We start from the raw sequence: 288,358 nt of genomic DNA, 5'->3' as shown, positions 1-288,358 counted from the left end.
ATGTTTTTTTTTTAATTTTGATAATATTCTTTTTTTTTTCTTTCTGTTTTGGTTATATACGGTTATATTTTGCATTAATGATTTATCTTTTTTTTTAAGATGTTTATTTTTCCCGTAAGATTCTGTTTTTTACAAGCATGTATCTGTTTGCCTGTACTCAGATATGGGACGAATGTTTTGGATTTTTAGTTTTTTTTTATATATATGTTGTACTGTTTATTATATCCTTTTTTTAAATGTTATTTTGTCTTTTAACAGATCGCTGAACTCACTTTTGTATTTAGTAATATGGCCTTTTCAAAATGGCGTTTCTTCTTCCCATAAGTCTTTGCTCTTGAAACGTCATCTTGTATTTGAATATGGGATTTTTTTTTTAAAGGTATATTACACTTTTAAATTTTGACGTTTATACCTTTTTTTTTATTAATGATTGTTGTATTATATTAGTTTTTTTTTTATTATTCTGATTGATATATTTTTTTTTTTGCAACTCTATATTTTAACTTGGGTGATATATAGTTTTCTTCTAATCTTTTTTTTATAGAGCTGCCATCTTGAAATGGGGGTAAGATTAGTGTTAGATTATGCGCCTGCCGCTTGGCTTTTTTTCGAAGGGTGGGGGGAGGGGGTAGGGATCTTTTTTCACGCTTTTGCTTTTTATTTTTTTGCTTTTAGTTTATGGGCCGACTTTAAATTACTAATATTGTTGAGGTGTCATGTTCTCCGGCTGCTCCTGAATCAATTTTCCTCCTTCCTGATTTGTGGGTTATGTGTCTTTCTAACCTTTTATGATACACACAATTAATATTGGTATGATGGATAGATCTGTTAACTTTATCTCCTGGAATACTAATGGTTTAAATCATCCGATTAAACGCAAAAAAATATTTAAAGTATTCCATAGACTGAATGCTAATATTATCTTTGCACAGGAGACCCATATCAGGAGGGAGGATAATCAACGTTTTTTTAGGTTCTGGAAGGGTCAACAATTTCATTCGAATTGTACCGCCAAAATTAGGGGTGTGTCTATTTTTATAGATCCCTCAATATCGTTTACACATCATGAAATTATCTCTGACCCACAGGGTAGATTTTTGTTGATAACTGGTTTACTTTTCCATCGGAAAGTTGTTCTAGTTAATATTTATGCTCCAAACTTTGATTGCCCTGAATTTTTTAGACGTTTATTTACCTCTCTTCCTATTTTAAATGAATATATGTTGATAATGGGTGGAGATTTTAATTGTTGTTTGAATCCTTCGATGGATAGATCTAAACCTATTCGCACTATTCCGAATAGATCAGCCCTACTTATTAATTCATTTTTGGTTGACTCGGGAATTACAGAAATATGGCAGTTTTTGAACCCTAAAGATAAAGAATTTTCTTTTTTTTCACATGTATATCATAGCTACTCTAGAATTGACTATTTTCTTATTGATCATCGGTTATTAACGGATGTTATTGATTGTAAATATGATTCTATTACTATTTCGGATCATGCACCTTTGAAGTTATCTATTAAGATTTCGGACTATTCCAATAATACCAGATCTTGGAGACTTAACGCTACTTTGCTTCAAGACCCAGAATTTATTACTTATATAAAACAGCAAATTGACTTGTTCTTTTCTACAAACTGTACTGAAGAAATCGACAGAGGAATACTTTGGGACTCTTTTAAGGCTTTTATTCGTGGTCAAATTATCTCATATTCTGTTGGTAAAAGAAAACAAAGATATTTAGATATTGCTTTATTGGTGGATAAAATTAAGGAAATTGATAAGATTTATTCCGTGACTCCTACCAAAGAACTTTATAAGAAGAGAGTTGAGCTTCAAATGGAACATAGTTTACTATTATCTTCTTCAATTGAAAATCAATTAATTAGGACCAGGGCTCAATTTTATATTCATAGTGACCGTACTGGTAAACTGTTAGCTAATCAATTAAAGGCTATCTCGACTAAGCGACAAATTATTAAAATTCGCAAATCAGACGGTAATTTAACTACTGATCATAAAGAAATTAATAATACCTTTCAAGATTTTTATAAATCTTTATATCATTCAGAATTTGATGGTGACCAGTCTATGATAGATAATTTTTTTAACAATTTGAATATTCCTAAACTGACTGATGAAGATCATAGTCTGTTAGATGCTCCTATTTCTATAGTGGAAATAGGAGAGGCTATTTCATCAATGAATTCAGGGAAAGCTCCTGGTCCTGATGGTTATATAGTAGAATTTTTTAAAACTTTTTCTTCTTTGCTTTCTCCTTGGTTATGTGAAATTTTTAATGATGCGTTTGCTAAGAAGAGATTACCTCAATCTTTTTATGAAGCTAATATTTCTCTAATTCTTAAAAAAGATAAAGATCCTACTTTATGTACATCTTATCGCCCTATATCATTATTAAATGTAGATTCTAAGATTCTTACAAAAATTTTAGCTATTAGATTAGAAAAAGTACTGTCTCAGATTATTTCAGAAGATCAAACTGGTTTTATGAGGAATCGGTATTCCTTTTTTAATGTTAGAAAATTGATTAATATAATTCATACTTCACCACCCACAATCCCAGAATGTGTTATTTCATTAGATGCTGAAAAAGCTTTTGATAGAGTTGAATGGATATATTTATTTAATACATTGAGAAATTTTAATTTTAGTTCTAATTTTATATCATGGATTAAATTAATATATCATAAACCTGTTGCTTCTGTTTTTACGAATAACCACAGATCCTCTTTTTTTCAATTATCTCGTGGTACGAGACAAGGTTGTCCCTTAAGTCCTTTATTATTTAATATTGCATTAGAACCTTTAGCTATTGCTATTCGTGAATCTCCTAATATTTTTGGTATTACCCGTAATGAGAAGTTATATAAATTATCTCTTTATGCTGATGATTTGCTGTTATATATTTCTGACCCTGATAGGTCTATTCCTGCTATTTTATCCTTGTTGGTTCAATTTGGCACTTTTTCTGGTTATAAACTAAATTTAGATAAGAGTGAATTATTTCCTTTAAATGCACAAACTTTATTGACTGATAGGATACCATTTAAAGTTGTTACTGATAACTTCACTTATCTAGGTATAAAAATTACCAAGAAATATAAAGATTTATTTAGACTGAATTTTTTACCTATGCTTCATCAAATTCACCAACTTACTACAAGATGGTCTCCCTTGTTTTTATCATTAATTGGTCGGATTAATGCTGTCAAAATGATGATTTTACCGAAATTTTTATATTTATTTCAAGCCCTACCAGTTTTTATTCCTAAATCTTTTTTTGATAACATTGATTCAAAAATTTCTTCATTTGTGTGGCAAAATAAAAACCCTAGGTTAAGTAAAAAGCAATTACAAAAATCAAAAAAAGATGGTGGTTTAGCTTTACCTAATTTTAGATTTTATTATTGGGCAAATAATATTCGTAATTTATTGTATTGGAAATTAGATTTGGATTCACCACTGTGCCCACAGTGGGTAAATTTGGAATGTAATGAGGTAAAGGGATATTCTCTATTCTCTGTTCTTGGTTCTTGTCTTCCTGCGGATTTAGTTAAATTTAATAAAAAAATACTTAATCCTGTTATTAAACATACATTACGAATTTGGTTTCAATTTCGTAAGTTTTTTATTTTGAAAAACTTTGTTCTTGATAGCCCTATCTTATTTAATTTCTTTTTCAAACCCTCCTGGACAGATCAAGCTTTTAACATATGGAAAAGGAAAGGTATAAAATGTTTTCGTGATCTCTTTTTTGAAGATACTTTGATGTCATTTGATCAACTTTCTAATAAATTTGAATTACCTAAATCTAATTTTTTCAGATATTTACAAATTAGAAATTTTTTACATAAAGTTTTACCATCTTTTCCTAATTCAACTTTGATGGACACTACAGATTTGATCTTTACCTTAAATCCTTGTCAGAAGGGATTAGTAGCTTTTATTTATAATATGATTATGAAGATACAACCAGAAATATCAGTTAGAATTAAACAAGAATGGGAAAAAGAACTTCAATACAACATATCAACAGATAAATGGGAAAAAATTTTGCAAATGGTTAATTCTTCTTCTATATGTGCTAAACATGCTTTAATACAATTTAAAATTGTACATAGAGCTCATATGTCTAAAGATAAACTTGCTCGATTCTATTCTCATATTAACCCTCTATGTGACAGATGTCATTTAGCAGTGGCCTCATTGACCCATATGTTTTGGTCATGTCCCACTTTACATAATTATTGGAAGGATATATTTACTACTATTTCTTCAATTTGGAATATAGATTTACAACCTCATTTTATTACTGCAATTTTTGGCATACCAAATGAAGATGGTAATCAGTTTTCCCCCTCAATCAGACGAATGATTGCTTTTGTAACATTAATGGCCAGAAGGTCTATATTACAAAATTGGAAAGAAGTAAATCCTCCTACTACATTTCAATGGCTTTCTCAAACTATTTCTTATCTGAGTTTGGAAAAAATTAGAAGCACTATTTTTGACTCATCAATTAAATTTGAAGAAACTTGGAGACCGTTTATTCGACATTTTCATATGAATTAATTTGGCCTTCTCCAGACCTTTCTGCTTATTCATGTTCAGGTATGGAGTTCCGGAGTTCTTTGACACTATCTTATACTTGTAAACTGTTATTATTGCCTATGTTAGTTTAGTTTAGTGTTTTATTTTTTTTAATATATATTTTTTTTCTCACATATTTTTTAAATATTTTTTTTTCTTTTTTAATGGTTATTTTTGTTTTTTTTCATATAATCATGTGGACTTGATTAAGGTATTTTCTTTTGTTGATGTTTAGTAGGATATTATTATCTTATTATCAATGTGATTTCAAGTCTATTGTATTTATAATTTACTTATTACTATGTTATTTTTTTTGTGTATATGTGAAAATCAATAAAAAGATTGAAAAAGAAAGAAAGAAAGAAAGATTTTCTTTTGAGAATTGAGAGCTGCAAGATGGCCTCACGCTACATGAGCTATTTGAAGTGGAGAAGGCTATCAACAAATTCTCAGAAAGACTGCACCTACCATCACAGGTGAAGATTCATCCAATGTTCTATGTTTCCCAGATCAAGTCAGTGACTTCCTCCCCCTTAACTTCAGTCAACCCCCTCCCCCTCCTCCCCACTTGATAGATGGGCATTCAGTCTATTCTGAGTAGCACCTCCTGGCATCACACTGGGTGCAGGATAGTCTCCAGTATCTCATGGATTGGGACGGGTTTGGCATTCCTCTGAGGAACATTCTTTCTGGCCCATGACGTTCTGGACACGTCTTTCATCCAGGGACACGTCTTTCATCCAGGACTTCCAGCAGGCACAGGTCTCTGGTACCTTGGGAGCTGCACCTTGGGAGATGGGCTCTGTCACAAACACAGGTTCTGCTACAGGATCTGGATGCCCTTGCAGATGGGCTGCTGAACAGGATTGGCAACCACACTCGTGAGAATGCATGTTGCAGCCAATTAGTGTTTCATTGTGACTGTATTTAACTCCATACCTCTCATTTCAGTCTTCTCAAATGTTGACCGTAGGCACATCGATATCAACACTCCCTGCTTACCTTTGGACTTTCCCCGGCAAAAAAGACTACTTCTTAGAATGATGCTGTAAAGGAGTGGTATTTATTTAGTATTAAGCTACTGCTTCCGACCTACTATGTCAGTGTTAAATTTCAGCTTGAGAGTTTTAGTTAAAGACCCTGTTAGCCTAGCGTTTATTGCTTTTCCTTTAATTCTGCACAGTTCTTATTATGTCAGTGAACTGTTCATCCACTTCAGTGTCTCTCCCTCTACATTTGTGCAATAACAGCACATCCCTGTCACCCCTAGGACCAGTACTTTGGGCAAGAAAACCAGAACACTATGCAATACTCTTGTTAGGGGTTTCATTAAAGCCCTACATGAGACACTAGTGAACTCAATTTCACTTTTAGTAGGAGAAGGAGCTAGGAAAGATAACACCAGCAGTTTTTGTAAACCCAGATGATTTCCAGTTCATCCATGAAACAGCTTATTCTTCTTTTCTATGTCTTTCTTTTCTGCTCAACATAGATGAGTTTCTGGCGGAGCCTGGAAACTACAGTTCAAACTGTGGTACTTTGGAAACAGTGGGCCAGCTGTGTGGTCTAGCTCTTTGCTGTCTCTGGAAAAGAGCTGGAAGATGTCTGCACCTTCGGGGATCAAATGTCATTGGGACACTGAAACATCCAGACAGCAGGCGGTGTGTGCTGCTGTCAGAAGAAGTACTTGAGCGATTCTCATTCTCTTTCATTCTCTCTCTCTCTCTCTCTCTCTCTCTCTCCCCCCCCTCTCTCTCTCTCTCTCTCTCTCTCTCTCTCTCTCTCTCTCCCCCCCCTCTCTCCCCTCTCTCTCTCTCTCTCTCTCTCTCCTCCTCTCTCTCTCTCTCTCTCTCTCTCTCTCTCTCTCTCTCTCTCTCTCTCTCTCTCTCTCTCCCCCCCCTCTCCCCTCTCTCTCTCTCCCCCTCTCTCCCCCCCCCCCTCTCTCTCTCTCTCTTTAATATGAGTGAGAACCTGTCAGTCCTTGAGTCAGGGAGCATGTAAAAGCAAAGCAGAAGATAATAGCATCGGGTCAGCAAGCTGCTCGTCTCCCATCTCATTGATGCAGAAGCAATCACTTTATCCAGATTGATTCCTGGGATGGCAGGACTTTCATACGAAGAAAGACTGGATCGACTAGGCTTATACTCACTGGAATTTAGAAGATTGAGGGGGGATCTTATTGAAACGTATAAAATTCTAAAGGGATTGGACACGCTAGATGCAGGAAGATTGCTTCCGATGTTGAGGAAGTCCAGAACGAGGGATCACAGTTTAAGGATAAAGGGGAAGCCTTTTAGGACTGAGATGAGGAAAAACTTCTTCACACAGAGAGTGGTGAATCTGGGGAATTCTCTGCCACAGGAAACAGTTGAGGCCGGTTCATTGGCTATATTTAAGAGCAAGTTAGATATGGCCCTTGTGGCTAAAGGGATCAGGGGGTATGGAGAGAAAGCAAGTACAGGGTTCTGAGTTGGATGACCAGCCATGATCATACTGAATGGCGGTGCAGGCTCGAAGGGCCGAATGGCCTACTCCTGCACCTATTTTCTACTTTTCTATGTTTCTATCCCTCATTAGTGAGACACATCCTGTCTGAGATACCAAGGATCTGGGTTACGGACTGTAGTTTTTGATGGACCCTAGGTCAAGATCTCTTTGGAGGGGCTTTTGCTATTGTTTGCAAGGGGGGGGGGGTCTTTGCCTCTGCTGGCATGTAGGAGGGAAGGGGAGGATTGATGTTTCTATTGCTTATGCGAGGGGAGATGGAAGGGAGTTTGGGGTTCTGATGTTTCTATCATTCATTCTATGAGGTTGCTTATTTTGTTGATGCCTGTGAAGAGTAAGAATTTCAAGTTGTATTCTGCATACATTAGCTGATAGTAAATTGAACCATTTGAACCTTTTTGACACATCAAGCAAACAACTGTGAGGAACGGGGTCCGGATGGACCCAAACGCAGGACGCAGACTCTGAAGTACTGGGAGAGGTCAGGATGGGGATGTCATGGCACTTAAGGGTTGAGCTGGGGTTCAGGTAGATAGAGTGTCAGGCAGGCAGAGTGGAGCGGGCTCCCGGAGTTCAGGCAGGCAGAGTGGAGCGGGCTCCCGGAGTTTGAGTTCAGGTAGACAGGTACCCGGGGTTCAGGCAGGGAGGCAGACAGGTACCCGGGGTTCAGGCAGGTAGGCAGACAGGTCCCCGGGGTTCAGGCAGGGAGGCAGATAGGTCCCCGGGGTTCAGGCAGGCAGGCAGACAGGTCCCCGGGGTTCAGGCAGGCAGGCAGGTAGACAGGTACCCGGGGTTCAGGCAGGCAGGCAGACAGGTCCCCGGGGTTCAGGCAGGCAGGCAGACAGGTACCCGGGGTTCAGGCAGGCAGGTAGACAGGTACCCGGGGTTCAGGCAGGCAGGTAGACAGGTACCCGGGGTTCAAGCAGGCAGGCAGGCAGACAGGTACCCGGGGTTCAGGCAGGCAGGCAGACAGGTACCCGGGGTTCAGGCAGGTAGGCAGACAGGTCCCCGGGGTTCAGGCAGGTAGGCAGACAGGTCCCCGGGGTTCAGGCAGGGAGGCAGACAGGTACCCGGGGTTCAGGCAGGCAGGCAGGCAGACAGGTACCCGGGGTTCAGGCAGGGAGGCAGACAGGTCCCCAGGGTTCAGGCAGGCAGGTAGACAGGTCCCCAGGGTTCAGGCAGGCAGGTAGACAGGTACCCGGGGTTCAAGCAGGCAGGCAGGCAGACAGGTACCTGGGGTTCAGGCAGGCAGGCAGACAGGTACCCGGGGTTCAGGCAGGTAGGCAGACAGGTCCCCGGGGTTCAGGCAGGGAGGCAGGCAGACCGGTCCCCGGGGTTCAGGCAGGGAGGCAGACAGGTCCCCGGGGTTCAGGCAGGGAGGCAGGCAGACAGGTCCCCGGGGTTCAGGCAGGTAGGCAGACAGGTCCCCAGGGTTCAGGCAGGGAGGCAGGCAGACAGGTCCCCGGGGTTCAGGCAGGTAGGCAGACAGGTCCCCGGGGTTCAGGCAGGGAGGCAGACAGGTACCCGGGGTTCAGGCAGGCAGGCAGGCAGACAGGTACCCGGGGTTCAGGCAGGGAGGCATTCAGGTCCCCAGGGTTCAGGCAGGCAGGTAGACAGGTCCCCGGGGTTCAGGCAGGCAGGTAGACAGGTACCCGGGGTTCAAGCAGGCAGGCAGGCAGACAGGTACCCGGGGTTCAGGCAGGCAGGCAGACAGGTCCCCGGGGTTCAGGCAGGGAGGCAGACAGGTCCCCGGGGTTCAGGCAGGGAGGCAGGCAGACCGGTCCCCGGGGTTCAGGCAGGGAGGCAGACAGGTCCCCGGGGTTCAGGCAGGGAGGCAGGCAGACAGGTCCCCGGGGTTCAGGCAGGTAGGCAGACAGGTCCCCGGGGTTCAGGCAGGGAGGCAGGCAGACAGGTCCCCGGGGTTCAGGCAGGGAGGCAGACAGGTCCCCGGGGTTCAGGCAGGTAGGCAGACAGACAGGTCCCCGGGGTTCAGGCAGGCAGGGAGGCAGACAGGTCCCCGGGGTTCAGGCAGGGAGGCAGACAGGTCCCCGGGGTTCAGGCAGGTAGGCAGACAGACAGGTACCCGGGGTTCAGGCAGGTAGGCAGACAGGTCCCCGGGGTTCAGGCAGGGAGGCAGACAGGTCCCCGGGGTTCAGGCAGGGAGGCAGGCAGACCGGTCCCCGGGGTTCAGGCAGGGAGGCAGACAGGTCCCCGGGGTTCAGGCAGGGAGGCAGGCAGACAGGTCCCCGGGGTTCAGGCAGGTAGGCAGACAGGTCCCCGGGGTTCAGGCAGGGAGGCAGGCAGACAGGTCCCCGGGGTTCAGGCAGGGAGGCAGACAGGTCCCCGGGGTTCAGGCAGGTAGGCAGACAGACAGGTCCCCGGGGTTCAGGCAGGCAGGGAGGCAGACAGGTCCCCGGGGTTCAGGCAGGGAGGCAGACAGGTCCCCGGGGTTCAGGCAGGTAGGCAGACAGACAGGTACCCGGGGTTCAGGCAGGCAGGCAGACAGGTCCCCGGGGTTCAGGCAGGCAGGCAGACAGGTACCCGGGGTTCAGGCAGGCAGGTCTAGGTGGCTAGATAGGCTGGCAGAGAGCCCTCCCTGGGCAGGCCGCATATGTCCCGGGAAGGGCCGCCTCCCAGGCGGAAACACCAGAGGCCTGGGCATGACGCGGACCACTAGACGGGTGTGGGGCACAATCCCAGGGTTCGGGTGGAAGAGAAGGACGGGGCAGAACCCCTGCCGGGCAGCGGCAAACCGGCTGGGCCTGCCCAACGGAGGCAAGGGGTAGGAATGGGCAGAACCACCACCGGGCAGCGGCAGGTCGGCCGGACCTGCCCGACGGACGCAAGGGGTAGGAACGGGCATAGGTCCAGGGTGACTAACACAACAGCCATGATAGCGGGAAAATCGGGAAAGGCTGGCAAACAGCTCGACCGCGCAAACAAAAGAAATGAGCGGAGAAGCAGGACTAGCGCATGGGAAGAAAGGTGGGGGAGAGGACCAACCTGGCAGTACTGGTACGGGGCAGAGAACCATGATGAAGAGTAGATCTGAGCCCAGGCAGGATAACAGAATGCAGAGAAGAGGTCGGAGCCGGTGGAAAAAGAGGAAACAGAACAAAATGACCACCCGCCTGGTCCCAGTCCCAAGGCCCCTTATAAACACCTGCAGCTCAATGAGTCACAGGTGTGCCTCCTTGAGCCAGGAGGGTCCTAACTAGATCACGGGTGACAGGAGGGACAACTGCAGGACCCAGAGTCCGGAGCCCTCGGACCGGATCGAGACCCGGAATGCAGATTCCGGACCGGACCGGACCCTGACAACAACTGGTGGTGACACTTCTTACACACCATGTTTCTATACAATTAGTTCCTGAAACTGCACATTAACTGGATCAGTCCCAATAGAATAAGGAACATGACTTATTTTCTATCCCTTTTTCCCTTTCTCACCTCATGCCTTTGCCCACCCACCGCCTCCCTCTGGTGTTTCTTCCCCCTTTTTCTTCTTCCATGGCCTTCTGTTTCTTTCACCAGTCAACTTCCCAGCTCTTTACATCATTCCCCCCCTCCTCCAGGTTTCATCTATCAACTGGTGGTTCTTTCTCCCTTACCCCCACCTTTTAAATCTACCCTTCAGCTTTTTTTTCTTCAGTTCTGCCAAAGGGCTCCAGCCCGAAAAGTCGACTGTACTTTTATCCATGGATTCTGCCTGGCCTACTGAGTTCCTCCAGCATTTTGCGTGTGTTGCTTGGATTTCCAGCATCTGCAAAGTTTCTCTTATTTTCACTTCTTTCTCTCATTTACAATGGACATCCACAATCCCTGAATTCAGAATCTCTAAATTATCTATTTTCCACTTTATCTTTATCTTGAGTTTCAGTAACTTTAAGCTTCAACAGTACTGATTGTTAAAAAAAAAATCCTTCTTTTTTGTTGTTTGGGTAAATTCACATTTTTCTACATTATATTACATCTATATTGATCTTGTCTAGTTATTCAATTTCCTTATATCCCATTGAAGCCTCTAAATCCACATTCCTGCTCACAATCTATAATGGCATTTCAGTGAGGAACTAGTACCATTATCTTTTAGATATAAGATTAAATCTGTGTCACCAGGCTCAGATAAGCAAGGATGCCCTGGCCAATATTTCTAAAAATGCACACAAAATGCTGGAGGAACTCAGCAGGCCAGGCAGCATCCATGGAAAAGAGCAAACAGTTGGTGTTTCAGGCCAAGACCCTTCTTCGGGATTGGAAAGGAAAAGGTGAAGTCAGAGTAAGAAGTTGGGGTTGGGGGGTTGTGGAAGAAGAAGTAGGTTGGCAGGTGATAGGTGAAAATGGGAGGGGGGGGCTGAAGTAAAAAGCTGGGAAATTGATTGGTGAAAGAGGTGAAGGGCTGAAGGAGGGGGAAGCTGATAGGAGAAGACAGAAGACCTTGGAAGAAGGGAAGGTGGAGGAGCACCAGGTGATGGGGAGGTAAGGAGATAAGGTGAGAGAGGGAAAGAAGAATGGGGACTGGTGAAGGAGAGGGGTGGGGAGCAATTACCAGAAGTTCAAGAAATTGATGTTCATGCCATCAGGTTTGGGACTACCCAGAGGGAATGTAAGAACATAGAACATATGACATAGAAATCTACATCACATTATAAGCCCTTCGGTCCACAATGTTGTTCTGACCACGTAACTTACTCTAGAAACAGCCTAGAATTTCCCTACTGCAGAGCCCTCTAATTTTCTAAGCTCCATGGGCAGTCTCTTAAAAAGACCCAATTGTATCCGCCTGTACCACCGTTGCTGGCAGTGCATTCCACACACCCACCACTCTCTGTGTGAAAAAAGTACCTCTGACATCCCCCTTGTATTTACTTCCAAACACCTTCAAACTATGTGTGCTCGTGTTAGCCATTTCAGCCCTGGGAGAAAGCCTCTGGCCATCCACATGATCAATGCCTCTCATCATCTTATACACCTCTATCAGCTCACCTCTCATCCCCATCGCTCCAAGGAGAAAAGGCCGAGTTCACTCAACCTGTTCGCATAAGGTTCGACCTCAAATTCAGGCAACATCCTTGTAAGTCTCCTTTGCACTCTCTCTATCATATCGGCACCCTTCCTGTAGTGAGGTGACAAGACTGAACTCCAAGTAAGGTCAAACTAAGGTCTTACATAGCTGTAACATTACCTCATGGCTCTTGAACTCAATCCTATGGCTGATGAAGGCCATTACACTATGTGCCTTCTTAACAACACTGTCAACCTGCGCAGCAGCTTTGAGTATCCTATGAACATGGACCCCAAGATTTTGCTGATCCTCCACACTGCTCCTCCAACCTGACTGTGGCCGCATTATGACATTAGAGGAGGCCATGAACTGACATGTCTGAATGGGAATTGGCAGTGGAATTGGTGGACAGAGCAAACAGGTGCTAGATGAAGTCCTCTACGTCAGCTCTCACCAATATGCAGGAGGCCACACTGGGAGCACAGATACAGTAGATCACCCCAAAAATAACTATTTTCCAAAATTCTTAGCTGATCACTTCAGAGTATGCCAAAGGCATTTACATCTGGTTTAATATCAAAATCAGGCTTATTATTTCTATATGTATCACTGAGAAAACTGCTGTTTTGCAGCAGCAGTACCGTGCAAGGACATTAAAATGACTATAAAATACAGAATACATAAATAGTGCAAAAAAACCTTTTGGATGGCAGTGCTATGTCAGCAAGGATAATGTTGGGTCTATGTGCTATTCACAGTAAAGCTACAAAACTCACAGGAGTCTTACCAGTCAAAGGTGGGTTCTAAGAACTGTAAGAAAATATTAAGTAGAAATGAGCAACAAATAGTTTATACCTATTGGACTTGAGCTCTACTTTAATGGGAGGTAAAGCTGCTTTGGGAGGGAATTCTGGAAATTTAGTGCATAGCAGTTAAAGACAAAGCTTCTAGTGACATCACAGGTAGGCAGGGAGTGAAGAAGGCATTTGGCATGCTGGCCTTCTTCATTCATAGTATTAGCACATGAGTTGGGATGTTATGTTGCAGATTCAGCTGAGGTTGGTGAGGCCATACTTGGAGTAATATGTACAATTTTGGTTGCCTATATAGGCAAGATGTCATTAAGCTGGAAAAAGTGCAACAAAGGTGTATGAGAAGATTGTGAGGACTTGAAGGTCTGAGTTAGGGAGAAGTTGGGGAGGCTAGGACTTCCATGGATCGAAGGAGATGTGGGTGACCTTATAGAAGGGTGTAAATCATGAGGGGGATAGGTAATGTAAACATGCATAGTCTTTTTATCAGGAAAAGGACATCAAAAACTAGAGGGCAAAGGTTTAAACTGAGAAGGGAAAAAATAAATATGACCCGAGAGTAAAATTCTTCATGCATATAACTAATGAGATGTCAGAGTAAGAGGTGAGGCAGGTAAAATAAAAGCATTTAAAATGCTTTTGGATCAGTATACAGGTACAAACTCTTTAGAGGGGATGGACCAAATGGAGGCAAATGGGACGAGCATAAAAGAGCATCTTGGTTGGCATAGATTGATTGGGTTGAAGGGCCTTTTTCTGTACTTTATGACTCTATGGTTAGCATAGACTGGTTGGGTTGAAGGGCTTTTCTTGTCTTGTATGACTCTTTGATGCAGCCTCCAGTAATGCCCTAGGCATATAACTGCAAGTTGCTGTATTTCTTCTACCTGAAAATCATCAATATATATCAAAGAATAAATCTCCAGATCCAGAATCTACAATGGAAGAGAATCTCTGGACTCTTCCATCTTTGATTCTTGCTTTTACAGATTCCCCAAGCTTGCTTGAAAACTTGAGGAAAATTATGTGAGACCAAGCCTCCTTCTTCTCTAACTCACTGAGGATGACTACAGAAATTTCTGCTCGAGGGCAATGCAACTTGCTCTTACGTCATTTCACTCTAGAATAATGAATCACTTCACAAGAGGTTGATCAGTAAATTATTTGACAGCAGCTCACTGAATGAGATGTCTGGAGAAATGATCATATGCTTAGTCAAAGAGAAACAAATGCAGAGAGTTGAACGGAGAAGATTTGGGGCTTGACATGAAAGGCACAACAGCCGGTGGTAGAAGAGATAAAATAGACAAGCAGAAAGATCATTGTTCCCCCAGGTTTTAAGTGTTTCACAGGCTAGGTTTTGCTACATATGATGCAGTGTAGGCGAAAGTGATGTCGGGGCAATAAAGGACAAATCAGTGAGATTGCTTAGTGCTTAGTTGTGGTAAACAACTAAAGTATTGTGATGCATTAACAGAGAATCAGGTTATAAATCAAAGCTACCTCTGGTGTGTATTTGGCATTCTTTAGAGTCCAGCTATAGTTACAGTCCAGTAAGCATGAGTTATTACCCTTTGTCATATAGATGCCTGCAAATAATTCTTAGGGCAATGTTGTTCATATTTACATATTTCTTTTGAACACTAAATGGGATGTGACTTGGCCTCAAGAAATTAAAACTCTGTGGAACAGCTGTCTGGAATAAGTCAAGCACATTGGTTGAGTAGACAAAATAAATGTCTTAGTTCTTGCCAGATGGTAGAAGAAGTGGAGGTTGGGGTTTTTTGAATTAACTCTTTCTGGACTGAAATAATTCAAAGTTGACATAAAAATGACGCTAGCAATAACCTGTGAAATTATTTGTGGGACACCTTGATAAAGCAGAACTGTCAACATGGGCTTAAAAAACAGAAGTCTTTGATCATGAACTGTGGCAACTTGAGCCCAGTGTCTGATATGAATTGGCAATAATTGGTGTAAAGTGGTCTGATACAGCAAAAAAACATAGGATTGACATCAGAGGCATGTCCTTGTTTGGAGAACTAGCAGTGAGATAGAGCCACCTGTATGTAACCTTGGGCCACAGCCAATGAGGGGTGGACACAGACTGGCCCAATGATTCAGAGGTAACAGAATCGATGCATAGTTGTGCAGAACTGATAAGAAGAAAGAATAACAATGGTTTTCAAAGGTAGAGCAATGAGAACTCTGGAGGATAACTACAAAGCAGACCTCCATGCCCAGGATCAATCATCTGACCCACAGGAGATCACCTAATTAAGTGTTAGGGAAATTTTTGGAGTTAGCACATTTAACAAATAACTTCACCTGATTCAGCTACTAATCTTCAGATTTGCATATGCATTGATGATTAAATTTAAAATGCAGACCAGATCAACCAGGAAACAGGCGCTTGGCTAATTGTCTACATATGCACAAACCCAAACACCATCCCATTGCATGCATACAACAGTAATTCACACTTATTTTGGGTGTGATAGTGCAAACATCCAGGCATTTGAAACAGTTACATGTAGTTCAAAGGAAGTATTGTTGGTATGGATCTGTTTATATTGTCCTGAGATTTTCTTTGACCTTTTTGAGCTTCAGCAGTTGAAATGGTGTGTCTTGCTGGGTCAAACAGGCCTCTCTCTCATCATGTCTATCAATACTTGTCTCTGGTGACATCATTAACGCAACATATTTGTTAAGTACAAGTACGAAAGGAACTATAGCACTCAGGAAATGCATTAGCATTGACATAATTATGTAGATCTTTGCATTTCATAGCATAAAATTGATGCATTAAATTTGTGAGTGGTTTGAATTAAATTTGTGCTATCATTTACCTAACCTAAGTTATTTGACCAAGGTAAGGGTCAATACACTAAGAGGCAAATGGTGAATGCAAAAATTATTTTGGGATGAACAAAGAAGAAGTGTCATCACAAAGAAGGCACAATAGTGCCTTTAACTTCTTATAAGTTTCTGTAGACTTGGCAAATCACCATAAACATTGAGAAACTTCTGTAGATGCACAGTGGAGAGCGTCCTAACTGGCTGCATCACGACCTGTTATGGAAACACCAATGCCCAGGAAAAGAAAGGTCTACAGGAAGTGGTGGATACAGCCAATCCATCAAAGGCAAAGCCCTCCCCATTATTGAATACAATCACTTGGAGTGCTGCCACAAGAAAGTAGCATCTATCATCAAAGACCCACACCATCAAGGCCATGCCCTCTTTTCACTATTATCATCAGGCAGGAGATACAGAAGTCTTAGCTCCCACATCACTAGGTTCAGCAACAGTTATTACCCAACCACCATCAGGCTTCTGAGCTGCATGGAAAACCTCACTCGCCATTACACTGAATTGATTCTATGATCTATAGATTCACTTTAAAGTTCTCCTTACTGCTCATATTCTCAGTATTAATTTTTTTTGCACAATTTATCTTGTTTTATACATTGGTTGTTTGTCAGTCTTTGTCTGTTTATGTACAGTTTTTTCATAAAATTATTTTTTCTCTATAAATTCCTGCAAGAGAATAAATCTCAAGTTAGTACATGATAACAAAAATGTACTTTGACAATAATTTTGCTTTGAACTTTGATCAAAGGGCTGAAGATGATGGAATCTGATAACAGAGGAAGGTGGAGTATGGAACCAAGGGAGAGATGTGGAGGATCAATAGGAATTCATGGAAATGAGGGAGGAAGATTCCAGCATCTGCACAATCAATCATCTACCCCTTAGAATCAATAAGAACGCCATCCTTACAAGAAGATAGCAGGAATGTGGTTTACACAGCCTCTCAAGTTTGCCTCACTATCCAAAGCAAACGTGACTCAAATCCAGGTCTTGATTCCTCCCCTATGCCACCGCTACACAATTCCATTATTCCAATATTCCTTTCTGAGGTTGAGAATTCCAAGTATTTGGAGAAGGAAGGCCGACACACCTTGATTTGAAATGACTGCCCCTTTACCTTGCAACTACATTCTGTTGAATAGATCTCTCCCACTACTCGAAACACCTCAAGCCTGTCATGTTCCCTTATATGTGACTTATATTTCAATAAGATTCTACTAAACTTCAGAGAATACAGATCCAATCTCTAGTACATTCATGAAATGTATGTCGCTTCATCAGCCAAATTAATCTCTTCTGGACTAAATCTCCTTGATTAATGATATCAACAGTGTAGAACTTTATACCTCCTGTATTTGCTTCCTTGTGTTATTAGATTCCATCACCTGGAACACTTGTTGCCCACATCTATCAATTCCCAAGCTCTGTCACTTTTTTCCATCTGGCTCTCCCCCACCTTATTCCATCTGCCAATCAAGTCCTCCTTACCTGATCCACTTATCACTCGTCCATCCTTCCTCACATCTTTTTGTACTAGTTATACCCGTTCTACAGTGTCAGTCCAGATGAAAGGCCTTTACTCAAAATGTCAGCTATTCAATTCCCTCCACAGAAGCTACCTTACACTCCGAGTTCGTCCAGGAGCTCATTTTTTTTGTTGTTCAACGCTATATATACTTCACACGCACCATCACCAACAGACTACAAGACTGTAATATTGTTTCTACAACCACTTTGATCATCACTTTGCCTTTCTTACTGCTTACTGTATGCTAACGTACCAAAAGGCTTACTATTGAGCTGAAACAGTCACATAAACAACTGTGTCTATAGGCGCAACTCAAAATCTGCCTGTCCCACATTGAATGCTCAGTAGCATCCAAGCCAAAGTGCCCATTGTGGGCATAAGCCTCCACAGTATCAAGGACATCTTCAAAAGGCAATGCTTCAAAAAAGTGTCATTCATTAATTGGGACACCCACCACCCAGAACTGAAGTGAACTGACTTTATGTCTTACATCCTTCACATACACGCGGAGTAAAAATCTTTACGTTACATCTCCGTCTAAATGTGCAATGTGGAATTTATAGTAATTTGTAATAAATAGCCACTATGGCATTGAAATATAATTGTATCAGCATGAATTAATCAGTCTGCTGGCCAGGTAGAAGAAGCAGTCCCAGAGCCTGTTGGTCCAGGCTTTAATGTTGCAGTACCATTTCCCAGATGGTAGCAGCTGGAACAGTTATGGTTGGCGTGACCCAGGTCCCCAATAATCCTTCGGGCTATTTTTACATAACCATCACTGTAAGTGTTCTGAATAGTGAGAAGTTCACATCTACAGAAGCTCTGGGCTGTCTGCACCCCTCTCTGCAGAGTCCTGTGATTGAGGGAGGTACAGTCCCTATGCCAGGCAGCGATGCAGCTAGTCAAAATGCTCTCAATTGTGCCCATGCAGAAAGTCCTCAGGATCTGGGGTCTCATGCCAAACCTCTTCAACTGTCTGAGGTGAAAGAGGCACTGTTGTGCTTTTATCACCAGACAGGAACAATGGTGAATGTTTTGAAGCAGGAGGGCACTCTACACTGGGAGAGGGAGAGATTAAAAATGTCTGTAAACACACCTGCCAGTTGCACTGCTCACATCCTGAGTACCTGCCCTGGGACGCTGTCCAGTCCTGCAGCCTTGAGACTCTCCACTCGTTGAAAGCACCTGCGTACTTCAGCCTCAGAGATGACCAAGTCGTCAGCTCTCCTCAGGGACTCAGTGTTGGCAACATCGAACAGAGTGTAAAAAAGATTTAGCTCATCTGGGAGAGAGGCAGCGATGTTGGCAGCACCACTGCACTTAGCTTTGAGGTCTGCGATGGTGTGCAGACCTTGCTGTAAACTGTCTGTGTTGTTGGTGGAGAGTTGTGTCTGAATCTTGTCCCTGTATTGTCATTTTGCCACCTTGATGACTTACATAGATCCTAGCTGCATTTCTGAATTCCTGTTGGTTACCAGAACTTGTCCTTTTCTCAATCCTACCAATGAGGAGGAGATACAGGAGCCTGAAGATGCACACTCAGCATTTTTGGAACAGCTTCTTCAGCTCTGCATCAGTTTTCTGAACAGTCCCTGTAACGTTCTCCTTCGCGTGTACTGATAACGTCGAATTTAACGTCGAGATAAACCACAGTCAATGCAACCAGATCGCTGTAAGATTAACCATTTACTGTTCACTCTTCACATTAACATATGGTGAAAACTGTTGGTAAAACAATACAAGATTGATACAGTATTTGTTCCTTCCTTAATATCACATTTCAAGTGTAAATACTTGCAAAGGTGACTATAACTACATTACACTAAGGTGCAGTATACAGGGAGAGTTTACCTGCTCCATTGACTACTTTAAATACACTTCCATGCAAACTATCCGCAACTCTTTAACTAACGAAAGCATAAACATTATCTACCGTCGTTACTTCTAACAGGATCGGCATTAACATCTTAGTTCAATATATCGATTATCTATTAACTTACAGCGTTGCTCTCACTGTGATTTCTCATGCCTGCAAAACTGCTTCTGCTCAGGTGAGCCTCGTGGAAAGCCCCCACCCTCGCGCTAATTTCAAACCGGTGTTTTCCCACAAGACGCGGCGAAACCGGATGTGACGTCATCGCATGCCGATATATTTTACATGCAATGAATACACTTTAAACACTTCTAATTCTAACTAGAAAATACTATTGAATGAATTACTAGGCGAAAATATTATAAACTAAATAACTGTCGTAAAGACAGCACACTCCCCGCTTGACCTTCGTAAGGTCACAATGAGCAGAGTACAAAACTTAGTCTCTTAATCAGTCATTGGGTAGAAGTAGAATAACTTCTGTAACTGGCCTTTGGTAAACTTTCACATCGCCTTGGTCGGTAGTCTTCAATTCGATCTTCCTGACATGTCCATCCTCGCTAGGGAATGTAGCAGTGATTCTGGCCATTGGCCAGCTGTTGCGGGTGATCTGCTTGTCCCTGAGCAGGACTAAGTCTCCAACTTGAAGATTCCTGCGGGGTTCTGTCCACTTTCGTCTCTGTTGCAACGAGGGTAGATATTCCTGTCTCCAGCGGGACCAGAACTGATTTGCCAGAGCCTGGACTTGTCTCCATTGCTTTGTGTACAAATTCTTGTCTGAGAAGTCTCCTGGTGGAGGAGGTGCTCCTGCCTTCTGCGTAAGGAGCGTTGATGGCGAAAGTATAAAGGGGTTTTCTGGGTCAGAAGACACAGGTAGGAATGATTGTGCGTTTATAATGGCTGTGACCTCTGCCATTAGGGTGCACAGTACCTCGTGGGCCAATCGGGTGCGTTGCTGCATTTCAGGTTTCCTTTTCCGGGTTTTCCGTAAGGACGTGAACCGTTTGACTGCCTGCTCTTTGTTATCTGGTGAGCGCTGGCATGGTTCTCTGATAGGCAATGGGGCAACCCCATTATTTGCTTCATCTCTGAAGACCTTGGTGTCTTTGATTTTTAAAGAAATGGTATCTTGAGCTGATTGTGCAAGTTTGTTGTCATACTTCGTTTGAGCGAAGACTGACTGGCCCAGCGACTCGTCGCTTGCCTCGCGCTTGTTAACGCCTTGTTGTGCTTCCTTGATATACATGGAACTTGTGCAGGTTTGAAAAATCGAATGACGGCCACTCTCTTGCACATTGGTCTTGAGTGTGCCGACCGTCGGTTTGTGTACGTCACCGAGACACACCTCTCCTATCACCACCCAGCCCAGATCCAGACGTTGCGCGAAGGGGGCGTCGAGTGGTCCATTGATCTGCTGCCTAACCTTGTGTACCTGGATAACATCTCTTCCTAATAGCAGGAGTATTTCCGCTTTCGGATCCAGTTCTGGGATGTGTTTGGCGATGTGGTGGAGATGCGGCTGGTGTAGCACCGCACTTGGTGTCGGGATCTCAGCGCGGTTATTCATGATTTCATTGCACTCTAAGAGCGGAGGGAGACAGATGACGACTTTACCATCCAGGGACTCGATCTGGATGCCTTCTGCCTTCCTTCCTTGGGTTTCCATGTTGCCTGAGCAAGTTTTGAGGTAGTATGGGAACCGCTCACTCTCAATGTTGAACAATTTAAAGAACTCTGGACTGACTAGTGAACGATTGCTCTGATCGTCCAGAATCACATAGGCTTTGATGGCCTTGTCTTTGGCTCCTTTAGGGTACACCTTAGTGAGGCAGATCTTGGAACAAGAACGACTTGACTGAGCTTGACCGCAAACTTCTGTACAGTTCGTGCTGACAGCTATTGACCTAGAGTGAGCCTCTCCCTCCCCGCCGTCCTGTTGTGGGGGTGAAGGAGCGCTCTCGGTTTGTGGTGACAGGTCGGGATGCATGGCCTCGACGTGATCTGGGCTGTCACATTCCGGACACTTCACGGCGATCGTACACTCTCTGGCGAGGTGAGAGGTTGAGGAACAGCATCTAAAACATATTCTTTTCTCCTTGAGAAGAGCCGTCCTCTCTTCAAGGGGTTTTTCCCTAAACATTCTGCATGCTTTCAGGGGGTGAGGTTTGTTATGCAATGGACAATACTTGCCAGGGTCGTTGTTAGTTGTAAGGGCTTCGGTCTTGAGCACTGACACGGGTTTATCAATGTTGAAAACATTCGAAACGGATCTGCCTGGCTTGGTGTAAATCGAACTGCTTCCTGGACCTACAAGGCTAGGGTCGTTTCGCCTCTTCGCCTCCTTGCACACAAACCTAGTGAGGTGCTTAAAGGGAGGAAATCGACCATCGTGGTCTTCCTTGTACTCTGAGGCAACAGTCAGCCACTTGTCCTGCAGCCCAAATGGAAGTTTGTCCACAATTGGTCTAATCCCGGATGGAGTATCTAGGAATACTAGACCAGCTGAATAGCCATCTTCTTTGGCGCCTTGGATCTCCATGAGTAAATCTCCGAATTCTCTTAACTTAAAGTGATCTTTGGCTGACACCTTAGGAAAGTTTTCCAGACGTCGATATAGCGCCGCTTCAATAGTGTCGGGGGCCCCATATCTCTCCCAAAGTCTCTCCCACGCTTCGCTTAAGGCTAGCTCAGGTTTGTTGATGTACACTGAACGCATGCGTCTCACCTGGTCGCGTGATTCTTTCCCCAGCCATTTCGCCATAAGGTCCAACCTTTGGGTTGCACTGAGCTGGACCCCGTCAATCACGTTGGTGAATGTGGAGAGCCAAGCACGGTAATTTTCGGGTTTCTCGTCAAACTGGTACAGTCCCGAAGTGACGAGATCCCGTCGTGCTAAATACTGCAGCGTGGGATCGGCTGCAAGCGGCATGCGGGCTGGAGAAGTACGTTGGCGCCTATATGACTGAGAACGCGCGTTTCTCATGGAATTTGCCATCCTGGATTCAACCTCCGCGTCTCTTCGCATCGAACTTCGTAACTTTGGTGTCAAAGAATATCGGTTGTCAGCTCTTTCATTCTTGACTTCATCGCGGAGCCGCGAGGGTAAATTCTCTTCCTCGTAGCTGGGGAAGTTATCGAATAGGTATGGAGAGGGGAGACGAGCCTGCCTGTCTGCTTGATATTGTACATAGTCGCTCGTGCGTTCCAGTCTGGTCCTTTCTAAAGCAGAACTTGTTTCGGTCAGATCACGCGACCCTTCAGCTTCTTCTATGTACTCTGCTTCCACCATGGCAGCTTCTCCTTCTCCTTCTAGCTGCAGCACTTGCAACTCTGTCGATATTTTTGTCATTTCCAACTGGGTTTCGGCTTCTCTGGTGGCCTCTTCTCTTTGTCTGGCAGCCTTTTCGGCTTCTCTGGCGGCCCTTTCTTTCTGGATTTCGGCTTCTCTGGTGGCCAGTTTCATTTTCAAAACTGCTTCTTGTTTGGCGTAATACAGTCGCACCTTGGCGGCTTCTGCCTTGGCTCTTGCCTGGGTGGACTTACTTGATGTCGTTCTACTGCCCTTGTCACTGGGCGCCATCGACTTGATCCCAGATCGAGCTGACATTGCAGCACTTGGAACACCTGATAACGCCTGGGTGGGCTTACTTGATGTCGGTTTACTGCCCTTGTCGCTGGGCGCCATCGACTTGATCCCAGATCGAGCTGACATTGCAGCACTTGGAACACCTGATAACGCCTGGGTGGGCTTACTTGATGTCGGTTTACTGCCCTTGTCGCTGGGCGGCGTCGACTTGATGCTGGATTGAGCTGACATTGCAGCACTTGAAACACCTGATAATGCCGCTTTTTCACTGTAACGTTCTCCTTCGCGTGTACTGATAACGTCGAATTTAACGTCGAGATAAACCACAGTCAATGCAACCAGATCGCAGTAAGATTAACCATTTACTGTTCACTCTTCACATTAACATATGGTGAAAACTGTTGGTAAAACAATACAAGATTGATACAGTATTTGTTCCTTCCTTAATATCACATTTCAAGTGTAAATACTTGCAAAGGTGACTATAACTACATTACACTAAGGTGCAGTATACAGGGAGAGTTTACCTGCTCCATTGACTACTTTAAATACACTTCCATGCAAACTATCCGCGACTCTTTAACTAACGAAAGCATAAACATTATCTACCATCGTTACTTCTAACAGGATCGGCATTAACATCTTAGTTCAATATATCGATTATCTATTAACTTACAGCGTTGCTCTCACTGTGATTTCTCATGCCTGCAAAACAACTTCTGCTCAGGTGAGCCTCGTGGAAAGCCCCCACCCTCGCGCTAATTTCAAACCGGTGTTTTCCCACAAGACGCGGCGAAACCGGATGTGACGTCATCGCATGCCGATATATTTTACATGCAATGAATACACTTTAAACACTTCTAATTCTAACTAGAAAATACTATTGAATGAATTACTAGGCGAAAATATTATAAACTAAATAACTGTCGTAAAGACAGCACAGTCCCTGAACCCACAAACACTACCTCAATACTTTTGCACCCTTTTTATAAATACATAAGATAGCTTATATACATAAGATTGTATGTCCATAAAGTGACGCTAGACACAGGACTGTCTGTACATAAGTTGACTCCTACAGGAAGGGATAAAATAGTGTCAGTTGGAGTGTTGAGGGTGGGTTAATGGGAGGAGATATTGATCAGCCTTTCTGCTTGGGGAAAGTAACTGTTCTTGAGTTTGCTGGTGCTGATGTAGATGCTATGTAGCCCCTCCCTTGTGGGTTTGGGATAAACAGTCCATGAGCAGGGTGGAGTGGGATCCTTCAAGATGTTCCTGGTTGTTTTACAGCACCTTTCTGTTTACTTGTCCTCGATGGCGGGGAGGCTAATGCTGATGATGTGTTGGGCAATTTTGACTTCCTGTCCTCCACAGTGCAGTTTGTATAGCATGCAGTGATGCAGCATGTTAGGATGCTCTTAACGGCATTTCTGTAGAAGGACATGAATATAGATGTATATATAACAGCTCTCTTCCGCCTCATCTGAATCTAGAGGCTTTCCTGATTGTGTAGGACGTGTACCAAGACCATGAGAGGTTGCATGATATATGCATTCCCAGGAATTTAAAACTACTCACAGTTTTCTCTGCTGATTTGTTGTATGTGTTAAATATTGCACTGTAACTGCGACAACAAAACAACAAACTTCATGACTCTAACCGGGTGCATGACATCCTGGTACGAGAGGGAAAGCAACCAGAAGTCGTGATACACGTTGGTACCAATGACATAGGCAGGGAGAGGGGCAAGGTCCTGAAGTGTGAGTTTCAGGAACTAGGCAGAAGGCTGAAGAACTGGACCTCAAGGGTGGCGTTCTCAGGATTGCTGCCAGTACTACGTGATAGAGATGGTAAGAATTGGAGGAGATGGCAGTTGAATGTGTGGCTGAGGAGTTGGTGCAGGGGGCAGGGTTTTAGAGTTTTGGACCATTGGGATCTCTTCTGGGGAAGGTGGGACCTGTACAGATTGGATGGGTTGCACCTGAACTCGAGGGGGAGCAATATCCTTGCTGGTAGTTTTGCTAGCATGATTCGGGAGGGTTTAAACTAATTTGCAAGGGGGATGGGACCCGGAGCGATAGAGCAGAGAAAGAAGTACATGGAGTAAAGCCAGATCTAACATATAGGGAGGCTTTGAGGAAAGAGCGGAAGATTAAAGGGTATAAAGGTAGTAAGGTAGAAGGGCTAGAGTGTGTGTACTTCAGTGCAAAAAGCATCAGGAACAAAGGTGATGAACTGAGAGCTTGGATGCATACGTGGAATGATGATGTAGTGGCCATTATAGAGACTTGGCTGGCACCAGGGCAGGAATGGATTCTCAATATTCCTGGATTTCAGTGCTTTAAAAGGGATAGAGAAGGGGGGAAAGGGGAGGAGGGGTGGCATTACTGGTCAGGGATACTATTACAGCTGCAGAAAGAGTGGGTAATGTAGCAGGATCCTCTTTTGAGTCAGTATGGGTGGAAGTCAGGAACAGGAAGGGAGCAGGTACTCTATTGGGGGTATTCTATAGGCCCCCTGGTAGCAGCAGAGATACCGAGGAGCAGATTGGGAAGCAGATTTTGGAAAGGTGCAAAAATAACATGGGTGACTTTAACTTCCCTAATATCGATTGGCACTTGATTAGTTCCAAGGGTTTAGATGGGGCAGAGTTTGTTAAGTGTGTCCAGGATGGATTCCTGTCACAGTATGTTGACAGACCGACTAGGCCGCAGGGGTCAGCAACCTTTACCACTGAAAGAGCCACTTGGACCCGTTTCCCACAGAAAAGAAAACACTGGGAGCCGCAAAACCCGTTTGACATTTAAAATGAAATAACACTGCATACAACGTTTTGTTTTGCCTTTATGCTATGTATAAACAAACTATAATGTGTTGCATTTATGAAATTGATGAACTCCTGCAGAGAAAACGAAATTACATTTCTGCATGCAACAAAAACATTTTGAACTCCGAAAAAAAGACGTTGGGTTGAAGGTTACTTTTAAGTAAAATACTCAACATCTATTTGAGTCCTTCTTGTATTTATGAAAAACGCCAAACTTAAATTTGCCGCCAGCAGCAAACCAAAAATAACGTCAGCCAGCTGTCAACCTGAAAAATAAAAGGACTATTTCACTGAACAATGAAAACATATGAATATACGTAAAATAATAGGCAATTAAAATATTTATCATACTTGGTCAGGTTGACTCACACCTGACAATGAGTGACCGGGAAGGATAATGTGTTTTTTTCCTCTCTGAACTCACAGAAGCGTTTCCCAAATGATGTTTGCATTGCGATGATTGCAGAATGTAAATACTCCGAATTTATCATGTCGTGACCTTGTTTGATCTCTCTCAAATTGGGAAAGTGAGACAATGTGCCTTTCTGTAAATCTCTGGCAAGCACTGTCAACTTGCGCTCGAATGCCAAAACATCCTCCAACATGTGCAGGGCTGTACGTCCTTACCCCTGAAAAGCTGTGTTCAGCGTGTTCAGGTGCGCTGTCATGTCTACCATGAAGTGTAGCTTTTCCAGCCACTCTGGCTGTTCCAGCTCAGGAAAGGTGAGCCCTTTGCTGCCCAGGAAAGTTTTCACTTCTTCCAGACACGCGACAAAGCGTTTCAGCACCTCCCCTCTGGACAGCCAGCGATAAAAACACGTTGTAGCAGTGTGCTACACGCAGTCAGTAAACTGCAGTCAAAGATAGCTTTATTCGAACTAAACAGCCTTGCTTTTAAGCCTCCCTCAACCCGCCCCCCATGGGCGCGGGTGCTGCAAAAGACACGTACTCACAAACCCCCGTAGGCTATCTCCCTTAGCCTGAACGCTGGCTAATTGTGAGCCGGTTCGGATGTGTCAGGAAATGGGTCGCCACAACGTCTTAATTAGATTGTACAAGATCACCATAATCTTCAAATTTAGAATTACATTTCAAAAATTAACAAACTAACATAAAATACATTTTAATTAAATACTGACTAATTATTTCCCAAAGCAACAGCGAGCCGCAGCACAGACATAAAAGAGCCACATGTGGCTCCGGAGCCGCGGGTTGCCGACCCCCGGACTAGGGCAAATGCCATACTAGATCTAGTATTAGGTAACGAACCGGGTCAGGTCACAGATCTGTCAGTGGGTGAGCATCTGGGGGACAGTGATCACCACTCCCTGACCTTTAGCATTATCAAGGAAAAGGATAGAATCAGAGGATAGGAAAATTTTTAATTGGGGAAGGGCAAATTATGAGGCTATGAGGCTAGAACTTGTGGGTGTGAATTGGGATGATGTTTTTGCAGGGAAATGTACTATGGACATGTGGTCGATGTTTAAGGATCTCTTGCAGGGATAAATTTGTCACGGTGAGGAAGATAAAGAGTGGTAGGGTGAAGGAACCATGGGTGACAAGTGAAGTGGAAAATCTAGTCAGGTGGAAGAAGGCAGCATACATGAGGTTTAGGAAGCAAGGATCAGATGGGTCTATTGTGGAATATAGGATAGCGAGAAAGGAGGTTAAGAAGGGGCTGAGAAGAGCAAGAAGGGGGCATGAGAAGGCCTTGGCAAGTAGGATAGAGGAAAACCCCAAGGCATTCTTCAATTACGTGAAGAACAAAAGGATGACAGGAGTGAAGGTAGGACCGACTAGAGATAAAAGTGGGAAGATGTGCCTGGAGGCTGTGGAAGTGAGTGAGGTCCTCAATGAATACTTCTCTTCAGTATTCACCACTGAGAGGGAACTTGATGACCGTGAGGACAATATGAGTGAGGTTGATGTTCTGGAGCATGTTGATATTAAGGGAGAGGAGGTGTTGGAGTCGTTAAAATACATTAGGACGGATAAGTCCCCAGGGCCTGATGGAATATTCCCCAGGCTGCTCCACGAGGCAAGGGAAGAGATTGCTGAACCTCTGGCTAGGATCTTTATGTCCTCATTGTCCACGGGAATGGTACCAGAGGATTGGAGGGAAGCGAATGTTGTCCCCTTGTTCAAAAAAGGTAGTAGGGATAGTCCAGGTAATTAATGACCAGTGAGCCTTACATCTGTGGTGGGAAAGCTGTTGGAAAAGATTCTTAGTGATAGGATCTAATGGCATTTAGAGAATCATGGTCTGATCTGGGACAGTCAGCATGGCTTTGTGAAGGGAAGATCGTGTCTAATAAGCCTGATAGAGTTCTTTGAGGAGGTGACCAGGCATATAGATGAGGGTGGTGCAGTGGATGTGATCTATATGGATTTTAGTAAGGCATTTGACAAGGTTCCACACGGTAGGCTTATTCAGAAAGTCAGAAGGCATGGGATCCAGGGAAGTTTGGCCAGGTGGATTCAGAATTGGCTTGCCTGCAGAAGGCAGAGGGTCGTGGTGGAGGGAGTACATTCAGATTGGAGGGTTGTGACTAGTGGTGTCCCACAAGGATCAGTTCTGGGACCTCTACATTTCGTGATTTTTATTAACGACCTGGGTGTGGGAGTAGAAGGGTGGGTTGGCAAGTTGGCAGATGACACAAAGGTTGGTGGTGTTGTAGGTAGTGTAGAGGATTGTCAAAGATTGCAGAGAGACATTGAAAGGATGCAGAAGCGGGCTGAAAAGTGGCAGATGGAGTTCAACCCGGAGAAGTGTGAGGTGGTACATTTTGGAAGGACAAACTCCAAGACAGAGTACGAAGTAAATGGCAGGATACTTGGTCATGTGGAGGAGCAGAGGGATCTGGGGGTACATGTCCACAGATCCCTGAAAGTTGCCTCACAGGTAGATAGGGTAGTTAAGAAAGCTTATGGGGTGTTAGCTTTCATAAGTCGAGGGATAGGGTTTAAGAGATGCGATGTAATGATGCAGCTCTATAAAACTCTAGTTAGACCACACCTGGAGTACTGTGTCCAGTTCTGGTCGCCTCAGTATAGGAAGGATGTGGAAGCATTGGAAAGGGTACAGAGGAGATTTACCAGGATGCTGAGTATGGATTATGATCAGAGATTAAGGGAGCTAGGACTTTACTCTTTGGAGAAAAGGAGGATGAGAGGAGACATGATAGAGGTATACAAGATATTAAGAGGAATAGACAGAGTGGACAGCCAGTGCCTCTTCCCCAGGGCACCACTGCTCAGTACAAGAGGACATGGCTTTAAGGTAAAGGGAGGGAAGTTCAAGGGGGACATTAGAGGAAGGTTTTTCACTCAGAGAGTGGTTGGTGCGTGGAATGCACTGCCTGAGTCAGTGGTGGAGGCAGATACACTAGTGAAGTTTAAGAGGCTACTAGACAGGTATATGGAGGAATTTAAGGTGGGGGGGGGTGTTATATGGGAGGCAGGGTTTGAGGGTCGACACAACATTGTGGGCCGAAGTGCCTGTAATATGCTGTACTATTCTATGTTCTATGTTCATACATCAGAGGTAATAAACCTGATTCTGATTCTTCTGAATCAATCTACAATGAGGGATTTTATTTATGATCTACCGAAGTCCGTGCAGATTATGCTCACTATCTTACCTTCATCCAGCTCACTGGTCATCTCCTCAAAAAACTCCATCAAGTTTGTAAGGCATGGCCTAACCAGAAACAAAGTCCGGCTGACTGCCCTTAACCAGGTTTTGCCTTTACTAAAGCCCATTAATCTTATCTTTCAGTATCCTTTCTAAGAGTTTCCCAGCCACTGAGATGAGAATCACTGACCTATACTTACCTGACTAATCCTTATTTCCCTTTTTGAACAAAAGCATGCCATTTGTTACTTTCCAGCCCTCTGTGATCTAGCTTGTTGCAAGTGAAGACATGAAGGATTTTGATAAAGCCCCAGCAATCTCCTCACTTGCTTTTTTTTAGTGCTCTGGAAAATAGGTCATTAGACTTTGGGGACTTACCCACCTTAATACTTTTCAGAAGACCTAGCACTACATCCTCCTTAATGCAGTCACAAGAGACTGCACCTGCTGGAATCTGGAAGAACACACAAATCACTGGCAGAACTCAGCAAATCAGATGGCATCTACACAGTATAATGGACGTTCGACATTTCCAGGCAAGACCCTTCATCCAGACTGCAGGTGAAAGATTGATTGTCCATTTTCCTCCATAGTTCAGGTTGGTAAAGTAAATAGCCAAGTAAGTTACCACTAGTGTGGTATGAGTGAAAGAATTGATGGGAATGTGGGGAGAATAGGTCATCCCTAATTTCAAATGCTGCCATGTTAGAGATATATTGCAGATAATAAAACGTGAAACAAAATTTCTGTGTTTTCCAGAGTTCAATTGAATGCTAAAATTATACTACTTATTTACTGCCTATTTAGGACAATAATAAAGGTATTTCTGGGAGTATTCCCAGCTTCCTTCACCAAGTCAGTAGCTTCCTCTCAGATTTCTCTGCTCTCAGTCAGATAAATCCTGAGTGGAGACTCAGGAATATCATTGCACTTAAATGTATAAGTATTCATCATTGCTGTTCCCGTAATAATTTTGTTTTATCTCTCAGAGTTCTTAGCCCTGTGCTGAACCCCCAAATCTGGAGGACCAGTGGACCACTCTTAGTCTGGCCTCAACCCTTTGACCTGTTGGCATGGGCAACCCTAGCAAGAGTCAAAGGCATAATGTCCTTAGTCCAGCCTACATAGCTCTGCGAGTCACTGAAGCATCCAAGACTCCAAAGTCTACGACAAGTTTGGGGTCCTCTTGGAGGTAAAATCTCACTCTGCAGGTTAATTGCCAAAACAATTTCTTTAACCTACGTCACTAAAAATAGATTAGTTACTTACTTATCATTAACATTTGAGATCTTGTGCATGTGCACAGTTCATTGTGGTGTTTTCCTACTGAACAGTCATTGATTGACAAAGCAGAATTGCTTCAGATTAAAAGCCCACACACATATAGGATAGTGAGCCAGAAGAAAGGATGCCAGCATTTCTACTTCTCTGGAGTCTGCATAGATTCAGCATGACATCTAAAAGCTTCGACAAAGTCCTATAGATGTGTAGAGGAGAGAATATTGATTGACTGAATCATGGCTTGTTTTGGAAAATCCTACAAAAGGTAATCAATTCTGCTCAGTAATCACAGGTAAAGCCCTCACAACTATTGAGCACATCTACCTGAAACCCTGTCATAGAAAAGCAGGATCCTCACCACCCAAGTCATGCTCTCTTCTTGCTGCTGACTTCAGGTTAAAGTAACTAAGGCCTCAGGACTCACACCACTAGGTTCAAGAACAGATTCTACCTCAACCATCAGGCTCTTGAATAAGAGGGGATAACTAGATTCACCTGCACCATCATTGAAATATTCCTACAACCAATGATCTCACTTTAAGGACTCTTTATCTCATTATCTAATGTTCTCATTATTTATTTATATTTGTATTTGCACAGTTTGTTGTTTTCTGCACTCTGGTTATAGTTACTGTTCTATAGACTTGCTGAGTATGCCCACAAGAAAATAAGAAAATTAATCTGAAGTTTTTATATGGTGAGATGTGTGGACTTTGATAATAAAATTTACTTTGAACTTAGAACAACTTCTAAGTGATTGGGTAAAATTTTGTCACTTCATCATTGGCTTAGCAGAATGTAAGGGACTTAAAAATATTGACGAATGTCTCTACTTCAATATTATTTTCTGCTCCATTTCTACATGAGATAATATTCCATCATAGCAGTTTTACTATTTAGCAAGCAGTTTTTTTCAAGCCTCAGCTTTAATTCATTCCTCTTTGTGTTTTGCTCTACTTCTCCACATTGTGGATTCTTTATACTTCTTTACTTGCTTTTGGCTGTAGCAATCGGCACCACACAGTTGGTGGATACATTGTCTGAAATTCATACATACATCATCTTTGGTGCATTTTGCCTTTCATATTTGTCATTGCATTCCCAAGCCTCGGGAAGAGTTATCTGTGGAAAGGCAGAGCTATTTCATGCTGTATTAGTTTGATTATATTCCTTCACAAGCAATTTGAGATTGTTTGTGTGATGCCGACTGGTTTTTCCTTTATCTTTTCCAATTAATTTCATGTCCAGACATCAGAAGCATAACCAGATCGTAATGTCTTATACACAATATTGCACACAAAATTAAATGCACATTAGTTACAAGTGGATGATATTGCTTTTCTTTTGCTTTTTGGTAGAATCCACGTAAGACAGGGAGTAGTCAAACTAATACCAAATGGGAAACAGATTAAGCGACTGCTTTTCAGATTTTCCTTTTGTTTTGCAAGGGTGACCCTGAGTTTCCAGCTGCCTGTCACTTTAATTTTCCTTCCAGCTCCCACTCTGTTTCCTCCTCCTTTGACCTCCTACACTGTTTCAGTGAAGCTCAATGCAAGTTCAAGCAGCAATACCTCTCCCAGGAAAGAACCCAGAAATTTCTCACTCAGAGGTGCAAATACTTCCAATGCTTTCTGCCAACTACAGGATACGTAAAATTCAGCAGTGACAGCCATGTTCCAGAGTACAGTATATTTCAAAAGCATTACACACTGCACATATTGATTAAATGCCATTTTAATTGAAGGCATTCATACAAAATGCAGTATTTATGTAACCTCTGACAATCAAAGGGTTTGGCAAGGCTTAAATAGTTGTAATGGGTCCTTGCATCTTTCTTGAATGACAGAAACATTAAAGTCACATAAAAGAAATATTTTAAAATTGCTTTCAATATTTATAACACTTAGTCACTGCAACCCATTCATGTTTTATTGATTTCTAAATTGTGCTATCATACAACTGCAATATTTGTCAACTCTTGCACAGGATCATTGGGACATCTTTGACCAAGGAAGAAGTATTTTCTGAAATGGCCATTGATTCACTTTTAATTCACTTTTCATTTTATCCACAAGAAGTAATCATATAAAAATGTCAATTACAGTAGAATCTTTGGCAAAAAACAATCATTTTAACCTTCTTGGTATCATTTCTTTGCATAGCTGTTGAAAGTAGCAATATGTTTCTTATTACTTACTGATCCAAATGCACAAAAGCTTTGGATACTAAAGATTTCCATTTACAGTTACCAATTTATCAAATATAAATGACTGCCATTAATTTTAAATTTCCCCATGTCCTTTATGTATTTAGACTGGTTGAGAAGCATCACGGCAATGAACGGATAATAAACAAAACCTTGACATGTGCTTTAAATAAAAATGATGGACAACTGGTATTAATACTCATTTTGTTAAAACAAAATGTTGCTTTTGTATAGTGCGTACCATAGTAAAACACCATGAATTGGTTCACAAGTGTATAACTACTGTAAATAAAATTTGATTCCAAGCTGAGCTGACTGCATACTGACAGGATGTTTCCTGAAAGAGAAGAGAAATATAGCAAGATAGAGAAATTTAAGGAGGGAATTTCAGAACTCTGGTCCCTTTCAATAGATGCCACAACCTCTAATGCGTATACAATGATCTTGGGAACACAGAAGAGACTACAGGTGGTGGACTTCAAATATCTCTCACCATTATAAGAGTGGAGAAGGCTACAGCAATAAGAACAATCCAGACCATGTAAGGAGCTGAAAACAAGAACTTTCAAACTGAAGTAATGTTTGATCACTGTGTACAAGAAGCACAGTGTGGTGAGTGAAGAGTGCAACTTAGAGTGGGCAGCAGAATTTCAGGTGAGCTTAAAAATTGGGGATGGAAAAATGTAGGAATCAACACACCATACATGTTGCCACAAAAAAGTATGAACTTGGCTATTTTAACCTGACTCCAGAAACAAATGTTTAAAATATGTAGTCATTGTTGGTCAGTTGATTGGTATTAGTTTTACTTTCTTTATCGAAATGAGGGGATAGTAAGAAAACATCCCAGGGAATGTGCTAAGATGGTAGTACGGTATTAATCTGCAGCAGCCTCTCCGGACTCTGGATTTGGGGATTCCCAAACGTTATGTGGATTTTCTGGTGTAGTCTGTTATGTCGTGTGCTTTTGTGATATCATTCTGGAGGAACGTTGTTTCATTTTTTAACTGAATTGCAGTTGTGGTTTCTAAATGATGATAAACCAATATTCAATTCAATTCAATTCAAAATACAGGATTTCCTATTGTCCATTGCTGTCCTTGTGTACCTGTTGGTTGCCAGATCTGTTGGTCTAGATACATGGAGTGGAAAAAAACTTGTATAGTACCTTCCATATTCATTTCAGAAAATCCCAAAAACACTTTTATAACCAATATGGTAAAATTATTGTAATTTAGGAAATGTGCCAAGCTATTTTTACACAGCAATTTTCAAAAAGCAACAATGGAAAAGTAATACTTAATCCCTTTTGGTGACAATAACTGAAGGTTGAATACCGGCCACAAGACTAGAGGCAACTCCACTTCTCTTTTTCTGAATACTGTAGGATCCTTTTTGTCAGAGAACCTCTGCCAAATGTGTCATTCAAAAGTCAGTATCTGCAGCCATTCAGAACTCTTCTGGTACTGTCCTTGAGTGGGTCTTAGTGCTCACAACCTCCTACTCAGAAGCAAGAGTGATATTCACTGTTCAACAACTAACAAGCATCAGGTAAGCAGGACTAAAATAAAAAAAATACTGCAAATACTGGAAAACGGAAATAAAAACAGAAAATTCTACCAATACTCAGCAGGTCAGGCAGCTTCCATGGAGAGAGACTCACAGTCAACATTTTTGATCGAAGATCCGCTATGCATCTAGAGAGAGAGAACATTTTAGTTTTCAGTTGCAGAGAAGAGTATCAGTTTTCTCTCTTTCTCGGTGCTACTGAAGGGTCTCATACCAGAAACAACTCATTCTCTGTCACCACAGATGCTGCAAAGCCTGATGAGGATATCAACATTCTGTCTTCTTGTCACCCGAAAATCAACATGTATTCCACTTTCTGAGTAGAGAACACACAGCTTCCCATTTTCTACTTGGGAGTAAGCAGATCTGCAATTAAATACATTCTGACTTTGATCTGTCTTCTGAGACAAGAAGTGCACTGATTGTCAGGTGATAATTATGTACAGAGGGACAGGATGTCAACAGTGGCTTTGTTTTCTGGGTGATCTTGATTGATAATATTGCTTGAACTTTATTAATAGGAATCATTGTTTGATGTCATAATATTCAAAGTATTCAAAACTTAATAAAGAAATTTTAAGTTTAAATTCACTGGTAAAGAACCATAATTCCCACGTAAATATTGCACACGTGGATGAGAACCTTTTTAAGCTTGCGTTTGATATCACAAAGGACTCTTCATAACTTCTGGAAACATCTGTATGATATCCATTGTGATTATATTTTAGGCAAAGATCATGTTACTTGTTAAGTTAAAAATTAGGTCCCTTAGTCTGCCTGGTCCAACTAAATTATGCATATATGTATTCCCTGGCAAGCAGAGTTGATGACAGTGATATAGAGCTTGGAAAATACAGTGCTTTGTTGAGAAAGGACTTTGATGCCTGGAGCTATACCTTGTACAAAAAGAACACTGGACGTTGGAGGTCGATTATCCCAGACCTACGGGTCTGCTTGCAGAGTTCCTCAGGGTGTTCTCTGAGGCCCAGCCATATGCTGTATCTCAGTCCTGTGTCCTTCCTTTAAGCTCTCCCTCCTTTTAAACTCTCTCTTTTCTATACACACACCAACCATCCTAATGTGCTCAGCTCACATGTCCTTGATCTCACCATATGGCAGTAAATGACAGAGATATAAAATTGCCTGATAATTTACTTTGGGTACCAAACACCGTGCCACCTTGCATGCACTAACCTGTCCAACCGTACTCACAATAGGTTTGTAATTGAAGCAATTTGTCTCTCTCTCGCTCCTCCTTCATCCCAGTGCGTCATCTGTCTTTGCTTTCTCAGGGCTAAGAGAATCAAGGTTAAGATGATAAGGCAGAGAAATGCTTTACATATCTACCATTAGATACAGCAGGCTGATATAGAAGACAATATAGCCCATCTTTAATCCAAAAAAAGGATTCCAAGATCATCCTGGATTGCAAAAACAATCCCTGGTCTTCTGCAAATTTTGTCTAAAACACAATTCTTTGTCTCCTCAACCCTTTTCTCTGACAAGAGTGAGCAGATCATGGTGAACTTTGTGAAAGTGTTTGAGAGCATCCCATCATGCCCCATTGTTATTTCCTTCCCCTCTCATTGTCCACTGGACCAAACCTCTTAAAGGTTCCCCTACTCTTGTAGTGAGCTTGCACCATCCTTTCAGTTTTGTACCAGTCTCCCTCAACACCTTCAAGTTCAAGTTCAGTTTATTGTCAGTCAACTCTACACAGGTATATTGCCAAACAAAACAACACTCCTCTGGATCAATCTCAAACAAAAGAATATCTACAGATACTAGAAAACCAAACAGTAAACACAAAATGCTGGAGGACCTCAGCAAGCCAGGCAGCATCTATGGAAAAGAGTATCGTCAACGTTTCAGGCCGAGACCCTTCATCAGGACTGGAGAAAACAGATGAGATGTCAGAGAAAGAAGATGGTGGAAGAGGAGGAAGAAATACAAGGTAGTAAGTGGTAGATGAAAGCAGGGGAGGGGGAGGGGTGAGCTAAAGAGCTGAGAAGTGAATTGATGAAAGAGATAAAAGGCTCGAGAAGGGGAAATCTGAGAGGAGAGGAAGAAAGGGCCATGGAAAAAAGGATAGGGGAGCAAGGAGCACCAGAGGGAAGTGATGGGCAGGTAAGGAGATAAGGTGAGAGAGGGAATTGGAGATGGGGAATGTTGAAGGGAGACGGTGCATTTACTAGAGGTTTGAGAAATCAATGTTCATGCCATCAGGTTGGAGGCTACCCTGATGGAATACAAGGTATTGTATACATGGATCCCACCCTCTCCTCATTCCCATTCTTATTTCCCTCCCTCACCTTATCTCCTTACCTGCACATCACCTCTCGCTGGTGCTCCTCCCCTTCCCTTTCTTCTCTGGCCTTATGTCCTCTTCTCTCATTTATCTTTATCTCATTCACCAATCTCCATATATAACCATATAACACTTACAGCATGGAAACAGGCCATCTCGGCCCTTCTAGTCCGTGCCGAATGCTTACTCTCACCTAGTCCCACCTACCTGCACTCAGCCCTCCATTCCTTTCCTGTCCATATACCTATCCATTTAAAAAAAATCTCATCCCAGCTCTTTATGTCAGCCCATCCCCTCTCCCAGTTTCATCTATTACTTACTATCTTGTATTTCTTCCTTCCCTCCCCCCACCATCTTGTCTTCTTATTTTCCAGTCCTGATGAAAGGTCTCAGCCCGAAATGTTGATTGTTTACCCTTTTCTATAGATGTTGCCTAGCCTGCTGAGTTTGTGTGCTCCTCTGGATCAAGGTGCATGGTACAGTACATATAACTTACCCACACACAACACGTAATGTAATATTACCACAAATATATCAACAAATAATAAGCTGCATTTACTACGAAAGTTACAAAGTAAACAATATAATGTTACCGTTGCCCGATGAGTGATAAGACCTGGGTGGTGACCAGGAGATCAGTAGTCTTATAGCCTGGATGAAGAAGCTGTTTCTCATCCTAACAGTTCTTATCCTAATACTATGGTACCTCCTGTCTGATGGTAGGGGGTGATATAAACTGTTGGACAGATGGGAAGGATCATTGAAAATGTTAAGGACCTTGCATTCTCAGCACTACTAAAACTCTTGGATGGGGTGATAGAGAGATCCAGATGGTCCTCTCAGTAGTCCTTACATTCCTTTGTGGAAAATTGTAGTCAGATTCCCATACCTTGCAATTCCAGTAACAATCAGTGAGGCAACTGGTCGGGACACATTCAATGATGTTTCTGTACTGTAAAAATTGGTTAGAGTGTGAGAGGTGAGTCAACCAGGTGAGATCATCTATAATGTGCACTCCTGGAAACTTGGTGCTCCTACCTCCATCCACAGAGGAACTATTTATGTGCGGTGAGAAGTAATCAGCCTGCGCCTTCCTAAAGTCCACAGTCATCTCCTTGGTCTTTTTCACCTGTGCTCATGCCACTCTACCAGCGCCTCTACCTCCTCTCTCTACATCTTCTCATCGTCATTGATAAGGCCAGCCAGGGTTGTGTAATTGGCAAACCCGATGGCTGGGTTTGAACTGAATCTAGCGGTCCAGTCATGTGTCAGCAGTGGGCTGAACACACAGCCCTTGGGGGTGGGGGTGGTCATCTTGATAGAGCATGACATTCAGACCTGTACCCAGCTCTCCCAGAACTCAACATCTGAAATGTTTCCTCCGCATGTTCACCATTGTCATAATAACTAAATCACTACTGCAAATGACAAGGCAATTGACCTCCAAAAAGCTGAAAACAAACTCTTCCTTATTATTGTTAATGTAACCTCTGACATGGTCGCTGTCCTCATCACCTCTCCAGCTGAGTGGGATTACCCAGTCCGCTTCATCTCTACTCCATCGATGTTAACTCTGATCAACATGGCGCCAGCAAACAACGCTAACTCGGGTGACATCTTCCAGATGATTCACAAAAAGTTTTCTTTCACAATGTCTTCTTTTTCTCTGAAATGTGGTTCTGATACTGTTGCAGCCTGTAATCTACAGTTTTGTGGTCTGTTTTTAGGCCGATTGAGTGATCTGGTGCTTTGCTGTCTCCGAGAAGGTTCCAGGAGGTGAAAAGTCTTGAGGACAAGAAGCTTAAAGACGGTAGGAGCCCATGATTGAATCCATTTCTCACTGATTAAAGCATTGAAGAAGATTTAAAACATCAAGGGCAGTGCAGTAGGTGAGCAAGCGTTCAGTGCCATCTAACACCCTCTCACCTGCTGCTGTCAAAAGAAGGTGTTTGCATGCGATTGTCTCCCTCTCCTTGTTGCTGTCGGAGGATGGTATTGAATTTCCAGATCTGCAGTTTGTGGATTGGACTCTATCACTTTGGTGTTTCGATATTCTGTCTTTTTGTTCATTCTTTCTTGTTGCAATATGCACGATTTGTGTGTTTGTGCATGGAGCATCAACATTTTTGTTACTATTTGCACATGGGAGGCTGATGATGTACTTGTTGCCATTTGCACAATTTGTTTATTTTTGTGCATTTTTATGTTGATATTTTACTTTGAACAGATTCCATAGTTTCCTTTGTTTTGTGGCTGTCTGTGGGGAAGACAAATCTCAGGGTTGTATACTGCATAAAGACTTTGATAATAAATGGACTTTGAACTTTAATTAATGCAGGCTCTGCAAATACATTTCAGCAGGAACTCTTCATTTAAGAGTCCACTAAGAAGAGAGTCAGGAAGAATGATAATTCACAAAATTAAACTTCTGAGCCTAAAAGGACCAATAACAGCAACAGTCCAGAGCAAGCTGGAAAATGCCAGCTTTTCTATATGAATTTGATATGTTCTTCTTGTGATGACATGCACTTCCTCTGAATATGAGAGTCCCCCTTCACATCCCAGAGACGTGGGTTGAAAAGTTGGTTGGTCACTTCAAATTGCCCCTCTGTCAGTGGGTAGCAGGGGAAACAAATGCAGTTATTTGGCATGAATGAGAGAATTGTTCACGAGAAAATAAATAGGAAAATGAAACTGGAGAGTTCACCTAGAGAGCAAGCAGACATGAAAAATAGACCCACAATTCATTCAAAATGGCAGCGCAGGTTTATAGGGCTGTAAAGAAAGCTTTTGGCAAATTGGCCTTCATAAATCAAAGTATCAAGCACAGGAGGTGAGACATTATGTTGAAATTGTATAGACATTGGTGAGGGCTAATGTAGATTACTGTGTACAGTTTTGGTCATCCACCTACAGGAAAGATGTAAATATGGTTGAAAAAGTACACAGAAAGTTTACAAGAATGTTGCTGGGAATGGAGGACCTGAGATATAAGGAAAGATTAATAAAGTAGAAATTTATTTCTTGGAATGCCAAAGGTTGAGAGAAGATTTCATAGAGGTATACAAAATTATGAAGGGTAAATGCAAGCAGGTTTTTTTCACTGAGGTTGGATGGGACTACAACTAATGGTCATGGGTTAAGGGTGAACGGTGAAAAGTTTAGGGACATCGGAGGAGAAATTTCTTCACTCAGAGGGTCATGAGAGTGTGGAATGAGGTGCCAGTACAAGTGATGCATGCGACCTCAACTTCATTACTTAACAGAAGTTTGGATAGGTATGTGGATGGTAGGGATATGAAGGGCTATAATCCTGATGCAGATTGATGGGTGTAAGCAGTTTAAATGGTTTGGCATGGAGTAAATAGAAGAAAGAGCCTGCTTCTGTGCTGTACCTTACTATGACTCCATGATGCTCTGCAGAAGTCTCAAGCTTTTTAGCAAATTAGCCACTCTAAGTTGCACCTAGATTGTAGATCAATGTTAGAGTCTGGACAGTGTTGATGAGAAGGTGGGGAGAGAATAAAAATGAGGATCATGTAGGATTAAAGTAGAAGCAATCGCAGATGGTCAACATAAAGTCAGTGGGCTGAAGGACCTGGTTCCGTGCTCCTTCCTCCATGACTAATTGCGAGCTAAATTCTGCATTCCTGCTGGCCTAGTTACAAGGACGTGGTGGTGGAATGAACCCAAATGCTGAACATGGGCGTGGAGGCCTAGTCAAGAGGTGTTACAATCGTAGCATGCGTGGAATAGGTGTCAAGGGAGTCTTTACCTGGAGTCTTGGTTTTAGTAGAGAATTCAGGAACGATGCTAGACTTAGAACCGATAATCCTAAGAGTCATGGAACAAGGTTACTCATACACATTGACCAATGAACTGGCAGCTCCTTGTTGTGATCACAGAATTTTTATACGGCATTTGCTGATGGAAAGCAGGTGTTTGTACTTAGTGGAACCTGGGAATGATTGGGAACTAAGCGAGGTGATTGAGGCCCAATTCCTGAGGAAGATTGCCAGGTGCCAGAAGTGAAGGGGCCATGACAGGCCTGCAGTGACACTTCATTGATCTGTTTATCAAGTATCCATCTATGAAATGATAAAGTCTGTCCCATGCCTTATAGCCTCATCAGGCCGGTGCTTCTGCCGGTTCCCCCCCCCCCCCCAGGTTAGGACACCCAGTCTATCGCAAGGTTAATCCCCAGCATTTCGCCAGTACCCATTTTTAGTTGGGTGGACTGGAGCAACATGTGGTTAAGTGCCTTGCTCAAGGACACAACACGTTGCCTCGGCTGGGATTGGAACTCACGACCTTCAGATTGCTAGACCAATGCCTTAACCACTTGGCCACGTGCCACACTATCCATCTATTGCTTCCTTAAAAATATTCATGATATCTGCTTCCACGATCCTTTGAGGAAGAAAACTCCAAAAAAATCAGCAACTTTTGAGCAGCAGAAAATATTCCTTACCTGTATTGAATAGATAAGCCCTTCATTTTTAAACTGTGACCTTTATTTCAGAATTTCAACAAAAATCAGAGTTGTGCAGCACAGAAACAGCCCCTTCAGCCCACCGAATCCAAACCAATATCACAAATACCACTTGATTCGCACCATACTCCCTGTCAACTATCCCTCAGATTTTACCACCTAGCAGCAGACTGGAGTGGATTTAAGGGGGCAAACTAACCCAGGGATTAACCCATGGTGGCAAATTAACACACACAAATGCTACAAGATCTTAGCATGTCAGGCAGCATCTGTGACAATGAATAGATAGCCAAAGTTGTGGGCCGAGACCCTTCTTCAGGACCTTTGTGATTTGGAAGGAACAAAAGCATGCGGGAGAAGTCTGTTTAAAAACGAAAGGCTTATCTATTCTAGACAGGTAAGGAATATTTTCTCCTGCTCAACAGTTGCTGATTTTTAAAAGTTTGCTTCCTCAAAGGATTGTGGAAGCAGATATCATGAATATTTTTAAGGAAGCAATAGATGGATACTTGATAAACAGAGAGATGAAGGGTCACTGCAGGCTAGCAGGAATGCACAATTTAGGTCGCAATTATTCATGGAGAAAGAGACATGGAACCAGGCCCTTCAGCCCACTGAGTTATGTTGACCATCTGCTATTGCTTCTACTCTAGGGAGAATATGTAAACTCCATACGGGCAGCACCAGAGCTTAGGTTTGAACCCAGGTCACTGGAGCTATGAAGCAGAACTATCTGCACTATCATGGCACTTGAAAATTATCCTTTCCACATCCTTAGAATCTTAAATGTTTCAATCAAATCCCCTCTCACTTTTCTGAACTCCACTGTTTATAAGATTATAGCCTATCTAACCTTTTGTCTCAGACAATCTGCAGAACAAATCCACAATATTACCTACTTACCACATGGATCAGCTAGGAGGATGGGAGCTCATCCCAACAGCAAACTGTGGCTCATTGGTTCTATCTATACAGCATTGTTGATTTCATAAAAACATTCCAAGGCACTTTTTTGGAGGATTGCCAAAGAAAAAATAATAGCGTCACTGAGCCACAAAAGAAGATATTAAAGTAATTCATCCAAATTTCAGTCCAGGAAACATTGTGAAAGACTTTTGAGGATAGGAAAGTGGAGCTAAGGTACAGAAAAGGTCTTGCCACTAGCCAGAAATAATGGAATTAAATTCCTGATAGGCAAGAGGTCAGAGTTCGAGCAGTGGACAGATCGTCAAGTGTTACTGAGCTAAACATAGTAAGGCCATGATGAAAATAAAGAATAAGTTTGAGGTATTACTTAGTCTGATGTCAATTTGAGTTAACTAGTAAATCTACAACTCAGTGTCCATCTATCAGCTCAGCAGAGTCTTTGGAGGTCAAATAAATCACCCCATTGCTGTTAGATTTAAGCCAAGCCAGTCATTTCAATCAATCTGATATAACTCAAGAGAATCATTAACAAAAAAAATCATGCTGATGCTGGAAATCCAGAGCAACACGCAAACAAATGCTGCAGGAACTCAGCAAATCAGGCAGCATCTAAGGAGAGGAATAAACAGTCGATGTTTTGGGCCAAGACTCTTCATCAGGAGTGCAAAGGAAGTGAGAAGAAGCCAGAATAATAAGTAAGTAGAGGTAAAGATCCAAGAACTATCCAACTTCCCGACTCCCTGACTTCAACTCCCCCACCTTCTTATTCTAACTTCTTTCACCCTCTTTTCCCATCCTGATGAAGGGTTTTGGCTTGAAATGCCAACTATTTATTCCTCGCCATAGATGCTGGGTTCCTTCAGCTTGCTGTGCGCAATGAATTGAAGAAAGCTAATCTTCTTTCATGTGCATGGGGATCTGGATAGGTTTGTCTCATTCAGACATGGAAAGGATGGAAGATTGAAGGAACCATGGCTGGCAAGAGATGTGGAACACCAAGGCAAGAAGAGAGGAGCTTATTCAAGAACAAGGAAGCAAGGATCAGACAGGGGTCTAGAGAGTTACAGGGTAGCCAGGAAGCAGTTAAAGAATGGACTTCAACATTTAAAGTTCAAAGTGAGTTTATTATCAAAGTATGAATATGTTACCATTTACCACCCTGAGATTCATCTTGTTTCAGGTACTCAAAAAAATGCGATAGAATCAATGAAAAACTACACACAAGCAAAGACTGACAAACAACTAATTTGCAAAAAGACAAATAAAATATAAATAAGAAAATAAATAATACTGAGAACATGAGTTGTAAAGTCCTTGAAAGTCAGTCCATAGGTTGTGGAATCAGAAGAAGGAATCTGATAGGAGAGGAGAGTGGACCATAGGAGAAAGGGAAAGAGGAGTGGACCGAGGTGAAGTGATAAGCAGATGAAAAGAAGTAAAAGGTCAGAGTGGGGAATAAAGGAAGTTGGGGGGTTGATTTTTTTTCAACTGGAAGGAGCAATCAATATTCATGTCATCAAGTTGGAGGCTACCTGGACAGAATATAAGGTGCTACTCCTCCACATTGAGGACTGACATGTCAGAATGGGAATTAAAATATTTGGCCACCAGGAATCTCTGCTTCTGGTGGATGGAGTGGAGGTGCTCGACAAAGCAGTTCCCAAATTGCCATCAATGTAGACGAGGCTGCACTAGGATAATTTGATGATGTCATATTTACACTTTACATTCATCTGCCTCTGGGTGTACAGCCTGTAGGTTTTATTCTCTACCAATGCATCAGTATCTATACTCCCTTGCATTTTTTTGTGAGAAAATGTATTGTGAAATTTGTAAAGGGTTGCATTTTACAGACTATGAAGTCAAAATCAAAGGAAGTTCAATGTCCCTCCCATGAGAACATGTTGATTATGTTCTGGAAGAAGATGGTGGCACTGAACTACACCATCGAAGGCAACATCCTCAAGACGGTTCTTGAAGCAACGCTATACACTCCTTTCAATTCTTTTAATCTCAGGAGTGATTCTGTTACTCTTAGAGCCTGTTATCTATATTCTGGCGATGTGTTTTCAGGCCAATTGGGCAATCTTACGATGCTGTCTCAAAGTTCAAAGTTTAAAGTAAAATTTATTATCAGAGTAGATACATGTCACCACGTGCAACCCTGAGATTCTTTTTCTGTGGGCATACTTAGTAAATCTATAGAACAGTAACTGCAAACAAACTCTGCAAATGTAGATATAAATAAATAGCAATAAATGACAAACAGGAAATAACAATATAACATCTATCAATATGACAATATAACAGAGTTCTTAACTGAGTGTAGCTATCCAGTTTTGTGCATGAGCCTGATGTCTGAGGAATAGTAACTGTTCTTGAACTTGGTGGTGAGAGTCCTAAGGCATTTGTACCTTATTCCTGCTGGCAGCAGTGAGAAGAGAGCATGCACTGGATGGTGAAGGTCTTTGATGATGGATGCTGCATTTCTATGGCAACATTTCATGTTGATGTGCTCAATGGTTGGGAAGATTTTACCCAAGATATACTGGGCCAAATCCACTATTTTTTGTAGGATTTTCCACTCAAAGACATTGGTGTTCGCATACCAGACCATAATGCAGCCAGACAGCACGCTTTCCACCACACAGCTGTAGAAGTTTTCGATTACATGCTGAACCTCCACAGACACTTGAGGAAGTAGAAGAGCTGTTGTGTTTTCTTCACAAAAGTATTTACATGATGGGTCCAGTGCAGGTCCTCTGAGATAGTGACTTACAGGAATTTAAAGTTACTGACCCTCTCCACCTCTGATTCTCCGATGATTACTGGCTCAGGGACCTCTGGTTTCCCTCTCCTGAGTCTACAATCAGTTCTTTGATCATAATGACATTGAGTGAGAGGCTGTTATTATTACATCACTCAGCCAACTTCTCAATCTCTCTCCTTTATGCTGATTCATCACCCCTTTTGATACAGCCCACAACCATGGCATCACCTTCAAACTTGTATATCGTGTTGGAGCTGTACCTAGACACAGTCAAAGGAGTAAAGTAAGTAGAGCAGGGGGCTAAGTAAACATTCCTGTGATGCTCCTGTACTCTTGGAGATTTTGGAGGAGATGTAATTGCCAATTTTAACTGACTGGAGTCTACAAGTGAGGAAGTCCAAGATCCAATTATACAAGGGAGTATTGACATCCAGTCTTGGAGTTTGCTGATTGATTTTGAGAGGTTGATGGTGTTAAATGCTGAGTTATAATCAATGAAGAGCATCCAGATGATACATATTTGCTGTTCAGATGTTCCAGGGTTGTGTGAAAACCCAACAAGATAGCATCCGCTGTATTCCTGTAGCTCCAGTAGGTGGATCGGAATGGATCCAAATCACCATTCAGACAGGAGCTGATATACTTCATCACCAGCCTCTCAAAACATTCTGTCACTGTTGATGTAAGTGCCACTGGCGACAGTCAGTTAGACAGGTTACCAGTCTCTTCTTGGTCACCGGTTGAAGTATGCTTGAAGCAGGTGGGTACCATACATTGCCAGAGTGAGAGGCTGAAGATATCCGTGAATACACTAGCCAGTTGGTCAGCACAGGTCTTCAGTGCTTGGCCAGGTACTCCATCTCGAGCGGATACCTGCCTTGAATTCATTCACCTGAAGGCAGCTAACACATCATCTTCAGATACTGAGACCAAAGGATCATTGAAAGACACAGGGGTGCATGATTGGTCGTTCCTGTTCTGGTGGTCAAAGTGAGTATAGAAGGCATTGAGGTCATCAGGAAGCGAGCTCTGCTGTCTCCTATATCACAAGATTTTCTTTTGTAGGGGGTTATAGCATTTTAAACCTGCCCTGCTGTTGAGCATCTCTTATTGATTCCAGTCTCGTCCACTTTGCCTGAGAGATGGCTTTCTAGAGATCATACTTGCACCTCTTATAGCATTCTTGATCTCCAGACTTGAATGCCTCTGATTTGGCTCTCAGCAGGTTCCAGATTTTATTGTTCATCCAGGGCTTCTGATTGGGGAAAACCCTGAACTATTTTGTGTGTACACGCTCATCCACAGCTGTTTCAATAAAGTGTGTAAAAACCCTGGCCCTCAAATGAGTTCTTGAACACAGACCAGTCCACTGACTCAAGGCAATCTTGTAACCATTCCTGTCTCCTGTGGCCACATCTTAGTTATCTTGATCTCTGGAGCCTTGCTCTTTGGGCTCTGTCTGTATGCTGGTAGCAGAAGTACAGCAAAATGATCCAACTTGCCAAAATGAGTTCACAGAAAAGAACAATAGGCATTCCTTATCATAGTGCAGCAATGACCTACTGTGATGGGACTTCTGGTGTAGCAGGTTACGTGCTGGTGATAATTGGGCAGAGTTGTCTTCAGACAGGCCTGGTTAAAGTCATCAACTATAATTCGAAATGAGAAGGTTCTATGAAGCTGCGAGGAAAGCATGCAGCATGGACGCCAGGAAGCCTGGAGATGGGCCATCAACTCCATCTCTCGCCAATCTCGCCAAATAAAGCACCAAGAAAGAGGACAATCATCGAGGCGGGTGCAGGAGACCAGCGAGTGTTCCATTGCATCGACCACCCTCTCACTCACTGCTGTCGGAGGAGGGTGACTGCTTGTGATGGTCTCTCTGTCTCTCTCGCTCACACTCCCAAGGGAAGACCCTTGCATTGCGTGACCTCTCTCTCCCTCGCCAGTATCAGAGGATGGTGCCAGAGCAAGGATTAATCAGCATGGATTGTGGACTCCAATTCTCATTTATGATGTGTTCTAGTTTCTGGACACTTCTGTTGTGATTTTTTTTGGGGGATATTTGAATCTAGGTGGCCTGCAGATAATGAACACTGTGCTGAATATGCCTTTTGCTTCTGTGTTTTATATTCTGTGTTTTCACTCTTTTTGTTGTTGTTTGCATGAGTTTATTTCTCTGCATATTAGGGTCCAAGGAGATGATTTTTCACAGAACGGGTTCAATGATGTTTCTTTGTTTCACAGCTGTCTGTGGGGAAGACGAATCTTAGTGTTGTATACTGCATACACGCTTTAATAATAAATACACTTTGAATCCTTTGAATTTGAAAATTATGGAAAGAAATTGAAACTGAAACGAGGCATTGGTATGAAAAGCTGATTACTTCAAGGACAGAAATTCTGCAGAGATGCAGGAGGGTAGCTGAATCAGCACAACTTACTGTTGATTAAGAACTTAGGTTTAAATACAACAAGGAGAGAATTTTTTTCTCTTGAATTAAGAAGCTCGTGCAGTGGAGCAGAAGCAGCAATCTGGTGAGATCATGGCCAATCTGTGGCCTCACTCCTTTGCCTTACATCCTTAGATATTGTCCTTTAACAAAAATGCACCATCTCACGATTAAAATGGACATGGACCACACGGCAATGGTCATTTGTAGGACACTATCCCAAACTTCCCGTTCACTCCCAGTGCAGACGCAACCCCAGAATTCACCACCCCCTGAAAGATCTGACACTAGTTTTTGCAGAATGCCCCTTAAGCTGACATCTATAAACCAGAAATAATAACTATATATTCATAACATCACTGCCTTCTAAATTCCAATGAATGAAAATCTCTCTTTGTGAAAACTCTCCTTGCAATTTAACCCTTGGACTCTAAGGTGTAGTGCTCACACCGAACGCATTCGTTTGGCCTAACCAGGACCTTCCCAGTCCATACCTGATCCAGCTCTACACCTCCAGTCCTGTGATTGATAGACACAAAGAACTGCCAGTATTCCTCAGGAAAATTCAGTCAACTGACTACACCTGTTGCAGAAAAAGGATTTCAAAGGGCCTGTGCTAGGTATCAAATAATACCCCGGAGGAACAATTACTTATGAATATAAACCTTTCACATATAACATCAATAAACCAAAGTTAGAATGATAGAGCCATAATATTAGATCTCAAATAAGTAACAGCAAGTCTCCCATTTGCTGAAATTACTATACCAAATTATGAGAGTATGAAATCTTTCACTGGTTTATGAGTAATTTATTTTGAATGCTTATTATACATCTTCTCTGCACATAAACTTACTGGATATGATTTAGCAGTGAACTACCAACAATACCTAAAATGATCATTCGTCTCATCTTGAAAATCAATTAAGGGCCATTTTTCTTACCTTGGTTTAACTCAACATCAAGCCTAACTTTCCATCATAGCTATAAAGTTATAAAGAGATGCAGCACAGAAACAGACCCCAGGTCCACAGGGACAACACCAACCATCATCAGCCCATACACTCATTCCAACACAGGTGCTATATTATGCTCCCCACATTCCCATGAACTCTCCCAGAACCCCACCACTCAGTCAGATACCAAGGGAAACCCACAGTGACTAATCAACGAACCAAACCACTCATTCCTGCAATGCGAGAGAAACCCAGAGCTTCTAGAGGAAACCTGCATGTCCACAGTTAGAGTGTGTAAGCTCCATACGGACAGCTCCAGAGGTCAGGACCAATCTCGGGCTGTCGGAGCTATGAGGCAGCAATTCCACCAGCCACACAACAATGGTGGCAAAGGTGCAGAATGGCCTCCTGAAATGTTGTGAGAAAATACAGATGTACAAAAGATTACATTAAAAAAAAATCCCTTAAATAATGAAAATAATCCTCCTGACCCATGCACACCATACACATTGAGCTCTAGAGCATAGCTAAGATTCAGGCATTCGGGATCTCACGACCAGACTATGTACAGTTTCTTCCCCCAAGCTATCAGACTCCTCTGTACCCAGAGCCTGGACTGACACCTTACTGCCCTATTGTCCTGTATTATTTATTGCAATGCCTGCATTGTTTTGTGCACTTTATGCAGTCCTGGGTAGGTCTGTAGTCTGGTGTAGTTGTTTTTTTTTTCTCTCTGTGTTGTTTTTTACATAGTTCATCTAGTTTTTGTGCTGTGTCATGTAACACCATGGTCCTGAAAAACGTTGTCTCATTTTTTACTATGTACTGTACATAGTTATGGTCAAAATGACAATAAAAGTGACTTGACCTAACTTGACGATGTTAATCTAATGCTCGTCTGCTAAAGAAAGTCAGTAAAATTTGGGGTCACCTGGACAAGTTACCTTCGTTGTTAGTCTTCGGATAAGTGGGTGGGAACACACACCCTCCCATTCTACTCTTATCATTACAGCATCATGTAATTTCACATGAGCCTGACAGAATTTGCCAAAACCTCCCAAGTCATTATTTCTACTATTCAGAGACATGAGGCAAATGGAGCATGGTGTGAAATGAGTAAAGTAACCATCATCATCTATTGTGCACTGAAGAACTGGAAGACCAGTTCACACCAGTGTTCCAATACCCGCCACACTCCCATCTGTTAAATCCCCAACTGCCTCCCAGTAGGATTATTTTCAGTTGTATATGACATCAATCTTTCCAAATTGCTCTCCTGAGTTTTATTCACACAGGTTACTTCATGCATCAAATCAATTTAAGATGCACTGATTTTGTTCTGCGATGCTAAAGAAATAGTGATCTACTTGTATTTTCAACTTGAAGTAAAATATTTACATTTAATGATGTGGTCTCACTTACAATGTTGAGGTCACTCAGATTGACCCACACTATGCAAATCTCATCCACTCAATACCTGACATCTTTAGTGCAAGTCATGATAATCTTCCATCCCATTCACACTTACAGTGGTGCTAGAAAGTTTGTGAACCTTGTAGAATTTTCTATTCGGCGTAAGAATGACCTAAAATGTATTTAATTGGGTTCTGTTTATCTAGTTTTAGGACTTAAATGAAAATCTGATCACAAATTTATGCACACATAGAGAAAATTCTACAGGGCTCATAAACCTAGCATCACTGCATCTTCTTTCCTGCACTGTTTCAATTAACTTAACACAAGCTCAGTAGCCCCTATCTTTGACCAAGCACTTTGTAGTTTTAATATGCATTGCTAAGATATATAACCTCAGGTAATGTTTTTATTCCAGCTATTTTAACCTCCCATCTTTTGCCACTACTTCAAATCATAACATCTTCCCCATTTTACTGAGCATCTCTACTCTCTTCTCCATTCAATCACTTCCCTTTCAACCTTGATCACTTCTTCCCCATCCTTTGCACCATAACCAGGTCTTAACCTATTTTACTTCAATTAAAGGCCATTGACTTGCATTAACTCTGATGTTATCCCAACATAGACCCCATCTGACCTGTTAGGCATTTTTCTGTTTTCAATATCTATGTCTATCTCCAGCTTAAAGATCAAACTGGAACACATTAGGAACCTGTTTGCATTCTATCATTAATGCACTCAGGAGAACTGTAAAATTTGTTCTGTGTTGTATTATTTATGGAGTCTCATTTGTATTGTACAGTCTACCATATTAAATCTGAAATATAAAAACTTCATAATTGTAGATCTCACGTCACATAGGAAAGATGCAATTATTTGATAGTGAAGGGCTAATGCTTGGTTCAATGTTGGGTCTCACATGCACTGTATATTCATTAATTTCAAGTGATTTTAAATGGCAATGGGTCAGAAGCTGTGCTCCTACTTTCTGTAGGTGAAAAAAGAAATCCCAAAATTCAATCTACAAGACTCCTGTCTAACTGTCAAGCAATATCACACCTGCGGCCATCGTCTATGGATCTTTCAATAGACTCCTCATCATAAGTGTCTAGACTAAAATTGTGCTGGAATGAAAATATTTTGAAGTTCAAAGAAAACCATCTTTATAATTGTCACCTTCTCTAGAGCCATAATGTTGGCTCAGCAGCTAATTGAACAGGAGCGGCACTGGTGATGCTGGGCATGTGCATTTAAACATGACCAGATGTCCTCCTGAACACTTGATAGTCAATTAGGTATTATATGTCATTGCATGTTATATGATGAGTTGAATTTCCAATAACACAGCAATGCAGTTGGAAGCACCCTTGCTCTAGACAAGCCAAAATGGCTTTTAAAGGAATTGTCCCTATTTAACCATTCTGTCTGAATCACATTAGTTTTGTGCATATCATAAACTATTTCCTTTTGTCAACATTTTAAATATTGATAGACAGGATAATTTGAGATAACCCGTACGCATATCCCTTATAACTTGAGATTTGCCTTCTTACACAATGCTTCAAGACTTGATTTCATATGAATTCTATAGGTTTTGTTCAGCTCCTGATGATCTGCCTTAAACTTTCTGTCCAATAAGAATGTCTTTATTTACTCTTCATTCTAATTAAGCAAATAAAGCTCCAGCATCATCTCCACAAATGGACTTAAATTCTCACAGTGCAATGGAGTTGTCAATGGAGAATCCATTTCAGTATTCTTTTGGGAAATGCAAATAGCTTCATTCAGGAAAGTGCACAAATTAACAATGTTATTAAACATTCATTAGACTTTGCCTCCTAAAATGTAACAATGCTAGCTTCCCCTAAACATTTTACCTGATAAATTGTCTCAAATGTGCAAATCGATTGACAGAGAACATATTGACTTAAGAGTGTTGGGATAATAAAGTCAGATTCAATTTAAGGGATGGTGTTGTCAGGTCTTTAATATATTGGAAAGAGACAGAATTATCTAAGTTAATCGATTCTACCACCAAATGAATGCGCTAGCCGGTATTTTTAATCTACTAGTCCCACTTAGTTAAACATATGTGAGAAAGTAGAATACAGTGTTATTAATCTGAATGCCAAGTATGTGAAATTCTATTTTGAAGATGACATAAAATTATGAATATTCATAATATACAGCCCATAGTTATTGAACTTTTGCACGTATAATTAATAGAATGGAACTCTGTCAAAAGAAAATTAAAAATTATGCAGTTTAAATACATGATAATGGCTTAAGACACCCTGATTTATGCCCTTCATGATGAACAATCACAAAAACAATAGAACCAATACATGTACATTGCATCTATTAATGAATAATAACAGGCTAAAGAAGATCACAATGAAACAGGGCTTGTTCTGCAAAGTTTGGTTTTTCTCCATAAATGATGTATTTTTCTTATTAATGGGCTTACGGTTTAAGGACAAAGATGAAATCTTCTTCCTACGATTTCTTTTTTTCTGCATGATATCCTAAAACATCTGCTAATGTTATTTGTATGCTAGTTCCAGCATCTGCAGAATTTTCATATCTATGCTAATGATAAGTGGTAGTTTTGCACTTTGTTATCAATCAAATGGTAATGATATCATGCACACGCCATCACTGCAATCTCTTCCCCTCTTTATCTAAAAGACCTATATGTTTGCCCTTTGACTATCGAGGAATTTAGACACTTCACCATTGATGGCCATGCCTTCAGCCACCAAACCCTAAGCTATGGATTTTAACTTGCACCTTCCTGCCAATTTTTGATGTGCCAAAACCTTAGTGCCTGATTATTTTTCTTTTATTTGTCGTAATATCTGTTTGGAGCACTGTGTTAAATCTTGTTTGATAATTCTTTAAAAAGGTATCATAAGATGTTCTGATTGTAAGACACAATATAAATTGTACGTTGCTGCTATTGTTGATTAGATTATTGTAAGAAAAATAAACAATCAGTAACATTTTGCAATGGACAAACACTTTAATCGTTTTAACTTTATTAAGATAAATGCTGAAATGAAATGTAGCTTGAGTTTATACGCTGTTGCATCTTCATGTAGAACATAATTAAAATGCCACATTAAGGGTCATTTGTTATAATGAAATGACATTTATTTTCCATTTAATTTTGTTCCGAGGGTTCAAAGCAAAATACCAAGTTAGAGAGAAAGCTAAAGTGGAGAAACTAATTGTAAAATGTACTAAATATAGCAAATCATATAAAATCTTACCATAATTTATCTTAAAGTTATGTAAAATAAGTTTAACAAATCACAGATTGGTCATGTTCCTGTTGTACCAAACAATTTAAAGTTCCAATTTTTCTAAAGATGTCTATTTGTTCAGACTTGTAACAGAGATAATCACTAACATATACGTCACTGCTGTCAGACTAAGAACATTTTCACCATTGAAAATTAATCTGAAGCTTTGATAGAGACTTCTGAATGAAAATGCTAATTAATTAAGTTCAGTTACGATATTAAGTAGATGGTTCCAGAAATGGAGAATTTTAATTGCAAGGTAGGATTTTTTTTGGCTGGAGATTTCTTTTTGTGTCAGGTGAGGCTGACCTGGAGATTTAGTCTAGGTGTACAATCCTCTGACTGCAGGAAGAGGAGCTTATTTCTCTGACAGAGGGGTTAATAACTATGCGTTACAGGCCTAATGAAAATAGTTGAAATTCAAGGACGCTTGTTCCCTGAAATGGTGGTGAAGACATTTGGTAACCATGTGAGTGCTCAATTGGTTCAAAACACTAGAAATGGGATTAGCCTGAAAGGTTCATTTGACCATACAGACCATGGTCTTAATTGCCTCTATCTATGCCAAACATTCATGTGATTTTATGATATACTCAGTGGAGATGCCAAAGGAGAGAAAAGCATCAATGTATTGGTGAACAGGACATCAAGGTGATCTTCATGGTGATCCTGTCATCTTGTCTGCTTGATCTTATTATTTCACAACTCAGTTGAGTACTTTCATACATTGAAACTTAAAAGAATGAGAGACAACTTAATAGGAACAGGATGGAAAAGGCCTTCAGCCCACTGTGCCAATGCTGACCCTTTTTTACACTAATCTGACCTACCCCATTTTATCAGCATTATTTTACTGTTTAGTTTTTGACTCTCTCTTAAAAGGCAACATCTGGCATGAAATGTTGAGATCATTTCCTTTTTAATCAAGTCTCCATTCACTCTTCTAACTGATTCAAACATCACTTGTTCAAGCCTTCCTTGATACAACAATCCTGCACCTTCTCTGAAATGCTTCCAACACATTGACATCCTTCCTTAAATAAGGAGATCAATACTCTATGCAATGCACTAAATATGATCTCACCAATGCTCTAAATAACTTAAATTTGATTTCCCTAATCATGATCAATTCCCTTAGCAATAAACAATAACATTCCATTAGCTGTCCTAATGACTTGATTTACCTGCACATTTGTAAATCTTGAGCTAAGATCCCACTACATCTCTGAGCTCAAAAATCTCATTGAAACATCCCCACTACAGCAGGAGAATCATGGTCAGAGAAAGTCAATGGCAGAAACATCTGCTCAAAGATCAAAGTTCAAAGAAAATTTATGATCAAAGAATGCATATGTCACCATATCCTACTTTGACAGTCATTTCCCTGCAGGCATGTGAAATACAATAGAATCAAGGTTTAACTACACACAAGGTGACAAGCAACCGATGTGCAAAAGAAGGCAAACTTTGCAAATACATTGAAAAACAAATAATAAATAAATTAATAATACTGAGTTATGGAGTCCTTGAAAAAGAGTCCAAAGGTTGTGGAATCAGTTCAGTGTTTCAGGTGAGAGAAGTTATCCGTGGTGATTCAGGAACCTGATGATTGAAGGGTATCAACCATTCTTGAATACAGTGGTGTGGAACCAAACACTCATGTACCTCCTTCCGGATGGCAGCAGTGAGAAGAGAGCATGGGCTGGATGGTGGGGATGTCTGACGATAGGTGCTGCGTTTTTATGGCAGCACTCCTTGTCGATGTGCTCAGTGGTTGGGAGGCCTTTTCTTGTGATGGACTGGGCTGTATCCACCACTTTTTGCAGGCTTTTCCATTCTTGAGCATTGGTGCTTCAGTATGAGGTCATGAGGTAGCCAGTCAGGATACCCTCCGCTGGGCACTTTCAGGAGTTTCTCAAAGTTTTAGATGACATAGCAAATTTGCACAAATTTGCCTCTAAGGAAGTAGAGGCACTATCATGTCTTCTTTGCATTTACATACTGATCCCAAAACATATCCTCTGAAATGATAACACCAACATGTTTAAAGTTACTGACCCTCTCCATCTCTGATCCCCTAATGAGGATTGGCTGAATGACCTCCAGTTTCTTGCTCCTGTAGTAAGTAATTGACTATTTGGCTTTGATGACATTGAGTGAGAGGTTGTCAGTATGGGACCATTTAACCAGATTTTCAGTCTCCCTCCTATATGCCCGTTCATCACCACATTTGATTTGGCCAACAACAGGTGTCATTTGCAAACCTATATATGGCATTGGAGCTGTACATAGCCTCAAGGTCATTATTATAAAGTAAGTAGATCAGGGGGTTATTCACCTAGCCTTCAGGTGCACTGGTGCTGATGGTGATTGTGGAGTAGATGTTGCCAATTTAAACTGACTGTGGCTGCAAGTGAGGAAATCCCTTGCTCTAAAATTCCATTTTTCTCAATGCAGAGAAAATAAAACTCCTAGTAACTGTGCTGTCAAGTCTCCTTTGCTGCATGAAGATCTCCTCTTATTCTTTTAAACTTCAATGAGCTTCTCTAAGCTTCTCAACCGAGAAATATAATGGCAAATAATTTTGAATATTGTAAGGCAGATTGGATGAGGCAGATAAAGTGGAGAACAATAGGAAAGAAGTCAATGGAGAAAATATTTTGGATTCGCTAGACAATTTTCACCTGCCCAGTGAGTGGAAGAAATGTAAGTTCTGACTGAGCACATCTCAAGTTTATTTCATTCATAGCTGGCTAACATAATAAATTATAAATATTTGATGACTACATCCCAGCTCCCAGTGACTCAACAATTGTACACATGAAAGTTGCAACTCAAAGCAGCAGAGGCTGAAGACAGCCAAAGCCCAAATCTCCTCCTAAGACCTAAGGAATATTGAGACAAAGATGCAAAGTACACGTATTAACGAAGTATGTATACAGTATACAAACCTGAGATACATCTTCCCAGAAACAGCCACGAAACAAAGAAAACTATGGTACCCATTCAAAGAAAAGATTTAAAGCCTCCCTCACCTCTACATGCAAAAGAACATCAAATCACATAAACAACAAAAAAAGAGCAAAAAGTGCAGAATGTAAAAAGCCAACCCACAACATCATCGAAAGAGTCCAGGCATATTCAGTTCAGTTCAGATCAGATCAATCTAGCACTGTGTTGTTATTTATCTGTAGGCCGATCCGATCAAAATTACACAAAATAACAACAAAAAAAGGTGTGATCAGAAACCAGAAATGCATCATGATGTGAACTATAGAGTCCAATCCACCATCATGCTGATTAAACCTTTCCAAAGACCCAGGACTCCAGCAGCATCCTTCAACAATATTGAGGGAGAGAGAGAGACTGCCACAAACAGACACCTTCCTCTGGCAGCACTGTGCGAGAGGCTAGTAGTTAATGCCCAACAGCTGTTCGTCGCTCGTTCTCGCCTCAGTGAATTCAATCATCCTCGAAGCTTTAGTCACTGAGATCGGCAAGAAAAGGTGGTCAATCAAGGTCTCACACCCCGTCGCCAGGTTTCCTGGCTTCAAAGCCACACGTTTCACTCGAAACCTCACCAAACATCCTCAGAGACAGCAGAGTGACAGATGACTCAATTGCTCCGAAAACACACCACCAAAATGTAAAATTATGGGCACCAACAGTAATAGAAACATATCTGAAAGTAAAGGAAGACAGAATATAAGTGAAAGAAGTAGCTTGTGAACCATCTGAAGGATGTTGCCCCTGGTAGTGTTGTTCACTAGCGCCATTTGCTTCAGCTCTCAGATACATAAAGTGGTTCAGATAATATAGGAAGGTTTTCTCCTGAAGAGTCTGTCTACAATCTTCCTGGCTTGCAGAGTGCAGATTAGATGCATTTTCACCCTATCTGTAAAGAATTGACATGCTTTAAGCTCTCCCTCTTTCATTTGGAATCCTTAAGTGATATTAAGTGATGTGATGGTGTATAAAAAAAGACCCCACCCCACCAGTGCACTCTACAAAAGCAAGAGCAAGCCTGGAAAGAGAAAAGCAAACCTTCAGCATTTTTTGAGATATCATTATTTCCACAAATTCTTCTCAAGATGCACAAACTACTCCAAAACTGTACAAGTTAATCCAAAGCACTTTGCAACCAACTCTAGGCCACCAGAAAGTGCCTAGCTAAATAAATCTGCCATGACCATTGCACTGACCCCCACTCAATCACAGGGAATGATAATAGTGAGGTCACTAACTTATCAGACTAGAGTTCAGAGGCCAGGAACTAAAAATGCATTTAAATGCATTTAAAAATGCAGAATCCCAAATGCAAGTCACACCATACCAGCATGGAATTTAGATTCAGGTTGTAAATTAGTTTTAATCTTAAGAAACATTATAAATGGTAATAACCACAAAATCATACAATGGATTCCACTTAGTTCAGTAATACCCTGCAAAAGTCAAGAACGTATGACCTCCACTGCTCTGGAATTGACTCTTAAATGCCTTCTACAATGAACTAACAAGATGCTTAGTGTGTCTTCAGCTGAAACAAAGGAAAAATAAAACCAACAGAACATCCAGCCTCAACCTGAGTTCAGATGCCGCAAAGCTTCCTCACCTAACACAATCAACTTTGCAAATTCCCCTTATGACAATTCAGTGATTGATGTCCCACAAATCAGTCAATTAATATACTAACGCAGCTACTTTCGGACTCTTCAGGCTTCTCCATCACAATCCCTGTTGAAGATCTGCTTACCAACAGGACAGAGTCATGAAAGAGGGAGAACAATAGGACACAAAGAGGAAGTTCAAACTATTGAGTCCTAACCCCAGAAACTCTCACTACATTGGGCCAATAAACGGCTAGGACGCATCTTTCTAGATACCAGCATAATCCTCTCTCAGTTGATGAATCAAGGCTCCTCCGGTTGGACAAAGTGCTAAAAGTTGCAGAAGCACTGGATTAAGTCTGTGTCTAGAACCCTCAAATATCCTAACCCCGACACCAGCATAGTTTTCCCTGAAGCCAAGAAAGCTGAAGGGTGACTTTACTGAGGTTTAAAATATTTATACAACATACTGTAGAACATAGAACATAAAAATCTACAGCACGTTACAGGCCCTTCAGCCCACAATGTTGTGCCTTCCATGTAACCTACTCTAGAGACTGCCTAAAATTTCCCTAGTGCATAGCCCTCTATTTTTCTAAGCTACATGTACCTATCTAAGAGGCTTTTAAAACACCGTATTGTATTCACTTCCACCACTGGCAGTGCATTCCATGCACCCACCACTCTCTGTGTGAAAAGCTTACCCTGATATCTCCCTAGTACCTATTTCCAAGCATCTTAAAACTATGCCCCTCATGTTAGCCATTTCAGCCCTGTGAAATAGCCTCCGGCTATCCACATGATCAATGCCCCTCATCATCTTATACTCATCTATCAGGTTACCTCTCATCCTCCATTGCTCCAAGGAGAACAGGCCAAGTTCACTCAACCTATTCTCATAAGGTACGCCCTCCAATCCGGGCAACATCCTTGTAAATCCCCTCTGCACTCTCTCTATAGTATCCTCTGTCCTATCGGGTGAGGTGACCAGAACTGAACACAAGACCCCAAATGGTGTTTGACCAAGCTGTAACATTACCTCATGGCTTTTGAACTCTATCCCACTGTCGGTAAATGTCAACATATTATACGCCTTCTTAACCACACTGTCAAACTGTGTAGCTACTTTGAGTGTCCTATCGACATGGACCCCACGATCCCTCAGATACTCCAAACTGCCAAGAGTTTTACTTTTAATACTATATTCTGCCTTCAAATTGGACCTTTCAAAATAAACCACTTCAAACTTATCTGGGTTGAAGTCCATCTGCCACTTCTCAGCCCAGTCCTCTGCCCTATCAATGTCCTGCTGTAACCTCTGACAACCCTCCAGACTATCCATAACACCTTCAACCTTTGTGTCATCAGCAAACTTACTAACCCATCCTATTTTCTTCATCCAGGTCATTTACAAAAAATCACAAAGAGGAGAGTTTCCAGAACAGATCCTTGTGGAACTTCCATGCAGAACATGAACCACTTTAAACTGCCCTTTGCCTCTGTTGGCAATCCAATTCTGGATCCACAAAGCAAGGTCTCCTTGCATCCCATGCCTCCTTTCTTATGAATCAACCTGGCATGAGAACCTTATCAAATGCCTTACTGAAATTCATATACACTGCATCCACTGCTCTATCTTCAACAATGTATTTTGTTACATCCTCGAACAATACTATCAGGCTCATAAGGTATGACCTGCCCTTTGACAAAGCCATGCTGACTATCCCTAATCAGATTATGTCTCCCCAAATGCTCATAAATCCTGCTTTTCAGGATCTTCTCCAACAATTTACCCGCCACTGACCTCGGACTCGATGGTTTATAATTTCCTGGGTTATCTCTACTGCTCCCATCCGTATTGATGATGCAAAGATCATTGCAAGAAGCTCTTCAATCTCTTCCCTTGTTTCCCACAGTAGCCTGGGATATATCACATCCGGTCCCAGTGACTTATCTAACTTAATGATTCTCAAAAGCTCCAGCACATCCTCTTTCTTAATGTCTATATACTCAAGCGTTAAGGTAGATAAACACGGTCCTTTTCCCAGTGTAGGGAAACTTAAAACTGGACAGCATTGTTGTAAGGGGAGAGGGGAAAGATTTAGAGAGGAACTGAGGAACAATATTTTTCTCCAGGGTGTAGTGGGTGTATAGAATGAGCTGCCAGAGAAGGACAATGTCTTTACAATGTTTAAATTCATTTAGATAGGAAAGGTTTAGCGAGCTCTGGGCTAAATGCAGTGACTAGCGTAACCAACTTGGTTAAGTTAGACTGAAGGTCCTGTTTCTGTGCTGTTTAACTCTGTGAAATTCTAAACAAAGTGCAGCTGTTAGCATGATGCTATTGCAGCTAGGGACATCCTGGAGTTCAGAGTTCAATTCCATTGCCATTCTGAAAGGAGTTTCTGCATATCCACCCCATGGAATATGTGCGTTTCCTCCAGCTCCTTCGGTTTCATGTACAGGGTTGGTTAATTGGTCATTGCAAATTGTCCCACGATTAGGTGAGGGGTAATCGAGTTTGCTGCGGGTTGCTGGATGATGTGGTTCTAAGGGCTTACTCTGTGCAATATAGCTAAATAAATAAATGCATTTCAGTTTTGAAAGGGCAGTCCCTTATCTGCATTGCATCTTTGTGTTTGAAAAATGGAAAAGTGATACATTTCCATTTAATCCTCAAGAAACCGGCAAACCTTTACTATGATGGAGCACCTAAAATACTGCTAAACCTTCAGTCAGGATCTAAGATCACCTTTGACCTGAAAGAGGTCAGAAGAAATCTGAGAAGTATTATAATTAACATCATAACATTAATTATAATTAACATTCAAAGTATCCAGAAGGAATTAAGCAGAAAAGCAGGAACAATTTAAGAATGCAGAAAATAGGAATTAGCCAATAATCACCTTGAACTTGTGAAACAGGTTGTATTAAAGCCAGAGAACAAGAATTAAGATTTAATTAGAAAATATGAAAAAAGATCGATGTGATAAGTGGTAATCTGTTGAAAATTGGTATGAATGTAGAGCAAAGAATCAAAAAATCCAATCAAGTTGTCAAATGTACGTCAATGTACATCAAGGTAATTTCTCTGCATATAGGCATATTATTCTCACCACATAGAGATTGGTATTACATCAGTTCCAGAATCTAGTTGAGAGATTTAGGTAAACATACCTTTGAAGTAACGCTGAGAGTTCAGATAAAAAATAACCCTCAGATTCAAGGTTCTAAGTTACGAGAAAAGATTAACAGAACTATTTTAGTTGAAGAAAGGAAGGTCAAAAGGCAGAAGCAATACAAATGAAAGATGGCAATCTAACTTTGCCCTTGAACTAGAGGCCAAAATTTTAAATATCAACATGTCTTGCACAATGTTAAAGATCTTTTAAGGATGATTAAATTTCTATCTCTGACATAACATGTTTATATTCATTGCGATAAATGTCAGACTAGGTTTTTTTTCTCTCTCTTTCTCTCTTTGCTTTCTTTTGCTCTCTCTCCACTTTCAGTAATTATTCTTCTCTCTCTCTCATTCACTCATTCACTTTCTCTCTCGCTACTTTTAGTACTTAATTTTTCCTGGTAATTAGTCTTTCCTCTCTTTCTCTCTCTCCCTCTCCCTCTCTCTTTTGTTCTCTTTCACTCCATTTTTAGCAATTATTCTTTCTTTTATTGGCTTTGTCCTATGCACTACAAAGCTATGCAGAAATGGTTACCATATTTAGGGATTTTTGAGTATCTCCCAACTTGTGAACAAATTTGACTTATTGACCTCTAAAACATAAGACTTCACTAGTGCCTTATAAACCCTCAGCATCACATCCCTGCTCTTGTATTCTAGACCTCTTGAAATGAATGCTAACATGGCATTTGCCTTCCTCACCTCCAACTCTACCCGCAAGTTAACCTTTAGGGCATTCTGCAGAAGGACTCCCAAGTTCCTTTGCACCTCAGATTTTTGGATTTTCTCCCCATTTGGAAAATAGTCTACACATTTATTTCTTCTATATATTCATGTTATAGTTTATATTCATGTGATAGTTATTTCCTATTTTCACATGGCACAGTGGTCCAGAAGGCAGTATTGCAACTTAGCACAACTGAGATTATTCTCAACCTTGAGTGCTGTCAGTGCAGAGCTGGAGTTAGAAATAGAAATGGATTGGGAATTGGTTTACTATTGTCACACGTAGCAAGGTACAGTGAAAACCTTATCTTGCATGTCATCCATACAGAGCATTTCATCACATCTGTGCACTGAGGTGGTACAAGAGAAAACAATAACAGAATGTCCAATGAAGTGTTACAGTTACAAAGAAATTGAAGTGCAAACAGACAATAAGATGCAAGGCCACAGCAAGATAGATTGTGAGGTTGAGATCCAATCTTATTGTACAATAGTCTTATAAGAATAGGACAGAAGCTAACCTTGAACCTGATGATTTGTACATTCTGGCTTTTGTATTTCTGTCTGATTGGGGTTGACGGGAGAGAAGGGCGAATAGTCATGGTGGCTGGATTGGGTCTTTGATTATGTTGGCTGCACTACAGAACAAAGAAAATAACTTCCTGTGATTTGTATAATGGTAGAACCACATGTAGATACTCTTAAGGATAACTTGCAGCTTGAGTTGGTAGTAAGGAAGGCAAATGCAATGTTAGAATTCATTCGACTGGTTCCTTGATTTCCTCATTTACAGACACCAGTCAGTACAGACGTGGCAACACTTCACCATAATCACCATCTGCATAGGGGCACATCACCATAATCATCATCTGCATAGGGGCACATCACCATAATCATCATCTGCTTAGAGGCACCACAAGGCTGCATGCTTAGACCCCTGCACCTATGACAATGTGGCTAAGTATAACTCCAATGTCATAATTAAATTTGCTGACAATACCACTGTTGTTTGCCAAATTGAAGGTGGTGGTGAATTGCATAAAGGAGGGAGACTGAAAATTTGGCTGAATGCTAAAACAACATGCCTCAATCAATGTCAGTAAAACCAAACAGCTGATTATCAGCTACAGTTAGAAAGTGCCAGAAGCCCATGAGCCAGTCTTCATTAAGAGATCAGAGGTGAAGAGGGCCAGTAATTTTACATTCTTAGTATTATCATATCCAGAAGATCTGTCCTGGAACCTGCATGTAATTGCCATTACAAAGAAGGCATAACAGCACCTCTACTTTCTTAGAAGATTGCGTAGGTTTGCCATGTTACCTGCAACTCTGACAAACATACACAGTGGAGAGTATCCTTTCTGGTTGCTTCCTAGTCTGGTATGGAAATTCCAACGCCTAAGGACAGAAAAGGCTACAGAAGTTGACAGATACAGCCTATTCCATCACACGTGAATCACTTGAAGTTAATGCTATTGAATACCTGTGGACATGGTGACCCTCATTCCTCTTGGAAATAGTCATTACCTGACACTTAACTGTCATAAATGTTATTTGCTACTCATCAACCAAAAAGCATTAGCTGGGTCATTAGTGATTTGCAAATGAAATATGAGCATATTATTAGTGCATGCCTGTCTGATATCATAGTACAGGAAAGATCATTACTAAAGCAGATAAAGATGTTTGATCTAGGAACATCTGCAGTGATGACTTGAAGCCAAGATGATCGCCTTTCAAAATCCACAGCAGTAATTCCACATAGAAGACAGAACAATACAGAACAGGAACTGACTCTTCAATCTATAGTGTCTGTGCTAACCAAGTTGCCAAATAACTAAACCCATCTGCTTGCATATGATACCCATCCATTTTTCTTTTTATATTTGCACAACTTGTTGTCTTTTGTACATTGATTTTTGTTTTCTGTCCTGGGTACAGTTTTCCATTGATTGTGCTGTGGTTTTTGCATGTACTGTGAATGCTGCAAGAAAATGTATCTCAATGTATTGTGACATATACAATAGAAATGTACTTAGATAATATATTTACTTTGAACTTTGAACAATTCACCCAATGATGATGGGGCCTGGAACTCATTGCTTGAGACGGTGATGGAAACAAAACAAAACAAAACATTTAAACAACACACACAAAATGCTGGATGAACTCGGCAGGCCAGGCAGCATCTATAGAAAAGAGTACAGTTGGTGTTTCAATCTGGGACCCTCGAGCAGGACTGGAGATAAAAAGATAGTAGGGGAAAGTAGGGGAGGGGATGAAGAAACACAAGATGATAGGTGAAATTGGGAGGGGATTGAAGTAACGAGCTAGGAAGTTGTTTGGGTGAAAGAAATACAGGGCTGGAGAAGAGGGAATATAAAAAGAGAGGACAGAAGGCCAATGAAGAAGGAAAAAGTGGGAGGAGTACCAGCAGGAGGCCATGGGCAGACAAGATGATAATGCGAGAGAGGGAAAGGTGGATGGGGAATAGAGAAGACGAGGGGAGTATTACCAACCATGTCAGAATGGGAATCGGAAGCAGAATTAAAATGTGTGGTCACTGGGAGATCTCACTTTTTCACATTTAAAACGAGCTTGAAAGAGAATTTGAGAAGCCATGAATATGAATAAGAGATTAGCCTAAGCGGTTTTGTTTTGGATTGCACAGTGTGCTAAATAACTTCCTCCGGTACCTTAAATTTCTCACATTTTAGGATTCCAGGAAAAATAACAAAACCAGGAGTTAAAATAAGCAGTTCAAAGAACACAGAAATAAAAAAGTAATCAGGCAGTATTCGTGAGTTCAATGTCCAATTAAAAATCAGATGGCAGAGGGGAAGAGGCTGTTTCTGAGTCACTGAGTGTGTGCCTTCAGGCTCCTGTACCTCCTTCCTGATGGCAACTGTGTGAAGAGGGCACCACAGGGTGGTGGGGATCCTTAATGATGGACACTGCCTTCCTAAGGCACCACTCCTTGAAGATGCATTGGGGAAGCATCCAAACTACAATGATAATTCGCTAGTTCAAGGACTGCTTTTTCCCTTCCACCATCAGATTTCTAACAGGCTTAATGATCCATGAACATTACCGCATTTTTTTGCATTATTTGTTCTGCAGTTTACAGTAATTTCTATGTTTTTGCACTGTACCGCTTCTGCAAAACAACACATTTCACATCATATAAGTCAGTAATAATAAACATGAATATGATTCAGTTTAGTCCAATAAGCATTCTAGATCAGAAAGAAAAACATATGTGGAAGGAGAAATCTTCAACATTTCAGGTCTATGACCATTTATCAGAACTGGGAAAGAGAAAGATGTCAGTTAGTTTTCAGTAGGAGCGCAGGTGGTGAATAACTGCTGCCATGAATCTATTCCAACTCTTCCAATCACACAATTGTCCCCTTTCTTGTACACAATTGTCCCCTACCTTTGTTCCTACTGAAATGGTAAAGTGGCGGTGTCTGCCAAGTAGGATGAGAGAAACTAAGTCAACGTGATACAAAAACAAAAAGGGGTAAATGTTACAAAAAGCAAACAGGTTATCACTTGTGTAAAGGGGAACTGTTAATGTTCCAGCTGAAGGACCAATTAACAGAACTGGAGAGTGAGCTACATTAGCATGTGTAACAGCAAAATGTGGTTGAAGCAAAGGGATTTTCCTAAAGTTAAGATTTATTACCCATCTGGAAGCATCTTTATTATAAAACAATAAAAAACGGGGCATTGGTTACAACATTCTGTGAGGAGGATTCTTGGGGAATTATATAAATGCTTAATCAGCAGCAAATAGTGAGCTTTGTTCAAATTAGTTAAATTACATCTTCAATAGAGTTTGAATTCTTGGCAGGCAGAACACTTGGAATGGTAGGCACAATCTGACAGAGAGCCCAGATCCAAATCCATTAGATATGGCATCCGGCGTACATCCATACATCAGCAACTGCTGTGATGTACCATTATTTTGCTTGCTGTGCCAATTAATGGCATTTTACATTAAAAAGGGGCAGTGAGTCTTAAGATCATGCATATTCCATTGAAAACTGAGTTGAAGAGAAATATCTTTATTGACCAAGTTGAATATCTATAAAAGTCACTGCCAAAGGGGTCAATGAATGGTTATTCATTATGGACATTCAAGGACATGCAAAAAGAATCATGATGTTTGGGGATTGGATGGGAAAAGGAGAAGGAGAAGAAGGTACATTATGGCTTTGTTACTGATCTGCTAATCTGCCAAAGGGACCAACAAGCAATAATAAAAAATCATAATCCACTGGGTTACTGGGGAATTTGACGGTAGTTCATTAATTTTGTGTCAATAATAAGAACACAAAGTCCAAGAAGTCTTCAGCATGTCAGGTAGCAGCTGTGCATTGAGAAAAATAGGGTTAACATTTCAGATCCGAATCTGCTCATCAGAAGCTGAGTATCAGTAATGGTTCTCATGAAACCACAGGATTATAGCAAAAATCCAGTCAAACATCAGGGCCCTTTAGGGAAGGTAATCTGCTGTCCCTGTCTGATTCTAATCTAAATACACATCTGGATTTGTTGCAGTCTAGCTGAGATTTAACTTTGAAATGCAAAGCAAGTCATTCTTTTCAAGGATAAATTAAGGGTCAACAGTAAAAGCTGGTCTTGCCAGCATCACTTGCAGCCTGTGAGTGAATGAAAAAGATTAGTTGTATCTTGTAAAATGCTCTGAAAGAGACTGTCACTCTAAAACTGCCCCATTGAATCTCAGCTATGATAAACAAAATATATGACCAGCAGTTGACCACATTGTTGGAGCTGTGTGCAGGCTCTGCATTGAGCAAAATGAAACCAGCAGTTCAACTTGGTTTTGCTAATTAGTCAGCACTACAACATACTGCTGACAAACCAGCAATACATCAATATATAAAACAATTACAGGTGAGTTACGTTCCTGGAAAAGGAGACCCTATCAGAATATTTCATAACATGATGCCACTTCATCTGCAAAAATATCAAAAGATAAGGGTTGAAAACATGTTTACTTATTTACTTTTTTTCCCTTATAAGTTCCCCCAGAGTGAACCTTAGTCCGCAACTCATAGTTTTGGATAGTGGTTTGTGAATTCTGCAAGGGTTATTACTTGAACGGGCATAACATGGGGTGAGGGAAGAGATTACCAGCCTCATAAAAGGAAATGTTTCAAGTACATGAAAAAAAAACTTTCTTGAAGAAGTATGTTATTCCTAATGTTTCCTGAGAACCTCTGGCCTATGCCTACTCAGTGGATAAACAGCATTTGGGATTGTACTGAGAAACCCAAGGCCATGCATTACAACCACAAAAACTCAGCGTGAGCAGCAGACGGAAAGCACTATCACACAAGCTAACATCAGCCACCTCCTGTCCAATCAATGGAAAATGTACGGATCTCACATTGACCTTAGCAGCCATCAGAAGCCCACTAAACCAAAGTGAACATTCAATGCTGAGAGCTTGCCTTACAAAAAGATAGAAGCAGGGAAATGCAAAAGCCACATGAACTGTGGACTCTGCTTCATCATTCAGTATCACGGCTAAACTTTCATTCCAATCCCATACACATATAGCCCGGTTCCATTAATCTCTAAACATCTGCAACAGTTTTAAAGCAAACTCAGTATCTCAGCCACAAAGACCTTTGACAGTGCAGAATTCCAAAGATTCACAGACATCCAAGAGATGAATTTCCTCTTTTCTCCATCCTAACTGCTGAGACATTGACTGATTCCAACATGTCACACTGTTTTGTTGAACAAACCTGAACCAGAATCAGGTTAAATACATCTCTGGCATACCTCATGAAATTTGTTGTTATGCGGCAGCAGTACATTGCAATATATAATAATAAAACACTTTAAATTACACTAAGAAATATATACATATAAACAGCATGCAAAAAGAGAGAAAAGAAGTAGTGAGGTAGTATTCATGGGTTCAACGTCCGGTTAGAAATCGGATGGCAGAGAGGAAGAAGTTACTCCTGAGTCATTTAAGCTTTAAGCTCTTGTACTTCCTCCCTGATAGTAGCAATGAGAAGAGAGAGCAAGACCTGGGTGATGGAAGTCCTTAATGATGGATGCTGCCTTTTTGAGGCATTGCTCCTTAAAGATGTCCTGAATGCTGGGGAGACTAGTGCCCATAATGGAGCTGACTGAGTTCACAAATGTGATTTTCTCTGGTGCCACTAAAGGTTCTTAGAATTACCTGTTATTACTGACCTGTTCCAACAAAAATGCCTTCCTCAATCTTGGCATCAGTTATTTTGGGAAGCATCTGGCTCAAATATCAAAACACAGATTTTTTTTTCCCCCCCCAGTGATGGAAGATTCCATCCTTGCATTCTTGAACACAGTGATTCTGTTTTTGTCTTTGACAAATACAAGTCTCTGACCAGGTCATTTAACTCAGAATGAGTTATCATTAGAGGCTCACTCAACATAAAGGGTTCAAAGTCTGTATCAGTATCAATGTTGTTTTCCATTCCTGGCTTGTGCATTATGACATCTTTGTTTGCCCTCTCTAGACTGGTGGCTTTGGACAGCATCCACCCTGCCTAAGCATGCCCAGGTATGCCTGGACAAAATAGAAAACTTTTCAGCTTATAGGGAAAATTTAATTGACGAGTTGAAATAACAAATATTGGTGATTTTTTTAAAAAATAGTGCGTGATAGAGAGATTTCATGGTGATTTTCATTAACAGCAGCCCAAACTACATAAGATACACACAAGTATCTAGGAAGCATAATCTTTGTTGTCCAGTGTATTCAGTGTTATAGGAGCTGTTTTTTATTTATGATCTGCACAGAATGTGATCTTCCATTGATAAAGTTGGGGATCCAGTTGCAGAGGGAGATACAGAGGCACGAGTTTTGGACCTTTCTGATCAGAACACTGGGATAAACTGTGTAAAACGCTGAGCTGTAGTCAATAAACAGCAGTCTGATGTAAGTATTAGTATTGTCCAGTTGATCCAAGGCTGCATGAAGAGCCAATGAGATCACAACCACAGTGATCTATTGTGGTGATACGGAACCTGCCATGGTTCCCTAAAGGTGCTTCTTAGATGTTCAAATGCTGATTGATTGTTTTCCATTGAATTTTCTGCCAATTCCATTCAGCCCCTTGGGCCATTTGATTTCCTTTGACTTGCATTTTTTTCCTGATAGACGTTTACTTAAATCCAAATAAAATGCAATCTGTAGTGATGTTGCTTTTATATTCTGGCACAGGCCTCTGCAGATATTTCTTCTGCCAATCCCTCAGCTTTCCTGATGCATATCTCACTTCCCTTTCCTTCGTTTTCATTTGTCATTTATTATCACAACTTGCAGGTAATTTTGTTCCTATTATTCTCTGCCAATCAATATATAACTATATGATCTTAAATTTCACATCACAAATTCAATGTACACTTCAAACATTAATGTTTTTTTAGCCACTTGTTTTATTCATCTTGTTTTCCCTAGGTGCAGTTTGAACAACCTACAAGTCTTCACTGATTATACTAAGTATATATAGTCTGCATAGTTTGGAATCATTGATATAGACTCCAAGCCAGTAATTTGAACTCAGTTTCATGCTTTTTGCTTTGTTGTGTAGATAGACAGAATTTGAGTTATCTGGCTGTAAAGTTTAATTAATGGTTGGTTTCCTTGTACACATCTAAATTGCTGCTTTCCCTTGGGTATTGAAGAAAAGATGCCAGATAGTCCAAATTAAAATAATCTTGAAACAGCCAATCGATATTGTCTTTTAGACCTAACAGATCCTGGTTCAAGGCACATTTACATAAATGAATCAATCTGCTATTTTTCTTGAAGAAATACACTGTAATTAAATCCAAAAATTATTCTTACCATTCTCATTAATATAAATTAATCAGTTATAAACTCTATTGAGGATGTTAACCACTCATAAACTACTTTTAATTGATTACAACTGTTCTAAATAACAAGGGAATAAATAAAACCTCTGGCAAAGTTCAACAACTTTATTTTGTACATGTAAAAACAATCATGTAATATGTGCATGCATAAGCATTCACTGCTGAGCAATTTACTTAAGTTTTGATTTTTTTTCTGTTTTGGTTTCCATGTCTTCTTTTTCTGAGGATGGGGCCATACAACAGATATGGATTTCAAAGCACACGTTCCCACAATTGTAGTTCCACATGTGACAGTTGCTCTGGAAAGGCATTGTCACCAATTTCACATTAGCACTGGATCTCATTGGCATAGCTGATGTTGCATGTTAACCTTTCACAATCGAGTGCACACTCAGCAGGTGGCAATATGCGTTCCCACACTAGAATTATTTAAAAGGATTATAAACGATTTGCAGGTTAGCTATCGATTGATTACCACTGAACCATGCTTTGATTCAGCTTTTGATTGAAATTTCCAGGCACTTTTCAAGTTGCTCGGCCCACAAGGAATTGGTGTGTGATGAGATGAAGAAAGTCGCCTTGGCTTCTTCAGAAAGCAGTGGCTCTCAGACCCATGTGATTCAGTGGCCATTCCCAGAGGAGTTCAAAAAAATTGGAGAATCAGGAGAGAGCATGCACACTGCTCAAAAAGGAAGAACCGGGGGGAGAGAAAGCCATATTTACCCAGGATTGTTAGAGAACCTCAGAGAGAAATAATGCACAAGGCATCCATGCTACAGGATCAGTTACTGAGATAAGCACCATGATCAAAATAAGAGTGCAATAACAGTCCACACAAAATGCCGGTGGAACACAGCAGGCCAGGCAGCATCTATAGGGAGAAGCCCTGTTGATGTTTCGGGCCAAGACCCTTTGTCAGGACTAACTGAAAGGAGAGATACTAAGAGATATGAAAGTAGGAGGGGGAGGGGGAAATGCAAAATGATAGGAGAAGACCAGAGGGGGTGGGATGAAGCTGAGAGCTGGAAAGATGATTGGCAAAAGTGATACAGAGCTGGAGAAGGGAAAGGATCATGGGACAGGAGACCTAGGGAGAAAGAAAGGGGGAGGGGAACACCAGGGGGAGATGGAGAACAGGCAGAGTGATGGGCAGAGAGAGAGAAATAAAACAAACAACTAAATATGTCAGGGATGGGGTGAGACAGGGAGGAAGGGCATTAATGGAAGTTAGAGAAGTCAATGTTCATGCCATCAGGTTGGAGGCTACCCAGTCGGTATATAAGGTATTGTTCCTCCAACCTGAGTGTGGCTTCATCTTGACAGTAGAGGAGGCCTTGGATAGACAATCAGAATGGGAATGGGACGTGGAATTAAAATGTGTGGCCACTCGGAGTTCCTGCTTTCTCTGGCGGACAGAGAGTAGGTGTTCAGCGAAACGGTCTCCCAGTCTGCATCGAGTCTCACCAATATATAAAAGGCCACACCGGGAGCACCAGACACAGTATACCACACCAGCCGACTCAAAGGTGAAGTGTCGCCTCACCTGGAAGGACTGTCTGGGGCCCTGAATGGTGGTGAGGGAGGAAGTGTATGGGCAGGTGTAGCACTTGTTCCGCTTACAAGGATAAGTGCCAGGAGGGAGATTGGTGGGAAGGGATGGGGGGGATGAATGGACAAGGGAGTCACATAGGGAGCGATCCCTGCGGAAAGAAGAAAGTGGGGGGAGGGAAAGATGTGCTTGGTAGTGGGATCCCATTAGAGGTGGCGGAAGTTATGGAGAATTGTACGTTGGACCTGGATGCTGGTGGGGTGGTAGGTGAGGACAAGGGGAACCCTACCCCGAGTGGGGTGGCGGGCGGATGGGGTGAGGGCAAATGTGCGGGAAATGGGAGAGATGGGTTTGAGAGTAGAGTTGATAGTGGACGAAGGGAAACCCCTTTGTTTAAAAAAGGAAGACACCTCCTTCGTCCTGGAATGAAAAGCCTCATCCTGAGAGCAGATGCAGCAGAGATGGAGGAATTGTGAGAAGGGGATGGCATTTTTGCAAGAGACGGGGTGGGAAAGGAATAGTCCAGGTAGCTGTGAGAGTCTGTAGGTTTATAGTAGATATCAGTGGATAAGCCACCTCCAGAGATGGAGACAGAAAGATCAAGAAATGGGAGGGAGGTGTCGGAAATAGACCAGGTAAATTTGAGGGCAGGGTGAAAGTTGGAGGCAAAGTTAATGAAGTCAGCAAGCTCAGCATGCGTGCAAGATACTGCACCAATGCAGTCGTTGACGTAGCGAAGGAAACTCAGCATGTGTGCAGGAGGCAGCGCCAATGCAGTCGTTGACGTAGCGAAGGAAACTCAGCATGCGTGCAGGAGGCAGCGCCAATGCAGTCGTTGATGTAGCAAAGGAAAAGAGGGGGACGGATACCCGTATAGACTTGGATCATGGACTGTTCCACAAAGCCAACAAAAAGGCAGGCATAACTGGGACCCATGTGGGTGCCCATGGCTACACCTTTGGTTTGGAGGAAATGGGAGGAGCCAAAGGAGAAATTATTGAGAGTAAGAACTAATTCTGCTAGACAGAGGAGAGTGGTGGTAGACGGGAATTGGTTAGGTCTGGAATCCAAAAAGAAGCGAAGAGCTTTGAGACTTTCCTGGTAGGGGATGGAGGTATATAGGGACAGAACGTCCATGGTGAAAATAAGTCGGAGGGGGCCATGGAACTTAAAATCATTGAAAAAATTCAAAGTGTGAGAAGTGCCACGAACATAGGTGGGAAGGGATTGAACAAGGGGGGATAAAACAGTGGCAAGGTATGCAGAAATGAGTTCAGTGGGGCAGGAGCAAGCTAAGACAATGGGTCTACCTGGACAGGCAAGTTTGTGGATCTTGGGTAGGAGGTAGAAACGGGAAGTGCGGGGTGTGGGAACTATGAGATCGGTGGCAGTGGATGGGAGATCCCCAGAGCTGATAAGGTTGGTGATGGTATAGGAGATAGTGGCCTGGTGCTCCTTAGTGGGGTCATGTAACTATGAGGTGCAATAACAGTGTTGTCAAGGGCCATCAGAGTCACTCTATACATGAAAAACTGCTCACTGAAGTGGCAGCATGCACACTGCATATTCTCATCATCATGAAAGTTCGGTCTTTGGCTCCAGCAGCCATAGAGCCAGAGGACTGGAAGCTTTGCCAGCCACCTTCTGGAATGGTTGTCCATGAGCAACTTAGCAGATGGTGCTTCCAATAAGAAACAGTGTCACTTCACCCATTCACCAACTCTCTGCATTCCTCCTGCAAGCCCTATTGAACATTGGCCTGAAGCTCTGGTCATAGTGGTCCAAGCAGGCATGGCAGTAAACTTGCACTGCACATCCCAGATTTCTGTTTCTGCTTCAATGGAAGCCAATACCGCTGTCTTCAAGTGCTGCATGATGGACAGGTCTGCAAACATAAAAAAGAGTTGTCAACTGATTACATTTGTTGGCCCTGGTATACCACAGACCAATGTCCTAACGCTCTCCATGCACTTTGACTATTTATTTGAGGTCATATAAATTCCTAAGCTATTCTAGCTGCAAATTTTGCTCCTGGCAATTACCTCAACTGCTGTTTCTTTCCATTGCCTTCAATATCAGAAGGTCTTTAGGGCATCTTTCATCCAGCACAACCTCTGGTATAGAATCTGAAAATTGTGGGGTATATCCTTACCTGTCCTGGGTTAAGTCCTATTCACCCCCTCAATGACTCAGCACTTGCTGCAGTGACCTAAAAATGTAATGCTGGCTTTAAGAAATGTAATATCCCTCCAGTTAGAACCGGCCAATCACAGAACTGGAACTTCCGCTCCAGATGCAATGTCTGTTTGGAGACAAGCAGAGCCAATTCTTCATCTCAGTAGACATTCTGATGAAAGATTATCAGACTGAGACATTATCTGTCACTCCACAGATGCTACCTAACTTGCAGAATACCAACCCCACCCCACCCCAATATTTTCTGGAGATTTTTATTGTTTCACGCTCGTGACAAGATGCTGTGGCCTATTGTAGTATCTCTGCTGCCACCTAGCTGCCGATGAGCTAAATGAACATCCTGATCTGCTCAGTGTAACTTGGCTATTTCTTGCCTTGAGTGCTTTGGTCCCAGATTAATGAATTTATGCATTCTAAGACACTTTTGGAATTATTTACATCTTACCTGTTATTGCTGAAACTAATTAGTCTTCACTTCACCTGACTTTAATATAGCTGGTGTTAATTAACCCCATTACTCCTACCACCTTCCCTGAAATCTCCCCTGCCCTCTCAATCCCACCACCAGTGTATTTAATCTCCTGTCATCATGATTCGTGCCAGAAGGTATTGTATGTTCCAGGAAATAAGGATCTGCTGTTCTCCATGGCTCTGATGTATAGGGCTTCAAAGTACCTGCTCACATTTATCTTGGCAGTAAGGCAGGACAAAGAAATGCTGCTTTATCAGAAAGTCTTCCCTTCAGATATAACGTCAGAATGAGACTCATAAGCTATCAGATGAAAAGAAAAGATCATGTGACACTATTCCAATGATCAAGAACATTTTCTTCAGCGTCCTGGACAATACTTGACTGTCAATCCAGCACCATGAAAATAAGTGATCTGATCATTGCCCTGTCACTTCTCTTGGGAGCTTGCTGAATGCAAATTGATTACCTAGTTTCTTATATTGATGCGTTTCATACATGTTATTGACTAGTTCCACCAGTCAACCAGAGGTCCTGAGCTTTATGTGTTTTAAAAAATATTGTTTCCCTTCTCTCTTTTACCCAATCTCTTCCTGGTTACTGTATTGGAATAATTATAAATGGACCCTCCTATATATTAGAATTTAGCAACTCAGAAATAACATTAAAAAGCTTATCTATTCCACTATTGCTACCGCTGTTTTATGCTTTTTCTTGTTATCCCCTTCTCACATCTCATGCTTACAGCAAAGTTCAGACTTGTAAATTCCCTCTCGTCCTTGAAAACAAACATCTGCATTATCAAATGAATGATAAAACATCAGAAGTATAGTGTTGCGATATGATTACTTCAGTGGAAAGCTACACAAAAGGTGAACAAGAGCTGGAGGCAGACCAGTAACACTGCAGTATAATTTGGACTGATGGTGAATGTTACTGTGTTCAAGATCAGTAATTCAAACTTAAATTAGCTAACAGGTAACTGGTAGCAAATCTGTAACACCATCCACAATGACATCATTATTCAGCAAACCTGTCTCGGTACATATTGAAAATATCGAAACTCATTTAACATAGTGTCAAACATTATTACAGATCTTCCCAATACCATCCACAAAGTGTCAACTGTGGCTCTGCATTTGCACTTTTGTCTGTGAATCAGAAGATTAAAGTTTCTCTCAGATGTCAGCACTGATACCATAGGTTGGTATCTTAGTGCAGTACAAGGGAAAAGTGATGTATTCTGAAAGTTATTCCAAGGTGTTACATCAAGAACCTTTCGACCTGTTCTCATAGATATTTAAGAAGTATCATAGCTCTACCAGTCATCTTTAACATGCAACAAAAGCCAGCATATAGTTTAGATGATCATTTATCTCTCAGTTATTTGCAAATCTGTTCTGCGGAACTTGGCTAGTACTTTTTCCCAGAATGGTGCAACTGCCAGAAACAGAATCAGGTTTACTAACTGTTGCGAAATTTGTTGCCTTTGCGGCAGCAGTACAATGCAATACATAATAATAGAGAAAAAACAAAACATGAGTTATAAGTATATTTATAAGTAAGTATTATAAGTATATAGTTAAATTAAATAAGTAATGCAAAAGTAAAAATAAAAAGGTAGTGAGGTAGTGTTCATGGGCTCAATGTCCATTCAGAAATCTGACGGCAGTGGGGAAGAAGCTGTTCCTGAATCACTAAGTGTGTGCCTTCAGGCTTCTGTACTTTCTTCCTGATTGGAGCAATGAGAACAAGGCGCATCTTAGGTGAAGGAGTTCCTTAATGATCTATGCTGCATTGCTCCTTGAAGATGTCCCGGATACTACAGAGGCTAGTAGCCATGATGGAGCAGACTAAGTTTACAATTCTCTGTAGCTTATTTCAGTCCTGAGTAGTAATCTCCCCAGAAGGTGATGCAGCCAGTTAGGATGCTCTCCACAGTACATTTACAGAAGTTTGTGAGTGTCTTTGGCAACAAACCAAATCTTCTCAAACTCCTAATGAAATGAAGCTGCTGTTGTGCCTTCTTCATAGCTGCATTGATACGTTGGACCAAGGAGAGATCCTCAGAGATACAGACACCCAGGAACTTGAAATTGCTCACCCTTTCCAACTTTGATCCCTTTATGAGGACCAGTATTTTGAGAATTCCTTCTTTATTGGATGGTCCCTTTTTTTCCCAAGGTCCCTTATTCTAGACGTAATGAGTGGCACTGCTCCTCTCCCAGTCACTAGCATTTAAAAGGGGAAAGATTTCTAACAGACACAAGAGGCAACTTCTACACCCAGAAGGTGGTGTGTATATGGAATGAAAGTGGTTGGTGTAGGTGGAATGTGATAGTGTGATGGCTGCATAGTAGCATGGGGAGGGGTGGCACATTAATGTTAGGCTGTATAGTAGTATAGCGGCTGGTGTGTAGCTTTACAGCGTCAACGATCGGTGTTCAATTCCCTCCACTGTCTCTAAGAAGTTTGTTCATCCTCCCTGTGACAATGTGAGTTTCCTCCAACTGCTCTGGTTTCCTCCCATATTTCAAAGGTTCAGATTCAGATTCAGATGTAGAAGTTTGTAAGTTTTGGGCAAACTATGTTGGAGCTGGAAGCATAAGAACATTTGCGAGATGCCCACAGCATATCTTTGGACTGTGCCAATCCTCGGTCATTGCCACGAACACCACCTTTCACTGTGCATGTGACATATAAAACCAAAGGAATTTGGACAGGTACAAAGATAGGAAAGGTTTAGAGTCTGGGTTCCCAACCTTTATTATACAAAGGACCCCTACCATTAACCAAGGGGAACTTGGACCCCGGGTCGTGAACCCCTGCTTCAGAGGGATGTGGGCCAAATGCAGGCAACAAGACCAGCTTGGATGGAATCTTCACCAAAAAGGGTGAGCTGGGCTGAAGAGCTTGTTTCATTACTGTATTACAAATACATTTCTTATCTTCTATATTTGATAATTTAAATGAATACACAGCATAACAGCAAACTGGATCTGAAATCTGTTTTCTTCATGATTTCGCTTTAGAGTTTGAGGTAACTAACTCCTAAGAACTGCCCTTGAAACTTTCTCATGCAGGAAATATCTGCTTTAATCTGCTCTGACATTTCCCATCACTGTGAGATAGGCAGTAACAAAGAGCCTATCACATGACAGGACACTGGTGCCTATTAACATTAAATACTTCATTTGGAAATAATAGCAGATGGAAGAAAAGGAAAAGCTCTGAGCGACAGACAAGGCTAGAATCATGTTCTTTCATCCAACCAAGAATCAATTCAGTCCAAATTGATGGGGAAAACATTTCCTTTTCTCTAACAGTTAAAAGGCCCTCAAAAAAAATGCTTGAATTGAATTACTAAAGGACTGACAATTTATTTTAAACAATCTGGGCCAGCTTCAATTTATTATCAAACTGGCTCAAAAGTGTCATTTTAATGGAAGAAAATTGCTTAAGATTTTAACCATGGATTCCTTTCTGTTTGCCTTTATCAACACCTACTGCTGTCTAGCTATGGTTTGAAATAGTTTCTGACACTAACAACCATGATGTCATCAAGGTGGTAGAACAACCAATCACTTTAGAGAATTCTCACTGGCTGCAAAACTGGAAAAGGAATAAAATCATTTTAAAACATTTGAGAATGCTAAACATGGTATAGGTAAATGTGATTAAAGCAGAAGCTATAATACTATAAAATAAATGAAAAAATATATTTTATATCCCTTGCATTTGAAATAAGCACATGAAAAAACTATGCCTCCCTTTGGGTTTTTCATGTTTAATAACTTCTGCAGAAAAATCCCAGTCAAGAACTGTACTATTGAGGTAAAAATAGGAACAAAAGCAGAAATAATACAGATACTGAAAACATCCAGCAAACATGCAGCATCTGTGGAAAAGGATTTGGAGCAATAGGTTAATGTCCTTTCATGAGAACATATAAAGATGAGAGAATTTTGGAGGTGGCATTATCTTTCAGTGCTGGAAATAACCCGATGCATTATCCAGAGGCTAAAAAGCTGCAGTACCTGATATTTCACGGGGAGCCAAGATCAGTTTGGGCTCCACTCTCCTGCAACCCACTCTATCAGGTTTATTTTAGCTACTCCCTCACCTCATTTCATCTCTACTCCAATACTGCCAAATCCAAATCCCAGCACCCTGAAAATTGATTGGACTCATTTTTTTGTGAGTGATCCCAAGACCTCTCAAAGACTGAAAGAACTCTCTTCACTCTACCCCAGCACCCTCCACCTCAGCCCCACAATTAGTTATTGTGGTTGGATTCAGGAGGTCAAACTCTGCAAAAATAAACCTGGTACACATTAAGAGTGCATCTCATACTGAAACAGTTCAATTTACACAATATCCAAGGCTTTCATTCCCAATCATTTGCCCAGATTTCTAAACTTTGAGACTGCACTGAGATTCAGAAGGGGCTTCTGTTCCCTTCAGAGAGGTCCCACTATCAAAAACAGCACTAACAATACCAGCCATAATAATGTAGTCATTCGTATGAAGAATTCAGCTGCCCACAACCAATGTGGTACTGTGACAACAGTCTTAATTTACATTATGTTCTACCACAGTAAAGACATGACTCAATATGACTTAGCAATGTATAATCAGAAAATAATGTATGACAAGTCACTGAAGAAACATTAGGGCAGGTGACCAAGGGCTTGGAAAATGGGTTTTAAAGAGATAACATTGTGGAAAGAAGTAGAGAACTTCTGGAAGAAATGCTGAGTCTTCAGCCCTTTACAACTGAAGTGTGAGCCACTGAGAAGTATCAAATTAAATTTGAGCACACACTAAACTCTAGAGTTAAACAAAGTTGAATTTTGTTAGACTATAGGACTAGAAAAGATTGGAGAACTGGCAAGAAGTGAAATCGTGGAAGGATCTGGCACTACGCAAGAACCTGTGTGGCCTAAAAATACATCAGGTCAAGATGAAATACCTGGAGCAATAGAGAGCAATGCAGTGCTCAGGATTCGCTACTGGTGAGACGCAGGAGTCACCCCATGGTGCCTAGAACCTCTAAGTGCCAGAAACTCCCAGTCCAGGCAGAGTAGCAGGTGACCAGAAGGTCAAGTGGCCTCTAGCAAGCCACCAGAGGGAGTGGCTGTGGTCTGAGGAGGATGTAATTGATATCATTGAGACAATTGCCAAGAGAGATGCCAAAAGACAACTCCAGACCATGTCAACTATCATTGACAGCTTTGCTATTGAGAGATTTGGCCTAGTGTAGAAGAAAAATCCAGTATATCCCCACTACAAGATGAACCATAGGGTGGCCAAAATGCTTCAGCTGCATCAAGAGCTCCAATCCCTGACTAAACAGTATGGGGGGTGGGGGGGGGGGGGAGGCAAGAGAAGAAGAGAAACCACCACTTGCCGAACACTGTAACATCCTCAAAATAAACTTATGACACTGCGCGGGGCAGAAAGGCAAAAAGGATGGTGAAGAGAGAGGGCCAGGAAACGAGCTGCCTTTATTCACCAAGCAGCTGCTAGGATAGAAACATAGTAGGTGCCAAGCATGCTCCAAACGAGAGATGGATCTACACCTTCAGAACTCCCTCAGTGACTCAGAGAGCAAGTGAGAACTAGGACACATAGCACCTTAGTAATTCCTCCTCCTCCTGCAGTTGGGTTCAATGGCAAGGAGCCCAGCTAGACAGAGATCCAGGAAGTAGTCCGAGCAGCCAGAACTAGATCTGCCCCTGGTCCCAGCAGTCTATCTACAAAATGTACAAACACTGTCCTCAGCTCCTCTAACTCCTTGTGAAATTCCTTTGTGGTATCTAACATAGGGGAAAGCTTGTAGATCAATGGAGGTGAACAGAGGGAGTCTGGATTCCCAGAAAGAAGAACTCTAAGGACTTTGAGCAATTTACGTACATCTTCCTGCTCAGTGTGGAAGAGAAGATATGTTTCAGTGTCATTTCCCGTCACCTGAATGAGTTTCTCCTTAAAACTGGTTGCACTGATACTGATACATTTGTACAGAAATGAGGGATTCCCAGAGAGCCTGATCAGATAAGTGTGCAAAGTAAAGTGAGACCTAGTCGTACTATGGCTGGACCTTGCCAACACATATGGGGTTATTACCACATAAGCTGGTGAAGATCGCACTGAACTGACATCACGTTCCGAAGAAGGTAAAGGATCTCATCCTCAACTACTTCAAGAGCTTCAGATTGAGAATCTCCTCAGGAAGAACCACATCAGGCTGGCACTGGCTTGAGAAGGGTATTATAACTGGATGATCTTACAGTCTCAGTGATCTTCTTCTCCCTGATAATGAACATGCTTGTTCAGGCAGCCGAAGTGGAGTGTAGAGTCTCTCTGACTAAGACAGGTCTGAGCCTATCTGGATGACTTCACGGTGACACTACTGACACTACATCTGTCCCAGGCAGTAGATGGATTCTTTGGGGCTAGAGGATCATCACCTGAGCAAGGATGAGCTTTAAATCAGAGAAATCCGGGTCTGGTGTTAAAGAAAGCCAGGCTCACATAAGATCCTTTTCTTCTTGGATGGTGTTGTTATCCTATCCGTCTCAGAGAAACCAGTCAAGAGCCTGTGGAAGGCCTTTAACTGTGGCCTAAGAGATCTTGAAGGGCAGCAGGGAGTTCGTCTGGCTCACCAATGTGGACAAGTCAGGCTCACCTGGCAAGTTCAAGGCCTGGATCTACCAGCAGGCCATCCTCTCATGAATCCTCTGGCCGGCCAATGCTACTGTATCAGGCACCCATGTCAACAGTTGAGGCTCTTGAAAGAAAGATCAATGGCTACCTTCAAAGATGGCAAGCCTCCCACGTAGCCTAAGCAGCACTGCTCCGTACAGGAAGAAGAATAAACCGAAGTTTCTCTTTAGTAGCCTGAATGAGGAGTTGATGGTTTCCCATACAAGAGATTTGCTGCTGTACAGACATTCCAGTGACCATGAAGTGTAGGCAACAGGCATTGATGTCCGGACAGGAAGAAAGTAGAAGGACCAGGATGCTGTAGAGATGGTTGATTCATGCGTGAGACACAGGAATCTGGTAGGGATACTGTGTCTGGTCATGCAGAGCTGGGCAGCTTCCCTTCAACTTGACCTAAGGCAGGGACAGATGCAAACTGGTCCAGGAAGAGGAAGTGCATGCCACCAGGGTGGTAGAGATGGTGCTGCATGGAGCTTGGACTAGGTGGGATGGTGCACTAAACCAAAAGATCCAACATCTAGCAAGCAGACCCCCAAGTTCATGATCTAGGCTGAATACGACATCCTGTTTAGTCCAGTGAATCTTTTGCTCAGGGCAAAAGTGAGGCACCATCATGCTCTCTCTGCCCTTGCAGAGGGACCCTGGAACACATCCTCAGGAGCTGCCCAGAATCCTAGGAGAAGCCCACCACCCCAGGCGCCATGACCAGATGCTGAAGGCAATTGCAGAAAGTAGCTCCTCAGCCATTAACAACATTAAGCACCTGCACCATCCCAGAAAGCCCATTACATTTGTTAAAGCTGGAGACCAACAACAGCTTCAGCCCAGATCTCCAGTTGGCTTGCTCACCATGGCATCTGACTGGCAAATGAAAGCTGATCTTGGCAAGCAATTAAAGTTCCCTGACTTAATCTCAGCATCATCACTGAGGCCTGCCATGGCCATTCTATCTGAAACTTCAAAGCAGGAGGTCAGGGTAGAACTCATAGTGCCTTGAGAAGACCAGATTAAGGAGTTGTTCCAGCAGAAAAGACCAAATACCAAGAGCTAGTGAGCAGAGCAGAGGTAGGGGTGGGGGACATGATGCAAGCCTACAGAGATGGGGTGGAGAGGTTTTGCTGGCTGCTCACTGTGTAGAACCCATTCTCCCCTTGGCATTATGGGGACTGCAAAGAGAAGAGCCATCAGCACTGCCACTAAGGCTCTAAGCAAGCCTCCAGGTAGAAAGAATGGGGGAGGAGCAGCAGAGGGAGGTGATGAGCAGGTAAGGAGATGAGATGAGAGCGGGAAATCAGATTGGGGAATGATGAAGGAGAGGCTGGGGACATTGCATAAGTTTGAGAAATCGGTGTTCATGCCATCTGGTTGGAGGCTCCACTTATGGAACATGAGGTTTTCCTCCTTCAACATGAGTGTGGCCTCATCACGGCAATAGAGAAGGCTGTTGGAATGGGAATGGGAAATAGAATTAAAATTGTTGGCCACTGGGAGATCCCCAGTTTTCTGGTGGATGGAGCATAGGTATTCGATGAAACGGTCTCCAATCTACACCAGATCTCGCCAATATACATTAGATTACCCCTACAGACTCACAGGTGAAGTGTTGCCTCACCTGGAAGGATTGTTTGGGGCCCTGAATGGTGGTGAGGGAGGAGGTGCAAGGGCAGGTGTAGCACTGTTCTGCTTACAAGGATAAGTACCAGGAGGGAGATCAGTGGGGAGGGACAAATGGATAAGGGAGTTGCATAGGGAGCAATCCCTGTGGAAAGCAGAAAGTGAGGGTGTAGGGAAAGGTGTTTGGTGGTGGGATCCCACTGGAGATGGCGGAAGCTACAGAGAATTACGTGCTGGATGCAGAGGCTTGTGAGGTGGTAGGTGAGGACAACAGCTGCCCTATCCCTGGTGGGGTGGTGGGAGGATGGGGTGAGGGCAAACACGTGCGAAATGGAAGCACTGTGGTTGAGGGCAGTGATGATGGTGGAGGAAAGGAAGCCCCGATCTCTGAAGGAGGACAGCTTCTTAGTTCTGGAATGAAAATCCTCCTCCCTCACTACCATTCAGGGCTCCAAACAGTCCTTCCAGGTGAGGCAACATTTGCCCACTGAGTCTGTAAGGGTCGTCTACAGTATCCAGTGCTCCCGCTGTGGTCTCCTGTATATCAGTGAGACCCAACATGGACTGGGAGACCAGTTAACTGAGCACTGACAGAAAAAGCAAGATCTCCCAGAGGCCACACATTTTAATTCCACTTCCCACTTCAACATGTCAGTCCATGGCCTCCTCTACTGTTGTGATGAGGCCACACTCAGGTTGGAGGAGCAACACCTTATATTCTGTCTGGGTAACCTCAAACCTGATGGTATGAACATCGATTGCTTGAACTTTCGGTAATGCCACCAGCCCTCTCCTTTGCCATTCCCCCATTCCCATTTCCCTCTTCTTAACTTATCTCCTTACCTGCTCATCACTTCCTTTCTCCTCTTTTCTTTCTTCCATGGTCCTCTCCAATCAGATTCCCCCTTCTCCAACCCTATATCTCTTTCACCAATCAACTTCTCAGCTCTTTAGTTCACACCTCCCTCCCCTCCCAGTTTCACTTGTCACCTAATGTTTCTTCCTCCCCCCACCTTCTTACTCTGACTCCTCTTTTTTTTTCTCCAGTCCTACAGAAATCTGTCGGCCCAGAACATCGACTGCACTCTTTTTCCATAGATGTTGCCTGACTTGCTGAGTTCCTCCAGCATTTTGTGTGTGTTGCTTAAATACCCCCAATGACTTGGCCTCCTCATCTGTCTGTGCCAATGAATTCCACAGATTTGCAAGCCTCTGGCTAAACACAATTTCATCATCTCCATTATTTCCTCCCCACCTCACCAAAAATGCAAGTCCTCGAGTGCTTAAAGTTTCTAAAAGGTATTGCTCAGGTGGTCGCTGGGAGAAGTCAGCAAGGTAACGTGGATGAGATGAGATGAGGTAGGACAGAGAGAATAGAGTTTTTGATTACCTTAAGCTTATGAAGCTTCATGGAGAGCTGGCCAAATGTATTTTGCACCATTCAATTCTGGAGGGAAGAAATGCATGAATGAAGCTTCCCTTGTTAACAATAAACATTTGATGGAAACATTTTTCATTGTGGTCTTTAAACTACTTCTGTCTTTTGGTTTCAATATGTGACAGTTAATGTTGGTATATTCAACAATATTGATTCAACTGACCTCCGTTACTTCTCACCAAATTGATTATTTTATAACATTCCTGAAAGTGACTGAGTGATAAACAAATTTAATGTATCTAAAGCAAATCTCCTCCTAATTGATTAGATGTTTAAATATATTCAGCTACACATATTTTAATTGGTTGGAAAAACCGAGAAAAGGGACTAATAAAACAAAGTATTTTCATTCAGTTTATCAGTAATTGTTTTGTTTAGTCTCATAATCAAAATACATTAAAAATGCCAGATGCACAACAAAGTAAATGCATCAGGAATTATTTTACGTGCATTGGTATTGTCATTATTCCACCACCTGCCCTCCAACAGGTAGTATTGAAATACCTTAAAACTCAGAGTTAAATAGCAATCTAACTCTTTTTCTTTTCAGAAAGCAATGGGTTCTGGGCAAATTCAATCATCCATCAAGCAGCTACAGAGTCTTATGATTGAGAAATCTTAGGTCAGTTTTTCTCTTAGTCATTTCAAACCACTCTAGAGAAAGCATATTCATTCTCATCCCTCAGTAATGTTTACCTTTGGACACTACTTGCTACTGTAGCGCTTAGCTCAGTGAAAGTTAGACAGAGCAGCATGCAAACAATCCTACCTGCCAAATGTAGTTAGAAACTTGCAGAGAAGAGAGGAGAAATGGCATTTAACTGCAGATCTTAAAAAAGGAGAGAGAAGTAAATAGAATTAGGCCCTGCCACACTCAGCTCACTGTGTAAGCTACCTCTGCAATCCCCATGTACTTGCTCTTACTTGAGCCGATTCTGACCGTGATGGTGCTTTAGTCAGGCAGCAAATAGATCTCAGAGTGGGGTAATTTGCCCTTTGATAATGCATGTCAGAAGGTAGAGACTTTATCTTCTGCTAAAGTTGTCACATATGTTAAGTTTTTAAAAATATCTCCTGCATTTGGAGACATTACAAAACTATTAAAATTGATGTAAGCAGTTTTAAGAAGTTTAGGAAAAATTTAGATAGATACATAGATAGATACTTTATTGATCTCAAAGGAAATTGGTCACAGTAGCATTACAAGTACACACATATATATATATTTATATTAGAAGTAAGAAAGAATAAATCACCTTAAAAATAAGATACACAAGACTTACAAGTCAAAGATTATAAGATTTACAAGCTCACTCTGATAAGATGGTAGTGCAAGAATTACTGTAATATTATACAGTAATGGGTGCACATTCACACTCTCCAGGTAAGAAGTGATGGTAGTATTGCACAGGGTGTCCGTGATGGCATGGTATGGTAAACAGAACTAAACAAAGCTTAAACAGAGGTTAATAACAATCTATCAGGAGGGGTTCATTACTTCCCCCCCCCCATAGATTGTCTCATTATCAAGCCTAATGGACAAGGGTAAGAATAGCCTGCGCTATTCTAGCCTTGGAGCACTTTCTAAAATAGACTAAGACAACTGCGCTGCTCCAATTTTAGAAAGTGCTCCGCTGTTCAGCCAAGGTGGCATGTAGAGGTTGAGAAATATTGTTCAGAATTGTCAGGATTTTCTAGAGGGTCCTTTGTTCTACCTCTGCCTCCAGAATGTCCAATTTGGCTGCTATAACAGAGCTGCCTTTCTAATCAGTTTAAAGAGCCTGTTGGAATCAACTGTGTTGATACCATTGCTGCAGCACACCACTGCATTGTACTGGTGATAACAGATGGGTAGGGCATGTGAAGGAGAAGTCTGCACACTCCAAATGACCTCAGTCTCCTCAGGAAGTAGAAGCGACTCTGGCCCTTCTTGTACACAGCCTCTGAGTTGGTGCTGTACTCAAGTCTGTCATCCAGGTGCATCCCCACAGTACCTGTAGGTCCTCACCATCAATAGTAACAAGGAGAAGTGCAGGTCTGGTCCTCCTAAAGTCCATCACCTTCTCCTTTGTCTTACTGATGTTGAACTGCAGATAATTCAGCTTGCATTGTTTGACAAAGTCCTCCACCAGTGCATGTATCCATCCTCGCCCTCCTTTTATCCATCCAACTATTGCTGAGTCGTCAGAGGAATTTCTGCAGATGATGTAACTTAGTGATGTATCTAAAGTCCGAAGTATACATAGTAAACAGTAAGGGAGCAATTACAGTCCCCTATCAGGCCCCAGTGCTGCTTATAACCATGCCTCACACACAGCTCTGAAGCTGCACAAACTGTGGTCTGACAGCCAGATAGTCCATTATCCAGGATAAAATGGAAGTGCCAACCTGCATTTAATGGAGCTTTTCCCCCCAGCAATGAGGACTGTATGGTATTGAAGGCACTAGAAAAATCATAAAACACTATAAAAGACATAAAACTGGCAATAGTCAAAATCATTAGAGTAAGAAAACTAATTTTAAACAATAGCTTATCATCAATTTACCTCCTTCCCTGCCAGCCCAGAAATCTTTCTAATATCAATGAAGTTTCACATTCTAAACCATGCTTGAGAAATAATTTACCAGTGTAGAGATGTGGAACCCAGAAAAACTGTTCTCCTTCCCCATTTGACTCAATGGGGAGCTGAAATGGCAGATTCAGCCTTGCAAAGCTGTCAGTGAGCCATGGTCTCACTGGTCTCACATGCATATATCCACGACCTACTTTGATTCAAATAGTCAACTGCAGGCAGTTCCCTTTGGAAGTGTCAGCCACAGCTGTATGATGTGGTCCATTGCATAATGAGCCAGGACTGAGTAGCACAGTACACTAAGGCAGGCAAACTCAAGAACATCACCATACAAGGATAGAGCACTGGAGGAGGAATTTCAATTTATTGTCTTTGTGCTTTCCTAATGCAGGACCATACTAACACCACAGCTTCTGTTTTCACTGTGTGGCTGAATCTTGCTCTGTTTCACATGGTTTTCCAATCTTTCCTTAAAAATATCGAAGGTCCTTACTTCAGAGCTCTCAAACGTGACAAGTGAAGCAAGGACCAGGTAAGTGTGGTGATACGACTGCATTTCAGAGTAACATTTCCAAATCATGTTTGGATGCTGGTAGCATTCCCTTCACAGGAAGTTGACATGAAAACAGTACAAGAAGCTAGTCAACCTTTTACTTTATAAAGCAAACCTGCAAAATTCAATGCAAAGTTCATAAGGAATCAAAATGTCAAAATCACATTCATTACTTTTATTTATATTATCAAACATGGCCTCTGAATGATCCATAGGTGTTAAATGTGTTATATATTTCCAAAATTTTTAGAGTTTCCATTAAGATTCTAATTCAAACATATGTTTATGGTCCTCGGCTGCTGTAACCCATCCACTTCAATGTGTTGTGCATTCAGAGATGCACTTCTGAACACCACTGTTGTAACACATGGTTATTTAAGTTACTGTTGCCTTTCTGTCAGCTTGACCTAGTCTAGCCATTCTCCGCTGACTTCACTCATTAACAAGATGTTTTCCCAGATAGCTGCTGCTCACTCGATGCTTTTTTTCATATTTTGCACAATTCTCTGTAAACTCTAAAGATTGTTATGTATGAAAATCCTCGAAGATTGGCAGTTTCTGAAATACTTAAACCACCCCGTCTGGCACCAATAATCATTCTATGGTCAAAGTCACTTACATTCATTTCTTCTCCATTCTGATGTTTGTTCTTAACAATAACTGAACCTCTTGACCATGTCTGCATGCTTTTATGCATTGAGTTGGTGTCACATGATTGACTGATTAGATATTTGCATTAACGTGCAGCTGTACAAGTGTCACTAATAAAGTGGCCACTGAGCATATAAACTGAGGTTGTATTTTTGTTAAAAATTAAATATTACTCTTGCAGATCCTACTTAAAAGGATTCAGCAAACTTGGAGTCTTCACCCTTAAAGGGTGACACAAGGAGGGACCTTGTAAGAATGCAATATGTGGTGAGTTTAATCCTAACTGGCTGCATAATAGTCCCAACAGTCCCATTTTGTGTTGTATTTCTACATGATTCTGAGCATTTTTCAGATTTAGCAATGATGAGAGAACAAGGCAGGTACAATCTGCTATACAGCTGCTTCAAAAACAGTTCCTGGAGCAAGGTACTCACATCCTTGTGCCAGAAAACCTTCACAAGAGTGTGCTAAAATACTTTGCATTTGTTTGAATGCATGCCCTCCAATAAATCTCAAGAATCACAGCACTATTCTAGACAAGGAAATATGCTTCAGTGGTACCGTACCCTATCCTCGTTTGTCTTCACCACCAATTCAAAGTGCTACTGGGGCAGCAGCTCCCAAACCCAAGGCCTCTTCTACTGTGACAGGTGCAGGTCTGCCAGCATGTAGGACACCAGCTTCTGTAGTTCCTCATCCAAGGATGTTCAGGTTGCACAGCAGTCTGGTTTGGAAAAACACTCAGTGGCCAGTTCATTAAGTTAACCTGTACACCTGCTTGTTAATGCAAATATCTAATCAGCCAATCTTGTGGCAGCAACTCAATGCATAAAAACATGCAGACATGGTCAAGAAGTTCTGTTGGTATTCAGATCAAATATCAAAATGAGGGAAGAAATGTGATTTAAGTTGCTTTGACCATGGGAAGATTGTTTGTTCCAGATGAGGTGTTTTGAGTATGTCAGATACTGCTGATCTCCTGAGATTTTACAGACAGAAAATAGTTTGAAAAACAAAAAAAAAAAGAACAACACTCAATGAGCAGCAGATCTGTGGGCAAGACAGCCTTGTTAATGAGAGACTAGAAATATGCAGTAGAGTATATTGACTCATTGCCTCACTGCCTAGAATGGAAACACCAATGTTCTTGAATGGTAATGCCTACAAAACATAGTAGATACAGCCCAATCCGTCACAGGTAAAGCACTCCCCAGCAATGAGCACAATTACACAGAGTGTTGTCCCAGGAAAGCAGCATCCAACATCAAGGATCCCCACCATCTAGACTATGTTCTCTACTTATTGCTGCATCAGGAAGAAGGTACAGGAGTCTCAGGACTCACAGATTTAGGAATAGTTATTACCATGCAATCATTAGGATCTTGAACCAGAGGGGATAACTTCACTCACACTAACACTGATCAGTTCCAACAATCTACAGAATCACTTTTCAAGACTCTTCATCTCATGTTCATGATATTCATTGCTTATTTATTATTATTATTATTTTGTTTGTCATTTTTTGTATTTGCAGTGTGTTGTATTTTGGACATTAATTATTTGTCTACCTTGTGTGCAGTTCTTCATTGATTCTATTATCTTTATTTGTATTTGCTGTGAATGCCTGCAAGAAAATGAATCTCAGAGTTCTATACAGTGACATGTATGTAATCTGACAATATTTGAATTCAAATTTTGAAGTCAGAGGAGAATGGTTAGACTAGTACAAGCTGACAGGAAGGTGATGGTTACACAAATAACCACATGCTACAACAGTGGTGTGTAGAAGAGCATTTCTAAATGCACTACACACATCGAAACTTGAAGCAGATGGGCCACAGCAGCAGAAGACCATTGACATACACTCAGGGGTCACTTTATTAAGTACAGGAGGTACCTAATAAAGTGGCCACTGAGGGTATATTACCATGTTATCATTGTCGCTGGGTCTAAACACTGGAAATCCATACCTAATAGCACTTAGTGCTGCATTCAGCAGAAAGACTGCAATAAGTCAAGAAAATAGTTCACCGTCAACTCCTCAAGATATGGATAATAAATTTTGACACCAGCACTGAAGCTCACACACATAAACTGAATTTTAAAGGCAGAATGTTCAAGTCACATTAGAAGAAGCATCTGTATTGTGTACTTGTTTCTCAGTTTGCCCAGTCAGTTTTATAGGAATTATGTATCAACATGGTTGCAATGCCTAAAAATAGGCATCATATGTGCGTTAATACATAAGTTGCCAGAAACACATTCACAAAAGAATACACAGTAATGGGAATGACTGCCCTCCTCTTTAGTGTGGTGTCACCAATACTTTATGGAAGGTAGGCAGGGCATTGATTTAACACTCTTGCAGCCTTCACCTTCTCTACTGTGGGACTTGCAAATTACTGTCTACCTGCACTGCACTTCCTCTGAAACCGTAGCACTGTATTCTACATTCTGTTATTAGTTTTCCTTTAGTACTACCTCAATGTACCTGAAATGGGCTGGTTTGTCTGGATCAAGGATCAACCCTATTCACCAGATACACTTGTACGTGTCAGGAAGTTGCTGCGGTGTGTTGGTCAGAGCATGCCAAGCAACAAAATAGTAATAGCATTCAGTTCTGAGGAATAATGAATTAAAGATTTAAAATAAATTTAGAGATTAAAATATGGATATGGAATAATATGTGCATAAATACATAAGTAGTATTATATATTTGCAATGTAAACAACATTATAAAGAGTTGTTATAAGTGTTCACAGTGCAATGCAATGTCAGAAGAAACAGATAGAGGGAGTGGGGGTGGGTGCTCAATGGATGATCAGATTAATTGCCTGGGGACGAAAATTTTAGAAAGGCGGGAAGTTTTTGGTTTAATTGCCCTACAGCACTTTCCAAAAGGAAGGTTTTGGAAAAGGTAGCTTGCAGGGTTGTTGTGTCCACAATGGTTTTCCCTGCCTGCTTCATTGTCCTGGACACACACAAGACCTGCAGTGATGTTAGGCTGCAGCCAAAAACCTAACAATTTGCTGCAGATTTTGTATGTTGTGAGATGATGCTGTAACAAACCAGACAGCAATGGCTAACGTGCAAAGCTAAGTTTTTACTATATCTACATACATACATGTGGCAATAATAAACCAATTACTAGCCTGCATCTACGGCAGAGTGGCACTCTCAACACTGCAGTGAACTATCAGTCTAGATTTTTATTTTGAAGTCTCTGGTGGGGATAGAAGTCACAATATTCTGATACAGAAGTAAGGGTGATAGACGAAACTATCCAGCTGCTAATCTTTCACGTTGCCTGCCCCTCATCTGTGACAATGTCTGTGCCTGACTACCCTGGAGAGGGAACAGATGGAGTCCAGCAGGATACCTGAACACCTAGCAGTGAGGTGCGTGAGGGAAAACAACTCTTTGATTCGGAGTGATACCCTCACCCTTCCACCAGAAACTTATGAATTTAAGTCCAGCTTGAGACACTAGAATATCAAATTCTTGCCTGACACTTAACTGCAGTACCGACCGTGTTACTTTGTCATAAATGCATTCTTCATACAAGATACTAACCAGACTCCATCTGCTGAATCACACAAACACCGAAGATGTCAAGAAACTATTTTTAAAAAGAGTAACGGAGGGAACACCTGCGATGTGCTAGCCAATATTAACTACCAGTCAGCCACAGACCCAATCTCCTGGCCGCTATCCCATTGTTTTGCATGGACTCTTGCTCTGCGCGAAAACCTTCTGCAGTATGCTTCTGAGAGTTCTTCTGCAGCGCTCAGCAAAATGCACGCTCTAGTTCCTTCCCTTCTTGCAATTCAGTCTCGGGCTTATCGCCTGCACACCTGCAGAAGCGGCCCCCTCTTCGTCCCACACTGCCGCGCCGAGCAAAGCTCTCCATATAGGAAACCCATTGCAAATAAATCTGCGATTTTCTACCGGGAAGGGGGGGGGGGGGGGAGGAGAGAAGGTGGAGTCTGCCGCGCAGGCGCATCGACCTCGCAGTCCCTCCCTTTGCCACCCCCCCTCCATGCCACCAGCTCTCCAAACCCCCTTGCGCTTGGCCGATGGATGCATGGCGGAATGTGGCGCTGCCCAGCGCGAGTCGCTGCAACTGCGCTCCAAGCCGCAACAAGTTTCCTTGGAGGATGCCTTGCGCTGCGGCTTCCTGCCTGCTTCTGATGCACTCGGGGGGAAGGGGGGAAAGCTCGTTCCACACTTTTATTCAGCACTCCAAACTGATATAACAGCCGGCATCAGCATTTTGCATTCCAGTGCTCTGTCGTTGTTTTCTTTGCTGGGATGCTTCAGTTGCTTTATTTGTGAGATTGTTCGTTATTTGTCTCACTGTTTCCTCTTGCATCTCCCCTTGCTCAGAGGTGATGAGAGTGCTGGAGGGTGGCCGAGTGCTCCCGGGGGTTTTTATCCTCCCTCTCTGCGCCTTGCTGCTGCTCTTACTGCTCCTGAGCAGCGCACCTGCCTCTCGGAGCCACCCTCAGCCCTGCCGGATTCTCAAGCGCATCGGACACACGGTGCGCCTGGGAGCCGTGCTCTTGCTGCCTTCTCTGCCCAATAACAAGCTGAGGGGCGAGAAGGAGCAGGGGCTGGGGTTGTCCGCTACCCACAGCCGCCAGGACGCCCGGGAAGCGCTGCTGCGCGCCGCCCGCCAGCTGAACGCCAGGCACGGCATGCTGCCTTACAACCTGTCGGTGGAGGTGGTGATGGGGATGGAGACGGGGTTGGGCGAGCTGCCGGTCTTCAGCGTACCCCCGGATTCCCGCAGGGACCCGCAGTCCTTCCTGGAGAGTGTCTGCCATACGGTGGTGGTGCAAGGGGTCACGGCAATTCTCGCCTTCCCGCAGACGACAGGGGAACTGTTACAACTGGAGTTCCTGTCTTCCACCATCCAAATCCCCGTGGTCAGCATCGTAGCAAAGGAATATCATAGAAAATCGAAGGTAAGCCGCACATACAGTCTGCTGGAAGCAAATTCAATTCAACTTTCGGAAGGGGAACTGGTTACCTGCTGTATCAAGGGTTTGCGTGGTTGGGATAGGAGGAAGGTAGAATTGACTCCCGTTTGGGATTTGCCCTGGCATATTATCAGCGATCATGTCCCTGCTGTACATGGCCAAACTATTCTCCTAAAAGTGTTTTCAGTTTGTTCCCCGGCACGAAAATGTCAAAGTGGTTGGGTGATACGTAGTTTTTGAGTCGACATGTTTGGAGCTGGAAGACAGCAAAGTACAGAGTAGAGTTGCCGAAAAGCTACCACCGCGCTAGAGGGCCGAATGTCTGGTTGTGTGTTGTGAAAGGAACCATGTCCAAAAGATCGATCTGGTAGGTGGTGGGTGTGGAGAAGTAGAAGAGAAGGTCCCTCCTCCCTCCAAAAAAAACTGAAGTTTGCCTATAATTTCTCCTTAGTTTTACTTACCAGTCCACAAACTGATAGATACATTTGCACAATCGTGCCGTGATGCGTGATGAAAGACAATATAGGTTTGAGACGCCTATGTAAAGCTTAGGTTGAAAGCAGTTGAAATTTATTCGACCAAAAAATCCCATATCTTCCTTAATATATATCTCTCTCACCCTCTCTCTCTCTCTCTCTCTCCTTCTCTCTCTCTCTCTCTCTCTCTCTCTCTCTCTCTCTCTCTCTCTCTCTCTCTCTCTCTCTCACACACACACACACACAAACCAGAAGCAATGGTTCTCCAAAGAGACGTATGCAGAACAATGTTTATTGGACAAGGAGTTTATTTAGTTAACAGTTAAATTTAATAATGCAAGCGAATTATATTTCAACTACATGTAGAGAAATTACCATCTTCAAAATAGCATTATTAATAGGCTTAGGGAAAGGGTTTTCGGGAACTTCAGTCCTATCACTCACTACCTTGTGTGCAACTGGATCGAAGATTAGCATTCGAATGATAGCATCTACCTGAAGCGTTCATTCATTTCATTACGTGGGAACACATCCGCTTTTAGATATTTTCAAATTAAGTTTGAATAATTATGGACAGATAAGTTGCATTTGGCAGGGAATCAACCGTTTTATAAGCTAGAAGGTTTTTTTTATAATGGAAAACTTCGGAAAGATTTGTGTTGCAGAGGTAGATTTGGTGATCATTCAAATCATTTCACTCGGATTCATGTAAATTGTGTCAAAAGAAATTTAGACAGCAAAAGTTAAGCAAGACTGTTGTGAAGTATAAAAGGCTTGGAAACGACTGGCATTTTCAAGTGTGAACCTTCATGGAAGAGAACAGAATTTAATTTAAACTACAGTAAATTAACAATGTTGTTTAAGGCGTCTGCAAGCCAACAGAGACATTTTGATACCGCGTCACATATTTAACCATTTATTCGTATAAGGCATTTTAGGCATATGGAGACAAAGTGAAAGAATAGAAGGTATTCAGGCAGGAAATACAGAAGTTCGAGCTGAAGCAAATGAAGTGTCTGGCACGACAGGTGCAATGATAATATTGGGGGGTGTTGAAGAGGGCAGAACTTGCCGGCCGAGAACTCTGGAGGCGTTGGTGAGGACTGGGAGGGTGCCGTAGTCAAAATGTAAATGATTCAAAAGCAGGTTAATCCTCTTTGGAAAATATCTAATCGATTTCTGGAGGGATCAGTAAACAAGGTGAGTTTTGAAAAGAAAACATTTCGTGACCGGGATTAACCTGAAAATGATTGCACAATTCATCGGTCAACTGGCCGTCAAAACTGAATACTGCGCCCTGATGCCATTGACCAGGCAGCATGAAACAACACTCACGTTTGTAACCATCATTAGCCCTCACTCAGCTCCTGCAGTGAATGACAGATCTGAGATCAGTGCAAAAGAAAGCTATCAATCTCCCTGACAGTTTCCACTCGCCCTCCCCGAGGTATTATTTCTGCTTACCAAGATCATGAAATTGTTAGCATTCAGTGTTTTCTGTTGGGAGAGGGAGGACATTGGGGAGATCCTGATGTATCATCCGATCCTCTCGATCATTAACTATTTGGATGAAGGCTAGAAACACTAACCAGAATGCCCCGGGATGGGATTAGTATAGATTGGTGTTTAGGGCTTCCATTCATACCATGGACTGAATGATCTGATTCTGCGCTCTGACTCGAAGCTTTGAGCGAGCACAAAACTGAGTAACTTTTTTTTTATCCCGCTGTTCGCAGAGCAGTGAACGCAGCTGATTAAGAATAAGACATTTGTCCCTTCGAACTGAGCCGCGGCAGAGACACTCCGGTCGGGGGCAAATGGCAGCGTGACTATTACATGTCACGAATCGGGATCCGGAGAGCTGGAGAGCCACGCAGCCCGTGATGGCTGCTCTGCACAATGACGTGCTCGTGTATTCCGTGAGGACAACAGTTAGCGAAGCTATTAAATGGGCAACGGCAACATGAGTTTACATGGAGCTCCCTTCCCTACCTCCTTCACTATCGCCCGCAGAGGAAGGTTATGCGGCTCAATGTAAGCGAAGTTCAGTGAGCCCACCTGTGGTCGCTTCCTTTAGGAAGGGCCATTTGAAGGAGCTTGAATGGAGCAGATAGCCTCAAGTAGAATTCATCTACATCTGGATCAGTTGTATTTGTGTGGAGGATGTGAACGTCAGCTCATGTGAATTGTGTGCAGGATTCGAGTGGGGAGTAGGTTCTTTCATTTTCTGGTGTGTGTTAAAGCAAGTTTCAGGAACCTTTGCGTAAAGTAACAGAGTCGGGTGAAATGAAAACCTAGATCAAGTCTCACAACCATTTGTGTGATGTTGGGAATACAGTTGTCGGTAGCGATGCATATCACGGTACCATCCCCTTTCTGTCAGGTCCAGAGCAAGTTTCTAGAGCCCTCGGTAGAAGCTGCCCGGGGATTACTCTGCCTGGGGTCGGCAGTTTAAAGTGGGGGGCTTCTGTGCTGGTGAAGCTCAGAGATGTGTTCAGCCCAAGGTGACATCTGCGATTATTTCAGCGGACGAGGGCTTGACAGGAATACCCATCATTTGACTTTGCACCGACAGCAATGTCTCCCTGCCCTTTGCTGTCTGTCCCCGCCGACGATTAAAGGCGGTAAGTGTAGAAATCACTGAAGCTCGTTCCAACAAGGAAATGGACGGTACAGCGTCCCAACTCCTGGAGCTGCACAGTTCCCGTGAGCCGTGTTCAATCCTGACTTCGGGCGTTGTCCGGGAGGGGTCTGCACGATCTCCTTATTACCAGGTGGGTTTCTCCGCTATGCCACGGTTTCCTCCCACATCCCGGTGACATCTGGGTTCTGAAGTTAACTGCCACTGGAAAATTGCCCCTAGAATGTTGGTCAGTGGTAGGATGCTGAGGGTTGGGAACGGGGAGGCAGAGTTGAAGTGAACATGGGAGAGCTTCATCGTCAGCTGGGGCTGGATGTGTTGAAGCGTCTGGTTCCACACTGTACGACCCAAACTGCCAATAAGTACCACCCGCCTCAGTATGATGATCATCGACACTCTTCCTTAAAGCTCCAAAGTATCTGGGGTACATTATTTTTGGCGGGCTCGTTTAAACCCATCTGCCGCTTATTGCTGATGTAACCTTTTGCCATGACATTGTATCCGTTTGATTAGGGTAGAAGAAGGCGAGGCTGGGGCGGAATGATTCAACCACATTGTACAAACATTTCTCTAGCAAGGTGGACTGGTAGCGGGTAATGAATATGTATTGGGCGATTGGTAGCTGGGGTCTTGTTTCTTCCTGTCCCATAACATGCGAGTAAGTTTCAGAAATCATCTGCATATTTTATACAGAGTTGACAGTAAAACGTTTGGAGTGAGCCACGTTTCCTGCTTGCAAGTTCTATGTTGTCTTTGGAAAATGTCATTTTGTGCAGATAGCGCCATCTAAGGGAAACGAGGGGGTGTATTTCTGATAGAGGAGCCGAGGGGAAAGGGTTAATATCTATCAATTCCAAAAACCTCAGGTGCAATTTAAGTTACACAGGGATACACGCTATAGCACCACATTTGATATATTTAACATTGTACAGTTTCAATTAATAATTGTGTGTGAGATTTGCAAGACAGTAATAGAATTTGGAGATGCATAATACTAAATGACTAACAGGATCTCTGATAACGTTGTAAATCAATAAAGCTTTAATGTTATTGTTTAGCATTAACATGGCATACTTAGAACCATAGAACAGCATAGTACAGGCCCTTCAGCCCTCCATGTAGTGCCGACCCATATAATCCTAATAAAAAAGTACTAAACCCACACTACCCCGTAACCCTCCATTAATATTAGATTGTTGTCAGAAATGTGGTATCTTGTTAATACATTTTGGGTAATTTTCTAGTGATTTGAACTAGTGCTGAAATGACAGATGGAAGCAAAGTACCATGTCATATAGTCTAACAGTGAAATGCAATGGCCAGTGCTAAGGTACTTTCTCCTGTCAAGGAAAGACAATACAGAAGGGCTCAAGCTGTGCTGTACTGTAGAAGTAGGTGAATGTACTGAATGAGCTATTAAAATAGTGGCCTGAATTCAATCTTGCTCTCTATGTGGAGTTTGCATATTCTGCTTGTGATGGTGTGAGCTTCCAATGAGCACTCCTTCCATATCCTGATATCGTGCAGGTTAGTAGGTTCATTGGCCATTGTAAATTGCCCCTCCTGCAGGGGCAGGTGGCAGAATTTGGGGGAAAATTGATGAGAGTGCGGAGAGAATAAAATGCGTAAAATTAGGTGTGGACTCAGTTGGCTGAAGGAACTCTCTTACCCCCCTTTCTCTCTCTCTCTCTCTCTCTCTCTCACTCTCTCTCTCTCTCTCTTTCCTCTCTCTCTCTCTCCCTCTCCCTCTCCCTCTCCCTCTCCCTCTCCCTCTCCCTCTCCCTCTCCCTCTCTCTCCCTCTCTCTCCCTCTCTCTCCCTCTCTCTCCCTCTCTCTCCCTCTCTCTCCCTCTCTCTCCCTCTCTCTCCCTCTCTCTCCCTCTCTCTCCCTCTCTCTCCCTCTCCCTCTCCCTCTCCCTCTCCCTCTCCCTCTCCCTCTCCCTCTCCCTCTCCCTCTCCCTCTCTCACTCACTTTTGTATTTGTACAGCATAGAGTGACCCTTCTGGCCTTCAAGCCATGCCACCCCAACAACCCAACAACCCTCAATTAACGCTAACCTAAATCTGGGGCAATTTATGATGGCCAGTTAACCTATCCGGTACATCTTTGGACTGTAGGAGGAAACCGGAGCATTGGGGAAAAACCCGCTCATTCCAGATGGAGGATATATATACTGAAGGTTCTTCTGCTAAGCTTGGTGGTTAGAATCCAGGATTGTCAAGAACTGAGTCTGAGAAGATTACAGATATAAGCAGAGACCGTGTATCTAATATAACTTAACTTTTCATGGAAAGAGTTAATATTTTTCAAATGGAATTATTGCTGACGGAAAGCCAGTGTACTCAAATATTCACATGACTGATGGGCAGACAACTCTTTATGTCAGCAACGATACCGTTTGACTTCAAACTTGTGGAGAATTGAAGGTTGGAGGGTAGCCAGGACTGCATCTGAAATGGCATACATAAATGGGAAAAATCAGTGAATCATTAGGGTTTCACCAGCAGGTAAGCTGACGGCACTGAGATGGAAGGTAGTAATCTTTAAAATGCAGTTAGCAAGTGGTCTGAAGATGTGAGACCAAAGCTGGGAACTGTCTGGTTCACTTTCAGGCCACAGAGGGAAATGGCGGTGATGTGAGAACTGAGTTTATAATGGGAACAAGGAGAATTAATTTTATCATCCTAATATTAAGCTGGGAGAAACTTCTGCCAGTGTTAGGCATTCAGTAGTGCACAATGAGTGGCTGGTGCTCTGGGAGATGGTCTGGACAAGGGAATTGCTTGCAGAATGTGGTTGTAAACAAACATGGAAATTAACAATGGTTTTAGATGATGCTGAGAAGCAGCATATAGATCTGAATTAAGGAGGGGGCTGTGGAGAGATCTTTCTAGTACTCCAGAGGTACTAGTATAGGACTGTGGAGAGATTCTCTTGCTGCAGTTGTATAAGAATGGATCCTGCTGGCTTCTACGCAGTTGCAAGATGTGGAGAGGCACCAGAAGTGGTCTACCATATTAAAGCCCTGGTAGAAAGGGAGGTTGAGCAGGTATTTGTGAGGACTGTGGGGACTAAGGCTGGTTTTGCCTGGCAGAAGGGACTGGCAATGTCAGATATGAATGAAATGTGTGAGGAGATTTATTATCAATATTAGCTGACAGAGAGGGTGAAAAATGAAAGGAATACTTGTACTCAAAGGATTTCATTCCTAATATTCCTAAACAATGTTCCTATAATTATTAACAATGCTGCTCCTATAAAATAAATATATTGAGAATTAAGTGGTTTAAGGTAACAAGCTAAAATTCGACATCTTCAAAAGTGTCCATTAACTAAATCCTATCTGTTTACAAATTCCCTTTACAGAAAAGAGAAATTGTTTTCTTTATCTGGTTTGCCCTCTGTGTGACACCAGAGCCAGAGTAAAATTGTTGACACTGTCTGCCCTCTTAATAACCATGTCAATTCAAGAACAATTAAAGATGGATAATAAATGCTGGCTTTGTCAGGAAAAGGGAAGATGCATGACATGAATGAATGCATTGTCTTTATTGTTCCTTGTACAATTGCTTCTGTGAAGAGCAAGAGGGTAAGACAGGAGAGAATAGGATCAATCAAGTGTGACAGTGGAAAAGTGTGTATGGAACCGGAGGAGAAAGCAGAGAAACTTAATGAGTACTTTTCTTCAGTATTCACTACGGACAAGGGTCTTGGTGATTGTAGGGATGACTTACAGTGGATTGAAAAACTTGAGCATATAGACATTAAGAAAGAGGATGTGCTGGAGCTTTTGGAAAGCACATCAAGTTGGATAAGTCTCCGGGACCAGATGAGATATATCCCAGGCTACTGTGGGAGGAAGCATGGGAGGAGATCACTGGCCTCCGGCAATGATCTCTGCATCATCAATGGGGACGGGAGAGGTTCAGGAGGATTGGAGGGTTGCAGATGTTATTCCCTTATTCAGGAAAGGGAATAGAGATAGCCCAGGAAATTATAGACTGGTCTTTCTTACTTTAGTGGTTGGTATGTTGATGAAAAAGATTCTGAGAGGCAGGATTTATGAACATTTAGAGAGGCATAATATGATTAGGAATAGTCAGCATGGCTTTGTCAAAGGCAAGTCATGCCTTACAAGCCTGATTGGAATTTTTGGGATATGACTAAACACATTGATGATGGTAGAGCAGTAGAAGTAGTGTCTGTGGATTTCAGCAAGGCATATGATAAGGTACCCCATGCAAGGCTTATTGAAAAAGTAAGGAGACATGGTATCTAAGGGGACCTTGCTTTGTGGATCCAGAATTGGCTTGCCCACAGAAGGCAAAGAGTGGTTGTAGATGGGTCATATTCGCATGGAGATTGGTGACCAATGTGCCTCAGAGATCTGTTCTGGGACTCCCTTCTCTTCGTGATTTTTATAAATGACCTGGATGGAGAAGTGGAGGGATGGGTTAGTAAATTTGCTGATGACACAAAGGTTGGGGTTATTGTGGATAGTTGTAGAGTGCTGCAGAGGTTACAGCAGGACTTCGATAGGATGCAGAAGTGGCAGATGGAGTTCAACCCAGGTAAGTGTGAAGTGGTTCATTTTGGTAGGTCAAATATGATGGCAGAATATAGTATTAATGGTAAGACTCTTGGCAGTGTTGGGGTCGGAGTCCATAGGACAGTCAAAGCTGCTGCGTAGGTTGACTCTATGGTTACGAAGGCATATGGAGCATTGGCCTTCATCAACCATGGGATTGATTTCAAGAGCTGAGAGGTAATGTTACAGCTATATAGGACCCTGGTCAGACCACACTTGGAGTACTGTGCTCAGTTCTGGTCACCTCACTACAGGAAGGATGTGGAAACCATAGAAAGGGTGCAGAGGAGATTTACAAGGATGTTGCCTGGAATGGGGAGCATGCCTTATGAGAATAGGGTGAGTGAACTCAGCCTTTTCTCCTTGGAGCGAAGGAGGATGAGAGGTGACCTGATAGAGGTGTATGAGATGATGAGAGGCATTGATCATGTGGATAGTCAAAGGCTTTTCCCAGGGCTAAAATGGTTAACACAAGTGGGGACAGTTTTAAGGTGCTTGGAAGTAGGTGCAGAGGAGATGTCAGATATTTTTTTTTTACTCAATGAGTGGTGAATGTGTGGAATGGCTGCCAGCATAGGTGGGGGAGGCAGATATGATAGGGTCTTTTAAGAGACTGTTGGATAGGTACATGGAGCTTAGAAAAATAGAGGGCTATGTGTAACCCTAGGTAATTTCTAAAGTAAGTACATTTTTGGCACAGCATTGTGGGCCAAAAGGCCTGTATTGTGGTGTAGATTTTCTATGTTCTATATATTTAATGTGGAACTCAACAATGATAGAAGCCCAGACTTCTCAATATTAACAAGTTTAGTCAAAATACCTAAATCCTTTGGGGCACAATGGATACTTGTATTACACAATGAAACTTTAAGCTATGTTTACTACTGAAGCTCATTCCTTAACCATGGAATATAGGAAAGAATAACTGGAATCAGGAGTTTTACAGGCCGCATTTTTCAGTTCTTTAACACATAGCTTATTAGCCTCTTGTGGGCCTGATGCAGCACTGGCCCAGAATTTGTGCTGTCATGAGAGCAAAACTGTCAGCATTTGCCAAAGTGACACAGGGGAAACTGACAGGAACGGTTGGAGTGCGCAGGAGCACAACCATACACCAAAATCCAGATGAACTCCCATTGATTCCCTGCTCCTCCACAAGGTATACTGTCTTGAACTGCAATCACATGTAATCTTTAAAACCTACTGAACAGGCAGGGACAGTGCGAAGTATAAACCATCCTTGTTGTGAAAAATACTCCTGAAAACGTTACAGGTTGTAGCTACATTTTAAGCAGCATGCTAGACCACAAATACTGTTTAACCAACTCATTTAGACAAAAACTTGGATTGACATTGTTTCATGCTTTTGAATTGTGCTCCACCAAGCTCCATAAAGACCTCAATATCGGAGTGGATGATCACAGTGGAAGCTTTGGCTAATCCCTTTGAAAGGGAGCTTTATTTTTATTTATTATGGCCTGGAGGTTCACAGTACTCATATTCACTGCCTGCCCTCCCACCAAAGTATGTTCTTTTCTGTTGACATTTCCCTCTGTGAGAACTTTGTCCGTGGCACTGGCTCTAGCCAGATCAGCATGGAAGTCTTGGGCAGCACGGAACTTTCAATTATTAATCCACAGAACCATTGTGACAGCTGGTGAAAATGTGCTCTCGGGCTGAACCAGCTATCAAAGTTCATAAGCAGCATGAGTATTTGGAAGTGTCTCTCATATCCTTTTAGAATGCTTGCTAAGTCACTGGGCTACTCTCCAGGGGCTTTAGCTATTGATCTGGAAGCACGTCTTTGAATCTCAGTGTTGTATCTGGGGAATTTAAATTCAAGTAATTGAGAATAAGCAGCAACTATTGTAATAGCGACCATGAAGTTATATAAAACCACAGCCTTTAAGAGAAGGAAATCCACATCGGGAATGTACAATGAGTACTGAGCTTCCTAATGATCACCACAACGAGTGGACAAATAAATAATATACAGTGGATTCTGTTTAATTGTGCCATCAGTTAAGTGGGACAGCTGTTTATTTGTGACAACTCTCAAAGGACAAAGACTAAATCGAGAAAGTAACTGGGATTCCCTTCACTTATTTGGTCACTGTGCTGCTTAAATAGAGCAGGAGGCTGTTGCCAAACAGTTTCTAACTAGCATCAGTCACGTGCTCTTCCACGGCCATTAGACACTACACTATGCTTGTAGTTTTTTAAAATAATGTTAGTTTTGTGTGATGTGATCAAAAAGCAGTGATTTCTGTCGCTGATAGTTGGTGAGAAAAATAAGCAGTAAGACAACTTGGACTGTTTTGCTCACCTTGCTTTCAAGCGTTCAGGCTTGGAGACGCCAGAAATGACCGGGAGTAAATATGAAACTATTTCACTGCTTTAACAAGTTAGGAATTACAAAGAATTTGAAGGTATCAACAGTCTCCTTGAATGTGACAGTGAAAATGGAGATTTGGAGAATGCGGTCATCTAAAGCATTGTTCAAAGACAGTCCATTATCTGCACTAGGCATCTGTGCTGACTTTGTTCATTTACTCAATCAAAAGATCATGGCAGATGCATATTGCTGTCAGTAACTATTAGGAATGCATACAGTAGAGGTATTGGTAGTGTTCTAATTTGTTCGGTATTTCACTTAAATACATAAATGGTTACTCAGTTGTATGGTACTCTAATTAACATAACTCAGTCCAACGAAGGGTCTCCGCCTGAAATGTTGACTGTATTTGTTTCCGGAGAAGCTGCCTGACCTGCTAAGTTCCTCCAGCACTTCGTGTGTGTTCCTTGGATTTTGCACATCTGCAGATTTTCTCTCGTACTATAGTTTGTCTTTTTTTTTAATACCTTTTTAACTATTTCCATGAAACTTTGGCTAATCAGAGCAAAATGTACTGGTTCCAATGTGCCCCAATTAACCAGAGTTCACAGGACATTAAAAATTTACAATTCTGTTTTTTTAAAAGAAGTAATAAAAACACGAGAAAATAAATACACATAAATCAACACAATTTAGTCTTTTATATAAGTTACTTTGTGTTTTTTGTCTCTCAATTAGAAGCTGTTCAATGCTGTAGAAATGAGTAGAGTTGCTAAATTGTGCCAGAGCTAACTAATGTGAAATCAATCTACAGATTTCCTTTCTTAAGTGCTAGAAAACTGTAGGTGGATTGTGCTCCACCAAGCTCCACAAAGACCTCAATATTGGAGTGGATGATCACAGTGGTGCGCAGCTCAGGGCTTGTATATACAGTGTGAGCTACTGGTATGGGAGCCCCAAACCACCTCACCATTATAGCGGTTAATGATTCCAGTTCTGAGCAAAGCTGCCAGCTATTTATGGAAACCCTGAGCTGATCCTTCAGCATCTATCCAGATTCAGTATTTTCATATTTATCTTGCATTCCAAAAAATTATTAATTTTTAAAATATTGTATTGCTGAACAGCTTCTACTAGTGTCAGTCATGTGCACTGGCATAGCCGTTAGACACTAAACTCTGCTTAGAGCAAACAGTCTTCAAATAGCGTCAGTTTTGTGTGTTTAAGTTCAAAATGCAGTGATTTTTTGTCACTGACAGTTGGTGAGGGGAAAAAAGCAGTAAGGAATCTAGTTCCCTGCCTGTGAGAATTCATCACTGCGACTTGCAATGCAGTGTTATTTCTGCTGTCACTGTGTAGTTGATTGACAATATCCTTTTGAACAGTATCTTACCACAGAAACACCTTACTGTGGATCATCTTGGCCAAGTTTATTCAAGGTCAGTGACACTTGCATCATTTCACACTGAAGGCAAGACCTGGCCCATTGAGTTACCTGTGATATGACTACAGCTTTTCTTTTAATTATCCATTTTGTAGGATGTGAATGCTGCTGACAAAGCCTTAGCATTCACTGTGCATCCCTAATTGTGCTTGAGAAAGTGGCAGTGAGCTCAGGCATGAAGGTGTCCCTGCTGTGTTTCTGGTGCGGGAGATCCTTGATTTGGACCCAGAGATAATGAACGACTGATATACGCATTTCCAGATCAGGCTGGTGGGTGACCTGCATGAGACTCAGCAAGCGGTGGTGTGGCTTTGTTCTAGAAATTCCTGTCCCTCCTTGTTGTGGAGGTAGCAAGTTAAGGGGGAACTCGTGGAGTGGACTGAGTGAGGACATGTATGGTACAATTGCCATCTTCAGGCTGTTACCACATATCAAACTAACACCATTTTGTCTTACAAACTTCCATTTTGCATGACCGAGGAGGAATCAAATTTAACTATTTCGTTCACTTGGTAAAATCAGTTCTCCCCCTACGATTATCTGCTGGCACAACTGCAAGCAATCCCCAAGCAAAAGTACACCCTGGACTAATTTATGTCATTGAACTCTATTTCTCCTCCTCATTCTAACCTATAACAAAATTATCAATTTGCTTTCTATGATCTAAGCTGTATACTCTCAGACACCTTTATGTTCTGTTTGCACCCTCAGTCCACTTGGGTAGCTCTGTAACTACCTGCATAGCTTACTGTACCTTCTAGCTTGAAGTTATCTGCAAACTTAGAACTAAAAAAACTCATGATTCTGTCATCAGTGATATACACGGTAAAAGGATGCCTGAGGAATGTTACGTCACATTCACCAAAAAGAAAACAGTTTACTTATTTGGTGCTTTGTCTCTTAAGCTGCCAACCAATTACCACTCAGTATAATGTTCTTGCTATTAAAACTTGTTCAAATACTTTAATGGTTTTTATTTATAAATAGGATGTGGTTTTCACCAGTAATGCCAGGACATATTACCTTTAAGTTGCCTTAAAATTAAGTTGATACCACCTTCATAGTTAAATTACAGATGATTAATGGGTTCAGGAACTTTGCTCAGTGCAGATGGAGGAAGAGTGATTTTTTTGCCATATCTGGGTGGTGTGCAACTTGAACAGCTACCAAGTGGTCACATTCACCTGTATTTGCAACCCTTGTACTTCAAGTGGAAGAAAGGAGTAAGCAAACGGGGCATAGGAAATGTGAGATCATCCTGGATGCTTCCACAGGCCCGTGAATACTGAACAGGCAGTAGGAGGAGGAGGAGAAAATGCAGGATATAGGGAGAGCAGAAGGTAAAGCATAACTTCATAATTAGAGGCAAAGAGTTTTGAAACATAAAAGCTGTACAGAATCTATCAATTAAAAGTGGAGTATTGTGACCAGTCTAAACTTGGTAAAGAAGTGAAGGCCCTCGAGAGGATGTAGGAAGGTTTTGGGGATGAGAGATTGCAACTATATTGTTAGACTGGATAAGTTGTTGTAATTCTCTTTTGTATCATATAAATTGAGAGGAGATCTGGTATCGTTAGGCTGGATAATGGCATTGAGATGGAGCTCAGTAGATGGCGGCACAGGTTTAAAAGTTATAAGGGGACTGAGAAAAATCATTAATGCTAATATGAAATCTGCTGTCTGTAAGGGTAGTGGAAATAGAAACTTTTATAGGGAATTGAATAGTCATATGAGAGAATTGTTGTGGATTTATGGGAAAAGATGAGGGAAATGATAACTGACAACACTGCTGTTCTAAGAATCTGCTGAAACCCACTGGGCCATTTGGCTGCCTTCTGTGCCTTCCCAAATGTAACTCGTGGATTTTGCAAGTGCTTTCAACAAAGCCATACTAGCGACTTTCTCAAAAATTCTACAGTATCAATAATTGAACAGCTGGTATTAAAAGAAAAAATCAGCAAAGACCAAACCTTGTGAAAATTTCAAAAGGCAGTTGCATTTCTATGATGATTATTGGATTTGTTAAAACAGGTTACATTTTTCAAGCTCCTTTTCTGACAGATGAATTAAATTAAGATAGAGTGGGACTAATGTTGTTACAATATCAGAATTGTGGTGGGAGTGATCCATGAATTTTTAATTGAAGTTCTTGTTTCCCTCAAAGTATGGCAGGGTGTTAAATGCAGATGTCGTAATAGCGTAGTTCCTTAATTAGGTTATGGCTCACCATTTGGTCACCCCCATGCTGTAATTTTTCAGACTTGCATATCCTCTCATTAAAGTATGGGACTGGTTGAGTCTGCATTATAGCCCATAAGTTAATGCGAAGTGTACTCTAGGGGGTCAGTGATACTCCTCATCCAATATCTTTCCCAATCTCTGTAAGACGATAGATAAAAGTGTTGAGAGTTTCTCCTTCCCAGGAGATGTCATTTCTTCATTTTAAAATCATCCACACAGAAATTATTCATGTGGGCAAGATCAATTAAGGATCTGCAATTTAATTGTTGTTCCTGCCGTGGAGCTAAATCTCAACTGTCATTCTTATCAAAAGAGTGAAAGACTGGTAAAAACCTTATGGCCTTTTTTTCAACCCTTGCAAGGGATGAATTTGCATTTACATACTTATATTAATCAATGTCCCAGTGCACCTTTTCCACCCACTTTAAAAGATCCAGTCTTGCAGTAATACAAGAACTAAAGTAGTCACCGTACAGCATGTGCAGTTTTTGATCAGCCATGTCATAATTTGTTTTAGTTACTAATGAAGGGTAAATGTTGATCAAGGAAAAACATTTTGTTCTTTTAAATAGTGCCTTGCTGTCACTTGCGCGGACCGATTGGGTCTTGGTTTAATATCTCATCTGAAAGGCAGCAACCACCAACAATGGCTGGCACTCCCTCCTTCCGACAGTGGTTTTCAGGCACAAGCCTCTGGTCTAGGAGCTAAACTCGCAGTGTCCTGATCCAAACATCAGAATTGCTTTAGTACAAGGGATCAAACTTGTTAAAACGAAGCACAAAATATCAATAAGGACTAGGATCTGGGGAAAAGGAGAACAACATCGTAAAAACAATTACTAAAAGTTTAGAAAACAACTTTTAAACAAAAAAAGAATGTGTTGGATTTAAATATATTTTGTAATAGTTTCTATTGATTTATTAATAAAATATTTCAATTTAATAAAACCCTCAACCCCAGATCGTCTTCGTGCAGAAATATAAATTGTATGTTTGAAATTTCACTGAAGATGTTTTTGAAAGTAATGATCACAGTATGGTTGAATTTCTCATACAAATGGAGGGTGCAATAGGTCAATCTAAAACAAATGTATTATGCCTAATCAAGAGAGAATACAATAGAATCTGAGAAGACAAATCTCAATGTTGCAGACATGTATCTCAGCATACATGCTTTGAGAATAAATGTACTTTGAATCTTTGAGGAGCTGGTCAGCAGAGACTGAGAACACAGGCTATATCATGGGACTGTTGATGGAACAGTGGAAAACTTTCAAAGAAATTTTTCATAGTGCTCAACCAAAGTATATTCCAGTTAAAAGCAAAGACAGTAAGGTTGGGGAGAGCCAGACTTGGATAACTACAGAAGTAAAAGAAAGTGTCAAACTAAATGTTCATGCATACAATGTTACCAAGTATAGTGGGGAACTGGAAGATAGGGACAACTTTGAAAACCACAGGGAAAGAGAAAATAGATTATGAAAGTGAACTAGTAAATACAGTGAATTCGGATTAATTGGGACACATTGGGACGTTTTGGCCCAATTAAGCAAGTTTCATGGAAATAGTTAAAAAGATGTAAAAAGACAAACTGAGTAATAAATGATGTATTTAAATGAAAATCAGAACAAATTAGAACACTACCAATAGTACTACAACACCAGAAAACTGTGTATTAGTTCCTAATAGTACTCAATGGAAGAATTAATCCAGTGAATGAAATCAGCACAGACACCTAGTGCAAATAGTGGGCTGCCTTCCTACAATGCTTTCAATGATTGCATCCTCCAAATCTTCATTTTCATTGTAACATTCAAAATGATTGTCTGTACCTAAAATTCTTCAAAGTCCAAACTTGCTGAAGAAGTGAAATTGTTTCTTTTCCACTCTTGATCACTTCTGGCATCTCCAAGCCCAAATGGTTGAAACTGCGGTGAGCAAAACAATTCAGAATTGTCACTGCTTATTTCTCACCAACCATCAGTAACAAAAATCACTACTTTTTGAACATAAACACACACAACTGACACTAGTTAAAAAATGTTTACTCTAAGAATGGTGTAGCAGCTGATGGTCACACAAGTGTTCACACCTGCCCATTGTTCCAGTCTCTCCAGCAACAGTCTCCTGCCTGAATTAAGGGGAATAGTATCCCAAATAAATGAAGGGATTCCTGGTGATTTTCTCAGTACATTTTTGTTCTTTAAGAGTTATCGAAGTAAGTGGCTGCCCTGGTTAACTGATGACCCAATTAACCAAATCCATTGTAAATTAAAACAAACAGTAAAAATATTTATAATTATATAAAGTGGAAAAGGATGGCTATAGTGAAAGTATATCCCTTAGAAGATGAGAAGGATGATTAATATTGTGTAATGTGGAAATGGCTGGGGCCTTAAACAACTATTTTCTGTGGAGTTCACAATGAAGGACATGTCTAACGTATCTTAGAGAAATGTGATGGATGCAGTGGGAGGTAGGACTTCATTATAATCACTGTCACCAAAGAGGCAGTGGTGAGCACTTTTGGGCCTAATGGTAGACAAGTAGACTAATGGTAGACTCATGATGGGATGCATTCCAGGGTACTGAAAGAAATGGCAGAAGGTATAGCAGACATGTTTGTGATAATTTCCCAAAATTCTCTGGACCCTGGGCAGTTCTCAGTGGATTGGAAGATCGGAATGTCATGCCACAGTTTAAAAAAAGATGTATGTGAATTGTGGGTAAGTATAGGCCAGTCAGCTTTACATCTATAGTCAGCAAAATACTTGAAGCTATCATGAAGGAAAAATAGTGAGACATCTGGATAGAACTGGTTCTATCATGAAGTGTAGGTCTTGTTTAACAAACTTACCAGAGTTTTTTGAGGATATAATGAACTCATAGGATAGAGGGGAACAAGTCGCATACTTGGACTTCCAGAAGGCATTCAACAGATGCCAATTAAAAGACCTATACATAAGAAAAGGATGCATTATGTTGGGGGTGATGGATTAGCCTTGGTAGAGGAGTGGTTAGCTACTACAAGGCAGAGAGTTGGAATAAGTGGGTGTTTTTCTGGTTGGCAATCAATGGTGAGTGGAGTGCTGCAGGGATTGGTGCTGGCCCATCAACTGTTCATGATATACATCAAGAATTTGGAAGAAGGGAGAATGCAGTGTACCTAAATTTGCTGATGACACAAAATTGAGCAAATTGTGTGGAGGATCCAGAAAGTGCAGAGAGATAAAGATCAGTTAAGTGACTGGGTAAGGATCTAGAAAATGGAGAACAATGCTGGTAAATGTGTGGTCATCCACCTTGGAAGGGAAAATAGAAGGTCAGATTATTTAAATGGAGAAAGACTGCAGCATGTTGTTGTACAGAGGGACTTGAGAGTGCTTGTGCATGCATCTCAAAAGGTTGGTTTGCAGGTGCAACAGATTATCAAGAAGGCAAATAGAATGTTAGCCTTCATTGCTAGAGGGATTGAATTTAAGAGCAAGGGGGTTATGCTGCAACTGTACCTGGTGCTGGTGAGGTTGCACCTGGAGTACCAGATGCAGCAGTGGCCACGTCATTAAATATCTTTACTGTATATCACAGTTAGATAGAATTTTGCATGACAGGGGAACTTGGGGTTCTGGGGAAAAGGTGGAGGTAAATTCATGGATGGGTCAGCCATGATCTTATTGAATGGTGGAGCAGGTTTGAGGGGCCAGATGTTGTACTCCTTCTCCGATTGTTTTCTGTTCTTGTATTCATTGATCCCTCAAGCCTAAATAGATAGTTTTCTGCAATGAGTAGGAGGTTGTCCCTTAGGGGAGGAATTAGATGCAAGCCTAATTGGACTCGTATCTGGAGCATCTGGTCAGTAAAGACACACACAATAGACTAATGTTTATTGGTTACAGTTCTACCTTCAGTACTATAATTCTGATCAACCTCCTCATCCATCACACTCACTTCCTTTGCAGCTGCATCCTTGACTTCTTAACAAACAGTATGGATGGGCAGAAATACTCAAGGATAGCTTCCGTCCCACTGTTATAATACTATTAAAAAGGTCTCTTAGTATGATAAATTAAATTCCTGACCCCACATTATGGCCTTTTACCTTTATTGTCTGCCTGCACTGCACTTTCTCTTTAACTGTAGTACTTTATTCTACATTCTTTTATTGCTTTTCTTTGTACTACCTCAATGGTCTGATGAGATCAAATGACCGGAATGGATGACATGCAAAACAAGGTTTCTTTGCTATACCTCAGTACATGTGACAATAATAAACTGGTGTAATTCAATCATATAAAATGATTGCAGAGTATGAAATTCTGGATTCTTGTTTTTATCACAGCATCATCCTCAAGCAATAACAGGATTGGCCCTCAAGAACATGGTATTAATTATAATAGTATAATATATTCAGTATGATTTTCGAAGTATTCATAACAAATGTAAGAAAACTCTTTTTTGTAGTGTCCACTGTTTTGCATATCAATTGACGTAACCTGATATCATTACATGGCAGGGGAGAAAAGATCATTGACAATATTAAAACCCATAAAAGTTTTGTTGAAAGCACCGATTTAGAATTTGTTGCAAGTTCTGTATCACTTAAGACCAGATCACTTTGTTAGGAAAATTTTACCACAACTGACACACAAGATAGTTTCGACCTCATGTCGTATATTTGATCAAAATTAATGCTTTTAATTGCAGGTGCCTTATTATTGTCAAATTATTGGCTTCCTCATCAAATATTCATAAGTAGATGCATGTCACTATGAAATTCAGAGAGATGCATTTATTAACTGTCTTTTGTTTCTGTTCCTTCTTCCTTGGTTCAGATTGTCACATCAGTGCTTGACTTAGCTTGGGGTTATCATTTACAGTTCTTACGGGACCTATGAGGAGAAGTGAAATTGATTGACAGACATCCATTTTGACAGCCAGCGTTGTCCAGATAAATTGGGTCCACATTGTTCAAAGCTCACATTCTGACCATTGTTTTGAGTTCTGCAGCAACTAGCCTGAGGGGTTTCTTCCCCCTAAACACTGGCTGTCAGCAGAATGGCTGAATGAGGCACCAAAAAGCAGCCTGATCCATGATTTTTTCAAATAAAATTTTTTAAATTGAATTTTCAAATGGTTACAGAAGGAAAAAAAATTATCAACCCTTCCCCCTCCCCTTAACCCCAACTCCCTAACTTATCCCTATAGAAAGAGAAAAAAAAGAGAGAAAGAAAGAAAGAAAGAAAGAAAGAAAGAAAGAAAGAAAGAAAGAAAGAAAGAAAGAAAGAAAGAAAGAAAGAAAGAAAGAAAGAAAAAGAGAAAGAGAGAGAGGAAGAAAGAAAGAATGACTGAATGCCTGGATATCAGAAGATCCCCACACGGTCCATGGAATTCATAATAGCTTTAGTATATATATTTCTTTCTTTCCCCAAATAACCAATAATTTTATCTTCGGAGCACTTATATATTTAATCCTATCTTTTGTAAATAAGGGCGCCTAATTTTCAGAAATATTTCGTTTTTATCTCTTAATTTATAAGTAATTTTTTCAAATGGAATGCAGCTAAAAGCTATATTTATTTTCATTTTCTTAATGTATGCTAAAATTCTTTTTCTTTTCACCGGTCCATTATGCCCATTAACATTAAAACTTTAAAAATTCAGTAAATTAGTCTTTATTTGTAACAGGGTTACTTCAGTCTATAGTAATACCTAACTTTTCAACTTTCGTAGTACCTTAGGGAATCTTTTTAAAATTCTCCGTGTTGCTATGTGTCTCCCCCCCCCCCCCCCCACCGATTGTCCAGGCAAAGAAAGAAAGATTAAAGAAAAGTAGATTATAAAGAAAAAAATAACAAAATACCCCCTACTAATGTTGTGAATAAAAAAAAAACACAACATTACCCCCCTCCATTGTAGGGGTCATGGCAATCGCCATGATTACACACGAATCCCATAGCAATCGATCCGAAGTTCCCCCAGCTCCCCCGTAACATAAAAAGTATATATAAGAGAAGAAAAAATAATATCACTACTCCGATTAATATTTCTCAAATTTTTACCTTTCTCCCCCTGTATCATATAATTAAGAATATATTTAAATATTCTTCTGTCCTTAAACATCCATCAACTCCATTCACTGTCCCTGTTTTCATCTTTAATCCATTTCACTTTTAAATCTTTGGCTGTGGTCAGCGAATATTTGGGAGTTCTTGTGCAAATTCTTCCGCATCCCGATAATCAGTAAAAGATCTTCTTTTTTTGTCATCCAAAACAATTATCAGGGTTGCCGGGTGGCACAATATAAATTTATAACCCTTTTCCCATAAAACTTTTTTCGCTAGGTTAAATTCCTTCTTTCTCTTCAAATGGTTATAACTTATATCAGGATAGAAAAGAACTGTTTTCACTTCTATCATCAATGGCCCATTTCTCTTTCTGGCACGTTGGGCAGCCGCCTTCGGGATCTGTTCTTTATCTTGATATCTTAAGCATTTTATCAAGATTGATCATGGGTTTTGATCAACTTGAAGTCTTGGTCTTAAGGCTCTGTGAGCCCTTTCAATTTCAATTAACTGGGTTCCTTCTTCCATTTCCAAATTTCCGGAATCCATTTTTGAAAAAAAATTATTGGATCCTCTCCCTCTATACCTTCTTTAAGTCCAACAATCTTAATATTATTTCGTCTGTTAAAATTTTCAAGTACATCCACTTTTTCCAACAACCGTTTTCTTTCTGATGTCCTGGCAGAAATATTATCTTCCATTTTATTCACTCTATCAATAGTGTCTCCTGTCGTTTCTTCCAAGGTTTTAATTTTCTTGTCCATTTTGTCCTGTCTTTTCATCATTTTATCAAACATAATCTTCATATTTTAATATATTTTTATTACTTTTAATGCTTTTAATTCATGCATTATTAGCACCAAAGATTTTTTTATGTCTCCAATATCACCTCCAACCTCTTCCTGTTGCTCTTCTTTGTTTGTCACTTCATCTTCATCTGATTTATCCAGAGAATCTGATTCCACCTCATATTCACTTTCACTTTCAGTTCCGATCATAGCTGGGACTTCTAGTTTGGGTTGCTCGTGTTTGCGCATGCCCCTTCCTTCAAGCATGCGCAATTCCTGTTGCTCTTTTTTTTGGAAACGGTTGATGTTGCTGCAGTTTCCTGTTCTGTATCGCCGGAGGTAAAATGCACTTGAGCCCGAGGCTCTTTTATGGCAGCCAGCCTTGATTCTTTTCCAACTTGTGTTGTCTTCAAAGTAGTAGTTTTCTTCTGCTTCTGTTTAGGAGACATATCTTAAGATAATCCTGAGTAGTTTATAAGTAATTTTTAAAAAGAATTTACTAACTTTTCTTCACTTAAACACTATTTTACTGGTTTTTTACGGGAGAGCTGGATTTCCACGTCTTGATCCTACGTCATCACGTGACGTCCCCCTGATCTATGATATAAGAAGTGACAACAGCTTGCATTTATGTAGTGTATTGAACAGAATAAGCTTTACAGATATTTTAGTTGAAGCATACCTTGAAGACTGTTCTGGCTTACAGATGAAGATGTATTATGTTCATCATGTTGCTTCCAGTACAATATTAGGATCTAAAGATTTATTTCCGATGATGAATTCAGAGAGGAGCAATGTTGTCTCCAAACAACTGTGGGCATGTTTGGGATTTCTGCATGAGCTGGCAGTGGTTCTGCAAACTTCTGAATGAGTCCAATGCACTGTGAACATAAATTTGCCCCAATTCCCATCTGCTTGTGGTAGGGAAACCCTGCAGTCATTTTACATCCAATTGGGCCTGCACAGAGTTAGCATCCCCATTCATTTCACCAGATGGAATGACTGCCCACTTCGCATTATTTTTGACAAGGAATGCTGAACCAATACTTGTATTACGGTAAATTTTACAAAATATCTGGCCATTTTTTCCACTTCTGTGTTGGGATTCTGCTGTGCGTGAATTGGCTGCCAGATTTCTCCATTACTGTGGTGACTACACCTCAATTGCACTTTAGCTATGATACAGAATATACATGGATATTCTGCAGGTCAGTCAGCATCCATGGAAAGAAATAAGCTAACATTTCTGGTCAAAGAACTTCTGTCAGAACTATAACAGAAGGACTTTTACCTGAAACGTTAGCTCTTTTTCTCACAGGCACTGAGTGTTTCCAGTATTTTGTTTTGTGTTTCCAGCATCTGCAGTGTTTTGACTTTATCTGGGAGGTTTAGGCTATAAACGAACTTGGAGAAATGCCAGTTTTTCCTTTGTTAACAAATATTGTATTCATGGTCTATTTATCCTAGTCTGCTCAATCATTTGAAAAACTTATTTTTCTTGCTATATCCAAAATGTTAAACATCTCTGCATATGAGAAGATGTGGGATTTTTCAAGTCTATATTTCCTTGTACTACACTGCAACATGGAATTCTTATAATGCTGCCACCGAATCAGCACATTGTACTCCAGTTCTCTCTGCTTACTATTTTGATTTTCATTTCCTTGTTCCTAGTTTTAGAATCTTTGATTCTCTCTAGAGGTCTCCCCTTTATCACCTTGCCATAGGCATGTTAAAAGATTTTACAAATCAAAACAATTGCATTTAACCCTTTTATCCTGTCTGTTGATTCAACAGAATTCTTCTATCCTTGAACAAAAACAAGAAGCACTGGAAATGCTCAGCAAGTCAGACAGCATTTGTGAAGGGACAAACAGGGTTAACATTTCAGGCTATTGATGTCATACCATATCTAGTTTCTCTGGTTCTTCTTTCACAGATGTATCTGACCTGGTGAGTATTTCCAGTGATTCCTTATAATTCCTTATATCCTGCATCTGCGATGTTTAACTTTGTTATCCCCCAATCCTAACCTTCCAAAATCTCCATCAACTTCTTTTGGTTACCGTTTTCTGCATCCTAATCTTTAGTAGCTCTCTCTGTAGTTAATACCACCCACCTGGCTTCACCTATCATCTTTTAGTTAGTCTTCCCCCTCCCCCACCTTTTTGTTCTGGTGTCTTCGCCCTTCCTTCTCAATCTTAAAGAAGAATCTCGGCCTGAAACACCAACTGTTTATTCATTTCCATTGATGCTGCCTGACCGACTGAGTTCCTCCAGCATTTTGCATGTAGTTTATACTTTCTCCTACTGCTGTAAGTTACAGACCTGTAACTGAGTTAGTGAAATCACCTTTTTGAAAATATGTTACATTCCTCAGCACACATTCCTTTTAATTAGAACCTTGAAAGGCATTGGCCAGACCTTTGCTTTCTATATCCCCCATATTTCATGCATCAAAAACATCACATAGATGTTCTCCCCTCAGAAGTTAGGCAACCCACAGATGGATGAAGAATAGCTTCATTATTTATACCAGTTAAGTGGCAATTAAGTGCCTAAACAGAAGTGCCAGGAGCTCTATTGCAACTGTCTTCTCATTGACCTAATTGCAAATCACAGAGTCAACAGAAGTTAAATGCCTTACAACTGCCATTTTAAAATTGCCCTATTAAATTCCACAAGATAGGTGCTATTAACTTGTAATCCTTTGAAGAGGAGAATATCAATGTATATATTACTGGTAATAACATCACTGCATGAATAAATAATCAGTCTGATAATTATATTTATGTTGTACCTGCACAGTTCATTGATTGCCGTGCACTGGGTAGGCTCAGTCACTTATATCCATGGATGTCCTGACTGAATCAGTGATTAACTTGCATTATAGCAGGAATTAATATTTTGAGTCAGTAAATTATGGGTTCAAATCCCACACCTGGGACATTAATTTAGACCAGGGTTCCCAACTTTTTTATCATCGACCCCTACCAAGGGGTCTGTGGACAACAGGGTGGGAACCCATGATTTAGTAAGGTATAGAGTATGTTGTTAGTGATATGTCTTTCATGCAAAATCAAACCATTTTAGTGAAAGTAAAACACCATTTTGATGATCTGGGGAATTCTCTCTCTACTGGCCAATATGTATTTAGTCAACTTCAACAAAACAGATATTACTGTCATAATCATTTGCTGATTGTGAGGTTTGCTGTACATAAATTGCTTTACAGAATGTTTGCATTCCAACAGTGACTACATTTCAAGATTAACATTGGTGGAACACCATAAAAGGCATTCAATTAGTGCAAGTATTTTCTTTCCATTTTTCTTTCCTTAGCACAGCAATACTACTGCTTCTGTCTCAGTGGATTTGTGACCTTTGTCACATGCTACCATTATTACAGTCTTGCTCTTTCACTTTACTTTAGGCCAGTAGGGACAAAAATGTAAACTTTAATTGGCTCACTCATACTCTGCTGGGTAGACAATATTATCTTTATTAAATCTGTGCGACATTAATTCCCATTATTTTTCAAGATATGCTGTGTAAGAATATGCAAAAGTCTAATACTATAATTTTTCATTTGCCAATGTGTTTGGTTCCAACACTATATCAAGCGGTAACTCTTCCTAACAAATACTTCATAATCATAACACTTTTGACTGCTTGGGTCCAGCTCCTTCACCTCGGGTCTCACTAATACTTGACTTCCCTTGGCAACTGGAATAATGTACATTTGACGCTTGCTGCTAAATAGATTATTGTGCCAATGTATTTAATCAGCAATATTAAAGTGGCCTTTGGCTTCCGTTTTAAATGAGTTTGAAACAGTCCCTTTGGTTTTTTTGTTAATTATCTTAATTCTTTTCTCTTTTCTTAAAACCAGTGGAGATCATTTCTCCCTAATTATTCTATCAAAATTTTGAATAGCTCTTATTAAATCCCCACTCAAGCTTATCTGTTCAGAAGAATCACAAGCAAAGCGTTTATGTTCTCCAGCCATTAAAGCAGTTTTCATATGTTCTAATTAACAGCCAGTGCACCTTACGGAGGTGTTGTATGCTTTCTGCTTCTGCGAGTGGCCACAGTTGTGAACACCATGGAACTTAAACCAATGTAACAGGGAAGTCTAGACTTTGTAGTGGAAGTGATGACAAATCTTGTTTATTTAATATTTCAGTAATGTTTGAGTAATATTGTAAACATATTATTTGATTAAGCATTCTTTGTTTACATAATTAAATGCGAGTTGTGCAGTATGCAAAAGCATGTGAATGACGTACATCATTCCGCCACCATGTCATACGTGCATGTGGCACCAAGGTAAAACGAAGTAGATATACTTATCCCCGGCTCTTGAGTTTTTCTTTTCAATGATTCAAAACATATCATTATCAAAGAATATATACATTATGCCTTGTAAAGTTGTACAAGGCATTGGTAAGGCCAAATTTGGAATATTGTGTGCAGTTCTGGTCACCGAATTATAGGAAAGATATCAATAAATTAGAGAGAGTGCAGAGACGATTTACTAGGATGTTACCTGGGTTTCAGCAATTAAGTTACAGAGAAAGGTTGAACAAGTTAGGTCTCTATTCATTGGAGCGTAGAAGGTTGAGGGGGGATTTGATCGAGGTATTTAAAATTTTGAGAGGGATAGATAGAGTTGACGTGAACAGGCTGTTTCCATTGAGAGTAGGGGAGATTCAAACTAAAGGACATGATTTGAGAGTTAGGGGGCAGAAGTTTAAGGGAAACACGAGGGGGTATTTCTTTACTCAAAGTGTGATAGCTGTGTGGAATGAGCTTCCTGTAGAAGTAGTAGAGGCCAGTTCAGTTGTGTCATTTAAGGTAAAATTGGATAGGTATATGGACAGGAAAGGAGTGGAGGGTTATGGGCTGAGTGCGGGTAGGTGGGACTAGGTGAGATTAAGGGTTCGGCACGGACTAGGAGGGCCAAGATGGCCTGTTTCCGTGCTGTGATTGTTATATGGTTATTATACACCTTGAAATTTGTCTGCTTATAGGCAGCCATAAAGCAAGAAACATGAATAACCCAAATTTTTAAAAAGTCCAAAAACCAATGCACAGAGACTGAGAGAGAGAAAAAAAAACAATGCATCGTACAAACAATAGAACAGCATCCCGAACCGGACCCAGTCCCAGAGCAGCTGGAGTAGGCCTGAGCCAAGCCTCAGTCCCCAGTTCTCACACTAGCGAGGCAGAAACGCACAGCAGCTAAATTAGTTCACGGCCTCAGTGCCATGGAGAAAGGAATAAATACTCACAGGAGAATGAACCCTCGCTTCCGTACCTGATGCTGAGGCTTCCAGTCTATCTGTGCCAACGTTTAAATTATCCAAGCACCGCATCATGCCACGTTCTAGGACCTGGGCCACCCTCCCCGAAGCTCTCCGCAATCTCACTGTGGTGAACTACATATACCTGTCTGGACACGCCCCCCCCCCCCCCCCTGCTGACTGCTCCTGTGGCTCCTCTCACTAACCCTGGTATAAAGGCGATTGGGGACTCCGCCCCGGCCTCAGTCTCCAGGATGCAGTATGTTGGTCAATGGCTGCTTGATCTTTCTTCCGGCCAGTAAAAGCCTATATCTCGCCTCACGTCTCCAAGAGTTATTGATGGTGCAGTCACTCACCAAATCAGATCGGTGCTTGGAGCAATCCAACCTTGCAACCAGGTTAGGAGGACGGGTATCAAACCTCTTCCACATCAACTCCTCTCCAAATCGCTCACTCCATCTCTGGTAGCAATATGAACTGCATCTGCAGACCCAGAGGTTCAAACCCCTCGAGTCTCACAATGCCCCAGCAAATCTCATCTCCCTCCTCTCTGTCTGTGGCGATAGTTCACCACAACTTGCTTCATGAAAGAAGTTATCGGTAATATTTTTACTCTTCTTGCCTCACGATTGCCTTACAAAGCTGTTACACATCTTCGAAAGTGCCATCTGAAACTGGAAGTTTTTGGAGTTACAGAACATAACAACAAAGATATTAATGTTCACAAAAATTTCACCATGAAAGTGACAGCCACCAAAGAGATGTTCTGTGTAGATTAACACAGAACACCCTTAGCTGTTGTCAGTACCTCCGCAGCATCAGAGGAAATCACTTAAATTAGTGTAGATTAAGTTTTCTTATAATAATCCTCAATATAAAATATTCAGTAACTTTTACAGTTTGTAACAACTTGTACTTTTAACATCTTACAAAACTGATCTGGAGCATATTAGTTAGGCTTTTGAGTGAGGAAACAGGATGGTTCATGGTCTGATATTGGTTGTCACATGCAAAACTGGAACAGGACAACTTTTTTTCTTACTTAAACATTGTCTTGAATCCGTTTCGAGTTGAGTTTGGACAGGCTTGTGCTGATGTTCTCTGAAATATATAATCACGAGCATTGTCAAGTCAATGCTCGCCTCTGGAGTGAAGTGTGAGTAGATGCACTCAACTACATATTCTATGTAAATTAAACATGCTACTCTATGTATGCATATTCCAGACTCCCAAAGATAATACATCATAAAGTTTTCAAAGTTATTGTCAGTCCCCTTTCACTGAAGGGCCGCTTGCTCTCTTATTAAAACAATACGAGATCTTTAACTGCACAATCTCTGATTTAGCAGATAGAATCTAAATAATCTATCTTCAGTATTTGACCTTAGATTCTTTCATCGGCAAGATGACTGTGGAGCAGCTCTATTTCCACAGCCTTCCCTGTCTTTGGAAGAAATTCTATATTTATGTGCTTTTAAGGTCAAAGCCTTCCTTAAAACTGTGATGCACTGGCTTTATGCATGGAACAGGAAAATCAAATTTGAGATCTATATAGTTTCGAAGTGATAGCCATAAACAGACTTATAGAATCACTGTACTTCAGGCACTATGACGGCATCCTTCTTTATAAAACAGTGAGTGATGAAAGAAGTTTAGTGCTCATGTTTCTCTTCAGCAGTCAGCTTTAGTCCCTATTTAGTCCCCATAATCCCTATTAGCTTTTCAGAAACACTTTCCTTCAGGTGGGACTATTAGCTTTAGCTCACAAAAATTCTCCAGCATTTTCTGTGTGTTAACATTAGCTGCTGTGTTGCAAGGTAAAATTAATTCTGTTTTGAGAAATGGATAAGCATATCAATGAACTGAAGTAACTATACGTAATTACTTTAAATTTTCCTTGAGCTGGGTGGAGTCCTACAGTGTCCAGACAGTGTCTATAGAACTCTGCTTACTTGCTTAATGCTTCTCTTTAAACACAGAACTATCTTTTCCAGTTTGCTCAACATTTCTTCTGGATTCTGCAGGTGTTCATCACTCACAAATGGGACATCGTCCAAGTATGCAAAGGATGAGGCCCTGAGAATGCCTCTGAAAGACAGCAGGTGCAGAGAAATCTCTGAAGGATAGTTAGTTATGTGTGAACAAGCCCTTGTGTGTGCTGACAGTCAAAAACCTATTATGCTGAAGTACTTACACTCCGTTGATATGCATGAGCAATATCTAACCTAGTAAACTGCTGACACCCAGACAAAACTGTAAATAAGACTTCTATTTTAGGAATTGGCTGCTCTTCCAGGGATGAGGCTCAATTAATACTCAGTTTATAATTTGCACAAACCACGCTTTTACATTAGCACAATGAATGTGGCCCATTCAAAAATTGTTAACAATACTGACTTATTTTCTCTCTGAGAAGTCTGACCATTTCTGCCTCCAGTCTTCATTTCAAGGCCCTGATCTTGGCTTGAAGAATCATAGTGAAGCATTAGGAATTTTGGCTTGAGCACCTTTCAATTTGCCTGTTGTAGCTACATGTTTCCCTCGCACCTCCTGTAATGTACCAGCCTCACCTATCTTAATGTTATGTGCCTCTTTCAGCCCAGGGGAATCCCCAAGAGCCCATACCCAGGAGATCTGGGCTGGATCCATCTACAGCAGCTGGCAGAAAGGCTTTACTGATTTTGCTATATTGCTGTCATGTCAGCAACCCTAAATATGTCAATTCTTTATATTGATAAAGAATATATATTGATATTGATAAATATGTGCATTGATAGTGCTTTCTGGCAACCTGGCTGCACACGCCTTCTCTTCATCAGTGTAATGGAGCAGCAAGCTCAGACTTCATGTCCCTATCAGTAAAATTTTCATGAGCACATTTGGTAGCTTCCATTTCTGTTAAGTCAGTCTTTTTTTTAATTAACATTCAGAAAACCACCTCTGCATTAAAGTCATTTGCTTTCTTTCAGTGATGAAAAGCTGGTAATATTGAACATCTTTCAAATTCTTATTTTCCTTTTGTTTTCTCAACTTTCTGCTCATTTCTCAAAGGTTTATTTGCGTGGCCTCTTAACCTACACATGTTATTTTGCTTGCCTAAACCAGTATTCAGATGGAATATGTTATCACAATAGTGGCAACAGCTTTGGTTAATTTTTTTAATATAAAGCTACCCAAATCTTGAGGCTTTATAAAGCACAGGTGAGTCCTCACTTTGAGTATTGTGAACAGTTTTGGGCCCCTCATCTTAGAAAGGATGTGATTACACTGGAGAGGGTTCAAAAGATTTTGACAAAAATTATTCCAGGATTGAACAGCTTGTCATATGAAGAGCATTTGATGGCTCTGGACCTGTATTCACTGGAATTCAGAAGAATGAGGGGATGACCATATTGTAACCTTTGAATGATGAAAGGCCTTGACAGAGTGGATGTGGGGAGGATGTTTCCTATGGCGGGAGAGTCTATGACCAGAGGACACAGCCTCAAAATAGAGGGGCATCCTTTTAAGCAGCAGGTGAAGAATCTGTGGAATTCATTGCCACAGGCAATTGTAGAGGCAAGACTTAATGTATATTCAAGGCAGATGTTGATAGATTTTGATTGGTCAAGGCATGAAGGGATACAAGGGAGATTGGAGCTGAAAGGAAAATTGGATCAGCCAAGATGAACTGAAGGAGCAGACTCAAAGGACCAAATGGCCTAATTCTGCTATTTCTTATAGCCTTATGGTCTAAATTTTCAAAATCCTGCATGTTTTAATTGCAAGCCATATTGCTGATGCAGCTTTCAGTATGCTCTTATTAATAGAGGGACTCTAATAATAATTGCCTCTTGTTTTGGTATGTATTGAGTCTACAGGTTAACATATAGAGCAACATGTGGATGTGCAGTATTTTTTTGTTTGTAGAAAAAAAAGAATAAAAAACTTTAAAAATATTTAAAAAAACATACAGAACAGGTTGTTTGGCAAAGGTGTATTTGGTAAGTGGGAGGCCTTCAAAAGTGAACTTTTGTATGTACAAAGTTTGAAAATTTTTGTCAATAAAAAGCAAGGATAATAGGTTTAGGGAACTTTGGTTTTTGATTGATATTGAAGTCCTTGAGAGGGAAAAAAAAGGAGTTACCTAGCACGTATAGGCCAGTAGGAGCAAATAAGGTACTTGAGGAGTATACGGAATGCAAGATAACACTTAAGAAGGAAATCAGAAGGGCTAAAAGAATGGATGAGGTTGCACTAACAGGCAAGATGAAGAAGAGTCCCAAGGACTTCAATAGATATATTGAGAAAAAAATGATTACAAGGGACAAAATTGGCCCTCTGGAAGACTGGAGTGATTATCTACGCATGACGCCGAGAGAGGTGTGGGGGATTCTAAATGGATTCTTTGTATCTCTATTTACTTAGGACATGGACTCAGGGTGTATAGAAGTAAGGCGAAGCAGCAGAGGGGTCATGGACCACATACAGAATATAGAGGAGGAGGTGTTAGCTGTCCTGAGGCAAATTAGGGTGGATAAATCCCCAAAGGTGTTCCCTCAAGGAGGATAGCTAATGCTGTTCCCTTATTTAAGAAAGGCTCTGAGAATAAAGCAGGAAATGTTGGGCTGGTGAACCTGACATCAGTAATGGGTAAGTTATTGGAAGATGTTCTTAGCGACTGGATATATAATTATTTGGATGGACAGGGACTGATTAGGTTTAGTCAACAAGGCTTTGTGCATGACTGGTCAGGTCTAACCAACCTTACCCAGTTTTTCAAGGAACTTACCAGAATTGTTGATAAAGGCAATGCAGTGGATGTTGCCTACATGGATGTTAGCAAGGCTTTGTCAAGGTCCCCCAGGGATCAATGCTCGGTTCATTTTTATTTTCCTGTATATCAACGATCTGGATGATAATGTGGTTATCTGGCGCAGCAAATATATGGAGGATACCAAGACTGAGGGTGTAGTGGACAGCAAGAAAGATGATCAAAGCTTGCAATGGAATATGGACCAGCTGGAAAAATGGGCCGAGAAATGGTAAATGGAACTTCATGCAAACAGTGTGATGTGTTGCATTTTGGGAGGACAAACCAGGGTAGGACTTACAATACATGGTCAGGGGATGGTACTGAGGAGTGTGGTAGTGGGAATGCAGATCCATAATTCCTTTAAAGTCACATCATAGGGCCATAAGGAAAGTTTTTGGCACATTGGCCTTCATAAATCACAGTCCTGAGTAAGGGAGTTAGGATGTTATATTGAACTTGTATAAGACATTGGTAGGGCCTAATTTGGACTGTTGTGTGCAATTTTGGTCACTACCTGCAGGGATGGTGTCAATAAGATTGAAAAACTACAGAGAAATTTTACAAGGATGTGGCCAGGACGTTGGAACCTGAGTTACGGAAAAAGATTGAGTAGGTTGGGACTTCATTCTTGAGCACATAAAGAATGAGAGGAGATTTGATATTATCTGGAGGTCATAGAATTAGGGCAAAAGGTTAAATATTTGAGGGGATCCTGCAGGGGAACAACTTCAGTTAGAGGGTAGTGAGAGCATGGAATGAGCTGCCTGCGGAAGTGGTGGATACAGATTCAATTTCAACATTTAAGTGAAGTTTGAAAAAGTACATGGATGGAAGGGATATGGAGGGCTGTGCAGCAAACACATGTCAATGGATTAAACAGAGTAACAATTCAGCATGGACTAGATGCAGTGAAGAGCCTGTTTCTGTGCTGAAATGCTCTATGACTGCCTGGCTCTGAAGAGTTTCCCCCCATTTCTTATACTCCTCAAGTGCTTCATTTGTTCCTTGTTGCCTATAATTGCTGTGCATCTCCTTAATCAGTGCCTCAATATCCCTCAGAAATCAAGGATCACTAAAACTCTTAGCCTTACCTTTTATTTCTACAGGAACATATAAACTGTGTACTCTCAATATTTTATTTCTTGAAGACTTTCCATGTAGTGAACACCCCTTTGCCAGAAAGCCATCTGTCCCAAATTATCCTAGTCTACACTTGTTAGATCCTTTCTACCTTCATACAATTCAGAATCTCGATGGCCAAACCTTCTCCATAACAATCTTGAAGCTAATGGATTTATAATCAATGGATATGTTACCTCAGTCGAAGATCCCTCCCACCTTAGACATTCACTGTTCTCCCCTTCTCATTGAGCAGAAGGCCTTTGTGCCAGACTCAAGGACGTCTTTCCTGCTGTTGTAAAAATGTACGGTCACCTAGTATGATAAGGAAGACTCCTGTCATCATAATCTATTATACCCTTGCTCTTTATTGTTTACCTGCACTGCCCTTCTTCTGTAACTAGCATTTATTGTACTATCTGTTATTGGTTCCTCTTGTACCACTTCAATGCACTGAAGATGAAATAGTTTGTTCATATGGACAGCATGTAAAGATTTTTCACTGTGTCTCAGTACATATGGCAATAATAAACCAATTTACCAGTTAACCAAAATAAAGCATCACTGTTACAGAGAATCTAGCATGATTTGCACTTTAAGTAACTTAATTTTGTGAACAGCCTCAAGATATACATTGATCATTTACAAGTTTTTAATGCATGCAAACATTAAGTAGACTTGCCGGAGTCACAAATTCATTCATCAATCAGTTATTGGCTTTTTGCTTCATGCCAAATGCTCATCCACCTTTCTCAGCATATTCTTGCATTGCTTACTCCAATCTACTTACAGTCACTTTCAAAACATGGCTTTCAAGAAACTCAACACAGAACTTTTAGTTTAAATCAAGTTTAAAATAATTGATACACAATTGTTCTTTCTACATTTCCTTTCTAACCTTGCAAGAGTATGATGCACTTAACTTACCCACCTATGGGAATCCTCAATAACTACAGCAGATAAATCTGCATGCGTGTCCTCAGCACCAAGTGCCTCATGCCTTACTTACTCAGTTTTTGCTCCAGCCTAATTTTAGTTCCATCTCCCTGAAGGATGCACTACTTAGTGAAAATGAAAAATAAAACCTGCAGAAGCTGGAAATATATCTGTCCATTAGATAATTGAAATTGAAAATGACAATGTGGCCTAACCTGGATATTTTCAGCAAATTTGTTTTTGTTTTAGGTATATCCTTTAGCTGTGGGTGATGAAATTAATTTAATCTGCTTGTTTAAAATGGAATCAGTTCTCTGGGTTCTGATTAGTCAGATACTTTTGGTGATTTTCCTAGTACCCTTGCCGCCTAAATAATATATTTGACCTGTTTGTTGTGATCATCAGGTTTTCCTGCAAAGATTTCCATCTTGTAATGCAGGTGCTGAGCGACTTCCAGCAGAGAATTTGCATCATCAAAAGATGTTGTTCAAAATGTGTTGCTCAGGGGAACAGAAAGAAATTACATACATACCTTCTCATCCAGGCAGGTCTCCAGCTTTAAATGAGATTGTCTCCAATGGTTACTTTTTTTTAACCTGCAACAGTTATGGTCAATTTGGTGTTGAATTGTCCTTTGCCTGTGTTGTACCAAATAGAACCACTTCTCATCTGATACTTATCACAAGACACTGAGCTCCAGGACAAAAAGGCTTTTATTTCCATTCAGTGGCACTTGTACAGTTATAAGCAAAGAAGGTCTTTTGAAACATTGGCATTTGTAATCTGATCTGGGTAGCGTCCGCGTGTGACAGGTTAAGTTGCTGCCTCAGTCTCCGGTGACCGAGGTCCAGTCCTGGCACTGAGGTCATGATCTAATTATCCTTTGCCAAACTCTGGAATTTACCATTATAATATGCATATACTCTTAACGAATCACTGATGAATTCTGTATTTACTACTTATTCCCAATTGCCCTTGAGAAACAGCTGTGAGCTTGATCCCATCAACCACTATAGTCCTTCCAGTGAAAGTACTCTCACTATACCATCAGGTAAGGACTTCCAGGAGTTAGACCAGAAGGAACCTGTGGTTGTAGGTGTTTCTGTGCACCTACTGCCCTTTCCTTTGGTAGTAAAGGTTATGAATTTGGGAACTTCCTTTGGACTAACTTCGGCCTGTATCTGACCATCTTCCCAGTGGTGCTGACATGTTCTCATATCCTTGAACTTGCCTCTCTTGGTTATTCCATTATTATTGCTCTAGTTTTTTTTTCTTTTTTGCACTATTTCAGATCTGCACTGCAGTTTTCTGCATCCTTCTGCGTTTTTGCACTTCATGGTATTTACTATCACCATGCATACTGCTAACTCTGAACTTCATGCGAGCAAAGAATTTCATTGCACCTTGCTGTATACAACAATAATATAGTTTGAATCTGAACTGGATGCACATTGCAGTCGGTCTTTGCTGTTGGGGACAGAATGAGTGTTCAGGGTGGTTGAAAGTGAACAATCACTTTTTTTTTCTGGCTTAATGTTGAACTTCCTGAGTGTCAGTGTTTTATTCATCCAAAGTTGTTCCGTCACAGTCCTAATTTGTGCCTTGTTGATGGTGAAAATGCCCTGTGAATGTCAGGAAGTAAGTCACTCAACACAGGATACCCCAGCTTCTTTTACGTGGATATGCCCATCACTGGGCAGTTCCCAAGCAGGGTCGTAGTGAAGTCTTTCACTCATTGAACAACGACTGTGGGATTGCTGCACTGCCTGGTCAGGCTCTTCATGGGATCCAATAGGACAGCCCAAACATCTGTGAATTCCCAACAGTGAAACATTTACGGCCCAAGATTTCCACAAGTTGACGCAGTGCCAACACAGCAGCCCCACTGAAATCAATGAAAGAGACTGGCTGCTGAGAGCAAGGTAAAGGTTTTAATTTGATTGAATGGAGTTAGCTTAAATGCTTTAATTGCTTTCAGGATGTTTTATTCATGACTCAGGATGTGGTTATCACTGAGTCCATACTTAGTACCATCCCTAATCTGTTAATTATTCCTTTAACTTTAACATTTATTTTTATTAATTTTAATTTTTAATTTTGGACAGCTCCTGGTAAATGTGAATGATGATGGTAATCACAGACAAGTTAAACAGTGGGTTTGACAGCTGGGAAGAGGACATTTCCACTGTTAGCCCCATTGTCTCTGTAGCTGGCCACCAGTTTGGGAGAGGCCCACGTTGACCCAAGCTGCATGGATGTGTGGAGAGCAAAGCTCACAGAAGAAGTCTGCATTCAAAACCAGTAACCATTTGACTGGCGAATGCAGCATCAAGGAAGGTATTCATTTTGTAATCATTTTGTTTCTGTGGTGTGAATTGGTATTTGGAAAGATGCCAAAGAAAAGTTCCTGATATTGTCCCTTAGGATCTTCTGTGTCAACTGCAAAGACAGACAGTGTCTCAGTTTCAACGTTATCCTAGTGATTGCAGTGTCAGCTATTGTACTCTTGTCTCCTAAATACATCCTATTGACCTAGTGTCTGTAACAACAGTATTGACTGGAGATGCAAGTATCTCCAGTATTCCCTCAGTACTGCACTGGACCTGAACCCTCAAACTTCTTTCTCAGAGGTGAGGATGCTGATCTCTCATTGATGCTTGTGGTGCCAAGAATATGCAGTGGGTTGGCAAAGTGACTAGCCGATCATTAAAGAAGTTGACTATTCAAACCAGGTTTCTCCATTGATCGAAACTGTGGTGGAAGAATGCTCCGCATAGCAATGTTCATACTGTAATGGGGCTAAATCCCACAAGGCAGTGTACTCTGCCTGTACATTCTTATGGTGGATGACAACATGCATTGCAGTAGCCATGATAAGATTGGAAAAACAAAATTACTTATCTTATTAGTCTCAGTGTATTCCACAGAAATAGATAAATAAAATTCAATTTTAACATTCCTCAGGTATTGACTTCAAAGGTGAACATTTCTCAGTGCTCCTAACCATGATGATCTCTCTGAACCCAGATTTTTTTTAATGATAGATCTCTGCTTCATTCACTCAGATGGCTTGTTACTGTTTTGTACACACCACTTGCAAAGTGTATTTAAATGTGAAACCCATACACTCATTGCATTCTATTAAGTTATCCTTATTTAGCAAGGCTGCTGCAGTTATTTTCAGAGTCACTTAACATAGTAGCAGGTACATTGGTGCAAAATCTCACTGCCAAGAAACAACTATACAATTATACTAATTTTATTCGCAAGCACTTGGAGATAGTCCTCTATGCCCTTGCTTTTGAATGCTCACCTAGATACCTCTCAACGTCCACACTGGACCGGATAAATCCGTAACTGAAGCTTTTTCTCTTCACTTTGACCCTCCGTTCACACTGAAACGGTGCTTTCCTCCCCCGAAAATGGAGCTTTTCTAAAATGCTCTCCAGAGTGTATAAATCTGAAAACACCAGTTGGCCGGTATAGTGTGTACGGGGTAGGTTAACCCTTTAGGCAGGGTATTCTTGACCTCGCATGCTACCTCATTATGAGCTGGCACCTTGTTGTTTACCTGCAGCACACCTTCCCTGTGGCTGTTACACTTTATTCTGTGCTGTCTCTGTTTTACCTTGTTCTACCTCAATGCATTGTGTAATGATTTGATCTGTATGAACATTATGCAAGGCAAGCTTTTCACTGTTTCTCCGTAAGTGTGCAATAATAATAAACTAATTCTAATTTCGATTCTATTTCCAATATTCCAAACTCTACCCATCCTATGGGTGATAAAAAATATCTTCCTTAGATCAACCCATACAAAACGCTGGAGGAACTCACCAGGTCAGGCAACATTTAAGGAAAAGAGTAAATGGTCAACCTTTCAGGCTGAGGCCCTTCTTCAGGACTGAGAAGGGAGGGGGATGGCAGAATAAAAAGGTAGGGGGAGGGGGAAGAGGCTAGCTGGGAGGTGTTGGGTGAAGCCAGGAGGGTGAGAAAGGTCAAGGGTTGGAGAAGGAATCTGAAAAGAGAGGAGAGTGGACAATAGGAGAAAGAGAAGGAGGAGGGGACCCAGGAGGAAGTAATAGCCAGGTGAGAAAAAGTGAAAGGTCAAAGTGGGGAATAGAGGAAGGGGGAAGGAGGAGAAATCGATATTCATGCCATCAAGTTGGAGAGTATCCAGACAGAATATAAGGTGTTGCTCCTCCATCTTGAGAGTGGCCTCATCTTAGCACAAAAGGAGGCCATGGATTGACACATTGGAATGGCAAAGGGAATCAGAATTAAAATGTTTGGCCACCGGGACGTCTCACTTGAGGTGGATGGTAGGAGGTGATCATTAGATCACCTGTGAACCTCATACACCTTAATCAAATCGTAAATCCTCTGTATTTAGACATTTCTACTAAGGGAAAAGTTTCCTGCCATCCTCCCTACCTGGGATCTTCATCATTTTGTATGTATCCATCTGGTTTCCTTCATCCTCACGCTAGAACTTTACTTTTCTAGAGAAAGCAAATAGAGTCTCAAAGGAAGCTCATCTTCCATTTCCTCATTAGGTCTGAGATGCTTGCAGTGATTGGCAACTTACCAAAGTAAGTCATTAGGCCGCACAATGAAGGCATGGACTTTGTCAGTGCTGCTGCCTAACGGTCATGCAATCTGAGTTCAATTATGACTTGCATGGTCTTGCTGTCACTACCCTGATACTCATGTCCAACCACACGCTGCTATATTAACTGGCCAGTGTAAATTACTCACAGAGGATGTGGATGGAAGGCAAATTCCCTGAGAGTTCACGGGCACTGGTTTCAGAGAAACAAATGAGAATTGGTATTGAATGGATTAATCTGAGTTCTGGCAAATTCTCAATTGGCTGAAGAGTTCCCTTCAATGTCAAAATGAAATATTAAGTAATAGGACAGAGAAAAGTACAGCTCAGGAACAAGCCCTTCATCCCACAGTCTGTACCACACAAAATGCCAAATTAAGCTAAATCTCTTCTGCCCCACATGATCTTTATCTCTCCATTCCGCTAATGTTCGCATCTCTGTCCAAAAGCTTCTTAAAAGTCCCTATCTGCTTGCAGCTCTTTCTCTGAGAATTGATTCCAAAGGCATGCTAAGAAAAAGATGCTAACTATCTATTCCATCTTTACCTCTTGTAATATTACAAACTTCTTTCAGGTTTCCCCTCATCCTCCACTGCTGCAAAGAAAACAACCCAAGCTTGTTCAACTGTCTTTCTAACTCATGCCCGCTAATCCAGGCAGCATCCTGGGTTGCCTGAGCAGCAAGTGCAAAACTCAGTCAGTCAGGCAGCACCTGTAGAGGTGATTAAACAGTCAACATTTCATGCTGAGATGCTGAGGGGCTAGAAAAGAAAAGGGCAGAAGCAAGAATAAGAAGGTAAGGGGAGGGGAAGGAGTACAAGTTGGTAGGTGATAGATGAGACCAGGTGAGGTGGAAGGTGGGTTGGTGAGAGAGGCAGATGAAGTAAGAAGCTGGACTGTGATAGGTGGAGGGGGTAAAATGTTGAAGAGGACAGAGAACCATAGAAGAAAGGGAAGAAAGAGAGAGACCAGAGGCAGGTAATGGGCAGGTGAGATGGGAACCAGAATGGAGAATGGAAAAGAGAGAAGGAGGAAGGAGGAAAAACATTACCAGAAGTTAGAGAAATCACTGTTCTTGCCATCAGGTTGGATGCTACCCAGACAGAATAAAGGTGTTGCTCCTCCAACCTGCATATAGCCTCATGGTGGTTGTAGAGGCCATGGACAGATATGACAAAATGGTAATAAGAAATCAAATTGAAATAGATGGCCACTGGGAGATCCCTCCCTTTTGTGGCAGATGGATCAAAGATGCTCAATGAACCAATGCCCCCCACCCCCCACCTTCTACCCAATCTACTTCAGGTGTCATGGAGGAGGCTTCATTGAGAAAACGAGGTACAGTAGATGACCCTGATAAACTCTCAGGGAAATTATTGCCTCACCTGGAATGACTATTTGGGGCCCTGAATGATGGTGAGGGAGGAGGTGAATGGGCAGGTGTAGTACTTGAGCCACTTGCAGGGTTAAGACCCAAGAAGTTCATAGATGATACCTGACTTGTTAAGTTCCGCCAGCATTTTATGTATGTTGCTGAAGACTTCCGGCATCTGAAGAATCACTTGTGTTTATCCTGGTAAGCCTCTTCTGTATCCTTTCCAAAGCTTTTGCATCCTTCTGGGATGACAAGAATTTCTATGAATTCTCCAGGTGCAGCCTAACTGAAGTTTATATAGCTAAAATATGACTTCCTGACTCTTGTACTCATTGCCCCAGGTAGTGAAGGCAAGCGTGCCCTGTACCCTCTTCATCACCCTGTCTTCTTTTGAGGAAAGATGGATTTGGAAAATGCTGTCAATAGTTTTGCCATTAAGTGTATACTTTCTCCTTACATCTGACCTCCTGAAGTACATCACCTCAAATGTAAAGTTAACAATTCATCAATTCTTTAATCCATCCATAAAATATGTTTTTTGTGTAAAAAGCAAGGCATTTCCTTACCCTTTCTGCACTATTGATGTATCCAAAAGCAGCTTATTATGGGCATCAGGCTTTATTCTTTGGGAAGATCATGTGAATTGTGCTTAGTCAAAATGCATTTCTCCATCCTTCCAATTATTATCATTGCTCTTCCTTACTGTATGTTGAATCCTCAGAACAATTACATTAAATAATGAATTGGTTGTGAAACGCTGTTTGTTATTTTCCTGAGTATTCATGCACTTTAGTCTTGCAATGTAGTATCATCTCCACATCTCTGTGCTTCATGACAACTGGAGAGGTAAGCTCATGGTGACAGGAGTCATCAACAAACCTACACCAGTAACGGGATCCTGGACTTCTTCACAGAAAGGCCACAGTCTGTCTGTGTGGGCAGCAACATCTCTAGTCCCATTACATTGTGGCTCCCCAGGGCTGTGTGCTCGGCACATTGCTGATGCATGACTGTTTCACAGGATTGAGCTCAAACCGTGTCATCAGGTTTGCCAATGGCACAACAGTGGTTGGCCTCATTAACAACAAAGATGAGTCGGAGTACAGAGAGGAAGTGGAGTGGCTGCTGAACCAGTGTGAGAAGAACAACCTAAATCTGAACATGAAGAAGCCCAAGGAAATCATTGTGGACTTCAGGAAGGTGCAGATGTACTATCCCCCTCTGGAAATACAGGATTCCTCTGTAGAGAGAGTTCAGAGCACCGTGTTGCTGGAGGTTCACGTCACGGATGATTTCACCTTAATATCACTCCACTGAACAAGAAGGCACAGCAGCATTCTCCATTTCCTAAGGAGATTGATGAACGTGAGGCCTCCATCTTAACTGTGCTTTATAGGAGCACCATTGAGAGTGCCCTGACAAGTTGCATCTCCATCTGGTATAGGAGAAGCCAAGCGTCGGAAGAGAAGCCCCTAGGAAGGATGTGAGAATGGCTGCGAGGTTCATAGAGGAGCCTTTGTATTATTAGGGATCCTACCAATCCATCCAGAATCCTCTTTCACTTTCTACCATCAGGCAGGAGACGCCGATGCATAAAAACAGGAATGGTCAGGATGGGAAACAGTTTTTTCCCTTCAGGCTTCTGAACTCCCTGCCACATCACATTCAAAGTGTGAATGGTTAAACGGTTCGGCACCTTACAATATTTAATTTAAGCACTTTAGTTTGTTTACTCATGTGTAGTCCATCTGCAGATTTCATCCTCACTTTCCCAAGTTATTGTTATATATGTTACAGTCTTCACACCCTGGTTTGGAGAAACATCTTGTTTGACAATATACACGGATAGAGTTAATGACAATGAATTTGACTTGATTTGACTTAACCAGTTGAAATAAGAAATAAATGAAGCTCCCATCTAGACAAAGACAAATCATGTTGGAGTTGGATTAGTTTGCTCAGCCCTCAAGCTCATTCCGCTGTTCAATAAGATGATGAAAGGTTCTATTCCTTTAATGTAATTTGTTCTCCCTCTCCACAAATGCTGCTGAACTTTGCATTTTGTTTGAAGTTTATGATTAATTAATCTATGATCCATCTCCCATCTACCAACCCCTTCTCCATATTTGGTTAAGAAATTGTTATCAGTCTCATAATTAAGGCTACCCTTTTCATTTTGGTGGCCTATCGAAACATAGAATATTGAGAAACAGAAATAAGATTAGGAGAAAGCCATTTGGCCCTTCAACCTCCTCCACAGAAAGATGATGATGCATGGTCACACATCAGACCTCATTCATTTGTTCATGTAAAGATAATCTTCAGTCAATATCAGTTTAATCATGTACAATATAAAAACAGGCAGCTTCTGTGGAGGGAAATTCAATTAAAGTTTCAGGCTGATGGTTTTTCATCAGAGAAGAGGAAAGTTAGAATCAAAAGCTGTTTTAAGTTTCAGAGGAGGTGGTGTGGAGACAACAAAGAAAATGGTTGTGTTAGAGTGGACACGAAAGGACAAGATGATGGAGGAGTTCAACAGATCGAGCAACATGTAAGAAGGTAAATAGACAGTCAATGCTTTGGATTGAGATCCTTCATCTGGATTCCCAGTTAGTAGAGTCATTAGTGTATCAGAGAAGAAGGTGATAAAGCATCGTTCCACATATCCCTGCAGCTTGGATTTATGCAATATTTTATATTGGGAGAAGTGAGGGAATTGAAAGGTGAACTAAGCTGGTACAGATTGGTATGACATTCTGGTCAGAAGTGGCTAAACTATGTTTATGACCCAACCACACCAGCAATAAATTTACACAAGCATAGCAGTAAAATTAGAAGTTGCTTTCACCCCTTGTGGAACAAAAGAAATTGTTGGATGTATACATTCAGATGAAGGAAGGTGACCAAGGGGGAACTGACTCGGCATTGGTGCAAGGAAAAATTGAAAGGCTTTTAGATCTTCCTATTGAGATGGAGTTTTCACCCAAGCATAGCTCTCGCACACATAGGCTGGACAATTATAACACTTTAGCACACAGTTTCAAAGACCATACATAGATTATTTACAGCTTTTTTAAATGGCTTTGTAAACTCCATGTTCTGAGGTACGGTTAGGAGGAATTGGGGTGGGGTGGGTTGGAGAGGGAACAATTACTGATTTTGAAAGAAATGAGAACTGTGTTTAGAACTTTTCTGATTATAACATACCTAATGGTAAGTGACAATAACTTCATATAAACCTCTTTAAATTCTAAAAGAATCATAAATGATTTGTCCATGTGTACAATACACTTCATAAGTGTTTTACTTTTAGTTAGAGCGAGACAGCATGGAAAAAGACCCCTCAGACTATCTGCTCCATGCTGACCACAACACCTTCCAGCATTCAGCCGCATACCTCCCAAGCCCCTCTCCTCCATGTACCTATCCAAATGCCTCTTCAGTGTTGTAATTGCACCTGCCTCAACCACTTCCTCCAGCAGCTCATTCCAAGTACTCAGTACGCCTGCAAGAAGGAGTTACCTTTCAGGACTCATTTAAATTTCCTTGCTCTTGTCTCTGTGCCCAACCCTGGGGAAAACTATGACTGTCCACCTCATCCATAGCCTTCAAGACCTTATGAGGTTTCTATAATCATTTTCCATGATCCAAGGAATTAAGATATAGCATGGCCAACTTGTGCCTCTCCAGCTTGACAATGCCTTTCCTATAAAAGGGTGATAAAAATGTGCACAGTACTTCCAAGTGCAGTCTCTACAATGGCTTACATAACTGCAGCATAATGTCCTTACTTCTAAACCTGATGCCCTGGCTGATGAAAGCTAGCAGTTAAACACTTCTTTACCAACTCGTCTACTTGCACATTTACTTTCAACAAACTGTGCACTGGAACTCCCAGGTTCCTCTGTTCCAAAACACTCATCAATTCCCTGCCATTCTCTGTTCAAGTCATACCTGCTTTGATTGTGTGAGATCATCACCTTATTCTAAATTGAAATCAATTTGCCATTCCTCAGCACACTCCCCTAACTGATCAAGATTACTTTGTAGTTCATTGTGACCAATAGCAAGACCCTCTAATTTAGTATCATCAGCAAATTCAGATATCTGCAAATTCAAATACTGTACCTCTAAAATAGCTTCTGCAACCTTCCCTCATCTCCCATAAGGTTCAGGGCTGTATTTGGTCAGGCTTTGGGGATTTGCCCAATTTAGGTGCATCAAGGCTGCCAAGACCTCCTTCCTTGTAATGCCTGACCAAGGAAGGAGGTCCTCTCTGCTTATTGCCCTAATTTCTTTGGCAATCATTCTATTCTCCTTTGTAAACACTGAGGAGAAATAGACATTTAAAAATCTCCTGTGGCTCCACACGTAGGCAGACTTGATGAGACAGGACTTAGTCTCTCCCTTATTCTTTTACTGTTATAAGATCTGAAGAACTACTTGGGATTATCTTTAATCCTGCCTGCCAAATGCACCTCATACTCTCATTTTGCCATCCTGTTTTCCCTCTCAGGCCACTTTTAAACTCTTAATGGGTTGAAGCACAATTAAATCTTTTCTCTTTATGGCTATTTTAAATGAGATTCTTCTGCATTTGCTAGCCCTAGAAGCCATCAAATGCATTCTGGGAGCATTGTTGATATTAATCAACTTCAATCTCCAATAAACTTCAATTTTGTGACAATTTTTACCCAGTCTACTGTGGCCTGAGAATGAGCGAACACTGCTGCAGTAATAGAATGTTATTTTCTGTAGGTCTGTTACCAAGTGTGTACCAACAAACAAAAAGCTAATTAACTCATAATTAGACAACATAGTTGTGGGTTACTGACTTGGATTTTAATTGTCTTTTCCATTTACAAAGCTTGGGCACTTTATGCATTTTAAATGAGACATCAGAATCACTCAGGAGAGCTTACAGGCAAAATTGGTTTGTAAAACAAGCAAATGCTACCTGCTTCAAAGTTGATGTGATAACTTAGCTAATCAAGCAGCAGCTGCCATCAATGGAAGAAAACTAAAATAAGAAGGTGAGGTGAGGTGGGGGGTGGGGGGGAGTACAAGTTTGTAGTTGTTGGGTGAGACCAGGTGAAGTACAGTAGTTGGATGAGGGAGTGGAATGATGTGAGAAGTATCAGGTGGAAGGGATAAAGGATTGAAGAAGGAAGAATCTGATAGGAGAGGACAGTGGACCATGGAATAAAGGGAAGGATGTGGAGAACCAGAGGGGGGTGCTGGGTAGATCATTAGGCAAAGGAGGGGAAGGGAAGAGGTGAGAGGGCCACCAGAAGGGGGAGAAACAAAATCAATGGGGAGGAGGTGAAAACAGAGCGGAATAGTTACTGGAAGTTAAAGAAATCAATGTCTGTGCCATCAGATTGGAGACTACACAGAGAGAATATGAAGTGTTTGCCTCATTGTGTCAGCAGAGGACAGACGTGTTGGTGTGAGAATGGGAAGTCGAACTGAGGTGGTTAGCCACCTAGAGACCTTGCCTATTGTGGCAGACAGAGCAAAGGTGCCCCCAATCTGCACCTGGTCTCAATCATAGAGGAGATTGCACTGGGAGCACCGGATACAGGAAGTGACCCCAACAGACTCATGGGTGACGTGCTGCCTCACCTGGCAGGACTGTTTTGTATTCTGAATAATGGTGAGGGAGGACATGAAGGGACAGGTGTAGAACTTAGTCATAGAGTTATAGAAAAGTGCAGCACAGAAACAGGCCCTTTGGCCCATCTAGTCAGTGCCAAAACATTTAAACTGGCTACACCCATTCACCTGAACCCAGGCCATAGTCCTCCGTACACTTATCATACACGTACCCTTCCAAACTTCACTTCAGTTTTGAAATCAAGCTTGCATACACCACTGATTTTGGCAGCTCGATCCTTATTCTCTCGACCCTCTGAGCAAAGAAGTTTCCTCTCATGTTCCCCTTAAGCTTTTCACCTTTCACCCTTAACCCATGTAGTCCCACCCAACCTCAGTGGAAAAAGCCTGCTTGCATTTACCCGATCTCTACCCCTCATGTAACTTGTCATGATTGAGGTGGGAGATCTGTTGGGGAAGGGTGAGTGGACAGTGGAGTTACATAGAAATGTCCAGCCCTAAAACCCTCTGTTTCTAGTCTGTTGATCATCTACGATTTTACTTAAAGAGAAAGATTAGCTTTACTAGTCACATGTACAGTGAAAGGCGTCATTTGTGTCAATGACCAAAGCAGTCTATGGATGGGCTGCGTGATGACTGCAAGTGTTGCATACTCCTTGCGCCAATATAGCAACCCCACAACTCGCTAACCCTAAACTTAACCCTTGCTCCACCGTTGGCATCTGTGCCTCTAGTCTCCAGTGTCTTGGGCTTTGGAATCCTACATTAAACCTCTCAAAGTTATTGCTTTAAGTGCTGATAGTTCCTTTCCTCCCACAGATGTAGCAGGACCAACTGAATTTACTTACTTTCTCTCTTCATCTCTATCCCTTCCGTTGTCCTAACATCCCATTGTTAAAACCTAACCCCGTGATTCTACCTACAGCAGATTGCCTGAGATTAGACGTGTAACATTTCCATAAAATACTTTCATAAAAAAATCCAACTTGCTGTTCCTGCCACAGCATTGCAGCATGCCGAGTGCCAAAACTCTTTTCATTTTATCCTGATAGTTGATATAAACAGAAACGATTTAGTTTAATGTCAATGCTGTTGTAATTGATTTCTGTCATCGCATTGTTACTATGCCTACTTTAAATGTGATGTACAATTTCTAAAAACAATGTTATCAGTTCCTTCCCCCACTTATTTTTCACTAATGTACTTTTCCTTACATGCACAGAAACTCCTGCCCGATTCTCCAGTTAATACCTATACCAGGCAATTTATGGTGGTTAATTAGCACACCAAACCTCTCACCCTTAGATGCAGAAGAAATCCAAGACATCCAGGGGAAAGCCATGTAGTCATAGATGCTGCACCTCATTGTCTACCTGCGGTGAACTTAATTTGCAGCTGTTACTGTTTATTCTGCATTCTGTTATTGTTTTACCCTGCCCTCTTTCAATGCACTATGTAATGATCTGACCTGATGAACAGCGTGCGAGACAAGCTTTTCATTGTATATCAGTATGTGTGACAATAACAAACTGGTTCCAAGTCTATTTCCAATTCTAATTCCAAGCTCTGAACAGACAACACTCAAGGTTCAGAATAATCTCAGGTTGCTAGAGTTGTGAGATTGCAGTACTGCCTTTGGAACCACGGTGCCATGTGAAAATAGGAAAAAATTATCAAATGATTATAATATTGTATAATACAATTCAGGGACGGTAATATGTCCCAGGCAGTACAATAAAGCAATGTATATTGTTAAAGGCAAGTACCTTAATAGTGTTGATATACAAAAGGGATCTTGAGGTCCAAGCCTTGAGCTGACAGGTAGCAGAGAAGACATTCGTCATGCTTGTCTTTATTTATTGGGATTTATATTGCTGCCTTATAAAGCTCTATTTGGGCCACACCCAGAATATTGCATTCAGTTCTGGCTGCCCCATTATAGGAATGATGTGGAAGCTTTAGAGAAGGTACAACAGAGATTATGAGATTACTGCCTGGATCAGAAGGCATGTGCTTAGGGAAAGGTTAGATAAACCTGAGTTCTTTTCTCAGGAGCAGTGAGGGCTGAGGAGAGACCTGATCAAAGATTATAAGATTATGATAGGCATAGATCAAGTAGCCATCTGGTATCTTGTCTCCCAGGATTGAGATGCTTAATGCTAGAGAGCTTCCATTTCAAATGAGAGGGTGTTAAATTCAAAGGAGATGTGCTGGAAATGTTTTTACCGAGTGGTGGGTACTTAGAATACTCTGCCAGGGATGCTTGTGTGAGCAAATATGACCGAGGCATTCAAGAAACTCATAAATAGGCACATGAATTGCAGAGAATGGAGGGATATGGATATTATGTAGACATAAGGGATTAGTTTAAGTATTTAATTACAAACTTAATTAGTTTGGCACATCATGAACCATAGGGCCAGCTCCTGTGCAATACTGTTCTATGTTCTGTGTTAATTTGATTTCACAAGCAATAATCCCATTTTCAGTTGAGAATGCCTCAATCTAACTTTGTAACATCAAGCCTACACCCTTCAGAAACCTTGCTGTGAGGCTTTATATTATTTACTGAAAAAGAAAACAAAACTGCAGATGCTGGAAATCTGAAATAATAGCAATAAATACTAGAAATACTCAGTCCAGCAGCAAATATGGGGAAAGAAATAGTTGAGATTGATGCCCTTTTACCTTTAAGATTCAAGTAAAATGTGGCTTGCAGAAGGGTGTAGACAGCATAGGAAACCTTGGTGGTGGAATGGAGACTGAGAGACATCGAATGACGTGTGGTGCTGCTGCCTGGGAGTCGAGGAGAGGGTGTAGTTGGGAGCTATTTCTCATACCTCTGCTCTCACCACCACCACTCCACCACTTCCAGAGATAGAGTTCCTCTGGTGCTATGATCCTCTACATCATTTCTACTGTCTGAAATATAATCGAACCAACAGCCACATTTTCTCCTCCACACCCACTTCTGCCTTCCACAAGGACCACCGCATCCGTGACTCCCTGGTCTGCTCATCCCTCCACACTATCCATTACTTACCCAGCACTTAGTCCTTCCATGCTCTCAACACCATCATCCAGACACCTAAGCAGTCCTTATAGGTGATGCAAAGGTTCATGTGTATATCCTCCAACATTAGTTGCTGCATTCAGTACTCCTGACCTGGCCTGCTCTGTATCAGCAAGACCAAGTGCATACTCGGCAACCACTTCACAGAGCACCTATAGTACACTCAATCTCCATTGACAATCCTGAGCTCACAGTCACCAAATATTCCAACTCCTCTTCTCAATCCCATAGTGATCTGTTCATCCTTGGCCTTCTCTACTGCCAAGATAAAGCCCAATGCAAACTGAAGGAACAAAACCAATGGCATCAATATTGAATTTTTCAATTTCAGGTAATCCTTCCCATTTTCTCTTCTGTTTCTCTCTTCTCCATTTCCACCCACACATAGGTGCTTTGATACTCTTCCCACATTCCCCCTAGCCCCTTTACCCATTCTGGTTCCATCTACCCACTTCATACACAGGTTACCCCAAACCCACCTACCGGCCATCCCCTCATTTGGTTCCAATTGTCACTTACCTCTCGTCTCTCCTCTAATGTTTCCTCGCCTTACCTCCTTTACTAATCTGGATCCGGTACTGGAAATGCTTCATGTACCAACAGCTATCTCCCACCTTTGCATTCCCCTTCCTCAGCCATGTTCCAGCTGATGATTCATTTTCTTTCTCCTCTCTGTCTCTCTCTTTGTCTGCCTCTATCTGTCAGTCACCTGCTACTATCTTCTACCTCTAAACATGATCACCTCCCCTACCTGGCACTAACTGCTTGTCATCTTGCACCCTTTCTCAGTCCACCAATTGCCTCAGCATCCTTTCTAGCCACTCCCCTTCTCCTCTATATACCCGCCATCTCAAATCTCCACTCTGTCTTGGTGCAGGGTTTTGACCTGGATCATTGTCAATTCCTTTGCTCATAAAAAATGCTGGTCAGCCTGCTGAGTTCCTTCAGCATATTTGTTGTTCTCCAGATCTTCAGTCATTTGCGAGTCTCTAAATAGAAAGTTACTTAGAACATATGACAGTACAGGCCCTTCTGCCCATGATGTTAAACCAGTCCTTTAAACTAACTGTGAAAAATCTAACCTTTCTTTCCCACATAGCCCTCCATTTTTCTTTCATCATATGTGTGCCTATGATTCTTGTAACTGTCTCTAACGTATTTCTCTCTACCGCCAACCCTAACAACGTGTGGAATGCACCCACCATTCTCTGTGTAAAAAAAAACACTACCGCTGACATTTCACTTATACTTCCCTCCAAGCACATTAAAGAAATATCCCCTCATATTAGCCATTTCCACCTGGAAATAGTTTCTACCTGCTCCCTCAATCTGTGCCTCATCATCTTGTACATCTCTATCAAGTGATCACTCAGCCTCCTTCTCTCCAAAGAGAAAAATTCTTAGCTCACTCAAACCATCCTCATAAGACATGCTGTCCAATCTAGGCAGATACTGGTAAATCTCTTCTGCAACCTCTTTTAAATGTCCACATCCATCCTAAATAGGGGAACCAGAACTGAACACAATATTCCAAATGTGATCTAACCTGAGTTTTATGGAGCTGCAACACTATAGAACATAGAAATCTACAGCAAAATACAAGCCCTTCGGCCCACAATATTGTGCTAACCTTGTAACCTACTCACTCTAGACACTGCCTAGAATTATCGTACTGCAGAGTCTTCTATTTTTTTAAGCTCCATGTACCTATCTAAGAGTCTCTTAAAAGACCTTATTGTTTCCGTGTCTAACTGAATTGCAGGCAGTGCATTCCGCGTACCCACCACCCTCTGTGGGAAAAACTTACCCCTGACATCCCCTGTGTACCTGCTTCCAAGCACCTTAAAACTATGACCCCTCGTGTTTGCCATTTCTGTCTTGGGAAAAGGCTCCTGACTATCCACATGATCAGTACCTCTCATCATCTTATACAGCTGTATCAGGTCACCTCTCATCCTTCATCGCTCAAAGGAGAAAAGGCCAAGTTTACTCAACCAATTCTCATAAGGCAACAGGCAATCCAGGCAACAGCCTTGTAAAACCTACACTGCACTCTCTCTATAGTATTGCCATCCTTCCTGCAGTGAGGTGTTTAGAACAGAACACGGTACTCCAAGTGGGTCTGACCAAGGTCTTATATAGCCGTAACATTACCTCACAGCTCTTGAACTTAATCCCACAGTTGATGAAGGTCAACATACCATATGCCTTCTTAACAACACTGAGAACCTGAGCAGCAGCTTTGAGGATCCTATGGACACGGACCCCAAGATCTTTCTGATTTTCCACACTGCCAAGAGTCTTGCCTCTAGTACTATATTCTGTCTTCAAATTTGACCTACTGAAGTGAGCCACTTCACACTTATCTGGGTTGAACTCCATCTACCACTTCTCAGCCCAGTTCTGTATCCTATCAATGTCCCGCTGTAACTTTTGACAACCCTTCAGACAATCCACAACACCCCTAACCTTTGTGTTATCAGCAAAATTACTAACACATCCTTCTACTTCTTTATCCAGGTCATTTATAAAAATCAGAAAGAGGAAGTGTCCCAGAACAGATCACTATGGAACACCACTGGTCACCAACCTCTATGCAGAATACAAACTATCTACAACCATCCTTTGCCTTCTGTGGCAAGACAATTCTGGATCCACAAAGCAATGTCTCCTTGGATCCCAAGCCTCCTTATTTTCTGAATGAGCCTTGCATGGGGAACCTTACAAATGCCTTGCTGAAATCTATATACACTACATCCGCTGTTCTACTTTCATCAGTGTGTTTTGTTACATCCTCAAAGAATTCAATCAAACTTGTAAGGGATGACACGTCCTTGACAAAACCATGCTGACTATCCTTAATCAGATTATATCTCTCCAAATGGCCATAAATCCTGCTTCTCAGGATCTTCAACAATTTGCCCACCGCTGAAGTAAGACTCACTGGTCTATAATTTACTGGGTTATCTTGTGCCTCTTGAACTCAGTCCCTGATTAATGAAGGCCAACACTCCATGCAACTTCTTACCAACACTCTTGACTTGCACTGCAATGTTTTGTGACCTGTGGGCATGAACCCCAAGATCCCTCTGCTTCTCCACACTGTTAAGAAACTTGCCATTAATCCTGTATTCTACTTTGAAGTTCAACCTTCCAAATTCAATCATTCACAGTTTTCTGAATTGAGCTCCACCTGCCACTTGTCAGCCCAGCTCTTTGCCCTATCAATGCATCTTTGTAACCTATGACAATCTTCTACACTATCTATAACACCAACAAGTCTGTGTCATCTGTAAACTTACTAACCTACCCTTCCAATTCCTCACTAAGAACAGGAGTCCCAGAACAAATGCCTGTGGTCAGCAACCTCTAGGCAGAATACACTCCATCTACTACAACCCTCTGCTTTATGTGTTCAAGCCAATTCTGAATCGAAGCAGCCAGGTTTCCCTGGATCCCATGCTTCCTGATTTTCTAAATGAGCCTATCCTGGGAAACTTTGTCAAGCACCTTTCTAAAATCCATACACACCACATCTACCGTTCTACCTTCTTAAATATGTTTTGTCACTTCCTCAAAGTATGCAGTCATCCATGTAAGGCATGCCTGCCCCTTACAAAGCCATGTTGACAATCTCTAATCAGAATATGCTTTTCCAAATGCTCTGTTTCAAAGAATCCCTCCAATAGGTTGCCCACCACTTACATAAATCACCCTGGTCTATACTTCCAGGATCATCCCTTCCACCTTTCTTGAACAAAGGGATAATATTTGCCACCCACAAATTTTCTGGCACTACTCCTGTGGCCAGTGAGGACGCAAACATCATCTGCAATGTTACAGCAATCTCTTCCTTACTAACCTCATGTATATCTTTTTCAGGCCAGGGGACTTGCCTATCCAGTTGAAAGGTCCTGGCCCAAAATGTTGACTGTTTATTCATTTCCATACATGCTACCTGACCTGCTGAGTTCCTCTAGCATTTTGTGTGTGTTGCTCTGGATTTCCAGCATCTGCAGAATCTCTTGTGTTTATGACTTACCTATTCTAATGTTTTTCAAAAGTTCCAGCACATCTTTTTTTTTAACATTGATATGTTAGTTCATTAGACTGTTCTACGTTGACCTCACATTTGTCAAGATCCCTCTCACTGGTGAATACTGAGCAAAGTTTTCAGTAAAGACCTTCCCTATCTCCTCTGACTCTAAGCACATGATTCCTAATTGGTCTATTCTCACTCTATTCATCCTTATGTTCTTCATGTACCTGTAAAACGCTTTGAGGTTTTCCTTAATGCTATGCACCAAGGCCTTTTAATGAAACCTTCTATCTCTTAAGCTCCTTTCTGGCTACCTTGTAACTTTGAAGAGCTCTGTCTGATCCTTGCTTTTTAAACCCTAAGCAAGCATCTTTCTTCTTCTCAACTAGATATTCTACATCTCTTGACAACTATGGCTCCTTCGTCCTAGCATCGTTTCCTTGTCTCAGTGGGACAATTCTACCAAGAACCCCATGCATTTGCTCCCTAAAGGGCTTCCACATTCCCATTGTACATTTCACTGAGTATATCTATTTCCAATTTATACTCCCAGATTCCTGCCAAATAGCATCACAATTCACTCTCCCTCAATTAAATACTTTCCCATAAACATACTACCTGTTCCTATCCCTGTCCAAAACTATGGTAAAGGTCATGGAGCTGTGGTCACTGTCTTTGAAATGCTCAACCCTGAGGGATCTGTGAAGTTTGCAGGTTCAATGTCTATTACCAGATACAGTATGATCTCTCCAGACAGCCTCTCTACATATTGTGTCAGGAATTCTTTCTGGACAGACCTAACAAATTTCGCCCCAGGATTTTGAAATAAATGCTGAAAATGCTGGGTACACTCAGGAGGTCAAACAGCATCTGTGGAAAAAGAAACAGAATTAACTTTTCAAGTTAATGACTCTTCATCAGAACAGAGTTTCTGGTAGTTTGCATAAATTCCCTTAATCATTTTTTCTGAGGCCTCATCTTTTGTCATAACCACTTAAGCACCACATTGCTGTGAGCATGATTTTTAAAATGGAACTAACCTTCAAATCATTGAATCATTACACCACTATTCTTTGGACTTTTAAAGGTCAAGTACATTTTTTAAGTATGGGTCATTTTTGAGACTAGTTAAAAATCTCACTGGGAAATATTTAAATATGAACAATTTCTAAAATTATATCTCCAAAGGTGATCTTTTCCAATGACACTAATTCAACATTCAGTCAACCCTTAAAAAGGACACACATATACTTGTGAGAGCAAGATACAGCAGTAAGGAAAGCGAATGCTTTTATTTAAGAAAATCCATTTCAAACTTACAGAAATAATTGATGTGTTCTTTCTCTGCTTTTGCAGGCACACCAGCTTTCAAATACAATGACAACAGATGTTTTTAACACCTGAGAAACTATCTTGCACGCAATTATTTTCTTGTGTCCTGGAAGTACAGATGATCTTTATAAAGGAAGGTCAGATAAAGTCTTGAGCAATTTTGTTCTAAATGAAAAGTTCAAGTTGATAGGGTTACTGCTCTTAATTCAAGTTGCACAATTGCAAGGTACTATTGAACCTATTAACACTCTGCAATGGAAAGAGAAATTCTACTGTCAATGTGCATCTGCAGTTATGTGTAAACTGTGTGTTAGTGCAAGGAAAGTTAAAATATGGAGCTCGCTCCCAGTTGTTTTAGGAAGTGATCTATTCAAGGAAGGTAATTACCTTGAAATTAGGTCACTGTAACACTGCCTTTTCCAGCACTACATCATAGAAAATCAATAGTTTTGATCTTGGATGCTGGTTGTCAGGTCAACTCACTCAATCCTGTACATCTGTACATTCGACCAGACACATTCTGTCACTAATCATGGTGTCTGTGGATGATGTGTTTTTCAATTTGGGTGCATGCATAATTGCATCATTCTGATTGCAAAGCTGTTTTAGAACATTGCTGCTAAAAATAGGGTCACTTTATTCCAAAGTGCACTTGTGAATGGCCATCCTCCTCTCTGTCTTGCCATTCTTGTCAGCCCCACCCACTTCACTTCTAGGATTAAAAATGCTGACTTGAAGATAACCTCTCCAGCCCTGTGAAAATATTTTAATGACCTCAAAGTTCAAACACTGACAAAGACCAAAGGGAAAATCTCATTGCTATAAATACCTATTAACTTGATAAAATTGTTCAGACTCTTCGTATCATTTTCTGACTCTGTTAAATTAAATGATTATCTTCATTCTCGTTTCTCTCTCTGCATCAAGCATAATTCCTGAAAAGAGACTCAAATAAGAATTAACAAAGTTATCTGAATGTTGCACCCGTTGTAATGCATTAGTTTCCAGTGGGAGCTTTGTCTGCTGCTCTCTTCATCTCCTTTTCATGACAACCTATTCAATGCTCATACTGGTTGAGTGCCTAACACAAAGAGGAAAATACACTAATGTAAATGGTTTAATATTGGTTAAAGATCACAGTCTCCTAATTTAGCAACATATGAGACATAAAACTCATTGTGTTACTATAATAGGCTGAATTAAACAGACCCAAAAGTATCCATGAAATGTGGTAGCATATACATACAACAAAGTAAATTAAACCTAATTTATTATGATAAAATAGAAAGCACAATAAACCATGCTAAATACTACATACCAAGTTTCTGCAAGGCACAAAGATTTCAGGGCTCACAATTCTTAGTCACCACTTTATTCCAACTCCAAATTCCGATTCTCTCGTGAAGCCACCCCTGGGTCCTAGGCACTGATCATGATTTCTGGCCCATGGTGAAGTCCGATGAAACTGGGAAAGGCAGCCCACGTACTTCATAAGGCAGAGAGATCCAGAAACAGATAAATTCTTTGCTCTTATATTAATTCAGTCTGTTTTTGTTGTTCAAACTCATCCTTGTCTATTAAGACAATATTCAGCGTACCCTTATCTATCAATTAGACATTTTAATGATCACTCTTCATCCACAAAAGAATCCATCAACACAAGTAAATTTGCAGATGCTAGAAATCCAAAGCAACACACACAAGATGCTGGAGGAGCTCAGCAGGCCAGGCAGCATCTGTGGAAGGAGTCAACGTTCCTGATGAAGAGTCTCGGCCAGAAACGTCCACTGTTTATTCTTTTCTGACATCACTCACCAACAGATGTATAGACCCCACATGCTAAGAGTTCAGATGGGTCTAAACTGTCATTTTCACCTTCCAGACATTCATCTAATGTTTTATAAAACCTCATAGAACATACTTCACCCCTTGAATGTCTGGCAGGTTAAAAACACATAGAACTCTTCCTTCTGCTTAAAATGAAGAATACTTATTAATATTCCTTGAATGATTAAAACTAAGATTATGACCATTATTAAAATATGAGAAATCATTACAGATCCAAGGATTAACCTCAGCATTCACATTAAAATATTAATGCCCTCATTCCTAAGAGATATTAAGAACATTTTGTTGATAATTCAAACAGAATGAGTAAGATTTACCAACTCTACATTGTGACCAGGGATGCAAGAGTCAAATTACAATCAATTTGGTACTTTGCTTGTTTCACAGGAAAATGTCTTATGAGGCCAGTTACTCTGGGTTTACAGCATTCCCTCACACTTAAGGCGTCCCAATTAGCGTATATCACCTAATGTATACCTTGCCCCAAAACGAACATAATTTTCACAAATAACAAGATTATCCATGGCTTGTTGGGTCTCAACAGAAGTCTGGTGTCCAACAAAACACAAAACAAGCATTAAAACAAAATCATTTAGGCGGGAACTTTTAAAATCATAAACGGACAAAGAGGTAGAAATATTTTCATTTTCTGTCTGTCAGTTTACTATTATCCACATACACATGATGGGTCTGTCCTCATACCATCACCCAGTGTGTATATTTCCTTGTCCATGGGTGATAATCTCACCCTCCATTGGAGCGGAAGAGGGTATGTCAGAAACACTTTACCCTCCCCCTTGCAGAACTGAATCGACTCTCTATCAGCGCATTCAGTTGTGCCATCAGGAACACAAGGAATCGATTGTCCTGTCATCAACAAAAAGTTAGTACCTCCTTTCAAGGGACTGTTCCTCAAATTATACAAATCATGGAGAAGGACAGGTAACCATCCAGGTAAGGTATGGTTAGAATAAGTAAACAAATTTGCTGTTTTAAAAGGCCATTTATTTGTTCACTCAGACCACTTACCTGAGGATAATAACAGTCATGGAAGACCCACCAAACAACATTATAGACACCCCACTCTTGTACCACGGAACGCAAAATATTAAAGTCATTATCAGATTGAATTTCAAGGGGAATAATGTATACAGAAACAAGATGGTTTAATCTCTGTAGGTACCATCCTGATTAGTTTTAACAGTAAGGGTTGCCATCAAAAGACCAGAATAAGTGTTTACCACAGAGAGGGGTTACTGGAATTGTTTCTGTAAATGAAGGGGACCATCATAATCTACTTACCAAATCTGAGCAGGGGCATGCCCCCGGTGAATATTAGCCAACGGTCATTATAAAAACTGTTGGATCTTAATTCCTAAAGATACATCATTGGGAAGAAATAACCCCCCATGCAAAACACGCTGGAGGAACTCAGCAGGTCGGACAGCATCCGAGGAAACGAACAGTCAACATTTCGGGCCGAGACCCTTCATCAGGACTGAAGAGGGAGGGGGCAGGGGCCCTATAAAGAAGGTGAGGGGAGGGTGGGAAGGCGAAGGCTTGTAGGTGCCAGGTGAAAAACCCGTAAGGGGAAAGATCAAGGGGTGGGGGAGGGGATAGCCAGGAAAGGTGAAGAAGGAATGTAAGGGGAAAGCACTATGGGTAGTAGAAGGAGACTGAACCATGAGGGAGGTGATAGGCAGCTGGAGGAGGAGGCAGAATGAAACTAGGATGGGGAAATAGAGGGGTAGGGAGTTACTGGAAGTTGGAGAATTCAAAGTTCATGCCAAAGGGCTGGAGACTACCCAGACAGTATATGAGGTGTTGCTCCTCCATTCTGAGTTTGGCCTCATCATGGCAGTAGAGGAGGCCATGTATGGACATATCCAAATGGGAATGTGACGTGGGTGGCAACCGGGAGATCCTGTCTGTTGTGACAGATCGAGTGGAGGTGCTCGAAGAAGCAATGTAGAGCAGGCTGCACCGGGAGCACCGGATGCAACAGATGACCCCGACAGACTCACAAGTGAAGTGTTGCGTCACTTTGGGGCCCTGAATGGTGGTAAGAGAGGAGGTGTAGGGACAAGTTTAGCACTTAGCTGAGAGTGAGGTGTCACTGTGTCAACACAGGTGAGTTTTTCAGCACTGTTGCTAAACCTTGTCATTGGCAAATCATCTTTCATATGTTCATCGACATGGTAAGTGGCAATGGTACTAGATGATGATTGATTCTAAATGTCTTTCCATTACTCTGCTCCCCAAATGGGCACTCCATAACAGTAGACAACTGTTGGTTTCAATGAGGTAAGCAGACAGCACGCCCATTAGAAACAGCCCTAGAATCAGTATTAATATGGGCTCCTTCAATATCATACATAATAACTCTATGCACTGCGGCAAGCTCTGCATATTGACTTGACCCATCATTCCTCCTAAGGAACTTGTTGGGTAAGGAGTTAAAGGCAACAGCCTTCAAACAACAATGACCATTCTTCCATATCGGAGAGCTGTTGGTGAACCAAGCCGCCTGATGCTGAGCAGGGGTCATGAAGAAAAAATGGAACAGGCAAAACTTCAACCAGACTAGGATCAGCCATGGGTGACATAGCCTGAGGGAACTCAGCAACTAGTTCATGCGTTTTATTAATTCTGTCCAGTCTCTTTGATGCTTGTTCAGAAATACTACTTCCACTTGACAATTGAACTGAGTGTGTCAGAGAGTACACATCCCATAATGAGAAGGGCAGGGCGGAGAGGGATGAGAGAATCTCCCATCTGTGTTTCAGTCTTTATCAAAACGCAGTAGCAGGCAAGAAGTTGTTTCTCAGATGTAGTGTATCAGGTAGCAGTATCAGGAAGCTTTCAGGTTCCAAAACCCAAAGCCATATTTTTTTCCTTCACACTTCTGCCACAGGCTCCAGAGAGCCACATCATCTTTAACAGAAACTTGCAGTTCAAAGGGGAGGCCCACTCATGAGGTGACGGATAGGCCATGGTGACAGCCTCCTTTGCAGCCTCAAAAGCTGATTGCTGCTCGAGGTCCCATACAAAACAAAATGTCTTTCTGGTCATGGCTTACAAGGGTTGGAGGAGCAAAGTCAAATGGGATATGTGATGCCAACAAAACGTTGGCTTCTTGTTTTGTCGTAGGGGGTGCTATGTCTAGGATCTTATTTCTGACCTTATCAGAATTATTCTAACAGCCTTAGTCCATTGTAGCTGGGCCCTGTATTTTATGGGGGTTAATTTCCCCATCCCTGAATTGCACGTGATCAATCAAAGTATAAAGGGCTTCGGAAACCTCCGTTTCAGAGGATCCCTGCAATGCCACATAATCTATATAGTCAGCTACCTTAACGCTGAGGAGTACAACATACTCATGCAAGTCCCATGCCAACACACTATGGCAAGCAGTAGGACTATGGATTATTTCCCTGTGGAAGTTGTGTAAAGGTGAACTGAAGGCCCTTCCATGTAAAACTGATCTTGGGACTGTTCAGCAATAGAGATGGAGAAGAAATCCCTATTGCTGAGCAGTCAATATAGCCAAATCAATAACAGCATAATAACTGTCAGTCCCACAGGAAAGGTCCTCAATCAGGGTCACAATGTCTAGAATAGCTGTGGCCAGTGGAGGGGCAAACCGAGTTAACTGGCAATAATCAATTGTCATATGTTATGAACCATCTGGTTTCTGAACTGTCTATAAAGGGCTTTTGTAAGGAGATAGGGCAATTCGAAGCCCCGCTCCTCCCCAAGTTTAAAAGGAATTTGACTGTCTGAATGATTTCTTTGTGCTCTCACAGGATATGATATTGCTCGACAACTGCTATTTGAAATGACAAGGGTATAAAGACAGATTCCCATTTTGCCTTTCCAACCAGAATAGACACAATCTTAATACAAAAAAAAGCAAATTTGCCAAAGGGTGTCATGATGGAAGTTCACTTTAACAAATCAATTCCCAAAATATTTTCAAGTACCTGGGGATGAGCACCAGGTCAGACCAAGGAAGTCCCTCACAGTCAAAAAAATCCACCCCACTTGAGATAAGAATTCCTCTTTGAAGCAAAAGCTTTACACCTAAGGCATTGTGATAATGCACAGGCAATTCAACAAATACCTTCTTCCAACTTTTAAGAGGACTCCACATGCCAGAACATTAACCAATGATCCACAATCCTCAGTTATCCATCCATCCAGGACCTGATAAGTCATGGGTATGATTTGACTCGACTTGCTTGTCCACTTCCATAGCTTTCTGGACCCGCTCGTAGTGCCAAAGTGTGATGTGCTGGATTAGCCAGACCCAATAATTCAAGAGTTCAGGAGAAGTTGTAATAAGCCTACAACCATAACAAAGTAACTTAAGCCTAATTTATTATTATAAAATAGAAAGCAAAAATAAACCACACAAAATAGCAAGTCTTGAAGATTTCCACATAGATTGCTGCAAGGCACAAAAAACTTCAGCGCTCACAATTGTTTGTCATCACATCATTGTTGCTGTTATCAGGGATCTCTAAACTCCAATTCACTCATGAAACAACCCTTGGGTCCCAGGCACCGATTATGATTTCTGGCCCTTGGTGAAGTCCAACAAAACCAGGAAAGGCAACCCAATATATTCAGTAGCTTCACAAGGCAGAGAGATGCAGAAATAGACAAACTCTTTTTTCTTACATTAACTTGGCCTGTTTTTATTTTCAAGCCTGTATCCATTAAACACTGTGTTCTGCTTACCCTCATAAGTCAATTAGACATTTTAATGTTCACTCTTCAACCACTAATTCATCAAATGTTTTGGACACAACATACCTTTGGACTTACAAAAGAACATTAATGTCTACATATAAACAATAAGCCTGAATCCAAACAAAACCAATTTATCAAGCCAACCATCAAAACACTTGACAGACACTCGGCAAACATTTCTCACTAACAGAGAATCGACCCTGGATGCTAAGAGTTCAGAAAGAGCTTAATTGTCATTTTGACCTTCCAGACATTCAGTGAATGTTTTACAAAATCTAATATAACACAGTTTTATAGAAATTAAAATTTGCTTTGGCATCATTAGTACACAGGGGTATTAAAGATATATTAGTAATTAATTCAAAAACATTCATGAAAACATAAAATAGGAGCAGAGGTAAGCCATTCAGCTACTTCATCTGTCCTACCATTAAAAAGATCATAGTTTATTTAATCTTTCCCCAGTCGTATAACTTTTGCAGATAATCTAAATATTTCTCAACTGCAGTTCTGAAGGTACAGTGCAGCCTTAAAAGATCATTCCCTTACCTCTTAGACTATGGCTCTTAATTTTAGCTCCACTCCACCAACCTTGTTCCATGTGTTCCCTCACCTAGCCCCCATCTAAGGGAGAATCATCACAGTATCCACTCAATCAAATTTACACTGGTTTGAATTCCACAGATTAAAAACACACTGGAAGTTTGATTTTTTTGTGCTGATCTATTCTTTTTATTGATTGATACAGAATCCCCTCCATCTGCAGATGAGCCTGGAAAATTCTCACCCCACCCACGCAGACATTCTTATTTTTCTCCTGACGATGAATAGTTGGTACGACGTCAGCCTGGTTCTGTGCCAAGAGTGGAATGTGACCAACTTCCTCAGCCTTTTGTATAACAATTCCAAGTTTCACCTCGGGACCATTTTCAACATCACAGAAGACAGTGATGACAATGATTTTCTCAGTTACCTGCAAGGGTACTTGGCTGCAGCTAAAGAGGTGTCTTTGTCCATCATCACTTTTGGCTGTGATATTGATCACTTCCAAAAGATTTTCCAGTTGGCAACAAACTATGGATTGACGCTGGCAGAACACCATTGGATTCTAGGTGACTCTCAAAATGTGGAGGAGCTAAGGACTGAGGGATTTCCCATGGGTCTGTTGGCCCATGGTAAAACGACTGAACCTGTTTTCCACAACTATGTACAGGATGCATTGGAACTGATAGCCAGAGCAGTAACCACTGCAGCCTATGTCAGACCAGATTTGGCACTCATTCCAACTACAACGAACTGCATGCATTGGGAAGAAATTAACATAACATCAGGCCAGTTTCTTTCAAGGTAAGATTCACTGCCTTGAAGAGTGTAATTAGTAATGGCATTAATCATAGAGTCATCATGATAAGTGAAATTTTCTGGAAAGCAGATGCTGGAAATTGCTGGAAATACTCAGCAAGCCAGGCAGTATCTGTGGAGAGAAACAGAATTAAAATTTCAGGTTAAAAAACAAGTACTGGAAACAATCATGAGGTCAGACGTGTGTTACGGGCAGCACTGCTGTGCAGGGAACCTGAGGTGAGTCTAGCCCTCCCCATTGCTGTGTCAGGAAGCTGGTTTGATTCCAGCAATGAACTGCCCACAGCTTAGTGAGAGCTGGAGGTGGGTGGTGTGATTTCTCAGCATTGAGAGATGGGATTCTTTTCTCAGTGGCATTACTATTGCTTGCCAATGCTGGGAGTGAGTACATCTACTCTGTGTATGTTCAGACTACCTAGATCCTATGGTCCCTCTTTTACAAATTCCTCTTTGTTGTAGCGGAACCTGCTGGATTCTGATGTTTTATTTGGTTGCACAGCTAACTCCTTGAGCTTTTACTACAAGGAAATCATTGGCCTTAACATATCAGTCCACTAGTGGTTAGCACTAATCAATAAGAAAATTTATTGTTAATTGGTCTGAAATTCAGATCATGCTGAAGATCGGTTTTCTTCACTGAATTATTACTCCAGACTCATAGATTCAACTGTTGAAGCAGTAGATTGAGAAATAAGTAAAAGAGTTTATATCAAACTAGCTCTGGGATATATTAAAAATTTATTAGATCGTCCAAATTTAGTTGATTTCGACCATTAAGCTTGATCTGATGAAGAAAGAATTTACATTTAGCTGCTGACTTTTATGTTCTTAGGATGTCCTAAGGTGCTTTCTGGTCAGTGACCTACTTTTGAAGAGTATTTGCTACAGTATTAGAACTACAATAGCCAATTACTCACAGCAAGGTCCCATTAATTATAATGAGCTAAAATTCAAGTTAGTCTGAGAAGTTTTCATTTACCCTACATATCATGTCTACATCCTGTTTTCATTGCTCTGAAACTAAGTTGGTTTTGCTTGAATGGAAATACAATTCTCCTTTTTTCCAGATTGGTAATGATGAAATACTATCCCTTTCTATTTTTGGTCAGGTATAACTCTTGGTCAGGACATCAACAAAAATTTAATTTTTTAAAACTGTGTCATTTGCTTGATAACCTGAATAAGGAAACAGAGCTTCCACTGAATATCTTGCAAGGAGGGTATCTCCTGTGGTGATATAGCACAACCATCACTGCTGAACAGAAGTGTCAGTTTGAGTTACAAATTAATCTAAATGTGCGACTATCTAATTTAACAGCAAAAGACACTGAATCAAGTTGATATTTGCAACTACCATGCAATAAATATTTGGTCTGTACATACAATTGTCCAGTTTTCTAGATCAGTCGTTTAATTTGGTGGGGATTGAGTAAGTACATTTTCGATGAAAATCTAAAAAGCCAACAGATGCTCAAAATCTGAAAGAAGCATAGGTTGTGGTGGAGGCCCTTAGAGGTTCAGACAGGAACTGTAGAAAGAGAAACAGAGTTAACATTTCAGGTCAAAGGTCCTTTATCAGCCCATAATGGGCTTTGTAAAATAAACTGAAAAAAAAAATGTGGTTCAAGTCTTTTTGTCTTAAGGACTACCTATTATCAGTGTTGCTTTCTCAAATCTGTTCATTTTCTCTGTTGGTTTAATACATGGTGAATATATTTCCAGCATCATTAATTTCCCAATCTCAATAGGAAAGTAACTTTGATTATCTTTTTATTTCCCCAAACAGCTTGCAAGGGAGCTCTGTGGGGATATAAATCTTGCCACTGATATGTCATAGTTGGCTTGATGCCTGAGCATCATCCGTCACTTTTAATGGTTCCAGGAGTTTTTATAATTATTTTCAAATTTTTACGTTGTAACGAAGACTGTAATTTCAGAAGTCTTTTACATGCACTGTGTGTCTGAAAGCCATATTGTCTTCCATTATTTACAACTCAAAGAACATGAAAGGATTAGTTAGCTGATTTGTTCATTAAATGCAACGACTTCTGTGGAGTTAAAAGTGGCTTCAATTCTGTTGTGAATCCAGCCTGGGTAGTAAGAGGTTCATCTCAGGAATATTCATCCTGCACTTTGTGGTAACTTTTGTTGTGGTTCTCTTGGTAAGATTTAGCCCATCCATTCTACAATATTGAATTCTGTACCCTATCTAACATTCACTTGGTGACCTAGCCAACATTTGTTCTACTCCCTGGGTACAATTCCATTCTCCATTCCCCCTATACAGTGAGCAACATTTGTCCTGTGGTTTAGGAAACCTTCATTACAATGCCCTAAACAACATTCATCCTGGGACCCTGGCTAGCATTTTCTCCATTACCCAGGCAACATTAATTCTGGTGTCCTACCTATTATCATCCCAACTTTTGTTTAGCTCCAGGGCTAACATTCATCCTGTGCCTGGCTCTTATTCACATCCATCCAGTCAGAGGGACATCTGACATGATTCTTACAACACATTAATTGCAGGAGAAAGCCCAGGAACAAAAACTCCCATTTATATGGCCTTTATAGACCTTACAAAATCATTTGGCTCTGTAAATCATCCTGTCCTTTGGGTGGTACTGTCCAAAATTGGGTGTCCAGAGAAATAGCTCAAGATCCTGCAGCTCTTACACAATAACATGAGTGCAGCAGTCATCAGCAACAGTGGCTCTGAACAGCACCTCTTAAGGGGTGCATCATTCGCTCAACTCTGCCATTTTCATTGTAACCATTCTTCACCTCACAGGCTAAAACCTCCCACAAGGAGTCCAGATTCTCCACAGGATGGATGGGGGGTTCTTTAACTTTAACAGGTTCAAAGCAAAGAGCAAGGTGTCAACTACTTCCATTATGCAGATGACAATACCCTCATCGCTCACTCTGAGGAGGATCTGCAGTGCATAATGAATACTCTTGCCAGAGCATACACGCTCCTGAGATTTGATCTAAACATCAAAAAAAAACAAGACATGTACTAACCTGCTTCAGATCAAGCTCCTAAACCTCCAACCATCCAAGTTGACAACATCCCCTGGAGAACACTAATTATTTCCCATATCTTGGCAGCCTTCTTTTTTCAAGAGCCAACATTGACCTTGAAATAAATTGCTGAATAGGTTGTGCAAGTGGAACTTTTGCCAGGCTGAGAAAGAGGGTTTTTGAAGATCAGAATATCAAGACCAACATTAAGCTTCTGGTCTATAAAGCTTTAGTCCTTCCCTCCTTGCTATATGGAGTGGAGTCATGGACAACATACAGCAGGCACATCAAATTCCTAGAAACTTCCAATCAAAGATGCCTCTGAAAGATTCTGAGAGTTAGCTGGAAGAACAGGCGTACTAACTCCAGCATCCCGGAGGAAGCTAACATTAGCTCCATAGTTACAATCGTGACTCAACACCAACTGCGATGGATTGGCCAATCATCTGTATGCTCACTCCTGGAAGAGAGAAAAAGTAGTTCAAGGACAATATCAAGACCCACCTGAGGAAGTGCCACATCAACCTGAATGAATGGGAGAAATTAGCACAGGGTAGGGGAAGCTGGAGAAGGAGTATCCGTGAAGGGACTGCACAACTCGAAGAATACCCTCACTGTGCCGCTGAGACTAAACAGCTTCAATGTAAGGAGAGACTGGGAAAAGCCTAATCAGCCACATCCACCACCTCAATGGCCTACACCTACCAACAATTCAATAGGACTTGTGGACCACCTCTTCAGTCATCGTAAGGCCTACAAATGAGCAGAACAACCCCCAGGAGAAGAACCATACTCGACTACAAGTGATCGCTGATGATGGTGATTCACATCAGTTCCCTGTATATATTCATCACATTGTCCTGGTCAAAACTCAGTTTGCTCCCTGACCAACATTCATCATCATGCACTCTTTAAATGTTATTCTCTTCACTATTTGCAAAATTCTCGCCTGAATTATCAACTCTTAAAAACAGATTATCTATAAGAAGATAAGAAATTGGAACATCTGTAGGCCATATGGTTTCTTGAACATATTGTGCTGTTTAATGAAATCATGCTTCACAAAGCTCAACATTCCTGTCTGTTCCCCATTATGTCCTGATTTCCCTGTAGACCAAAGTAATGTCTATCTTGGTCTAGAGTGTATTCAACAGTACAGCACCTATTGCTTTCTGAGGTAAGAAAGTACAAATATTCATTATCCTCTGAGAGAAGAAATACCTCCTGATCTTCATACATCAGTGAAACCTTATTCTGTAACTATATCTTCTGGTTCAGTATTCCTAACGAGGGAGACAGCTATACCTCCCAGTTCTATATTCCTCTAGGAGCAGAAACTATATCTCCCAATTCTGTGTTTCTCCAAGTGGGGAAACATCCACTACCTGTGTGAAATCTACCTTGTTGGATGCCCTCAGAATCTCAAGTTTCAGTAATATCCAATTTAATTCTTATAAAATCCAACTTACTCAGCCTTTCTGTCCATGTCATCCCATCAGTCCAGAACTCAACCTCTCCTGTACTGATTGCACTGCAACTAAGGACCTCCTTAAATCTGAAAACCAAAACTGAAGTACGGCAGGTGTGGTTGTACCAATGCTCCGTAACACAGAAGAAACTTTCCCATTTTCTTTCTCCAACCTCTGTGATACCATTTGCCATCCCAATTAGTTACTGTCATCAACATCATCATTATGTGCCCTGTCATGACATGGGTGATCATGATCTTTATGACCATGATTGTTATTGGCAAATTTTTGCTCAGAAGTGGTTTGCCATTGCTTTCTTCTGGGCAGTGACTTTAGAAGATGGGTGACCCCAGCCATTATCAATACCATTTAGAGATTGTCTGCCTGGCATCAGTGGTCGCATAACCAGGACCTGTCCCTATGACTTTACGTGACCCTGATTGGGGAGCCAAACAGGTGGCACACCTTGCGCAAGGGTGACATGCTGGCTAGTGGTGGGAAGGAGTGCCTTACACCTCCTTTCATAGATAAATATCTCCACCCCGCCACCCTGCATCTGCATGATAACATATAACCATATAAAAATTACCTCACAGATACAGGCCATCTCAGCCCTTTCAGTCCATGCCGATGCTTACTCTCACCTAGTTCCACTGGCCTGCACTCAGCTTATAACCCTCCATTCCTTTCCTGTCCATATACCTATCCAATTTTACTTTAAATGACAATACCAAACCTGCCTCTACCACTTCTACTGGAAGCGCATTCCACACAGCTACCACTAAAGAAATTCCCCCTCATGTTACCCTTAAACTTTTGCCCCCTAACTCTCAAATCATGTCTTCTTGTTTGAATCTCCCCTATTCTCAATGGAAAAAGCCTATCCACGTCAACTTGATCTATCCCCCTCATTATTTTAAATACCTCTATCAAGTCCCCCCTCAACCTTCTACACTCCAAAGAATAAAGACCTAACTTGTTCAACCTTTCCCTGTAACTTAGGAGCTGAAACCCAGGTAACATTCTAGTAAATCTTTTCTGTACTCGCTCTATTTTGTTGACATCTTTCCTATAATTCGGTGACCAGAACTGTACACAATACTCCAAATTCGGCCTTACCAATGCCTTGTACAATTTTAACATTACATCCCAACTCCTATACTCAATGCTCTGATTTATAAAGGCCAGCATACCAAAAGCTTTCTTCACCACCCTATCTACATGAGATTCCACCTTCAGGGAACTACACACCATTATTCCTAGATCACTCTGTTCTACTGCATTCTTCAATGCCCTACCATTTACCATGTGTAAACATTTCTGTGTTTTATATGCAGCAAACTCAGATCCCAACATACAGTAACATTCTATAGGCTTTCCATTTAAGTAATCCTCTTGTTTGTTTTTTACTCATCCTACCAAGGTAGCTTCGCTGACATTTCAGAGTGCTAGTCTCTGGAGATTAATCAAATTGTTATTTGTGGAATTCTGCTGTCTACTAATTGGTTGCTGCCCTTCCCACTTTTGACAGAGACCACACTAAAGTGAAAATTTAGTTGACAGTAGAGTACCCTGTGAAGTGCTGAGATTATGAAAGGTGTTATACAAATGTATGCCTTTCCTTAGGTAGGCAACCTTCTTATGTGAAGGAAACTTCAAAAAAAATCTGTCATTGATTCTGAATCTGCACCAGCATCAAGTTCTGCTGTCAGGTAATTTCAGCAGAAAAACAATGGTATGGAATTGGTCCAGTAACTTCAAAAGAAGACTTACATAGACAAATATTGGGCTGAAATAATTGGGCTGTAAATGCTATCCAGGCAGTCCTGCATCTTTTAATAGATGGAATCAGTGTCTGTGAAATTAATTTGATGCTCATTGTGATTACACTGTCATCTTAATTCATAATTACTCCAGGCATTAGTAATAAATCATTGTATGTTGCATCAACCTAATTCTTGCATCACCTGCTGGTCTGAATGGAATGTTAAGTAAAGAGGGCCTGATTTTTAATGATCTCCTTTTATAATGGATGGCTGAAAGGAACCAATTTGAATTTGGACCTTGGCCAATTGTCAACCAATTTTTCTCCGTTCATTTAAGCAGTGCTTCTGGCCAAATGCATTCCTCTGCACATTCTGAACTAAAATGAAATGGACTGGCTGCAACTTCAGATGCAGTAGCAAATGTTACACTTGGAGCCAGCCACAAACCACGTTAACATCCTGAATGTGCTCTATTGGTGAGAGTATTGCTACTACCAGCCCATCTCGGGAGTCACTGTCCTAACTAATAAACTTAATAAATAGAAATCCCAGACTGCGAGCTCATAATGTCACCATTTGCCTACTCTTTCAGACTAGATGAGGATAAGAAAATAAGAAACAGGAATAGGCCAGGCAACTTTGAAGAAAGACTTTATTAGATTACTCTCAAATCATGTCTTCTTGTTTGAATCTCCCCTACTCTCAATGGAAAAAGCCTATCCACGTCAACTCGATCTATCCCCCTCATTATTTTAAACACCTCTATCAAGTCCCTCCTCAACCTTCTATGCTCCAAAGTATTAGGTTGGAATAATCTGGGTAGAAATGCTCTGCAAGAAACCTATCCTACACCTTTTTGTAGATGGAATCACAACACTATAAGACCATCAGTAATAAGAGCAGAATTAGGCTATTCAGCTGATTTATATTTCAAATGTAGTCTCACCTACACCCTATAAAGCCTCAGCATTTCATTCTTGCTGTTACATTCTAGTCCTCTCAAAATGAATGCTAACATATCATTTGTTTTCCTCACTATCAACTCAACCTGCAAGTTAACCTGTAGAGGATCCTGCATGATGGCTGTCAAGTCTCTTTGTCCTAACGATTTCCGAATTCACTCTCAATTACAAAATAGTATATGTCTTTATTCTTTCTACCAAAGTGCATGACAATATACCTCCTTACACAATATTCCATCTGCCACTTCTTTGCCCATTCTCCTAATCTATCTAAGTCTTGCAGACTCCCAGCTTCCTCATCACCTACTTTCATATCATCCACAAACTTGGCCACAAAGCCATCAATTACATCGTCCAAGTTATTGACATTTAATGTGTAAGGTTATGGTCACAGCACGAACCTCTGCAGAATTCCACTCATCACCAAAAGCCAAACAGAAGATGCTTCCTTTATTTGCACACTTTGCCTTCTGACAGTCCGCCTATCTTCTTTCCATTATCTTTCCTGTAATACCATGGATTCATATCTTCTTTAGCAGCCTCAAGTACAGAACCTTGTCAAAGGCCTTCTGAAAATCCACGTAAGCAACCTTTACTGGTGCAACATACACAAAACGCTGGAGGAACTCAGCAGGTCACGCAGCACCTACGGGCGGGAATAAGCAATCAACATTTCGGGGCCAGACCCTTCATCATGACTGGAAAGGAATGAGAAATAAGAAGGTGAGGGAAATTGAGGGAGTACAAACTAGAAAGTGATAGATGAAGCCAGGTGGGTAGAGAGGGGGGTGGGATGAAGTAAGAAGATGGGAAGTGATGGAAAAGTTAAAGGGCTAGAGAAGAAGGGATCTTTACTTTATTGTCACCAAACAACTGATACTCGAGCGTACAATCATCATAGCGATATTTGATTCTGCGCTTCACGCTCCCTGAAGTACAAATCAAAGTAAGTATAATAAAAATTTAAATTATAAATCATAATTAGAAAATAGAAAAGGGAAAATAAGCTAGTGCAAATCAGGTCCGGATATTTGGAAGGTAAGGCCCAGATCCGGGTCAGGATCCGTTCAGCAGTCTTATCACAATTGGAAAGAAGCTGTTCCCAAACCTGGCCATATGAATCTTCAAACTCCTGAACCTTCTCCCAGAGGGAAGAGGGACAAAAAGTGTGTTGTCTGGGTGGGTCGTGTCCTTGATTATCCTGGCAGCACTGCTCCGACAGCGTGCGGTGTAAAGTGAGTACAAGGATGAAAGATTGGTTTGTGCGATGTGCTGGGCTGTGTTCACAATCTTTTGCAGCTTCTCCCAGTCTTGGACAGGACAACTTCCATACCAGGTTGTGATGCACCCTAGAAAAATGCTTTCTATGGTGCATCTATAAAAATTAGTGAGGGATTTAGAGGACAGGCCAAATTTCTTCAGCTTTCTCAGGAAGTAAAGGAGCTGGTAGGCCTTCTTGGCAGTGGATTCTGCTTGGTTATTTGTGATATTCACCCTGAGGAAATTAAAGCTTTTGACCTGTTCCACCTACACACCTGATAGGAGAGGATCTGATAGGAGAGGGGAATAGACCACGGCAGAAAGGAAAGGAGGGAATTGTAGGCAGGTGAGATGAAGAGATAAGAGGAGGGCCAGAGTGGGGAAAAGAAGAAGAGGGACAGGGAATGAGGGAACTTACTAAAGGTTGGAGAAATTGATGTTCATGCCATTGCGTTAGAGGCTACCTAGACGGAATATAAAATATTGCTGTCACAATCATGGGAGGAGTTCACATACTGTACAAGCATGGTTGTCAGTAAAGTTCAGTTGAGTTTCTTGCATGCTGCAGACTTGGTGTGCTCTGCACTATCCCTCAATAATGAATACAACATGGTGTCAGAAGTGGTTGATCATCAATGAATTGGTGCTACAGATCATGTGAAATCCCCAGCAAGAAAGAAATTGCATTAAGACTCTTCTTGTTTGCATATATCAATGAAAAATATCCAGAGATTTATCAATATAAACTGCCTATGCTAGTTTGCTAACCTTGAGGGATGAGTTGAGAAAGGGCCTGGTTTGCTAGGCAACACGTTCAAGCTGTACCCAAAAATGGATACATTGTAATATTCTTGTTGGCCAATAGCCTGCAGAAGTGCACAAAGACACAGACACATTAGACAAATCAAGGAAGGTAGTCAAACTCTCAGGAAGAGAAAAGAAGACTTTTGTAGTCCAAGTAAATAAAATAATATAACAAACAAGCAGGAGAATGGAGCAAATACCTGCAGTAGCTAATCTATTTACCTAATAAGGTCCCCGTCCCCTGAGTCATTTGATTTCTCTAAACCAGGGGACTTAGAGAGATGGCTCAGACACTTGGAGAGATTTAGGGATGCAAGCAATCTCACGCGGGCTTCAGAAGAGAATCAAATAGGCACACTGATATACCGCATTGGTGACAAAGTGGGTAGATTAGGACTGACAGATGCTCAGCTAAAGGAGTACAAATTCAAAGAAATATGAGAAGGCAAAGTTTAACTCTGAAAAAAATGAGCCAGATGAAAGTCTAAATGACTTAATCACAGCATTGTATGCCCTGTCAGACAACTGTGCATATGGAAATCTGAGAGATGAGCTCATTAGAGACAGCATTGTCGGCAAGGTACGAGACACCAAATTATCAGAGAGACTTCAGTTGCAGCAAGTCTCACACTAGAGAAAGGTATTACTATGGTCCAACAGAGTGAGAATGTTTGTCAGTAACAGATAGAACTGGGGCATGAAAATGAAACTGAAGGAAGGCTAGAATCTGTACAAAAAGAAGGGTATGAAAAGGTGCAGTCAGAAAGACAACAGAAAGAAGTGATAGCAGAGCATTGGCACAAGCAAAACAGACAAGCAAAACAAAGAGCAGGTAAAATGTCCAACTGCAGGAGATGTAGCAAGTCTGCATTCCACATCAAAGAGCTCTGTCCAGCAAAAGAATTAAAATGCCACCAATACAATACAGCTGGCCATTAAAAGCCAATGTCACTCAAAACAATTCTTCAGGAGGTCAAGGAAGATCATGATTCAGACAAAGAACTTTCCTTGAAGCTTTAGATTCAAATAGACCAAGCTGGTATACTATGGTTCAGTTGCAAAATGAGGCGGTGACATTCAAAATGGACACTGGGGCAGATGTCACAGCCATCCCCGAATGTCTGCTCATAAAACTGATGAAGAAAACAAGCGTTATGCTAAACCCAAGGAAGGAAGTGCTCAGGGGCCAAGGAAATTCAGTGTGAAAGGAATGCATAAAAATGAAAAACAGTTGAAAGTGGATGCTTTTGTTGTTCAGAATCTCTTCTCACCACTACTGGGACCGCGTGCCATTGAAAAGCTGAAGCTCGTTACAAGATTGGATTTGGTAAACAGCGTTCAGTGCCGGAAGTAGTACCTGCAGTTGTTCACAGGCCTGGGGGTTACTGAAGGAAGAGTACCTTATCCAACTGAGGCCAGGAGTAACACCCTCTTTTCTCTGACCACAGCGAGCCATATACCAGTCCCAATGATAAACAAGGTCAAAGCTGAACTTGAAAGAATGTAGGTGCATGACATCATAACGAGAGTGAATAGTCCTACTGACAGGTCTGCAGGTATTGTTCCTCTTCTCAAGCCAGATGGTACAGTGAGGACCAGTGTTGATCTAACAAAACTCGATATACAGTGAGGTGGAAGAAGTTTATTTTGCCCTCTGTTGAGAACACATTTGGTATGCGGGGTGGACAAAAGTGTTTCACCAAACTGCATGCGTACTCAAGGTTCTGGCAGATCCATTCAGCTCCTTTAAGCTCACAACCTTTATCACACCATATGAATCCTATGCTGACAAAATACTCTGTTTTGGCATCTCATCAGCCGCTAAACTCATACCAATGTGGATGGATCAAATTTTGGAGTGTCTGGAAAGAGTAATCATCTTCAGATGCTTAAGTGAGGAAAATGGTAAAAGAGTGGAATCTGTCTTGGAGAAACTGAAGTGGGCTGAAATCACCCTGAACAAAAAGAAATGTGAATTTGCAAGGTTGGGGGTGAAGTTCTTAGGCCGTCAACTGTCCTCAGACAGAGGGTAACCAGATTCAGATAAACTCGCAGGAGTTCAGAGCAGGGAACCAACTACAAATATGTCAGGGATCCGCTGCATTTTCCTTGGCATGGTAAATCAGCTGGGAAAGTTCATTCTGGACTTGACAGAGGAACCAAAGCCACTATGTGACCTCCTCTCTCAGAGAAACATTTGGACCTGGGATGCATCACAGAAGAAGTCATTCTCATCACTTAAAGCAGAGATTATCTCTCCAACAACATTGGCATTCTTTGATCCAAGCAAAGCAACCAAGATCTCAGCAGACCTTTGGCCTAGGGGACATGCTCAAGCAATACTGCAGTGGTGTACGGAAACCAGTGGCATATGCAACAAAAGCACTGGTTCATATTGAACAGCATTACGCCAATATCAAACGGGGATGCTGGCTCTTGTGTAGGCTTGTGAAGTCCTCAGCTGCTACTTGATAGGCATTAAATTCCCACTTGAAAGAGACCACAAGCCACTTGTCAGCCTCCTCAGCTTGAAACACTTGGATGACTTACCGCCACATCTGCAAAGATTCAGAATGAGGCTTATACAAATTGTTATGACATTGAACATGTCCCTGGCAAATCTTTCACACCAGGTATTCTGTCAAGGATTCCATGCAAACAAAAGTCAGAGGATGGAAGCTAACTCCACCCTCATGAAAGATATCAACATCTACTCAGCTCAGGTACATGAAAGCTTTCCTACGTCACAGAGTAAATGGGATCAAATTCTCACTGAGTTGAAAAAGGTCCAAATCTGCAGTGAGATCATGCAATACTGTGAGTATGGATGACTGGATAGCTATTCCAAAATCAACTCAGAACTCAGAGATCTTACTGGCCTAGAAACATAGAAACACTGAAAAGAGAAACATAGAAAACATACAGCACAATACAGGCCCTTCGGCCCACAAAGCTGTGCCAAACACATTCCTACCTTAGAACTAATTAGGCTTTACCCACAGCCATGTAAGCTCCATGTAGCCACCCAGGAGTCTCTTAAAAGACCCTATTGTTTCCGCCTCCACCACCGCTGCCGGCAGCCCATTCCACATACTCACCGCTCTCTGTGTAAAATACTTACCTGTGATATCTCCTCTGCCCCTACTTCCAAGCACTTTAAAACTGTGCCCTCTTGTGCTAGCCATTTCAGCCCTGGGGAAAAGCCTCTGACTATCCACACGATCAATATCTCTCATCATCTTATACACCTTTATCAAGACACCTCCCATCCTCCATCACTCCAGGAGAAAACTCAGAGTTCATCCAACCTATCCTCATAAGGCATGCTCCCCAATCCAGGCAACATCCTTGTAAATCTCATCTGCACCTTTTCTATGGTGTCCACGTCCTTCCTATAGTGAGGCAACCAGAATTGAGCACAGTACTCCATGAGAGGTCTCACCAAGGTCCTGTATAGCTGCAACATTACCTCTTAGACCTTAAACTCAATCCCACGATTGATGAAGGCCAATGCAGCGTATGCCTTCTTAACCATAGAGTCAACCTGTGTAGCAGCTTTGAGTGTCCTATGGACTCAGACCCTAAGATGCCTTTGATCCTCCACACTGCCAAGAGTCTTCCCATTAATACTATATTCTGACATTATATTTGACCTACCAAAATGAACCACTTCATACTTATCTGGGTTGAACTACATCTGCCACTTCTCAGCCCAGTTTTGCATCCTATCAATGTCCCGTTGTGACCTCTGACAGCTCTCCATACTATCCACAACACCCCCAACCTTTATGTCATCAGCAAATTTTCTAACCCATCCCTCCACTTCCTCATCCAGGTCATTTATAAAAATCATGAAGAGTAAGGGTCCCAGAAGAGATCCCTGAGGCACACCACTGGTCACCGGCCTCCACGCAGAATATGACCCGTCTACAACACTCTTTGCCTTCTGTGGACAAGTCAGTTCTGGATCCACAGAGCAAGGTCCCCTTGGATCCCATGCCTACTTACGTTATCAAATGCCTTGCTGAAATCTATATACACTACATCAATGGCTCTACTTTCATCAATGTGTTTAGTCACATCCTCAAAAAATTCAATCAGGCTCGAAAGGCACGACCTGCCTTTGACAAAGCCATGCTGACTATTCCTAATCATATTATGCCTCTCCAAATGTTCATAAATCCTGCCTCTCAGGATCTTTTCCATTAACTTACCAACCACTGAAGTAAGACTCACTGGCCTATAATTTCCTGGGCTATCCCTACTTCCTTTATTGAATAAGGGAACAATATCCGCGACCCTCTAATCCTTCGGAACCTCTCCCATCCTCATTGATAATGCAAAGATCATTGCCAGAGGCTCAGCAATCTCCTCCCTCGCTTCCTCATTTCTCACAGTAGCCTGGGGTACATCCAGTCCAGTCCTGATGACTTATCCAACTTGATGCTTTCCAAAAGCTCCAGTACATCCTCTTTCTTAATATCTACATTCTTGTGCTTTTCAGTCCACTGCAAGTCATCCCTACAATTGCCAAGATCCTTTTCCATAGAGAATACTGAAGCAAAGTATACATTAAGTACCTCCACTATTTCCTCCAGTTCCATACACACTTTTTCATTGTCACACTTGATTGGTCCTATTCTCTCATGTCTTATCCTCTTACTCTTCACATACTTATAGAATGCCTTAGGGTTTGCCTTAATCCTGACCACCAAGTCCTTCTCATGGCCCTTTCTGGCTCTCATAATTTCATTCTTAAGCTCCTTCCTACTAGCTTTATAATCTTCCAGATTCATATCATTACCTAGTTTTTTGAACCTTTCGTAAGCTCTTCTTTTCTTCTTGGCTAGATTTACAACAGCCTTTGTGTACCATGGATCTTGTACCGTACCATTCTTATCAAGCCTCATTGGCTTGAAAGAGACACATTCACCATTCTTGACAGTTTGCTGCTAAAGGGCTCCAGATGCATCATTCCTGCTTCTATGCATGCCAGAATCATCAGTCAAATCCACAAAGGACATCAAGGCATAGAAAAAGGTCACCAAACAGCAGGGCAATCTGTGCGGTGGCCCGGTCCGAGCATACAACTGGGAGATTATGTAAAGCAATGTGAAGCATGAAGAAAACTGCATAAGAATCATGCTGAAGCTTTATCCCACAGGGTTCCCAGACTTTCCATGGCAGATTGCAGGCACAGAAATTTTCAAGCTGAAAAGAGACAAATATTTTCTTACTGTGGATTACTACTCATGGAATGCTGAGGTGCCCAAGCTGTCCTCTACATCCTCGGCAGCCGTTATACAGTGGCTGAAAGCTGTATTCACTCACCATGGAATACCAGAGACATTTGTGTTACACAGTGCAACCATCCACACTTCAGCTGCTCAAAATTCTATGCCTTTGCAAGGGACTATGAGTTCAAACACCAGACAAGCAGTCCACAATATCTACAGGCAAATGGAGAAGCAGAATGAGCAGTGCAAACTGTTAAGAGTCTCCCACTGAATATAAAAGACCCCTACAAAGCACTTCTAGCTTATTGGTCCACACCTCTTGCGAATGCCTACAGCCCACCAGAGTTGCCAATGGGCCAGAGGCTGAGAGCAATTTTGCCCATTTTTCCTTCCCTTCCCCGAGCTTTCTGACTGGACAAACTGAGAAATTTTGAGACAACACAGCGTGAGAAAATGAAGCACATGCACGATCTCAGACACAGAGCAATATCTTTGTCGCTGTTCAGGAGTGGTGAAGGTGTTTGGATTTCAGACCAATTCACCAAGGAACAATAGTCTGGCAGCATGCACCTTGATCGTTTGTGATCAGAAAACCACAAGGTAAAGTAAGTTGGAACAGGCAAGTGCTTGTGCACCTTCAAAACACACGACAGGTAGCGAAAGAGATAGAGTGGCCTGATCCTTATGACGAGGATATGTGAGGTGGATGCATCTGTTTAAGAATTTCCATCTGCTCCAAAATTTTCAGGAGCCTATGCCAAATTGGGTCATTTATCTGTCTCACCGCAGAGATATACTCCATAGCCGAGGGCAATTGCTTAGGGCAATTGACCAAAGAGGCAGAATAATCCTCTCACTTTGCCAAAGTGTTCAAGTAGTCTACCCTGTCCTCTGTAAGAATTAGTGGTTTTTAAAAGAAAGTTCTAATGTTGAAAACATTTCACAAAATGAGACTTCTCAAAAAACAAAAGGGATTGGTGGAAAAAAAGTGGAAAACAAAGAGAGAGAAAGAGAAACCATTAAAAGCAATGAGAAAGACATTTATAAAGTTGACAATTCTTTTTTGTGTTTATATAAGAAGCATAAGTTATTTGCTATGGGTAAAGTGAATTGAATCGCTCAAGTTCAGTGACTACAATGCAGTTCTATAAACAAGAAATACATACCTGGTTTTTCTTTATTTCTCAAGAAGGGGAGGTATAGCAGTAGTTAATAGTGTAACTCGTATGCCAACCAGTTAGCCATTCCCACATGGGAGGAGTTCACATATTTTACAAGCAGGGTTATCAATTAAAGTTCCGTTGAGTATCCTGCATGCTGGCATCCTGGTGTGCTCTGCACTATCCCTCAATAATGAGCACAACATCCACAGCCACCTGTAGTAACAAATTCCACAACTACCTACCCTCTAGCTAAAGAATTACCTCATCTTCATTCTAAAGTCATACCTCCATTCTGAGGTTGTGCCTTCTGGTCTTAAACTCCACCACTATAGGAATCATCCTCTCCACATCCACTCTCCCTAGGCCTTTCAATATTCAATAGGTTTCAATGCGATCACCCTCCATTATTCTAAATTCCAGTGAATGCAAACCCAGAGCCATCAAATGCTCCTTATATGAGAACCCTTTCATTTCCGGAATCATTCTCATGAACCTCCTCTGAACCATCTCCAATGTCGGCACATCCAAAACTGCTCATAATAGTCCAAGTGAGGCCTCAGAAGTACCTTATAAAGCCTCAGCATTACATCCTTAATTTTATGTTCTAGTCCTTTAGAAATGACTGCTTACAATTGTATTTGCCTTCCTTACCACTGATTCAACCTGCAAGTTAACCTTCAGGGAGTCCTGCACAAGAACTTTCAAGTCACTTTACACCTCGGATTTTTGAATTTTCTCCACTTTTAGAAAATAGTTTCTGCTTTTATTCCTTCTACCGAAGTGCATGACCATTCACCTACCAGCATTGTATTGTATCTGCTACTTATTTACCTATTCTCCTAATCTGTCTAATCCTTCAGCTTCCTGCTTCCTCAAAACGACCTGCCCCTCCACCTATTTTTGTATCATGCTCAAACTGGGCAACAAAGCCATCAATTCCATCATCCAAATCACTGACATATAATGTAACAAGAAGCAGTCCCAACACCGATCTCTGTGCAACATCACTACTCACAGTCAGCTAACCAGAAAAGTCTCCCTTTATTCCCATTCTTTGCCTTCTGCCAATTGACAGTCCATGCTAGTATCTTTCCTGTGATACCATCAGCTCTTATCTTGTTAAGCAGCTTTATTTTTGGCACTTTGTCATAGGCGTTTTGAAAATCCAAGTACACATCATCCACTGCTTCTCCATTGTCTATCCTGCTTGTCATTACCTCAAAGAATTCCAACAGATTTGCCAGGCAAGATTTTCCTTTAAGGAAGCCATGCTGAGATTGGCCTATTTTATCATGTGCCTCCAAGTACCTTGAAACCTTATCATTTATCTGCAACATTTTCCCAACCAGTGAGTTCAGGGAACTGCTCTATAATTTCCTTTCTTCTGCCTCCCTCCCTTCTTGAAGACTGAAGTGACATTTGTAATTTTCCAGTTCTCTGAAACCATGCCAGAATCTAGGGATTTTTGAAGAATCATTACTAATGCTGCCACAATCTCTTCAGCTAACTTTCTCAGAAAACTTGGATGCTGTCTATCTGTTCTAGCTGACTTATATACCTTAAGAAATTTTGGTTTCTCAAGCACTTTCTCCCTAGTAATAGCAATTGCACTCACTTCAGCCCCCTGACACACTTGAACTTGCAGCACACTGTTAGTGTCTTTCACAGTGAAGAGTGATGTAAAATACTTTTTCAGCTTGTCCACAATTTCTTTGTCCACCATTACTACCTCTCAAGTACAGTTTTCTGTGTCTGATATCTATTCTTACCTCTCTTGTACTCTTTGTGTATCTGAAAAAAAATTTGATGTCCTCTTTGATACTATTGGCTACCTTACCTTCATATTTCATCTTTACCCCCTTTATGGTTTTTTTAAGTTGCCTTCTGTTGTTTTTTAAACACTTTCCAATCTTCCAACTTCCTGCTTATTTTTGCTCTATTACTTTGCCCTCTCTTTTGCTTTTATATTACATTTGACCTTCCTTGTCAGCCACAGTTGCATTATCTTGCCCTTAGAATACTTCTTCTTTGGGATGTATTTATCCTATGCCTTATGAATCGCTCCCGAAAACTCCAGCCATTGCTCCTTTGCCATGATCCCTGCTAATGTTCTCTTATAATCAACTTTGTTCTCCTCCTTGCTCATACATCTGTAATTCCTTTTACTCCACAGTAATACTGATACATCTGACTTTAACTTATCTCTCTCAGAATGAAAGGTGAGTTTTATCATACTTCGATCACTGCTTCCTAAGGGTTCCTTTACCTTTAGCTTCCAAATCAAATCCAATTTTATCTTCCATTGCAATTTGTATTTCATATCCTGGTTACTGTTCAGAGGCCTGTGTATCACACCCATCAGGGTCTTTTTACCCTTGCTGTTTAACTCTGTCCATAAGGACTCTACATCTATGTCTCCTCTTTCTATGGATTTACTAGATTTCTATATAGCAATAGAAGCTGTTCTATTTTTTAATATCATTATATCTGTATCTCCCCTCTTAGTACTTTAATTTTAATAATTTCTGTTGACCTACAGCTAATCCTTGCAGCACCTTATGCAAGGTGACATAAAATGCTGTTATCTACCACCAGCCGGATAACAGAGGGGAAGAAGCTGTTCCTGAATCGCTGAGTGTGTGCCTTCAGTCTTCTGTACCTCCTACCTGATGGTGACAGTCAGAAAAGGGCATGCCTTGGGTGCTGAGGTCCTTAATATTGGACGCTGCCTTTCTGAGACACCGCTCCCTGAAGGTGTCCTGGGTTACAACGACGCTGGGATTTGTCATTCAATACAAACTACAGGAGGAGCTCAGCAGCCAGGCAGCACCTGTGGAGTGAAATAGAGAGTTGATGGTTTTAATCAAGACCTTTCATCTGGACTGAAGTTTAGCCAGAATAAAGAGGTGAGGGGAAGTTGCTGAGCATGATCTGAGATGCAATAGTGGATGTAGGTGAGGAGGGGTGATAGGTAAATTGAGAAGAGAGGAAATAGTGACATTGTAGTAGATCATAGGTAGAGTTGACAAAGGGCTGCAGGTGATGGAATCTGATAGCAAAGGAAGATAGGGCAAGAAACCAAATAAGGGTGGCAAGGAAGGCATTGGGTACAGTCGGAGAGAGGAGCCAATGGGAGGACTGTGTAGGTGACAGGCAGATAAAATGGTGCAGTATGGGAAAGAAGCTGTGAGACATAGAGTTACAGGGTCTAGGTGACTAGTGGATATAGGAAGAACAGGTAGATCAGGAGCAGAGAGGGAGCAGGTTACCTGAAACTGGAGAATTCAATGTTCATGACATCAAGATGTAGACTATGCCAGTGGAATATGAGATGCAGTTCCTAAAACATTGAATGTATACTCTTATCAATCAATTTCCACCCTTGAGCATCATAAGTGAACCACAGATGGTGCATCTTTCTGCTTAGATATCCTTTCACACTGCAATATACCTTTGCAGAGCTTTATGAAATATCTCCTGAAATCTCCCAATGGTGATTTACCATCTAATTTTATATTTTACATTTGCCTAAAGCTAACCCTGTCTTCATACCATATAATTGCCCTTATTTATGTTTAAGACACAAGTCTATCACCTTCAAGTTTAATCTGAAATTCTGCCAGACTATTCTCATTTTTCCCTCGAGATACTTTACTATGAGATGATTAATTATTCCTGTCTTACTGCAAAACACCATAACCAAAATAGCTGTTCCCTGGCTGCTTCCTCAATGTGATCATGGGGTTGAATAAGATCAAGCCTCATTTACATGGAGTAAAAAAAAGGGAAGGTGCATCCATTAGGAGACGTTTCAAAGAGTTGGGGAACAACTCCAAATTTGGGGCAAAATTTATGAGGAGAATTTGAGAAAGTATGTGTTTGCTCAGGAGTACTTAGAATCTGAATTTCACAATCTACAAGAGCTGTGCAAATAGAATTAATTACTTAGGTGAACATTTGAGAGAGAATATTTTGCGGAGCAAGGGGAAAGAACTGTCTTGCTACCAACTCAACCTGCAAGATAACCTTTAGGGAACTGAAGTGCATGACCATATATTTACCTGTACTATATTCCATCTGCTATTGCTTTGTTTATTTTCCTAATCCACCTAAATCCTTCTCCGGACTCCCTGCTTCCTCAACACTATCTGTCTCCACCTATCTTTGTATAATCTGCAAACTTGGCTACAGAGCTAACATTTCTGTCATCCAAATCATTGACATGCAGTATAAAATGAAAAGAAGTGGTCTTAACACTGATCCCTATGGAACACCACTAGTCACCAGCAGCCAACTACTAGAAGTTCCCAATATTCCCATACTTTGTCTCCTGCAGTTAGCTAACCGTATACCCATGCTAGTATATGCACTATAATACCATGGGCTCTTATCTTGTTTATCAGCCCAATGTGTGATGCCTTGCTAAAGGCCTTCGGAAAATCTAAGTGAACAACATCCACTGACTCTCCTTTGTCTAACCTGCCTGTTATTTCATCAAAGAATTCCAACAGATATATCAAGCAAGATTTTCACTTGAGGAAACCATGCCGACTAAGGCCTATTTTATCATGTGCCTTCAAGCCCCCTGAAACATCATTCTTAATAATTTAGTATGTTCCTAGTCACTGAGGTTAGATTAACTGGCCTATAGTTTCCTTTCTTCAGCTTCTCTCTCTCTCTCTTCTTGAACAAGAAGATCACCTTTTTGATCCCCTCGTGAGCTCAACCATGAGCTGCTCTAAAAAGCCAAATCATAGGCACTCAAGAAATACCCCCTCCTGTAATTCAGCATCAACTTGATTTCCCCATATTCCCCATATGCATATTGAAATCCCCCATGACTATTGTACCATTGCCCTTTTGGCATGCATTTTCTATCCCCGTTGTAATTTGTAGGCCATATCCTTACTATTGTTTGGGGGTCTGTATACAAACCCCATCAGAGTCTTTTTACTGTTGCAGTTCCTTAGCTCTGTCCACAATGATTGAATGCATTCTGACCCTATGTTACCTCTTTCTAATGATTTGATTTCATTTTTTCTCAACAGAGCAATGCCACCACTCTACCTTCCTACTTATCCTTTTGATATAGTGTATATCCTTGGACATTAAGCTCCCAGCTATAATCTTTCAGCCATGATTCAGTGAAGCCTACGGAAAGATACAACTCCTTCAGTCCTGTATTCACTCTTTTCGATTTTGTCCAACTTTTACATTGCAGCTCATCCTGTTGACTGCAATTTTGCCCTATCAACAGCCTCTCCTCACTACACATTGCCCCCATTTGTAAACCATCGACCTCATCTTTGGCATTGTTATCTGCCGATCCTACGATACTTCTTGCATTGAAATACAGGCAGCTCAGGACGGCAGTCACACCATGCTTAACCTTTTGATTCCTAACTTTGTCTGAGGTCTGCCCCCACAACCTCTCCACTAACTCTTCTGGCACTCTGGTTCCCATCCCCTGCAACTCTAATTTAAACCCCACCATGCAGCATCAACAAACCTTCAGTAGGATATTAGTCCCCCTCCAGTTCAGGTGCAAACTGTCCCTTCTGTGCAGGTCCCATCTTCACTGGAAGAGAGCCCAGTGATCATGAAATCTTATGACCTCCCTCCTACACTAACTCCTTAGCCATGTATTAAACCGTATAATCTTCCTAGTTCTTACTGGCACGTTGCACGGGTAGCAATCCTAAAATCAGAACTGTGGAGGTCCTGCCCTTTAACTTAGCACCTAATTCCTTGAATTCCCTATGCAGAACCTTGTCACTCATCCTATCCATGTCATTGGTTCCTACATGGACCACGACTTCTGGCTGTTCACCCTCCCACTTAAGAATGCTGAGCACTCAATCTGAGATATCCCAGACCATGGAACCCAGGAGGCAACAAACCATCTGGGAATCTTGTTCTCACCCAGAGAACATCCTGTCCATTCCCCTAACTAATAAATCCCTTATTATCACAATGTGCCTTTTCTCTCCCCTTCCCTTCTGAGTGACAGAGGCAGACTCAGTGTCAGACACACAACCACTGTGACTTTCCTCTGTTAGGTCATCCCTCTGACAGTATCCAAAGTGATATGCCTTTGGCTGAGTGGGATGGCCACAGGGGAACTCTACACTGGCTCTTTAACCCCTTGCCCCTTCCTGACTCTCACCCAGTTTCCTGTGTCCTGCATCTTGGGTGTAATCACTTCTCCATATGTCCTATCTTTCACCCCTTCAGCGTCCTGAGTGATCTGGAGTTCACTCAGTTCCGGCTCCATCTCCGTAATGCAGATTGTATGAAGTTTCAGCTGGATGCACTTTACACAGGTATAGTCGTCAGGGACACTGGAGAGCTCCCTCCCTTCCCAGATCCTGCAAGAGGATCCTGTTATGAGATCCGTTGTCTTACAGCTGCAGTTCAATGCAAGATATAAAAATTGCTGTAAGTTACTAAAGAAATTAAATAGTACAAGAGTGAAATAACAAGGTCGTGTTCATGGACCAATCAAAAATTGATGGCAGAGTGGAAAAATCCTTTCCCAAAATGTTCCATGTGGGTCTTCAGGCCCCTGTACTTGCATCTTGATAGTACGAATGAGAAGAACATGAACCAAATGGTGATAGACTTTGGAATTGGATGATGCCTTCTTGGGGCACCGCTTGAAGATATCCTCAATAGTGAGGAGAGTTCTGCCCACGATGAAGCTGATGAATCCCTTGCAGCTTCTTTTCATCCTGTGCATTGGAGGCTTCATTCTAGACTGATGCAACCGATCAGAATGCTCTCCAATGTATGTCTGTAGATATTTGCAAGATTCTTTGATTACACTATATACCAGTCTCCACAAACACCTAATGAATTAGAGCTGTTGGCAATCCTTCTTGAGCATTGAAACACAGTTTCAGTGTTGGGCCTAAATGAAATCCTCTGAAATGTTGGTGTCCAGTGGCAGCACATCCATTCCTTGTTAAGGGGCCCAGAACTGCTCATGATATTCCAAATACAGGCTAACCAATGCCTTATAAAACCTCAGCATAACATCGGTACTTTGCATTCTAGCTCTCTTGAAATTAATGCTAATATTGCATTTTCGTTCCTTGCTACCAACTCAACGTGCAAGTTAACCTTTAGGGATTCCTACACTAGGACTTCTAGGTCTCTTAGTACCTCCAATTTCTGAATTTATGACCCATTTCGAACCAGGCAGGTTCGATTTTGTCATTAAAAAGAAATTGGATAGGTATATGGACAGGAAAGGAACAGAGGGTTCTAGGCTGAATGCGGGTCAGTGGGACTAGGTGAGAGTAAGTGTTCGGCATGGAATAGAAGGGCCGGGATGGCCTGTTTCCATGCTATAATTGTTATATGGTTATATGTTATATGGTTATTTAGAAAATAGTCTGCACCTTTATACCTTCTACCGAATTGCATGACCATACAGTTCCCTCCAGTTCCATCTGCTGCTTCTTTGCCCATTCTCCTAATCTGTCCAAGTTTTTCTGCAGACTCCTTGCTTCCTGAATGCCATCTACCCCTTCACCTATCTTTCTATTGGCTGCAAACATGGCCACAAGGCCATCAATGCCATCATCCAAATCATTGACATATAACGTGAAAAGAAGCAGTCCCAACACCAACCCCTGAAGAACACCTCTTGTCACCAGCACCCAATCAGAAAAGGCCCCTTTTATTCCCACACTTTGCCTCCTGCCAGTCAACCAATATTTTATCCATGCTAGTATCTTTCCTGTAGTACTCCAGGCTCTTGTTTAGCTGCCTCGTGTGCAGCAACTTGACAAAGGCCTTCTGAAGATCCAAGTAAGCAAAATACTCTGATACTTCTTTGTCTATCTTACCTGTTATTTTCTCAAAGAATTCCGGAAGATTTTGTCAGGAAAGATGTACCCTGAAGGAAACTGAGCTGGTTTTGCCTCCAAGTACCATGAAACCTCATCTTTAACAATGGACTCTAACTTCTTGCCAGCCACTGAACTCAAGCTAACTGGCCTAAAATTTCCTGTCTTTTGTCTTAAAAGTGACATGCAGGGCCTTTTATTTACCGAAGGAGTTTTTGTAATTGTGAGTGTGCCTGTATACATCACTCCCACTCCCCCATGTTAATGCTGAGGAAGTGCTATGTGAATTCTATCTTGTCATCAGTGACTTGCCAACCACACCCCAAAGTTTTTTTATTGTTACTGGCGACTTCAACCATGCTAACTTAAGAACAGTCCTGCCTAAAATCTGACTTTGCTACCACATTAGACCTAGTTTCTTCCAACATCCCTGATGCATACAAAGCTGCTCCCAGTCCTCATCTTGGATTCCCTTGGATTATGTTGTGATAGTTCCTTTGATTCCCTCTTTATGTAATTCCTGCATACTGACCACTAATTAAACAAGTTAAAACAGTTCCAAGGGAGATAAAGACCTGGCCAGAAGCAATAACCTCAGTATGCAGTACTGTTTTGAAAACACGGACTGGAGCCTCTTCAGGAAGGCTGCTACCTATCAGCATCACATTAACCTCAAAGAATAGGAGAGATCTGTGACTGGCAACAGAGAGAAGTGCATTGAGGATGTCACCATTATTAAACTCATCAATATGCGGGCAAATCAGAAGCCGTGGCTGACAGTAGAAGTCCAGGCATGGCTAAGAGACTAGGGTGCTGCCTTCAATTGGAGCATAGGACAGCTCTCAGGTCAGCTAGAGCTGCACTTTACTGCACCATCAGGAAGGCAAAATGTGATTATTAACAGAGAATACATAGCCATCCCTGTGACACCGAAGGGATGAGGTGCATGTGGCAGGGTATTCAGACCATAATTCAGACCCTGCTCATTAACAACAGTGACACTCCCCTCTCTGATAGGCTGAATGCCTTTTATGCCCAGTTTGATAAAGAGAATGATGTGCTGGCGAGGACACATCCCCCCCACTTCCGTTTGAGGAGCAGGCACTCTGTCTGGCCGTAGCTGATGTGAGGAAGGGTCAAACCACATAAAGCTGTGGGGTCCGATAACATACCTGATGCAGACGAGAGGACATGCAGGAGCAAGATATGTCAACTATTGGAGTGGTGTCACAGCAACCACTTTGCACTCAGCGTCGTAAGAGGAAAGAGCTGATTGTGGACTTCAGGAAGGGGAAAATGAAGGAACACATACCAGTCCTCATAGAGGGATCAGAAGTGGAGAGAGTGAGCAGTTCCAAGTTTCTGGGTGTCAAGATCTCTGAGGACCTAACCTGGTCCCAACATATCGATGCAGCTACAAAGAAGGCAAGACAGTGGCTGTATTTCATTAGGAGTTTGAAGAGATTTGTTACGTCAACAAAAACACTCAAAAACTTCTATAGGTGTACTGTGGAGAGCATTCTAACAGACTGCATCACTGTCTGGTATGGTGTGGGGGAGGGGGGGGGCTCCTGCACAGGACTGAAACAAGCTGCAGAGGGTTGTAAATTTAGTTGGCTCCATCTTGGGTACTAGTCTACAAAGTACCCAGAACATCTTAAAGGAGTGGTATCTCAGAAAGGCAGTGTCCATTATTAAGGACCTCCAGCACCCAGGGTATGCCCTTTTCTCACTGTTACCATCAAGTAGGAGGTACAGAAGCCTGAAGGCACACACTCAGTGATTCAGGAACAGCTTCTTCCCCTCTGCCATCCAATTCCTAAGTGGACATTGAATCAGTGAACACTACCTCACTTTTTTAATATACATTATTTCCATTTTTGCATGCTTTTTAATCTATTCAATGTACGTATACTGTTATTTATTTATTTATTTGTTTGTTTGTTTGTTTTTCTTCTTCTATATTACATATTGCATAGAACCGCTGCTACTAAGTTAACAAATTTCACGTCACATGCCGGTGATAATAAACTTGATTCTGATTCTGATCGGATGCTGAGGGATTGTACAGCCCAGATAACAAGGGCTCTAACAGACAGCTTCAATGTGTCTCTGGAAAAGTCCACTGCCCCCTCAGGCTTCAAGGTGGCCCCCATTATCCTGGTGCCCAAGAGTGTGACAGAAACTTGCTTCCATGACTACTGTCCTGTGGCACTGACCCCCACAACAAGGAAGTGCTTTCAGCATATGGTTATGGATCACATTAAATCCCACTTTCCTGTTACATTGGACCTTTTCCAGTTCACTTATCATTCAAGTCAATCCGCTGATGCTCCCACAGCCTCAGTACTCCGTTCCATCCTGTACCACCTGGAAAATGGTGTCTCATATGCCAGGATGCTGTTTATAGACTTAAGCTTGACATTTAATATGATTATCCTTCAGAAGCTGGTGGGTAAACTGTCCTTGTCGGATGGCAACACCTCTCACCGAAACTGGATCCCAGACTTCCTGACAGAAAGGCCACAGTCAGACTGTGTTAGCAGAAGCATCTTTAGCTCTATCAAGCTGAGCAAGCTGGCCCCCAGGGCTCTGTGCTCAGCCCACTGCTGTTCACACTGCTGATGGATGACTGCACTGTTAGATCCCACTCAAACCGAATCATCAAGTTCGCTGATGACACAGAAGTGGCTGGCGTCAGTAACAATGACGATGAGATGGTATACAGAGAGGAAGTAAAACAGCTGGTAGAATGATGTAAGCACAACCACTTGAGTCTCAAAGAGGCCAAAGAGATGATTGTGGACTTTAGGAAGGCAGGCTGATCGCTCCTCATGGTCCATACACAGCTCTTCTATGGAGGGAGTTTGGAGCACCAAATATCTGGAGTGCGCATAAAGGACGCTCTCACCTGGTCCCTGTTTGGTCAAGAAAGCACAGCAAAGTCTCCACTTCCTGAGCATACAGAGGCAAGTGAGACCCCCACTCACCCCTCCATTCTAACCAATTTTTACAGGGGCACCATTGAAAGTGTCCTGACCAGATGCATCACTGCCTGGTACAGGAATTGCTAGCCATCTGACCACAAGTCCCTGCAAAGGGTTATGAGGATTGCAAAGAGGATCGTCAGGGTCCCTCTTCCACCCATCAGAGATGCTTATCAGGGCGCCGCTAACATAGCGCCCTTGGCCCCTTCCCCATCTGTCCAACAATGTTTTTGATCCCTTACCATCGGGCAGGAGGTACCTTAGCATCAGGACAAGAATTGTTAGAATGTGAAACAGCTTCTTCCGCCAGGCTGTAAGTTACTGAACTCCCTGCCACCACGCAGGTCTTATGAAGCACAGGTGGCACTATACTGTTTAATTTTTAGCATGTGTCATCAATGGGTCTTTTTATTTGTCAGTTTCCTTCTGATAATATTGCTTTATTTGTATAGGTACTGTGTGGTGCACCTTGCCCCAGAGGAGCGTTGTTTCGTTTGGCGGTATACAACTGCACAGTTGTATGAGAATAAACTGAACTTGAATTTAAATAGTGGAATGATATTTGTGAATTTCCAGCAGTCCAATATCCACCCTGCCACTTCTTTTTACACAAATAATCTACAAAAGAGAGCTTTTGGTAATTTCTTTTATATTGTTGGCTAACTTACCTTTATATTTCAACTTTTTTGCTCATTTTACAACTTTTTTAGCTACCTTCCATTGGTTTTAAAAGCCAACCAAACCTTCAGCATCCAACTATTGTTGCAGTGTTCTACAGAGCATAGTATACTCTTCTTCATAGTATACATGGTATACAGAGCAGAGTATACTCTTCTTCTCTCTATTGCTTTTATGCTGTCTATGACTTCCCCTGTTGCCGTGGTTGCCTCATCCTCCCTTTAGCTTGCTTCCTCTTCTTTGAGTGGATCAATACAATGCCTTCCAAAAAGCCCACAGAAACTCCAGCCATTGTTTCTCTGCTGTCATCCCTGCTAGTGTCCCCTTCCAATCAACATTGGGCATCTCCTCTCTCATGCCTCTGTACTTCCCTTTGCTCCACTTGAATACCAATACATCTGATTCTAGCTTCTCCTGCTTAAACTGGAGTATGAATTTTATCATATGATCACTGCCTCTTATCGTAAGACCCTAATCAAATCTGGTTCATTACACAACACCCATTCCGGAATTGTCTTTTCTCTAGTCGGCTTGACCGCAAGCAGTTCCATACACCCTTCTTGTACGCATTTGACAGTTTTTTTTTTCATGGGATCCAGTACCAAACTGATTTTCCTCAATTTACCCTCATTTTGAAATCACCCACTCCAATCCTTCTGCCCACCTGCCTGCACTTTCAACACAATGTGTATCAGTGGACATCTAGCTATCAATTGTGATTTTCTTTCAGCCACGACTCAGTAATGCCGACAACACCATACATATCAATTTCTGCAAAGTCACTTACTTTATTTTGCATACTGTGTGCACTCAAACAGAACACCTTCAGTCCTATATTTCCCTGCCAATTTTCAGGACTCTGCCACTGTCCATGTTGTGGAGGAGTTTTAGGCAGAGTAAAATGTGTCTTTCATCAAGGTGATGATCTTCTCTCATTAGCAATATTTTCTGCATTGCGCATCCTTGGAAACAGTCCATACTTCACAGTGCTCTGTTTTATACAGCCACTCAGGAACAACCTCACCAAATGCCCAAGAACCTCCCAGCTAAGGCCCTCCTTACAAGAGGATGGGTACCTCCTCATGTCCAGTGCTGTGGTTTACACTCAATGGTTACTCTGTTACCTGTACATCTGCTCATTCTCTCATCAGCCAATTATGTGACACCAGCTCTGTGCATAAAAGCACGCAGACATTATCAAGTGGTTCAGTTGTTGTTCAGACCAAACATCAGAATGGGGAAGAAATATAATCTAAGTGACTTTGTCTGTGGATTGATTGTTAGTGGCAGATGGGATGGTTCGAGTATCTCAGAAATTGCTGATTTACTGGGATTTTCACACACAACAGTCTGTGGAGTTTACAGGGAATCGTGCAAAAAACAGGAAAAAAACATTCAGTGTGTGGCGGTTCTGTGGGCTAAAATGTCTTGTCAATGAGAGAGTTCAGAGGAGAATGGTCAGTCTGGTCCAAGCTGACAGGAAGGCAACAATATTCAATACGCTATCAGTCACACATCAAAAAAAATACTCACATAATAAAAACACAGCGGTTGCAAAGATAAAGGAGGAGGGCTTGATGCTCCTGGGATTTAGCCTCCATCAAAGACGGAAGCAGTGGTAATTTATGAAATGATGGAGGTGGAGAATGGGACAAGATGGACTTGAACCCCAAGATGCTGATCTTGATCTCTCTGCATCACTCTTTAGTCACCATCAGAGATAGGAGGGAACTTAATAGTAAGAATATAATTGTAAACTCTCATTCCAGACTCCTGGCTTGACTAAATTTAGAAAGAACTGAGAAACTAAGGTTGGAGGGAGAAAGATTAAACAAGGGAAAAGGAACACATGAAAGCTATACAATCAGCCATGACAACTGATAATTGCTCTGATCTACAACAGAATGGATGGAATCAATGCAGAGCAGGTTGTTCCACCTATGGAAACATCAAAAACAGGAGGTTGCCCATGCAAGTTGTTGTTAATAAATCAAGTTGTGAATTCAAGAGGAACTTTTTAAGCAAACACTGTTAAAAAGTAGCAGGTAAAATGACACATTTAAGTTAACACAGTCTAAACCAGGGGTGGGCAAACTTTTTGACTTGTGGGCCACAAAGGGTTCTAAAATTTGACAGGGGGGCCGGACCAGGAGCAGATGGACGGAGTGTTTTGGTAGTACACCTCATAAGAGAAAATAAAATATCATGGGATATGTAGAAAACATGTGCTTTAATTTCAATTGAAAATGAACAAATGCATTACAACAAAATATCTGTCTTTGAAGTCCCATGGTATTTAGCTATTTATTGAAATGACTTTTAAAACTGAAAATTAAATGAATAAAATACAGCTTTTTTTGATAGTAACAGTTATTATTTTAAAGCACTGAAAATTCTGTCATCCTTCAAGATCATCACTCTCCTCCTGACTGTCTTTATTTCAAAAACGGTAGGAGATGCAGGTCTACTTGTCCTGCTCCTTCTAATTCAATTGTTCCCTGTGCCAAAACTCAACAACGACCAGCACAAGGACAGAACAGTGACAGCGCGCCAGTATGCGGAGCGCGTTATTTGATCTGGAGCGCATTTTTTATTTTGAGAACGTACGTGCACCTGCGCACTACTCATGTCCATCACTTAACAGAAATGACATGTAACATGTAAGGCTTATTGAAAAAATATTTTCAAATGCATTTTTTACATAACACAATGAAGAAACTTATTTTTAATTTCAGTGGGAACAGTGTTGTTGGTCTCCCTTTTTAGCCAGCACATCAAAGTCTGGATTTAGTTTTGTTGTGGCGATTCTCAGGATGGATCTGAGGTGTTGGTCAGTTAACTTGGATCTGTGGCTGGCTTTGTTGATGTTCATGACGCTGAACGCCTGTTCACACAAATAGGTCGAGCCGAACAAAGAGTAAAGCGCAAATGTGGAGTAATACGCTGCACCTCAACAAAGGTCAATGTATATAGAGTGCGTCATCTATTGGGAAAACGCCAGAATTGCAGGGAAAAAACATTAACAAGGTTTATTAATATAATTTCATCAAGTTCTGCGGGCTGGATTAAAAAGCTTAACGGGCCGCATATGGCCCCCGGGCCGTAGTTTGCCCATATCTGGTCTAAACACAACGGTGGAAATAATTGAAGAATGCAGCGGTGGGTGAGAAGTACAGTAAATACAGCATAAGCAACAGAGGGCATCATAAGCTGAATGGTCTGTTCTTTTGCTGCAAAGACTTCATACTATTAAGTGAGTCACTAAACTTAAAAAAGCTTCTCTTACCTGCCAAGGATACATAGCATGTAGGGTCAAAGATCACTGTACAATGTCTTCAGAAAACTGTATTTTTAGCACTGTGGATTAAAGAAATGTGGATGAACTAGAAAATAAATTGCCCATTCAACTTTGATTAAAGTTGCATTTGGCCTTGACACATACAACACAGCATTGAAGGGATGGCCATTGTGTGCATCAAGTGCCTTGGAGCATATCTGAGACTGTTAAAGTACTATATAAGTGCATGCTACTACTGCAAAAAAAAGCCATTGAGTTAAAAAAGCTGTAAAAACCTTTTCTGTATGTGATCATAAGCCATGACGTTATCTTCAAATTACTATGGAGAAACTCACTGGGTAACTAGCAATGCAACTAAAGATTCAAGAATTTTTTTTTGCTGTCATTATAGATCAAATACAAATGGTGCTGCTTATTTGAAAAGCTTAGATACATCTTCTCAGTCAGGTGGAGATATACGTTATGTTTTATGTATTGTACATATATGCATAAACGTAGAGGCATAATGCCCACTGAAAATACTGTAACTAATCTTGGAGACAAACAAGGGGGATTTCAGATAATTGAACATTGCTGATCAAAGAATTTTACCTAGACAAGATTCGGGACCAGCTCTAGAAAATAGGAGTAAGCAGATGTAATATTTTGAGATGACTTTTTCAACATTGGTGCTTAACAGAATAAGAAATAGGAAGGCTCTGAAGCTTTCCACAATACATATTTATTGATGTCATAAATTTATTTGACCTTATAAGCAACTCAAAACTGAGTTTTTTAAGAAGAAAAGAAATAAGCTCTTGTAGATCCTTTGTATTATGAGGAAGTTTAGCAGGCTGGACTTTGGAAGAGTGAGAGGTGACTTGGTTGAAAACTTTTGATCCTAAGGGTTCTCAATTGGGTGGATGAGGAGAGGATCTTTCCATTATGGGAGAACCTAGGACAAGGACTCATTGACTAACAATGAAGAGTCACCCACGTAAGAAAGATTTTTGCAGAACACCTTGCTTGATTCTGGAACTTATTTCATGGAATAGTGGTGAAAGCAGAATCTGAACCACTTTAAAGCTGAAACAGATAGATTCCTTATATGAGGGGGTGGACGGCTATTGTAATAATCAAGAGTGTTGAACTAAGGTTGCAATCACATCGGCTATTATCCTATTAAATGGTAGAGGAGGCCCAAAGGACCAGGGGACCTGCTCTTGTTCCTAGGTTATTTGTTAGTAGATTCATCCCCTAGAAATATGGCAGTGAAAGAAAGATACTTTCTCATTTGAAAACATACCACAGGGACAAATTCTGCTTGAAGTATGTAGATACCACACTGTCCTTCCCCTCTTCAACATCATAAACTGGGTATTAAATGTTTTCAGAAAATATAGAGATAACAATCAGTGGTAAGGTTTTATGGGAAAGAAACTGCTTCTGATTTGTTTGCACCTAAAGCATTTATTAGTTTTGATGCTTTAACTCGACAGCTAGTTTCTGCAATTCATTTCTATTGAAGATGATCTTCCTTGTCATTGAGGAAGGAACTGCAATGCTGTAATGTTCCCCAAACAAAGGAAGAAATATAATAGAAGATTATTTGATTTCTAGATATTGCTCTGGTCAACACAACATTTTGGAAAGGGAAGGGGAGCAGCCAGATGTCTTGGTACATATTGGTACCGATAACACAGGAAGGAAAAACAATGAGGTCCTGAAAAGAGAATTGAGAGAGCGAGGTAGAAGCTGAGAAGCAGGACCTCCCGGGAAGTAATTTCTGGGTTGCTGCCTGTACTACGCACCAATGAGGGTAGAAACAGGATGACTTGGCAGATAAATGCGTGGCTGAGAAGCTAGTGCAGGGGGTAGGGCTTCAGGTTCTTGGATCGCTGCGACCTCTTCTGGGGGAAGCATGACCTGTTCAGCAGTGACAGTTTGCACCTGGACTCGAGGGGGACCAATATTCTTGCAGGCAGGTTTGTTAGAGCTGTTGGGGAGGGTTTAAACTAATTTGGCAGGGGGATGGGAACCAGCATGAAGGGATTCTGGATAGGACAGATGGTAAAAGAGTAAAGATAGCGTGCAGTCAGACTGTCAGGAAGGGCAGGCAGGTGATGGGACTTAGTTGCAGCCAGCAGGCTGAGTATCAAATCATTGGGGATGCAGAATCAGAAAGGATAGCAAATACAGGACTCAAGGTGTTGTATCTAAATATGCGTAGTATAAGAAATAAGGTGGATGATCTTGTTGCAATATTACAGATTGCCAGGTATGATGCTGTGGCCATCACTGAATCGTGGCTGAAGGATGGTTGTAGTTGGGAGCTGAATGTCCAAGGTTACACTTTATATCGGAGGGATAGGAAGGTAGGTAGAGGGGGTGGTGTGGCTCTGCTGGTAAAGAATGGCATCAAATCAGTAGAAAGATGTGACATAGGACTGGAAAATGTTAATTCCTGTGGGTTGAGTTAAAAAACTGCAGGGGTACATGGACGTTGATGGGAGTTATATACAGGCCTCCCAACAGTGGCTGAGAGGTGGACCACAGATTACAACAGGAAATGGAAAAGGCGAGTCAAAAGGGCAATATTATGGTAGTCATGGGAGATTTTAATATGGAGGTTGATTTGGAAAATCAGGTTGATAATGGATTTCAAGAGAGTGAGTTTGTCTAAGAGATGGCTTTTTAGAGCAGTTTGTCATTGAGCCTACTTGGGGATCAGCGATACTGGATTGGGTGTTATGTAATGAACCACAGATGATTAGGGAGCTTAAGGTAATAGAACCCTTAAGAACCAGTGATCACAATATGATTGAGTTCAACTTGAAATTTGATAGAGAGAAAGAAAAGTCTGATGTAACCGTATTTCAGTGGAGTAAGGGAAATTACAGTGGCATGAGAGAGGAGTTGGCCAAAGTAAATGAAAGGAGCTGCTGGCAGGGATGTCAGCAGAGCAGTAATGGTGTGTGTTTCTGGGAAAAATGAGGAAGGTGCAGGACATATGTATTCCAAAAATGAAGAAATACTCAAATGGTAAAGTAGTACAACCATGGCTGACAAGGGAAGTCAAAGCCATTGAAAGCATTTTATAGGTAGTTTACCTCTCCCAACTATGACAACCTTAAGGAACCAATTAGAATTAAGTATAGAATTCAGGAAAATGCTTGCTGAGTTACCCTGGTACTTACTGAATTTCTGTGCATTGCTTTATCACCAGAATATTCAATATTACAAGATATTCTACTCAGCAGAATTGTAGTACATAGAGTGTGTATGTTCAGGAGAGGCATAGATTATGTAAATGCATACCATCTTTTTCCCAGTGTTGAGAAATCAAAAACTAGAGGGCATAGGTTGAAGGTGAGAGGGCTGCCTCTGGAATGAGCTACCAGAGGAAGTGGTCGAGGCAAATATATTAACAACATTTAAAAGTACATGGATAGGAAAACTTTAAATTGATATGGGCCCAACACAGGCAACTGGGGCAAGCTTAGATGGAATTATAGTCAGCACTGACCAATTGGGCAAAGGGCCCATTTCCATGCTGTTTGAATCTCTAACTTTACTTGTCCATTAAATACCTACAAAATGTGCTGGAAGAAATTTAGACCCGATGCATTCAGTTATCATAGTGTGATAAGGTTTACTGCCAAACAGCGTCTCTGGATTTAAAAACTTATGTTCATTGATATAAAACTTAATTTCAGCAGGTTTTTATTATTCTTGGAAATGCTAAGTCAATTCTTTTGGTTACTTCATACTTATTTTCCATGCATTAAATATTCCAAGTTACATTACCTAGTTTATGTCTCAAGAATTTTCCAATTTGATTGGTTGAGGAGCTCTGCTGCAGCTTGTCTTCTTCATATTCACATTCATGTTCCCCCAGTGATGGTAGCTCCCTCATTACCATGGGTTGTGCAAAAATCCTGCAAGTTGCAGGCAAGTGGATATGTAATCGAAGATCACTTCTGATCATTCATTGCTGACCCTAATTCTAAGCTAGGTTACTTATATTAACTTGAAAAAAGTAATAGGTACGGCCCAGTCCATGAGGCATAGAGACCTTCCCATCATTGAGCACATCTACACAGAGCACTCACAGGAAAGCATCATCCATCGTCAAGAACCACCACCCCCCCCCCCCCCCCCCACCACTGTCCCAGCCATGCCCTCTTCTCGCTGCTGCCATCAGAAGGAAGGTACAGGATCTTCAGGAAGCACACAGCCAGGTTCAGGAACAGTCAATACCGTTCAGCCACCAGAGTCTTGAACCATAGGGGATAACTTCACTCAACTTCATACACCCCATCATGAAACTGTTCCCACAATCTATGGACTCACTTTCAAAGGCTCTTCGTATCATGTTCTTGATATTTATTGCTTATTTATCATTCTCATTTTTTTTCCTATTTGCACAGCTTGTTGTCTTTTGCACATTGATTATTCAGCTGTCCTGTTGAATGTGGTCTTTCACTGATTCTATTGTGTTTCTTGTATTTACTGTCATTGAATCTTAGGTTTGTATAAGGTGACATATATGTATTTTGATAACAAATTTACTTTGAAGTTTTCAACTTTGGAATACTAAATCTACCTCCCCGCCCCCCACCTTTTCCTTGTAATTTCTTCTCTATTTTTTTTCTTTTTTCTTCAGTTTTCTCCAACTCAATTTTATATAATATGGAAGAGGAGCAAAATGTGCTGCATAATGCAAGCACTAATGATTTTCGTCTTTCAATATACATTCAGGATCTCATTTTGTTGAAATGATGACATAACCCACGCCCTGGTGTTGCCTCTGAAATCTGTTAGCTTGCAGTTACTCAACACTGAAGTAAAATATCTCACCAGGACAGCTGACTGAGTGACAGTGATCCATCTAAAGATAAATGTCTACACATTTTGACCATGCAATACAAATTAAGCTAAGAGTCTCTCAGAATACAACATGAACTGAGGAATTCATTGAGAGTTTAACCCTCAGAAATATCTTTAATAAGAGCATTAAGGGGACAGTTGATCAAAGTAAACATGTATTTCTACAATTTTATCATCTTTGAGTTTTGGACATTGATGTTTTGAGTTTCAGCACAGGAATAACAACATACTTCCAGTTTCTCAGCGATAACTTCCAATATTTAGAAATTAGTAGGCTTCTTTCTTTAAATTTAATATTTACATATAATTACTAGCATGTGGGATAATACATGTGGCATATTTCAGTTACTGTATTCCATTTTGCATAAGGCATAATACAATAAAAATCATGTTATATACTTTAAAGAAAAGGGCATTGTGAATTTCTGAGAGATAGATTAAATTAGCATAATCTGTATTTCCTTAAGATTTCAAAAACGTCCATTTCTGTACGGGAGCAGCTGAACTGTTTAACTTCCTTTGTGTGAACAGATTATGATTCTGTTTGAGCACAACTGAACAGAAGGAAATATGCTAGTTATCAGTTCAAAGATAATCTGAAAGGGAGTCAATATCAGACGGTTTGCTATAAATTCCTCTGTATCTGTTTGTGCAGTTTTCAACAATCCCTGTAATATGTGAAAGCAGCACAGACAGGGTGAATAGAATTATAGGAGATGTAAGGAGCAACTATCAATATTAGTCTTCTTCTGCCTAAGATAAATACTTCATTCAGCATGAAAACTTACTTGTACCAATGCAGAGTGCAGTAAATAGGAAATCCATTGGGAGAAAATATTACCTTGTGTCTCTCAAATGACTGTTTGATAAGTTGTAGTAATTTAAAACCTGAAATTGTTAAAAGATATGAAATGCACCTGAATTGTTGGAACAGTTCAAATGATGTGACAATCTAGTAATGATTTTCATTGTCATCTTACAAATGAGCATTCATGAAGTTCTCTACCTCCAGGAGTAATTGTATCTGCATGTTTCAGGATATATTCCATTATTCAAGACTCGCACTATCCCCTGTAGCTTTTGTTTGTCTGTTTGAAAGCTCCCTGTGTGTGGTCCATAGCAGAAGGAAGAAATGGGTGGTGTAAACAGCATCTAGACAATTAGACAATAACCTTGGAGAATATATTTAAAACAGTAACATGGCCAATAATTATCATTGGGCCATAAATAGAAAGTGCACTTTCATAGCATGGTGCACCACAGAAGGACCCAGTCGTGCCTGTTTATGTCTAAAGCATACACTCTTCCATCAATACAACAGCTTTGTTCCTTCTTCAATCATTTTACAGGATATGAGAATTACCACAAGACCAGCATTTATTGCCCATCCCTAATTTCCCTTTAGAAGTTAGTAGTGAGTCACCTTCTAGAAATGCCACAGTCCATTTGCTAAAGAGCCTCCCTCAGTGCTGTTAAGTAGGGAATTCCAGGGGTGACAGTGAAGAGCCAGTGATGTATTTTCACTTCCAGATAGTGCACAGTTTGAAGGGGAATCTTCAGGCAGTGGTGTTTCCATGTTGCCTGCAATGACCCAGCAGGTTTTCTCAGTTTAAAGCGATGTACCAGTTCCCTTTTGAAAGGTAGCATTGAATATGCTTCCCATCAAGCCTTCCAATATATCCAAACAATTCACAGCACGAAATAGATTCTCCTTATCTTCCCTGTGGTTCTAGTGCTCGTTACCAGCTGTTCTGCAGCTGGAGACTATTTCTCCTTGCTTAGTCCCTTCAAAGCCTGCATGATTTTAAACAGTTCTATTATATCTGTAGTCTGTTTAGGTAGCTGAAGTCTTGACACTGTTCTAGTGGATCTGTTCCCGCCTTCCCCAAATCTGATTGACTCACTTTTTATTGCTTTCTCATTTCCACTGCATGGCAGAATGCCATTCTTAGTTCACATTAAATGTGTTCTGATGTTTCTTATTGGAAGTATGTGTTGAAACAATTAAAGAGCCAATTCCAATATGACCTTCAATAGTGTACTTAAAATATTGTCATTAATTATAATCAGATGGCAATATTAATGGAGTGATTTCAGTCATGCCATGGAGGGGCAGATAATCTTGCATTCTAATTGTGCTTTCTCTGAATGAAATCAATGCACAATATTGACACTGGAATTAAACACAGCACACAGCCCATTTTGAGAGAGAAGCAGAGACAAAGAGTGGGATATGGCAGGAAGTAGATTGATAGCTACACCTCCTAACTTCACAACCTCCCATCTTCCTTCTGCCAAACAATTACTGGGAGTAAATATTGTATTCCTTTTATTATCTAAGAAAATGTGTTGACCATGTACAAACGTTGTACTTCTATTTCAATGTTTCTATAGTTTATGGGCCAAAGTTTATAAATAAAACTTTAAAGAAGATTATTAACTAGTCACATTGCATATCTCAATTTGCACCACGCCCCCCCCCCCGACATAGTCAGATGTACATGATTAAATAGCAACTGACATTACTTGTTCAGCAGTAGTTATTACCAAGGTCTATTCAATTTATTTTGTGATTGGATTCAGAAGATTTTGAAGTCTTATTTTCAAAAAGTAGAAACTAAACCAAATGTTATTTCTTCCTGCCCTCAGATTTTTAGCAAACACAAGCTTCGATGGTGTAACAGGTTATATTAAAGTAACAGACCCATCTGTTATCACTTCAGACAGTCATTACTACATCTGGAACCTACAGCTTGATCCTATTGGCAAGCCCATGTGGACTCGCCTCGGGAGATGGCACGAGGGAAAAGTTGTCATGGACCATGGGATCTGGCCCAACAAGATGCAGAAGCAAAAGAACGGCAGTGGCACATCTCGGTTGCACTTGAGAGTGGTGACACTCATTGAACACCCTTTTGTATTCACTCGGAGTGTGGATGATGATGGCCATTGTCCTGCTGGTCAGCTCTGCCTGGACGCCCTCACAAACGACAGTGCTGTCATCGAGAGCCTCTTTGAGAACTTAAAGTCAGGGAATGATTCTGTGCCTATTGAGTACAAGAAGTGCTGCTATGGTTACTGCATTGACCTCCTGGAGAAACTGGCAGAGGATATGAACTTTGACTTTGATCTGTACATTGTCGGTGACGGGAAGTACGGTGGCTGGAAGAACGGCCGCTGGACAGGCTTGGTCGGTGATCTGCTCAGCAACGCCGCACACTTAGCTGTCACCTCCTTCAGCATCAACTCGGCCAGAAGCAAAGTGATCGACTTTACCAGCCCCTTCTTCTCCACCAGTCTGGGTATCTTGGTGCGATCAAGAGACACGGCCGCCCCCATCGGAGCTTTCATGTGGCCTCTGCACTGGTCCATGTGGGTGGGGATCTTCGTGGCTCTCCATGTCACCGCTTTATTCCTCACGCTCTACGAATGGAAGAGTCCTTTTGGAATGACTCCAAAAGGAAGAAATAGAAACAAGGTGTTCTCCTTCTCTTCAGCCCTCAATGTCTGCTATGCTATATTGTTTGGCAGGACAGCAGCCATCAAAACCCCCAAATGTTGGACAGGAAGGTTTCTCATGAACCTGTGGGCTATATTCTGCCTGTTCTGTTTATCGACATATACAGCTAATCTTGCTGCTGTAATGGTAGGGGAGAAAACTTATGAAGAGCTTTCAGGAATTCACGACCCTAAGGTAAGAGAAATATAATTTTCCTGTCGCTGGTTATGACTCAGTGGTTGTAGTCTTGAGTCTGTGTTGAAAGGTTGCGGTGCAAGTGTCATTCTGGTGACTTGGAATGTTGGGTGGTGTTGTATTTTGGATACTATGTGAGACCAAACCCCCATCCACTCACTCAGATAGATATGGAAGATTCTGGAAGGTCACCTCAGAGGAGTTATCTCTGGTGTTCAGGCTAATGTTTAGCCATGCAGCCACAGATTATCTGATTATTATTGTACTGTGTTTTATGGGAGCTTGCACACATTACAAGAACCTACACTTTTTCAAAAATACTGCATAGGCTGAATGGAACAATGGATTTCATTAAAAAAAATCAGAAATACAAATCAACCTTTTCTCCTCTGTTAAGTAGAATGCATAGCAAAGAAGGTCCTTTTGGATTTCCATTAGAAAGCCTTAATTTGAAAATCCCCCTCCAGTCTTTTCATGCCCCTCCATCAACTTGTCTCTTTCTATTTCCTCCTGCCTCACAGATCTTTTGAGATTATCTGACCCTCCAGTTCTGATGTCTTTATCATCCCTGATAAATGCCTTTGGCAGCTGAGCATTTCCTTCCTCAATCTTTTTGTCTCCTCCTTTAAGCTGCTCCCCAGAAACTATCTGTTCGATGGGCTTTCGATTATCTATCCTAATGTGGTGTAGTTTAATTTCTGTTTAACAATGCATTTGTAAAATAATAACATTAAAATGCTTTGGTTTTGAATATAGGACATTGGCTGCATATACTGTATGAGATGCCTTGGATTACCATTTTACTGATTCTCATGTTACCGATACTCTGCATCATTTGAATGATAGAACCTTTATTAAAATGACAGTCAGACATTCATTCGTTTAGTTTCTGCATCACTACAGCTTCAGTATATTACAAATTGTGATGCTATAAGAAAGGTCACTAAAATGATCCATCATACAAATTAAATCAGACACTGCCGCTCAAATAACATAAATACCCTGTGCAGATCTCCCGCTTGAAAAGGCTCTATTCTTGGAAATGGATGTGTTACATTAAAAAGTGTTACAATAGTAAATTCTTTACCATTGAATTTTCATCCATAATTAGTTAAGGTGGTTATGCGTTCAGTGCATTCTGGAGATGTGGTCCTTGCATGCAGAACCTGCAGTTAGAGCACATCCCTGTATCAAGTGGGCATTTCCACAAAGCAGTTAAGGGTCAAGCCCATTGCTGTCTCTTTGGAATTATTTAAAGCAGATCAAGTTCAAGTTTAATTAGCATTCAACCATAACATGACGACCTGTGAATAAAGCCAAATGAAACAGAATTCCTCTGGAGCTGAGGTGCAAAATACAGTACAAACAGTCATACACAGCAGATAGCAAGTAAACATGCAGTCACACAAAAAAAACAATACATACATACATACATACATACATACAATACATACATACGGTATAAGTTCTTGAGTGACATGTGCTGAAAATTGATAGTGCATAGGTGTTGTCTGCAAGACAAGCAATTCTCAGTTCCCCACAGATGAGCGCATGCACACACGCAATCCAGCTTGTCATTCCACTGATCAAACACTGAGGGGCAGCACTAACAGGAGGGGGCCAGCTTCCAGCATGGACACCATGTTACAGCACCTCAGGTGTCTCCATTCCTGAACTGCAGCAACAGGCAAGCCCTTGGCTTAAGGCCTAGTCCTCACTACAGCCAGAGCCACTCATGCCCCCCAACCATCTGTCTCACCAATAAACAAGGGAACTGTACTTGCAGCAATTTACATGATAAATGCCCAACAAGGTCTTGTGATTGCAAGAGAAACATCCAAGACAATTACTTGCTTTTAGACTGCACACTGACTTTGCACATCGACTCCAATGCCTTTCTACAGCATGCGGTAAAATGATCTGCACCAAGTCCAGTTCCTCCGCCAATGAGCAACTCACTGATGGGTTGATCTGCAATACCTGAAGTTCTTAATGTCCAACATTGTCTGCAGTTGCAAAAAAGTTGTTCAAAAAAGACAAAACCACCTTTGCTTGGCCCCTGAGATGACACTGTGTCTGAGCATGCCACCATCTTACTGGATCAAATGTGCATCTCAAGAACATAAGTGAACCAGATGGGGCTTCTACAATATTCTCAGTTCCATGCTCAATGTTACTGACAGTGTCTGCTTGTAAAGGTTTTCAACCATTGAATCTGTGCTATTAATACAGTGATATAAACACCATGCAACCATGCAATTTACTTCCCTGACATAGGAATTAACGAAAAAGATTATATTTATTATGAGAGAACAAAACAAAATGATATGCAAACATAAAAAGCAGTATACTTGATGGAGATTGGGCCAGCCACTTCAAAGCAAAGGCACACTGAGTCCTTTTGACCTGTGCAAATTAGAGGACATCCTTTTTTAGCAATGCTATGAAGAAACTGTTAGACAGAGCTATACCTTTGGGACAGGGAGCCAGAAACAGTGTGAGACAATTAGTAAGGACATTAGTTCATTAAAAACAGTTACCTTCTCATTGCAATTATGGGCCTTTTCAGACTGTCCCTTGAGCAATAAATTAGTGTGTGGACGAGTAGATGAACAAATTCAGTCAAAGTTGTTGAAAATACAATATCTGACATACAAAATTACCATATTGATAGAAGTGGCTTTCAAGCAGGCAAGAACATTTTGTCCATTACAAAAAGTTAGTGTGTTAATAGTCCCTTGTGAGAGGGCATTGGCAAAGTCCACTTCATTGACTCTGAGTCCATACACTGAAAAGTGGATGGGATAAGCATAAGAAAGGATTAACATGAGGCTCTCTCTGTTGATTATAATGCTATGCACAATTTGCAATTGATATATGATGTATCAGTTTACAGTGTTGGTCCTATGCAAAGTCAGGTGATCAAATATTGGCACAAGACATCTGTTGCTTTAATTTCTAGCACTCTCAAGAAGCACTTAGAATAATGTTTGAAATCAACAAATTCCTTCTCATTTTAATGGACAGTTCCTTTGCATTAGTGACAAGCCATTCACCACCACTTCATCAATATTCCCTCAGATGCCTTTACGTGTAATAATGAGCAATTGTCCTGTTATCATATATAGTCACCATTAGGTGAAGAAATTTCAAACCAAACATCCTTGCAAATGCACTGTTGTAGTTACTGAAAAGGAATTCTGAGGTTGTAAGTGAAAGTAAAATTAACACATTAAGTCACACAATGAGAATTTAAAACGACTGCTTCTAAAATGCAGAAACACCTACTGTTGAAAGGACTCTGAATAGCTGATGAAAGGATGGACTAAATGTTACTGGTGTATTAATGAGGAATTGAAAACACTTCATTGCCATCATGGTAAGTGTTCTCATGAGGAAGTGAGACATTTTGCTTTGAGAGAAAGGAATTTGACCAAGCTTCACACCAAACTCACAGGAATAATTAGAATGCAATTGATAGCAAAATGATTTGTTTATTGACACTACTTGGGCAGTGATCTGGAATTACTAGAAAGCATTTGCAATATTTACCAAAGCTGTTCAGGACAATCCATCAAAAATCTATTTTGCAGTCATTTTCATGACCTATTAGTCCTTCTCGGTGAATAGGATACTTTTCCCTTTCTGCTTAATTTTCATTCAACATGGATTGAAGTCAAACACCTACTGTTATGGATCATTTTATAGAGCAGTTGTGATTTGTATGTGGTTGGTTCCAAAATTTTATGAAACAGTATGACGCAACACATGTCCACACTCCTTCATATCATGCAGCTTCAAACGGAGCATTTGGACAATTGGTCAAGGTAGTTAAAGAAGCTGTAAGGAAACAAGAGTTGTAGCATAAAAGCCAGAATGAAATATTCCTTGAGTGTTCTCCTGCTGCAGTATAGAGGCAGTCCTTGCCCAGCCTTAGAGTGTTTAACTGTAGAGTTGATAAAGAGAAATCGAGATCACACCTAATTCCAGTTCAAAGTTGGTGTCTCGGTTTGTATAAGTGCAATTGAGCAAATATCATTTAAAGACATTCATTAAACATGATGTATTTGCAAACAAAATGAACTCATTCATGTTCTTAGCTCACCCAATGAGTAGAGTTGATGCAAATAGAAGGGAGACACAATTGAAGATTACTCAACCAAGAGATTGAAATCAGTGACAAAATATGTGTTCATGTTGGTTAAATGATGTCTGTGATAGATAAATCAAATGTAAATGTTCACTTCATACATCTCTCACTGAAGTCTGAAGGTATGTTTGATTCAGTCCAAATGCTGACTTGAGAAAGTGAAGGAACAAATTCATACAAGTCTGCCAAAAAGAAACAAACCTAATTTGATTTTAAATCCAAAACAAACAGTCCAAATATTGAGTCAACATTGAAGCCTGCCAGGACATTAGCAGGATTGCAAAAGCCTATTACTATACTAGGTTCAGTTAATCAAATGGGACCATTCCCTTCATCATATTTCTATTTCCATCAACACCCAGTCAACTTATTATGGCAACTTCCCCTGCAACCATAGGAGTTACAATACCTGCTCTTTTACTTCTTCCCTTCTTATTTTCTAGGGACCTAACACCTTTCCAGGTGAAGCAGCAATTCACCTATGCTTTTTTCCAATCTATGTAATATTTTGGGTGTTCACTATATGGACACATTGGAGAAACCTTTGAAGATGGGGTGCCTGCTTTGAAGAACATCTCTGCCAACTCTGCAAGGGTGTTCTTTAGTATCCAATTGTCTGTTGTGTTAATTTTCCATCCTGCTCCCACTGTTTGGTTGGTCTCCCTCACTGTTTCAGTGAATGCTCAGGGAATAATTGTCACTGTTTTGCACATTGAGGCGCTCAGGATTATTGAAACTCTTACCTCCATTGGCTGGCAATTGAAGTTTTAGACAAAAGGTACTTCAACTAAAGTCTAGTTGAGCTGATTCTGTATTAGTGCTTAGATATTTATTTCACTCAATCATAAGACTCACAGTTTGGACTTACAGGCTACCTATGTGAAATGACCTGACAGGCTCACTTCAATGGGTCAAAGTCTTGAGTTTCTGTGATGACTGCTTATGGGATTTCACTTTTGATACCTTTAAGAGTTCTTTTATATTGTCTCTTCTAGCCTTCTAGTAACCCTGTCTCATGATTCTGAAATCATCCTTTCAAAGGGCTGGTAAAGAGGATCCATCTATTCCATTGTTTAATAATTAGTTTAATAATCTACCGTCTCATGAATGCCAATTAACTCAACACTGGGTGTTTGTTGACTCAACCATCTGTTCCATTTCCTTCATTCAAAATAAATCCCTGAGATGTAAGATGGACTTTTATTTCCCTATCGTGCTACTGGAGAACCTGCCTTTAAAGTTTAGCCCTTTGGTTACAGTGTATAAGTCACACTGAATTCAATCACTTCAGATAACCAGTCTTTCCAGTGTGTTTGAGTTTGAATGAAAGGTAATTGACGTAAAACATGCTCTGATTCTCTCTCCAGAGGCTGACTGAGTTGTTGAGTATTTCCAGCATTTTCTACTTTTATTTCAAATTTAGAAATAAATCCAATCATAACCATATAAAATAGCTATTTTAAAAAGTTACTGCTACCTCACTGTTAAAAATACAGAAGAGATATGTACAAGAATACCTTTAAAAGTAGAGAGCATTCATGTGTATCTATATACTTGGACATAACATACTCCATGCATACTGGCGATATTGTAATCATGTAGAAAAAGAGAATCAAGTGGAATGCCTGTTTTGTAACAATGTAATACTGAGTGGGAGACTCAGGCTGTCACAGAAACTAAGACTTAATACACAAATAGACTTACTGTTCTTTTGACGTGTGCATGATATATCATTGGGTTTCAAGAGGTGCAAGTTTCCTTGGTTATATTCAGGAGATGCCTTCTTTCATTAACTCACAGTAATATCTGTTGTGTATTTGAGCTGTGTCAGATATGAAACATCCCAAGTTCTGTTGTCAAATTATTCCCATAATAGAAGTATCTTGGCCAAGGGGCTACAGTTGAGGCAAATAGGTCAGAGGGGATTTGTGCTCCTCATCAGCAGTAATGGGATTGTGAAGGTGGATTGAGGTCAGCTTTCCATTTTTTTTACACACTGATCAGACAGCTATTACTTCTTCAAAATAGCATCAGGTGAACTTTTGCATTCACTTGGGGTTTTAATTTAATATCTCATCTGAAAGTCAACTTCGTTAACAATGCAGCACTCCCTTTATACTGGAATAACAACTGAACATTTAGTTTCATGTTTCTGTACTGATACTTGAAAACATGACATTTTTACTCAGAGGAAAAAGCTGTTATGCATTTAGCCACCTTTTTAATTCTATCCTGTAAACACCAGAAAACAACTGGGAGTTTGAACCTTTAGCTTTTAGTTGATTTACTTAATGGTAAACATGAAGGTTTTGCAAGGATTGGAGTGAATAAAGTGATGGTATTGCATTAATTATTATGCTAATGTTTCCTGCTCTCTACACAAATTAGCTGAAGGTGTCATGTCTGCAATCAAATGCTCCAGAAATTACACACTTTCACACATTTGCTTAATGGCTTTCAACATTTATGTGCCCAGTATTATTATTTTATAATATGCAAGATTTGTTTTCAATTTCATCAATGAGAGCAGATTGCAGAAGACAAGTGGAGAATGTCAGGCATTTGTCACTGTTGCATATTTAGAGCAAGTGATTCAGGACAAATTTCCATTCCTCTGACTATGGATGCAAAGATTTTTAATAACTGACAGCTTATTTCAAATGTATAGCTGAGGAAAAAAATTATTGAAAGATGCATCAAAAATTCTGAAGGACAACGTGTAGTATTTATTTTATTCAGGACATTCTTTAACAACACAAACAGTGATGAGACTACACGGGACGTACTTGTCCTTATAGTAAATAGTCAATTTTACAGTATTAGTTATTTTATTCATGAAGTGAAATCTATCTAAATTGCAGAAGGAACAGAATTTGTGACAATAATCATGGGGAATTCCCCAATAAAACTAGGGTAACATCTGCAAAAAAAAAGCAGTTACTGAAGGATGGGTACTTACGAATGATGTACTTATAGTAGTATGGTCAGAAAGGTTAATCGATTAACATGGAAATGATGCAATCATCTGCACTGTGGCTTGGGATAGTGGTGAAACATAATGTCACTTTTCTTTATTCACTTATGGGATGCAGATGCCACTTATTACTCATCCTAGTTTCCCTTAAGAAGATGGTAGTGTGCCTCCACCTTGAACCACTATTGTGAAGATGTTGTAGGGCGTTTTCTTCAACAATGAAAAATCTGTGATATAATTCCTAATCAGGTAGCATTTCATTAAGGGGAAATGGCTGGTTGTGGTGTTCCACTAAGCCCGGCTTTTTTTCATTTTGCTAGAATACAAAGAGGGGGATTTTGCAGAAGAAACATTTGGCAGTCTAGTTGACAACATAGACAATTGTCCAGTGTGCCCATCTACACCAAACAGGACCAATCCCATGAGGCTGATTACTGCATTGTCTGTCTACCCTCAGAAGGGTGTTGGTGACAGTACTGCCAGGCAACATTTATTCCCCAATGAATGTTTGAATGCTGCCAGCAACAGACCTCATCACAGCTCAACATGGTTCAAAGAACTAAATTCTAGTGATTAGCTATGAGTGACAGCACAATCAGTAAGGCAGCTTTTGACAAAGCATAGCACTGAGGAGCCTGTTTAAAATCAAGCCAATGGGCATCAAGGGGATAAAATTCCTATGGTTGGTCTTGTACCTCGCACAACAAAGTTATATTTGGTAAAGGTCAATCATCCTACCCCAGAATATCACTGCATGGAGCTCCTTAGGGAAGAATGCTACACCAGGTCACTGTGCTGTGCCTGCTATATTAAGGCTGATGAAGTTATTCCTTTACAGTCAAGCATATTTTCAGTGATTGAACTTGATATTTCTTGATAATTTGTAGGCTATTAACCTGAACATGCTGCATTTCAATGGAGAAATTACCTTGATCTTACTGGGTGAAGTTGCCACAGTTCTGGTCACACAGTCTGTTTCACTGATTGATTTCTGACTAACTCATCCACATTTGCTGGATAAGTGACAGCTGTGAGCCCAGAGAAACACCCTCATTCCCAACAATTCACTGAGTGGCACAATGCGTCTATGGCATTCTGATAACAAAAACACACAGCACAGAAAACCATTATCATGAAATTAAACTTTTTGGGAAGGTCTAAAGCTAAATACCACACATATTGGCATGATCTGTCCCAACCACTCTTGAATTTTAGAGCTGAGTACCAGCAGTATTTTTTTTCTCTCTGAGGTACTAATTGTATTAACAATTATTTCACCTTTTAAAAAGATAATTACACTCTTACTATTGAGGAGAGAGGTTTAAAAATAAGCACTTCGTAGCCAATTTTTTTTTTGAGTATGAATAACAGCCAGTCAGAGTTTAGAAGCAAAAAGTAATGTTGTCTTCACTCTTATCTAGGAGAGAGCTTTAAAAATCAGCGTTTTGTGGCTGTTATTTCAGAATTTGAACAATGGCCAGTCAGAGGTTAGGTTTCATTAGCGTGGTCAAATTAAAAATAAGGCAGGGGCAAAGAGAGTTAGCCATTGTTGGGTAGAGTGGGATGACTTTTGGTTTCGGCTAAGGTAATAACAGGCGTGGATGACATTAAGTATCTGGTAAGCAGTTTCTTGCTCGTTCTTCATCTGTAGATGCACAGTTTGTATCATTATGGCAATTAAAATGGCTCCGGGGCTGAGTTTTGATTTTTGTGTAAGATGTGGAAATTCTGGAAGACCTCCAGCCTCCGCACCAGGTTTACCAAATTGCAGCTCCTCAAAGAATGTGCTGAAGAAGTGGAGCTGCAACTCGATAACCTTGGCTCATAAGGGAAACTGAGGAGTTGGTAGCTAGGAATTAGACCATAAATCCATAGGACACAGAAGCAGAATTAGGTCATTCAGCCCTTTGAGTTGGCTCCACCATTCCATCATGGCTGACCCTGGATCCCACTCAACCCCATATACCTGCCTTTTCACCAGATCCTTTGATGCCCTGACCAATCAGGAAATAATCAATTTCCACTTTAAATATACACATGGATTTGACATCCACTGAAAGCTGTGGCAGAGCATTCCACAGATTGACTACTCTCTGTCTAAAAGAATTCCTCCTTACCTCTGTTCTGAAAGGTCATCCCTCAATTTCGAGGCTGTGCCCTCTGGTTCTGGATACCCCCGCCATAGGAAACATCCTCTCCACATCCACCCTATCAAGTCCTTTCAAAGTTCAGTAAGTTTCAATGAGACCCCCATGCGTTCTTCCAAATTCCCGTGTGTACAGGCCCAAAGCTGCCAAGCACTCCTCATAACCCTTAATTCCCAGAACCATCCTCGTGAATCTCCTTTGGATTCTCTCCAATGACAACACATTGTTTCTGAGATATGGGGCCCAAAATTTCAGCCTGACTGCTGTCTTATAAAGGGTCAGCACTATCTCCTTGCTTTTATATTCTATCCCCCTTTAAATAAATGGCAACATTGCATTTGCCTTTTTTGCCGCAGACTCAACCTGTAAATTAACCTTCTGGGAGACTTGCACCAGGACTCCTAAGTCCCTCTGATGTTTGAATCTTCTCTCCATTTAGATATGACACCAAAGGTTTTTTTTTACAGATATTTAAAGAATCAGTACACTTTGGCATGGTTCTGAAGGACAGGAAAATTGCAAATGTCACTCCACTCTTCAAGAAGAAGGGAGGCAGAAGAAAGGAAATTATAGGCCAATTTGTCTGACCTCAGTGGTTGGGAAGATGTTGGAATCGATTGCTAAAGATGTGAATTTGTGGCGCTTGTAGGCACATGACAAAATAAGCCAAATTCAGCATGATTTCCTTAAAGGCAAATAAAACTTGACAAGTCTGTTGGAATTCTTTGAAGAAATCACAAGCAGGATAGAAAAAGGAGAATTGCTGGATGTTGCATTCTTGGATTTTCTGAAGGCCTTTGACACTTGAGGCTGCTAAGTATACGAGCACAAAGTATTATAGAAAGGATACTGGCATGGAAGAGGATCAAATGATTGGCAGGAGGCAAAGTGTAGGAATAAAGGATCCTTTTCAGGTTGGCTGCCAGTGACTAGTTGTGTTCCAAAGAGGTTTGTGTTGGGACCGCTTTTTAGGTTGTACCTCATTGATTTGAATGGTGAAATTGATGGCTTTGTGGCCAAGTTTTAGGAAAGTACCAAGACAGGTAGACGGGCAGGCAGTGTTGAGGGAGCAGAGCGGCTGCAGAAGAATTTAGACAGATTAGGAGAATCTGCAAAGAGGTGGGCAATGCAATACAGTGTATGATCATGCACTTTGGTAGAAGGAATAAAAGCATAGACTATTTTCGAAAAGTGGAGAAAATTCAAAAATCTGAGCTGCTAAGGGATCTGGGAGTCCTTGTGCAGGATTCCCTAAAGGTTAACTTGCAGGTGGAATCAGTGGTGATGAAGTCGAATGCAATAGAACATTACAGCACAGAAACAGGCCTTTTGGCCCTTCTTGGCTGTGCCGAACCATTTTTCTGCCTAGTCCAACTGACCTGCACCTGGGCCATATCCCTCCATACACCTCTCATCCATGTACCTGTCCAAGTTTTTCTTAAATGTTAAAAGTGAGCCCACATTTACCACTTCATCTGGCAGCTCATTCCACACTCCCACCACTCTCTGCATGAAGAAGCCCCCCCCCCCCCAATTTTCCCTTTAAACTTTTCCCCCTTCACCCTTAACCCATGTCCTCTGGTTTTTTTCTCCCCTATCCTCAGTGGAAAAAGCCTGCTTGCATTCACTCTGCCTGTACCCATCATAATTTTATATACCTCTATCAAATCTCCCCTCATTCTTCGATGCTCCAGGGAATAAAGTCCTAACCTATTCAACCTTTCTCTGTAACTCAGTTTCTCAAGTCCCGGCAACATCCTTGTAAACCTTCTCTGCACTCTTTCAACTTTATTAATATCCTTACTGTAATTAGGAGACCAAAACTGCGCACAATACTCCAAACTCGGCCTCACGAATGCCTTATACAACCTCACCATTACATTCCAACTCTTATACTCCATACTTAAATTTATAATGGCTAATGTACCAAAAGCTGTCTTTACTACCCTATCTACCTGTGACCAAAGTCAGCTATCATTTCAGGAGGACTAAAATATAAAAGCAAGATTGATTGTGAGGCTGTATAAAGCACTAGTGAGGTTCATAGAGTATTGCGAGCAGTTTTGGGCCCTTATTTAAGGAAGGATTTGCTGATATTGGAGTGTATTCAGAAGAGGTTCACAAGAATGATTCCACAAATGGAAGTGTTATTGTATGAGCTGAGATTGAAGGCGGTGGGCCTGTACTCACTATAATTTAGAAAAATAAGGAGTATCTCACTGAAATCCATCGAATATTGAAAAGCCCAGGTAGAATGTATGTGAAGAAGATGTTTCCTTTGGTGGGGGAGTCATGGACTAGAAGGCATTGCCCCAGATGCAGGGACATGCATTTAGAACAGAGATGAAGAGAAATTTCTTTAGCCAGAGGGTTGTGAAATTGTGGAGTTCGTTGCCACAGAAAGTGGTGGAAGTCAAGTCGTGAGTATATTCAAAGCATAGGTGATAGTTTCATTATTAGTGAAGGGGCCAAAGGCTAAAGGGAGAATGGGGTTGAGATGAAATGACAGAGCAGACTCGATGGGCTGAGTGGTGTAATCCTGCTCCTATCTCTTATGGTCTTATGGTCTAAATTTAATGGGCTTTAAAAGCACAAAATCCAGTGACTTCTTAAAATTACCTTGGAGTTTAAGGCAAGATGCTGTTTATGCAAAACATAAAGTGGGGTGGGGCAGCATATATTGGTCAGGCAGTTTGGAAGATCAGCAAACAACATTGCTTGCCTAACCCTCAATATTCCACTGAAATCTCCCAAGCACAGGAACGAGACGTCATCTTTCCACCAGGAATGTTACAGTCTTCCAGGAACAACTGAGAACAACAAAGACCGACTTTGCTTTATGCATTCTCACCTCTTCTGGACTAATTTTACAATTTGAACCTGCAAAACAATGGCCATGCTGGCCTTACTTCTGACCTTTATTACCATTGTCTTCTGTACTTGCCCCATTATGACTTACTTTCTGGCTGTGTACCATCAACCCTTTTCCATTTCATCTTTCCTGCTTAACACACTTTCTTAGACAGTGCTTCTGCATTCTCTTCTTTCTCATTTCTTCCTGCATCTGAGAACAGCCAGTTCCGATGACTGATCATCAACCTAAAGTATTAACTGTTTCTCTGCCCACAGATACTGCCTAAAATTCTGAGTTTTACCAGCATTCCTTTTTGCAAACTCATTTCCAACACCTGCTACATTTTGCTTTTATCTCTTTCCTGAATTTGCTTGCTAATTTATTTATTAACACTTGCACTAATTTTCCAGCAAAATTCAGTCCACGATGTTCTGAAATTTTACAATTTTGTCCTGCAAAACATTGCCCGTGCCTGCCTGACTTCCTTCACTGTCATTATCCAAATTTAGTGATCGTCAATAATATGAGTTGCCTTATTTATTGCTGAAAAAAATCAATCAGTTTGAAAGGTTATATTTAATGGTCCATCGATGATCTAATTTACTACCAGCATTAATCAAGACAGGAACAAGCATTCCATAAAAAGAAAGCACCTTGTGGCATAATTAGGTGCAACTATTTCACATTTATTGCTCTTAAGTAACTTTGAATGGACATGCTTAGAATAATGCCGCAAATAATTTTCATTCTAACAATACTTTTTACAGAATTTCACCAAGAAACAGAAGCTAACATAAGTCAATATATTGAATTATATAGGTAGCTGAAAGTGAATGTTCCTTGTGCCCAGTCGTTTAAGTGATTGTTACAAATGATTTTTTTTGTTTTAGATCTGTAAGTTAGAAACTGAGCATTTCTTTTCTATGCTGTTGCAGGAATCCGGCTGAATAGATAGAATTATAGAATACAGTATAGCAGGAGGCCATTCAGCCTGTCATGGGTCTATGAGAGAGCACTATGGGAGTCTCACTCCACTGTTTCTCCCCAGAACCCAGCAATTTCTTTCTTTTCAGATCTGTATCCTTTGAATTCTAAAACTGACTTCACCATTATCCCCAACATTGCATTCCAGAGCTGAACCACATGCTGTGTAAGTTTTACCTGTACTTTATTTCAGGTCCTTTTGCCAGTCTCCTTCATTCTACGTTCTTCAGATCTTCAAGGGATTCAAAGTACATCTATTACCAAAGTATGTATGCAGCCCACAACCCTGAGACTCGCCTTCCCAACGGACAGCCATAAAACAAAAAAATCCGTTCAAAGAGAAAAAAGCATCAAGCCAACAACATCCCCCCCCCCCCGACTCGAGTAAAATACAAATCTGCAATCAGCAATAAAAATACACAAGCAAAAACAGAATATAAAACACAAAATCAAAAGGCATGTTTCAGTTCAGCTGTGTTCCTTATCTGGCCACCCCAATTCAAAATCACTCGAACTAGCAACACATAATACTGAGTCCAATCCACAATCTAGAAACACATAATACTGAGTCCAATCCACAATCTAGAAACACATAATACTGAGTCCAATCCACAATCTAGAAACACATAATACTGAGTCCAATCCACAATCTAGAAACACATAATACTGAGTCCAATCCACAAAACGCATTGATTAAACCTTGCTCCAGCATCACGGAGGGGGAGGGAGAGAGAGAGAGAGGTAATTTGAATATGAGACCTTCCCTTGGGAGCAGCAAGTGAGATGGTGAGAGGAACTATTACACGCAGATACCCTCCTCCAGCAGCACACGTGAGAGACAGGTAAGCAGCACTGAACACTCGCTCATCCTCTGCACCTGACTCAATGATTTCAGTCTTCCTCGGCACTTAACTTGGTGAGAAATAGGGTTGATCAGGAGCCTGTGCCTGGTCTCCTGGCCTTCATTTCACTTGCAACCTCATCAATCCCACTCTGAGACCACGACGTGCCAGATCACGTGATTGGCCTGAAAACACATCATCAGAATGTAGGTCACAGGTTACAACCGTAGCAAAACCGCATTCGAAATAAAAGGAAGACAGTAAACTAGTGAAAGGAGTGGTTTCATAAACCATCCTAAGAACTCAGTGACGCCATCTTCTTCTATCAGTAGGAGTAATTTCTCTCTACCTACTCTGCCTACACACTCCCAGAATTTAGCAAAACAGCTAGTTACAGCAAGAACCTGCCTTGTCCATGCAGACAATAACAGAGGTCCTAAAATAACCTGGATCGCTGTCACTGTACTTCCAGCTGTGCCATTGCATATTGGTCTGTCTTCAACATACTCAATAATAGATTCTCCACAGAGCACTTCGGTGCAAATTACCAAAAGACTTTCTCTCAACAAAAGCTCTTGGTGCAGAGATTGCTTCTTGTCTCTGTCCTGAGTGGCCAGGCTCTTATTTTAAACAGCACCCCGTGGTTTGAGGTGCCGCAGCCATTAGAAACATCCCTGCATTTACCCGGCGCAGCCCGTAAAAACATTGCATGGTTCAAGCAGATTACATCCCATTCTTCTAAGCTCTGCTATTTTGTCCTAATCTGCTTAGTTAGGCTACTTCGACCTAGAGTATTTGTTAACATACACACAGAGAAAGAACTACAATGGAATAGTATGATTAAACATTTTTACTGAGTCATGTTGTTAATGGTACAAGCTTAGCAACTACCAGTATAACTACTGAAAATGACAGCTAGCTGGCAATTTTTTAAAATATCAATTTATTTTGAACTTGCACACTGAAACCCAGGGCTTTCAAGCCAAAGATTCTAACTGCTATCTGCTCAGCCAGTCTTGGGAGGGAGAGAGTAGAGGTATATATATATATATACATACACACACACTTCAATGAGATCCAATGAACTATATATGAGAAAAATGAAAAATTGGATGGAGTGAACTTGAAGTGAAAATCTACTTCATAAGTCAAGTTTCTTTACTTGTCATTAACTCTAGTTTACCTCTTTTAACACGATCATTCCTCCAGTCCTGATCAAAAAGCTACATAACCTAGGCCTCTGTTTCTCCCTCTGCAACCGGATCCTAGACTTCCTAACTGGAAGACCACAACCTGTGTGGATTGGAAATAAAATCTCCACTTTGCTGACAGTCAACATTGGCACACCACAGGGATGTGTGCTTATTCCACTGATCTACTTTCTCTACATCCATGACTGTGTGGCTAGGCATAGCTCAATGCCACCTATAAATTTGTTGATGATATTATTGTTGGCAGAATTTCAGATGCTGACAAAAGAATGTAGAGGAGTGAAAAATACCATATATAGCTAAAATATAATTGAGTGGTGTCACAGCAACCATCTTACACTCAACATCAGCAAGACAAAAAATTTGATTGTGGACTTCAGGAAGGGTAAGATGAAGGAGACCAAACCAATTCTCATCCAGGGATCAAAAGTGGAGAGACTGAATAATTTCAAGTCCTGGATGTCAATATCTCTGAGGACCTAACCTGGACACAACATATTGATGCAGCTATCAACAAGTCAAGACAGCAGTTAGATTTCATTTTGAGGAGATTTCATTTGTCAACCAAAACACTCAAAAACTTCTACAAATGTACCATGGAAAGCATTCTGACTGACTACTTCACTGTCTGGTATGGTGCTGAGGTGCTACTGCACAAGATCAATGTAGTTGCAGAAAGTTGTAAAGTTACTGAGCTCTATCATGGGTACTAGTCTACAGGAACAGCTTCTTCCCCTCTGCCATCCAATTTCTAAATGGACATTGAACTGAAGAATGCTACCTCACTACTATTTTATTTATGTTTTTTTCTTCACTACTTATTCTTTTTTTTAACTTTTTTTTATTGAGTTTTCAAATAATTACAGAAATAAAAGAAAATATATGAAAAAATATATATACCCTTCCCCCTCCCCTTAACCCCTCCCCCTAACGTCCCCATAGAAAAAAAAGAAAGAAAGAAAGAAAGAAAGAAAGGGAAAAAAAAGAAAGAGTGCCTGGATATCGGAAGATCCCCACATGCTCCATGGAGTTCATAATAACTTTAGTATATATATTTATTTATTTCCCCAAATAGCCAATTATTTCATCTTCAGAGCATCTATATATTTAATCCTGTCTTTTGTAAATAAGGGCGCCAAATTTTCAAAAATGTTTCATATTTATCTCTTAAATTATAAGTAATTTTTTCAAGTGAAATACAGCCATAAATTTCCTTCTTTCAACGATCTATACTTAAGTATGTATCCGATTTCCAAGTAACCAATAACCTTTTTGGCTACTGCCAGTACAATTTTTATAAATTCTTTCTGATATTTATTCAATTTGGGTTTCGGTTTTATCCCTTCAACATCGCCGAGTAAAAATAATATTGGATTATGTGGAAGTTGTGTTCCAATAATTTGTTCCAATAAATTTCTTAAATTTGTCCAGAAAGGTTGAATTTTAGAAGAAAACCAAGTAGAATGTAAAAAAGTACCAATTTCTTGGTTACATCGGAAACACTGATTGGATAAATTTGGGTTTAATTTATTTATTTTTTGTGGTGTAATATATAATTGATGTAAAAAATTATATTGCACTAATCTTAACCAGACATTTATTGTATTTGTCATACTTTCAAGACATAGTCTTGACCAATTTGTTTTTTCAATTTTAATATTCAAGTCACTTTCCCATTTTTGTCTTGACTTATGGACTCCTTGTTTAATTGCCTGTTTTTGAATCAAGTTATACATACAAGAGATAAATTTTTTAATCTTTCCTTTTTGAATTAAAGTTTCTATTTTATTAAATTTCGGCAATAACATTGTTTGACCTAATTTTTCTCTTAAGTAAGCCCTTAGTTGGAAGTAACAAAAAAGAGTATTGTTTGATACTTTATATTTATTCTTTAATTGATCAAATGACATTAATATACCTCCTTCAAAACAATCTCCTATATATCTAATCCCTTTTTGAAACCAATTATATAAAAGTTGATTATCCATTGTAAAAGGAATACGTCTATTTTGAATTAAAGATCTCTTTGCTAATAAAGATTTCTTTGTCTCATCATCAACATTTATCTTATTCCATAAGTCAATCAAATGTTTTAATATAGGAGATTCTTTCTTTTCCCGTATCCATTTAGATTCCCATTTATATATAAAATCTTCTGGTGTATTTTCTCCTTTTTTATCTAGTTCTATTCTAATCCATGCCGGTCTATCTTTCTCAAAAAAAGATGCAATAAATCTAAGTTGATTTGCTTTATAATAATTCTTAAAATTTGGAAGTTGTAACCCTCCTAAGATCAAATTTCCATGTCAATTTTTCCAATGATATTCTTGACATCTTACCTTTCCAAAGAAACTTCCTCACATATTTGTTTAACTCTTGAAAAAACTTCTGGAGCAGTTGTATTGGTAGTGATTGAAATAAGTATTGTAGTCTAGGGAATATATTCATTTTTATGATATTTACTCTACCTACTAATGTTATTGGTAATACCATCCATTTATCAAGATCTTCTTGAATTTTTTTCAGTAATGGTAAGTAATTTAATTTATATAAGTTCTTTATATCATTATCAACTCTTATACCTAAATATTTTATATCATTTGCCGGCCGTCTAAATTGAGTTATTAATCGACATTGACTATAATCTCCTTTAGTAAGAGGTAAAATTTCTCTTTTATCCCAATTTATTTTATAACCTGATATTTTCCCATATTCTTCTAATCTATAGGATAATTTACGCAACAAGTGCAATGGGTTTGTTAAATAAAGCAGAACATCATCAGCAAATAAGTTAATCTTGTATTCTTCCTGATTAACTCTAAAACCCTTATTATCTGCGTCCATTCTAATTAATTCAGCTGATGGTTCTATCGCCAACACAAATAAAGCAGGTGATAATGGACAACCTTGCCTAGTTGACCTTGTTAACTGAAATAGTGTTGAAATTTGACCATTTGTCACTACTTTAGCTTTGGGATTAGTATTTAAGGTTTTAATCCATTTTATAAAAGATATTCCTAATCCATATTTTTGCAGTACTTTAAATAAAAAATCCCATTCCAATCTATCAAATACTTTTTCTGCATCTAAAGCAACTGCCACACTCATTTCCTCCCTCTTTTGCACCAAATGAATTATACTAAATAACCGAGTTACATTATCTGCCGATTGTCTATTTTTAATAAATCCTGTTTGATCCATATGTACTAATTTTGGTAAGTATTTAGATAATCTGTTAGATAAGATTTTTGCTATTATTTTATAATCAGTGTTTAATAAAGAAATAGGTCTATATGATGCTGGCTTTAAAAGATCTCTATCTTTTTTTGGCAATACTATTAAAATAGCTGTCGAAAAAGATTCTGGAAGTTTATGTGTTCTTTCCATTTGATGTATTAACTCCATAAAAGGAGGAATTAATAAATCTTTAAACTTTTTATAAAATTCAGGCGGAAAACCATCTTCTCTTCTTCTTTTTCTTTTCACCAGTCCATTAAGCCCATTAACATTAAAACTTAAAAAAAAATTCAGTAAATTAGTCATTATTTTTAATTATGTTACTCCAATCTATAATAATACCTAATCTTTCAACTTTCGTGGTATCTTGGGAAATCTTTCTAAAATTCTCCATGTTGCTATGTGTGTCCCCACCGATCATCCAAGCAGAAAGATAGAAGAAAAATAGAGCATAAAGAAAAAAACAAAATACCCCCCTACAAATGTTGTAAAAAAAAAAGAACACAACATTACCCCCCTCTGTTGTACAGGTCATGGCAATCGCCATGATTACACACGTGAATCCCGTAGTAATCGATCCAAAGCTCCCCAGCCCCCCCGCAACATAAAAAAGTATATATATAAGAAGGAAAAAAAATACTATTCTCAATTAGTATTTCTGAAATTTTGCTTTACTCCCCTGTATCATCCTTAAATGTCCATCACTTCCATTCACTGTCTCTATCTTCATCTTTAATCCATTACGCTTGGAAGTCTCTATGTGTAATTAGCGAATAAATGGAAGTTTTTGTGCGAACTCCTCCGCTTCTCGATAATCGGTAAAAAATCTTCTTTTTCCCTCCTCCAAAAAAATTATCAGCGTTGCTGGGTGACACATTATAAATTTTTAACCCTTTTCCCATAAGACTTTTTTCGCTGGGTTAAATTCCTTCTTTCTCTTCAAAAGGTTATAACTTATATCAGGATAAAAAAGAACTGCCTTCCCTGCTATCATCAATGGCCCATTTTTCTTTTTGACACGTTGGGCAGCCGCCTTCAGGATCTTTTCTTTATCTTGGTATCTTAAGCATTTTATCAAAATTGGTCGTGGATTTTGATCAGTTTGAGGTCTTGACCTTAAGGCTCTATGAGCCCTTTCAATCTCAATTAGAGTTTCTCCTTCCATTTCCAATTTTTCAGGTATCCATTTTTGAAAAAAAATTATTGGATCTTCTCCTTCTATATCTTCTTTAAATCCAACAATTTTAATATTGTTTCATCTACTAAAATTTTCAAGCTTATCAATTTTTTCCATAAATTGTTTTCTTTCTGATGTCCAAGCAGTAATATCATTTTCCATTTTATTCATTCTTTCAACTATGTCTTCCGTTGTAGTTTCCAAATCTATAATTCTGTTTTCCATTTTTTCCTGTCATTTTGTCATTTTATCAAACATAATCTCCATATTTGTCATTTTTCTTTTGATTACTTTTAATGTGCCTAATTTACGCATTATTTGCAACAAAGTCTTTTCTATATTTCCAGAGAAACTTTTACCTCCATCTTCGTCTGATTTTTCCAGAGTATCTGACTCTCCCTCAGATTCACTTTCACTTTCGGTTTCAGTCGCAACTGGGATTTGTAGTTCTGGTTGCTCTCGTTTGCGCATGCTCCTTCCTTCACGTTTGCACAGTTCTCGTTGGTCTTTTTCTTTAGGATTGATCGATGTTTCCGCAATTTCCTGTTCTGTATCACCGGAGGTGAAATGTACCTGAGCCCATGGTTCTTCGGCAGAAGTGGGCCTTGATTCTGTTCCAACTTGCGTTGTCTTCACGGTAGTAGTTTTCTTCATCTTCTGTTTGTGAGGCATAACTTGAAACAATCCGGAGTAGTTTATAAGTAACTTTTAGTAAGTATTGATTAACTTTTCTTCACTTAAACATTAGTTTATTGATTTTTTACGGGAGAGCTGGGTTCCAGCGTCTCGTTCCTACGTCATCATGTGATGTCCCCCCCTTAACTACTTATTCTAACTTAAATATTTAATAGAGATATATATATACTTAATGTAATTAATTTCTTTTCTCTATATTTATTTATCATGTATTTCATTGTAGTGCTACCATAAAGTTAAGAAATGTCATGACATATGCTGATGCTATTAAACCAAATTCTGATTCTGACATCATGCACTTATTATATCTTTTCTTTGCACAAAACTGCAAATGATCTGGTCTGCGACAGTAGCATATCTTCAATATCAGGGAATCTTGTGAGCTATTTTTTAGCTCAGTAGCAGGAAGTATTGAACCATAATAGTAAGTCAATCAGTTATGAGGAGGGAGGAAGTGATATGTATAATGTTTTCGTGAACATAACTCAATAAGTGTGGGTATTGGTCCCATTGTTAAATTCATAATAGCCTGTGATGTTGGACATTAGATGTCATACACGATATGGCACCCTTCTGGTGTAAGTCATGCAGTTAATGCTTTTTGGAACGATCTTGTTGACTTGCTGCTCAATAATAACTTCAACCAATCTTGCTCAGCATCTACTACATGATTGAACTCAACATGTTTGTTCAGAAAGGATTGTTTGTAAACTCACTCTCAGAAGAGCTAATGGGAATGGAAACTCCCTTGATTTCATAGGCATTGCAGTCCAATGCCTCTGTTTTCATGCCACAACATGGTTTCATACCTTTTTCAGGACTTATCCAAGGGCCAAACAGGGCAAGAAAGATAGCCCACCATTGATGTGTAGGATTGGGCGACCTGTCTGGATCAGTGGTGACAGCAGTAGCTGGGAAAGTCACAGAACCAGTTTCATTCCATCTCAAGCTCCTTGATGGGTGCCTGAGTCTGTGAGCAGGGAACATGGGGTCTGTGATCAGTTAAGTATTACCTTTTAAAAGATGGCAACAGGGCTTGCTGACTCACTGAATGATCAGATAAAATAATTTATCAGTTCACTCCATGTATCGTGCTACCTTCTTCTCTGATCCCCCATACTCTCCCCATGTATACACCCTGCCCCCTTCCTCTAGTGCCCTCTTTGACTTTTTACTTCTTCTCATCTGCCTATTGCTTACCCCTAAGATCCCTCCTCCTTCCTATTCTCCTCTCCTATAATATTATTTCTTTTCCAGCCCTTTCCCACCCACCTATCTTCACCTATCACCTTCCAGCTAGCCTCTTTCCCCTGCTCCCAACTTTTAATTCAGGTGTCTCCCCATTTCTCTCTCAGTCCTGAAGAAGGGTCTCAGCCTGAAATGTCAACTGTTTACTTCTTTCCATGGAAGCTGCCAGACCTGATGAGTTCCTCAAGCATTTTGTGTGTATTGCTTTGGATTTCCAGCGTTGGCAGATTTTCTCATGCTTGTGACCTTCTCTGTGACTGAGGTCCACAAAATTACAGGAGCCTTTCAGTCTTTCACTTGCTCGCTGTAGGTATCTTAGAAAATAAATCTTCAGCTTTTAATGGCACTGTGTTTGCAGGGAAATGTAATAATACTGATCTAGAAGTTTTATGATGAGGTGGACCACAAAGGACAGAGAATTTTATTCCTCCTTGTGATTAAATGAAGAATGGTAACAACCATATATAGAATAGAAGCTCAAAATTCACTGATAGGAACTGGCAGATTTCATTCCAGCATAAGATATGACTTGTCATTGCATACAGGGAGAGAGCACAGAGAATTTCACAGAGGAGTGCACATTAGAAGTATCACTCTACATTACAAGTATCACATTAGTGTGGTACTTGTCTGAGTGAGCACACGATGAAACCTATGCCTTTTCCTTTCTTAGTGATGTGTTTCTAAAATACGCTTACAGAGGTGGGGATTGCTGGGAAAAACAACATTTAGACCTAACCCTAACCAATGTTTTGAGCTGGTGACAAATGATCAGGTAACGATATATGTCTAAGCAAGAATAATGTATACCTTTTAGGGATACTTGCATTTGGCTGTTCTTGATTTCCTGAATGGAAGAGACTGTGGACTTTGGAGGTTCCTATCAAAGGAACCTCAGCAATATACCAACATATTTGTATCATGATGTCCACATCAACTTTGTTTAATAGCAGTCATTATGGTACCTCAGTGATACTGAGACCACTTTGGTACAACTGTTCAATCCAGTTTAATTAATAATATTCAATGAAGATCCTTTGAAATTGTGTTTTCCTCCTTTAAATGTACTTTTAACACTTAAAGTCAGTCTAATGCATGTATTGTCCCTCTCATTTTCAGGTTGGTTCAAATAAGTTATGCTGTAAGTTTGATACATTCAACACTAGACTCGAGAGAAAAACTGCCAATTACAAATGGAGCTATTTATTCCAAGTCAGTTAGGTTGTCCAGATTTCTTTTTCTAGCTTCAATATTGGCCACATACTAACCAATCGAATCAATTGTTTTATTTTCATTTGAAGTACTGCCAATCCAAACCAACTTCGTTCACCAAGCCAACCAATCAACTAACTGAAAAATTTTATCTCCAGGTGAATTAAGTTGAAAAATCTCTTTTCCACAGATAAATCTATTCCATTAAAAATTTGTATTTACTATTAATGCAACAATAAGGTAGAGCTGAAGAGTGACGTTTATAAAATCAGCAATTGCATACTATGATCAGTGCCAAAGATTGGCCACCTATCTTCTCCTTTCTCTGGGTCATGGATTCTGCATTCTGCTGCTTTTCCTCAACATACTGTACTTATGGACCTTGAAGGCCTACAACTCCCAGAGTGGGTCTGCAATATTGAGCATGCATAATTCAAATTGACAGAAACTTAAACCTACTAAATTCTACAGAGAATAAAATGTGTCAGGTATTATTCTCATGGCCTAGTAACAGAAAGATGCAGATATTCTGGGAAAATTCTAAGGTCATGAAAATTGTTGGTGTGTTGATTAGATAACTATCATTTGTTTCTCTCCAGTGCAGGCTTCTAATTGGAAATCCGTTTATATGAGAGTGAGCACAATTTGGCATTGCCCAATGAATAGAGGCAGGGCCTTTGGATAATTGATGTTTTATATGGCTCATGTTGGGATTTGTTAAACATTCTGAAGAATTAGCACTTTAAATGCATTGAAATAGTGACAATTTTAAAGAGTGCCTGGAAATTGTTTTAATAATAAAATGGGATCACAATGAATAAACATAACATTTTGCATTAATAAAGTGCCTATAATATCGTAGAACATTTTAAAGATGCTCTATAATAGTAATACCTGCAAAAAACTGATTTTGAAGTAGAAAAATATTTTAATAGATCTCAACCAAGATTGAAAGCTTGGCAGGATTTAAGAGATGTCTTCAAGAAGGATAGAATCGTAAGTGGGCAAAGGGAATTTCAGAGTTTGCAATTCTGGCAACTGGAGCACAAGAGGGAATGATGGAGCAATGGATCCTGTAGGAGCATGTAGGAGAGAGAAGGGGTGGAAAGGTCAGATAACTTGGGGGTGGTAGAGATGGGAATGAAGGCTACAGAAGGTGTTGTTGAGATTTTTTACATCAAGTGCGATATTGAGCTAGGAACTAAGGTGAAGAGGGAACAGCACAGCACAGGAACAGGCTCTTCAGGATGGGTGATTCATGAGTCTATGGCTGATGATGAATGGGATATAAATAAATTATTACAAAGTTCTATCAGGAATGTCTGCTCTTCTCTCAGATCCCAGCTGCATTCCCTACCTCCATGAGGTGTCAGAGAGTAATAGAATTATTGTTACACTCCACAAAAATAGGCCTTTTTGCCTACTATATATACAGTATATGACAACTATTGCATCCATATAATCTATCCCATTTATCCACATTATTTGACCACAACCTTCTGTGCCTTGACAATTCATGCTTATCTAGATAAATTCTATCTAGGAGTACTCAGGATGAACTTCACATAGACTAAACTAGAGGTCAACTGTAAACGTTTCTACTTCCTCAGGCTATGCATTCCAGGTTCCAATCATTCTTAATGTGTAAATAAAACTTCTAGTCAAATACCCTCTAAACTTTCTAGATCTTGAATCTATACCTTCTTGTCTTAGAAACCCTATGATGGGAACAATTTTTACCTTCCTCCACATATTCTCATTGGGTGCTGTCAATTGAGCTTATACTGAATTCTGTAGCTACAACCAGGCTACTTGGAAGTATTATAGTGACAGATCCGCTGGTCCAAATATAGAAAATATTATTCCCACTGGTTCCTTTGTTGTGACTGTGAACAAAGTCACTGGAGAGACACTAAAGCTAGTGGATATGGAAGTCTTTATTCAGCAAAATGAGCAGCAGGCATCATATTTGAGACACTCTTGGAAGAAGCCGCCTGCCTAACTCAATATTACATGACATTTTTATATGCTAAAAATCAAAGGAAACGGCAGGACAATTCTATAGTTATAACGTATTTACAATGCTTTCTTTGAATTACATATAATTTTCAAAAAGCTCCATCTTCACGCCCACATTCCAGACGCACAAAATAAATGTTAATTTCCACTGACTTTGGGCAAAATTCACAGATATTCAGGCATCTGAGGTCAAATAGAGTGTTTCTTTGTTTGCAATCAACCCCAAAATGCAGCTCCAGGAAGACCATTGTTCAGAGCTGCATTTTAAATTATATCTACAATCCATATTCAGGTCTGAAGACTGGCTTCTGTTGAACTTAGTATTTGTTATATACCATAACTCCAAAATATGCCCAAATACCTTTAAGAATCCCATGGTTAATAGTTGTATATGTACATTAGTCGCAAGTTATGTTTGCAGAGTGGTGTCGTCTATTCCCCCAAAGCATCTAGACTAAAATTATTAACAGCAGATGGTTCAAGGTCGAAGATTGATCGAGATGCTTATTAATCTAATATGACTGCTGAGCTCAGAGCAACATCTATTTTCCTTAATTTTCCTGTACAGCCTAAGAGAGCAGGTAGTTAGTGAATGCAGATTAATCTCAGACTCTATACACATGAAAGATAAAATAAACTATGGTTTGTCCTAAAAATTAGTAAGATGTTAATACAGCCCTTAAAGATAACGTCACTGAGAGCTGTGACATTGCTGATAACCTGCTGCTTTATATTTTTAAAAACGCGCTCAATTTTGTGTCTGTACATTGTTATAAGGATGAAATGCATAGAGTACTTTCAGTGCAGTGCAGTGGAAAGCTGTTAGAAAGGTCGTAATTTATCCTAGAAGAATCCATTCTATTTCTTCATATGCTGACACATCCCTCGACCATTGCTATCAAGCTACAGCATTAACCATGGTTCAGTGAAGAATGCAGAAGAGTATACTGGGAGCAACACCATGTGTACCCAAATAGAATCACCTATCTATTGAAGCTGCAATAAAGTACTGTGTGTATGCCAAACTGAGAAAACAGTATGCAACAGACAAACATAAACAATTCCACAGAGATAAATCCGTTCTGCAGTACTAACATTGTGAAGGTGATGAATAATTGAATAGTTAAATGGATGAGGATTCAAGAGCATCCCCTTCATTATCAAGGATGGGGCCCAGCATGCGAATGCTAAAAGCAAGGTTGGCATCTATGTAGCCGCATTCCACCAGAAAAGCCAAGTGGATGATCCAGTTCACATTCCTTCTGGGATCCCTACAGTGACAGAAGCCAGTTATAGATCAGTTTGATTTGTTCCATGCAATATCCAGAAATGGCTGAGAGCATCAAATGTAATCAAAGTGATGGGGCCAGACAACATCTCAGCTGTGCTATAGAAGGTATGTTCCAGAACTTGCTGCATCTCTAGCCAAGCTATTTGGATACAGTTACAACACTGGCATCTAACCAACAATATCCAAAAGTAACACACAAAAATACTGAAGGACTAGAGAGCATCTATTGAGAGATGTGGACAGTCAATGTTTTGGGTCATGACCCTTCATCTGATCTGAAACAATATCTGAGAAAGTTCTTTTGCCAAAGTGAAAAACAATTTCAATCTCACTAATTGCCACTTTCCTAGTTTGTCAGTCATCAGAGCAATGGAATGTGTTGTTGCCAATCCTGTCCTGCTTATTCATATCAAGGCTGCACTTGTATCATTTGGCTCCAAATCCTATTACAACCTTAGTCCAGTGATAAAGAGCTGAATTTCCAGGATGAAGCAAAACTAATACTCATCCCGAGAAGGCATCATTTGAGCAAGTGCAGTGACAGGGAGTCCTCTGAAAACCTAAGTAAGTGGACATCACTCCAGTGGTCAGAATCATACATTGCACAAAGGAAGATAGTTATTGCTGTTGGTATTCATTTATTCCAGCTCAAGTTTAGCTGCAGGAGATCCTCAGAGAAATGTAATTTGAGTCTCGTTGCTTAATCAATTACCATCTTTTATCATTAATTTGCTGCCTGTTACACCACTGGCATTTAGGGCAGCAATGAAGGTCCTCTATCTCTGCCTATCCTTGACTATCTTCTCTATTGTGCCTCAGGTGTGGTTCAGGGTCTTCAGTTGCACACAGATATAGAAGGATTCTTCATTGCTGTTTCTGTAGCATTTTTTGACCAGTCAGGGTTGTTAGTCCTGAGCTGAACCACCCCCACCCCCCAAACATGTAAAACAGGGTGGACCACACTTAGTCTGGCCTCTACCATTAGACCTGTTTGGGATGGGTGACGCTACCAAAAGCCAAATCACAGGGTCCTGACTCCAGCCAAAAATAGCTCTCTGAGTCATTGAGGGATGCAAGCCTCCAAACCCTATGACAAGCGTTGTGGTCCTCTTGGAGGTTCCATCATTAAGTCAAAAGTTTACTGATGATCACACATTGTTCAATTCCATTCAACAGCTCAGCAAATGAAGCTTCACCCTTCTCCATAGAATACCTAGGCAATATTCAGGTAGGAGTTTGATATATGGCAAGTTAAATTCACCATGTAAAACGTGCAACTGTTCCTTGCCAAACCTACTCCAGTATGACATCTCAAGCCCTCCACATCTACCACCAAGAAGGACAAGTGGACCAAGCATGTGGGAATAATAACAGGACAGACTGCCTCGGAGATACATTGCCATTCCTTCATCCTTACTAAGAGTTCTCTTTCTAATAACAGTGTGGAAGTATCTTCAATGGAAGCACTATAGTCGTTGAAGAAGAAAGCTCATGAGCTCCTTTCCAGGAGAAATCTGAACAAGATAAAAAAATTGATCTTGCTAATAGTTCACTGATCCAGAAAGTTGATTAATTAAAAAAGAATCTGCACTATTGATTAGCAGAGAGTATAGGGTGTAAATAGAGTTAGGCGACATTGGATATTTCACAAAAACAAAGAGCAAAGACTTTCAGCTGGGATATAGGATCATGGAGGCAACTGTTGCATATTAAAAGCATGAGAAATAGAAGCGATGGAAGGGTATTCAGCCCTGCAAGCTTGCTGAGAAGGATCTCAATTTACCTGCTTCCCCACTCCAGCTTCCTACAATATTCCCTTATTCCTTCAGTCTCCTTGTAACCTCAGTGTTCTAAGGTGGAAAATTTTAAAAAGAAGTTTCTAATTTTCTTAGATATAGAAAGCAGCTCAGATCCCTGCAGAACACCACTAATTACAGACTTCCAGCTCAAATAAGTCCCTTTGATCACTGCCCTCTACTTTCTATTCCCAGGCTACTTCTGAATCCAAACAGCCAATTGGCCGTGGATCCCGTGCATCCTAATCTCCTGGATTAGCCTCCCATGAGGGATTTGTCAAATACCTTACTAAAATCCATGTAGACAACATCCACTGCTTTATATTCATCAATCTCTCTCATCACCTTGTCAAAAAACTCAATCAAGTTAGTAAGACATGACCTGCTCACAGAAAACTATGCTCACTCTCCCTAATCAGGCCATGAGTTTCCAAATGCTCATGTATCCTATCCCTGAGAGTTTTCTCCAGCAATTTCCCGACAACTGACATGAGACTTACCAGTCTATAGTTCCCAGGATTTTCCCTGGTTCCAATCTTAAATAGAGGTACAACATTAGGCACTCATTAGTCATCCAGGAACTTGCCTATACCTAGAGAGGATACAGGGGCACCTGTCAAGGGCCTAGCAATCTCATCTCTTGCCTCCCTCAATAACCTGGAGTAAATCCCATCAGGCCCTGGAGACTTATCCACCTTAATGCTCATTAGGAGACCCAACACTACTTCCTCCTTCACCTCTAAACACCCTAACATATTTATGTTAATCTAATCTCCTACTTCCCCCATATCCTTTTCCTTGCAGTAATACTGATTACTGAAGTAAAATATTCATTAAAGACCTCAGTCATATTCTCTGTATCTAAGCAAATGTTCTCCCCTTTATTCTTGAGTGGCCCTACTCTCTCACCAGTTATCCTCGTGCTCTCAAAGAGGAACGCCTTGGGATTTATCTTACATGCCAAAGACATATCCTGTCCCCTCCTAGCTTTCCTATTTCCCTTCCTGAGTTCTGTTCTGGCATTGTGGCCATTTCAAAAACAAATATTGCAATAGAGAATAGTTCACATTGGGGTTTTGTCAGCATCTTGATACAGAATGGAATGTTCCACCTTCAAATAGTGCTTAATCTAACCTACCACCCAAGCTTGTTGTGTGCATTTTTTCCAAAGCCATGCCTGCATATTTTTGTAGTCCATTGATTTGTCTATTGGTGAGCAGTGTCTAAGCCTCCGGTGTGGATCCTGAGATCCCACCCCCAAAGCAGCACAGTCTGACAACTTCAGACAGCATACAACTATCAACGTCATATGAACTCTTTTTAACTTTCACTAAAAGACAGTTCAATTGACAAATTAAACAAATTAAAAATTAACAAATTAAAACAACAACAATAATTCAAGTTTTAAGAAAGTTAATAACATTAAGATTAAAAACATCCTTGCAGCTAAGATTGGCAGACCTGTTCTCCCGAAGGAGGTCATGTTACAAAGTGCAAGTAGCTTTTCAATTTAGGATGTCCGTACTCTTTGTCGGATGTGGCAATTGGTCTAGTTCTGCTGCTGTTAAAACTGCATGGTCCATACACCATTTCTGTTAACTGAAAAATATAATGCTCTTTCTGGATACCTGCAGTATAATTAGGCTAACATTAGAAATACTGTGTGCAAGTTTTTTAAAAAATGATTTCTGTGGTTTTACTTTATTTTGAAGCTTCATCACCCATCCCAAGGCTTCCGTTTTGGAACAGTTCGGGAAAGCAGTGCAGAGGATTATGTGAAGAAGAGTTTTCCAGAGATGAATGAATATATGAGGCGGTACAATGTACCAACAACACCAGATGGTGTGAAATTCTTGAAGTAAGTAGTTTATCATTTGTGTAATATTTATCATTTGTTAGTGTATTAGTTGTGCCTCAATAGAAGGGCAGGTTGCTGAAGCAAAGAACTGCTCTACGGACCTGACCACAAGGGATAAGACCACTGTGAAGTAAAAAAAAAGGTAAAGGGAGCAAATTCACTCATGACTTCCAAAAATACTTGGTGTGCAGCTTATGGACTTGGTTGAGCGCTGCACCATAGCATAGTGGTTAGCACTTGACAGCACAAGCATTCCAGGTTCAATTCCCATGACTGCTCGTAAGGAGTTTTTACATTCTCCCCATAACCGCATGGGTTTCCTCCGAGCGCTCCAATTTCCTCCCACAGTCCAAAGACGTACTGGTCAATAGGTTAGTTGGTCACTGTAAGTTGTCCTGTAACTAGGCTTGGATTAAATCGGGGGGTTGCTGGGAGCATGGTTCAAAAGGCCAGAGGGCCTACTCTGCACTGTGTCTCAGTAGATAATATAAAATAAAAAATACATTTGTATCGGTTGACTTGCCAAGATGAAGAGGGTAGATGATGAGATGCTGAGGAAGGTTACAACCAGAAGGTAGGTCAGAGTCTGGGACTGGTTTCCAAGTAGGTGTTGGATTATTGGCAATGGGTGCGTTATACATGGAAGGTGGATTAAAGTGAAAGGTTGAGTTATAGGAGATGTATGGAGTAAAATTCTCCATGGTCAATGGAGTAAAATTTATTATCTAGTTAATAATTTATCTGTGCATGTCACTCCCTAGTTCAGTTTAAGATAGTACACAGGGCGCATATGTCAAACGATAAACTAGTGCATATTTTCTCTAATATAAGCCCAACCTGTGACAGATACAATGCTGAGGTGGCTACTCTAACTCACATGTTCTGGTCTTGTACAAAGTTAAACAATTTTTGGAGGGATGTTTTTAGAACATTATCAAAAGTCATAGGTGTGGACTTACCACCTAATTCACTTACAGCAATCTTTGGGATTATTCCAGAGGAAACAGGAAGTGTTCCTGCTTCCCTCAACACGTGATAGCTTTTTCAACTTTACTGGCTAGGACAACTATCTTGTTATACTGGAAAGACTCTAATCCATCTACAGTTTTTCATTGGCTCTCCTCCATTATGTCCTGTTTAAGTTTGGAGAAAATTAGAAGCCGGACGTTTGACACATCTTTTAATTTTGAGCAAGCCTGGCGACCTTTTATTCAATATTTTCATATGACTTAAATATTTTTTCTCTTTTTTTTAAATTTCTTTTAGGTAAAAAAAAAATTCTCTTTCTTTTTTTCTCCTTTTGTTATTCTTTATCCGCAATGGTTCAGATCTGACCAGAAGGATATTTTCTTTTTTCTTTTCTAATTTTAGCCTCAAATGGACCACCCAGTCTCTCTTTTTTGTTGTTTTAGGTTAGTTTTGCAGTTTTTTTTTCTCTTTATAACAAATTCCAGTCTTTTTTTTCTATGATTTGCCAAGAGGCATTGTGGTTTCTTGTTTATATACAATAGCTTAATATTATATTTATATGACTTTGACAGTATATGTCCCTTTTGTTGTTTGTACATTTTTTGCATTATGTGTTTGCTATAACTTCTCCTCTGATTTGTATCTTTTCCTTTGTTTAAAAATCAATAAAAAAAAGATTGAAAATGAAAATGAGTTATAGGAGATGGATGATTTACTGTGGGTAAGTCAGTTATTGGGGCAGACTGGGTTCTGTGAGGATCTTGGATTCCAGCATGAAGGTGGGTTACGGGGTGAGGGTACGTTATAACTACTGAGGGAGTATGGGTTACAGCTGGTAGGTGGGTTGCGATAGGTGGATGTATTACAGGGGGAGGAAACGTGGGTTTGGCCATTGAGTGGGTTATAAGGAAAGAATGGATTAAAGCAGAAGAATGTGTTAGAGGGGCAGGATGGGTTACAGTGAGAGGGTGGGTTGCAGAATTTGGGTAGATTCTAAGGAAAGAGGTTGATCACAGTAAGAGAAAGGATTACATGGATTCTGGGGTTGCCAGAGATGGCTGACCCCCTTGCGTGGGAGCAGTGTGATGTTCTGGGTGGGGGCATGGATGACAGGCCAGCCCTACATTTCTAATAACCTGTTCTATTTATTGTTGTTGTGTTAAAATACTTTTGTGTGATTATGGTGGGAAGTTCCAGTTCATTTGTTGTTACATTTTAGCTTGGGTTATACAGATATTTGCTTGTGTATTTGTGGGTCACCCTGACTGCAACTGGGGTGTGAGATGGTCATTTCTCCCATCGGTGTGAGACCGATTGGTTTGTCTCTCCGGGTCATGGTGCCTGCTCTGTTCTGTGTTTACCACAATAAAAACTGTTGTTAAAATTAAAGAGCTTCCTCATCTGTCATTATGGACCAAATGCTCACCATAATATAATCTAGGTGGCTTTATCCAAGGAATGGTCTTTGCTGAGTATCTCAGTAACTGCTGATCTCTTGGGTTTTTCATGCACGACAGTCTCTAGAGTTTACAGAGAAAGGTGCAAAAAAAAACAAAATAACATCCAGTGATAGGCAGTTCTGTGGGCTAAAATGTTTTGTTAATGAGAGAGGTCAGAGGAGAATGACCAGACTGGATCAAGCTGACAGGAAAGCAACAGTAACTCAAATAACCACACATTACAACAGTGCTGTGCAGAAATGTATGGCTTTCAGAAGCTTTTCTTATTGATGTGATCTGTGTTTCTCCATCTTTCAAATGCTTTTCCTTTTAATTTCATACACAATGGCTTCACCCTTCTCCTTATTGCTACACAAAGGTTTATGTCTCAGGTTTGCTACCTTCCCTTAACTGTAAGAAGTCAGTACCAATGCTTATACCTCTAAAATGAAATCTGATGACTAATATCATTAGGGTGCCCAGGATTATCAGCAAATAGAAAAAGCAATAAAGTATCCCTCTCTCTCCCCAAACAAGAAAAAATCTGAAGATGCTGGAAATCCAAACAACACACACAAACTGCTGGAAGAACTCAGGCCAGGCAGCAACTATGGAAAAAAGTACAGTTGACATTTTGGGATGAGACCAGCATTTTTGTGTGTTGCTCTCTCCCCCTGATCCGGTTGCTCCCCAATCCGGTAGCCCATCTTCTTGGTGCTACCTTCAAGGTCACCTCACCAAGTGTTCTTTGGCTGGCCTGAACGTTATTGGCCCTGTGGCTTCCATGGACTCGAGGCTTTCTGCACACAACTTCATACATCCGCAAGACGAAGATCCTTCCTCTCCCAAGGATGAGATCTTTAGAGTTTCTACTGTTGCGCTGTTTCTTTACAGATGGGATCCTTCAACAGGATCCCAATTGAAGGTTGGTTTAGAAGGTTGTGACCCATAGAATCTAGGGAGAGCTATTTAGGTAGATTTAAAATTGACTCAAAGGTAGGAGGCAGAGGATGGTGGTTGAAGGTCGCTGCTGGAAGGTGATTGAAGGTCACATCTGGCTGCAGCTAAGGTGAGGAGGATCATAGGCAGGGTAAATCCATGGAAATTTGTGGGGTCTGGAAACATACCTGGTCAGGTGCTGAGAGATAGTGTGGCCCAGCTAACAGAGGTCTTTAATATCTCCTTGCAACAGTCCACTGGTCCTGCAGGCTTCAAGGTAGCCACCATAATTCCAGTGCTGAACCCACTGACAGTAACTGGTCTAAATGAATACTGCCCAATGGCAGTAACCTCAATAAGTATGAAGCGTTTTCACAGCTGGTAACAGATTGCATAAAATCCCACCTTCCAAACTACATTGAGCCCTTCCCAATTTGCCTACTGCTCAAACGGGTGCATTGTGATGCCATAGTCTTGGCTCTCCATTCCCCACTTCCAACCTAGAAAGTACTACCTTAGATCAGGGCCGGATTCAGCTAGTGCAGGGCCTGTAGTATATGTTATAAAGGGGCCCTAAATTTTTTAAATGCACTTAAGGTTTAAAACATAAATTATTTACTTGCATAGTAAAGTAATTCAATTTTTTCATTCCCTATACAGCCAGATAATACAACAAATGTCTGACACTTCAGTAATAGTATTACTTACATGTAGGTATCAGTTTCAAATGTCAAAAGTAACAAAACTGCAATTTAAAAGTTACTTTTTCTAGACTTAGCATGAGCAAATTTGTTGATGACACTGGAAATGTCTATTTCACGCAGAAGTTCGTGTTCAGTGCTCATTAGAGTGAGATTGTTCAATCTGTTTTGACCCATGGTGCTCCTGAGTTCATTTTAAATACTTTTCCGTTTTGAAAGTGCGCATTCTCCACTGCAGTTGCTAACCATGAGTGACAAATAGATACACAAGGCGTTCTCTATATTTGGAAAACATGACTCCAAAGAATCATCAGTTATCAAAAGGTACAACTGTACCTCTACAAGGTCTTGTTTGACGAGAATATGAGAAGCAAGATCAGTTTTCAACAGTTCAGTAAACTGCACAAATTATTCATCAACACTTTCTTCCAGATCTTCCAGATATGATTTAATAAGATTTGATGACCTCTTTACGATCTCTTCAGGTGTAAATGACTGTAACTGATGAAGGAATCTGAAAACACCATTCACCTTTAGATAAGCTTTCTGCCTTTTTGACAGGGCAGAAAGCAAGCTGTCAATAATGGCAAGAAATGTTTGGCTTTTAAACATCTGAAAAGGTGTTTGAGATTCAACAAGTGGATCAAGAGTGCTAGAACCACTGAAATCATCACACATGCGATTTTGCTTGTGTTTTCTTTGAGTTTGCTGTTGATAATCTTCACACTTATTCAGATCTTTGGCATTTTGCTCAATGTCTGAAGAAGTAGACTGCATAGCTTGAATATATCCATGCAAGGATTCCTAGAGTGCACAAGCTGTGTTCAAGTCTTGGCCAGAAGATTGCAAAGAAGCATTGGTCATTTGAAAATGCTGTAATACTTGATCCCACAATATGACCATTATTCCTGTTTCCAACTTCATCATGGTTGAAAGTAGTCCATGAGCCTGTTGTTGACACTCTGCCTTCTGATCATTGTGATTTGAAATGTCATCCAAGACTTGTTTTATTGCAGAAAAGTTGTGTAAAAGTGCTTTTGTTGCATCTGCAAGAGTTGACCACCTGGTATCTGACATTTTTTTCACAATGGGCAAATAAGCACTACCATCAGATAATGCAGCAGAAAGGAGATCCTACCAATAAGTAGAAGCAGAAAAAATGTGTTCAGGCTTTCTACAAACTCATTTCAATTGGGAAATACTGTATAGGTTGAAGCTCATAGTCTAATCCAATCTTGTATGTTCCTGAGCTGGTTCAGACTAACTAAAATCAGGAAAAAAATGAGGAATCATGAACTGGGTCACATAAAACTGTTGAGTTGCACATCCCTTGTCGCAAGCTCACCACGGTGGCGCACCCTCCAGTGGCGTAGCAGCACACACTGCAGTGGCTTGGGAGTGTGGGAGATAGCACAAAGGTCACCATGACACAGCAAGGAGCCAACACACGCCTGCATACACATACCATGCAGCTCCCCCAACGTGAAAACAACAGCGTTGCTAGATCGTTGTGAGAATACAGTGAGATGCCAATTTCACCAGACTGCAGCTTGCAAGCATTTAGTACGGGGCTCATGGCATATGCTGTTCATGCTACTAACAACTGCCAGGTCCTGCTCAAACCAGGTTCACTGATGATAAAACAGTTGTTAGTCTCATCAATGTCATTGATGATTCACCATACAGAGAGGAGGTAGAGAGTCTTGTCAAATGATGTGACAACATGAATCTGACTTCCAACATAGACAAGACAAAAGAGATGATAGTCAACTTCATGAAGGAGCAGGTCGACTACTCTCCTTGGCACGCCAATGGCTCTGCTGAGGAGAGAGTAAAGAGTACAAAGTTCCTTGGAGTGCACATAATGGACAATCTAACAGCTGCTCATTATTCAAGAAGGCACAGCAATGTCTCCAGTTTCTGAGGAGACTCAGGTATGCAAGGCTGCCTCCACTATTCTACCAAATTTGTACAAGAGCACCTTTGAATGTGTCCAGCCTGGCTGCATCATTGTGTGCTATAGAAGCTGCAAGGCGTCCAGTTTTAAGACTCTACAGAGGATGGTAAAGCTGCTGAGAGCATCACCAGAGTTCCCTCCTCACTATTTGTGACACTTACTGAGCATTATATCTAAAGTCCCAAAGTATTGTTCAGGATCCCTACCACCCATCCCACAATCTCTTCAACCCTCTACCATCAGGAAGGAGATACAGGAGGATCAGGAGTAGGGCTGCCAGACTGGGTTACAGCTTCTTCCCAAAAGCTGTGTAACTAATGATTATTCTGCCACCACCACAGTCCCATTACTAGGACATTGAGCTGTTTACCATTGCACTTTCCCTGTGCTGCATACTACATGGACTTTGAATTATATTTTGTGTTAGGTGTTGTGTGTGGTATATGTTTTGTGGGTGCACAGTGGTCTGGAGGAACATTGTCTCATTTAGTTGTATATATATATATAGTCAGGTGGCAATAAACTTGAACTTGAAATTGAAAATGGAGGCCAGTGATTAATGGTAGGCCACACCATTCTCTGTAAATCCTAGAGATTCTTGTGTGTGAAAATCCCAAGAAATCAGCAGTTTCTGAGATACTCAAACCAGCCAGTCAGGCACCAATGATCATTCCATGGTCAAAGTCACTTAGTTCACACTTTTTCCCCTTTCTGATGTTTAGTCTGAACAACAACTGAACCTTTTGAGCATGCCTCCATAGTTTTATGCACTGAGTTGCTGCCACGTGATTGGCTGATTAGATATTTGCAGGAACAAAGAGGTGTGCAGGTGTACTTAATAAAGTAGCCACTGAACCACTTTAAATTGTAGAAGAGAATGACGAGCACAGAAAAATGAGTTATTAACCCGTTTAAGAATTTTATTCCATCTTTCATCAGAAATCTGACAATTTAGGTCATCCTCCCAAGCTTTTTTTATTTTATCTAAAAAGTCTTGTCTAGAATCAATCAACAAGTTATAGATACCGGTAATAGAACCATTAACAAAAGGTTTTAAATTTAAAAGATTGTCCAGTAAATTTTTATCAGGACCTATAGGAAAAGTAGCTAATTGGAAACCTAGAAAATCTCTAATTTGAAGATATCTGTAAAAATGTGATTTTGGGAATGCAAATTTATTTGACAATTGGTCAAATGAAGCAAGAGATCCTGAGACAAACAGGTCCCAAAAACACTTAATACCTAGTTCATCCCAATCTTTAAAGACTTTCTCAGTCATGGAAGGGATAAAAAAATAATTAAGGAGAATGGGAGATGATAATGAAAAATTCGCTAAACCAAAAAATTTTCTAAATTGAGACCAGATCCTTAAAGTTTGTTTAACAATTATGTTATCTGTTGTCTTATTTGCTGAAAAAGAAGAGTATGATCCAAGAAGAGAGACAATAGAGGAGTTTTTTACAGAATTAACTTCAAGGAGACCCATGATGGGCAATCTTTACGATAAATATAATAGGACCAGAAAGTAATATTCCTTATATTGGCAGCCCAATAGTAAAACCTAAAATTGGGTAGGGTTAGTCCACCCACCTTTTTATTGTTTTGTAAGTAAACTTTACTTAAATGAGCTTGTTTATTATTCCAAATATAAGAGGTTAAAATTGAATCTAAAGAATCAAAGTACGTCTTAGGAATGAAAATAGGTAAGGCCTGAAAAAGATATAAAAATTTAGGAAGGATCTTCATTTTAATCGAATTAATTTGGCCAATTAGGGATAAAGAAAGAGGGGACCATTTAGAAAGCGTCTTTTTCACATAATTCAATAAGGGGTTTAAGTTTTACATTAAGAAGCTCTCCAGTTTTTACCCGAATGTTTCTCCAGTTTGTAATAAATGCAACTCTCCTGATGCCTCTTTAATTCATATATTTTGGTTTTGCCCTACAATTGAAAAGTTTTGGCGGGAAGTATTCCATACCTTTTCACAACATTTTAGGGTCCAATTTGACCCAAATCCCCTTACTGCCTTGTTTGGTATTATTGCAAATGAAGATATAACTTTAAATACTCCTAACCTACAGGTTTTAGTTTTTACCTCTCTTTTAGCAAGAAGAGCAATCTTGCTTAAATGGAAGGAGTCTACCCCTCCTACATGTCTTCAATGGCTATGTGATATTATGTCGTATTTAAATTTAGAAAAGATCCGCTGCTCAGTCTTAAATTCGAAACAATCTTTTTATGATATTTGGGGACCTTTCCTAAATTACTTTTCCAATTTATAAAGTTTAACAGTGCACAGAATTTTATATATATTTTTATCTTCTTTTCTTAAGTGAATATATATTTTTTTCTAATTATTCATTATCATCCATCAGCTTTTTTCTTTGGTAGTTGGTAGGGGGTTGACTTTTTTTTATATATAAAAAATTTCTTTTATGATGTATGACCCATCTTTAAATTTTTGATTACAGAGTGGTATACCTTTATGTTATGTTATAACATTTTGATCAATTTTATTACAACATATGAATGTACACAAGTTGTGTTGAAATGTATCTATGTGTTGCACTCTGTAATTTTTTTTTTTGTAAAAAAAGAAATAAAGTAGCCACTGAGCGTAGTTTACAGGGGGATATCAATCAACTAAGGAAGCTGGCTAAGCAATGGCAAGTGATTTTCAAAAGAGACAATTGTGAGGTGAGTCATCTTGGAAAGTCAAACGAGAGAAGGATTTATGTAATGAATGGTTAGGCACCAGGGAGTGTAATGCAACAGAGAGGATGCAAGTGTCTCATTCATTGAAAGTAGTGTCACAAGTAGACAGAGAGGTGAAAAAGGCTTTTAGCATGCTATCTGCTATCAGTCAGGGCACCGTGTACAGGAGTTGGGATATTATGTTGCAATTGTATAAGTCATTGATGAGGCCAAGCGTGGAGCACTGTGCACAGCTTTGAACACAGTGTGACAGGACAGATGTGGTTAAACTGGAAAGAGTGCAGAAAAGATTTATGAGGATGTTGCCAGAACTAGAGAGCCTGAGTTATGGAGCACCATTATCACTTAAGAGGGCCTAAGTGGCCAGCGTAGTCTTTACTGCTTGGACCATAGGAGAATGAAGAGCTACAGTATAGAAGTGTTTAAAATTATGAGAGGCTTAGGTAGGGTGGGTGCTAACAGTCTTTTCTTCATGGCTGGGGAGTCCAAAACAATGGAGCGTTGGTTTTAGTTGAGAGGGGAAAGATTTAAAAGGGACCTGAGGGATAACTTTATCATGCAGAGGGTGGTGAACATACGAAACATGATGCCAAAGGAAGTGAATGAGGCAGATACAGCAGTGTCCTTTAAGGAGCGCTTGGAGCAGTACATGGAGGGGCAAAGCTCACTGACATATGGCTGAATGCAGGAAATCGTGCCTTGTTCAGTGGGTACCCTGGTCAGGAGGACAGGCTGTGCTGAAGAGCTTGTGTCAGTGCTGGATTGATCTATAACTCAGTGAGAGAGAATATGTTGCAAGGAAGTAATGGGGAAAAGAAACTGAAAGGCCTGGAGAGAGCGGCTCAGAGGGTGCTTCCGTTAGCGGGAGAGTCTAGAATCTGAGGGCACAGTCTCAGAATAAAGGGTCATCCCTTTAGAACTGAGATAAGAAGGAATTTCTTCCACCAGAGGTTGGTATATCTGTGGAATTTGATGCCAAGAAGGGCTGCGGAGGTCATGTCATAGCGTGCACTTAAGATAGAGATTGATAGATTCTTGGTAACAGGGAGAAGGTGGGAAAAAGGTGTTGAAAAAAAAAATCAGCCCTGATCAAATGATAGAGCAGACATGAAGGGCCCTGGCCGGATTCTGCTCCTACACCTTATCGTCTAATGAATGCCTCCTCATGTGTTATTATGAAATGGAAATTACCTATAATCATAATGTGGGAAATCCCACAATGGATTATGATCATTATTTTGTGTGATGTTGATTGAAATATTAATTTTCAGTTCATCGAGCTCTTGCCATCTGATCTTTTACCCCCACTTGAGATAACAGAGCGGCCAGGGTTTAGCACCTCATTGGAAAGGATGACTTGCAATAGTGCAAGTCTATATTTTGTACTGAGAGTCTGCAATGGGATTTGTTCACATAAGCTTGTCATGTAGAAGTGAAAGTGCTTCTTTTAACCTGTAGTTGACATAATTTGAATGACTTAATTGCATTCTGAGTTTAATTTTTCTGCAAAAGAAATATTAATTATGTGACAGATTTCCAGATTTGATGAATAAGATGTAAGGATATCTGATGATGTGGTTCGACTCAGCCAGAAGTGCTTTGTAGCCCTAAGGCTTACTATAGATGGAGCATGCTGTGCATTTTGACATTTTCTGCTGCAGCCAACAGTTTTAAAAATAAATGAGAGGAAACATTCACTCTTCATAATTTATTGTTCAACATAAGTAGATTATGTATTGACTACAAGTAATTAATTACACGTTGTGCAGGAAATCTGTTTTGAAAATGTTTTGAAGCAGCCATTTTAGAGATAGTGTACACTTCTAGAGTTCTGTTTATGAATGCACCATTAAAAGCAACCTGAAGCACCCTGTCTGGATGCATCTCAGCACTGTATGGCAACTGCTCTGCCCAAGATACAAGAAATTGCAGAGTTGTGGATTCAGCTCACTGCATCACAATAAAGCAGCCTTCCCTCCATGGATCTGTCCACACTTCTCAGTGCCTCAGCAAAGCAGCCATCATAATCAAAGACAAAAACATGAGGACATCTGCAGATGCTGGAAATTCAAGCAACACACAAAATTTTGGTGGAACACAGCAGGCCAGGCAGCATCTATAGGAAGAAACACTGTCGACGTTTTGGGCTGAGACCCTTCGTCAGGACTGACAGTGTTTCTTCCTATAGATGCTGCCTGGCCTGCTGCATTCCACCAGCATTTTGTGTGTGTTGATCATAATCAAAGACTCTTCCCAGCACAAATAACTTCTCTTCTCTCCAGTCGATTGCACAGCATATACAGAAACTTGAAAACACACACCACCAGGTTTCTTTCCCACTGTTATAAGATTCTTAAATGGGGCCTTGTACGATGAAGATGAACTCTTCGTCTCACGGTTTATCCCGTCATGGCTCTTGCACCTTATTGTCTAACTGCATTGTTTTTTCTCCGTGTAATGCCCTTGGTTAGAATTTCTATTGTCATGCTGTGAGGAATTTTTATTTTAGCAGCTTTCTGCAAAAGCAGTATGTCCTGTTAGTAAGAGTGGTTTGGCTACAGTTAAAGATAAGGAGAAATTTTGTCTAATTTGGGAATGTTGTGTCAGTCAGTTGGGTTTGTCTTTCTGCCCAGTGAGATGCAATGGAAGGTTTAAGAGAGCTGGGTGGGATCAGATTTCTGAAGGACGGTGATCTGGTTTGGGTCTTTTGGTCAGGAGGTGCAGAGAGAAGGGAAGATGCTTTGAGGATCCCACCCAAAGGGGAGACACTGTTGCAAGGAGTGCTTAGCAAAGTGAATGATCCCAAGGTGGGAAGCGCTACCTGTAATTGGTGATAGGAATTCAGTGCCATGAGTAAAGAGATAGGCCCAACTACTACAGAAACAAGCTCCAACACATGTGCACATTTAGACTGGTTTAACTGTAATGTAGCCTTTTATTTTCTTCTCTTTTCCTGTTAACTGTTTGTTAAAGTTGAAAATCGATAAATAAACTTTCTTTGTAACTTTATGCTGGTGTACAATCTGTCATTTCTTGGCAAAAGATAACTACGTATGGGGCAGTACTTACACACAATTCACTACAATCAATGTTCCTTAATCGGACCCAAATCATACCGACTCTAGAAGTGTGCTGCTTATGGAGTCACGTGACTGGTAGTAGAGTTAGCCAATGAGCTAAGTTTGTACACAAGCCCCGGTGAGAGGGTCGCATCTGAAACTGTGACACAACGTACTGTATTCTGTTCTTGTAGGCACTACCTCAAACTAATAGTATTTCAAAACGATCTGGATGAATGGCTTACAATACCATGATTTTCACTGATTCTTGGTATATGTGACAATAATAAGCCAATAACAACACTAATCTACAGATTCTAGAATTGTTTCAACAGGCAATTCCAGAAAATTCCAGCAAATCTGAACCCGCCGTTTAAGAAAGAAGGGAAAGAGAAAACAGGGACTTACTAACCTGTTAGCCTAATTCTAGTAGAACATAGCGCATGCAGTACAGGAACAGAAACAGGTCTTTAGCTCACAATATCTATGCCAACCATGAGGCCAATCTGAACTAATCCCATCTGCCTGTATATGGTTTATATCCCTCTTTTCTCTGCCCGCTTAAGTGTCTGTCTAGGGAGCAGAAGAGAAAATAATGAAATATGCAATTAAGGATGTCATAACAGCATCTCTGGGCAGAATAATACACTGTACAGAAACTACATCAGTTTATGAAAGGAAAAATTGCTGGAGTTCTTTGATTATATGATTAATAGAATAGGCAGGGGTACCTAAGGAAATGATGTATTTATTTATTTATTTCTGAACATGTTCAATAAGTTTTAGCATAGTAAGTTGGTCAACAAGATTAGGGATAATATACTGGCATGGATTAAGAATTTATTATCAGACAGTGAGGAAAGTGGGAATAAATGGATTACGGTAATCTCATATTGGTTATGCTCTGTGTTCTATGGTTTTTCTGTGGCAAGTGGTTCTCTACAAACTGTGCTTGGACCCCAGCTTTTCACAACCTATGTCAACAAGTTGCCAAGGAGTCCAAATTTCTAGTTTGGTGATGATACAAAAACAAGTGTGAATTGTAAGTCTGGAGGACAATGGAATGAGAGATTCTGGAAGAGGTGAGTGAAGGGGTGAGAACTTGGTAATGTGGAAAGATGTGAGGTAATCCACTTTGGTGCATATATCAGGAAAAACTGGAATGTTTGTTAAATGGTAAGACATTGGGTAATGGTCATGTTCAAAGAGATGTAGGTGTGCTTTCCACAAGTCACTGGAAGCCAACATGCAGAAGCAGTGAGAAATTAAAAGGTCAAATGTTCTATTAGCCTTTAGAAAATAAGAATGTCACATTGTTGTTGTTTGGGGTAATGGTAAAACCGCACCTAGATTATTAGTCTCCTAACCTAAAAGGGATAGTGCTTGTTGTAAAGAGAGTGCAACAAAGGATTGTTAGACTGGTCCCATGGATTATAAATTTGCCACTTGAGCAGGGTTTGGGACTGCATTCTCCAGAGTTTGGAAAAAGAGAAAGATCTCATCACAACTTACAAAATTTTAATAGGCTGTTCCCCTAGCTGAGGCCAGAACATTTAGGTCTGGGTTGAGAAAATTCTACATTCAGATGGTGCTGAGCTGTTTGAATTTTCAACTGAAGGAGCTGTGGAGACTAAATAATCTTGTTCATTCAGCATGTAGGTTAACGAATTCCTGAACATTCAGGGAGGTGCAGGTTGAAGGACAGTGTGGAAAAATGGAGCTGAGGTAGATTAGACAAAATCTTAATGAATGAAAGGTTGGCTTACTGTTCCTTCTGTTTCTCAAGTTCTGAATTTCTTAGACCTGATAAATCATTTGCCTTACATGGAGTAAATCTGTAGCTGATAAAAGATCAGCACCTCTCCATGACAATTTACTACTAATGCAAATACTGTAGGTCAATTATTTAATCCTGTTAAGTAACAACATTTTTTAAAGACTTCAATTTATTGACCCACATCATACATTAATATGGAATACGTTGAAATTAAAACAAATTTTATAGCAAGCTAAGGCCACTATTTTGTTTTATTTGTTTGGAGTTCTGTCATCTTCATGAGTGCAGTGACAGTAATGACAGATGCATGGTTCAATAAGAGTTGGTGCTTCTGTTTCATAGCTCCAGCAATCCAGATATCATCCTGACTTTCAGCACTCTGTGTGAAGTTTGCAAATTAACTACATCAGTTTCCCCAAGACACCCTACATCCGCAAGATGCGCGGACAAGTTAATTGGCCACTATGCGTTATTCTCTAGTGTGGCCAATAACCAAAGGGAAGTAAATGAACATGAGAGAGAAAATAGGCTGCAAAGCTAAAGGTAAATATTGAGAGGAGGACTGAGACAATAGGATTGTTCAGTTAGTATCCAGGATGGAATGTCAAAGTCAAAGTAAAAAAAAAACAGTCAGGGTTATTTTCTTGTGCACAAGTACATGTATGCATAGGTGCTGTAAAATAAATACCGTACTTGGAGTGGAATCACAAACTCATGGCATCAGAGTCACAACGTTCATGAGATAAACATAAGTTATACAAGGATGAACACAAATACAAAGTCCATTGTAGTGTGAAGTGGTGCTACACTGAGGTAGTAATTAGGGTTGTGCAGGTTGGCTCAAAGACCAAATGGTTAAAAGGAGATAGCTCTTTTTGACCTTGGTGGTGTGGAACTTCAGGCTCCTGCAAAGTGGTAGCCATGAGAAGATAACATGACTCATGTAATGAGGGTATTTGAGAATAGATACTGTCTTCTTAAAGCAACACCTCATGTTGATCTTTAGATGGTTGGGAGAGATGTACCTGCCTTTATTTGTGTTGTAGTAAGATGAATTATGTGCTCCTAATCAGCAATCTGACCTTTAAACCTAGAAATGATCCTCAAACACTTGATGCCTTTATCATGGACAAAGCGCTGTTGGATTACGAAGTCTCCATTGATGCTGACTGCAAGCTTCTAACTGTTGGAAAACCTTTTGCTATAGAAGGTATGCATGCCAATCCATTTTTACCTCAATTCATGAATCTGTAAAATGTGTGTTGGCCAGTCTTCAAAATGAATAATTTATTCATCCATTTATTGCTCAAGATAAGTCACTTTTGCAAGAAAGTATTAATTGGAAAATTGTCCATAAGTCTCTCAACAGACAGTGAATTGAGTATAATTTACAACTGGTTTCTCAAAAAAAAACTTAATCATTGTTTCCCTTAAAAAGTAAAAGCATGTATCCTCAGTATATTGAAAATCTGAACCAGGCATGCATGCAATTTCTTTACAAAATGATAGTGCATGGCATCACCATTTTCAGAAACATTTATGAGACATGAGTTTCTGCTAATGCTGGAAATCTTGACCAACCCACACAAATGCTAGAGGAACTCAATAGGTCAGGCAGTATCTATGGAGCAAAATAACCAGTTGACATATCGGGCCAAGACCCTTCACCCAGACTGGCCTCCATACACTGTACCCTGGCCTGCTGAGTTCCTCCAACATATTGTGTGTGTTGTTCACAAGCATGTGCATGTTTTTGGTGACATAGAAAGTGTCAATTCAGTACAATCAGTCTGTGCTAGTTTTCAAGCACCCATTTATGCTAACCCCATACTTACCCTTCTTTATTCCCTCCACATTTCATCAGCTACTCCTTCTCCAGGTTCTTCCACTCACCTATTACATAGGGGCAATTAATAGTAGTCAAATAATCTGGCATCTGCATGTGTTTGAGTTGTGGGGAGAAACTGAAGTACTCAGAGGAAATCCATGCGGACAAAGAACATACAAACTTCCACAAACTGTACAAGATATCAGGATTGAACGCTGATCACTGAACCTGTGAGATAGCACCTTGATTTATTTTATTATTTATTTAGAGATACAGCGGGGAACAGACCCTACCAGCCCAATGAAATGCTCTGCCCACAAACCTACCTATTTATCACTAGTCTAATCACAGGACAATTTACAATGATCCATAGGAGCCACATATCTATCATCTGCCTGTCTGTATTGTACCTTGAGTTGCACATTTATTATGGATAATTTGTCACATGGGTGGGGGCGTGGTCAAAGCAAATAGTATAGTTATGTTTCTCAGTTTGTCTTAGTGAGTCTGTTGATAGAGCCAACTGGGGAATGTTATTTTGTTGTTGTACATACTTAATTTATTTACCCTTCGCTAATTATGCTAATTTGAACACCAATTACTCTTATTCTGCGATATTGCTAATTTTAGTTTTGTTCGTTTTTTTTAAATCATTATAAGATCGTTTGGCTTTGCTGGTTTCGCATTAAAGAAATGAACACACTTTTTTGACTTGGAGCTCAGTTATTTGGAATTATTACAGTGTCAATTCCCATAATTAGTCTCTCAGCTGCTTTGGTTTGTTTTCAGGTAACCGCTACATTAACCTACTAACATGTATGTTTTTAAGCTGTGGGAAGAATCCAGAGCACCCATGTGGTTCACAGGGAGAAGATGCAAACTGCTTACAGGCAGTACTGGGAGTAAACCCCATACTCTGGAAGGTCCCGAATTGTATTAGTGTCACAGTGACTGCTACGCTACTGTGGCACTGCTATTTGCTCTGCCACATTGCCAGTCATTATCTGTTCTAGTCACCGTGTCTGTAATGGAAGATCCATATAGGATTTTGACACATTATAATTGCATAGTCTTTACCCTTGGGGAGCAAAATGATTCCGATTATATTTCAACATGTTAAAGGTATGCAGGAACCTTTGAAGAAATGTGTATACATCTTTGCAAAACATAGTGATAGAGTTATGAGTAAAAGAGGTCCCCAGTACAAAAACATTTCTTAAAACACTCATTAGGCCACACTCAGTGTCCATTTAGGAAAGATGTAAAGGTGTCAGAAATGATTTTACTAGAATTGTTTCAGGGGTGTGGGATTTCAATTCTACTGTTGGACTGGAGAAGTTGGACAAGTTCTTTTTAGTGTAAAGAAATATTGTTAGAAGATTTGATAGATTAATGCAGATTATGATGAGTGTAGGTAAGGTAATGTAGCAGCCAGCAGAACTCTTTACAACACCAGTATCTGGATTCCAACCCCTGCCATTATCTATAAAGAGTTTGTATGTTCTCTCCATGACCATGCAGGTTTCCTCCAGGTGCTCTGGTTTCCTCCCACATTACAAAGGATTATGGGTTAGTAAGGATTAGTAAGTTGAGGCCATGTTATGTTGTCACCTGCAAACCTGCTAACACTTGTGGACTGCCTCCAGCATATCCTCAGACTGGGTTGGTCGTTAACGCAAACAGTACATTTCACTGTATGTTTCGATATACATGTGACAAATAAAGCTCATCTAATCTAATTTTTGATAGAATAAGCAGAGAAAGTTCGATCATTTTCAGATACTTTGATGACCAGGCAACTCAAGTTTAAAGTTATAGGCCATCACTAGATGGTTGATATATATGAATGCTCTGGATGGCTCTTGATGTGAGTTGGCAACAGCATGTGGTGATGATCATCGAGCTCTATGACGACCTACCGACACTCACTACTAAAATTGAGGCAAGAAGACTGCAACTAGCAGGGTACTGTCTATGCCACCCTGAGCTACCTGCCAGCCTAGTCATCACATGGGAGCCCAACATGGGCGGATGAACCCTGGGTGCCCTCCCAAGACTATGGTCAACACACTCCTAGCAGACAGCAGTGCAGCTAATGTAGATGAACTGAACACACTGATGAGAGAGAGGGAGGAGTGGAGAGTCCATCATTCTGCCTGACGCCTGCCCCCTAGGCCTAAGTCAACGTAAGAAAGAAAAAGAAGTCATCAATAGGGAGTGAATGTGAGGGAAAAAGCTTTTCCACCAATTGCTGATTTTCCCTCTCCGAGATGTGAAAGTAGAATCAGGCTGGGCTTTCGGAATTAAATCAAAGAGACACTAAGGGTGAATTATTTGCAGGAATAAGTGCAGAGAACATGATAATGAGTGTCACTGGAATAATTTGCAGGAAGCCAGCAGAGACGATGGGTCAAATGCCCTCCCCTTGTGCTATAACAATGCCACAATTCAGTGAATTCCATGCTCAACTTTTATTAAATTTTCACCAACTATTTTTTCTTTTTCTCTTTCCAATGGGTGACATATTGAATGGTATTATTTCTGTATAGAGTCACCAAGTTCGATGGAGGTTACACTCTAAACTCCTCACTCAGTGCAAAATGCCAGAAGTGTGAAAATAGATGATACCCTAAACTAATAATCTGGCTATAGGAATAAGAGGAACCTGAATTACAATGCTTTGCATTCTACAGACTAATCATTTACATGAAAAATTTAAGTATGTCATAAAAGGCAGGGGGGCATTGGGAATGGACCCAATTGCAGGACACAGACACTGAAGTACTAGGAACAGGACAGGACAAAACTAAAGGATGGGACAGGTCACAGAATAGGTTAGGGAAGCAGGACCAGGACGAGGGACTGGGAACAAGGAGCCTGGGGTGGACTCCGAGCCCAAGACTGTACCAGGACCCAGAACCTGGGTCTTGACTCAGACTCAGACCCCAAACCAGGTGAAGACATGACAAGGTCTGGGTTCTTGGATCTGGAGGCTTGGAGGCAGACTAGGAACCGTACATTAACATAGAGCCAGGACTTCTTCAAGAAGCCAGGACTCATCTTTAACAAGACACCAACATGAGACTTGAAGTACATTGACAGAGCCAGGACTTTTCCCTCAACAAGCCAGGACTCAACTTTCACTCCACACCAAGGTGGGGCAGGTCCATCCATCAGGTAACAGCAGAACAGCCTGACTTACCCAACAGGAAGAGACAAACACCAAAGAACAACAGACAGTTCCATCTCTGCATCAGGGTTACTCCATCAGTTACAGCCAGCAGCCCTGGCTGGCTACAGAAACAACCAGATCCCTACCCAGCTCGGAGTGGCTGACAGCCACCAGGCTGGCCCAGGAAACAGCCAAATCCATACCACAATGACCACTCCAACTACTGACAGCAAGGCTCCAAGAAGCAATGGCTCTCCAACATGGCCTAAAGATGGCAAGTGCCCATTCTAGCCTTCCACCAGCTATTTGCTCCCAGGGAAACTTGACCACACCCAATCCCAGGGCCACTTATATTCCCAGCCGCAAGATGAGCATCAGGTGCTTATGGTTAAGTCCAACCAAAACAAGGGACAGCTGGAGGACGCGGAGTCTAGAGTACACGGACCGGACTGTGAATCGGAATGCGGATTTCGGACCGGACCATGACAAAGTAAGGTTATTTCTGTCCACTCACAGTCTTGATCAATTGAAACATGCTGATAGAATCGTCAAAAGAAAAGGGGTTCTCAGCTAAAGAGACAGTCTGCAGATGCTGGAAATCCAAAGCAACACACACAAAATGGCTGGATGAACTCAGCAGGTCAGGTAGCAAGTAGTCAACATTTTGTGCTGAGACTCTTCTTCGGGACTGAGAAGGAAGGGGGAAAGATGCTAGAATTAAAAAGGTGGAATGGCGGCTAGCTTGAAGGTGATAGGTGAAGCCAGTTGGCTAGGAAGGGTCAAGGGCTGAAGGAATCTGATAGGAGAGGAGAGTGGCCCAGAGGAGAAAGAAGAGAAGGGACCCAGGGGGAATAATAGGTAGGTGAGAAGAGGTAAAAGTTCAGAATGGGGAATAGAGGAGGAGGGGAGAAAATTGTTTACCGGAAGGCGAAATTAATAGACATGCCATCAGATTGAAGGTTACCCAGACAGAATATAAGGTGTTACTCCTGCACCTTGAGGCAAAAGAGGAGGCCACAGATCAAGACTTCAAAACAGGAGTGGGAATGGAAATTAAAATGTTTGGCCACTGGGAAGTCCCACTTGTGGCAGACAGTACAGGGGTGCTCAACAAAGCAGTTCCCCAATTTATGACGGATCACACCAGTATAGAGGAGACTGCATCAGAAGCACTGGACACAATAGATCACCCCAGCAGATTCACAGGTGAAGTGTTGCCTCACCTGGAAGGATTGCTTAAGGCTTTGAAGGGAGCTGAGGAAGACAAACTCAGCTAATTTGTCTCTCTCTGGGAACCAGGCAACTTTGATTATATATTTTAATATAACTCTGTAGATCAGCCCTTTAAGGAAAATATGTTAATATTCGTTAATCTGTAGAGAATTTTTTTTTCTATCTCCTTTAGACAGTTTTGATTTTATTGCAGTTGGAAAATGATGGTCTAGCGCATTTGTTATCACAAAGCTGCCAAGAATCCTAGTTTGTAATGGATCACATATGGGAATGCTTCACTGTTATTGTGGCATGCGTTTGATTCATGTCATAGATATAGAAGTATTGAAGCTTCAAATTTTATGATTTAACTCTGGTAGACATGACTCAGCCAAGCACTAGATGATAGGAAATGAATTCATTGTTAGCCATAATATCTCCCAAGAGTATTATACACAGAATGAAGGATTCACGAAAAACACCACTGGGTCTTTATTGAAAGTGAAGTTGTTTGCTTTCACCTTAAGACACCAATAAAAATAATAGTGTGGTCCAGAATGAAATTAGTCTGAAAGTATAGTTAAAATGAAGGCGTGCAGTTTTAAGTTCATGTCTTCATACAAATGTGTAAGGTCCCCATTTTGTTTTAGTAATAACTGAGTAAATATCAGTCACCAGGTAAATATATTATGTATTTTTATCGTAGTGTAAAAATCACATGAGTTTTAGGTCATAACTTGCTGACTTACCACAACAGTTTAAAGTGGCTATACAGGCAGATTATTTGGAAATGTATTAGTTGTAAATGCAAGAGAGCCAAAACTTTGTCATAGGGTTTGGAGGCTCGTGTGCCCCAATAAGTTGTTTTGGCACGAATCACAGCTTTATACTTTGACACTTGGTAGGGTCACCCATGTCAAATAGATGAAAGAGTAGAGGCCAGACTAAGAGTGGAACACTGGTCCTCCAGGTGTGGGGTTTCAGCTCAGGGCTAACCACCCTGACTGGACAAAAAAATTGTTATGGAAATAGCAATGAAGGAACCTACTTCATCTATGTGTGACAGTATAGACAGACAGAGATGGAGAACCTTCTTTGCTACCCTAAATGCCAGCGGTGTTACTACTGGAAGAACAGCAGCAGCATAAATAGACAGGGAGAAGAAAAGCAAGACCCTATCCACTCACAAACATTTGGAAGGCTGTGTGAACATCGAACATAGAATATAAAAATCTACAGCAAATTACAGACCCTTCGGCCCACAATGTTGAGCTGACCATGTAACCTATTCTAGAGACTGCCTAGAATTTCCCTAGTGCATAGCCCTCTATTTTTCTAAGCCCCATGTACCTATCTCAGTGGCTCTTAAAAGACCCTATCGTATTCACTTCCACCACTGCCACCGGCAGTGCATTCCATGCACCCACCATGCTCTGTGTGAAAAACTTACCCCTGACATCCCCTTGATACCTGTTTCCAAGCACCTTAAAACTATGTCCCCTCATGTTTGCCATTTCAGTCCTGGGATAAAGCCTCTGGCTATCCACAGGATCAATGCCCTCATCATTTTATACACCTCTAACAGGTTACCCCTCATCCTCTATCACTCCAAGGAGAAAAGGCCAAGTTCTGAATAGGACAGTCAACATTGTTCAGCCAACTGTATCTTTTCCCCTTCCTCCTGTTTTGGCTTTCGTTTTGTAGCATGGGTGATGAAAATGTTTCCATACTGCCCTGTGCAGCTGAGGCTGAAGCTCTGCAAAACCCAGCCATGTTCTCACCCACCACCTACGATCAACACTCCAGGGAAGCAGGAGTCCAAGCTGGCTTTCCCTATCTAGCCAGAGTAAATTCAAAGTGGTTTTATATCAAACTGGGACTGAAGGGATGCAGTCTTGTGTTAAGTCAGCAGCCAGCAACAACTGAAGTCTTCAGAAGCTGACGTATTTGAAACAAGATTTTTAATTACTTCACCATGCCAGATACTGTCAAATTATTTCCCTTACGCCCTTAACATAGGGTATAATTTACACAGATGTAATCCAGTCTGCGATTATTTCCAGAATCAACCTGAGTAACAGCCTCTCACCTCACTGCTGTTCTCCTGATGTCAACAGTTTGCACCATTTAGTGATAATATTTGCTGTGTTTATTAACATATTCTCCAAAACCAATTTCCTCTTCATACCTTACATTAGTACTTTTCACATGGACCATTAGCCACCAGGGTCAAGAGACTGCCTTTTTCAGTTTTTTATATGCAGTATTGTTCAGAAGTCTTAGGCACATGTAAAAAAATTCTCTAAAGCAAAGATGCTTTCAAAAATAACAAAATGAAAAGCTCCTAAATAAGAAAAATACATACAAAGAGCAGTAAACAGTAAAAACTAAATCAAATCAATATTTGGTGTGACCACCCTTTGCCTTTAAAACTGCATCAATTCACTGTCGTGCTATAAGAAAATTGTCTGGTTGGCTGTTCCAATCATCTTGGAGAACTTGCCACAGTTCTTCTATAGACGCTGGCTGTCTTGCTTTCTTTTGCCTCTCCAGGTAATCCCAGACAGCCTCAGTAATCTGAATTCAGGGCTCTGTGGAGGCCACACCATTTGAAACCATATAAAAATCTAGGGTGCCTAAGACTTGTGCACAACATTATAAAAGGTCCCTGCTGTAACTTCAAATTTTAATAGATCATTGAAATGCAAAGTAGTTCAATCCATTGCATGCATGTCATCCAAAAAATAAATAATCTCACTGTCAGCAGTCTTATAAAACATCAGATACATTGTAAGTGACAAAACAGATTTCTGTTTTTACCATTTTCTCAAGCAATTGTCATCACCACCACAAAGAAATGCTGACAACTCCTCTCTAAACCTTATACGTTTTAAATAACTTTACCTATATCCATTGACTTCAATAATAATAGAAATAGGCCACTCTCAGGATGGAGGAACAATACCTCATAATTTATCTAGGTAGCCTCCAACCTGATGGCATAACTACTGATTTTTCCTTCCCTCTTCTATTCCCCATTCTGGCCTCTTACCTCTTCTCACCTACGGTGCCCTTCTTTCTTCCCTTCATCCCTTGGTTCACTCTCCTCCCCCATCAGATTCCTTCATCTCCTGCCCTTTAATTTCCTCATCCACCTGGTTTCATCTATCACCTTTTTTGCTCATCCTCCTTCTCTTCCCCCCCTCCCACCTTCTTATTCTGGCATCTTCCCCCTTCCTTTCCAGTCCTGAAGAAGGCATCTCAGCCTGAAATGGCGACTGTTCATTCATTTCCGTAGATACTGACTGACCTGCTGAGTTCTTCCAGCATTTTGAATGTCTTGCTCTGGATTTCCAGCATCTGTAGATTTTCTATTTGTTAGAAATAAACTCTTCCTGTTCACCCTCATTGCAGCTGTTAGTAAGAAACAATCCCATCCTCACCAAATATTTCTCATAAATTAAATCCTGTAGTCTTAATATCATCCTTTTAAATCTCTTCTGGGCCTTTACAATCGTTATGATGTCTTTCTTATTGTGCAGTGACCATACACCAGCTAGGGATGAACTTCAGGTTATGGATTAATTTACTTATTCATTTAGTGGAAACTAATAAATGACAGTAATTCCTACTCATCCATAATTGCCATTGAACTGAGAATCCTGTTAAGTTACTGAAGTGGGCAATTAAGAGTCAGCCACATAACTTAGTCTGCAGTTGCATGTGGGCCTGACTGGGTAAAAGGGCAGATTTCCTCCCATAACGGGAAGTAGTGAATCAGATATGTTTTTATGACACTCTGTAGTTTCATAGTCATTTTAACTCCTGGATTTTTTCCTCTTCAGAACATTGCCTGAATTTAAAATGCTAAACTCTCACACGATTTGAACTCAGGCATCTGGATATTTGGTCCAGCTGTCTCGATTATTAGTCAAGTAATTTAGAGTGACGGCCCTTCTCTTTTGTTTTGATTCTCAGTCAATAGATGTAGGCATGCCTTGTGGCTTCTTCACTATCTTAGCCACCTACTCTGCTTCCTTAAGGAATTTCTCATCTCAGTATAAGATAATAATAGGAAATTGCTGTAGCCTTACTCTCATGGTGAGCTGTACAATCGCATTGTCTGAATGTAATTGCTGCTGCATAATTACTCAGTTATCATGTATTCCCTGATCCATTGAAATAACTATTCTCTTAGGCATTATTACTCATTTATTTCCTCAATATCTTTGGGATGATTCACTTACAGTGCCAGACATCACATAGCAACTAATTTTCCTGCTTTCTTTGGTAATTCCTATTCCTAGGGTATGGAATTGGCCTTTTGCAGAATTCCCCATTGACATCAAACATTTCGGAATTAATTAGCCAGTACAAGTCTGACGGGTTTATGGATGTGCTTCATGACAAATGGTATAAAGTTGTGCCGTGTGGAAAAAGAAGCTTTACTGTGACGGAGGTGAGTAATATTTTTGAGATTAATCAATGAGCTGGGTTCAAAAGACATTATTAATTATTGCAGAAGGGTTGGTAATATTAGTACATCTGTGGCAGCCACTCCGAAAGACTGGGATTTCCTTTTCATTATTCATCCAAAAGATAGGGACCTAACATGTCAGAGAAAAAAATTATTACTCATTCATAATCACCTTTGAACTAAACCCATTTAGAGACTAGTTAAGGTTTGACCTTTTAGCTGTTACTGTGAAGTTAGGTCAGGATAAACCAAGGTGGTAGTATAAATACGGAGAATGGAGATAGACCTTGGGGTTTATAGACAGTCTAAGTGAATGGGTGATGACATGTCCGATGTGTATAACATGGAAAAAATTGTGATCATTCATTTTGATAGAAAAAAGGGTATTTCTTCAAAGGTAAGTAATATAACATGCTCGTGTCCAGAAATAAAGAGGTGTGTTTGTACCAGGAAAGGTAACCCTAGGAAAGTTAACATATTGGTCCATGAAGGAATAGAAAAGGTGCATCATGCATTGATTTGCAAGTGGACGAGAGTATGAGTGTAGAGGTTGTCAGAAGAAGTTTGACCCAGATGCAGAGCAGCAGAGACAATTTAGCAATATATGATAACGTAACTAATAAACTGCAAGAAGGCAAGCCATAATGGGCCACAATAGAAGAGAACAGATGCTCAACACAATAAGGAAACAAGCTAACTGAAGGCTAAGAGCAACTGGTCGAGGCTGGCTGGTTTGATGGGTGAACAAAGAATTCTGACTGAGGGCCGGATTTAAATAGGTTGCAGGATATATTATGTTGGAAACAAGTGGCAGGTGATTTCTGGTCGCAGGGTGGAGACTGTGAGGTGCTTGCTTGTGCAAGTTTGACAGCGCCCCCCCCCCCCCCATGGTCAGCTCCGAATGGCCTATGACAAACCAGATGAGTCCAATAGAACTCCTCAGTTAAAAATGGATCCATAATGAAAATAGTCTGCACTCAAGACCTCCTGCTTCCCAGTTGACCAGGCTCTGCACACCCCATCCAAGGTGACATGAATCCATCAAACAGCGATCTGTGTTCACTGGACCACCTTCCACCATCCTTAGTTCCGGAGGTGCAGGCTCAGCTGCGGTGAGTGGTCCATGGACAGCAGGCGTGAAGCAGGACACATGGGAGGTAGGTGTGACCCTGAGGGACCATGGCAGCTGGAGATGGTAAGTGACTAGGTTAAGTAACACGCACTAAATACTGGAAACACTCAGCAGGTCAGGCAGCATCTATGGAGAAAAACAAGCAGTTGACGTTTCCTACCGAGACTCCTCTTCAGGACTGAGATGGAAGGAGGGAAGATGCCTGAATTAAACGTGGGGGTGAGGGGGGGCAAGAGATTGGCTGGAAAGTGACAGGTGAAACCAGGTAGGTGGGAAAGGTCAAGGGATGGAGAAGGAATCTGATAGGAGAAGAGAGTGGACAATAGAAGAAAGCAAAGGAGGAGGGGACTCAGGAGGAAGTAATAGGCAGGTGAGAAGAGTGCGAAGAAGTAAAAGGTCAGAAGTGAGAAATAGAGGAAGTTGGGGGAGTGGAATTTGTTCAACGGTACAAGAAATCAATATTCATGCCATCAGGTTGGAGGGTGCCCAGATGGAATAAATGGTGTTGCTTCTACACCCTGACTGTGGCCTGATCTTGGCACAAGAGGAGGCTATGGGTCAATGTGTCGGAATGGGAATGGGGATCAGAATAAAAATGTTAGGCCAGGGGTCGGCAACCCTTACCACTGAAAGAGCCATATGGAACCGCTTCCCACAGAAAAGAAAACACTGGGAGCCACAAAACCCGTTTGACATTTAAAATGAAATAACACTGCATATAATGTTTTTTTTTTGCCTTTATGCTATGCATAAACAAACTATAATGTGTTGCATTTATGAAATCGATGAACTCCTGCAGAGCAAACGAAATTACATTTCTGCATGCAACAAAAACATTTTGAACTCCGAAAAAAAGATGTTGGGTTGAAGGTTACTACATCGTAGCCTACCTTGGATCGAAAAATTAAAAGAAATCGCGCACTGGCGGATGTCAGGCATTGGCAGTGGTGACGTATATTAATAGCGATAAAAACACGTTGTAGCGGTGTGCTACACGTGGCGCTAAAATAACGACACGGAGTGGTTAAACTGCAGTCAAAGATAACTTTATTGGAACTACACAGCCTTGCTTTTAAGCCTCTCTCAACCTGCCCCCCATGGGCGCGGATGCTCCAAAAGACACGTACTCACAAACCCCCGGAGGCTATCACCCTTAGCCGGAATGCTGGCAAATTGTGAGCCGGTTCAGATGTGCCAGGAAATGGGTCGCCACAACGTTTTATTTAGATTGTACAAGATCACCATAATCTTCAAATTTAGAATTACATTTCAAAAACTAACAAACTAACATAAAATACATTTTAATTAAATACTCATTTATTTTCCAAAGCCACAGGGAGCCGCAGCACAGAGATGAAAGAGCAGCATGCGGCTCCGGAGCCGCGGGTTGCCGACCCCCGTATTAGGCCATCGGGAAATCTCGCTTGTGGATGATGCCACTGAGGTGCTTGATGAAGGGTCCTCAGTTTATGATGGGTCTCATCATGTTGAAGAGTCTGCATTAAGAGCACTGGACACAGCAGATGGCCCATCAGATTTGCACGTGATGTGTTACCTCACCTAGAAGGACTGATTGGGGCTCAGAATTGAGGTGAGAGAGGAGGGATATGGGCAGATGTAACACTTGGACAGCTTGCAGGAATAAGTGCCTGGAGGGAGATAAGTGTGGAGAGACAACTGGAAGAAGTGATTCTAATGGAAAGTGGAGAGGGTAGGTGAAGATATGTTTAATCGTACTTTGGAGTTGTGAAGTATTATGTGTTGGATGCAGAAGCTGATGGGGTGGTAGAATAAGGAAAAAAGGGACTCTATCACTATTACTACAGTAGGAAGATAGAGTGAGTCACATCCTGAGAACATAGCTGAATAAAGGCAAGTGTGGTTTAGGCCCATGTAAGTAGTCATGGCTATCTCTTGGGTTTGGAGAATGAGGGAGGAGCCGAAGGAAAATAGTTCAGTATGAGAACCAGTTCTGTCAGACAGAAGAGTGTGATGGTGGAAGGAGATTGATTGCAATGTAGAAAAGTCTATGTTCGAAGCCTTCCCCAGTTATACTCCCAACTCTTCTTCCACTGCACTGACGACTGCTTTGACATTGCTTTATGCACCCATGCTGACCTTGGCAATTTCATCAACCTTGCCTCTAAATTCCACACGGACAAATTCACTTGGGCCATCTCCAACATCTTTCTCCCCTTTCTTGATCTCTCTGTCTCCATCACTGGAGGCAAACTGTCAACCAACATCTTTTATAAACCTACTGACTCCCATAGTTAGCTAAACTATACATACATCTTCCCACCTTATCTCCTGTAAAAATTCAATTCCATTTTCTCAGTATCTTCTCCTCCACTGCACCTGTTCTCTGGATGCAGCTCTCCATTCAGTTCATCAGAGATGTCCTCCTTCTTTAAAGAACGGGGTTTCACTCCCTCTATTATCGATGCTGCCTTCTTCCGCATCTCCTCCATTTTCCATATACTGGCATCAACTAGGATGGTAATATTTGGTGTTTCAATTAATTACAGTCACTCCCTCCCTACAAGATTCCTTTGTCCATTCATCTCTCCCCACTAATCTCCCTCCAGGCCCTTACCCATGCAAGTGAACTAAGTGCTACACTTGTCCATACACCTCCTCACTCAAGTTCATTCAGGACCCCAAACAGACCTTTCAGTTGAGGCAAAACTTCACCTGCGAATCTGATGGGGTTGTCTATTGTGTCTGGCACTCCCAATGTAGCCTCTTCTACATTGTGAGACCCGCTGTAAATTGGGGGACTGCTTCATCGAGCACCTCCACACCATCCACCACAACCATGACATCCCAGTGGCCAAACATTTTAGTTCTGATCCCGATATCCATTCCAAAATATCATTCCATGGCCTCCTCTTGTGTCATGATGAGGCCACCCTTAGGGTGTAGGAGCAACACCTTATATTCCACCTGGGTACCTGCTAACCTGATGCCATGAATATCAATTTCTCCTTCCGGTGACCAAAATTAACCACCCCCACCCACAATCCTTCTTCTATTCCCCACTTTGACTTTTTTTTATTAGTCTTTTTTAACCCACTTTGACTTTTTACTTCTTCTCACCTGGTTACTATTTTTCCTGGGTCACTTTCCCTTTCTCCTGTAGTCCACTATCATCTCCTGTCAGATTCTTTCTTCTCCAGCCCTTGTGACCTTTCCCACCCACCTGACTTTACCCATCACCTTCCAGCTAGTCTCCTTTCTGATTCAGGCATACCCCCCCTTCCATCTCAATCCTGAAGAAGGGACAAAACGTCGACTGTTTACTCTTTTACGTAGATGCTGCCTGACCTGCTGAATTCCTCCAGCATTTGGATTTCCACCAGCTGCAGATTTTCTTGTGTAAGTGACTAGATTCAAACGTTCATTTTATTATCAAAGTATGTATGCAGAATACGACTCTGAGGTTTGTCTTCTCCAGATAGCCATAAAATATAGGAACCAGAAGTAGTTGAAAGAAAGACATCAATTAACCCCCCAGCATGAAAAGAAAAAGAAACAAAAACTCACAAATCCCAACCCCCACCCCCCAACCCCTTCCTCACACAAAACTACCTGATCACCCAAACCCCTCCTACTCACCAGTTGCCAATTACAAAGGATGGATGTGAACACAAAAAAAAATACATAGAACTGAAAGAAGCCAATAAGCACTGCAGTCCAATCCATAAATCACAAACTTTTGATAACATCTCCAAGAGCATCAGGACCAAGTGGTCTCTCTAAGGGAAGTGGCTTGAACCCAGCAGCCCCTTCAAGACAGCATCTTAACTGGACCAATGAACTGGGGCAAGAGCTTGCAGGAGACAATACACAAGAACAGATCTCAGGTAGACAGACAGACACGGTCCCCAGGTTAAAGTAGTTAGGATGGGTGCTGATGGTGGTTAGCCTGGTTACAGTAAGTGCAATTAGCAGCTAGAATGGCCCTCTGTGGCCTTTTCCAAACATTCCAGCATCGACAAACCAGGACCTTGAATCTGAATGAGACCTCTACCATTGTCTTCTCTGTGGGGAACAACAGGCATTAGTAGCCATGAAGCATGTCAAAGGATGACAATCAATGGCAGAGGAGCTGTGTAGATCTTGAGACGTCAGACCAGAGCAGTTACTTCTTCCATGTGGAAGAGTTAGAGGTGGCAAAACACAGCAGAAACTTCTCAATTTTCTGATTGGCTTTTTCTGATTGACCATTGCCATGCAGATGATAGTCAGAGGAGAAACTCACTGAGGTGTGGTGGAGGGAACAGAAGGTTCACTAAAAGCGGGGAATGAATTGTGGGTTCCAATCTGACGCAATGTCCTGAGGGACACTGTGGAAGTGAACCACGTGTTGGAGAGCCCGATCTGCAGACTCAGTGGCTGATGGAATATTGTGGAGAGCAATAAGGTGGACCTCCTTGGAGAACCAGTCCATCACTGTCATGATCACTATGGCCTTGGCAGAAGGTGGAAAATCCATAATGAAATCCATGCTGGGAGAGGATCCATAATGAAGTCCTTGCTGGGAGAGGATGACCCTGGTGCCCATGTCAGATGCATCCACCTCAACCACAAAAGGTCCTGAGGGGTTCAGATGGGGTAGAATGGGAGCGGTGTTGAAGCATCTCTCAAGATCCTTGAAAGGGTAGTCTACAGCAGCAGACCAGGTTATCCAGGAGGTGAGTGTTTTGGTCAGGGGGGTTAAGAGTGGGTGCAATTTGGCTGTAGATGAAACTACAGGGAGAAGTTGGTGAAGTCCAAGAAATGCTGTAGCTCTTTGAGGGAGCACATTTGGGGCCATTAAACAACATCACACACTTTATCTGCTTCTCTGATTATGTATTGGGGTGAAAGGATGCAACCCAGGAAGGAAGTGACGGACATGGTCTTGGGGGTCATTGGAGAAGATGAGGATCTTGTTGAAGTGGACGAACACATACCTATGTAGCATGTCTTGAAGGACCTCATTGATGAACACTTGGAAAATGACTGTACTGTTGGAAAGTCTGCAAGGCATCATCAAGTATTCACAGTGGCCAAGGGGTGTTATAAATGCCATCTTCCACTCATCTCCCTAGCAGATGCAGATCAGGTCGTATGTGCTTTGTAGATCCGGTTTGGTGAAAATCTGGGCTCTGTTTTGAATGTGCTATCCATCTAAGAGAGAGAGTGAAGGGTCTTAATGATGATTTTATTGAGTCTATGGTATTCAATGCAGGGATGGAGTCCCCCATCTTTCTTTTAGGCAAAGAATAATTCTGCAACTGCTAAGGACTGGGATGTTCAGCTGAAGCCATGCTGTAGTGCTTAGTGATGTAGTCATTCGTGGCCTGGGTCTCAGGAGGGGAGAAGAAGAAGAGATGACCGCGGGGAGGGATGGTGCCTGGGACGAGGTTGATCGTACACCGTGTGCTTTGTGAGGCAACGGGGAGCTGGCTTCTTTCAGAGATAATTCCTCCTGTACAGGGAACTCTGTTGCAGCCTTGACTGACAGGTTGGCATTAAGCTATAGCAGTTTGAATTTCTGCTACAATCTATTGCATTCCCAGGTAAAATGACTAAACATGTTAGGTCTGCTAAGTCTATGAATAAATAAGATGTTGATGGTATAAAAAGTGACTATCAATGCTGAAGAATCACTTTGAATTGAAAACAATAATCTCACAACTATGGAACATCAGAAGAGATCTTAAGATATTTAGAATTTTTGCATTTTGTTTATTTCCAATATCTCTTCTATAATCTCAACAGTGTTTCCTGCAAGTATATCATCCAAATATAATTTAGTTTTGATGATGATATTTTTGAGAGGAGAACTTTTCTGTTAGTTTTCATTCCTATAAATTGCCTTAGTTATTTCCACTAAAATAGAATTTCAATCTTACTGTATTTATATGGTTGCTAAATTTATTTCTCAATTGGACTCAAGAGATATTCATACCAGGAATACATCAAGGTCCTCAATTGTTATCACCAATTAGAAACTTCCACTACTCTCCAAATTAATAACCTGAGTTGTGAATAAGGAATGAAGCAACCTCAATATACCTTTCAATTACTTAGACCTTTGATCACCTTCATAATCCAGCAGATTTTCTGCATTGAAATGAACATGGAGTGTTGGCACATTTTTGTCTGCTTCTCCTCCTTTGTGACCCCTTATGTTGTTACCTCCATTATGCTGGGGTGATGTTTTGAAAAGAGTATTGGAAGTTCAAACAAAATGAATAAGGAGAAGCTGGTTCACTGATGGAAAGGGCAAAAACTAGGGGCCCAAATATAAGAACCACAGGTCACATGGGGAAGAGCTTTCTCCATGCAGCCAACAGCTCTAATCTATATTTCACTTCCTGAGAGGGAGTGAGAAAACGGTTATTGTTGTTTTAACAAAAAGAATTGGATAAATACTCAAAATAAATAGTGGTCAATGGGTTTTGAGAAAGGAGCAGAGAATAAGGGAAACTGAATTGGCTTTGCTAATAGGTGACATGGCTCTAATAGACTAAATGGCCTCCAGGTTCCAAATAGCAATTATATGATTCTACAAATTATGTTATCCCATTGTTGTTTAATAGCATCATTCTGAAAACTGGAGGTCTTTTCATACAATGGATTTGAAAGCTGTCAAAGGCTGGTCAATGTATATCTGGTAAATTCTTCATTCAGTACCAACAATAACACCTCTACGTAGCCTAAGCAGGCTAATGCATCAAATTTAAAGAGTTCACTGAGACCAATCATTCAGTTACAGCAATGACCAATCTAATTGCTAGATGACAAAGAGCTAGAATGTTATCTAAAAATTATGCTCTTCCTCTCCTAATTTTCATCATATCCCATTCACTCATTATCCTTGACCTTACTGACTTTTACACACAGACACACAGATGCACACACACACATGTTAAAATCTCAGGAGATAACAATCTTTCATCCAAAACTCATTCCCTATTACCTTAGCATTTGAAAGCCAATGAAGCAACTCAGAGGTGCAATCACTGTTATAGTACTGGAGAAGCAGCTGTCGGCTTACACACACTTGCATGACCAGAACCATAGCATCAGTCTTAGAGATAATGCTCAAGGGATTCGTATCACTCGGCATCAGCAAAACCTCACCTACACTTCTTTGAGATATTCCCTTGAGGTCTCGTGGAATCACCTGTCAGATCAGTTTAAGATCATTCTTGTAGGACAGTTCGTCTAGCAGAGCAGAGTCCTTGAATTGTGTATTGACCCCATGACCTTCAGTCTCCAAGGAGAGAATGTAGTGCATGTGATCAGATGAGTTGCATTGCATTTTATTGAAGACAGTGTGTTTCCAATTCCCTGTCCAAGCAAACTGCTCAAGTGCAGTTGGTGTTGTTTGTTGGATTCTCAAAGGTGAACCACATGCCGAGAAATCACACGACAATGCTGTATGGCATTGAGCTAAACATTGCCTGCACCTTCTGCTCTACTGCTAGAAGCCGAAAGTAGTTGCCAAAGATTGTTGCTGTGAAGCACCAGTGCAAAAGTATAAAGTGAAACTGAGCAATTTAGGTTGAACTAGTTCCAAATGTATTTTTCTATGACTAAAAGAACATGAGGAATAGAAGGAGGAATAAGCACTTAATCTTTAACCCTTCTCCAGAATTCAGCTGATTTCTTACCTCAGTAGCATTATTTCCCTGTATCCCATGAAGATTCTGAATATGCAATCGTTACTCTAAGCAATCTTCATTATAAAATATAGAGCTTCCATAGTTTGTTTGGATAGAGAATCCAAAGATTCACTACCATCTAGCTGAAGAGGTCTCGGTCTTGAATAGCCATCTCCCTAATCAGAGATTCCTAAATTCATCTTCAGCTCTGTGACAAACCTAGAAAGCCACACAGGAATGTTTACTACCTCAATGAAATCCTGTAAACTCAGAATAGACAGAAACTGTTTAATCTCTCCTCATCCCAGTAATCAATCTACTGAGCCATTGTAATAGGGAAGAGACAAATACATAAACTTTCCAGTGTAAATGCACAAGAGCCAAATATAAATTCAATGATATATATTCTTCTTTATTTCCTTTCCTAATCGCTTGCTATTCCTGCATGTTAACTTCCAGTGATTTGTGAATAAGGACTCCCAGGTCCCTCTGAATACTGACAACTTTTGGTCTACTGCCATGTAAAATACAGTCCATTTTTCCATTTATTTCTGTACTAATGCTGATGACCTTTTTCTGTTTCTAAGTTGCTTTCCATCATTCATGATGCCTCTCATTTTCTTAACATGCCTATAATCCCTCTAAATCTACTTACATTCTCCTCATTACATGTTACTGTCACCAAGTTTTGTGTCATCAGTAAACTTGGATATATCACACTGGGTCCCCTCATCCAAATATTGGCATAGATTGCATATGGCACCAATCCCTGTTGCATCCCACTAGCCATTGTCTCTCAACTTGAAAATGACCCATTCATTCCAATTCCTCATCTATATCAGTATAATAGAACATGTGCTCTAATTTTGTTTGATAACCTATTCTGTGGCACTTTATGGAGGCTTTCTGAAAATCCAAATATATTAAATCCATTTGTTCCTCCTTATCTATCCATTTGATTATAGCCCAAAGAACCTAACAGATTGTGAAAGATGATTTCTCTTCCACAAATCATGTTGACTGTACATTTGCACGATTCTTTTCTAACAGATGACGCTGAGGTACAGGAACCAAATCCTGAAGATTTATTGGTTTTGGGTGTCACTAATAGCTCCAATACTTACTATAATGTTATCATTGTAATGACAGGTACAAAGGTAATGTTTCAATTTCATGACCTTTCATTATATATTAAAATGCAAAGACAGTTGATGAGGTGAGAAAGAATGAAATGAAAGGGAAATTTCACGTTCGCGTGAAACAGGTGAGATGAAATCATAAAAAAGATACTGTACGAGATGACTGAAGGAGATAATATCAATTCACCAGAGAAACAAATAACAACACTGAATTAGAATTTGAAAGAGCAAAGAAAAATATTGTAGAATATTGCAATCCAAAAAAAGCTAAACAATGCATTTTCTCTGACATTGTTAAAGTCAGTGCAAAGTCTAAAAGGCAGAAATGTGCACAATCAGAAAATGAGGCGCTGTTCAAAAGATGCCATATATAGCAGTTGATGCTGCGTCCTGCACTTCTCTTGTTCAGGTATGGTGAAGATCATATCCATTGTGCCTTTAGAAGGGAGGAATCTACATCATATTCATGGACCAGCAACTTGCTTTCTAGGAGGAGTTGATTGAAGAGGAACTTGATGGTGACTTTCCCTGTGGCACGTAGCAGAGAGCCATCTCTGTAAATACAAGATGCCACCTTTCTTAAAGACAGTCATGGGTGCACCATATTGGACCTCCTCATCCCAGAAGTAGACAATGAGATTGTGGTGCGTGACCAAACTTTGCCAAGTTGTAGCACTAATGCAGGGATGCCAACTGCTCTGTTAATCTTTCTTTAACTTTCAGTAATTTTGCAGCCCCCCACCCCAACATTTTGTCTTTTTTCATTCCCCATTCTGGCTCCCCTCTTACTGCTCTTCTCCTCACCTGCCCATCATCTCGCTCTGGTGGCCCTCCTCCTTCCCTTTCTCCATGGTCCACTCTCCTTTCCTATCCAATTCCATCTTCTTCAGCCCTTTACTTCTTTCACCTATCATCTACCAGTTTCTCACTTTACTCCCCCTCCCTGACCCACCTCCCTCCTCACTTGGTTTCACCTATTACCTGCCAGCTTGTAATCCTTCCTCTCCATCCACCTTCTTATTCCGGCTTCTTCCCCTTCCATTCCGGTCCCAATGAAGGGTCTCAGCTTGAAACATTGACTGCTTACTCCCCTCCTTAGTTGCTGCCTGATATGCTGAATTTCTCTAGCATTTTGTGTGTATGTGGCTACTGCTCTAGAGGGTTTGTTACTTTTCAATTGGCATAGTCACTTTTCAATGCCTTGTCTGTGTGTAACAAACTGAAATGTGGCTTGGGAAGTCAAAGGTACTCATCTCAAAGACAGTTAAGGAGGTCACTGTGTGCTGTGAACTGTTCTTTACAGTGGACTCTGACTGCCTCTCTCTCCTAGATAACCACTTCCATCTTTGGCTCTTGGGGGGGGGGGGGTATTTGGATATTTAGTCTGTAGATAACCTTGACAATGCTGAAGAATCCAAGAATGTCATGGTTATTAGTGAAGTTCTGGATTGTTTGCTCTCTTTCCACCCACTTGTTATTTAGGGCACTGGTTTTCTATTAGTCCACAGTCTTTGGTTGTTTAAAGAGTTGTTTTGTTTCTTAAAAAGAGGTAAAGCTTCCAAACCAAGATACTTGCACTAGCTCTCCTGGTCATTTTCATCAAATCAATCCTGGTGTTTTCTGATGAAGAAAGCAAGAATCTCTTCACAGGAGCTAACTAGGCTGGGTACCAGAGCTCTCCAAATGATCTGAATAACATGTGGCTCCTATTGTATAAGAGACACTGGGTTATTTCTGAGGCTTTGGCTCTAAGAGCTTCACCACCGATTCTCCTGAAATATGTTTTCTGTTGAAACCATGGTTCTTTTTTTTGTAATTTATATTTTTATTGAAGTTCATCAAACAAGCATTTCCATAAGATGTATTCCAGACATTGTACATATACATCATATAATCATATATATCACACAATCTCCACAAAGTATTTATCTGGGGTATACACTTATAGAAAAGAGTGGAAAAAACAGGCAAAAGGAAAGAACTATGTACAAGTAGGGAGTGATCTTTTTTTGTACAACAGATTCATTGATTTGTGAGAATAAAATCAGGCCTATGAGGTGTTATGTAATTAAACCATTTTTCCCAGTATGAATCAAATTGTTCCAGCTTATGATTAACAGCTGCTGTTATCTTCTCCATTTTGTAAATGTCCATTGTAATTTCCATCCATGTATTTAAAGTTGGGCTCTCCTGTGATAACCATTTCCTAGTAAGAGTCTTTTTACCAGCCACCAACAGTATATTCATTAAATAGTTATCTCTTTTCAACCATTCTTGAGGTAAATATCCAAAATATATGGTCTTACTCTCCAAAGGTATTTCACATTTAAAGATGTCTTTTAGGGCATTGTGTATCCCCCTCCAATAGTCTTTGATAACAGGGCAGTCCCAAAAAGTATGATAATAATTTGCATTTTGATTTCCACAATTTCTCCAGCAAACAGGGAGGTTACCATCATAATGGGATTTCTGAGAGGGTTCTGAGTTCTGAGTGTTGATGAAGTTAATAGTGTAAGACAATGCCAGTATCTGGATTGGCTGTATTACCATGTGATCTTGGTCTTTTTTGTCTAGCAAAATTAGGTGAATCTGACAGGCAAGTGGAAGTCCAGTGTTGCCCCTGCAGCCTAAACAAAGGTGACCACAAGCTAATCAGCAAACCTGCATTTTGTCTCCCTAACAGAGAACGGTTGCATCATAAGTAGTAAACAAGATGCATTTAATTGAAAGGAATACAAGTAAATCATTGTTTCACGTGCAGTATTTAGAAGCCTGGAATGAAAGAAATATAGAGGTAGAAGAACAGGAGTTAAATCTTCAACAGTTACCTAGCAGATGGAAGTGGGAGAATGGTAATGGTTGATTGGTACTCCGGTCGCTGAAGGACCAATACTGCCTTTGGTATTTTCCCCTTTTGAGTAGGAGAATTATTTTAGTAGGATTTAATCCTGGAAAAAAGTATGGAGTCTAAAGCATAATACCTCACCATGTTGCTCACAAATTTTATTGTGCTGATAGTGCTATTTATAATTTTAATTGTTGAGGTTCAAAATGTAATTGCAGATAATTGGAGCAGAAATTTAATTTGACTTTTTGACCAAAAATGATCCATTGCATTGTTGGAGTGGTGAATTTAAGAAAACATCTTTAAAGGAGGAAGTGAGTTCTTATGCTGTCAACTTATCTGCAGGGGTAGCTGGCCTGGAAAATGTTGACGCCATTACTTTAGTTCAATTAATTTTAGTAATTTTGAATGATTCAGCATTAAGAGGAGGAATGCCTATGGCAACTTAGAGAGGAAGGAGATACCAAGAGAGCTCATTGAGACAGAAAATATTCTGAGTATGAATGACAGGATAAATGGCTAGATGCTGTTTCTTGAAGCTGGAGGGGCACAGTCTTACATTGAGAAGACGAACATTTACACAGATGATTATAAGTCTGTGCACTTCTCTACCACAAAGGATTGAGGATGTTCAGCTGTTAGATATTATCAGTGCTGAAATTTTCTCTGAACATAGTGTGTAGCACAGTAGAACTCAAGTAAACCTCTAGTCAATGGGAATCAAAAGCACTTTAATTCATTGTTGCACGGGGGAGGGTGATTATGTTTTTATCTCAGCCCCGGACAATCATTCTAGGCTCAGCCATCTTCAATTGCTTTGTCAACAGTTTCTATCAATCATAAGGTCAGAGTTAAGGATATTCACTACTGGCTCAAGGTATCTGCAGTGGATGCAATCTCGCATGCTCTCCACTTGGTCTTGAACCACCTGGACGACTGCAATACCTACACCTGGCTGCTATTTATTGATTACAGCTCAGCATTCAACAGCATCATCCCCTCAGCATTAATCCTCAAGCTTTAACTAGGTCCCTCTGCCATTAGATCCTTGACTTCATCATCGGCAGACCACAGTCAGTGTGGACTGAAAATAACATATCTCCTCACTGACTATTAATGCAGATGCACATAGGCCCAACACCTTAATGCAATTACAATGGCATGCCATTGGCTATATTTCATTGGGAGTTTGAAGAGATTTAGTATGTTACTAAAGACTTCAGCAAATTTCTACAGATATACAGTGGAGAGCATTCTAACTGGTTATATCACTATTTGGTGTGGAGGCAGCAATGCACTGTATTGGAAATTGCTGCAGGGGGTTGTAAATTCATGGACACCAGCCTCTCCACCACCAAGGACGTCTTCAAAAGGTGATCCCTCACAAAGGTGGAATACATCATTAAGAACCCCCACCATCCAGAACTTGAAAATAGATGCCCTTTGCTTTATGGTCACTGGCCTAAACGCTGTAGTTTCCTTTCTACCTGAACTACTAAAGAACCTTCAAGGAAGGTCAGTAATTTTGAATGAAGGCAGCTCAACATCACTTTCTCTAGAGCAAGTTGGGATGGATAATAAATGCTCACATTTGCCAGTAATACTCACATCCTGAAAATGGGTAAAGAGCAAATTAATCTTTCGCTAGCTCAGCCAGCTTCAAGTTCTCATGTTCCTAAAAACCTGAAAGCGTTTGGGGTACCTTCATGATCTTGGTATTCCAACACTGCCAGATACATCTGAAACCACAATAGGGTGCCCTTACTTTCCATGTACGCTGGGACGGAACTCAGTCTGTGTGACACTTAGGTGGACCTGACCTGACCTGGACATAATCCACAGCTCCAGGTGTGCTACTATCAAGATTTGCTTTAATTACAGCATGGTTAAACTTCATAAAAGAGAATTTTCACCAGGCCCCTGAGAGCTCTAAGAAATTCTTCTCACACACAAGAGCTTCAGTAAGGTTTGTTCACCTCGGATTAAAACAAGGGTAGCAAGGGTTGCAAGGAACTTCACATCAAAATAGACAAAAAAACATGTTTATTAGTCTGTGAAAGTCAAAGCATTTGAACAAAATATAGTTTATCCATCTCAGCCCATGAATTGAAACTCAGCCAGCTAAAGAATTGCAAAATATTTAATAGGCTGTTTGAAATTACTGACAGGCACAGCATGTGCTCAATACCGCACAGACATTTTGTGGTGAGGCAGGCACATTTCAAAATTATACAGCACTCAGTACCAATGCATAGATGGAATTTTAAGAGCAGAATCAACCACTAGAATTAAGCTTAATTAATTGCAATTGGAGATCATTTCAGATTGCATTCTCCAATTTGCTCAGAAAAGAAATGTGGCTGTGATACCGTCATTAAAGAGATGTGAGAGTATAACTTGTACTCACAGTTCAATGGAGCATTACTGTATTAGTGGAGGTGGTACATTTCAGATGAGAAATCAGACTCTTCCCACCAACATCATCATTTTCTCTCAACGAAAATTAAAAAGAATTGCTATTACCTCATATTCCTTCAGGAGTTTGCTATGCACAAGTTGTTTTTGTTCGATTCATGTTCTTTTACCATTATCATAACATCTTAGAGTGGTTACAGCCAATTATTATGAATCTAAGAAAAAAGACACTATATATAGAGTGCTAAGTGAGTTCGATAACTCAATTGCATCCATTCTTGTTATTTATGGATTTAATACTAATATAAGTTCAAGATCACTTGTTTGTAGAGTAAAATAATCATCCCAGTAACTACACTACCACATTAATAGCCCTCACTGGTGTGTTGTTAAAGTTCATGGAGACAAAAACCTAGAAGGTTGTAAAATGGGTTCTCAGACACTGACATTCATTTTACACTCTTCCTTAAGACATTACCATGTGATGCAGATATCACTAGTAGAAATGAATTTAATGCCCATCTTCTAATTTTCCTTGAGAACATGCAGAGCAACCAGCTCTTTGAACCCTTCAAGCTTTGGAATGAAGGTTCTCCTACAGTACTGCTAAATAGGGAGTTTGAGAATTTTGACCCAGCTCAACGAAGGGTCTGGCATTTATTTTCTAACTAGGATGCTGTGTGGATTTTGGAAACTGCAATCGTCATACAACTTATTTTGAGAGATGATGCCAAGTATTCTTAATGAGTGAATGCAGTCTAGATGGTGCATTTAGGAGATATGTGCTCCACTAGTGAAAGGAAGGAATATTTAATGTGGAGTATTCAATAAGGGGTTTGAATTAAATATATGGTGATACAGGTGCAAATTCTATCATTAGCAATAAAGTAAATGGTCAAAGTCTATGTATGCATAGGTGCAATGAAATTCTTACTTGCGTCATAGGCACTGAACATCACATAAGCAGCATTTGCAAGAAAAGCATAAATTATATCCAATTTTTACACGTTAGAACAAATAAAGTCCATTTTGGGGTGAAATGATTGAAGAGGTCATTTATTGCTGAAATGTAATGGGAGAAATGAAGTAGCTGTTCTTGAACTTGATAATATGGAGCCTCAAATGTCTGTACTACCTGCCCGACGGTAACTGCAAAAAGCTGCAATGATCCATTTGTTGGGGATCTTTGAGGCAAATCTTGCCTTCTTGAGGTAGCATCTCGTACAGATACTTCCAGTGGTAGGGATGGATCTATCTAGAACTGAAAAGACACTGATGTTAAAAGCCTAGCAGGCTCATTAGTGCACTAGGAGCTGGAAATCTGCTGTCCTTGCCTGCTTTGGTTTGTATACAGTCGTCCAGGTGGTTCAAGACCGAGTGGAGAGCATGCGAGATTGCATCCACTGCAGATACTTTGAGCCAGTAGTGACTATCCCTAACTCTCACCTTATGATAATTAGAAACTGTTGACAAAGCGATTGAAGATGGCTGAGCCTAGAATAATTGCCTCTTAAGCTCTGAAATAACCTCGCATACTAGATATTAGGGCAATTAGGACTGGCATTACTAGTGATGCTGTATCCTGTAATGGAAAATATATGTATCGCCTCAGCAACAGGTTTCTGTGTCACTAAAATAAAGCTTAGCCAAGCCAAGTTACCAGTGCAAATTGTTCTTGTGCTGTGTGCCGATGTTGGAATGCCTGCTGCCAGTGCCCACACAGTTGATCCAAATGAAGCTGGGGCATTGTAATGGTCATGATTTTGTATTGCCCTTCTGGGTTGTAAATGGCACAGTATCACAAAATCCTCAAGTCCAGTGCTGGAAGAACAATAGAAAGCTAGTCAGTGCACTGTAAATACGAGAGGATGCAATTTCCTGCACTTAGTAAAGTATCTTTGAAATTCCTCCCATGTAGGCACTGACCACTCAATTCTATATTTCCTCAGAGACTCTCTACCTACCATAAACGGGCAGGGTACTGTCAACAACGAAAACTGGCAGTTATGTTCCATTTCCTTTTAACTCTAAGCACTGAAACTACAAGCCATTTTGTAGCAGTGTGCTACACGCAGCGCTAAAATTACGACACGGAGTCGGTAACTGCAGTCGAAGGAAAAACTTTATTCAAAATCTTCAGCCTCACTTTTAAGCCTCCCTCAACCTCCCCCCTCCCCGTGGCGCAGAGGCTCCAAAGCTCTGTGCTCGCAAACCCCCGTAGGCTATCTAATTGTGAGCCGGTTCGGATGAGCCAGGAAATGAGTCGCCACAATTTAACTATTATCCAGAGTCAAGGTATATGGGGCCAGAGTTAAGGGAGTCAAGATACATGGGGTTCTCACAGGAAAGTGTACTGCAATAGAAGATTAACCATAATCTTATTAAATGGTGAAGGAAGTGTGAGGGGACAGATCGCCTCGTCCTGGTTCAAATATTTGCGTTGTTTTATATACATGCATAGCAGTCATGGCACATTTTTGAACATTTCAGTCAGGCAAACTTTAGAGATTTTCCAAGCAAAATAATTTTAATGCTGGAAATGGTCAGCTAATCAGGCAGCATCTGGGAAGGAAGTAACAGGATAGCCCTTTCTGCCAGATGATCTTCATTCAAGATCATCAATCTGAAACTCTTTTTTTTCTTTTTAAATGTAATGATGCCAGAAAATCGCTTTTAAAATAAGTAATTCAGAATAAGTGTAACTCAAAGCAAGTTGATAAAAATGGCAACTTCTCTCCTTAGTAGCTCCCCACACCCCCATGCCAGGCCACCATCCTGACACCCAGCAAAAAAAAACGTCTTCTGCTTGTAACTCCCACAGACACCAAACTTTACACCCATTTTGGTCAAAGTTACAGCAGGAAATTTTCATATATAGCTCTTGAACGTGGGTGCAGAACATTTATAATGAGCTGCAATGCATATACATGTTAAATAATGCAAAAAATGTTCAGTGTGCTCACATCCAAATTTCTTCTACTTTTTATGCCAGATATTTGTTTTCTTCGGTAGCAGGTGGGAATATCTAGTAGGCTTGCATTCATTACCAATGCAAAGTGCAAAAATTAAATTCTGCTGCTGCACTGACTTGGACAAACCATCTATTTCCTTGCACTCTTCGACTTTATAGCTGCCAGCTGTATCTCTGCATCAATTAATTGCTGTCATGTAAAATAATGTTTGTATATGGTCAGCTTTTGCTGCCACCTTCCGTATAAATTTAAAACTACAACCATGAAACGGGAAAAATACTTGTGTGTGTTGCTTTGGATTATCAGCACCTGCAGACTTTCTTGTGTTTATACATTCAAACTGAAATGCAATTTGCTGACAGCTAGGTCATTTGAATGAGAATTTAAAGTGTAGTTCCATTTTCATTCTTTACTGGATGTATAAGATCCATGGTACTATTTCACACGATGGTGGGGGGCATCCTCCATGTTCTTCCCAATAATTGTTCTTCAAGTAACCATCACTAAAACAGATGATCATATTAGTTTTAGGGAAGATTCCTAAATTGGCTGCAGTATTTCCTGCATTACAACTGTGTTTATATTTCAAAGAATATTATTGGCTGTAAAGCACTTAAGGAGGTCTAGATGAGTTGAAAGGCTCTCTCCTTTAAACAAGGTCATGAGTGGCTTCCTACCTTCCTCTATATTGTATCTTTTATTCAACATGTCTGCCTATTTCTGTTTTGTATTTATCTGTAATTCTGCACACTCCATCTCTGTTTCCACTTTATGATTTCTACTACACTTCTGCAGGCTTGGCTGACTAAATTGAGAGAGATACTACACAATTCAGAAATGGGCCCTGAAGCTCAATGCATCAACACGAACCATCAAACACCTATATATATATTGTTTCCTTTATAGTCTCCCCATTTTACCATCAACTCCCTCACCACCACCCAAAATACCACTTTCCTGCACAAGTTGTAGTGGCTAATGAACCTACAAATTTGCATGTCTTTGAGAGATGGGTGGAAACTAGAGTACCTAGATGAAACCCATAATAAACTGCAAATATAAAAAGAAAGAAATAATAAGAAGAAATCAATAAACAATAAATATTGAGAACATGAGATAAAGAGTCCTTGAAAATGAGTCTATAGGTTAATAGGAACATTTAAATGATGGGGCAAGTAAAGTTGAATGAAGTTATTCCCTTTGGTTCAAGAGTCTGATGGTTGAGGGGTAATAACCGTTCCTGAACCTGGTGGTGTGAGTCCTGAGGCTCCTGTACCTTACTCCTGATGGCAACAGTGAAAAGAGAGCATGTCCTGGGTGAAGGGGGTCATGGTCACTATGATAGATGATACCTTCCTGTGATGACTCGTATACATGTGCTCAGTGGTGGGGAGAGCTTCACCTAGGATGAACTAGGTTCTGTCCACTACTTTTTGTAGGATTTTCCAATCAAGGGCATTGGTGTTTCCATACCAGGCTGTGGTGCAGCCTGTTAATATACTCTCCACCACACATCTATAGAAGTTTGTTGAAATTTTAGCGGTCATGCTGAATCTTCACAAATTCCTCAGGAAGTAGAGGGGCTGCCATGCTTTCTTCATAATTGCACTTACGGGCTGGGCCCAGGACAGGTCCTCCGAAAGAATAACACCCAGCCCTTTAAAGTTGCTGACTCTCTCCATCTCAGATTCTCCAGTGAGGACCTCGTGGACCTCTGGTTTCTGCCTCCTGAAGTCAATAATCTTGCTAACAGTGAACAAAAGGTTGTTGTTGTTATGGCACCACTCAGCCAGATTTCCAATCATCACCACCTTTGATTTGGCCTACGACAGTGGTACCAGCGGCAAATTTTAATATGCTATTGAGGGTGTGGTTAGACACCCAGTCATATGTGTAAAGCCAGTAGAGCTGTGGGTAAGCACAAAGCCTTGTGATGCATCTGTGCTGATGGAGATCGTGGAGGAGATGTCGTAGCCAATCCAAACTGACCAGGGTCAGCGTGTAAGAAAATCAAGGATCTAATTGCATAAGGAGGTGTTGAAGACAAAGTCTTGAAGCTTATACATTAGATTTGAGGGGGTAACAGCATTGAATACTGAGCTGAAGTTGATAAAGAGCATCCTTATGCATTCATTGTTGCAGTCCAAATGTTCACGGGGTTGAGTGAAAAGCCAATGAAGTGGCACCTGCTGTAGACCTGTAGCTCTGGTAGGCAAATTGCAGCAAAACCAAATCGCTTCTCAGGCAGGAGTTGATATATTGTTTCACCAACCTGTCCAAAGCACTCCTTCAGAGTTGATGTACTGTAAGTGCTACTGGATGATAATCATTGAGGGAGGTTCAATGTTCTTCTCAGACACTGGCATAATTGATGCCTGCTTTAAGCAGGTGGTTACTTTAGACTACAGATGCGAGAGATTAAAGATCTCAGTGAACTCTCCAGCCTGTTGATCAGCACAGGTTTTTAGTACTTGGCCAGGTGTCCCATCAGAACTAAATGCTTTTCATGAGCTTACCCTCCTAAAGCCTGCTCGCATGTCGGCCTCAGAGTCTGATATCACAGAATCATCAGGATCTGTGCGAGTTCATGACGGTTCCTCCATGTTTTGATGATCAAAGTGAGCATAAAAGGTGTTTTGCTCATCTGCCGCTCAATTCAACTTTGCAAGAGGTAATGGTATTCAGGAAGCAACTCCATCAGCTGCATCACTGGGATGGAAAAATGGGCTAAATGGCTTAATCGATCATCCACATAGCCTAATTCAATGGCCAAATGGCTTAATGTTGCTCCTATATCTAATGATCTTGTCAGGGAGAAGATAGGAGAATGGAGCTGAGAGGGAAAATGGATCAGCCATGATGAAATGGTGGAGCAGACTCAATGAACCAAATGGCCTAATTCTGCTCCTATATCTTATGGTCTTACATTTTTATTGCATATGATCAAATCTAACGCCGTCCTCTAAAACTTAATTCAGCCAGCATATTCTTTCAGCCATGCGTTGTTAGGTGGCTACCACTGTAACTGAAGCTTTGTTTTGAAGGGATTTGTTGAGGTGGTAGAAGTTTGGGCGCAGCAAATTAATGCACAATGGCAAACCTCTTATATATGCAGTAATTAAACCAAGGTTGACAGTAAAATCTCCTTTCTGTCCACAGACTTTACAAATGGGTATCAAGCATTTCTCCGGCCTCTTTGTGATGCTCTGTATTGGCGTTGCTGGTTCCCTTTTCGCAACAGTTGGCGAGCACATCATCTATAGGCTGGTTCTTCCACGGATCAAGAGGAAGCCAAGGCTGAAGTACTGGCTCCATACAAGCCAGGTATGCTCCAGTGTAAATGCATCTGCCCTCTATTGATAACAGCAGCTGGTGTTCACCATCAGCTTCAATTAGGCAGAACTTTAGAAGTGGAGGATAGCCACCAAATGTGGCTGCACTTCTTAGCAAGCATTTCCGTAATTTCCTTTGAAACGAAACAGGTGTTCAGGAACATTTTCAGACCTTGTGTGTATTTCTAGAGTAGAAATCAGAAATGATATAACTGTGATGAATTCACTCGCTGAAATACAACACTCTTAGAGATTCTGTACAGTGATAGTTTTATGAATTATTTTTGGATACACATAAAGCAACTTCTATGAAATTAGTAAGTAACAGATATAGTAGAGAACCAACTGTCAAAAAGTTATCAAGGGAGTACAACCCGGAGATGACTTTACCTGGCCTGAATGAGAAATTAGATAAATTCTATCTCAAATCTAAAAGGAAAATATTCTAAAATTATCAATTCAAAGCTTTCATCAGTGTATAATTTCACAACATCCTCTACACACAATTTTCCACCTAATGCAACACTATTGGAGCTTTCCCCAAGCCTTCATGTCATTTACTGTTTAGAATATCTTCTAACAATTCTTTCTCTGCCCCAGTTAAAGCACTGATCTTAATTCGGCCTGTTATCAGACCTATGTGTTCTCAACTTTGATGACATATTGGACCCCAAGTTGAACTTCACACCATGTTGCTGAGATTTTCTATTTCAACCACCAGGACATCTCCTGACATAAGCTCTACCTCAGGCCTTTGAGAACTTTTGAGCAGACACAGTCTTGGTGGCTTCCCTGATTTTGTTCTTCACCAACTTTTAGTTATTCTGACATGTGCTGCTGGTGTTGCAACTCATTCAACACTTTGTACAATCAGTCATGGTTAAGAAATGGCCCAATTTTAAAGTTCTCTACATATTCAAACTCCTTCATGGCTTACCGCATCGCCACCTCAATGTCTTCTTTCTACCATTGAACCCACTGCAGTATCTCAGCTTTTCTAATTTTACCCTCTTGATCATTTTCAATTGTTTTTGTTCCACACTTGACAGCTAAATATTTAGCTGGCAACTTGGTTCTGGTCATCCCTTGCAAAGTATCTCCTTCTCTGTATCTCTCTATCATTTTTTGAGATTCCAACTTTGTCAAAGAGTTTGGTGCTGTACCCCAATGTCTCCTTACAAGAACACAAGAAGTAGAAGTTTGCCACTGGACTTGTTCCACCATTCAATTATTCCCCAAAGCCTTTCTACCAGCAGGAAGACACAAGCAGCACTATAAATTATAGAATCAGGGAACCATAAGCAACTGAATTAGGCCCTTTTGGGCCCACCTCATTCATGCCAATCTTGATGCCTATTCACATGAATCCTATTTCCCTACATTTGCACCCGTACCTCTGCAGCTTCCCTATCCAAGTACCTGTCCAAATGCCTTTTAAACAGTATAATTATACCCGTCTCTACTACCTTGACAGATATTCACCACCCTCTGAATAACAGGCTTACCCTTCAGATCTCCTGAAATTTCTCCCCTATCACTTTAAATATGTGACCTTTAGTTCAAGGCCGCCTTGCCCTGGGACAAGAATTCTGACTATCTATCCTAACTATGGTCCTCATAATTTTGTGAATCTCTATGGGATCTCCCCACCACTATCTACATTCTATTGAGAATAAATACAACCCATCATTCAATCTTATCTTATAACTACAGTTCAGGTAGTATAATGCACCCTTTCCAAAGCCTCCACGTCTTTCCCATAGTAACCATGGCAACCAGAATTGCACACAATACTCCAAATATTGCTTAAATAAAGTTTTATATAGCTGCAACATGGCATCGCAACTCTTATACTTAAATCCTTAGTGTATAAAGGTAAACATACTGAATGCCTTCTTCAGTTTCTGTGACAACATTTTCAAAGATATGGACTTGCATCCCAAGATCTCCCTGAAACTCTCCTCAGTCCCTACCATATGCTTTGTGCATTCTACAAGAATATTGCCTCCCAAAGTGCATTATCTCACACTTATCACACCTATAGAACATATAACATAGAACAGTACAGCACAGGAACAGACCCTTTGGCCCACAATGTTGTGTTAGGCCAGCTAAAAATTAAATTAAAAATCCTCAAAAACCTATTGCTCCTACCTAAACAATGTCTATATCCCTCCATCTTCCTCATATTCATGCGTCCAACTAAATGTCTCTTAAAAGCATCTAATATATTTGCCTGTACCACCATACCAAGCAGCACATTCCAAGCAACCACCATTCCCTGAGTAAAAAGCTTACCCCTCACATCCCCTCTGAATCTACCCCCTCTCACATTCAGTGCATGTCCTCTGCTATTAGAAATTTCTACCCAGGGAAATTGATGCTAGCTGTCTATACCTCTCATAATGTTATAAACCTCTATCAGATCTCCACATATACATAGATATGTAATGGAACAATCTCGACTTGCCCTATTACAGTAAAACTAATATCGTGCAGTGTCGTCTGGGACAAAACACCCTCTTTGGTTGGTGTCCTATTTATTCTCTGCTTCTACTACTGGTGTGTACCAATCACAAAGTACACTACAGCAACTCTTTAAGGCTTCTTTGGCAGCACCTTCAAGTTGTTCTTCTGTACCATATAGAAAGACAAGGACACTGGATGGGAAAGCTGCTCTCTGAAATTTTCATTCCAAGTTTTACACTTGCTGGGGTTGGAACCATGACAATGGGTGCTTGCCAGCTTACTCTTTACCCACCAGGACTGGAGGAGTAACTTCATCAGAAGTGTGGCAACAGTTTATAAAACATTACTCATTGTCACCTTCTCAGGGCCATTGAGTTAAGCCAATAAACACTAGCCATCAAAGTGTTGACCTCATCCTCTGGGCATATGAAAGGAAAGCCTAGGTTCTAACCAGAGTTTCTATGCTTCTCAGAGATTTCATCGTGCTTTGAATACATCCTTCAATGATGAAGAGTTTCAGCACAAATTGAATCGACTGGAAAAGAGGTAAGAAAGCTTGGTGATGTCAATAGCTCTAATGCACTTGCATTTCTTTTTAATAAAGCTGCTTAATAATGCAGACAAAGAAGTGGTAAGAGCTTGTTTTACAGTGGAAGTGTAGGTAGCATGTCAGTGCTTTGAGTGGCTGAAGCTCTCTCCTAGTGTGCCTTCACCAATATCAACCATATAGAAACCACCATGTCCATTTCTGATACCTCCGTCAAACTCTATATTTACCTGGTCTCTTTCCTGTTCAATCCCTTTATTTTTCTTCACCACTCTCAGCTATGCCTGTTAAGTAGCCTCTGGAGTTCCCTCTCAATACATAAGATGTTGAAAATTCACCCCTTATGCAAGCATTTGGCCACACTACCCATAATGTCTTCTTTTTTTTGCGACTTTGTGAAATATCTTGTTGGCCCTTTCTTCCACGCTAAAGGTTTTATATGAATGAAAATTGCTATTACTGCACAGACAATTAGAAATTATTGGTGGGAAGTGTTTAAAATAATTAATAAGCTCTTCTGATGTGATAATTCAGATCAATGGTAGCCTCATTTGTAAAGAAATAGGAAGCTATCAAAATATTTATTAAATAGTAGTAAATAGGAAAAGCAGATGATTAAAATCAGAATGCTATAAATAGAGAGAACTGAATTGCTAGCAGTCAAGCATGTATTAGTCTTTGAGAGGCTGGAATCCCACTGGTGGAATGAATAATGAGCCATGATAAAATTAAATGGAATTATTTATTTTGAAAAAGACATTAAACCAACAAAATATGGGAGATTTAGAAACTTTTTAAAAATAGCAACTTGAACAATGGTCTGGAATGTAATGCATTTTAAGAGAATAATTTATTGGTTAACTGCAGTGGCAGGTCAGCCTGTTCCTGACCCTCTTATGAAAGTCAGAAACAAGCGGGAGGCAGTGAACAACATGCCTGACCTCCTGTTCCACCACTGGTCTCTCACGTTCAGGTTCGAGCAGCAACATTCCAAGCTGGCTGTACTTTACATTAACTTTACACATGGCTTGGCTCAAATACATGTCAATTTATTCACTTGAATGAAATTGCCAAATTTTATTGAAAAACAATATGTGTCCTTTTTATTCTAATCTTAATTAATTTTAAGAATTCTAAAATTCTTTATTATTCAATATAGTAATAATGAAAATGGAAATTTCACAAGTATTTTTCTCACTTCCTTGCAGAAATTCTTACAATTATCAGAAAGAATAAACACTGGCTTCCTGGTGATGTTATATGCCCCTTTTTATCAAATAGACCTTTGGGGAGATTAACTTAATTTTAAAACCGGCTCTTTTTTGCAGTTCTGTACAATGAATGGACAGTAACTCTGATACAGATGTAATTCCGGAGATACGTCATGTCCTTATGAATCCCTTTTGCTACATGAACATCAATTTACCACAGATTACCAGACCAAAGATTGTTGTAAGCTGTTCTTAAATAGCAGTAGCAATGCTCATATATATAAACAGATCTATACAGTGCAGAGTTATGTAACTGAGTTATTTTTTCTGTATGGAAATTACAGAGTTAGTGTTGCATTTATTCTATGATTTCAGTCATTAAAGTTCCTCATGCATTTTTATATTGAGACAGAAAGAGTTTGTTGGGTCAAAATTCTCCATGTTATGCAAAGTCTTTTGCACATGGGAAGAAATACTGTAGAGTTAATTGAATTTCAGTATGTCGCTATTGGAGATGCTATTTGTGGTTGCATAATCTTTTTGTCTGCCTTGTCACAGTTAATGTCCCAAAATGGTGATAGTTACATTATAGGACAAAATTCAATTTTATGCTATGTAAAGGGATTTTGTGACTAAAAGTTAGAGGTTTTAAGCACCAGTTAAAGAGAGAGTGGGGAAGAGGGCAAGTTTGGAGTGGAAACTTTAATATTTTGAGTTTTAGCTCGCAAAAGCAGAACCACCAGTGTTGCCACTATGGAGTCAGATGATCAAGTGGTTAAAATTAAAGGAGCATAGATATCTCAAGAGAGTTGTGAAGCAGGAGAGGGTTACCGAGATAGAGAGAGGTAAAACCCACATTGTGGGTGCAGCAGTATTGTACAATAATGCATCTTCTATGGACATGCCTCTCTGGTTTAGGACTGATTCAAAACAGATTTATTTCATTTTCAGGTGTAATGTAAGAAATAACCGGCAAGTTGTGTGGAACACAGCCACCCATGCAAGCTGGAACAAACAGAAATATATTTTCAAAGACGATCAACAGCCTGAAATAAGATTGAAGTCCTCCGAGGCAGAGGTTCTGCCTTCACTGGCAAAGGAGCTGCCTCGTGCCATCAATTCCAATGGCAAACCTGAGCCACTTGTGAAAGCCAGGCAGTCAGTCATTCATGAGCTGACAGAATTAGAGCAGCAGATTCAACTCATCAAACAAGAACTACAAAAAGCAATGAATAGGAAAAATGAATTGGAGGAGTATCAGAGAACAGTCAAGAAAGCAGAACCATAAAATGGGAACTGGTTAAAACAAATGTTGACAAAAACTCTATTTTTTTCTGAACTTTCCCCTCTTTGTAGAGTTGTATTTGGCATAAAAACCATGATACATAGTCAGTTTCTCCCCAACAAATGCAGTCACTGCCTTGTCCAAGAGGAGAAGCTAGAACTCGTATCAGAATTCCACGCTCGATTTTAATTTCTTCTTATTCATCTCAAAAGACCCATAAACACCAAGGTTAGCAGAAGAGATCTTGTGGGGAATTATATACAGCTTGGTCACAAATTAATATTTAGTTAACCTGCACTGTAGGTGCAGCCTTTTCTAAAACCTCTCAGTTCCTATCAGGTGATCAGAAAAGAAGCAGCCAAGATGATATTGGACTATTTTGTAAACACCATGGATTCTTTACTGATTGTAACATTTGGTGAGCTTTGGTTAAAGCAATGTACACTGCCAGAAACTTACAAGTTGGATCAGTGAAACCCATCTCTTTAGTGAACCACCAGTCAGGACTAATGAGGTCCCTTAAGACTTTGTGTAGGATGTTGTACACTGGAAACAATGAAAGCTTTAAATTATTGTGTAGCTTTTCATATTGACCTGCCTGACAGTCTGTGGGGACGTGAATCTGTCCTGACAATCCGTCTATTGATGTTTTGTTGTCACATTGTAAAGCAAAGAGGACATTCCTGGAAGTCATTAAATCTTTGTGAAAAGTGTCAATTTGTATATGGTTTTGAAAGTAAAGCCCTGATTTGTATTAATTCATTGTCTGCACAAATTCCCAACTTTCTCACAATCTTTGTGATTTCTCACTAACTCTGATTTATTCCCAGAAGCACTTGTATCTAACATGTCCACTGTAGGGGGATTTGGACTTGTTGTGGGCATCTGCTAGGAGACCTTCTTCCCTAGGAATGATTGCCCCAGTCATAATTCATTCTAAGGGACTTATTCCCAGAGACAGTATATCAGGGCAGGTTCTTCAAGTGAATGATTGCTTGAAGTGTGCCTTCCATGGGACAGACTTTCCAGAAATTATAATATAGTTCACTGGCATTACTCCCTCAAGGAATCAACTCTTCAGAGAATACCCTTAGCTATCTTTTGGAAGGTGGCAGAAGCTTTAGTTGACAGTGTGGTGCCGTTTATTTCTTGATCATGGTTCAAGAATTGTTATCTGGAATTGTGATATAAGCAGAGAACGTGCTTTTGATTCCATCTGATACATTTGACCAGAAGAATAACACAAGGCACTGAGAACATGTCAGTGCTGTGCACCTAGAAGAGAAAGGAAATACAGTTTTTATCTTCATCTTATTATTAAAATCCCTGTTGTTAAATAATGTTAAGAAACATAATTTTCTCTTGATTTTCACATTCTCACCAGCAAATAAGTCTCATCAAAATAATCTCTTGACTGTTTTGCACTGTTTTCTGGACTCATTGAAGCCTTTACCGCTTTTCACCCCTCCACTGCCAAAGAATTATAGAAGGGTATAACCATGAAGGTTGAGCCCTGTGCACCTTTGGAATATGGTAGCTTAATATTCAATGTTATGGCAAAAACATAGCAACAGAATATTCTCGCAAAATTCTGAAAAACTAAACATAAGTTATGATTATTTTATCTTCTTTTAGAAATTTGGTGCTCTGACCATTCATTCTGACGTTTGGACTTTGCCACACGTAAGATTATAGAGACTGAGCATCGAAGCACATCCTTCAGCCCACCAAGTCTGCAAGGACAATAAGCACCCATATTACGTTTTACACTGATCCCACCTTAACCCATTTTACTTTCTCCATACTTGCAGCAATTTCCACCCTAGATTTTTTTCCTCACATCTATATGCTAGGACCATTTACAGTGCTAAATTGACTGAGTGATTGACACATCTTTGGAAAATGGCAGAAATCTGGAGCACCAGAAGAAAGCTACACCATTAGGGAGAATGTACAATCTCCACACAAGGAACACCTAAGGTCAGGGTCAAACCTGAGTTGCTGGAGCTGTGAGGTACAGCTTTACTAGCAGTGCCACTTTGCTGACCTGTAAGGTAAGGATTCCTTAATATTCCACATATGTATAAGTTGGATGCATCTCCATAGTCCTGTCCTTATTTACTTCAGCAAGTTCTATTCCTTTCTGGGATGGCCAGTGGGATTATTTGTTGGGTATGTGATAAGGTATTTTAAATGATTTTGAATGGTTGTTTCATTCTGGTCTTTCTTCCCAAAAATGCTAACATAGAGGATATCAGGTAATTTCTCCAAGATTGTATTTGAGATTAATTTTAGGTCAAGATTACTTTCTATCCGTTGAGGTTCTTGGGAAGTTATCACACTGACTGTTATGCAACTGGGCAATGTTTGAAAGGTTTTCAGCCAGGCAACGGTGCTGGCTTGGACTGATGTGTGTTGGTCCACTCTGCTAAGTGGTGACCCACTAGAAAGGTCATGAAACCAGCAACTGGCCAGCAAGACCAACAAACGAAAAACTCCAGGTCGCATTACACTAATTTCCCTTGGGTTTTGTATTCTAGAGAAACTACATGGCTTTATTTTTATCCAGGTGTTATGAAAATATTTTAAAATTTGTTCCTGGTTCTTTCCTAAACCAAGAGCAAGAGGTATCCATTGAGGATTCACTGTATATTTATTCAAGTTCATAGCAATTTCTTTATTAAATTTATATAAAGAACAAATAAAAAAGCAAAGAAAATGGTTAATGAAGTAGTAAAAGAGACAAAATAATACTTATCAACCAATCACTGAGCCACGCCAAATAGTATAGTGCTAGAGGGAACGACAAATGTCCGAGGGCTTTTCAAGTCTCTCTCTCTCTCTCTCTCTCTCTCTCTCTCTCTCTCCTCCCCTCCCTCCATCTCCCCATCTCCCCTTTTCTCCTTTTCTCTCTCTCTCCCTCCCTCTGCCCCTCCCCTTCCCCCTCCCTCTTTCTCAGCACTATTTTTGAGAAGATTTCCACTTGCCCCTTTTTATACCCTTCAAAAATCTAAAATAGTTTTTAAACCCAGTACTTTTCACTTTTCCATTCCTGGTGCTACCAGCCTGTACCTCCTTAACTCTTATTACCATTGGCCTAGGCACAGAACTTAGTAACAGGATAACAGGTCTACAAAGAAGAAAACATTCTTCATCGGTACCTAAGCTCAAGGATGTGTATCCATGCACATCTTCTGGCTGTTACCACACTCCAAGCTGACACCATTTGTCCCACTACCAAGCACATCTTTCCCTCCCCATCTTTCTGCTTTCCGCAGGGATCACTCCCTACGCGACTCCCTTGTCCATTTGTCCCCGCATCCTTTCCCACCAATCTCCCTCCTGGCATTTATCCTTGTAAGCGGAACAAGTGCTACACCTGCCCTTACACTTCCTCCCTCACCACCATTCAGGGCCCCAGACAGTTCTTCCAGGTGAGGCGACACTTCACCTGTGAGTCGGCTGGTGTGGTATACTGCGTCCAGTGCTCCCGGTGTGGCCTTTTATATATTGGTGAGACCCGACGCAGACTGGGAGACCGTTTCGCTGAACACCTACGCTCGGTCTGCCAGAGAAAGCAGGATCTCCCAGTGGCCACACATTTTAATTCCACGTCCCATTCCCATTCTGATATGTCTATCCATGGCCTCCTCTACTATCAAGATGAAGCCACACACAGGTTGGAGGAACAACACCTTATATACCAGCTGGATAACCTCCAACCTGATGGCATGAACATTGACTTCTCTAACTTCCATTAATGCCCCTCTTCTCCTTCTTACCCCATCCCAGACATATTTAGTTGTTTGTTTTTCTCTCTCTCTCTGCCCATCACTCTGCCTGTTCTCCATCTCCCTCTTGGTGCTCCCCCCTCCCCCTTTCTTTCTCCTGAGGCCTCCTGTCCCATGATCCTTTCCCTTCAGCTCTGTATCATTTTCGTCAATCACCTTTCCAGCTGTTAGCTTCATCCCACCCCCTCTGGTCTTCTCCTATCATTTTGCATTTCCCCTGCCCCCTCCTACTTTCAAATCTCTTAGTATCTTTTCTTTCAGTTAGTCCTGACGAAGGGTCTCAGTCTGAAACATCGACAGTGCTTCTTCCTATAGATACTTCCTGGCCTGCTGCCTTCCACCAGCATTTTGTGTATGTTGCTTGTTTTACAAACTTCCATTTTGTATTACACATTTCAGCATATACCAAGGGAGAATCAAATTTAAATTTTTATTTATACCATACTTGTCTTCTGTAACTTTTATGTTATATTTATTAAGATTCAATAGGCACTCTCCATTTTGCACTACTAAAAGAGCTGGGACTGACTTTATCACCATCAAAGCACCTGAGAACCATTCATCACTCAAATAAGTAACCCAGCCAGAAGTGGAGACATCCATAGAGATGTTGTAATAATAGCCTTGCCACATGAGATTCCCATGATCCTCAGTGAAATAAATTCACCACCATACACTTCCATGAGACAAACACTCTTCCAAGGATCAAAGTATGTGCATATTATGCAGATCCGTGCTTTCCCCCAGTGCAGCAAGCATGCCATGTATTGGTGACAGCATGAGGTATTTCACTTCCAAAACTGAGAACTCTTGCTTCAGCAAGATTACAATTTAGACACTGAGTACCACATACAGCCATTTAGTGCAAATGGCAGTGGATGAATTCCTACCCTATTTTCTCTTCCCAAACCATGCATTGAGAGGACAAAAAAGGTTAAGGAATCTCAGTGAATATGTTGGAAGAAATAAATAGAAGATTTCGGACATAATGGTACAAGAAAACCCCAGTCAAGAGTTCTGAACATATGAAGAATTGGTATGCAATTGGGCTGTACAGATATGCAAAATTTCAAAAAAAAACATGTATTTTTGTAATGCTTTTCATCTCCCTTTAGGGCATCCTCCAGTGCTTTACACCCAACAAAGAACTATCTGAACTCTGGTCACAACTGTAAAGCAGCAATAACTGCAGATTAGCAGTGCTCAGCAAGATCTCATATACACCAATGTGATAATGACTAGATAATCTGCATTTCTGAAATATATGGTGAAGTATTAATATTGACAAGAACATAAAACTCATAAAAGAATATTTTAACCATTTAGGATGAAGATTATCCTGCCATTATGCTGTTAAATCATCTTCAATGCTGTAAAAGTCTATTAGCAACCAATCACTTACTTTCTTCATCTAAATGCAATGTTTCTTGAAGTGGGTAAAAGGCCATGGTGCAGAATATTTGCCTGAATTTAGTTTTCATATTCACCGTTCTAACTTTATGTGTCAGATGTGGAGAAGGACTTCTGTGTAGTTGGTCAATCAGTTGGGCTTAATGAGGTTCAACTCATTACAGGTATATATCAGAAGGAACTGGATTGTCGAAAGCCAAACAGCATCTGTGGGGGGAGTTGTCAATATTTTGAGTCAAGATGCTGTATCAGGGTAAAATGAGGTATCAGTTAAATGATATTGAGTGAAGGATAAGTATTTACCAGGGCATCCTTGTTAGCTGCCATGTACTTCAAACAATACAGTGAAATCTTTCCTAAGCATACAACAGAACATTTGGTTTAACCTTATCCAAAGGATGTGAGGTTTAACAACTCAGCACTCTTCCAGTCTCACATAACAAGATTTGAACAGGTGTTTGTGTTCAAGTCCCTGACCAGGATTTGAACCAACAACCTTTAAACTCAGAAGCAAGAATCCCACCAATCCAAATGTAATTAACACAATTGAGCAACATGAATTAAATTTATTTTTCTTCTATTATGTACCATGTTCAAAACATCTCACTCTTAAGCTTCAAGGAAGAAAGATCAGCAGGTCATGTAATGGATGGTAAGTTCAATACCACTGTAGTACATTTCCCCCAAAAGTTATAACCACATCCCCCTTTCTATTCCCACCCCAAATACCAAGATGTATCAAGAGAAAAGAACCTACCCAGCAAATCACTCACATTTAACTGGAAGCAAGAATCCATAGAACTTGAGATATTCCATTTACCTTTTATATAGCTAATAATGGCTCCGAAATTCAAATTCAACTGCTACCATGGATGTTGTAACTATGGATAATCACAGTTTCCAACCACAATCGACTCAGTTATTAGCATTATTGAATCTAGAGTTTCTGAGGATTAAATATTTACTCAACTTTAATAATTTACTTCAATAAATATTTAATATTTCATGTTTTGCTTTTAATATAAATAAATTTGCATGAATTCAAACATTTCATCCTTTACCATGTTATTTTAACGTAGCAAGTTATGTGAATAGTTATTTTGGTCTCAGAACTAAATATTTAAATGTAAGTTTGCCTTTGGACAATGGTGAAGTGGCAAAATGCTTTACGGAACTCCCAATTTTTAGTTTTGCTGTTCAGGTCAACAAGAAGCGTTTTAATTGACAATCAGACATTTTCTTGTGTTGTGCAGATCAGCATCTTACCAAGATGGTCCCTTATGGGAAAAAACGGGCTGTACCTTAGATTCTTTTTGTGGTCCTTTGGCATTTAAGGTATCCAGGTGAAACAGCAGCTCTCTTAATTTACCTGCTAGATAAAGCAAGTATTAGCTCTTAACAGTTTGTTTTACATCACTCTAAATCTCTAGCTCCATAGTTGAAGCCAGTCAGGAGTAAAATTTGATAGACAGCTAATTAGCACTCACTTTACACTACAGGCTTCCCCAGTAACAATGGGTTCCACCTTATGCCAACATCCCAAAATAGAGTTTGCCCTTAAGTATGAAAGAACAAAAAAATCACTCAATAGCATAACCTCATTTCCACAGTATTATAATGACTCAGGACAAAGAGATTGCAGGTGCCGGAAGCTAGAGCAAACCACAAAACACTGCAGGAACTCAGTGAGTCCATAAGACATGAGTAGGATTAGGCCATTCAGTCCATTGAGTCTTCTCCACCAATCGACCATGGCCAATTTACTTTCCTTCTCAACCCCATTCTCCTGACTTCTCCTCATAACCTTTGATACCTTTATTAATCAATAACCTATCAACCTTTGCTTTAAATATGCCCAGTGAATTGACCTCCATAGCATCTGTGGCAAATAATTCAATAGATCCACCTCATTTTCATTCTAAATCAACTATCCTTGTATTCTGAGGCATCACCTTTTGATCCTTGACTCTCTCACTATTGCAAACATCCTCTCCCCATTCACTATATCTAGGCTTTTCAATACATAATGGATTTCAATTAATCACCCTATCCCCAATCTTTTAAACTCTAGCAAGTACAGACCTAAAGCCATCAAATGTTGTCAGGAGAGGGAAGAGAGAAGGTCAAATGGTGGAGAGCATCCCTGTGAACTCTCTTCTCAACAATAAGTACACTATTTTCAGTAGTGTTGGGGGGGATGGCCTACTGGGGGGAAGCAATAGCAGTCATGCCTCTGGCACTGAGTCTGGCCCTGTGGGTTCAGAAGGGTAGGGAACTGAAGAGGATGACAGCAGTAATAGGGGACTCCATAGTCAGTGGGACAGTCAGGACTGACAAAGGGTCTCGGCCCGAAACGTTTACAGTGTTTCTCCTTATAGATGCTTCCTGGCCTGCTGTGTTCCACCAGCATTTTGTGGTGTTGCCAAGATGTGGGGTTGAGATTGCAATGGGAGCTGGAAAAGGCATGTAAGAAGGGTAATGACACAAATATAATGGGGGACTTCAATATGCGAGGGGATTGGGAAAATCAAGTTGGTGTCAGATTGCAAGAGAGTGAATTTGTTGATTGCCTATGAGATGGCTCTTTAGAGCAGCTTGTGCTTGAATCTACTCGGGAAAAGGCAATTTTAGATTGAGTATTGTGTAATAACCCAGATCTTACTAGGGAGCTTAACGAAAAGGAACCCTTGGTCACAATATGATTGAATTCATACTGCAATTCAAAAGGGAGAGTTGATATTGGACCACTGAAAAATGATGCTGGTGAAGTAGTAAAGGGAGACAACGAAATGGCAGATGAACCTAATAGATACTTTGCATCTGTCTTTACTGTGAAGACACTAGCAGTGTTCCAGACGTCTGTGAATGTTAGTGAGCAGGAGTGAGTGCCATTGCTATTACAAAGGGAAAAATGTGCTAGGCAAACTAAGTGGATAAGTCACCTGGACCAGATGGATTACACCACAGAGTCCTGTGAGATGTTGCTGAAAAAATTATGGATACATTGGTCATGGTCTTTTAAGAATCATTTGATTCTGGCATGGTCCCAGAGGACTGGAAGATTGCAAATGTCTCTCCACTCTTTAATAAGGGAGGAAAGCAAAGGAAAGAAAAATATAGTTAGCCTAACCTCAGTAGTTGGGTAAGTGTTGGAATCTATTATTAAAGATGAGATTAATGATAAAATAAGTCAAAGTCAGCATGGTTTCTGTAAAGGGGAATCTTGCCTGACAAATCTGTTAGAGTTCTTCAAGGAAGAACAAACAGGGTGAATAAAGGAGTGGCAGTGGTTGTCATTTACTTGGATTTTCAGAAGGCATTTGATAAGGTGCCACGTATGAAGCTGCTTAACAAGATAAAATCCCATGGCATTACAGGAAAGATGCTGGCATGGATAACAGAATGGCTGATGGGCAGGAGGCAGTGAGTGGTATTAACAGAGGCCTTTTCTGGTTGGCTGCCAGTGACTAGTGGTGTTCCTCAGGGGCCAGTATTGGGACTACTACTTTTCACATTGTTTGTCAATGATTTGGAAAATGGATTTGATGGCTTTGTAGCAACGTTTATGGATGATATGAAGATAGGTCGAGGGGTAGGTAGTGCTGAGAAAGCAATGCGATTGCAGCAGGACTTAGACAAATTGGAAGAATGGGGAAAAAATAGGCAGATGGAAAGTTGTGTTGGGGAAAATATGATCACGTGTTTTGGTAAAAAGAACAATAAATGCAGACTATTCTCTAAATAGGAAGAAGGTTCAAACATCAGAGGTGCAGAGGGACTTGTGAGTCCTGGTGCAAGTCTCCTAGAAGGTTAACTTACAGGTTGGGTCTGTAGTAAAGAAGTCAAATGTAATGTTGGCATTTACTTGAATGGGAATAAAATGTAAATATAATGTAAAAGCATGGAGATAATGCTGAGCCTTTATAGGAGACTAGTGAGTCCTAGTCAACAGTTTTGGGCCTCATATCTCAGAAAGGATATGTTGTCATTAGAGAGAGTCAAGAGGAGATTATGAGAACGATTCCAGGACTGAAGTGGTTAACTAATAGGAGGAGCATTTGGCAGCTTTAGGCCTATAGTCACTGGAATTTAGAAAAATGTGGGAGGATCTCATTGAAGCCTAACAAATGTAGGAAGGACTAGATAGGGTGAATGTGGAGAGGATGTTTCTTATGGTGGAGGTACCAGAACTAGAGGGCACTATCTCAAAATTGAAGCTTGACCTTTTAGAATAGAGTTAAGGAGGATTTTTTTAAGCCAGAGAGTAGTGAATCTGTAGAATGCTGTGCCACAGAACTGCAGTGGGTACATTTAAGATGGAAGTTGATCATTTCCTGATAGTCCTGCCAACAAAAGATATGGTGAGGAGGCAGGTGTATGATGTTGAGTGCGATCCAGGATCAGCCATGATGGAATGTTGGAGCAGACTTGATGGACTAAATGGCTTAATACTGCTCCAATGTCTTGTGGTTTTATGCTGCTCATACATTAACCCTTTCATTCCTGGGATTATTCTTGTGAATCTCCTCTGGATCCTCTCCAATGCTAGCACATTCTTTCTCAGGAAAAGGGCCCAAAACTGCTTACAATACACCAAATGTGCTCCAACCAGTGTTCTATAAAGCCTCTGCATTACATCTGTGCTTTTATATTCTAGTCCTCTTGAAATGAATGTTAACACTGTATTCGCTTTTCTTACTACCTGCAAATCAACCTTTAGGGAACCCTGAACTGGGACTCCCAGGTGCATCTGAATTTGCTCCCCATTTAGAAAACCGTGTACACCTTTATTCCTTCTGCCAAAGTGCATTACTATATACTTCCATACACTGTATTCCATCTGTCAGTTTTTTTCTCTTTCTCCTAATCTGTCCAAACCCTTCTGCGGATCCTTATTCCCTCAATACCGACTTCCTCTCCACTATCTTCCAAAGCCATGTGGGTTGGCAGTTTATTGGGCACTGTAATGTATGGATTTATATCTTTTAGGGCATTGACCCCCCCCCTCCACACCCACCAAGCACTACGTTTCAATCTGTTGTCTCCACATGTGCTGTCTATGCATGTGTATCGTTTTCTATCTCTCTCTCTCTCTCTCTCGCTCTCTCTCTCAATTTCTCTCTCTCTCTCTCTCTCTCTCTCCCCCTCTCTCTCTCTCTCTCCCTCCCTCCCTCTCTCTCTCTCTCTCTCTCTCTCTCCCTCTCTCTCTCTCTCTCTCTCTCTCTCCCTCTCCCTCTCTCTCTCTCCCTCTCTCTCTCTCTCTCTCTCTCCCTCTCTCTCTCTCCCTCCCTCCCTCCCTCTCTCTCTCTCTCTCCCTCTCTCTCTCTCTCTCTCCCTCTCTCTCTCTCTCCCTCCCTCCCTCTCTCTCTCTCTCTCTCTCTCCAATGTGAATACACTAGTTAAAGACACCTCCCGTAGGCATGTTTTTATTTAATTGATATGTCATGCACAGACACAACAAATTGGTGACAAGTACAAACCTAAATGTCTGAAAATATCACGAACTGCTCCGACGGTAAGACAGCAAGAGTTAAACACCACGAGAAAGCCAAAGGACCTGTGAGTAACAGTGAAAGATGTACTGAATTTAAAGTGAACATGATGTGGTGAGAGCTTCAGTCAGGAAAGTTGACGAAGTTGGGAGCTCTAATGAAGGCTGGGAGTTGTAAATTGCGGGGGTGGAACTATATGGTGATGCCAACAGCATGAAGGAGCAAAAGAAAGTCCCTATATTTCTTAGGCAACACGAGTGAATCTGCAGATGCTGGAAATAAATAAAAACACAAAATGCTGGCAGAACCCAGCAGGCCTTCATCAGGAGTGAAGTAACATGGGATGGTCGAGGGGGGATAAGAAGTGGGGGGAGTGATGAAGTAGCAAGCTGTGATAGGCTGAAGGGAAATGGGCTAGAGGGAAGATGGAGAATTGTGGGAAATAAAAGAGAAAGAAAGGTAGGGCTGTGGGGAGATTATAGTGAGGGGGGAGAACAAGAGAGAAAGAGAACCAGACTAAAATTATAGATAGGGATGGGGTAAGGGGGGCAGGGGTATCAACGGAGGTCTTTGAGTTGTATGTTCATGCTGGCAGGTAGGAGGCTACCTAGGCAGGAGAGAAGGTATTGCTCCATCAATCTGTGTGTGGCCTCATCTTGACGGTAGAGGAGGCCATGGACAGACATACCTGCCGGCATGAACATTCAACTCACAGACCTCTGTTGATACTCCTGCCCCCCCCCCCAACCCCATCCCTATCTACCCTATCTATAATTTTAGTCTGGTTCTCTTTCTCTCTCTTTTCCCCCCTCACTATAATCTCCCCCCAGCCCTACCTTTCTTTCTCTTTTATTTCCCATAATTCTCCACCTTCCCCCTAGTCTATTTCCCTTCAGCTTATCACTTCCCAGCTCTCTACTTTATCCCTCCCCCCACTTCTTATTCCCCTTTTACCATCCCATGTTACTTCACTCCTGATGAAGGGTTTCGGCCCGAAACATCATCACTACCTCCTCCCATAGATGCTGTCTGGCCTGCTGAGTTTTACCAGCATTTTGTGTTTTTACTTTTCCCTATACTTTTTAGCTTAATGGGTGCAAGAACGTTCAGTCTCTTACACAATCTAGTAACCTCTGAAAAGCCAGTCAGCGAAATGCTCGACAAATTGTTACAATTTTACAAAATCACTTGAGCCCTAAACTGCTGGTAATAGTTGAGAGATTTAGATTTTACAAAAGGAGTCAGTCAAAAGGTGAAAGCATTTTTGAATACATTGCAGGACTGACTTTAGAGATGGACTTTCTGAAGCATTAAAGGACTGGCTTGTATGTGGTCAAAGTAATCAAAAAAGGCTACTATCTGAAAGAGACTGAACTTTAGAACAGGCATTGATCATAGCAATATTTTTAGACTTTAGAAAATTATGCAGCAGAACTACAGAACTACAGAAAAGCAGGCTAGACTGTAAGATGCACAGAATGTCCCTGAATGGTGCAAAAAGCCAAAGATGTTATCGATGTGGCAAATCCTCCCATGATGCAAATGACTGTTGGTTCCAAGAAAAAGTCTGCTAAAAGTGTCACAGACAAGGTTACACAGAGAGAGAGTGAGCAAGGCAGACAATAAGCCACAACCGGGTGAGAAGTCTCAAACACAAAACTAAGCAAATGCATAAATTTACCAAATGTAAAACAAAATCAGACAATATAGAGTCTGACAAAAGTGAGCTGTCTTTCCTAGAACTGCATAGTATTACTGAAGCAGACCTTAATATAATATGGATCATAATAGATGTGTCTGGTGTACGAGGGGTGATTGATAAGTCCGTGGCCTACGGTAGGAGTCGATTTTTAAAACCCTAGCACATTTATTTTTCACTATTGTCCCCGCCTACATTTACACACTTAGTCCAGCGGTCATGGAGCACATGGATCTTGGACCCCCAGAAAATGCCCACAGCAAGGGTAATTGATAAGTTTGTGGCCTAAGGTAGAAGGAGATGAGTTATTAACTTCAAACTTTCTGCATTTTCACTCAAAGAATTGAACTGCCTGTGCATGTAACGAGAGCTGTATAACTCATCTCCTTCTACCTTAGGCCACGAACTTATCGATCACCCCTCATTAAACTAAAGTGGAACTGGATACAGGGTCAGTTTTGTCTATAATTCCAGAGGCTGACTACAACAGATTGTTTTCTAAGATACCATTAACGAAGACCTCTTTGATGCTAAAGACTTACACGGGTGAAAAAGTGTCCTCCAAAGATAAACCGAAAATGAAGGTGACATAGGGAGACCAAATGCAGCAGTTAGATCTTTAACTATTGGCAAGTAGACAGCCAGCACTTTTCAGATGTGAATAGTTGAGAAAAATCCAACTAGACTGTTGCTCAATCAAAACCCTCAGTGTGACATCAACAGGCAACTACAGCCCAAATGGCAGCACTAACCAGAACCTGTCACAACTGCTTAATGCTAATCAGAATGTGTTTGAGAAGGGAATAGATAAATTGATTGAAAACTTAGCCAAAACCTGTTTGGGATGCCAGAAAGTTCAAAATGCACCCCCACAGGCACCATTACACCCATGGGAGTGGCCGTCATCATCATGAAAGAGAGTACATATTGACTTTGCTAGGTCATACACAGACTCCATGTTCCTGATTGCCATGGATGCTCATTGGAAGTAGCCAGAGGTCATAACAATGAAGTCAACCACCTCAGCGAAGAATATCTCCATTCTGAGGACTATCTTCACCAGAACAAGTTGTGAGTGACAACAGACCACAGTACATGTCAGAAGAACTCTGACTGTTCATGGAGAAAAATGGCATCAGACATTCCAAGTCAGCTCCTCACCATCCTGCAAAGGATGGGTTTGCTAAAAGATTTATCCAAACCTTTAAGAAATTCATTAAAGCAATAGACAAGGAGGCCATTTCTCTCCAGCACAAGGTGGACAACCTCCTTTTAGTGTATTGGAACTCTGTTCAAGCGACGACAAATCAAACACCTGCAATGCTGTTCATGAGCAGGAATCTGAGATCTCACATAGACCTCCTGAAACCAGATCTAAGGAGGGAAATCCAGATTGAACAATTCAGCCAGTTCCCAAGTGAATCAGCAAAGAGCTTTGAGATTAGACAGGATGTCCTAACGCTAATTACTGAGAAGACAAGTGAACACATGGTAGGATATCGACAAGAATTGGACCACTGATGTACACAGTGGATGTTGGAGATCAGACATGGTGATGTCATGCTCAACTGAAGAATACACCTGAATCGACTGCATCTAGCAAGACGCACTCATTAGAATCACCAGACTTACCTCTCAGTGATGATCACATCACTGACAGCAACGTGACACCAGAAATCGAGAACATTGTCTTAGACAAGACACCTACCAAACCTGATGCCACTCCACAGGTCCAGAAGCGCTATCCAGAAAGAAAAAGAGCACCACCCAAAAGACCGAACCTTTAGAACTGCACATTTAGAGCTGTTTATTTGGAATATGGATTTATGAAAGGGAAATTGAATGATTTGTACCTATGCAGTTTTATTGTGCATTAAGCTATAGGGGAATAGGTGTAATGTATGGATCTATTTCTTTTAGAGCAACGACCCCTCCCTAAGCACTGCAGGACTGTTGTCTATGTATGTGCATTGTTCTCACTCTCTCTCACTGCAATGTGAATACCCAGTTCAATCCATCTCCTGCGTGCATGCTTTTATTTAATATATACCATATGTAGTTGTAAACAGACACAACAAGCAATGTAAATTGTCCCTAGTGTGCAGATGAGTGGTAGTGTGAGACCATGATAATATGGTGGCAGATGAGAACGAGATTAATATTGGGTAAGTGTGAATTGTTGGTTGATAATTGACATGTACTCAGAGGAGCTTTTTTTCATGCTGCACCTCTCTATGATTGTGATAAAAGGACACATTTTCTCCTTTTCCAACATAACAAGCTCTGTAGTGACTTCAATGACATCCTTTAGCCTTCACTTTTCAAGCAATGGAAACTAAGCCTTTTTAGTATTTCAGTAGATTAAATACTAATATGAAAACTCTGTCAATGCCTCTCTGTCCAGATTCCCTGCTTCTATACTGCTTGACCCTCAACCAACCCTTGCATCATCTGTAAACCTGACCACAAATCCATCATCCCAATCTTTGATATACTGTATAAGGTCCCCCCCACCCCTGCAGAGCGCCAGTAGTCAATGGCAGCCAACCAGAAAAGGTCCCATTCATTCCAACTCTTCACCAATCTATCCAAGCTAATATCTTTCCTGTAATACTCTATGATCTTATCTTGCTTAGCAGCCTTATAGATGGCAACCTTTCCAAGGGCTTCTGAAAATCCAGAGAAACAATATCCACTGACTCTACTTTGTCTATCCTGCTTGTTATTTCCTCAAAGAATTCCAAGAGATTTGCCAGGCAAGATTTCCCCTTAAGGAAATCACGCTGACTTTGTCATATTTTATCATGTGCCTCCAAGTGCCCCAAAACCTCATTGTTAATAATGGACTCTAATATCTTGTCAAGCACTGAAGTCAGGCTATCTGGCCTATAACTTAACAGGCCAGGCAGCATCTATGGAAAACAGTGCAGTCTACGTTTCAGGCCAAGACCATTCAGCAGAACTAGAGGGGAAAAAAAAATGAGCTGTAGAGTTAAAAGGTGGGGGAGGCGGTTCTATTCTTCAAACTTTTTTTTTCTCTCCAGTCCTGATGAAGGGTCTTGACCCAAAACATCGACTATACTTTTTTC

The 288,358-nt window shown here is 40.8% G+C and overlaps 1 protein-coding gene across 1 annotated transcript; it reads left to right on the top strand.

The window, feature by feature from the left end:
- Positions 1-91,534: 91,534 nt before the first annotated feature.
- Positions 91,535-273,504, top strand: grin3a (glutamate receptor, ionotropic, N-methyl-D-aspartate 3A). The gene is made up of 9 exons (XM_059973853.1): positions 91,535-92,110; positions 152,252-152,850; positions 190,885-191,929; positions 221,480-221,625; positions 236,275-236,390; positions 245,700-245,851; positions 267,193-267,357; positions 270,307-270,380; positions 272,544-273,504. The coding sequence occupies exons 1-9, from the start codon at positions 91,535-91,537 to the stop codon at positions 272,878-272,880; spliced, it is 3,210 nt and encodes a 1,069-aa protein (XP_059829836.1). The 3' UTR covers positions 272,881-273,504.
- The last annotated feature ends 14,854 nt before the right edge of the window (positions 273,505-288,358 follow it).

Source organism: Hypanus sabinus, chromosome 7, assembly GCF_030144855.1.
Source record: "Hypanus sabinus isolate sHypSab1 chromosome 7, sHypSab1.hap1, whole genome shotgun sequence".
Taxonomy (NCBI): Eukaryota; Metazoa; Chordata; class Chondrichthyes; order Myliobatiformes; family Dasyatidae; genus Hypanus; species Hypanus sabinus.
Note: the sequence above shows the minus strand (reverse complement) of the source record. Positions and strands in the feature narration are given on the sequence as shown.

Excerpts from the sequence above, each read along its gene's own strand:
- grin3a (XM_059973853.1), top strand. The coding sequence starts at position 91,535 with ATGAGAGTGCTGGAGGGTGGCCGAGTGCTCCCGGGGGTTTTTATCCTC. Across the intron at positions 245,852-267,192 it reads GAAGCTTTACTGTGACGGAG|ACTTTACAAATGGGTATCAA; the intron begins GTGAGTAATATT and ends TTCTGTCCACAG. Across the intron at positions 267,358-270,306 it reads ACTGGCTCCATACAAGCCAG|AGATTTCATCGTGCTTTGAA; the intron begins GTATGCTCCAGT and ends TATGCTTCTCAG.